At 37.0% G+C, this 288,358-nt stretch overlaps 1 pseudogene; it reads right to left on the bottom strand.

The window, feature by feature from the left end:
* Positions 1-52,425: 52,425 nt before the first annotated feature.
* On the bottom strand, positions 52,426-207,309 carry LOC124235219 (60S ribosomal protein L17-like; annotated as a pseudogene).
* Positions 207,310-288,358: the final 81,049 nt, after the last annotated feature.

Genomic DNA, 288,358 nt, shown 5'->3' with positions numbered 1-288,358 from the left:
CCCGCTCCCGATATAGATATCGTTTCTCCATCTGTGCCCCCAGGTGGCCGCTGCCTGGCTTAGGTTGCCCCCCCCCCCCCCGGGGGCTTACCCGTCATTGGCTAACCGGCCTTCTCACCTCCAGGTCACAGTTTGTTGGCAAGCTTTTTCCAGTGATTATTAACCCTTCCTGTGTCAGGGGTGGCTACAACCTCCAGCTTTGTTCTTTTTTCTCAGGAATCCTTTGGCTATTCGGGGTCTTTTGTTGTCCCCTATAATTTTTAGGATTCTTTGTTATATTTCTGTGAAAACTGTTGTTAGAACTTTGATAGGGATTGCATTGAACCTGTAGATTGCTTTAGGAAGTATGGACATTTTAACCATGCTAATTCTTCCAATACAAGTGCACGGAATATCTTTCCATTTCTTTGTGTCTTCTTTGATTTCTTTCAAGAATGTTTTATAGTTTTCAGTGTACAGATCTTTCACCTTTTTGGTCAAGTTTATTTGTAGGTATTTTATTTTTTTGTTGCAATTGTAAATGGGATTGTATTTTTAATTTCTCTTTCTGCTGCTTCATTGTTAGTGTATGGAAACACAACTAATTTTTGTATGTTGAATTTGTATCCTGCGACTTGACTGTATTCATTTATTATTTCTAAAAGTTTTTTGGTGGATTCTTTAGGGTTTTCTATATATAAAATCATGTCATCTGCAAAGAGTGATGGTTTCACTTCTTCTTTTCCAATATGGATCCCTTTTATTTCTTTTTCTTGCCTGATTGCTCTGGCTAGGACTTCCAATACTACGTTAAATAAGAGTGGTGAAAGTGGGCAAGGAACTTTGTCTGGTTCCTGTTCTTAGAGGGATAGCTTTCAGTTTTTCTCCATTGAGAATGATATTTGCTGTGTTTGTCATATATGACCTTTATTATGTTTAGATATTTTCCTTATCTACCCATTTTATTTAGAATTTTTATCATAAATTGATGCTGTATCTTGTCAAATGCTTTCTCTGCATCTGTTGAGATGATCATGTGATTTTTATTCTTCATTTTGTTAATGTGGTGTATCATGTTGATAGATTTGCAGAAGTTGAACCATCCCTGCATCCCCGGAATGAAACCCACTTGATCATGTTGTACGATCTTTTTAATGTATTATTGTATTTGATTTGCTAGTATTTTGTTAAGGATTTTTGCATTAATGTTCATCAGTGATATTGGCTTGTAATTTTCTTTTTTTGTGTTGTCCTTATCTGGTTTTGGTATCAGGATAATGTTGGCTTTGTAGAATGAGTTAGGAAGCCTCCACTTCTCTTCAATTTTTTGGAACAGTTTGAGAAGGGTAGGTATTAAGTCTTCTTTGAATGTTTTGTAGAATTCACCAGGGAAGCCATCTGGTCCTGGACGTTTATTCTTTGGTAGGTTTTTGATTGCTGTTTCAATCTCCTTACTGGTGATTGGTCTATTCAAATTCTCTACTTCTTCTTGGTCCAGTTTTGGAAGGGTGTATGTTTCTAAGAATTTATCCATTTCCTCTAGATTATCCAATTTGTTGTCGTATAGCTTTTCATAATATTCTCTTATTATCTTTTGTATTTCTGAGATGTCTGTTGTAACTTCTCTTCTTTCATTTCTGATTTTATTTATTTGAGCCTTCTCTCTTTTATTCTTGATGAGTCTAGCTAAGGGTTTGTCAATTTTGTTTATCTTTTCAAAGAACCAGCTCTTGGTCTCATTAATTTTTTCTATTTTGTTTTTTTTAGTCTCTATTTCATTTATTTCTGCTCTGATTTTTATTATTTCCTTCCTTCTGCTGCTTTTGGGCTTTGTTTTTTCTTCTTTTTCCAGTACCTTTAGATGTGCTGTTAGATTGTTTATTTGGGATTTTTCTTCTTTGTTGAGGTAGGCCTGAATTGCTATAAACTTCCCTCTTAGAACTGCTTTTGCTGTATCCCATAGATTTGGGAAGGCTGAAACCTTTTTAAGAAAAGGGTATAACTTCTCCTATGGCATTTCCATGAGTTGATTTAATGACACCAAATCTGTCAGAAACAGTGAAGAAGTTGCATTTGTTTATTGGAGCCACATGGTGCTCAAGAAAAGTCAAAATAGAATGAAATAAACTAAATGCCCAAGGTAGACAAGCACAGCAGTATGCCAACATAGAACAGTCCCTGTGGTGACACGGGAATGCAAGAAAATTAAATGAATTCATGACGGGGTAAAATCTAAAGCAGAGATTCATGTTAGAGTGGCTCTATGGAAAAGAAAAAAAATGAGATTTCCTTTGGTCATAGTCAAAGATGAATCCTCCATAAATTACACATTTTTAAAGTATTCCTTATCTTTCAAAATTTAGCCTCAAGGGGCTGGCCTGGCAGCCCTGTGGTTAAGTTCACATGCTCTGCTTCATCAGCCCAAGTTCATGCGTTTGGATCCCAGGCACAGACCTACACACTGCTCATGCTGTGGTGGTATCCCACATACAAAATAGAGGAAGATTGGCACAGATGTTAGCTCAGCTACTGTCTTGCTCAAGCAAAAAGTGGAAGATTGGAAACAGATGTTAGCTCATGGCCAATCTTCCTTACACACACACACAAAAGTTTAGCCTCAATGTCCATCCTTTTCTGAGTTTTTTCTGACTTACCCAGGTTTGTGTTTGTTTTTATTTCTAGACATACAAAAGTCCAAATTATATTATGATCATGGGTCTCTCCCACCTGATGGTGAAGTGTGGACAGGAACTGGGCCCAAGACTGTGTCATTCTGTTTGTAGCCCCAGAATGGTCTCCCTGGTTCAGAGTAAGTATGTAGGAAATGTGTTTGAATGAAAGCACTAAATGCATTTAAAAAAACACACCTTAAAGCATTTTAGCTGAAGAATTAACAAAGCATCTGTCATCAATAATTTTACTAAATCAACAGATATGCTAAATGACTTGGCTTAAAATAAAAAGATCTGAGAAAGCAACATGGCTTTAATTTCAGTGTGTGTATACACACACACACACACACACATACATTGGTTTTTGGACAAGCTACTTTAGGGAGAATGAAACTGAGCTTTGTATAGTTTTATATTGCCAAACACATAAGTGACTATGTTTGGTGAAATCTTTCATACCACATCAAAATATTTCATGAACCAAATCTGTACTCCATTACAAATTAGATTAAGAGTCTGAGCAGAAACAGAAAATAGCTGCCTTTGTGAATAACAATTGCTTGGAATTCACATTATCTTCCCTTGTGATCCCTACAATGTTTCAGGTGCTATTTGTTTTCTGGGCCTCAGCTGGAGAGTTCTAAGCTTCAGTGCACAGTGGAAGGTGGCCATCTTGCAGGCAGAAAGAGCAAAAAGAAACACAGAGGGTAGCATGCAGCTTCAGCGGCAATATGTGTGAATTGCTGATTGCAATTTCCTTCCTCCCTTTTTCTTCCTTCCCTCCTTCCTTCCTTCCAACACCAATAAGCAAACTCCCATCAACATTCCTGAGTCTTTCAATCACTTGATTTCCACAGTGATGCGTGCCGGGATCCTTTATGGCCAGCTTCACCCTGCTCTGTTATGCCTAAGGAATTACTCAATTCTAAAAAGAATAAAATGATTTAGTGTTAAAAATGTACCTGCCTGTTTCCATTTACTAGATTATAGATTCTTAGAAGGCAAGAGTCCTTCTGGCATGGGGTAGGCACACGGAAAATGCAGCCTGGCTGAACGAATGAGTGAGTGAGCAAGAATGCTGTTTTCTTCCATTAAGTACTATCTTTTGCAAATTCCTTCTGCAAAACAAAATATTCCCCAAAAGGTAAAACTAGCAGTGTTTCCTCAGATATCTTCTGTGGAATGTGGATCTCACTGGATATTAGTATTTAAGTTAAAATAAATTATAAATACTGCAAACAATTTTAAACAAAATCCAAAAATTTTCTTAAACAGAGGACACATCAGAGCACCCAAGATGCTAATACCCTAATCATGGATTTCTAGGATGTCTTGTGGTACACAGTATTTGCAAAATTTATTAGATCAGGGAAACTTGCTTGGTCAAACATTTGACAAGGCACTGTTTTGGGAACTCATTTTGAGAATCTTGCCTTAAATCATTACTGCAACTATAACCCACATTTATTCAGTGTTTGGAATGTGCCAAGCCCTGAGGTAAGTGTTACAGAGATAAATAAAGGAATGCCTGCCCTTGAGGAACACAGGTGCACATAGATAAATTGTGGTGTCAGATTGTAAGTGATTTAATAGAGGCATGAACTCAGTGCCCGGGAACAAATATGCAGAAAGTAGCTGACCCAGGAAGAAGTTAGGACTCATTGTAAAGACAAAGTAAGTTAATTCATTAGCTGCTTTTCTTATAACAAGTGGTATCCAGGCACCATGCAGCACCTGGGATGAAGGAGGGTTTTTCTTAAGAGCAAAGAGTGGAAAAAACAGAGGTGAAACATTTGATTGCTTCTTGCATTTGCATGCTACCATTTCTGCCTTTCATGAGTGTGCTACCACTACTTTCATTTAAAGATGGAGAGTAGCATAATGGACAGGCTCTGGACAGAGAGTCAGGTGACCAAAGGCGGTGCACATTTTGTGTTCTTCCTCTTCCAACATCCGTTGCTACTTCTTCTGATAACGGAGCCTCAATTTTCTTGAAGAGCACCACGCTTCCTTCACAGTCTAGCCATGTGGTTCAAGTGGGATCATGGTACCTTCTACTCAAAGGCTGGGTATGTGACCTAAGCCTGGCTAGTCAACACATTCCATCTTCCTGCATACAGTGAGTGAGTCAGTGCCATGATTCAAGCCAACGAGGCTCAATGTTGGCTCAGATATGGTGAAACCCACATGAAAGGGAAGCTCTCTTTCCACTAGACTTGAGGCTGATGGAATATAAATCTGAAGTTTCCAGGGCAACTCTGTGGCCAGTACCTGCCTGAGAATAAAGCCAACATGGAGGAGAGTGGTGCTGAGAGAGGGAGAGGGAAGGACACCTGTATGCCAAGTCTGGACATCTGGATCCAACCTTATTTGAAACTACTCAGGAGTTTCCCATTTATATGATCAACTACATTTCCTTTCCTTTTAAGCTCATTGACTTGAGTTTTTGCCTTTTGCCACAGGAACAGTTTGCCACATAGAGTTGGGTTAACTATCTGCTAAGTAGCTGTGGGCCTCTTGTCAAGTCCCAGACTCTGAGCAGGTAAAGGCCTTAGCTTCCCCATCTACAATATAAAATGACTGGATTAGATAAGTAGATTTTGTATTTTGGTTTAGAACATACCTCTTTTTTAAAGAGAATATTATATGTTATATCAATGTATAAAACATATAAAGTAAATGCTTTTATTGAATCAAAAGTATAGATTTCCAGAAGCCTGCTCACATGTCAGTAGACAGCAACTTAAAATCACTGGACAGTGTGCCCTCCAAGACCTTTCCTAGTTTTAGTATTCTACGATTCTGAGTCTATGAGGCTTTGTCAATATCCATGTGAATGCTTCAGAATGGAATTCATAAAGCTTGAGGGGATGATTCAGCTAATAGGGGGATGATGAGACAGCCACTAGTATAAGAAAATTCTAGAGCTGGGGAAGTGTTCCCAAGTAAATTCAACTAGTGTACCAGCAGCATCAGAGTATCTATGCACTCTTGGTTGTGGTTAGTAACTGTGTTTCATTTATAAAAGGTATGATTGGCTGAGCAGGGAAATATCTGACATGTCCATTATTTTGTGTGTGGTTGATTGGTTCTACCAAGAGTCCTGATTGAAATGGTCGGGGAGCAGTCCTTTTACCTTGTACGCGAGCAAGACCTTCATTTCTAAAATGGATTAAACCAATATGCTGAGTGATCCATTTATTCTTTTCACATTGCATTTGGATTTCATTACTGGAGAAGTCAAAAGGCCGTTTTCATTTTGGACTCTGGAAAGGTTATTTGTTACTTATGTTTTTATTTCCCAGTTCTTAGTTTTGATGAGGATGAAGAAAAAAGAGAAAGCTGGTAGTTTCTGATTAGTTTCACCATGAATTCATTATTTTCTGGCTATGCCTGCTGGGCTGTAGACTCTAATTGTATCTGTCAACATGGTAAAAAACATTTTGGATTTAGTAAGACCACTGTAGACTGTTTGATATTGCCATTTCAGAAGGAGAAGTTCAAGTCTTTGGAAGCCTTTCTAAGCTTAAGGCATCAGAAGTCTCATGAAGAAGTATTGATACAACATAATAAATAAAACAACTTTTTACTATAAAAAAGTAAAAAAGATTTGGAAAAATTTTCATGACTCATTCTTTTAGTGGATTAACCTTGACCATGATTCTAAAAGATGATAATAATGAAAGTAGTGACAGTTGTAATAATGATCTTAATAACTCAGATGTTTCATCTAGCTAAGGCTATTATATTGACAATCTTGATTTCAAGTAATGGAGTCTGAGTCTATGTTTTATTCCAAGAAAATAAACTAAATTAATCTTCCCGGTACCTGGTAGAAAGACTTTATTTGTTTCAATCTTATTTTATAATGCCATACCTAGTGCCACTGCAGAAAAGTACTTGATAAAAATTTCTGGTTATTAACATTCAGAATCGTTTTTGCTCAAAAAACTTAAAGTACTTAAGAATTCAAAGAACTTTTAGGAGAAAAATGTAAGCAAAGTGGCTCCAGCTGAGTGGAACCGATGGTCTCTAAAAATGCCTTTTAGCAAACAAAAAGCATCGGTGCACTATACCCGTCTTCTCCAAGTTTATTCTTGGAACCAGAAGAATAAAACTACCTGAAAGGAGACAAAGAGTAAGCTTCCTATTTTTCCATACTGTTTTTTTAAACCAAGAATACCAGAAAAAATATGTGAGAACTAATAATCTGCTATTAACGTATCCACTTTCAACTATCTTTTAACCAAGTTGACAAAATGTAGTTATTATTTCAGAAAAGGTACTTCTCTTTCCACCTCTCCCTGTATAAAACCACAAAAGACATGTTTTCTTGCCTTTAAAAGTGACCTTTTTAGGGCTGGCCCAGTGGCATAGTGGTTAAGTTCACATGCTCTGCTTCAGGAGGCCAGGGTTCACGGACCTGGATCCCAGGGCTGGACCTACACACCACCTCATCAAGCCGTGCTGTTGTGGTGTCCCATATACAAAATAGAGGAAGACTGGTATAGGTGTTAGCTCAGAAACAATCTTCCTCAAGCAGAAAGAGGAAGATTGGTAACAGATGTTAGCTCAGGGCCAATCTTCCTCAACAAAAGAAAAAAAAAGGTGACCTTTTATTTTTGCAACTTCCAGTAATACTCTAACTTAATACTTCCAGGAATACTTAAAAGAGGCAAAGGAATTCTCGAATTTCTTTATCTGTGGTAAATGGGTGTTATTTTGCAAGTTTACTATTATAAAACAAAATATCTTTAAATGTTGTGAAGAATACTTTTGTTAGTAGCCAATTTGCTCATAATTGTACCTTTTATACTTTAAGAAATTTATCAATCTATCAAGGGACATTACATCTTGGCCTATCATGATGCTTGTGCTGTTTCTTGAAAACACATAAAAAATACTTCTTTGTCATTGTTTTATGGTGAAATGAAAAACAGATTTATTGGGAAAATATACTTGATATTTTATGAATGATGTATTCCTACAGTCAACAAATAATTAACATGAACATATTAAATACCAGACACTGGTCTAGGCTCTGGGAATAATACAGTGAACTAAACAGACAAATATTCCTGCCCCCAAAAGAACTTACATTCTGGTGGAGGAGACAGTTAATAAGCAAACAAGAAAAACATGCAGAGTGTCAGAGGAAAACAAGGGCTCTGGGGAAGAAAAGCAAGAAAGGGAGTAAAAACTATAAGGACAAGGTTGGGGAGTTGCCATATTAAATGGTGGTCCAGGAAAGCCTCACTGGTGAGCAGAGTCTGGGGAGGGAGGAAAACAATCAGATTTGTGTGATTTTTTTGATTAGTGTCTTATCTCCTCTCCCACACTGAAAGCTCCAAAGGGGCAGGGTTCTATCTGTTTTTATTTACTGCTATTTCAAGGTCAATGGCAATGACTAAAATGTAAGTGCTCAGAAATTTGTGCAATAGACAAATAAACCTTATGTAAGAGAGTCTAGAATACTCAACTGTGAAAAATGGCATTAAGAGGTCTAAACCACAAAGATACACTACAGAAAGAGTTAATGCAATAAGTAAACTGAATAGTTAAGGAATATTACAGTCCAAAGTCATTGCAAGAATCTCCTGCAAATTAAAGGGAAGACAGGGTCCAATATTCAAATATATTGTTTGATATAATAAAAATTGAGATGTTTCCAAAACAAAATTTTAGTGACTGTGTTATATATCGATCACTCAGTGCAATGAGATAGTGTGATATTCCATTAAACCAAGTTCTATGTAATTACAAATGTTTAGGAAGTTATTTAGTGTAAGTTATTTTGTGGATCTCAACAAACTAATTCTAAAGTTTATATGAACAGCCAAAAGACCCAGAATAGGCAACACAAAATTGAAGGAGAAGAGCAAAGTTGGAGGACTGACTCTACCCAACCTCAAGACTTAAAGCCACAATAAGCAAGACAGTGTGCTACTGGTGAATGAATAGACAAATAGAGCAGTGTACCTGAACAGAGAACCCAGAAATAGGCCCGCATCAATATAGTCAACTGATCTTTGACACAGGAACAAAGGCAATACAAAGGAGCAAAGATAGTCTTTTTAACGAATGTTGCTGGAACGACTGGACATTCACATGCAAAAAACATAAACCTAAGCACAGACCTTACACCCTTCACAGACAAAAAACGAGCTTAACAACAATAAAAAAGAAAATGAGCAAAGGTTCTGAATAGATATTGCTTCAAAGAAGATATACAAGTAGCCGATGAACACAGGTAGAAGAAGATATACAAATGGCCAATAAACACATGTAAAGATGCTCAACATCATTAGCTTCAAGTAAATGAAAATGAAAACTACAATGAAACACCACTTCATACCTATGAAGGTGGCTATAATAAAAAAGACATAATAATAAATGTTAGCAAAGATATCAAAAATTGGAACCCTCGTACACTGCTGGTGGGAACGCAAATTGTTGTAGCCTCTTTGGAAAACAGTTTTGCAATTCCTCAAAAGGTTAAACATAGGGTTACCATGTGATCCACAATTGTGCTCCTAGGTACATAGATACCCAAGAGAAATAAAAACGTATGTCTTCACAATAACTTACACGTGAATGTTCATTGCATAAGATAAGACCTTATGCTGTTGAAGAAAAAGTCCTGAAATCAGCCTTGACTGTCCTGGTTATGTGTGTGCTTATCCTTAAACCATGGTGAGGGGAGTGTATTGATTTGTTTGGTCAGGTCTAGGTCCCATGTTACCCCCAGAAATTGGGGTAGTTCTTCAGACAAAAGTAAGAGTATTCTTACCAGAAAAAGGGGAAATCAATGCTGGCTGCAAAATACAATCAGGTATTAAATTAAAATCTGATTGGATCACTGCTGCATTTAATTGTTTTAGATAATTAGTCATTTTTTGAGTCATAGTTTCTCAGATCAGGCTCCCACAGAAAACTGGGGTTCCACAGTACAGGGTAAAGTGAACCATCTGAAGTCTGAAGAGAGCCGTCTGGACTCCCAGCAATGCCGAAGGTGGTGGACGATCTGGGCGGTGTTACCCAGCCTCTACCATAGTGCAATGCTTACATGTACGTATGTGTGTGAGTGTATGGGCCTGGGTCCGTGTCTGTATATGTGTGTGAGTGGAGTCTTTCATGTGAGTGGAGTCTGCTATATTTTCATCAGTTTCCGGTGAAGACCTCAGGCCAGGTGGGATAGAACAAAGAACCAGCAATGGTGATTGGTGCCTGCAGAAAGGCCATTTTCTTTCTTTCCTTCTTTTTATTCTGTTGGGAAGTAGTGAGAATGAGATGAACTAATTACACGTAAAGCCCTTAGAACAGTGCCTACCACATAGTAAGTGCTTAGTAAATATCAATTATGATAATGATGATTATTCCTCTAATACATTTAATTGTTCTTGCTTTTTGTTGTTGTTGTTGTTGAGGAGTATTAGCCCTGAGCTAACATCTATGCCAATCTTCCTCTACTTTATGTGTGGGTTGCTGATTGATGTGTGGCATAGGTCCGTGCCCGTGAACCCGGGCTGCTGAAGCAGAGCATACTGAACGTAACCACTATGCCACGGGGCCAGCCCCTCTTCTTGCATTTTTAAGGGAGTGGCTGCTGAAGTTTTTTATATGAAAATGCCCATTTCCAATGTAGTTCCAGTGCCCTCTAAATGCCTCTGTCTCATTGGTCTCAAACTGGTAGGGAAACTTTCTGAAAGACTACATTGAGAACAATGAAGCAGAAGATAATGAACCCAACAAAGCACGCAAGTGACATATGCTGCCTGCCCAATGTTTCTCCTTAGATGCTTTCTTGTCACTCTCTAGAATTGCCTTTTCTCCGCATTTCTTTCCCTGTGGTTCCCTACAAGCCAGCTCAAATGCCAGCCTATTATAGAGTTAAACTTCTCTCTATTTTTGGCCTCTGTAGTATCTCTAACATGACTAGACTACGGCTCTAACACTTTTGTCATCATTTGTTTATTTTGTGTGTGTTGCTTCATCCACTAGTAGATATGTGTGTATACACATGCACATACACACCTATATAGATACATACATACGTATTCCCAAAATTTCACAATTTCATATATACAATAATATAGTGATCAAGTGGTATATGTTTTTTGAATCCAATGTATGTTCATGGAATGTGAATGAAGTAAACGATAATTAGAAGGATAACAACATATCAATAAAATTATATGAAGCTTTCAAAAATCAAAAATGCTGTCCAAGTTACGTGTTTTCTTGCAGTATCTGTGTCACTGCATTCTTCTGTTCATGAAAATAATCAGGAGTAACTTCAATTATCCAGAAATGGGTCACTTTATTCTGTGTAGATGTATAAAGAATTTTTACAAGAAGGCCTTCTACAGATAGTATATAAGCATGGTCGTTGCTTTCTAGAGTGTCATCATTTTAAAGTGCCCTGGTTGGAGTAGTCATAGAAAATGAAAGTATGTCATAAAAAGGTAGTAAAGCATATGCTATATAGATACATATGATTATATTTAATTGGAATAAATGATGTGGTTGCAAAGATCAGGTTTTAGAAGGTACTCATAACACTCTCTACCAAACACTTCATTTCTCTTTGAAGTTCTCTCGACTCTCTCTATTTCTTTGTATTTCCACTGATGCTGCTGATTCAAATGCTTCCTTTTCCTTTTTACACATTACCACAGCCTTTTCTACCTTGTTATTCCCATTTATGGCTTCTGTGTGCTTCAATTCATCCCTTGTGCTACAGCAAATGACAGTATAAAATAGAAATGAGGTACAGTTATGATGGAGTAACTAGTACTTGCTTATCATTGCAAACAACCTAGAAAATTGGGCAAAATATATGAAAAACTTGTTTGAGGACATTGGACATTAGGCAGCCCAGGACTGCAATCCATGATAGAGGGAACACAAACAAGATGAGCATGGAGAGAGTCCCATCTTACACCTAGAGGTGCTTTCCAGACAATGGTGAAGTGAGGGGAATCAAATGCAAAGCATGAAGCTTTTCGATTCTTGTTGAATTGAAGAGATAAAAGATAAAATTGAGGAGGTTAAGGAAGCTGTAAATTGTAGGGAAGAATAACAGAGAAAAGGAAGCTACAAATAGAAATGTTCCAGAACTCTGCATGGGTTTTTTCTATAGCCTATTACTGTATGTAAAGCTGTATATTCAAAAGCTGAAACTTTACGAAGCTGGGTCAGGAACAACTGTGAAAATAAAAGTAGAAAAATTACCAGAGCCCACACAGGGCTGGGAGATTTTTCAGTTCAAACTAATTAGAGTGGAGAATCATTTTTGAATGTCTGGTGCATTCAATGACCAAATAAGGGCCATACCTAGGTAGTAGGACTAAACTAGAGGGATGACTCCTTTAAAATATCCCAATAAAGGTAAAGAAACAAGACTTTAAAAGGATTAAGCTTACCCTCAAGTAAGTTAACTGCCTACCATAAAGAAGTCATCTAACACTTGTTAGAAGACAACAGAATTCAACACTGAAAATATCCAGCATCCAATTAAAATATTAGACATGAGAAAGAAGAAAATGTGATCCCAAAACAAGAAAAATGAGTCAATAAAAACAGTCCCAGAAAAGACAGAGATATGGGCTGGCCTAGTGGTGTAGTGGTTAATTTTGCACACTCTGCTTCAGTTGCCCGGGGGTTGCCAGCTGGATCCCAGGTGCAGATCTACATGCTGCTTATCAAGCCATGCTGTGGTAGGCATCCCATATACAAAATAGAGGAAGATGGCACAGATGTTAGCTCAGGGCCAATCTTCCTCAGCAAAAAGAGGAAGATTGTCAGCAGATATTAGCTCAGGGCTAATCTTCCCTAAAAAAATGAAAACAAAAACAAATAAACCAAACCCCCCCCCCAAAAATAAAGAGAGAATAGAATTAGCCTATGAAGAATATAAAGGACCTGTTATACATAGCCTAAAAATGCTCAAGGACTTAAAGGAAAACATGAAGATAATGGAAGAGAAATTAAAGAAGTAAAAAGAACCAAATGGAACATCTAGAGATGAAAAACTCATTATCTAAAATGAAAGTTCACATGAACAAATTAAAAGAAATTTAGGCACTGCAAAAGACAAGATCAGGGGCCAGCCTGGTGGTATAGTGATTAAGTTCATGCCTCCACTTCAGCGGCCCTGGATTTACTGGTTTGGATCCCAGGCATGAACCTATGCATCTTTCATCAAGTCATGCTGTGACAGTGTTCCATATACAAAAGAGAGAAAGATTGGCACAGATGTTAGCTTAGCAACAATTTTCCTCAAGCAAAAAGAGGAAGATTGTCAATAGATGTTAGCTCAGGGCCAATCTTCCTCACCAAAAAAATTAAAAAGGACATGTTCTGTGAACTTGAATCTATATAGCAATAAAACAATCCAAACTGAAGCATAACAAGAAAAAAATAGTAGCTGGCCTGGTGGTGTAGTGGTTAAGTTTGTGTGCTCTGCTTCAGTGGCCTAGGGTTTGTGGGTTCAGATCCTGGGCATGGACCTATGTACCACTCATCAAGCCACGCTGTAGCTGTGTCCCACATAGAAAATAGAGGAAGATTGACACAGATGTTAGCTCAGCAACAATCTTCCTCAAGCAAAAAGGGGAAGATTGGCAACAGATGTTACCTCAAGGTCAATCTTCCTCACCAAAAGAAAAGAAAGAAAGAAAAACGAACAGATCCTCAGTGATATGTGGGACAACATTAAGCAATATAACATGTATAAGTGGGGCTACAAAAAATATTTGAAAAAATGATGGAAAATTTCCTAATTTGGTGTAAACAATAAACCACAGATCCAACAAGCTCTATGACCCTAATGTAGTATAAATAAACACAGACACATCATAATTAAAATTGCTAAAAATTAATACCTTTTATTGCCATACAAATGGCTGATTAATTCCATATAAGGAAGAAACAGAAGAATTATTATGAATTTCTCATCAAAGACTGTGCTAACCAGTTAATAATAGAATGGTAAAATGAATGGTAAAATGAAATACCTAGGAACTACATAATTATCCCAAAAGAAATCAAGAAGTGAGAAAATGAGGAAAAAAGAACAATGGGACAAACAAAATAATATCAAGATGGTAGATCTGACCTCAAACATATCAATAATTAATCAAAATATAAATGGTTTAACACTCCAATCAAAAGGCAGAGATAATCAGATTGGATGAAAAAGCAAGACCCAACTATATGCTGTCTGCAAGAAACCTGCTTTAATATGAAGACATATATAGGTAAAATAAGTGGATGGAAATGACATACAATTGGCCCTCTGCCTCTGTGCATTTCTAATCCCCAGATTCAATTAACTGCAGGTTGAAATTTTGGTTGGCTGAATCTGGGGATGTGAAAGCCGTGGATATATAGGGCCAACTGTACTCAATGTCCTACATCGTTTTATGTAAGTGATGAGCATCCTCGGATTTTGGTATTCTCAGGGATTCCTGGAACCAACGCCCACGAATACTGAGGGATGACTGTACTTTGTAAGTACTTCTTAAAAAAAGAACTGCAAAGGCTATATTAATAGCAAATTTCTCTTCTATTTCTATTTGACTGGGAAATTTTATCATGAATCAATGCTATGTTTGGTCAAAGGCTTTTTGTGCACCTAAATATGGCCAATTGATTTTCAACAAAGATGCCAAGGCAATTCAAAAAAAAAAGTTAGAGTGTTCAAAAAATAATGTTAGAACAACTAGATCTTCATATGGAAAAAAATATTTTCCCTTACCTCATACTACATAAAATTAAAAATGAATCATAAATATAACATAAAGTTAAATTTATAATGTGTCTATAAGGAAATAAATTACAAAGTGTCGAAAAGAAAATACTGCAATCCTGGAACAGGCAAAGATGTTTTAGGACAAAATGAATCACAAGCTGTGAAGGAAAAATTTGATAAATTTTACATAATAAAATTAAAAATCCTTTTTGAACGATACTATTAAGAAGACAAAAGGGTCAACAAATTTGACAACCTAGAAGAAATGGATAAATTCCTAGAAACATACAACCTACCAAGACTGAAGCATGAAGAAATAGATAATCCGAACAGACCGATTATTGGTAAGGAGATTGAATCAGTAAACAAAAACCTCCCAACACACGAAAGTCCAAGCATGCCCTGACTATATTTTTTTCAATAGCTATTATTTTTAATGTGATTTGCATACTTTCAATTATTAGTCATACTTTTTACCTTCTACTTTTGTCTAATTTTCTCTTTTCTCACTAAATCTCTTGTTTGACTTCTGTTTACAATGATATTAACTTTTTTAAAGTGTAGAAAATCTGTTCAAATCCTTTGCTCTTTCCCCCATTTCCATTTGTGATGCATATTCTTTATGTGTATTTTCCTTCATCCTTTTAAATTATTGACTGGATGAAGGCAATTTTTTTCTGAATAATTCTATGTGAAAGGGTACAGGTGAGTTCTGTCTAAATATTAGAATCAGGTGTGTGGTGTTGGACACGCTATCACTCAATCTATTAGGACACCTTCTCACTAAGTCTTCCTGGGTGTTAAACTCAGTCTTTGACCTCAGCAGTTCCGTGAGGCTCACAGTGAAGCACTTGAAGTAATCAGCTCTGACTTCAGAGAACCTGAATTGTATTGAGTTCTGAGAATCACACTTGTTCTCCGTTCTCCTCACTTCACTTCTAGCATTCCTCAACAGATGTCTGATGTTTGATGATAAGCCAGAAATATCAGAAAATAATATTTATATATGATTATCATTCACAATTTGAAACGTTGTACGAAAATTGAAAAATACAGTTGAATATTCAAGTGTGTCTGGATATTTCAGAATTTGGAAATATGAGAACAGGTCTCTAGGCACCAGATAAAAAAAGTATTCATCTGGGTATTGTGTCTGCCAGAGTAGGTGGTTCAATATTCTATTTTTCTTAAGGATATATTAAAACTACATCCTTGTAAATATGTTACTTATGTTAAGAACAAAAAGTCAACATCCTTAAATGTTGGCACTTTAGTATTCTTGTAAGTATAGTTGAAGAAAATGTACTTATAGAAATTACTATAAAACGTTAAAAATTATATCTTATTTAGTTTTAATCACTTATACTTTTTTGGGAAGGGTTATTTTCTCTGCATTAAAGTGATAGTCATTCCTCAGAACTGGGACAAGCAGTTCCCATAGGATCTGTTAGATTTGTTCAACTACTAGTTTTTTAAAAACACAGCATCAAGGAATAGATCAAAACAAACTGTAATATTGCGATGGAAACTACTGAGTTTTCTGTTCAATTTGTCTTTCCTGAGTACAGCCCACACTCTGCACAGGTGTAGGCTCCGGGCAGCCGTGTTTCATCTGACTTTAGTTTAGTTATGAAGAATGAAAACCTGATCAAACTTGGTCCAATCAACTGTTCATTCTCAAGATTCTGAAGTCAATTGAATACAGAAGACGTAAAAGCTCAAGCTATTTACGCAGCTATTTACTTTCATCTATAAAGATCTACAGAGAGAACAGAGATGAGAGGTGGAGAGAAAGTATCCCCTGGATTCTTATTGTGTTCCATTTCTTGGTTCTTTTCCTTTCCTATAGCCCAGAGAGAGTCCAGGCTTTGGGTTACTTAGGAGTCCAACGTTTCCTTACAATTGATGATTGCCTTATAATAAATACACCCCTCCACTTTGCTTTCTCATTTTCTTTTTGCCTCCTTCTTCTTTAAACCAGTGGGAGTTCGTTCTGTTATTTCCAACCAGAATCCTAATTAATATAATATCCACACACTTTGAGGAAATATAAAATGAAGTAACTTCTCACTTTTGCTAAGCAAAGGAATACACAGCAATACAATGCATTGTAAAGCAGTTTTGAGATTTGCATTTGAGTGTTTCTCTTGTAAGAGCAGATTTGAGAATAGGAGAGGAGAGGAGAGAAACAGAACCTAATTACTTTTACAAGCACAGATTTGTTCTGCTTATATAAGTCAGGACCAGCCATTTCAATGCATACATGATTAAAATAAGTTCATTATTTGAAGTAATATTGAATCACGTGGCATGAGTCCATTTGCCCATGAGTAGCTTTTGCACTGGATTATAATTCCATATCTACTCCCCAGCACCTGACCCCAAGGGCCAAGGTAACTGAATTCCTTGAAAGACCATGTTTGGGGACTCTCAACTACTTGCTTATGTTGGAGTAAAGGCAAGATGTTTCTGTTTCTGTGGAGGTAAAGGACCATCTAGGTTTTATGCTTTTCCCCATGTCCAGGAATTCAGAAGATTTCTTCAGGGGTATCCTTATACATTGGTAGGAATGTGATATCCTCAGGGGACTTCTCTTAATAATACTCATTTTATGTCAGAGTTGAAGCCCTCTGTTTAAAAATTTCTTCTGAGAGACTGGGCACAAGATTTCTGCAGTTTTCCCTGCATTAAGCCATCATAGTTCTTTGATGAGCCACAGTATTGATCCCATAGTTATCGTCTTTTTAAGTGGCTGGTGAGAATGTCTCCCACGTGCTCTCATTCTTCAGTCTTGTCCATTTCAATGACTTCCTAGAAAGAATTTGCAGTTTTGGGGTGAACTTTTATTACATGCTCCAGTCACTTTCTACTTGTTCATTGTGCATGGAGTAAATAGAGAAATGGTCTCTTGAATTTTATTTACACAAATTTTTGGTGGCATCTCACTAGTCACCAAACAACTCTACTTGGAATACAATCACGACAATAACCAGACTTCCCTTTCAACTTTTCATTACCAATATCAAGCCCATGTATTATGATATTTCCCATCAATTACTCAAAGCTTCATAAATTCCTTTCATTCTGCAGGCCCCTAATCAATAGTCAATTAACTTCACCTACCCTGTAATTTCACATGTTGTTTCCCTTCAATAAACCAGAATGCATGTCTAAATTATATGTGAATTATGTCATTTCAGGTTTATTCTGTTTCCCACCTGAATAGTCTGTCTTGAGATAGTTTTGAACTTTTATCTCTTCCCATTTTTCACAAAATAATTTCCATCTCAAGCTTTCTAGTTAACGTTTTCCCTTCTATGCCTCCTCTATTTCCATTACTTAACTTGCCTCAAGCAATATGGCTGCTGATCTTTTTTTCTCATTTAGCCCATCTTCTCTGTAACAACTCTCAATATTCTACTATTTTGCAGAGAAGCATGTTTATTGCCTATATTAGTTTTGAGTAAGTTCCATATATTTGATAACAGCAACGATAACAACAACAACTAAAACACCTTCCAGTTTTTGGCCACATTAATTTCTCATTGTATCCAGTGGATATTTAATTGGTTAGATATTTATAGAATTGTGTTATTATTTTAATAATGGAATGAGAGACCACCTCATATTCTCAGACTCTAGGGAGACAGAATGCTGCCTGAAACGAGGTTTATTTGCCTTTTTCTTTCTTGCTTGCTTTCTTGCTCGCTTGCTTGCCTTTTCTCTTTCTCTCTCTCTTTCATTCGTTTGTTCTTTCTTTCGTTCTTTCTTCCTCTCTCCCTCTTTCTCTGCCCCCTCGTCTTTCTTTCCTTCTTTCTTTCTTATTGCAGTAACATTTGTTTATAAACATATAAATTTCAGGTGTACAACATTATATTTTGATTTCTGTGTAGACTACATCATACTCACCACCCAAAGACCAATTACAATCCATCGCCATACACATGTCCCCAGTCACCCCTTTCACCCTCCTTCTTCTCCTCTTCCCCTCTGGTAACCACCAATCCAATCTGTGTCTCTGTGTGTCTGTTTGTTGTTGTTTTTGTCTCCTATTTATGAGTGAGATCATACAATATTTGACTTTCTCCCCGTGACTTATTTTGCTTAGCATAATGCCCTCAAGTTACATCCATGTTGTCAGCAATGGCAAGATTTAATACTTTTTTATGACTGAGTAGTATTCCATTGTGTATATAGTGAAAGTGGGTGTCCTTGTCTGTTTCCTGTTCTTAGAAGGATAACTTTCAGTTTTTCTCCATTGGTAATGATATTAGGTGTGCGTTTGCCATATATGGCCTTTATTATGTTGAGGTACTTTCCTTCTCTACCCCTTTTATTCAGAGTTTTTATCATAAATGGATGCTGTATCTTGTCAAGTGCTTTCTCTGCATCTATTGAGATGATCGTATGATTTTTTTGTTTTTTTAAGATTGGCACCTGGGCTAACAACTGTTGCCAATCTTTTTTTTTGTTTTTTCTGCTTTATCTCCCCAACCCCCCCCCCATAGTTGTATATCTTAGTTGCAGGTCCTTCCAGTTGTGGGATGTGGGACACCACCTCAACGTGGCCTGATGAGTGGTGCCATGTCCGTGCCCAGGATCCGAACCCTGGGGCGCCACAGCTGAGCGCGCGAACTTAACCACTCGACCACGGAGCCAGCCCCGATCGTATGATTTTTATTATTCATTTTGTTAATGTGGTGTATCACGTTGATTGATTTGCGGATGTTGAACCACCCCTGCTCCCTGGAATAAATCCCAGTTGGTCATAGTGTATGATCTTTTTAACGTATTGTTGTAATCTGTTTGCTAGTTTTTTGTGGAGGATTTTTGCATCACTGTTCATCAGTTATATTGGCCTGTAATTTTCTTTTTTTGTGTGTTGTCCTCATCTGGTTTTGGTATCAGAGTAATGTTGGCTTCATAGAATGAGTTAGGAAGCTTCCCCTCCTCTTCAATTTTTTTGAAGAGTTTACAAAGGATAGGTATTAAGTCTTCTTTGAATGTTTGGTAGAATTCACCAGGGAACCTGTCTGGTCCTGGACTTTTATTTCTTGGGAGGTTTTTGATTACCATTTCTATGTCCTTACTCATGATTGGTCAATTCAAATTCTCTATTTCTTCTTGATTCATTTTTGGAAAGTTGTATGAATCTAAGAATTTATCCATTTCTTCTTGGTTATCCAATTTGCTGGCATATAGTTTTTCATAGTATTCTCTTTTAATCTTTTGTATTTCTGAGGTGTCTGTTGTAATTTCTCCTCTTTCATTTCTGATATTATTTATTCGAGCCTTCTCCCTTTTTTTTTGGTGAGTTTAGCTAAAAGTTTGTCAATTTTGTTTATCTTTTCAAAGAACCAGCTCTTTGTTTCATTGATTTTTCTTCTTTTTTTTTTTTTTAAGTCTCTATTTCATTTATTTCTGCTCTTATTTTTATTTCCTTCCTTCTACTGATTTGGGGCTTTGTTTTTTCTTCTTTTTCAAGTTCCTTTAGGTGCACTGTTAGATTGTTTATTTGAGATTTTTCTTCTTTGTTGAGGTAAGCCTGTATTGCTATAGACTTCCCTCTTAAAACCCCTTTTGCTATATCCCATAAATTTTGCCATGTCATATTTTCATTTTCACTTGTCTCCAGGTATTTTTTTGATGTCTCCTTCGATTTCTTCATTGACCCAATCATTGTTCAGTAGCATTTTGAGTAATCTTCACAAATTTGTGGCTTTTCCAATTTTCTTCCTGTGGTTAATTTCTAGTTTCATACCATGTGGTCAGTAAAGATGCTTGGTATTATTTCAATCTTCTTAAATTTATTGAGACTTGCTTTGTGGTCTAATATGTCTTCTATCCTGGAGAATGTTCCATGTGTATTTGAAAAAAATGTACATTCCCTGGTTTTTGGATGGAATGTTCTGTACATGTCTACTAAATCCATCTGGTCTAATGTGTCATTTAAGGCCAAAGTTTCCTTATTGATCTTCTGTTTGGATGATCTCTTCATTGGTATAAGTGGGATATTAAGGTCCCCTACTATTATTGTGTTTCTCTCTATTTCTCCCTTTATGTATGTTAATAATTGCTTTATATATTTAGGTGCTCCTATGTTGGGTGCATAGATATTACAAGTGTTATATCTTCTTGTTGGATTGTTCCCTTTATCATTATGTAGTGCCCATCTTTGTCTCTTGTTACAGTTTTTGTTTTAAAGCCTATTTTGTCTGATATAAGCATTGCTACCCCACCTTTCTTTTCATTGCCATTTACATGGAATATAGTTTTCCATCTCTTCACTTTCAGTTTGTGGGTGTCTTTAGATCTGAAGTGTGTCTCTTGTATGCAGCATGTATATGGGTCTTGTTTTTTTATCCAATCAGCCACCCTATGACTTTTGATTGGAGCATTTAGTCCTAACATTGACATTTAAAGTAGCTATTGATAAGAATGTACTTATTTCCATTTTGTTACTTTTCTCCTGGGTGTTTTGGTGGTTCCTCTCTTTTCCTTCCTCTCTTGCTCTCTCCCTAGTGGTTTGAGTGCTTTCTTTAGTATTATGTTTGGGTTCCTTTTTCTTATTTCATTGTTTATTTATTGTAGGTTTCTGTTTTGTGATTACCATGAGGTTAATATATAATAACCTATGTATTTAGCAACCTATATTAAGTTTATGTTCTCTTTAGTTTGACCTCTTGCTAAAAGCTTTACTCTTTTACTCCCCTCCTCCCTCATCTTATGCTTTTGATGTCGTATCTAACCTCTCTTTTGTGCATGTGTATTCATTACCCTCTTGTCATGGAAATAGATAATTTTAAATAATTTTTTCTTTTGATCTTCATATTAACTTCACAGGTGGTTGATCTGATATCTTTACTATATTTTTGCCTTTACTAGTGATTTTATTGCTCTTTTTTTTGGATAATTTTTTTATTCCTATTTGTGGTCTTCTCTTTTCCTCTTAAATAAGTCCCTTTAGCATTTCTTATAAGACTAGTTTCCTGGTGATAAATTCCTTTGGTTTTTGCTTGTCTGGGAAACTCTTTATCTCTCCTTCTATTCTGAATGATAACCTTGCATGGTAGAGTATTCATGGCTGTAGGATTTTTCCTTTCAGCACTTTAAATATATCATGTCACTCCCTTCTAGCCTGCATGGTTTCTGCTGAGAAGTCAGCTGATACGCCTTATGGGATTTCCTTTCTGTATAACTTGTTGCCTTTCTCTTGCAGCTTATAGGATTCTCTCTTTATCTTTAATTCTTGATATTTTAATTATAATGTGTCTTGGTATGGGCCTATTTGGGTTTATCTTGTTTGGTGCTCTCTGTGCTTCTTGTACCTGGATGTCTGTTACCTTCCTTAGGTTAGGAAAGTTTTCACCTATTATTTCTTTAAATAGATGCTTTGCCCCTTTGTCTCTCTCTTCTCCTTCTTGGACACCTATAATACGAATGTTAGTGTGCTTGATGTTGTCCCAGAGGTCCTTTAGACTGTCTTCATTCTTTTTAATTCTGTTTTCCTTTTTCTGTTCAGCTTGGGTGATTTCCTCTAGTCTTTCATCCAGCTTGCTGAACTGTTCTTCTGTGTCATCTACTCTGCTATTGAGTCCTTCTAGTGAATTTTTCATTTCCAGTATTGTATTCTTCATTTCTGATTGGTTCTATTTTATATTTTCCAATTTTTTGTTCAAGTTCTCAATGAGATCATCCATTCTTCTCCCAAGATCAGCGAACATCCTTATGAGTATTAGTTTGTACTCTTTCTTGGGTACATTGTTTATCTCTGTTTCCTTTAGTTGTTTTTCTGAGGTTTTGTCCTCTTCCCTTATTTGGAATGTATTCCTTTGTCTCCTCATTTTGCCTCGTTCTCTGTGCCTATATCTACGTATTAGATAAGTCAGCTGCATCTCCTAATCTTGGAGAGGTGGCCTTATATAAGAGATACTTTATGAGGCCCATCAGTGTGCTCCCTCCTCAGCACCAGTTCCAAACATTCCAGGAGTGTCCCCTGTGTGGGCTATGTGTGTCTTTCTGTTGTAGCAGGGTTTCTCTTACTGAAGGTGCCTGGGGAGGCTAGACTGTTCCCCTGGCTGACTGGTTGTAATGGTCAGCTGTGTGTGGGTGCTATGGTCCCTTCAGTCACTTTATTGAGCTTGAGGAACCCAAGCACAGTTGGATGCAATGTCTAATAGCACATTCCTGTTGCAATTTTTCTGTTAAATGAGTAGGCCCCCAGCATGACTGGTTGCTAGGCTCAGGGGCTTACAAATACTGTAGCCCTCTGGCCTGCAAGGCTATTGTCAACTCTCTCAGGATTTCAGCTGAGTAAGGCTGGCCCCAGGCATAGGAGCACCCAATTTTGTTTCACATTTTGGAAGGTGGGGCTGTTCCCCTATGTGGCTGCTTGAGAAGCACAAGTCTGCTGCAAGTGACACACGTCCTGTCAACATAGTCCTGCCTCATGTGCACACCCCTGACCCACTGAAGCAAACCCAGTCACCCTGCTGCAGAGGCTTCATGCACTCCACCAACACGGTCTTGTCCCTCCTGCACGCCCTGCCCCACAGAGGTGAACACTTTATCCAGCTGCAGAAGTTCCAGCACCCTTCTTATGTGGGCCTACAAGTTACCCAAGGGCTTGCTGTTGGGTGGGGCTAGTCCCTAGGGTGGGCTGCCTGCCCTGGCTTAGCTGGATTAAATCGGTGCTCTAGTGGGTGAGGCAGACCCCTGTGCTAATGGGCCAGGGGAAGAACTCCAATGGAACCTGCAAGAATGTGTCAGCATGCCCGTACTAGGTCACAACAGTGGCTGCTGCCAATGCCTCAGTCCCTGGGAAGGTGGTCGTAGCCTGGGGAGGTCTCACCTCTCACTGAGATGCTCCCAGATCCTATCAACTGAGTCTCTTTTCACCAAAGGACTGTATACTTTTCTTTCTGGTAATTTTAGTTTGCTTTCCAAAACAGGTGAATTTGTGCATGGGCCCTTTAAGAGCAGGCTTTTTTTCCCCTTATGTCTGATAGCTTTTCTGGGGATATTCCTCATTATTGTTAATAGCCAGAAAAGCCAGATAGTATGACACTTGTCTTGATTGTGCTGAATCCAAAAGCTGCTTATTGTGGTACACTCCCCCTCTCAGATCCCTCACTCCTCCAGGGAAGGCTTCATGCCTTAAGATTACTCCTGGCCTGATGTGAAGTGCCATGGCCAGAATTTCTCTCCAGAAAGGAATTTCTCTCTTCCACCTCAGTTAGCACTGTCCCTTGTTGTGGGGGCTCTTTTTTCCAGTTTTCAATTCTCTCCCAGGGGTAATTGTTCCAAGAGTAATTGCAAATTTGTTACGTCAGTGGGAGTAGGTGAGTTCAGAGCCCACCTACAGTGCCATCTTGACACTGGATCCCATTTATTTGTGATTGTGCATATTACAGATGATACTAGTACACATGTAAAGGCTCAATTTATTTTTGTTAAATAAATGCATAAATGAACATATTTTGAAAACCCACTGCCATTAAAATTGAAAATAATTCATTAATTAGTTGCTTAAGGAATATCCCAAACTGGTTTATAAGAGCAACTGACAATTTTGTCATATATCTAGCTCTTGTCAAAATCTGTGTTTTTGGTTTTGAATATTTGGTTTCTTATTCAGACATGTCTGAAATTAACTGAATTTGTTTTTCACTTTTTCATTTTAGTTTTTGGATGAGCTGAACTTGTGATGTTGTAGAAATTCCCTTTGCATACTTTAGTTCTGCTGGACATTGTTATCAGATTGCAGGCCTGCCATATATAAGGTTGGGTAAGTTATGCACTGCATAACCCCCTGGGCAGTGTGTGTCTATAATCTATGTGAGTACCCGCCTTGGAAGTATGCAGTACACAACGAGCATGGCTACAGAGACTTAATCAGTGAGTAATTTTAAGCCATGAAAATTGAGTGCTAATCACTGATATCACCTAAAATGACCACTGAATGTATCAATTTAGTGAAAATCTGTTCAGTTTGGATTTTCCCTTTCCAATTTTAACTAACTTTGCTTCATGCCCATGAGATGAAATGGTTTTGATAGAAACAGACTGACACATAGAAAATGCATGCACCTTGGTTCCCTGAGTAACCAGGCTAAGAATAGTTTTCTTTGCTATTTCCTAGTTTCCTCTAATGAGGGCCAATATAAGGATGCAAATACCAAAATGTAACCTACAAATCCCAAGAAATCATTATTTTATGACACTTTTAGTGTACTTTTGCAGATACTCAGATTAGAAAGCATTTCAGATATTTGCATGAATCTAATAATTTCTGTGGTCTTGTGTGTGTGTGTGTGTATGATTATTTTCACTTATTGGATTTAAAAAAGAGCATATGAAAGACTGATGCATAAGTTTTGGCTGGCTACCAGTGATAAAAAAAAGTTTCCCAAGCTATAGCACTCAAGGTTTTCTAGTTAAAACAAACTTTTAAAATGTATACTACAAATTAATTGTGTCTATAATGCTTGTAATCAAGTATTTGATTATTTATTATTCTTGCTATTCACACTTATTGCAATATTAAATTCTCTCCTTTGAAAGCATTTTGCTCCATGCATTTGCTTACTTAGTAATTAATTTACTTTACAGACAGCTTGAAAAGCACTCCTTGGATATTATTCATTTGATATTATTCAACTTGTTCATTATTTACTAAAGAAAGATTTGGAAGCAAAGTCCAAATGTAGCACATGATAAGTTGTAGAGTGTTCTTCATAAACTTTGGAGCATACATTGTGTTTACTAAAACTTTTATATATGTTACGAGTCTCATTTTAATATTTCTTTTTATACATTGCCAAAAGGACATATATTTGCAAAGTGTGTATCAGCCACAGATATCTGCCAAGGTTTCTATATGCATAGAGAGTGGGAAGAGGCAATTTGTTGCCTAGAAATGCAACTTTCAGGACATTGGCTATTCTCTAGAGTAAGCTAACTTATCACATATATAATACATGTTTACAGCTAGAAACTAAACATTCTCTTTTGATAGGAAAAACATTATGGAAAACCTAAGGCATATTATAATTAGCTACCTACAATGCAAACACCTTTCAGCATGGTAATGGAACTATTTATGTCTGGCTAGAACTAGACACGAAGCAATTTGGCTTTATCTGTGTAAGTGCTTATGACAAGTCCTACTGAACACACTGCTCTCATTTTCACCCCAAGGCTGTTAATGATCACTGCCTTGAGGAGGATTAAAATAACAGGATAGGCAGATTGGGAAAGCCTCATGACGTTCAGCTGTGGGAAGTAAGAACAAAGCATAAATTGTTCCTAAGGCCATTTGTCTTTATCTGCCAGAACTTAAAAGAATTTTGGCAAAGTTCTAATGCTACTCAAGCAAGGTCAAAAAGACTAATAGATGGCATAAAATGTTACAAGTGAAGATTTTGATATCTAAAGGTGATGATGTCTGCCTAGGTCCATATCTCCTAATATTTCCTCCCAAAACAACAGAGAACAAGAATGGAAAAATAAAATTACACAAAACCTTTTGCTCAGCATAACTTAAATACAGAGAATGCCCAAGTTTCAGTATGATTGTAAGTAAAAAAGAAAAGACACAATTGGATAAAGTGGAAAGTATGAACACGGGATTTTATATCCAGTTAAAGTTTCCTACGAGTATCAGTGTTATGGAAAAACAATTTTAACAAGTAAAAACTTAGACAATTTTGCACCCATGAGCTCTTCCTGATGAATCTATTAGATGATGAGATATATCCAGCCAATAAGTGTCTACAAAAACAGCAATAATTCTGTTGGTGAGCATTTTAATATATAAACAAAGATCTAAGACTAAATGAAAAATGGGAATGAAGGTGGAAGATATGTATAAATGTTTTATGTTTTAAAATAGTTATGACAAAAATTAATCATATAGTAGGTCACAAAGAAATTATCCATAAGTTCCATAAGGTAGAAATTTATAAGCACTACTCTTGTATTACAATGTAATAAAATCAGAAATTACTAACAAAAACAAAAACACAAAAAAGCTCTTCTACTTGGAGATTTAAGTTAAGGAATGATTAGTTGAAAGGGAAATACAAGCTGACATTACAGAATTTCTAAAAAAATAATGAAACCACCACATATTGGAGAAATTATTAAAGTGATTTGAGGAAAATACACATCACTAAAGAATTTTTTCTGTAAAAATGAAAGAATGAAAATAAATGAATTAAATATCCAGCCCCAAAATGGAGGAAAGGAATAACAAAGTAAATGAAAAGCACTTAAATATGGTGATGGGTAAAAATTGGACTACTGGGAGTGAGCACAATGAAATGTATTCAGGGACTGATAAATAATAATGTACACCCGAAATTACACAATGCTATAAACTATTATAATCCCAATAAAATTACTTGGGAAAAAAAAACTTATAACCCCTCCCAAAAAAGAAAATATAAAGAAGGAAGCAATAAATATAGAAGCAGAATTTCATGAGGTAGAGAATAGGAAAAAAGTTATAGACCTAATTAATTAATCAAAATTCTCTTTTTTAAATGAGAAAAATATACAAGTTACTAGATAACTTTATCAAGAAAAAGGGAGAATGAAAAAATATAAAAAGAAGACATGTCAAGGGGAAAGTAACCATTGAAATAAAGTAAAAAAAAAAAAATCATGAGGCTTCTTTGCAGACCTCAATGCAAATAAATTTGAAAGCCTAGAACAGATGGATAATTTCCTAGGGAAATGCAGATTACCAAAATAAACCCCACTGAAATGAAAGCCTAAATAATCCAATTTCCAAAGAAAAAGTAGAAATAGTTATTAAGAACCCTCTGCTTCCTCCCCCCGAAAAGCACCAGTTCAGTTAAATTTACGGGAGAATTCTACAAAACCTTCAAAGACACAGTAGACCCAATACCCTATATACTGTTTCAGAGCATGGAAAATTTATTTCCTTTTATGGACAAACATAATATTGATGTTTAAACCTGATGAAAAACGTCCAAAAATAGGCTGATATCAATGATGTATATCAATGTAAAGATATTAAATAACATATAAGAAAATAGAATCCAGAGCCATATTAAAATAACAGTACACCATGGCCAAGTGGTATTTATACTAGATTTATAAAATTGGTTGAATATTAGGGTATCTATTAAAAACATACACCATATTAATACATCTAAGGAAAAACAACACATGAGTATCTTCATAGATGCTTATAAAAAGACTTTTACAAAATTCAAAGTCACTTCCTGCTAAAAAACACCCAAGAAAATAGTGATAGTGAAAATAGCGATTGAGGAACAATTTTTAAAAATTATGTATGTATATAATTTTTAAAGATTTTTGAAGAACATATATACAAAATTATAAATATAAAATTTTGGGGGGCTGGCCTCATGGCCGAGTGGTCAAGTTCACACACTCTGGTTCGGAATCCCAAGGTTTCCCTGGTCCGGATCCTGGGCAGGGACATGTTGAGGTGGTGTCTCACATGCTACAACTAGAAGGACCCACAACTAAAAATATACAACTATGTGCTGGGGGGATTTGGGGAGAAAAAAGCAGAAAAAAAATCTTTTAAAATATGTATCTTTATATGTATATAATATAAACACATATGTACGTATATAAATATACATATATATACACACACACACATCTTTATCATAAAGCCAGTATCTTCCTTAATGAGAAAAATACTAGAGGCATTTTCACAAAGGGCAGGAAAGAACCAAAGATGCCTACTGTATCTACGTTATTCAATATTATACTGCAGCTATCAGCCAATGCAATTATATGAGAGAAATGCTTTGGAGTCATAACTGTGGGTAAAGAAGAAAGAGAAATATCTTCACTTGCACATAATTTGCTGGATTCTTGGAAAACCCTATAGAATCAATGATACAAATAACTTGAACAATAAAATAATTCAGTTAGATGGCAGGATATAAAATTTACACACAGAAATCAGTAACCCCATTTACAATGTGCATCACATTAAAACAAAAAAAGTTTAAAATCCCCCTGAAAGACACAAAAGTAGACTTGAGTAAATGGAATGACATGCACAGTTCTTGGCTAGAACAACTAAGTATTATAAAGATGTCTGTCCTATCAGTTATTTTATAAACAATACATTCCCAATAAAAATACCAAGAAGCTTTTTGATGAAGTTAGACAAACTAATATTAAAGTTCTTATAGAAAAATTAACAAGCAAGAATAGGTAAGAAGATACAGTAAGAGCTGAACTATGAGGGAGTCTGCCCTTAGCAGACGTTAAAGTATAGAATTAAGGCACAAAATTAAATCAAAATGGTGCTGGTGGAGGAAAAGGCAAACAAGCCAGAGAAATAGTATTAAAAGTCTTGAAATAGGCTCCAATGCATATGAAAATGTAGCAAATGATAAATGTGGCATCTCTATTCACCAGGACAATGATGGACTCGTCATTTTTTAAAAATTTTCAAAACTGGCTTTATTCATAACATTATCAAAAAAACTCCCACCCCCTGGAAATGAGCTAAAAAAATGAACAAAATCTGCCTTTCACCTCCCTGTTCTTACTTCCTCCCATTCCCTTCAAATAAAAGGGAAAAAAGAAAAACAAGATAAAACACTGAACAACAAAAAATGCCCTCAAAGCCCCCAAATCTAGGAAGTGCATTTCCCCAGGGGGAAAGGGAATCCACACTGCAGCGGCTGGGGGTAGAACGGAGATCTTCCAGTTACCCTGCAAAGAAAGGCACGGAAAACAGAAAAAGAAACACAAAAGGAAACAGAATAGCTCACCAGGCAATCTGGAGGGGCAGGGAGCCAGAAAAGAGGGGTGGGTGGGTGGTAGAGCTGGCAGGACAGGAGCAGGCAGGAGACGACTGTGAAAATTACGGTAAAGATGGAGGGAGGGTAACAACAGAACAGTTTGGTGTCCTTCCACAGCCCTGGGTTAAAATAATCCCTCCTACACCCCTGTCCACCTACTCTTGAGCAGCCCACAAGAAGGTGAAGTGGGACAGGGAATCAGGGGCAGCAACCCGCCCAGCTGAGATGTGTCGATGGCAATGCCCAGAGTGAATGAGCAGCCCCCTGCCCCACTCCCTTTTTTCCTCCCTCTCTCTCCTCCTAATACACTCTTTTTTTAGAAAACGGAATACTATGACGTCACTCTAACCCAGTCCCGTAAGTACCACCCAGGGGCCTGTTAAAACCGCTGTTGCAGTCTACACAGAAATTAATAAATAATAATCTACACCTGAAATTAGACAATGTTATAAACCATTATGACCTCAATAAAATAATTCGGAAAAAAAGAAACCACTGTAGGACGGAGAGCAGGAACTTTTGTAGTGGGTGGGCCCTGCAAGGTATTGGCTTTTGGGAAACCCCGCTCTGTTGTGCTGATGCCTGGTCTGTTGGTTCTTTTTGGATCACCTTGATTTGTCTTCCTTTAAATAGGGAATCATCTTAGGCCAGGGAAGTCCACACTGATTCTTTGTCTGAGAAATCTGTATATGGCAAACCGTTTGCCACCGAGTACGGTAGCACGTTGACTGAACCACAACCATGAGAGTGTTTCCAGCACTTCTGCTGTTGCACAATAGTCTACATTGCCAGCACAGATGAACGGGCATCAGCCTCTGTCTTCTCAGTGGACAGGATCACTGGGCCAGCATTGCCTGGAGGTGAAATCGTCGTCATCTGCTTCTCTATCTCCTTTGCTACTAGCTCGTTTAGCTTCTCAGCTTCTTCCTCCATCTCCCGGACTCGGGCTTTGATTGCCTCCAGCTCTACATCCTTAACGGCGCTGTCTCCAGGGTTACCCTCCACCAGTCCCAGCTCCACCCTCCCCAAGGCTCCAGGAGGCTCCTGGGCTAGGTTTAGGACCCGGGGGGCAGAGGGTGTGCAGCGACTCCTCTTAGTGCTGGGATTCAGGCTTGGACTCCAGCAGCAGCTCCTCATTGTCCGTTGAATAAATGGTGCTGGGAGAAAGGGTTGCCAGTGGAAGACAATACAGTTGGATCCATCTCTCACACCAAATGGATCAGGGGTGTATTAGAAGAATATATGAGTAAATTTCTTTATAACCTTCATCTAGGGAAACACTTTCTAATTAAGTCTCAAAATCCAGATGCAATAAAAGGGAAGATTTATAAAGTTAACTACAAAAATACAAAACATTTTTATGGCAAAAACGGCATAAAAATGGTCAAAGGAAAACTGACAGATTGGCTGAAAATACATTCAACATAATTAAGAAAAAGGCTAATATCCTTAAATGTAAATAATTCTTTAAATTTGAGGGACAAAAATTCAAAACTCACTGGAAAAATAAGAAAAAGATATTACCAGACATTTTATAAAACATATGTAGATGAAAATGTCCCTTAAACATATGAAAAGTGTTCAAGTGTATTAATTATTAGAGACATTAGATAAACCCTTGTTGGATTGGTGAAAATTAAAAAATGTGATGACATTTTATTGGTGAGGTTGTAGGGAAACATATTCTCATTTATCGCTGAAGAGAATGCAAACTGGTACCACCCTTCTACAGGGCGATTTCCCAATACATAATGCTATAGACTGAAGCACGTGTCTCCCTAAAATCCATATGTTGAAACCTAATCCCCAGTGTGATGGTATTTAAAGGTGGGGCCTTTGGGTGGTGATTAGGTTATGAGAGACTGGAATTGGTACCTTTATAAAAGATACCCCAGAGAGCATCCTTGCCCCTTCTCCACGTAGGGCACAGTGAGAAAATGGTGATCTATGAACCAGGAAGTGGGTCCCCCCAAGACACTGAATTTGCTAGCACCTTGATCTTGGAATTTCCAGCTTCCAGAACTATGAGAAATAAATTTCTGTTTTTATAAGCCACCTGGTCTATGGTATTTTGTTATAGCAGCCCAAAAGGACTAAGACTGAAATTGGGATTGAGAAGTGGGGTGTGGCTGTAACAAACACCTAGTGGCTTTGGAAATGGGTAATAGCGAGACGATAGAAGAGTCTTGAGGTACATGCTAGAAAACACCTACATTGCTGTGAATGGACAATTAAGTGTGATTCTGGTGAAGGCTCAGAAAGAAAAGAGGAGACCTGTAGAGAAAGACTGGATTGCAGAGAAAGCCTCAACATTCTACCTGAACAAAATATTGGTAGAAATAGGGACAGTGAAGGCCATTTTGATGAGGTGTCATATGGTAATGAGGAGCATGTTATTGGAACGGGAGGAAGGGCCATCCTTGTTATAAAGTGGCAAAGAACTTGGCTGAATTGTGTTAATGTCCTGGTGTTTTGTGGAACATAGAACTTGTAAGTGATGGAATTGGATATTTAGCTGAAGAAATTTCTAAGCAAAGTATTGCCTCCTTCAGACTGTTTATAGTAAAATGCAAGAGGAGAGAAATAATTTGAAGACAGAATTGTTAAGCAAAAAGGAAGCAGAACATAAAGATTTGGAAGATTCTTAGCCCACCTATGTTGTAAAAAATGAGAAATCTTGGTCAGGAGAGAGCACTGAGGGTGTGGCCAGGGAGTTTGAACAGACAAAGACACCTAACGAGACAACATATGCACTTAATTTTTGACCCAGGGGTCCTACTTCTAGAAATTTGACCTGAAAGTACATCTCCAACAATATGAAAATAAAAATGCACAAGTTTCTTTATTAGGAATTGATTATAATTGCAAATTGTTGAAGACAATCTAAATATTCATACATGTAAATTGGTTGAATGAACCATGGTGCATTCACACAATGAATTTCTATGCCGCCATAAAAAAGACTGAGAAAGATCTCTGTAAACTGATATGGACTGATTTTCAGGATAGATTGTTAAACGAAACAGAAGAGTGCAAAAGAATATCCATAGGTACTATTTATGTAAAAGAGGAAATATAAGAAAATATACACATACCTGTCAGTTATGCAAAATGAAATACCAAGAGTAACCAGAAACTAATGAGTTACTTACAGAAGTTGGGTGGAAGCTGTGGAGAGAATGGGTGAATGGGGATGAGGCAGAAGAGATGAGGGAGAAGTGATGCTTCTCTGAATTGAATATAACTTTTCTGTTGTTATTGTTCTGATTCTTTGAGCCGTGATGATTCTTCATATATCCCAAAATATAAATAATTAAAATTAACCAGAATTTTAATTTTGGGGGAGACTGAAGATGAAATATGAAGAGCAACAAATTAAATCTAACCTAAGTATTACAAATAAATAGCATAGCCACACTCAAAACTGTGGGAAGAAAATAACTAACCTAAGTTACTTTTTAAAAGAACATCTTGACTGTATACTTTGAGGCTAAAGACAAAAAGAACTGTGCACAAATGTTATACTCTTATACTCACAAAAAGAACTGTGTAGCTGTATATCATAATGTGCGTATATTACACAAATATATATTATGCAAATATTAAACTTGTTTCTCACAGGGCTATGGATATCAATTCTGAAACTACTTTATATGTATATCAGGACTGAGCAAATAGGTACATATGTTATGAATAATTAGAGCTGAATTTCTCACTCAAAGAAAGGACTTATAAATAAGGAAACAGGGAAGGTTAGAATGAACTCCCCTGCTGCCTCTCTCTCTCTGTGTATGTATTATATATACACACATACACAGAGTGAGATATATGTGTATGTATGTATGTGTATACATGTGTACGTGCATGCATAGCTGAATAAATGACTGGTTTCTGTGTGTATAGATATATACATATATTTACATATGCACATATGATGCACATATTTGTGTATATGAGTATATTTATATATGCATATATGTATAGCTGATACATGTAGATCTATCTATCTATCCATCTATTTATCTATCTACCTACCTACATATTCTAGTTCTATCAACTGAGTGGACTGGGAAACAAAGATAATTCAGTACCAATGAAATTGTTAAATCCAAGGCTGAGCTAGTGAAAGTACAAAAATGATCCTGGAATGTTTTGTTGTGCTAGAAAATAATGAAGTGATCAAAAAATGATGGGAGCTTGTTGAAAGGACATAGAAGTCTACACAAAAGGCCTTCCAAAGGCCACATCTGGGATACTTTGAGAAACATAAATAAATATAGTAATATATTATAAACCATAGAATACAATAAATTTCCATGAGTCCATAAGAGTATAAGTAAGTAATTGAATAAATAAATAATGCAGGAGAAAGGACAGATTTTCCTTACAGTAGAGTTCTAATTAGTTAAATGTAGAGGAAACAATGAAAATAGAAAATCACTCTTTGGCAAACACCACAGTAATAATTGTTAGAGGCGAGAATCATAGGTGGATGCTAAAATTAACAGGCAAAATTATAAAGGGAAAAAGAAGATTTGCATGGGCTCAAAGTAACTTCCCCCAATATATTTATTACTTACAACAGGAAAAAAGCATTATCTTTATAGTGGAGAAATCTGGCAGACATTACCTGACTGAAGTAATCAAGTTAACATCATCAATAATAAATCCTGTCTACATCCTGTACCTCTGATGTGATACACTGTGAAGGCACACGGCATCAGTTCTGCAAATAACACTTTTGTGATATTCTCACCAAAAATGAATGTAATAAAAGAAATCACTGAAACTCTAAAACTGAAAGACATTCTACAAAATCACAGTACTCTTCAAAATGTCAAGGACACAAAAGACAAAGAAAGACTGAGGGACTGTACCATATTGGGACTAAGGACACCTGCCATTCTACTGTGCTGTGGGATTCTGGATTAGATTTTGAGCATCACAAGGGCATTATGTCAGTGTTGCAATCCAATGTACACATCAGGATAGATGCGGAGAGGGCTGATGGCCACTCTGACTTTATTATAACCAGCGTTTCAATATATACATAGCTTACATCTGTTAAACATACACAGGTGTTCTGGATGAAGTAATTAGCGAATGCCAAGAATTCTTAGTGATTTCTCAAGGAGCCCTCCCTTGGCCTCTGTTTTGATATTATCATGTTACTGCTGTGCTTGTATATTTTATCTCGGAGCATGCAAGGCCTCCTAGGCAACGGCCCCTCTTGCTCCCAATATCGTGTCTCCATCTGTGCCCCCGGGTGACCGATGCCTGTCTTAGGTTGCCTCCCCCTGGAGGTCTTACCCGTCATTGGCTAACCAGCCTTCTCACCTCTGGGTCACAGTTTGTTGGCAAGCTTTTTCCAGTGATTATTAACCCTTCCTGCATCAAGGGCGGCTACACATTAGTGGGGCAATTGGAAAAATTTGAATTAAGTCTTTAGATTAATTGCTAGTATTGCTTTGATGTCAAATGTCTTGGTTTTAACAATTGTGCAATGGCTAGGTAAAATGTTAACATTAGGGGTAACTGGGTGATAGGTATACTTGACTCTGAAGCATTTGTGTAACTCTAAAATTATTTCAAAATAAGACATTTTCAAAATAAAATATTAGAAACACTCTGAAGAATTTATGGGATCTCTTTTTTTGGCACAGTTTTGTAAATTAATGCACCTTATTTAATCTAACCAGAGAGAATAGCATGACTAGACTGAAGACAACAATTTACTCTCTCAACCATTGTTTAATCCATTATTCTTAATATTACAGGAAGGAACTTTTAAAAAACCCTCAATTCCCTAAGTATAAGAAACAATTAGTTGAGAAAATCTGAAATAACATTATGAAATGAATGAAAAAGAATAATTATGCACTCTCTTCCATATTCAACATGGAGGCAACACATCAGACTGCAGAATTCATTTATGGAAGAGGTATTTACATATCACCCTTAAATTATGTGTAAGGCAATAGCTTCCCATGCTCATGGGAGCTTCTATGACTTGACAGAGACCCTCACACTACTATTTGGGATACAGAGCTACTCACTAGAAATGAGGTAGACAGTTTTCTTACTTGGACCAAGGAGTCACTGAGAACTTCTGATAAGAAAGGGCCTCTAAAGACCCCACAGGGGAAATCACTGAGAGTTAGGGCTAAATGAATAAGTGGTAGGACTAAGAGTAAATGGTAGGACTTATTTTGCATAGTGATGGCTGAGACAAGATCCAGATCTTGTTTTCAGAGCCAACCTGCCTTTGGTAAAAATGCCTGGACATGATATCATGAACTAAAAGAGCTACCACTTCAGAGAACTGGAACATGGCATTAGCAGAAACTGGATTGGCAAAGACATTACATTAGCAGGGAGCATGTGGCCCTCAGACTGTGTAGACTCAATCTTCAGTAGTTTTAGAAGCATCGGTCCTTCCGTCTGGATTAAGGGGACAGTTTGATAACTGGACCAAACTCTTTAAGTCTGAATCATCACCCTAGATTCTTGGCTAATTTAGATAAAGACATCTCAAGAAGGAGATATTGGTATTTCTGCAAATATTGACAGATTTTTATTTGAGCAACTGATAGGAAAAATAAGAGTTGTACCTCTATTGCCAGGCTCAGATCCTGAGGCAAGTCACAGCAGAACCACACAGGTTGAGCTGTACAGTGTATCTAGTGGTAAGAGCAATTCTTTATTCTCTGCGTGAAGCACTTATCCAAGAGTTACTAGGCCAGTATCTCTACACTAGCTCCAGTCCTGAAACTTGATTTTTTCTGTCTTAAGTTTTTGGGCCCATGTGTATCTTTGTCATGCTGATCCATAAAGGAAGTGATTGGTTCCTGGAATCAGTGAAGAAACTGTCAATGAACTTTCTTTAAAGAATTCTTTAAAGTTCAGTATATCTGGCTAAACAGGAGTTTAAGAAATCAATTTCTATCAAGGTTATTAATGTGTCTATTTCTAAATATTCCTTGCACATTCATGCAATGTCAGAACAGTAGAGGACAAATCATGTCTATGCAAACCTGATATTCCCTGCTCCACGTGCTTTTTGAGACTAAGGAGGTATTCTGTGAGAGTGTGAATGTCTTCTGAGTGTTGCCTGCGGAAACCTTAGTGTGTCCTAGAAAGAACACCCTCTTCAAAATCAGAAGGAATCGGATTTAAATCTCATCTTTACTACTTAGTAGCTGTGTGACCTTGGGAAAGTTAATTAGCTTTCCTGAGCATTAGTTTTCAGACCTGTAAAATAAAGATAATTAAATTCTCTTATAGGATTAGTATGGACATTAAACAATGGAATACGTTTGTGGTAGGTAAAATAATTCCTCTCCCAAGATGTGCACGTCCTCATCCCTGGAGCCTGTGAATATGTTAGATTATGTGGCAAAGGGGAATTAAGATTGCAGCTGGAATTAGGATTGCTGATTTGTTAACCTTAAAATAAGGAGATTGTCCTGGTTTACCTGGGTGGGCTCAGTGTAATCACAAGGACCCTTAAATACAGAAGAAACAGGCAGCATGAGAAAGACTTGACAGGCCATTGTTGACTTTGAAGATGGAAGCCAAACAAGGAATGGGGGCAGCCTCTACAATTTGGCAAAGGCAAGGAAGCAGATTCTCCCACAGAACTTCCAGAAGGAATACTGGAATGCCAATGGCTTGATTTTAATGCAGGGAGACCCGTTCTGGACTTCTGACCTCTGGAACTGTAAGATAAAAAATTAGTGGTAATACTGGCCCTGATATCAGTTCCCCTACATTAAACCAAGCATATACGGGGTTAAAACCAAAAGCACTTACCCTGCTTACTCCCTGGCTTCCTGGCTCCAGAATCCACTATCCATCATGAAGACAGAGGCCAAGGACACCCGTCTGCAAATTCCCTTATCATCCTCCTCCCTGTAAGCAGCTTGCCAAAGCCTAATGCAGGCTGTTGGGAAAACTCCAGCCAGCAAGGCCACAGATTCCCTGCCCCACCCCAGTAAAAGCAGACATATTCTTTGCAACCTTTAAAAACCCTTTGCCTCCCATCTTTCGGAGAGACAAGAGGAGACAAATTTGAGGGCTCACTCTCATCCCCCAGCTGACGTCACCCAAAATAAAAACCCTATCCTTGCCATAAGGCTGATGTTCTAGTTTTTATTTGGCCCCTCTTGTCTGGTGGGTAAAGAAACTATATCTGTAGCTGGTGACAGCGGTATTGTAAGCCATCAAAATTGCCTTCTGGTAATTTATTACAGCAGTCATAGGAAACTAACATAATGTGTAAAGAGCCTAGCATAGTGCTTAGTAAATAATTGAAACACAATATATTTTACTTCTACTTCCAACCTCCTTCCCTCTGTTTTTAGGTGATCTTCTACTCCACCTTCCAGTAAAATACTTCTGTTGCAAAATCTGCCCTAAATTAGAATTTAGCCTGGCCACTTGAGTTGGGATTTTGCTCTTTTCATTTGCACAAAGGGAGAGAGACATAAACTCGGCATCATTTGGACCACGAGCCAGCAAACTTTTTCTGTAAAGGGCTAGATAGTATATTTTAGGCCTTGTGGCTCATATGATCTTTGTCTGAACTCCTCAACTCTGCAGGTGTGGCAGGAAAGCAGCCATAAGCAATATGTAAATTAATGAGTGTGCCTGTGTTCCAATAAAACCGTATTTACAAAAACAGGCAGGGAGCTACATTTCATCTGTGGTCTGTAGTTTGCTGACCCATGAGTTACACTGTTTCTCTTCACCTGCACACAAGATTCTTTGAAGGTTAAGGTGTGGAATGGAGGTGAATCAAATTCTCCCATCTCTATAAAATCATTCAGACGACTTTGCTTATTGTATCTAATTTGTCTGTGAGTTGGAGATCATAATGAAACCAATGACTATAATAACAACAGTTATCACGTAATCATTATAATTTATAGGACAATGGAGAATGGCTTCCTTATCTTCTGAAACCCTACCCCGGGCCACAAGGTCATTGGCATTATTTATTTACCTCTTTAGATGCAGACTCTGCTACTTTAAAACGAATCAGCATTTATCCGAAATTTGCTAATTTGAAATCCTAAAGGTGCAATCTTCTGATTTTTAAAAACATCAAAGACTCTCAGTGGCCATCTGAAAGACAGTAAGAAAGACAGAAGATAATTAGAAACTCCTTTACAAGGTCTTAATTTCTCCTCCTTGGATTGAGCATTTTCAGGACTTATGTACTTCTTTGCTTGTTTTCCGTTATCCATTTCCACATGCTGTGTCATTTGCTTTGAAATGTGACGAAGGGATCTGAGCTCAGGATCCTGCTGCAGAGGGAGGCATTATTGATTTCTTGGAGAGTAGCAAGAAGACTTGCAGTGTCGCTGTTAAACTTGGATGACAGATCACAACAGCTTGTGACATCTAATTTACTATAATGAAATCACGGGGTTCTCTGGCTCGCAGGCCTAGAGGGGAGGTGAAAGGTCAAGAAAGTAAAGATACTAAGCAGCCAGGCATGAAGGGCAGTTCATTTGCACAGTCCAGTCTCATTCAGAAAGGGCATTAGCTGAACTTACCTGCTCCAAGTTAACCAGATGGTCTTCTCAGCAAATGGAAAATTATAAATGTCTGATCGTCACTGTGCTGGTTGCAATTTAATTGCTTGATCAGGAAACCTTATTTTTGCTTTCCTTTTGAAGCCCTACAGATTGTTTTAATTTTGCAGCTAAGAATATATTAAACAGAAAATTTCTTTATGCTTGACAATGTTTTAAGCCATCTTTCAAATAGCTGCTAAGTCCCGTCTTTCGGTAATCTTCATTAAGACTTAGAGCACTCTGAAAGGTTTTGAAGTCTATGAAGCCCAGTTCCTTCTTAACTGATATGCTTTCATGACTGTTTGTTTTCATATTGTGTATGACTTTTATGAGGAAGAAACAAAAGGAAAGCAAATAAGCTGATAATGGGATTTTCTTTAGACTCAGTGACTTTCAGGGCTCCTTCCAGCCTCTAGTGCAGTCGCTCCGTACCTAACCTTGTCCACATACTCCCTGAACAGCTATCACCTGTTTCCTGGGATGTATAAAGTGTGGGATAAGTTCTGATAAACAAATAGGAATCTTTCAGTTGATTCCATATTTATATTCCTCTCTGTGAGTAGTTGGTATTCTAATTGAGTTTTTGAGGCAAAAAATGATTGCTGAATCATACAGGACAAGCTGAATAAATTCAGCAGATATTTCATACTAAAGGTTGTTCACAAATGCAAAAAAAAAGAATGGTATTGTCCTTTGGAAGGGTGCTGAAATAGACATTAATATCAACTGCTTTGTATTTTCAGTGCCATTATTTCCTTTTCGTATAATAACTATGACTCATTTAACTCTCTGCTTTTTTTTTTTCCTTTTTGAGGAAGATTAGCCCTGAGCTAACTATTGCCAATCCTCCTCTTTTTGCTGAAGAAGACTGGCCCTGAGCTAACATCCAGGCCCATCCTCCTCTACTTTCTATGTGGGATGCCTGCCACAGCACGGCTTTTGTGAAGTGGTGCCATATCCGTACCCGGGATCCCAACCTGAGAACCCCGGGCCGCTGAGAAGCAGAACATGCGAACTTAACCACTGCACCACGGGGCTGGCCCTAGAGTCAGTTTCTTTATCTTTAAAATGGGGCTAGTAATACAGCAATCATTCCTGAGTGCCCACTTGCCCAGGGAGGGCAGTACTTTTACACATATGGATCCAAGTACTCCTGACACATCTGTGAGCTAGGTATTATCCTCAGTCTGCACATGAGGAAACTGAGGCAGAGACGAGATGACTTTTGCAAACTTTGATGGCTGACAAATGTCACAGTTAGGTCTTAAATCCAGATCTTCTAACTCTGAGCAAACTTTTCTTTGCACGGAGTCTCTGCTGCTTCCCACAGGGTTTGCCCAAGGAGCAAATTAGACTCTGTGAAAGGGAGAGCTCTGTAAACATGAGGCAAGGTTATTAACTAATTATTTTGACAACTACCAATTCTTATGTGGGTACAGTTTTAAAGTCCACATATTGTAATTCACATTATAATCCCAATAAGAGCCTAACATTTCTTTGACCCAAAGTGCCAAGAATTATGGAAAGTGTTTTAATGAATCACCACACTTACTCCCTACAAACCTACAAGGTCGGTATGAATAATCCTTATTTTACATTTGAAGAATCTGAACAGTGCAGCTTTGGATTTCTAAAACCAAGGTACTGTTTTTTAACTTTCCTCCTTTGTAAACTATTAGATTTTCCTGAAAACTGAAAATAAAGCCAGAGTTTTAGGGGCTTCTTAATTGAATTTTTATTTTTTCAAATGTTCCATAATTTTTTACTTTATCATGAGAATGAGATTGAACAGGCAGAAGGAAGAGCTGGTTCCTGCTCTTACTTATCTTGCTAAAGGAAGAGACATTTTACCGTGAGTTGCACCTGTCTAAGCTGCTCATAGGCACTTGGGTAAATTAGAAGACAAGACACACACTTCTTGAGGTGGACAGTTGCTCTGAAGCTGTTCTCTCTTGGGTGTTCTGCCTGAAGATTTTAGCTCAATTTGGAATGGTTATGATGGACTCTCTAAGGATTAGCAGTCCCACTCTTCCAGTCAGCATCTTACATGTAACATTTTTAACCTATGTTTTATTTGCCATTATTTTACTTGGTTCATATATATATGTATGTGTGTGTGTTTTTGTTAAGATATGTGTGATATTTTTTGATAAATATAAATAATTTCCTATTTTGTATGTTTTATGGATAAAAATCTATACTTATGAAATGATGCAGGGTCGGCAAGCTGAGGAGTTGAAAGATTTCTTGGACTCTCAAGGTCTGGCAGTACTGCTCTTTTATTTAGAGAATAGCATGGAATAGCATGGGGACAGGACCCATGGGCAGTGAAGAGCTACTGCCATGGAGACAGGACCCACAGGCAGTAAGAGCTGCTGCCACATGGGTTGAGGGTAGGGCTAAATTTAAGGCATAGGTATGTGAGTTATCTCTTTACAAGACAAAGGAAAGAATATGTAAAAATGTTGTTAAAATGGTATCAGTGCAGGTGGGATCTGGTTATTGGGTGGTTCTATAACTTTAGATAAGAATCAGACTGGATTAAGTAAATGGCTGAAGCCACCACCTTAAATATTATTTTAGCTAAAGACAAAGGAGGATGTTGGAGGTGGAGGATAAGTCAATCATGGGAGATTATCACACAAGGACAGTAAAGAAGATGCAGATTTAAATCCTTGCCTTCTGCATTGATTAAGAGTTTCTAGAGATAAGATCATCCCCCCTTCTTCCTGGTACAGAGAGGGAGACACCTTTACAGATGGAGATTTCCTTTACAATGTAAATGTCTCTTAACAAAGGGTAAGTAAATTCTACCTCTCAGAGCCTCCTTTCTGTCTGCAGTTTTTAAAAGTAACCAGCCTAAAATAAACAATAGTCATCTTATCTCACCCCTGAACTGGAAACAGAGTCATTAAAAAGTGTACTGAGATAAAATAAAAGGGGCACTTTCCATACAGAGGCTTAGAGGGGATAAGTAATTTGCCTAAACATCACAAAAAATAAAGGGTTAGCAAGCTCTCATTTCCCTTTATGGAAAATTTAGTAATTTACATCTATTCTCCACTGAGCACAGATACAACATCTGGAAATACCATGAAAACATCTGCTTAAAGGTATTAAATTGTGAACAACATAGTGAAGAATGATCTGGCCAGGATCTGCAGGTGAGAAAAGCCTGGGCAGGTTAACAGTGCTGTGCCCCAGCTGATGCTCAACAAGCCCAGCAGGAGACTGTAGCTCAGCTTGATATAATTCCAATACCTGAAACTGAGTTAAAGAGATCCCTGCATGATAGTGCCCCCAGGTACCTTGCAGAAGCAAAATTAAATCTTAGTGGAGATATTATCCTGGCCTCATTTGTTTTTGTAGTTTTCCAAAATATTTATAATAAAATTTTCAGAAATCTTTTTTAAAAAATGAGATAAATGAGAACAGTGTGAACAAAAGAAGAGCTGAAAAATGACAATAGAAGGGGTTCTATATATTGGAGTTATCTGATACAAAATATGAAATAACTTCATATTATACTCTAGGAGCTAAGACAGATTGAGAAATTTGGCAAAGAATTTTAAAATATGAAAAAATGCAAACAGAGATTAAAGAATTGAAAAATGTGATAATCCAAATTAAGAATCTACATGGTGAGTTTAAGAGCAGATTTGATACAACTGAAAAGAGAACTAGTGACGTGGAACCTAGATCAGAACAAAATACACAGAATTAAGAACCGAGAGATAAAATGGAGGAAAGATTCAGTCTAAATGTTGTAATCATAAAGGATATACCAAGAAGGGTAACATACATTACTTGGAGTCCCAGAATGAAAAGAAAGATGGAATGGGGCAGAAAATCTATATGAAGAGATAATAACTGAATATTTTGCACAGTTTCAAGAAGTTTTACAAATCATAAGGATGAGGGGGAAAAAAAAGAATTCTGGACCTAATGACATCAAACCTCAGTCAATAAACCTCAGAAAAATAGAGAGAAAATGTTAAAAGCAGCCAAAGAAAAATCAACACATTGGCTTCAAAGGGAGCAACAATTGTACTCTCATCTGAATTGTCCACAGAAACAATGAGAAAAGAAAATTATAGGTTATTTTCACTCATTAGCGTAGATCTAAAAATACTAAATGAATTATGCCCAAGCTAGTGTAAGAATATCTTAAAAGTGTTATATAACACACCTATGTTGGATTTATCCCATGAATGAAAGCTTGTTTAGGATTTGTGAATCAATCATTATAATTCACTTTATTTATAGAGTAAAGTGAAAAAGTAACTTGATTATTTTACTTAGTTGTAGGATGATAAAATTTAAACTATATTTAAGTATATATATAAATGTTTATTTATATATGAAATCTTAGCTATATAGAAAAAGAAGGGAAATTTCTTAATCTCCCCTTCTCTCAAAAAAGGTCTTTAAAAGAAACCTACAGGAAACATCTTACTTATTGGCAAAATGATGAAAGCTTTATTTTTAAGATTTGTGTAAAGTAAAAGATGGCAGATATGACCATTTCTATTTAACATTGGTCTTAAAGACTTAGATAGGATGGTAAACAAGAAATAAGTGATCATTATTCTCAGATAATATATTTTGTACTTAGAAAACTCACAAATCAATTATTTGACTTAATGAGTAGCTTTAGCAAGTTTTCTGGATATAAAGATCAATATGTAAAAAACAAATGTATTTCTATATACCAATAATAATAGCCAGAGAGTGTAATTTAAAAAATATATCACCTATAGTAGTATTAAAAACTATAAAATCCTGAGGAATAAATAACTGTAGCAGGCTCTCATGCAGAAAGTATAAAACATTATTGAGAGGAATTTTTAAAATCCCAAATAGGGGCCGTCCCGGTGGTGCAGCAGTTAAATTTGCACATTCCGCTTCTCAGCGGCCTGGGGTTCACCGGTTTGGATCCTGGGTGTGGACATGGCACTGCTTAGCAAGCCATGCTGTGATAGGTGTCCCACATATAAAGTAGAGGAAGATGGGCATGAATATTAGCTCAGGGCCAGTCTTCCTCAGCAAAAAGAGGAGGATTGGCAGCAGATGTTAGCTCAGGGCTAATCTTCCTCAAAAAAAAAAAATTAGATGGCTTTATATACGATTAATATAGCTAAAATTAAAAGGACTGACATTTGCAAGTGTTGACAAGGATGTAGAGCAACTGGAATTTTATTCCTTGCTGGTTTTGATCTGAGAGCCAAGCTTGTCCAGCAGCAGCAGTGGGACAGGGATGGGGAGCTGGAGAGAAGTCTCTGGAAGCTCTTGCCTCTGTGGGTCGGCTGCCTATCTCTTGGTCAGTGGAGCCCTGCAGTTAAGGAAGGAGAGCAGGGTGTAGTAAAGAGCAGAGAAAGGAAAGCTGGAACCCACCAGGAACACAGATGCAACTACTGATGAAGGCATCGGAGAGTAATTTTGTGCTATTATGCTTTCGCCTCTTCCCTCCTCCCTCAAGTCTTGTGCAAATTCCTCTTTTTGTTAATAACTCAGCACCAGACAGGAAAAGGTTTCTGGAAAACATAGCTCTAGCTTAACAAAATTGACAATATAATTGTTCAACACACTTAACAATAAAAATTTAACTGTGTATAAGCAGACAAAAGGATGAGAGACATTTTCGTAAGTTAAAAACCTAGGCTTTGGGGGCTGGCCCCGTGGCCGAGTGGTTAAGTTCTCACGCTTCGCTGCAGGCGGCCCAGTGTTTCGTTGGTTCGGGTCCTGGGCTGGGACTTGGCACTACTCATTGAACCATGCTGAGGTGGCGTCCCATATGCCACAACTGGAAGGACCCACAACGAAGAATATACAACTATGTACCTGGGGGCTTTGGGGAGAAAAAGGAAAGAAATAAAATCTTTAAAAAAAAAAGACAAAAAAATTCTAGTCTTTGGAATCAAGCAATCCTAGATTTGAATTTTAATATAGTCTTTTACTGTTTGAGTGATCCTGAGCAAGATACTTAAGCCCTCAGGGTCTTGGTATCCTTGCCCATAAAACAAGTATATGATTCATAGATTTGTTTAAGGATTAAGTATAATGCCTATACGTTTCTCAAGACAGCGCCTAGTTCATTGAGAGCTTCAGTAAATGGTTCCCTTTCACAACACCACTACTGATAATTTGTAAAGATACTTGGACATTAGAATCTCCTGAGGAACTTTTAAAATATGCTGACACAGACTCTGCCCAGAGAGATTCTGATTTACTTGGTATATTTCCCTGTCAATAAGCGACCAGTTGAGACAGGATACCCTCTACCTTATAAAATTCCTCAGTCAGACTCTATCATCTTTCTCCAGACCAGCATCCTTTGTTTGCAAGTTTTGTTACTTTTTGTGCATTCTAGACATGTTTCCAGAGGGTCTTCCCTAGCATTCTTTAGATTTACAAGTCACTCTAATGACCTTGAGTGAAAATGTGAGAAATCCTTCAAAGGGACATAGGAAACATTCCCATTTTCATCAACATTATTTTGGGAAGCTGGGACTGCAGAAAGCTGAACTCATTTATTTTCTTTAGATTCCTGCTAGTTATAGCTTCAGTATGTGACCTTCTAATGTCCTTTGTACCAAACTGGGCCATAGGATGAATGAGAGATATTCTTACTGAGCCCTTCACATCACTGACTCCAAAAGGAAGAAATGTCATACCAGCCAGAAATTTAAATGTGAGATATTGTGGTGAATTGATTCCCAGGTATGCTGAATGCGATATGAGTGAAGAGAAGTGAAAATTTTCTCCTTAGAATTCAATGGGAAGGCAGCGACTAATCTTCCAGTTGTAGATGAGTTCCTTTTCATTGACAGGCACTCTTTAATGCTTTAAAAATTTAATACTCTCTGGAGAGGAGTTAAATGAGTTTTTAAGTGCCATTTGTTGTGTGTTCTGGGAAAGTGAAGTGGAAATGGGAACATTAGGGTCATAGTGTGTTGTTATTGAAAATGAATCCCATTTTACCTCTACTTCACAGTATTCATATATTTTTCATAAAATGAGTTCATCCATATTTTAAGATTTAAGATCTACCTTTCCAGTCTGCCCTTCTCTGGTGTGTAGGCTGCTTTCTTCTTTTTCTTTTGCGTGCAGGTTGGCAGTTCAGTTGTTAGAGTTGTATTTTCTAAGTTTGCCTGCTATGCTCAAGCCTATGATGTCTTTGAACTGAGCTAGTGGTATGAGTTGATGAAAATCAGAAAAAAGTGAAGAAAGACACAAGTATTAAAATATTACGTTTGGGGAGAAGTGGTACAGTCAAAACTTTGGAATAAAGCTGAGAAATGAACAATTTTTGGAGGTAGTTTGAATTTTGCTCTGCATTGTGGGAAAAATCAAATTCCTTTATATATTTCTCTAGATTTAGATAAAATAGTTTTGTGTGATTCTTCATCCACAGATAGGGGGTTTGAAATGGCTTTTCCTCCCTTCACCTTATCTTCAAATTTTGGCAATAGGTAATGAATTCAGGATGCATTGATGAGTGTCCGCAGTGTGCCAAGAACTGCCCTAGGCAAAAGAGAAAACGCAAAGCCCACATTCCCCTGGGAATTATCATAAGTTCATCGTACAATTAGGGATGTCCGTTGTTGGCAAAATCTTCATCTATCTCAGGCTCTTTTGAGGCTGCTATCTTTCTTTCAGGCACATGCTTTAACCCCTGAAACTCAAGTGTTGCTCTGAAATGGACTCTGAAATGCTCTCTAACCGTTGTCTGTAGACATAAAAATGGAAATTTTAACAGGTATCAGTTGGCCACAAAAATGGGCACCAGGCACTCTCCCTATTATCTACATGTTTCCTCTTACTTGATCCTGACAATAACGTGAAGAAGTAGAGACTATTATTTCACCCATTTTCTTGTATTGAAGAGAGTTTTAAAGAAGTCAAAGCACTTGTCCAAGGACACTTGGCAAGTAAATGGCCCAGCTGGCAGTCAAATCTAAAACAGTCCAATCAAATATTAAGCCCTTAGCCCCCTACACAAATAAAATAAATATTATTTCTCAGACATGTAAATACTCACATCTTTAAATACTACAATGATGCTATGATTAATTAAATGTCAATTAATTTAAGCAGGCAATGATTTCATAGTAGCTTTACTTTCACTGCATTTTCTCTTGTAACAATATAACTACTCTGATATGTGGGATGGCACTCAAAATTATTTGATATTTAATAATGACCGTTATATTGAAAAAATAAATATATTTTAGGAACTACTGTACTATACTCTAAGCTTCTTGAGAGCAAGGGAAATGATTCTGTTCAACTTTGTATTTCCAGTGCTTAACCCATGTCTGTCATGTAGAAGGAGGGCAATAAATGTTTCATAAGTGTGCATTTGCATAGATAAATGAATCCCATTGCTAATTAAGTAGAATAGTGGTTCAAATATCCAACATCTAACATATATGCAGAAAGTATTGGGGTAAAATGAATAATTGCATAAAAAAGTGTTGGTAAACGAAGGAGAGTGTGGGAAACAAATGTCAGTGCCAAACAAGAAGAACTGGACGTGTTACAAAGGGCAAATGTTTTTTTTGCACATTCTTCCTCTTTCTTTACTTAAAACTGACAACAAGAGAACTTCTCTTGAAAGATTAAAATTATTAAATCCGTCCTTGAAATTTAACTGCTTGCGTCACATCGGTGTGTATTTTGCTTTCCTGCCTCCCATAACCAGATACAGTTATTTAAATTTCATCCATGTAACCCCAAAAAGAAAAAAATACATTCTCTGTTATATCTGGCAAGAGCACATTGAATTTTGGGATCCCAAAAGAATTAATTGTTTTTCTGCTTTGTAATTACGTGGAGAACAGCGAGGAATAATGAATATTTTCAAGATATGGCATTTTTATGTTTCTTTGTTTTTATTTTTCTCTTTATAATTTTTGTATTGATTTTAATTAAACAGTTCTCTGTTTACGAGAGACTAGAGGAAACTTGATATCCTCAAATTAAGGAAAATAAACAAAACAGAGAAAAACATTTAGCAAAATTGGTTCCTTGAATTGTACTTTGCGCGATGATTAGAGGTTTTCTTCTTTCTTAAGACAGATTTGATATAGAAAAAGTGCACCCGGGGAGAGTGCTCTAAGCTTTCACCGCTTTTGTCTGAGGTGAATGGTGTTTCATTAATTTCCTATGAAATCTTCTTATGTGACAGTATAATTATAATATTGTACAACTTAGCTAGATGGCTTTAAATGATCTGCCAGTACAACCCCAGAAATGAAGGGTCATACAGGGTACAAGGAGTCTTCAAGATTCCATTTTGAAAACTAAGTACTCTTGGCAAGGGACAAAATTGCTAATGTGTTTCTACATTTGAGGTGACTTCCATTGTTCATAAGGGACCTTACAGCTCAGTGTGACGTCTCTAGTTCTTTAAAATGCCAATCACTTCAGTTTACACTTCTCTTCGCTTTGGGTAGGAACCTAGGAAAAATGTACTGATCGAGAAGGTAGCACAGATAGCAAAGATGAAATACTCCATGCTTTGGTCTGAGGTGGGAGGAATGTAGTTCTGGATATTAGAAATTCACTCAGAATTGGAGACCCACGGGGGTGTGGTGGGCAAAACCTTTGTCCATTGAAAGCAGCTTTCTTTAGTACGTCACTGAAAGCACGTTGACATTCAGAAGTTTCCGCAAGGAGTTAATTGGCTATTTCAGTGTTAATCATTTGAATTTATCCACATCCATCAATTTCCTGGCAGATTGGACTTCCTGTTGCTTTTAATAGAGGTTATAGGTAAAAGGGAAACATAGCATCAGATGTAATCTCAGCACAGTGAGAAATCAAATTTCTTACTCTCTGGCATGTGCAGGTCTACTCTATAACACAGAGTTCAATTTTCACCCACTTGGCACAAGTAGTTGAGGAAAGGAGGATTCAATCAAGAAAACCCAGGAAGGGAAAACCAGAGCTTGGACTCTGTTATTTCCAGCTTGGTACTATTGTTTTTTCTTCAGGATGCTATAATAACCAGTAAGTTGAATAGGAAAAAAAAAAAAAAGTCAAACTGATTGTATGGCGTTATGGAGAAATATGATTTCTCCATATGTGATGTTTTGCTTTGGTTTTTTACTCAGTTATATTGGGGAAATAGTCACAGGATCCTAATGGTACCTCGTAGTGAAAATAAGTTGGACTAGGAGTTTATCTGCTGTGTGACTGTGAATAATTGCTTTGCAGTCTTTGGACATAAATTTGTTTATTTATAATATGAAGATAGACTATATGGTCCTATGAAATACCTCTGAGTCCTAAAATTTACTGACTCCCAGGTTTACATGTCTACCACTTTGAAATTAGTGTGCTGTACTAGGCTAAGAGAATGGTGAACATATTTCTTCTTGTTCAGTTTATAAATTGTCAGAGTGAAAACTTTCAAAAATGCGGAGTACTTATTGCATGAACTTCCAAAGAAAGTGCAAAATTCACGAGTCTTCAAAAACCTCATGTTTTAATCTTTTGTATTTGGCACATTCAAAATTAAAGAGATTTTTAACCATCACATGCTACTATGAATTAAGGATGCTTAGGAGGAAAAAAAAAATCCCCTAGACAGTTTTTAATTCTTGACTGTGTGACTGTTTTTGAAATGCAATTTAAAAATGTTATTTATGCATTGAACAGCAATCCGGTGTGTTCTGATTCAACCTGGGAGATTATCAATAACAAAATATTAAGTTCTTTCAGAAACAGAGTTTTCATTAAATCCTCTTGGATGGGACATTTTGACATAGACCTTTCAAATGGCAATATATATAGTTTCACACAAAATTCAAGCACAGAAAGCAGGAATATATAATATATATAATAGGAATTTTACGCTCTGCTTTGAATTTTGGGAAAAAAGTAATATGTCTTGTATTTCATTTTTCTAATTCTTCACAAAATAAAGTGACGTTTGAGGAATTATCTGGAGAATTTTGGAAAGTGTAGCTCCTAAACATATGAACGTAGATTTTAGGGAATACAATTGAGTTTTTAAAAAGTGAAGGGGTTTATTTCTATCACTTACTACTCACTGCACTTTAAATACTTTCTGAGGCAAACAATTCAACAAATAGCTAACAAGCAAGATGGCAAGCAAGCAAGAAGTCTAGTCAATGATGAGCAATAAATACTGCCTTCCTCTCTTATTTTTTTTGTCATAAAGAAAAGAATGAATTTTCTATTCAGAAGCACAATAAAAGTGATTGGCTTGTATCTTTACTGCAACATTGTTAGTAACAGAGTAAAAAGCAAACAATCTTCAAGTCTAAGATTAGTGGTGCAGTGAAACAAAATATGGCCTATCCGTTTGAAAGATGATTATTAAAATGTTGATTTTGTACATATAGGTATGTACCTATGCATAAGTACATATATGACACGTAATACTATTGAAAAATACTTAGGATATAAGGTTATTTGAACAGAATTTAATGCAAAATTTAACATAAAGATTGATTTCCCTATATTTTAGAAAGCCACTTGAATATTTAAAGAATAAAATACTTGAAAAATACAGTAAAAACTTCTGACATTATCAAGACAGGTAGATGGTGAGTGTGATGGTTAATTTTATGCATCAACTTGACTAGGTGAATAGATGCCCAGGGAAACATTATTTATGGGTGTGTCGTGAAGGTGTTTCTGGAGGGGATTAACATATAATTTGTAGACTGAGTGAAAAAGATGAGTAGACATCCTCTAATCATTTGAGGGCCTGAATAAAACAAAAAGGTGGAGGAAGGAAGAATTTGCTCTCTTTTGCTTGAGCTGGGCATCCATCTTCTGCTGCCGTCAGACAAACGCTCCTGGTTCTCAGGCCTTTGAACATGGACTGGGACCTACACCGTCAGCTTCCCTGCCTCTCAGGCCTGTGGACTCAGACTGAATTACAAACCCAGCTTTCCTGGTTCTCTAGTTGCAGACCACAGACCGTGGGACTCCTCGGACTCTGGAATCATGTGAGCCAATTCCTACAATACCTATTTGTATGTATGATACCTATAATCTGTAATATATGTCATATATCTATATTTATAATATATAATATATATTTTTCCTATCGATTCTGTTTCTCTGGAGAGCTCTGACTCACAAAGTTAATAGAAAAACTGGTTAAAGCAGGAAATCATAAAAATGGATATATAAAGAGATTAATTTTTTTACATTTAAAATGTGCAAATGTATATCCATTCACTAATCTTTTGATGAGTCAAGGGCTTTCTGTAAGTCTGGGGCTTATCATTAAAGATTCAAATCGTCTTTTTTTTTTTTTTTTTTTTTAAGATTTTAGTTTTCCTTTTTCTCCCCAAAGCCCCCCGGTACCTAGGTGTGTATTTTTAGTTGTGGGTCCTTCTAGTCATGGCATGTGGGACGCTGCCTCAGCATGGCTTGATGAGTGGTGCCATGTCCACACCCAGGATCTGAACTGGCAAAACCCTGGGCTGCAGAAGCAGAGTGTGTGAACTTAACCATTCAGCCACGGGACCAGCTCCTCAAATTGTCTTCTTATAGGCCATGTGTATAAAACACATTACTTATGATTTTCCTTTAAAGTGAAAACTTAAAACACTAGCAAAGAAATTTGACTGCAGATTCTATGTTTTTGTCATGGTTTTTTCCAAATCATTTAAAGACATCTCACCATAGTTAGTTTGACAGCAAATTTTTTAATGCTTTTTATTTATTGAGTCTTATCAAAGGATTCGGCTCAATTTTCATAGAAATAACAACTCCCTTTCATGTCCATATGTTTATAGAATATCGTTACATTATTATTTAATTAAACCACTTTACTTAGTTGATATACATTATTATGCATTACAAACACAATCACAGCCAGTATCATCAGGTTTGGAAGCAACAGAATAATTTTTGTGTCTACCCTAAAATATCTATAACTAAGTAAAATATGCAGTCCATTCATCCAAATTCTACTAACTCTTCTGTTAATGGTCTAAAATTCTGAAAGCCAACAAGTTGTAGGCTGGCTGGACCCCACTGAAAAATCTTTTTTCTTCATTTATGAGTCCAGGGAATTCCATGGCAATAATTGCAACACAGTTTGAATAACTATTTTAGGAAGCAGTAAGCAACAGGGTCAGATTTGACTATGTCAAAGTCAGCACTTCGCAGCCATCAGAAATGGGAAGTACCCTGGGGCCAGCCTGGTGGCGCTGTGGTTAAGTTGTCACGTTCTGCGTCAGTGGCCGGGGTTCGTAGGTTCAGATCCTAGGCGTGGATCTACGCTTTGCTTATCAAGCCATGCTGTGGCAGGCGTCCCACATATAAACTAGAGGAAGATGGGCACAGAAGGCAGAGATTAAAGTGGAGATTATAAGCAGTGTCTCATCTTGAGGATTCTAAAATAGTGGCAAAAAGATTCCAGAGATACTGTCTAACTGCTACTGAGGCCCAAGGGACCAGTGCCCCGCAAGTGGGTCCTTTTGCCTGGAGCCTCCCATACCAATAGAACGAACCTGGGTTCGGAATAGCAGAGCAGAAACGTTATTCATTGATTAATGAATGGACAAGGCAGAACTCGTGCTCTAAAACACCTTCTCCTGAAGGGAAGGTGAGCAGGGTTCTTATGGGATGTGAAGGCGGAGGGGTCTCCAAGTCATCACTCTGGCGGAGGCATTTGGGGCATTCGCAGATCTTCCCTTCTTGCACATGGCACCTTTTACATATGTTTCCTTTTGCACATGGCACCCCATTGCCACCTTGGACCTTTCTGGTTTGGACCAGTTCTGCCGTTTGGCCATCTGGTAATGTTCTGCCTTAGTTCCTATAAGCAAGCACAACTTAAAAACAAGGCATTAGATGTGGAAATCAGTTTTAGGGACTTCTCTGGGTGACATCAGCAATATAAATAACCAGGAGATAGTAATGGTTTCTGTGATATATAGATCCTGTTGCCAAACAGAATCTCAGAATATTTAATGTCTTAATGGCATTCCCTTCACTTTGGAGTCAGGAAATGCTTCTAGCTAAGATCAATTTGGAGAGAAAGATTTTCTCAGAGATTTTATTTGTGAAAAGCTTTTAAAGTCAGTTTCCATTAATTCCATCCTCCAACTCAACTACTGACCAGGCCCACACTCAGGACACAGGGCAGGAGTGGGAAAGGGAGAGATTATTCTCTCTCTAAAAAACAAAACAACAAACACCCCTAAAACATTTTAAAGATAACAGTCACCACAACAGAAAAGCAAACAACAAATAAACCTTCTCTTGGCTTCACATTCTACTCCAGACCTGGCCTCAATTTTTAGCCTCTCTTTACAGCAAAATGCCTAGAAAGAGTTGTCATTACTTGCTATCTCCTATTCCCTTTCTTCTATTGTCTTTTAAATTCATTCTTAACACCCTCTAATAGCTTTCTCATCAATAGTTTGCTCAAACTGCTTCTGTCAATGTCAGTAATGACCGCCACATTGCTAAATTCAATGGGGAATTCACAGTTGACACGGCATTTGACCTATTGGCAGCATTTGATTCAGTTACCATACCGTCTCCTTTGATACACATTGTTTTCACCTGGCGTCTGGAACAACACACTCATAATTTACTTCTGTCTCATAGGCAGCTCTTTCTAAGTCTGCTTTCTTGGTTCCACAATCCCTAAACTCTGGAGTGCCCTAGGGAATAATCCTTGCACCTACAACTTCTCAGATGATCTCATCCATCCTCAAGGTTTTAAGTATCGCCTATATGCTGTTGATGCCTAAATTGGTGTATCTAGACTAGATGTCTCCTATAAAATCCAGACTTTAACTTCCTCTTAAATACCTGGATGTCTAATAGAAAACTCAAAATCAACACGTCCCAAACTGAACTCTTCATCTTCCCTCCAAACTTCTCATCAACCTTCCGTGTTTGAATATATGAATATTATGTTTCTTCATGTTGCTCAAACAAAAAATTTTGGACTTATCATGATTTAGGTATATCCCACATCCTATCTGTTCGTAAATCCTGTCATCTCTGCCTTTAGAATCCGAATGCTTTTCATCACTTCCTCTGCTCACCAACCTGTCTTTTGCCTGGATTTTTGCAAATAATCTCCTGAGTTTCTCTGCTTCTAGCCTGACCTCCTATCGTCTATCTTCACAGAGAAGCTATAGTGATTCTTTTAACAACGTGCAAGACCACGTTACTCCTCTGCTTGAAACCTCTGTTGGGCTTCCCACCTTGTGTAAAATAAAAACCCAAGTTTATAGCAGGCCTTTCAAGATCAGGGCCCTGCTCCCTCTTAGATCTCAGCTTGACCACTAGCTCCAACCACACTACCCTTCTTGCTCTTCTTTGACCTGAGAAAATACATTTGTGCCTTGGTGTTTTAGCATTGGTTGTTCCCTTAGCCTGGAATATTCTTCCTTAATTTTATGCCTATGAATAGCCTTTTTGCTGTTTTCAGGTTTTGCTCAAGTGATACTTCTTCAATTGACTACGCTATTTAAAATAACAATCCCTCCCTCTCCAGCATTATCTACACCCTTCCCTCCTTTATATTCCTCTATAGCATTATTTACCATCTAACATATGAGGGAATTGACTGTAGTGTGTGTTGTTGACGAAAATAATCCATAACCAATCTATAAATGAAAATTTGGGTCAGTTAATTCTGAGCTAAAATGTGAGGACCATGGCCTGGCGCCTTTCTTCCCAGAGGAAGGAAGGGCACCAAAGAAGTGGGGTGTATAGAGTGGTTATATACCCTCAAAGAGGATGTTTCACATAGGATTGAAATGTCCCTTTTACAATAGTTGCAAGACTGCTCTGTTGGCATAGTGGTTGATGGACACAGCAGGTAGGTCTGCTGTTTTGGTGGACACAGCAAGGTGGCAGGTCTGTTGTCCTGAGCTGAGTGGTCACAGGTGAACTGGGTGGTCAAAAGTGAGCGCAGCAATCAGTTCCTAGCCTAGAGAGAGATGCTTATCCCTAAGGAAATGCAAATGTAGGGGAAAGTTGCACCTTTACCTTAAGGGCATTTGTTCTTGCCATAGTAAAGGTTTAAAGCAGATGTGCAATGCATGCTTGGTGGCCACGTCAGGCCCTTTTGGCAAAACAAGTCAGGCTGAATTAAGTTTACACCAAAAGTCTTCCTCATATATTCCACTATATCCTATTGCTTGCCATTTCTATTTGTCAGTGTGTGCGTTTGTAATATAGAAGGACACTCTCCCTTTTGCTACTCAATGGAAGAAGCATAATGCTTTAATTTAAAATGATTGACTGGTTCGGGGATAGAGGAGTGGAAAGGCGCTTTTCCTGAGCAACACTGTAGTCACCCTGCTGAACCTGAACCATCAAAAAAATCGCCATCATTGGAATTTCACTTAGTCGACTTGTGATATACTTGACGAATAGCCATTAGGGTTCAGAAAATGTAGTTCTAGACAGCAATAATTCATGCTGAAATTTTCAAAACAGTTTTAAATAGTTATCTGACCATTTATAATTTTAAAAATAACTTTAAAACCAATAGTCAGTGATACTAATAGTTATCATTATTGAAAACCCTGTATGAGCTGGAGGATTTTTGCGCGTGTTTTTATATAAATATTATCTCGTTTAAACTTCTCACCAGCTCTTCAGTGTAGATGTTATTATCTTGATTTCCAAGGTCAGAGAACTGAGGCTCAGAGGGTTAAGGAACTTGCTCTATGACACTGGGTGAGAGGCAGGCCTGTCTGGCACTGGCCACGTGCTCTTCCTACTCACCGTAGCCTGTCATAGAAAAGAACAATGGGGATCAGTGGATGTGTGGAACACAACAGCCCATGGTTCAAATCGCAAGGTGATTTTCCATGTATTTTGGAAATATACATCTTTCCGTGTGTATTTTTACGGTCTAAAGGATAAAATGTTAACCTCTAGTGAAGGAAAATTAAATAGAACAAAGCAAATACGTAAATGAAAAATAACACACACACATACTTTGCAGGCATGATTTATGAAAAACATGTCTGACCTTCAAGAAATCATGTGCTAATGAACACGTGAGCTAATGAACATGAGTCACATTGTCTTTTTCTCTCAAGTCCTTATTTACATACAGATCTAGTACATTTACAATCTTATGAAATGTTATGTGGATATTTTTACCACCTTGTATTATTTTTAGCTTTACTGTCTATATGATGGGAAAATAAAAGAGGTTTTTTAAATCAAAAATAGGAGTTTTAAAAATTTTATTTCAGGGGGTTGGCCCCATGGCTGAGCAGTTAAGTTCATGCACTCTGCTTTGGCAGCCTAGGGTGCACCAGTTTGAATCCTGGCTATGGACCTACACACTGCTCATCAAGCCATGATGTGGCAGCATCCACATAGAAGAACTAGAATGACTTACAACTAGGATGTACAACTATGTACTGGGGCTTTGGGGAGAAAAAAAAAGAGGAAGATTGGCAACAGATGTTAGCTCAGGGCCAATCTTCCACACCAAAAAAAAGCATACCTTAAAAAAACAAAAAGTGAGAGCCAAGAATAGGTATATGGCATTGTTTCCATTATCACAACACATTTAAAAAAAAATTTATTCCAGCATGAGTGCTTCTCAATGTGTGGTCACTGTTCTTAATACCTATAGGCAAGAATGCATTTCATTGGCTGCTGTGCTGGACATTGAAGATGATCCCAAGGCAAGAGTACGAACTTGGTAGAGCTGCTAGTAATGCAGGAGACAAAAACACATTTCTTCATTTTTTTTAAACTACTGAGTCCAAGAACATAGTTTGGGAAGCCAAATACAATTCCACTGAAGAGTCATATGCAGGAAATGAGAGAGGAAAACAAAGCCCTGAATGAGAAGGATGCTGGTTGCATAAGAGATCTGTGGAATGCAGGATGATTGTAATGGCTATATGACAGTTGCAGCCACTATAAAATGTTACAGTAGAAAATTGTTGTTTAAAAAAATGCAGTGATTCAGTATTGTTGAATACAGGAATTGCCTTTAGTGGAAGGATATTTTGCTGCCTCATCAGACCCTGGAGGAACAGTAGAGGAAGAGAGTAGAAGAGAAGAAAACATGTATGGATGCCATGCCAGAGATGCTAATACAAGAATGCTGAGATGGAGAGAAGAAGCCAGTTTAATTAACCCTAGAAAAGTGCCCTGAATAGACACTTTATATGTATTTGTTCTGTGTATCTTTATGAATATATGGAAAATGTATGATAATAAACTGGATGAAATATGTTTACCTTCCTTAAAGTAGTATAAAGCGACTTACATTTGATTCAACTCAATAAACCCACTGCTGAGGGCATCTATAATGCAGCAATTGGGTTTGGTGGCCAACAATATAGGCAGTGGAATCAGACAGATCTCAGTTCTGCTCTTCAATCTGACATCCACCAGCTGGGTGATCTGGGGGTCATTCTTCATTGCTTGATTTGTCAGTTCCTCAGTCAATAAGCACAAGAAGGTAATTGTGAGGATTAAAACAGAATCTAGATAAAAAGTGCTTAAAGCTTAATACAATGCCTCTCACATAATAGAACTTGAGGAGATTTAGAAATTGTGGTCAATTGTTATATTGTACTGGCTTCCCTTTCACCTCCCTTTTTCCTTTAATTTTTTTCTTTTAAGTTAGAGAGTTTTCTGCTTACAAGTTGTTAGTTGCCTTTATTTTTGGAGTTAGGGACATTAAATCTTTTTGGGAAGAACATAACGAGAGAAATTGGTCATGTCAATGTGTTGTCAGGAAAGGGTGCAACTGGAGATTTCTTTGGCCTAACGGAAGCTGTCTCTCTCCATAACATTTGCAGTGTGGAGGTCTCAGATCGCTGAGGAAGGGGTGATCAAATTGGTAGTAAAACCAGGAAGCCTCCTGGGAAGAAACGGATTAAGACTCTGATCTTTCATTTTTTAAGAAAATCAGCTTCATTGAAGTATCATGTGCACACAATAAAACCCCCAATTTTAACCGTACTTCTCTGACTCTCGTTTTCAATGTTTAAACGCTGAGGTGGCATCTCTGACACACTCGTATGTGCCTGACTGCAGCCATCAAGCAGGAAAAGAGACCACGGGTCCCTGTGAGGAAACTCACCTCGCTGTAAAGAGAGGAGTAAGGATTAGTGTCTTGAAGACAATATCTGGGTCTGAACTGTGTTAGGGGAATAACTCCCTGTGGTCTGGGCAGAGGCTTAGGCTAAGGCTTGAAAATGCAAGTGTTCTGCCTGCTCCTCAGAGACAAATGTGAAAAATATACGAATGCATATGAATTTGAGATTCTTTCAACCAAAAAGATGTCACTGTGCAAAGGCTTCTTTATAGAGATACAAGGGAACAGTGACTGAATTGAACCACAAGAAGAGAGCCTTCCTTTTCTTTCCGTTTCCAGCAATAATAGCAATTGTAATAGAGAATGAAGATTTCAAGATACTGGAAAGCTTTTCAGTCCTTTCTCCATGAAGCATTTGTGTCCATGACTCATCCTTTGCACTGAGTTATCATGCGGGCATATGACCTTGTCTGGGTAAGCAGGGGGAAAACAAGAAAAGAACAAGGAGAATTTTTTGATAGTATATTGTAGGACTATATTTATACTGACTTAAATATTCAGAGACTGATCTTATTTTGAATCCGAAGATGACAAAATGAAATATACAGATCTCTCTATATACCATGCATACTCATATAATCATTACATTATTATTATTACTATTACTATTGTGATCTTTAGGGACAAATCTAGATGTTACTGAGTATGCAAAAAAGAACTAGACTCCCCTAACCACAAGGACTTTATAGTGTATTAAGTGAAATAGACATGTTTACAAACAACTTCTCATCATGTGAGTTGAGGCTACTGAGTTGGGTTGTGGACAATCCATAGTATTGTTACAAGCAGAAATAGTTCAAGAGGCATTCTCAGTGGGCAGTGGCATTAGCATAAGCAGAAAAGGAAGTTCAAAAATCAATTGGGAGAAGAGTGAAGGTCTGGGTGTGTCTGGCGAATGAGCAAATTCATCAGAGGTTAATGCTGGCGAGGGAATTAGTAGCCAGATCTTAGAAGGTGTTGGGAACTTGGGCTTTTACTGTTTGTGATGGTTTGCAAGCTGGAAATGGCATGATCTGAGCCATGCCTTAGGATGGTTATTTTGTCAGTCAATGTGTGAAGGACTGAAAAAAGAACACAGGGGAAAGAATGATTGGCTGGAGTTTATTGGCCTTCTGTCTCTCATTTGCTCAGATCTTGTGTCTCCATAATGCTTTCAAAAACTAGGACTTCAAATGCATCTCTCTGATGTGTGAAAACAGCACTAGGGGCTGGGCTGTTTGTGCCAGTTTTATGGGACCATAATCTGAATGATTTTGTGTAAATGTAAATACATATGAGAGAGGACATTGTAGGGAGTGTGTGGCTTTATGTTTTTCAGACGTTATTTCAAGCTTGTGAATAAGACTGTGAATAATATGGTTTGTAAGTCTCCCAACAGGAAATTGCTATCCAGAAATTAAATGAAAACATAAAAGGATCCTCAGAATCATCCCTCTTGGCAGCATAGATATACAGTATGCCTTGGTTAAATTAAAATATTTAATTTATTTAATACAAAGCCCATTGTAGATGGAGATACAAAAACAGAAGACCTAATAGAAAATTAAAATTCCAAGTCCTGTGCTAAGATCAGATATCTTACTGTTATGGTGTTTCCAGATGAAAATGGAAATTTTATGCTATAATGATAATTTTCTTATTCATTTGCCTAAAAATGTCGGCCATGGATACGGATCACTTTTTTACCCCTTTAGGTTCACAGACCTATTACAAAAGCCCCAAAGAGGTGGATAAAAATAGTTCGTTTCCAATGCAGTTAGATTGGAATCTAGAGCATCTTCTCCTAATTTTTTTATGAGACCTGAGGGGATCTTTTTCTGTACCATCCTCCAATGACAGTAATGACTCAGGGTCTCCAGGCCTATTTTTCAGTCACAACAGCTTATAATGGGGCAGCTAGACAGGGAAGCTACTTATGATGGCTGAAGTCACAGCTACCAATGACATTGAATTTCCCCCAAGGCATAGAACTCAGGTAAAAGCCCCATTCACTGGTCCCTATGCCATGCTATGTGACTGATTGTGTGTGTGGTTGTGTACTGGTAAATCTGCTAAGTACTACAGTCAGGGGCTTAGACATATAAGCTTTATGATGTATGATCTAACATTAGTTAGCTACTACTGAACAACAAATCAGCCCGCCACTTAGAAGCTTAAAATAATAACCATTTATTATTGATGACAAGTCAAACAATCAGCTGAGTGGTTCTGCAGATCTGAGCTGGGCTTGGAAGGGCTCTCATGTGTCTGTGGTCAGCTGTGGGTCTGCCAGGTGGCTTTACCGATCTTGGCTGGACTCTTGCCTATGTATGGGGACTAAGCTGGGACATCTTTGTCAGTTTGGCTCTCCTGCACATGTCTCATCTTCTAAGATGCTAGCTCAAGTATGTTCTAATGGCAAACCCAACGGAGGACAAGAGGGAGTGGAAGTCAACAAAGTCTCTTGAGGTTTTGACTTGGAACAGGCACCCCATCCTTTCTGTTGTTCTATCTGTGACAGCAATTTAAAAAACTAGTCTACATATGAGGAGTGGGAGAATAGACTACTCTTCCTGATGGGAGGAGTTGCAAAATCACATTGCAAAGGTGGTGGATACAAGGCAGGACGGAGAATTGGGGTCACTTCTGCAATTAATCTATTGCAGCTAGTAAAGAAAATTACAAAATCAGAATTAACAATTGTTTATTAAGCATCCACAAATCAAGTATTATTTCAATTTGCTTACTTCCACATTAAATAATAATAAATCTTTCTTCGCATTTGAAAATATCTTATAGGTTATCACAGTGCAAGAATTCCTGAGAATAGATGAGGCTTGTGATTCACAGTGTGGTGAGCATGAGTATACATCCTGTAGACTGTCAACTGCAGAGAGTGTACTGACGAGTGCCCGCAGCTGCTATGCTCTGGAAGACATCCCTGTGTTTGCACTGAAGCTACGTTTCCCATGAACTGCTCCCAACCAATGACTGAGCAAGACAGAGACACTAAAGCAGACCTGTTTCTGGAAGACAAGGGTCTCCTCTGATGGCTAACTTTGTGTTGAGAACTTCCCAATAGCTTTGCCAAAACTTTCTGAGTCTGCACGATAGTGTAGGAGGTTTCCACCCAACTTTCTCTTCCTCCCTCCTTCAGAGTCAGGCTGTAAGTGTCATCTGATGACTCTCCCAGCTTCTCCTGGTGCCCCTCTGCCCAGCCTCCCATTTTCTCTCACATAGGGGTTTTACATAATAAATTCCTTGCACATTTAGTCCTGAGTTGGCATTCACAAGGACCTTTCAGAGAACTTGCTCTAATTCACATAGCAAACCACAAATTAAGAAAATTATAACAAAGTCTTTCGAGTTGTTTTCACAGATCTATAGAGAGAGGTGTAGACATACATGTGTGTGTCTAAAGCTATATATCTATCTCTTGATCTCTTTGTATCTGGGATGGTAGGGTGTGGATAATATCTATATGTTTGATATTTTATTGGGTGTAATCTCCACAAAGAAAGAGTTCTTAGGGCCTATAAGGTCTTAAAGTGATTCTAGTGTGTGTATTGGGAGGAGTGAAGTGAGGTCAACCACTTATTGAGTTCCTGTTGTATTCTTGACTTGCTTCCATATGCAAAATATCCACAAATTGGAGTATGCTTATTTTTCCTGTGATGATTCCATGACTACTTTGGAACAGTTAGTCTCTTCTTTTTCCTGTGATTGGTACACTGTGTGCTTTTGTTACTGTTACTGTCTTTCTGCCGACTATCACTCATGTACTGATGTGACAGCTGTGTAATTCACCAAACTGTTGGCAGCCCTTAACAATCCAATAAAGCAATACTGCCTAATTGGTCCTGCTCATAAAACCCTTAGGGAGACTGCTGGAAAACTGGCTGTGATTGACTGAAATGAGAACAAATGCTCAACCTGTTGAACGGTGTCTCAGGCTATTTGCTATAACATATGTATGTGTCTATATAAATTTGAGTATATGATGTGTATGTATACACAGACACACATTTATATTATATATATATATATATGCCTCTGTTGAATTCTAAATATTTCAGCAACTTTTTGTTAACACAAGGTCCTTTCCTAGAGAACCATGGTCCTCTTTAGACATTACTAATTTCATTGCACAAAGAGAATGAAAGTCCCATCTAGGTAAAGGATGGAAAAAAAGATTCTGAGGCTCCTTCAAACTGGAGTTGTTTTTTCTAACAGTTTTATTGAGATATAATTCACATTCCATACAATTCACCACAATAAAATGTAAAATCCAATGGCTTTTCATATATTCACGGAGTTGTGCAACCATCACAGTAATCAATTTTAGAATATTTTCATCAGCTCAAAGAGAAATCCCACAGGCATTAGCTTTTGCCCTTTGACCCCATCTCCTCATCCCCACAGCCCTAGACAACCGCCAACCTACTATGGATCTGCCTATTCTGGACATGTCATATAAATGGAATCATATGATAATTCTTTCTTCGTGACTAGCTTTTTTCACTTAGCATTATGTTTCTCAGGTTTATCCTGCTGTAGCGTGTATCAGTACTTCATTTCTTTTTATTGCTGAATAATAGTCCATTATGTGGATATACCCATTTTATTTTTCCCTTGCATAGTTGATGGACATTTGGGTTATTTCCGTGTTTTGACTATTATGAATAATGCTGCCCTGAATATTTGGGTATAATTTTTTATTTGACATGTATTTCCATTTTTCTTCGGTATACATGAGGAGTAGAATTACTGAAGCATATGGTAACTCTATGCTTAACCTTTATTCTAGACTGTTTTCTGGTGTGGCTGTACCACTTTGCATTCCCACTATCAGTGTGTGAGGGTTCCATAGTCTCCTTACTAACTTTTTATTACCTGTCTTTTTTTATTCTAGCCTTCCTGGTGGGTGTAAAGTGGTATACTGTGGTTTTGATTTTCATTTCTCTGATGATGTTGAACGTCTTTTCATTGCTTATTAGCTATTTGTATATATCTTTGGAGAAATATTTATTCAGACCCCTTGCCCATTTTTAAACTGGGATACTTGGTTTTTTATTGTTGCATTTTATTTATTTATTTATTTTTATTCATTTTTCTTTTTTTGAGGAAGATTAGCTCTGAGTTAACTACTGCCAATCCTCCTCTTTTTGCTGAGGAAGACTGGCCCTGAGCTAACATCCGTGCCCATCTTCCTCTACTTTATATGTGGGATGCCTGCCACAGCATGGCCTGCCAAGCGGTGCCATGTCTGCACCTGGGATCCGAACCGGCGAACCTTGGGCCTCCGAAAAGCAGAATATGCACACTTAACCACTGCACCACTGGGCTGGCCCCCAATTGTTGAGTTTTAATAGTACTTTTTATATTCTAGATATGAGACTTCTTTCAGGTATATGATTTGTAAATATTTTCTTCCAATCTGTGAGTTCTATTTTCACTTTCTTTTTTTTTTCTTTTTTTTTGAGGAAGATTAGCCCTGAGCTAACTACTGCCAATCCTCTTCTTGCTGCTGAGGAATACTGGCCCTGAACTAACATCCATGCTCATCTTCCCCTACTTTATATGTGGGACGCCTACCACAGCATGGCTTTTGCCAAGCGGTGCCATGTCCACACCTGGCATCCAAACTGGTGAACCCCGGGCCGCTGAGAAGCAGAACGTGCGAACTTAACCGCTGCACCACTGGGCCAGCCCCTATTTTCACTTTCTTGATAGTGTCTTTGAAGCACAAAGGTTTTTATCTTTCAAGAAGTCCAATTTATCTATCTTTTGCTTGTATTTTTGTTGTGAAACCAGAACTTTTTAGAAGACTAACCAGCATGTTTTCTCCACATTGGGAATGGCTAGGTTTTCTCTCACTTAGCAGTGGTTTTATTAGTAGTGGATCCCTGGCACACTGTGTTAAGAAAGATTCTGAAGCTTATTCCACATTTCCTGAGGAATAGAGTAATGTTTGCCAAGGAGACAGGAATTGATAATATGTAACCTTTATTGCATACTGACATGATTGATATTTTGTAAAAATAACTATTATTTTCCTTGACAGCCTAAGAAAAGTTATGATATATAGTTCGAACAGGATTTTGATGAGAAGAAAAGTGAATCAACCTGGGCTTTCTCCCTCTTATTTTCTCTCTTCAGTCCTGCCTCCTGCTTAATATTATTCATTTATTTACTCAACAAATATTTATTAAGAATGTTCTAGACACTTGCAATGTAGTGAACAAGACAGGCATGAGCCTTGCCTACAATGAACCTGCATTCATTGGTGACCTCCACCTCCCTTGCACTTTTGGCCCGCTGCCTTTCCTCATCCTTGACCTCTGGATGCCACATAGCAGTTCTGGCGTGAAGATCTTAAACTGCTCGGTCAGCCCCCATCCTCTGGCCCAGGTGCATTATGCCATATGGCGGAACATACCATTTCTGGCCAGTACCTGACCAAGGCAAGGCAGAAGGTGAATGTGGTGAACAGTAATGCCCTAGGGAGTTGCTCAGAATAAGTGGAGTAGAATTAGAATATTCTAGTTCAAAGAGTTGGTTACCAGAAATGATTTCAACCCAGCATAGGCTCTGGTTTGTGGAACTGATGATAGCACTTCTCAAAGTCAGTCTAAGCTTGAAACAGATTAAGAGGGACTAATTGTGAATACATCTTGAAAGTGTTTTCCAAAGCCCTTTCCAGATTTATGCAATTTAATATCTGATAATTTTTTCAAACTGAAATTTTAAGATGACCAAGTGGACATAAAATCACTTCATGATAAATCTTATTTTTCAAAATCTTTCTTTTCCCAAACTTACAATCAGTAAGTAGTAGTAATTTCAAGAATGAAAATTACTTATTCTTACTACTGGTTAAAACCATTGCTCTAATTGAACACATCCATTTAGACCAGATCCATTTCTAAAAATGTCTGATCTCATAAGACTGAGAATGAGGTATGGTCTCACACGAGAACTCAAATTAAGCAATTTTAGAAATTCCTAACTTAGCCTGAGGCTTGATAATGAATATTACATTTAAACTTTTTTTGTACTTAAAATATTCCAGTCTTTAATTCATGACTCACTAATAAACCATTTCTTTTTAACAATGGATGTTAGCACTATCTATATTTTACTGGATCATCAAACAGAAAATGAAAAATTCACCCAATTACCTGGATATTTTCTCTTTTTTTTTAACAGTCATTTTGATATGATAACACACTCAGATGGTTGACCATGGATTTTTCTACGAATGAGAACATTTCAAGATTGTGATGATACTATGTAGCTCTTATAACTCTATACCCATCACTTTTTTTATTGTTTTTTTTTCTTCCCACTGGAGGTAATAAGATGAAACATAGTTGAACATTTCATTTTAAATTGTGTGGGTAGTCATAAACTAATAGATAGACACATAGACGCTTGATTGCTTCCATTTGTAATTTACACCTTTACCTGCAGGCAGGAAGCCATACTAGAAAATTAGAGAAGGGAAAGAGACGTGTGTTCACCTAGTTTTATCATCAGACTAATAGAGAGCTTTTTCGCCTTGTAATGTACTTTCCAGTATTATATCTTATCCCTCCAGGATTCCATTTGACATATGGAATTGAAAATAAGTCAATAACAAGCTCAGTGCTTGGGAAGATTATTTCTTTTCATTTTTTGCTATTTCATGAACACATTGAGAATATGTTTTTGATCAAGAGGCAGAGTTATATTTCCTATATTTGTATGGGAATCTGAGACTAATAGCCCTTGAATGGCTCAGTCGGCAAATCTATACTCATGCAGCGCTGTGTGAGGCTTCGAAGGAAATGAACTTGCTATATCTTTTTTAAAAAGATGATAAAATGTTACTAGGATTTGCCATCTTGAGTTTGATTTCCCTAGTTACAGTTAAAGGTAAACTTCAGTTTTTATCACAATCATATATTAAAAAAGTGAAATTATTTTCCAACTTCTAATTGACCAAAAAATAATCTTTTTGCTAGTTAGAAAAAAATAGGGAGGGCAATAAGCCTAGGTTTTCAATGTCAAACGAAATTTTCAACTGTTTAACCTCTTGATTCTAGGTAAACTGTAGAAAAAATATTTTCAGCTCATTGCAAAATTTAGATTAATTTAGTTTGGTTCGATTGATTTAGTTTGATATATAAACTCACAATATGATTTTATTTAATGAATGCTACTTGGTATAAAGAAAACAAAGGCTTAAGATTCACACACAGTTTCCCGATCTACCTCCACCATTAATTAGCAAGTCAGGAATTTTCTCTGGGCCTGACTTTGAATCTGTAAATTAAAGGGTGAGAGGTAACGAGGTAATAGGAGGGGCCGGCCGGTGGTGCAGCAGTTAAGTTTGCACGATCTGCTTCAGTGGCCTGCAGTTCCAGTTCTGATCCTGGGTATGGACATGGCACCGCTTGACAAGCCATGCTGTGGCAGGCATCCCACACATAAAGTAGAGGAAGATGGGCACAACTGTTAGCTCAGGGCCAGTCTTCCTCAGCAAAAAGAGGAGGATTGGCAGCAGATGTTAGCTCAGGGATAATCTTCCTCAAAAAAAAAAAAAAGAAAAGAGGTAATAAGAAATGATCTATCAAATCCCTCCAAATGGAAATTTCTGTACTACCTAGAATTTTTCTTCTGAAGTTGCCTTCATCTTATTTTTATCCCATTCTTCTAGCTTTTACTTAAAAATTCAAAATTAGGAGGTTTCTGAGCTATGCTGAGATTGTTTTAAATTTCCATTCTGATGTATTTATTTTTACAGTAAAATTAATATAAAATAAATTTGATCAGATTTATAAATAACTATTATGATTCTAAACTACTTCTACACTCCTTGCCCCTTTGTGTTCCCTGCTCTTAATGCATCGTGGGGGTTCCTCTCTCTGCCAGGGACATCTACCTAGGGGTAAACCTTTTAAATTGACAACCCTGAAGAGAGAACGGAGAGGTGACCAGAGACATTCTGGTGAGTCAATTTTTCTGAATAAAAAGGCATCTATTCATCCTGTGCAGTGAGGCCCCCTGGCTTTTGCAAATCTGGGTTCACAGTCAGTTGTGGCGCCATTCATCCACCGCCTGTCCCCTCCCGCACGCAGCAGTTGGGGCAAGACCACTGAGCAAAGGAGCGTCTTTGGAACTGAAGAGGGAGTCCTGGATTATTTACGAAAATGACATTTTCAGCATCTAAAATGCTGACAGCTGGGTGATTTAGCTCCCTCTCTGGAATCGTTGCCTTTCGTCTCAATGGTGTCTCGTCGCTCTCCCCCAGCTATCTCTCCCTAGCACAGATGGTAGTTCCAAAGATGTGAACGTAAGGAGAGAGCCCTGGTGCTATAAAAATAAGCAAGATGGTTTCCCCTCTGGGTTTTTCTCACCAATGCAGCCATTGCTGCTGTCATGTCCTTTTTAAAAGGATGAAGGATAGTCGCGGGAATAGCGATGATAGAAAAAGTCAATGAATAAATAATATTGTAAATATAAAAGTTTTTCTGTGCCGGAGCTGAAGACTTTTTTCTTACTTTTAAGTGCGAGTGTAACTTTTCGTTTAAGTGATGGCTCTCTTCCTTGATTTGAAGGACACACACTCACACATTACTTAAAAGTCATCTTTAGAACTGAAAGTACCTTATTTTAAAACCTATTGGCACTTTCACTGTTTTTCTCAAAGGAAGTTAATGATGCTCAATACAAGTTGTTTTTTTCCGTTATTTGTTTTTAGCTCTAGTCATCCCCATCATCAGCTGTCAGCTGATCATAGGGAATATGAAGCAGTCCCCAACAGCTCTGTAAAGGGCAAAGATTATTGGTAGATTTTTATATTCCTTCATAAAGATTCTAGGTTTCAAAGGTACTTTCTAGTATACTTTAAAAATGAGGAGGAAAATAAAAAAAACCCACGCAACTATTGAGGGATTGATAGGGGTCAGTTCTGTTTCTGCCTTACATTTATTTCAGAGAGAATGGGGGAAGAATTGGGCAGATTTGGTGTTATCACAACACACAGAGATGGTTCCGGCGGGATAGTTAGGTTCAAAGGATCATTGCCCTGTCGCCTGAACATCAGGGAGAATTTGGCAGGTTGGAGCAGGTCATCCTTTATTGGCCAAAGGGAATTAAATTGACTGATAAGCCTAATCCAGGATTCATCACTAGCAATGATAAACGATTTTATTTTTAAAGTGTCATCACTCAGTTGTTTCCTATTGGAAGAGATGTGGGGTTTTTTTTCCCCTTAAATTGTTGGGAAGTAGCATACATAGCAGAAATAACATTTTTTAGACTAAGATAAGGCCTGTGTTCCAGTAGTGTCTCCGCTTAAAAGCTGTGAAATTTTGGTCATACTATTTTACCTGTCTGTGTCTTATTTTCTTAATCTGTAAAATTAGCATGATAATACTTGGTCCGCTTACTTCACAGAGATGATATATGATAATATATGTAAAATTCCTTTGTGAAATATAGAATTCAATATACATATAAGGTGTTACTAGTGCTGAATGGTTAGAACATCTTTGTATGTCTCCAGGTTGTAATATTTTAAATCCCTCAAAGGACATAAAGCAAGATTGTTTTAATCATAGCATCAATACAATTTATAATGACAATTTTTCCATAATGCTTGTGCTGAGGATTGTACATCAAGCTATTGGTGAGTTTACAGGACCCTGGAGGTTTAGCTTTAGTAAGAGATCATCTGATTCAAGAGTTCTCTGCCTCCCTAGACTTATATTAAATCAGAGGATTGGAAGAAAATCTACTGTTTGATGAAGAGAAACAGAATCTTGCCACCTCTAAAATAATCTCAAGAGTTTGGGAATATTTACCTAGTTCTCTCAGGTCTTTATTTACCTTGTAAGCATGCTGGTAAGGCTAGTAGCAAAATTTTTTATTTTATTTTATTTTTTTATTAATGTTATGATAGGTTACAATCTTGTGAGATTTCAGTTGTACATTTTTGTTAGTCATGTTGTGGGTACACCACTTCCCCCTTTGTGCCCTCCCCCCAACCCCCCTTTTCCCTGGTAACCACCGATCAGATCTCCTTATCAATATACTAACTTCCACCTATGAGTGGAGTCATATAGAGTTCGTCTTTCTCTGACTGGCTTATTTCGCTTAACATAATACCCTCGAGGTCCATCCACGTTGCTGTGAATGGGCCAATTTTGTCTTTTTTTATGGCTGAGTAGTATTCCATTGTGTATACATACCACATCATCTTTATCCAATCATCAGTTTCTGGGCATGTAGGTTGGTTCCACGTCTTGGCTATTGTAAATAATGCTGCGATGAACATAGGGGTGCAATGGACTCTTGAGATTTCTGATTTCAAGTTCTTAGGATAGATACCCAGTAATGGGATGGCTGGGTCATAGGGTATTTCTATTTTTAACTTTTTGAGAATTCTCCATACTGTTTTCCATAGTGGCTGTACCAGTTTGCATTCCCACCAACAGTGTACGAGGGTTCCTTTTTCTCCACAACCTCTCCAACATTTGTCACTCTTGGTTTTGGATGTTTTTGCCAATCTAATGGGTGTAAGGTGATATCTTAGTGTAGTTTTGATTTGCATTTCCCTGATGATTAGCGATGATGAACATCTTTTCATGTGTCTATTGGCCATATTCATATCTTCTTTTGAGAAATGTCTGTTCATGTCCTCTGCCCATTTTTTGATTGGGTTGTTTGTTTTTTTGTTGTTAAGCCATGTGAGTTCTTTGTATATTATGGAGATTAACCCTTTGTCGGATAAGTGGCTTGTAAATATTTTTTCCCAATTAGTGAGCTGGTTTTTTGTTTCAATCCTGTTTTCCCTTGCCTTGAAGAAGCTCTTTAGTCTGATGAAGTCCCATTTGTTTATTCTTTCTATTGTTTCCCTCAACTGGGGTGTTATAGTGTCTGAAAAGATTCTTTTGAAACTGATGTCAAAGAGTGTACTGCCTATATTCTCTTCCAAAAGACTTATTGTCTCAGGCCTAATCTTTAGGTCTTTGATACATTTTGAGTTTATTTTGGTGTGTGGTGAAAAAGACTGGTCAATTTTCAATCTTTTGCATGTGGCTGTCCAGTTTTCCCAGCACCATTTGTTGAAGAGACTTTCTTTTCTCCCTTGTAGGCCCTCTGCTCCTTTGTCGAAGATTAGCTGTCCATAGATGTGTGGTTTTATCTCTGGGCTTTCAATTCTGTTCCATTGATCTGTGGACCTGTTTTTGTACCAGTACCATGCTGTTTTGATCACTGTAGCTTTGTAGTATGTTTTGAAATCGGGGATTGTGATTCCGCCGGCTTTGTTTTTCTTGCTCAGGATTGCTTTAGCAATTCGCGGTCTTTTGTTGCCCCATATGAATTTTAGGATTGTTTGTTCAATATCTGTGAAGAATGTTCTTGGGATTCTGATTGGGATAGCATTGAATCTGTAGATTGCTTTAGGTAGTATGGACATTTTAACTATGTTTATTCTTCCAATCCATGTGCACGGAATGTCTTTCCATCTCTTTATGTCATCGTCAATTTCTTTCAAGAAAGTCTTGTAGTTTTCATTGTATAGATCCTTCACTTCCTTGGTTAAGTTTATCCCAAGGTATTTTATTCTTTTCATTGCGATTGTGAATGGGATTGAGTTCTTGAGTTCTTTTTCTGTTAGTTCATTGTTAGTGTATAGAAATGCTACTGATTTATGTATGTTGATTTTATACCCTGCTACTTTGCTGTAGTTGTTGATTATTTCTAATAGTTTTTCTATGGATTCTTTGGGGTTTTCTATATATAAGATCATGTCGTCTGCAAACAGCGAGAGTTTTACTTCTTCGTTACCTATTTGGATTCCTTTTATTTCTTTTTCCTGCCGAATTGCTCTGGCCAGCACCTCCAGTACTATGTTGAATAGGAGTGGTGAAAGTGGGCACCCTTGTCTTGTTCCTGTCCTCAGAGGGATGGCTTTCAGTTTTTGTCCATTGAATATGATGTTGGCTGTGGGTCTGTCATATATGGCCTTTATTATGTTGAGGTACTTTCCTTCTATACCCATTTTATTGAGGGTTTTTATCATAAATGGGTGTTGGATCTTGTCAAATGCTTTCTCTGCATCTATTGAGATGATCATGTGGTTTTTGTTTTTCATTTTTTTGATGTAGTGTATCACGTTGATTGACTTGCAGATGTTGAACCATCCCTGTGTCCCTGGTATAAATCCCACTTGATCATGGTGTATAATCTTTTTGATGTATTGCTGTATTCAGTTTGCCAAAATTTTGTTGAGGATTTTTGCATCTATGTTCATCAGTGATATCGGCCTGTAGTTCTCCTTCTTTGTGTTGTCCTTGTCAGGTTTGGGATCAGAGTGATGTTGGCTTCATAGAATGTGTTAGGGAGTTCTCCATCTTTCTCAATTTTCTGGAACAGTTTGAGAAGAATAGGTATTAAGTCTTCTTTGAATGTTTGGTAGAATTCTCCAGAGAAGCCGTCTGGTCCTGGACTCTTATTTTTGGGGAGGTTTTTGATTATCGTTTCTATTTCCTTACTTGTGATTGGCCTATTCAGATTCTCCATTTCTTCCTGATTCAGTTTGGGGAGATTGTAGGAGTCTAGGAATTTGTCCATTTCTTCCAGCTTGTTCAATTTGTTGGCATATAGTTTTTCATAGTATTCTCTTATGATCTCTTGTATTTCATTGGTATCTGTTGTTATTTCTCCTCTCTCATTCCTAATTTTATTTATTTGAGACTTCTCTCTCTCTTTTTTTAGTGAGTCTGGCTAAAGGTTTGTCAATTTTGTTAATTCTTTCAAAGAACCAACTCTTTGTTTCATTGATCCTTTTTATTGTGTTTTTTGTTTCAATATCATTTATTTCTGCTCTTATTTTTATTATTTCCCTCCTTCTACTGACTCTGGGCTTTGTTTGTTCTTCTTTTTCTAGTTCTGTTAGGTGTCGTTTGAGGTTGCTTATGTGAGCTTTTTCTTGTTATGTGAGCTTTTTCCTGTATTGTGATGAATTTCCCTCTTAGGACTGCTTTTGCTGCATCCCAAATGATTTGGTATGTCGTGTTCTGATTTTCATTTGTCTCCAGATAATATTTGATTTCTTCTTTAATTTCTTCAATGATCCATTGTTTGTTTAGAAGCGTGTTGTTTAGTCTCCACATTTTTGCACCTTTCTCTGCTTTTTTCTTGTAGTTGATTTCTAGTTTAATAGCATTATGATCAGAAAAGATGCTTGATATTATTTCAACTCTCTTGTATTTATTGATGTTTGCTTTGTTTCCCAAAATATGGTCAATCCTTGAGAATGTTCCATGTGCACTTGAGAAGAATGTGTAAGCTGCTGTTTTTGGATGAAGTGTTCTATATATGTCTATTAAGTCCATCTGGTTTAATTTTTCATTTAATTCTATTATTTCCTTGTTGATTTTCTGTCTGGATGTTCTGCCCATTGGTGTTAATGGTGTGTTGAGGTCCCCTACTATTATTGTATTGTTGTTAATGTCTTCTTTTAGTTCTATTAAGAGTTGCTTTACAAATTTTGGTGCTCCTGTGTTGGGTGCGTATATATTTATAAGTGTTATGTCTTCTTGGTGGAGAGTCCCTTTTATCATTATATACTGTCCTTCTTTGTCTTTCTTTATCTGTTTTGCTTTGAAATCTACCTTGTCTGATATTAGTATAACGACACCTGCTTTCTTTTGTTCATTATTAGCTTGGAGTATTGTTCTCCATCCCTTCACTCTGAGTCTGTGTTTGTCTTTGGGGCTGAGGTGTGTTTCCTGGAGGCAGCATATTATTGGGTCTTGTTCTTTGATCCATCCTGCCACTCTGTGTCTTTTGATTGGGGAGTTCAATCCATTTACATTTAGAGTGATTATTGAGATGTGGGGGCCTACCACTACCATTTTGTGTCTTGTTTTCCGGTTTTCTTCAATTTCCTTTGTTTCTCCTCCCATGGTTTAATCTGTTCTGATGAAGAGCTGCTACTCTCTGTTGTTGTCCTTCTACTTATCTCCTCTGCTCTTGGTTTTGTAGCCACTTTCCTTTTTTGGATTTTTCAGGAATGAGGGTTTTCCTGAGGATTTCCTGAAGAGGAGGTTTTGTGGCAATGAACTCCCTTAATTTTTGTTTATCTGGGAAAGTTTTTATTTCTCCATTGTATTTGAAGGATATTTTCGCTGGGTAGAGAATTCTCGGCTGTAGATTTTTGTTCTTCAGATTTTTGAATATATCATTCCACTCTCTTCTAGCCTGTAAAGTTTCTGCTGAGAAATCTGCTGATAGCCTGATGGGGGTTCCTTTGTAGGTTAGTTTCTTTTGCCTGGCTGTCCTTAGTATTTTCTCCTTGTCGTTGACTTTTGCTAGCCTCACTACTATATGCCGTGGGGTTGGTCTTCTTGCATTGATAAAGTTTGGAGATCTATTGGCTTCTGTCACCTGAAGATCCATCTCTCTCGCCAGATTTGGGAAGTTCTCAGCCATTATTTCTTTGAATAGGCTTTCTGCCCCTTTCTCCTTCTCTTCTCCCTCTGATATACCTATAATCCTTACATTGCATCTCCTAATTGTGTCTGATAATTCTTGGAGAGTTTCTTCCTTTCTTTTTAGTCTTACTTCTCTGTCCTCCTCTGCCTGCAGCAATTTTATATTGCCATCTTCCAAATTGCTAATTCTTTCCTCCATATTATCGGCCCTACTGTTCAGTGCATCTAGATTTTTCTTAATCTCCTCTATTGTGTTCTTCATTTCCAATATTTCTGTTTGGTTCTTCTTTATCATATCAAACTCTTTTGTGACATAGCTCCTGAACTCGTTGAGTTGTCAGTCAGAATTCTCTCTTAACTCATTGAGTATTTTAATGATGGCTGTTTTGAAGTCATCATCATTTAGGTTATATATCTCATTTTCTTTGGGATTGTTTTCTGTGTATTTGTTATTTTCCTTCTGTTCTGGAGATTTAATGTATTTTTTCATATTGCTTGATGTTGTTGATTTGTGCCTCCACATAGAGATAGAGTTTAATTGCTCCTTTCACTTGTTTCTGCTGCTGCAGTGGCAGAGCAGCTGTTTATACTGCACCAACCAGGAACCCTATCCGCAGTTGCTAACTGGGCCTGGGCCCCTCCTCATAGTCACAGTGGTCCTTTGGATTCCCTCCTCTGCTGTGGGGGCCGTCACAGGGGGGCTTCAGGCTGCTGGTGCCTACTGTTGCAGCCCACCTAGACGTGCTCCCTCCTTGGGGTCTGCAACGGTGTTATGGGCTTTTCCAGCGGCCAGGGGTGGGATCACTTATATTTGTCGCTCTGTCACTGTCGGCACACACAAAATCTCACTTGTCCACTATGGGTCGCAGGAGAGCTATTGGCATCTTCTACAGTCTGTGGTTAGTTCACCTAGCTATGCTACTTTTGTCCCAGGGTCTTCCAGCCTGTGGCTGCCGGATGGGTGCTTTCTACTAGTGCTGTGCAGAGGCTTTCCCTGAGGCTGCTGTGAGCCTGTAGGGTTTCCCCCTAGGCTACGGAGCTGGGTCGCTGGAACTCCCACCAGCCCCAGTCCTGTTCCCCAGGAACTCGGGGAGCCCTTTGCCCTGTCTTGGGGGATAGCCGGAGATCCTGATTTCAGTGGTAGGTGGTCAGCTGCTGCCCTGCCTGATATTCTCCTCTCTGGGACCCTCCCAGTATTGTGGATGCTGGGTGTGACCCCTCTGCCAATAGCAGACAGAGAGTTCTGTCTGCTGCCCGGGCAGAACTCTGGAGCTTCCCCTCCAGGCCGCGGAGCCGGCCTCTGGAGCTTCACCCAGCCTCAGTCCTCTCCGAGATCTCCAAGATCTCCAGCAATCCCCAGCCCCACAGGGCGGGCAACAGCAGCCTGGGGTCACCTCGTCCTCTGGGATTCCCTCCGGGACCTCCCGGAGTTGTGAATGTTGCGCGTGACCCCTCCACTAATGGCAGACAGAGATTTCCATCTGCTGCCCGGGCAGAACTCTGGAGCTTCCCCTCTGGGGCGCGGAGCAGGCCTCTGGAGCTCCACCCAGCCCCAGTCCTCTCCAAGATCCCCGGCAATCCCCAGCCCCACGGGGTGGGCAACGGCAGCTGGAGGTCACCTTGCCCTCTGGGATTCTCTCCGGGACCCTCCCGGAGTTGAATGCCGGGCATGGCCCCTCCGCTAATGGCAGACAGAGAGTTTTGTTTGCAGCCTGGGTAGAATTCTGGAGCTTCACCCAGCCCCAGACCTCTCCGAGATCTCCGGCAATCCCTAGCCCCACGGGGCAGGCAATGGCAGCTGGGGGTCGCCCCGCCCTCTGAGGTTCTCTCCGGGACTTTCCCGGAGTTGTGAATGCTAGGTGTGGCCCCTCCACTAATGGCAGACAGAGAGCCCTGTCTGCTGCCCAGGTGGAACTCTGGAGCTTCCCCTCCAGGGCGCAGAGCCGGCCCCTGGAGCTTCATCCAGCCCCTGTCTGCTCTGAGATCTCCAGCAATCCTTAGTCCCACGGGGCGGGCAACGGCAGCTGGAGGTCACCTCGCCCTCTGGGATTCTCTCCGGGACTTTCTCGGAGCCGTGAATGCTGGGCTTGACCCCTCCACTAATGGCAGACAGAGAGTTTTGTCTGCTGCCCAGGCGGAACTCTGGAGCTTCCCCTCCGGGGCGCGGAGTCGACCTCTGGAGCTTCACCCAGCCCCAGTCTGCTCTGAGATCTCCGGCAATCCCTAGCCCCACCGTGCAGGCAGTGGCAGCCAGGGGACCTCCGTACCCTCAGCGACTCTCTCTGGGACCCTCCGGGCACTGCGAACACCAGGCAGGATCTCCCCGCCAATGGCAGGGGGAGACTCTCCCCACGGGCCCAGGTGTGCAACTCCAAAGTTTCCCTCTGCGTTTAGGAGTAATTGCTGGGGGTTTAGGTAGGGCTCTGGTCACCTGTTTCCACCGTCGCTCCTCTGTTGTGTGCTCGCTCCTGCCTTAGATGTGTGTTGATCGTCTGGGGGCGTCCATTGGAAGAAAGCCGCCTGCGGGTACCAGGCTGTTTGGTTGGGGTCGGAGAGTTTTCACCTATTTCCACATCCTCCCGGAGGAAAGTCCATCTGCCTTCCGATGTATAGTCACGTGGGTCTCTCAGACGTCCTGAGATGCTGTCTGGATATCCTTTGTCAAGTGATAAGTGTCCAAACAATTGTAGACTCAAAGGGGGAGAGACAAAGAGGACTACTCATGGCGCCATCTTGGATCCTCCCAGGCAAGTAGCAAAATTTATTAGTATAATATACCAGTTGAAAAAGTATATATGCTTGCAAGAAAGAAAGAAGAATTTTGATATATTTCCTATCACAGTATCTGAGTTAAATTAATTGATATCCAAAGCCCTCTGGGAGGCATTATTGTACTTGGTGATTATATCTTTGAAAGATTCACCACAAATTGTTGAAAGTATGTCTTTACTTGGTATTTAAGACTTCCACACAGTAAGCCCACTCTGAAAGGAAGGGAGGAAGGAAGGAATGAAGGAAGGAAGGAAAGAAACTACTAATTGTTTTTTTGAGGAAAACTGGTCCTGAGCTAACATCTGTACCCATCTTCCTCTGCTTTATACGTGGGATGCCTGCCACAGCGTGGCCTGATGACTAGTGAACCCTGGGCCATGGAAGCAGAGCATGCCAACTTAACCCCAAAACTACTAATTTTTATTGAAAACCTCCTATGTCCCAGGCTTTGCATACGATGACAAATTTAATCCTCTTGATAACTCTGTGAGATAAAGTTTTTATTTTTGAGGAAGATTAGCCCTGAGCCAATTGCTGCCAATCCTCCTCCTTTTGCTGAGGAAGACTGGCCCTGAGCTAACATCCGTGCCCATCTCCCTCTACTTTATATGTGGGATGCCTGCCACAGCATGGCTTGCCAAGCGGTGTCATGTCCGCACCCAGGATCCAAACCAGTGAACCCAGGGCTGCCGAAGTGGAAAGTGCAAACTTAACCACTAGCCACTGGGCCCCAAGATAAAGTTTTTTTTGTTTGCATTTTACAAAAGAGAAAACTGATGCTCAGAAAAATTAAATTGACAGGATCATACGGCTAGTAATGGCAGGGACTGTAATCAAATGAAGGCTTGTTCAAAGCCTCATGCTCTTTCCACATGCTAATGGGATCAATACATATGAAAGGTACCATTTAAAGATTACCTACTCTTACTACCCTGTACATAGTGCTTTCTATGAGTGAGACACTGATTTAAGTGCATTATGCATATTAACTCATCTGATTCTCTCACAATTCTATGTGGTAGAGATTATCACCAATCAAGTTTACAGATGAGGAAACTAAGCAAAGATAGGATGAATAACTTGCACAAGATAACTCAACTAGAAAATATTGGGGCTGGAGTTCAAATCCTGGGAGTCTGGCTCTAGAGCCAATAATCTAGTTCTCATGCTTGTTCCTGTATGTGTATAATTTTTCAATCACCAGAACAACTCTATAAAGTGAGTCCTGTCTCCATTTTACAGGTGGGGAAGCTGGGAGTTCCAGTAGCCTTCAGAGCTGGGATGCAGTCCAATGTTCATTGACTCCTGTATGCACCTTTTAGACTGACTCCACTACACCTTTCAGCCTCCTTGAGTGCGAGGCAGGGAACAGATATCACTTAATCTTTCATCTCTGATTTTTTTTCTAGCTCAATTCCAGAAGGAAAGAAAAATTGGGCTTATTCATTTCTTATGTGTATTAGGGTTTTTACCACACGGCAGAGCATTTGAGACAAATGTAGAGGTAACATCATGCTGGTTATGAACGCAGCATGCAGAGGCAAAGGGAACTGGGCTCTCATCTATTGGTTGGGTAGTCTATCCTTTGACAGTTACTTGAACTTTCTAAGCCTCTGTTTGTTCATTGATAAAATGGGAAATCACACTAATACCTATGTCATGGGGTTATTGATTGAGGTTTAAGTGAGTTGATGCTTATTAAATGTATACTTTCTACAGTACCCATACATTGCAATATGCAACAACTTTTATTAAAAAGTTATAAAAGCTAAAAACTAGTCACATCTTCTCATCACTATGATGACATCAGCTTAACCATTCACTCAAATACTTACTCACTTACTCACTTTTTGAATATTTATTACACATCATTATGTTCCAGGACTTAGTTCTTCGAAGATAAAGAGAATACAGACTCTGAACGTCAGTGATTCCTTATCTTCCAAGTAGAGCATTCCACAAAGCGTGTACTTCAGAACCTTAATTCTTCACAGTGCTCCACAAGAAAAATGTTTCCCAGTTGAGTGAATTTGGGAATGTTCCTGTAGAGTATCTACTTACAGGATCTTCATAGCATGCACTGAATATTAAAGGCTCTCAGAAGACTGGCATTTGAGTGATCTGTTATCTGGTTTAACTCAACATTTCTTCAGCTTAATTATTGAGGTTGTTTTTTCCTGGCATACGAAATAATATCCCATAGAATTAATAGTACAGCAAACAGAATTTGGTAAATATAATTCATTTCCAAGTACTCTTTTCTATTTATTTCTGCTCCTTTCTTAACTTAGACTCTTGAATGATTTCTTCTTCCATTTATTGGGGAGAACAAAATCACCACCTTGTGCTAGTGTAATTGCCAGGTACGTTTGCTAAACAAAAAATGAAACCACTTGTTATTTGGCAGAACAATTGGTTCCTTTGTCCCAATACATGTCTATAAACCTGTAAGTGTATTTTAAAAAGATAAATGATATCACTTTATTCACTAGTAACGTATGAGGAAAGAAAAATGGTGGGCAAAATAAGGACCCCAAAAGCAAAATATTGGAATATCTTTCACGACGTTGGATCTGTACAATCTGTTAAATCTTTTAAATGATGGTTACTAGTATTTACTAGATTACTTGGTTATAAATAAGGAAACTCATCTCTATTTACCTTAAAGAAAATAAGAAATCTATGAGAAGGATACTGAACCTTCACACAAAATTGAAGGAAAAATTAAACAACCAAGGACTCAGAAAGGAAGTCAACAAAGGCAGCCTCTCAGGGATCTTAGTATCAAGAGTTTCCTGATATTCTGTCTTGGTAGTTGTCATTAACAGCATTAATTTCCTGATTTCCACTTTCTGTTTCACTCTGATCTAAACACAATATTCCTTTAAAAGAATCTTACTGGTCAAAGTAGATCAGAAGTCTTCCCTTGGATTGATCAATCAGTTCTATTTGGCAGACAGGGTTTGATATTATAGGCATGGTCATTGGAATTCTGAACTACTATTAAAGTAAATGCACCTTCTCTGGAATGGATCACTAGTAACTATTGATATGGCAAATGCATTTTCCCATTGTCCAACTGTAAAGATAATAAAAAAGTTCATATTTATGTGCTAAGGACAGTAGTACATATTCAGTCTTGTTCTAAGATTGTTAACTTTCTACTTTTGATCATAATGTAGTCCAAAGAGAACTTCATCATTTTGACATTCACAGTACACTTCTTGGGCACTTTATTGATTACTTCATTCTAATTTGACCTCATATACAGGAGGTACTTAAGTCTGATGCCTTAGGAAGATACAAGGAGAGGATAGAAGACAAACCCTGCAAAGATTCACCCTTTCTTCACAAGTTTGAATTCTTCTAGCTTAAATGGCCTATTTCCCAGGGTTAGTGGGATGCTTCTGCTAGATGATAAAATAAGGATGCTATTCAATTTGACACTATGACTACCATCTTGTCTTTTTGATTTTTTGCAACTGACCAGCAGATAAAAAAATAATATTGGTGGGGATAGTTAAATCATTACCAAGAGTTGCTATAGTTTTTGCTCAAAAAACGGAAGTGAGAAGAATATACCTGAAACTTAGAGAATTCATTAGGGTGTCTCTTGGTGTTTCCATGACCATTTTTAAGCATAAATAAGAAGTTGCAGCAACCATGCTCAGAAAGTGTCAATCAAATTGATGAATTGACTCAATAATGAAAATCAGTGTCACCTTTGGTACATGCCACCTGGGACTGCTGAAATGATGTCTGTGGGTGAGGGAAATCTAGATGAGTTGATGAAGGCGGAAGATGATAAATATCAATTTCAGTTTCAAAAGAGTTGTTAATTGTACATTTTTGTATTCAGATTATTTTGTGGATTGTAGCAGGTCACTTGAGATCTCTGTGATGGACTGGATTTGAGCAGATCTGACTGGTACAAGAGGTGAATGTATTAGGTATTTGGTATGTCCTGATCCACATCTTCTCAGTCTACCTTTTTTTTTTTTTTTTAAAGATTTTATTTTTTCCTTTTTCTCCCCAAAGCCCCCCGGTACATAGTTGTGTATTCTTCGATGTGGGTTCTTCTAGTTGTGGCATGTGGGACGCTGCCTCAGCGTGGTCTGATGAGCAGTGCCATGTCCGCGCCCAGGATTCGAACCAACGAAACACTGGGCCGCCTGCAGCAGAGCGCGCGAACTTAACCACTCGGCCACGGGGCCAGCCCCCAGTCTACCTTTTTATTCTCGGCATTACAGTGACTAGCTGCATGAAGATGAAGCCATCAACACCTCACCTCATCTGCACCATGGATCTATAGTTTCTGCCTCAGAACTTGTCTGCTGCTATGCGCAGCTTGTCTGCTAGCATTAGCCCACTCAGCCATTCTAATGCGTGCACATCTGAAATTGCAGGGGATTCAACATCCTTGGAACAACCGTCAATCAGGGAATGAGAATTAGTGGATAAATATTCCTCTCTTTCATGTCAAAGGTGGACCATTCTGAGGCACATTCTACACTCTTCATCAGTGGGACTGAGCCCCAGTTACTCAGTGATAAATAGCTCATTAATAGCTTTCCTTTCTTACCTCTTACACTTTTAGACTTATCTTAGTTTTCTGGAATAACTTTCCAAAATAAACTATATGCATACAAACCTTGGGTTTAGCCTCGGCTTTATGAAGTAGCCTAAGGTTAACACTTATGTTCGTTTGATGTATGATCCATGTGCAAGTGCAATGCAATGAGGAAGTAAATGGAACCATGTTGGCAAAGGTCATCAAGAGGACATGACTGCCAGTTGACTCAAGAGCTAGACCTGGACAATTGGAGGCTCCCCATCCCCTCCTCTATTCTTGGAAAGTACATGCTGCTCACCATTCCCACAGAGGGAGAGCCATTTTCAAGGACACAGCCTTGAGAGAGCACTGTGTTCTTGAGACCATCTTGACGGTGTACATGACTGGTCCAAGTTAAGGCCTCTGTATAAACCTTGAGGATTCTGGCAGACAGATGCAGAGACGTACTCATCTTGCAGTCACTCAAAACAAGCCTTGTAGGTAAGTTCCATTGTTTGTTAAATCTCTTGTTTATGAACCAACAAGCTGGATCAAAATGAAAAAATACATTAAAAAAATGACTTCATAAAAACAATTTCACATGGATTGTATTCCTAAATAAGAGTGGTAAAACAATAACTATTTTAGAAAATAAAATAAAGTAATATCTTTAAGGACTTTGCATAGGTAATTTCTTTAACAGAACACAAAAGCACTTAGCCATAAGGATAAATATTGTTCATGGCACTTGATTTGCATTTAAAGCTTCGGTTTATCCAAAAACAACTAAGAGAATGAAAGATAGCCACCGAGTAGGAGAAGATATTTACAATACATACATCTGACAAGGAACCCATAACCAGACTATGTAACAACTCCTACACACCAATAAGAGAAAGACAACTCTATTTTTTAAATGGGTAAAAGACTTGTATAGGCACTTCATCACCAGATTGGGCTCTGAATTCTTTTAAATTGCAAATATGCTCAAAATAGTTAAGCTTTTATAAATAATTTATTTTTTAGTGTGAATAAATGCAAACAAGTAAAGTCATGCATTGCTTAACAACGGGGATACCTTCTGAGGAATGTGTTGTTAGGCAATTTTGTCGTTGCGCAAACATCATAGAGCGTGCTTACAGAAACCTAGATGGTATAGCCTACTATACACCTAGGCTATATGGTACTGATCTTATGGGACCACCATCACATATGCGGTCTGTCATCGACTGAAATGTCATGTGGTGCATGACTGTATAGAGGGAATTAGGAGAGGATGGTGGGTCTCTTAGGAAATGGGCACATGAGGTCAGTAGAAAAAATACGGAAGATCAAAGAAACATTTTTTTGTGCTTCAGAATTTGTTAATAAATTTTACATACTTTTTAAATAACAGGAAATATTTAATTATGCTTGCTTGAGGTTTGGTTGGAGGTGAACGGATAGAGAAGATTCTTTAATAAAGTATGATTCCCTGGCACATTGCTAGAATCTTTTCAATTTGCTTAGATTACCTAGTCTACTTATTGACTTTATTTCATAATTATTTAATGAGCACTTAATATAACCAAGCACTTTGCTAGGTGCTAGAGATAAAATGGTGAAAATGATACACATGATTTCTGTTCTCATAAAGCCCAAAGATGGGTGAGACAGAGAAATAAACAGACAGTTCCAACGTCATTTGGTAAGTGATGTTATGGGAGAAATGTGGAAGCATCTAGGCCTAACTGGGCCTGTACACTTTTTAGCACCTCTGACATAAATTATTATTGTCTTTTTGTTTTCTGAGTGGTTGTTGTTCCCAAGCCCCCTCAGTTGAGAGACCATCTGGTTTACTTAGCCAGTCTTGAGCCTGGCTCTGATAAAGCCAATCAAGTTAGTACATAAAATTACACTGTAGGAATGTACTTCCAGTGCCTTATGATTTGTCACATTCTGAGCCATCTAGCAGTTCAAGGAGAGAGATTTAGCACATTTCTTTGACGAGAGAGAAGCTGGCAGACTATTTTGTATAAGATGAGAAAGAAGTAGAAAATTGGAAATTATGAAGAAAAAAGGGTCAGAGAAAAGAAAAAACAAATATATTTTTATTGTAAATATATTTTAATATGTACTCAGTGAAGAGTAAAGTGACTATATCCACATAGAAAAGAACTAACCAAGAATATGAATCAACACTCAGACTGAAAAATGGAATAGGTAGGTCAAATGGCATATAATTCATTCAGGTTAAATTCAGGAAAAAAAAAATTTCTGCAGGTGAAACCATTGGATCATAAAGTACTTTTCTCGAGGAAAGCCTGGTCTTGACAAGGCTGTAAAGATTTGAGAGTTTGATGCATTTTAAATAGGTCAAGTCACTAATGATGAATGTTTCTTTTTCCATAAACGAAAAGGAGAAGGAAGGTTCCAGGAGAGAGAGGCAGTGAGGTGTCAATCTCAAGCCCTGTGCTCAGAAAGAAGTAGAGACAAGGGGCTGGCCCCCTGGCCGAGTGGTTAAGTTTGCGCGCTCTGCTGCAGGCAGCCCAGTGTTTCGTCAGTTCGAATCCTGGGTGCGGACATGGCACCGCTCATCGAGCCACACTGAGGTGGCATCCCACATGCCACAACTAGGAGGACCCACAACTAAGAATATACAACTATGTACCGGGGGGCTTTGGGGAGAAAAAGGAAAAAAATAAAATCTTTAAAAAAAAAAAAAGAAAGAAGTAGAGAGGAGACATTCCTGCCTCCCAGCTCTTCTCACCCGCACACATGACCCAAAACCTACAAAAAGACTATCTGTTTGTGACCGTGTCAGGAATGACTGAGTACACTGCCCAACATTCCATGATTAAACTTTTGGTCAGCGGACAGTATGCTGAAGACAAAAATCTTTGGTGCATATGACAAAGACACCTAGGGCAGGAAATGTTGTGGAGTTATGGAGTTTAGTCATGAAGGCTTAAGGAAAAAGACACTTGTCAACATAGTAACTATCTCAAGAAAGATTCTGCTGTGAAAGCAATTGTGCAAACACTGAAGATGTAATTGTCCTTTATTTTATTTTTAAACTATTAGACTTTATTTTTTGGAATCGTTGTAGATTTACAGAAAACTTGGGCAAATAGTAGAGAGTTCCATATACCTCCTCTCCCTACAGTTTTTCTATTGACATATTACATTAGTGTGGTATATGTGTTATATTAGTGAACCAACATTGATGCATAACTATTAACTAAAAAGTCCATAGTTTACATTAAGATTCACTGTTCGTGTTTTACAGTTCTATGAGTTTTGAAAAATCCATGTTACTGTGTATCCACCATTACAGTATTATACAGAATAGTTTCACCACCTTACAAATTCCCTCTGGCTTCACTTATTCATCTCTTCCTCCTCTATCTGCCTCCCCTCCCCTCAACCTCCTAACCCCTGGCGGTCACTGATGTTTTTACTGTCTCCATAGTTTGTCCTATTCTAGAATGTCATATAGTTGAAATTATACTGTATGTAGCCTTTTAAGACTACCTTCTTTCACTTAGCAATATGCATTTAACTTTCTTCCATTTCTTTCTGTGGCTCAATAGCTCATTTCTCTTTATCGCCAAATAATATTCTATTGTATGGATACACTCTGGTGGTTTATCCGTTTACCAATTGAAGGATATTTTGGTTGCTTCTCATTTGAGGCCATTATGAATAAAACTGCTAAAACATTCATATGTAGGTTTTTGTGTGGACATGTTTTTAACTCGATTAGGTACCTCAAGGAGTGCTTGCTAGATTGTATGATGAGTCTATGTTTAGCTTTGTAAGAAATTGCCAAACTGTCTTCCAAAGTTTTATTATTTTTTTTTCCACCAGCTATGAATGAGAGTTCCTGCTTCTCCACATCCTCACCAGTAGCTATTGTCAGGTTTTTTGGATTTTAGCTGTTCTAATAGGTGTGAAGTCATATCTCATTATTGTTCTAGTTTGCAATTCACCAGTGACATATGATGTTGAGCATCTTTTCATACGCTTATTTGCCATTTGTATATTTTCTTTGGTGAAGTGTCTGTTCAGGTCTTTTGCTTACTTTTTAATTGGCTTGTTTATTTTCTTGTTGTTGAGTTGTAGGAGTTGTTTATATGTTTTGAAAATGTCCTTTGTCAGATATGTGCTTTGTAAATATTTCATCACAGCCTTTGCCTTATCTTTCCATTCTCTCAACAGTATCTTTCACATAGCAGAAATTTTAATTCTAATAAAATGCATCTTATTAATATTTTCTTTTAGGAATTACATTTTTATTGCTATGACTAAGTTCTCATTATCAAAGCAAAGGTCATTTAGATTTTTTCCTATGTTATTTTCTAGAAATTTTATAGTTTTGAATCTTACGTTTAAGTCTATGATCCACTGTGAGTTAATCTTTGTGAAATGTGTAAGGTCTCTGTCTAGCTTCATTTTATTTTCTTTGCACGTGAATATCTAATTGTTCCAGCACGATTCGTTGAATAGACTATCCGTTCTCCATTGCTCTACCTTTGTTCCTTTGTTAGAGATCAGTTGACCATATTTGAGAGGGTCTATTTCTGGGTTCTCCATTCTGTTACATTGATCTACTTGTATGTTCTTTCACCAATACCACACTTTGTTGATTACTGTAGCTTTATAGTGGTTCTTGAATTTGGATAGCATCAGTCCTCCGACTTTATTGTTGTTGTTGCTCTTATTCTCCATCTCTTCTGCCTTTTTCTATTTATTTCTCTTCTTTAGGATTGTCTTATATTTTCTGGATCTTTTGCCTTATCATATGAACTTTATGATTGGTTTATTTATATGCAGAAAATAACTTGCTGGGATTTTTATTTGGATTGCCTTGAATCTATAGATCAAGTTGCAAAGAACTGACATCTTAATAATATTGAGTCTTCTATTCATAACCATGGACGAGCTCTCCATGTACTTATATCTTCTTTGATGTTTTCATCAGTTTTATAGTTTTCCATGAGATCCTGTCCATATTTTGGTTTTTACATAAGTATTTCATTTTGTTTGGTTCTAATGTAAATGGTATTGAGCTTTTAATTTCACGTTCCATTTGTAAATTGCTGGTATATAAGAAAGTGATTCAGTTTTGTATATTAATCTTGTGTCCTGCAACAACCTGGCTATAATTGCTTATTAGTTCCAGGAGGCTGTTTAGTTTTCATTCTTTTGGATTTTCTACCTAGACAATTATATCATCTGTGCACAAAAATGACATGATTTTACTTCTTTTTTCTCAATATGTATAACTTTTTTTTTTCTTGTCTTATTCACTAGTGAGGTATTCAGTTTGATGTTGAGTAAGAGTGGTGAGAAGGGCATCCTTGCCTTGTTCCCAATCATAGGGGGAAAGCATCCCATTTCTCACAGTAAGTGTGATGCTAGCTTTATGTCTTTTGTAGATGTTCTTTATCAAGTTGAGGAAGTTCTCCCTCTGTTCTTAGTTTTCTGAGAGGCTTTTTTTAAAAGACATCATGGATGGGTATTCAATTTAGTCAAATGCTTTTTCTCCTTATATTGATGTGATTGTATAATTTTTCTTCTTTAGTCTGTTGATATTATGGATTACACTGAGTTTTGAATGTTGAACCAGCCTTGTCTACCTGAAATATATCCCATATGGTCATGATTTATAATTCCTTTTATACATTGTTGGATTTGATTTGCTAATATTTTGTTGAGGATTTTTTCATCTATGTTCGTGGGAGATATTGGAATGTGGTTTTCCTTTCTTGTAATGTGTTTGTTTGGTTTTGGTATTAAAGTAATTCTGGCCTCATAGGATAACTTAGGCAGTGTTCTCTCTGCTTCTATTTTTCTGGAAGAGGTTGTAGGGAATTGATATAATTTCTTCCTTAAATGTTTACTAGAATCCACTTATGAAATCATCTGGCCCTTATACTTTCCCTTATGGAAAGTTTTGAATCATTGAATCAATTTTTAAAGCATAGGTCTATTAAGATTATCTATTTCTCCTAGTTGTGAGTATTGCTAATCTGTGTCTTTCAAACAATTGGTCCATTTCATCTAAGTTACCAAATTTGCAAGCACAGATTTATTCATTATATTCCCTTATTATCTTTTTTAATGTCCATAGGATTTATAGTGGTGGTCCCTCTTTTGTTTCTGATATTAGTAATTTATGTTTTCCTTTTATTCCTGGATACTATGTCTAGACATTTATCAATTTTATTGATCTTTAAAAAAAAATTGGTTTTTTCATTTCCTCTATTGTTTTTCTGTTTTCAATTTCATTGATTTCTGCTGTAATTTTTATTATTTATTTTCTTTGGCTTTCTTTAGGCTTAAATTGCTTTTCTTACTATAGTTTTCTAAGGTGGAAACTTACTGATTTTAGATCTTTCTTTTTTTCTAATATATGCATTCAGCGCTAAATTTTCCTCTAACTACTGCTTTTACAGCATCACACAGATTTTGATAAATTATATTTTCATTTTAATTTAGTTCAAAATTTTTTTTTAATTTCTCATGTAACATCTCCTTTGATCAGTGTGTTATTTAGAATTGTGTTTTTTAATCTAAAATTATTTGGGGATTTTCTAGATATTTTTATTTATTGATTTCTAATTTAATTCCATTGTGGTCTGAGATCATACTTGTATGGTTTTTACACTTTTAAATTTGCTAAAGTGTATACTTATCAAACTCCTCCAAAAAACTGAAGAGGAGGGAACACTTACAAACTCATTTTATGAGACCAGCATTACCTTGATACCAAAGCCACAGAAGGACACTACATGGAAAAAAAAAAAGGCAAGCCAATATCCCTGATGAACATAGGTGCAAAAATCCTCAACAAAATACTAGCAAACTAAATTTAACAGCACGTTAAAAGGATTATATATCACGATCAATTGGGATTTATCCTTGGGATGCAAGGATGGTTTGATATATGCAAATCTTTATATGTGATACACCACATTAACCAAATGTAGGATAAAACCCATATGCTCATCTCAATAGATGGAGAAACAGCATATGATAAAATTCAACATCCTTTCATAATAAAAACTCTCAGCAAATTAGTATAGAAAGAATGTGCCTTAATATAATAAAGATCATATATGACAAGTCCACAGCTAACGTCATACTCAATGATGAAAAGCTGAAAGCTTTTCCTCTAACATCAGGCTGCCCACTCTTGCCTTTTTATCCAACATAGTACTAGAAGTCCTAGCCAGAGTGATTAGATAATAAAAAGAAATAAAACTCATCCAGATTGGAAAGTAAAATTGTCTCTATTTGCAGATGACATAATCTTACATATAGAAAGTCTAAAAGACTCCACAAAAAAACCTGTTAGAACTAATAAATGAAATTAGTAAAATTGCAGGACATAGCAACAAGGTACAAAAATCAATTGCATTTCTATACACTAACAATGAGCTATCTGAAAAATAAAGAAAACAATCCCATTTACAATACAATTAAAAAGAATAAAATACTTAGAAATAACTTTAACCAAGGAGGTTAAAGATCTGTACACTAGTAACTATAAAACATTGATGAAAGAAATTTAAGAAGATACAAAAAAATAGAAAAGCATCTTATGCTCATGAATTGAAAGAATTAATACTGTTGAAATGTCTATACTACCCAAAACAATCTACAGATTGAGTGTAATCCCTACCTACCAAAATTCTATTGGCATTTTTCACAGGAATAGAGAAACAATTCATATGGAACTACTAAAGACCCCGATAGCCAAAGCAATCCTGAGCAAGAAGAATAAAGCTGGAGGCATCACACTTCTTGATTTCAAGCTATATTACAAAGCTACAGTAATAAAAGCAGTATGATGCTGGCATAAAAACAGACACATAGACCAATGAAATCGAATAGAGAATCTAAGGAAACCTCACATCTACAGTCAATTTATCTTCAGCAAGGGTGCCAAGAATGCACAGTGAAGAAAAAATAGTCTTTTTAATAAATGGTGTTGGAAAAACTGTATTTGTACATGCATAAGAATAAAATTTGGCCCTTACTCACACCATACACAAAAATCAACTCAAAATGGATTAAAGACTTAAACATAAGTCTTGAAACCATAAAACTACAAGAAGAAAATATGGGACAGATTGTTGACATTGGTCTGGGAGATGATCTTTTCAATATGACACCAAAATCACTGGCAACAGAAGCAAAAATAAATGAGTGGGACTACATCAAACTTAAAAGCTTCCTTATAGCAAAGGAAATAATCAGTAAATTGAAAAGACAACCTGCAGAATGGAAGAAAATATTTGCAAACCGTACATCTAATAAATGGTTAATATCCAAAATATATAAGGAACTCATACAACTGAATAGCAAAAAAACAAATAACCCAATTAAAAAATGGGTAAAAAAACCTAAGACATTTTAAAAAAAAGACATAAAAATGGCCAAAAAATATATGAAAAGGTACTCAACATCACTAGTCATCAGGGAAATGCAAATCAAAACCACAGTGAAATATCACCTCACACCTGTTAGGATAGCTATTATAAAGAAGACAACAGATAAGAAGTGTTGGTGAGAATGTGGAGAAAATGGATCCTGGCACACTGTTGGTGGGGAATGTAAATTTGTACAGCCATTATGGGAAGCATTATGAAAATTCCTAAAAAAATTGAAATAGAACTACTATATGATCTGGCAGTCACCCTTCTGGATACATATACAAAGGAAATGAAATCAGTATGTCAAAGAGATGTCTGCACTCCCATGTTCATTGCAGCATTATTCATAATAGCCAAGATATAGAAACAATCTAAGTGTCCATTGACAGATGAATAGATAAGGAAGATGTGATGTATATATACAATGGATATTATTCACCATAAAAAATAAGGAAATCTTAGCATTTGCGGCAACATGAGTAAATCTGGAGGTCCTTATGCTAATTGAAATAAGCCCGATACAGAAACACAAGTACTGCAAGATCTGCCTTATATGTGGAATCTAAAAACGTCAAATTCAACTATGAAAAACTATATGCCAACAAACTGAACAACCTGGAAGAAATGGACAAATTCCTAGACTCCTACAATCTCCCCAAACTGAATCAGGAAGAAATGGAGAATCTGAATAGGCCAATCACAAGTAAGGAAACAGAAACGGTAATCAAAAACCTCCCCAAAAATAAGAGTCCAGGACCAGACGGCTTCTCTGGAGAATTCTACCAAACATTCAAAGAAGACTTAATACCTATTCTCCTCAAACTGTTCCAGAAAATTGAGAAAGATGGAGAACTCCCTAACACATTCTATGAAGCCAACATCACTCTGATCCCCAAACCTGACAAGGACAACACAAAGAAGGAGAACTACAGGCCGATATCACTGATGAACATAGATGCAAAAGTCCTTAACAAAATTTTGGCAAACCGATTACAGCAATACATCAAAAAGATTATACACCATGATCAAGTGGGATTTATACCAGGGACACAGGGATGGTTCAACATCCGCAAGTCAATCAATGTGATACACTACATCAACAAAATGAAAAACAAAAACCACATGATCATCTCAATAGATGCAGAGAAAGCATTCGACAAGATCCAACACCCATTTATGATAAAAACCCTCAGTAAAATGGGTATAGAAGGGAAGTACCTCAACATAATAAAGGCCATATATGATAGACCCACAGCCAACATCATATTCAATGGACAAAAACTGAAAGCCATCCCTCTGAGGACAGGAACAAGACAAGGGTGCCCACTTTCACCACTCCTATTCAACATAGTACTGGAGGTGCTGGCCAGAGCAATTCGGCAGGAAAAAGAAATAAAAGGAATCCAAATAGGTAACGAAGAAGTAAAACTCGCGTTGTTTGCAGACAACATGATCTTATATATAGAAAACCCCAAAGAATCCACAGAAAAACTATTAGAAATAATCAACAACTACAGCGAAGTAGCAGGGTATAAAATTAACGTGCATAAAACAGTAGCATTTCTATACACTAACAATGAACTAACAGAAAAAGAACTCAAGAACTCAATCCCATTCACAATCGCAACGAAAAGAATAAAATACCTTGGGATAAACTTAACCAAGGAAGTGAAGGATCTATACAATGAAAACTACAAGACTTTCTTGAAAGAAATTGACGATGACATAAAGAGATGGAAAGACATTCCATGCACATGGATTGGAAGAATAAACATAGTTAAAATGTCCATACTACCTAAAGCAATTTACAGATTCAATGCTATCCCAATCAGAATCCCAAGAACATTCTTCACAGATATTGAACAAACAATCCCAAAATTCATATGGGGCAACAAAAGACCGCGAATTGCTAAAGCAATCCTGAGCAAGAAAAACAAAGCCGGCGGAATCACAATCCCCGATTTCAAAACATACTACAAAGCTACAGTGATCAAAACAGCATGGTACTGGTACAAAAACAGGTCCACAGATCAATGGAACAGAACTGAAAGCCCAGAGATAAAACCACACATCTATGGACAGCTAATCTTCGACAAAGGAGCAGAGGGCCTACAATGGAGTAAAGAAAGTCTCTTCAACAAATGGTGCTGGGAAAACTGGACAGCCACATGCAAAAGATTGAAAATTGACCATTCTTTTTCACCACACACCAAAATAAACTCAAAATGGATCAAAGACCTAAAGATTAGGCCTGAGACAATAAGTCTTTTGGAAGAGAATATAGGCAGTACACTCTTTGACATCAGTTTCAAAAGAATCTTTTCGGACACTGTAACTCCTCAGTTGAGGGAAACAATAGAAAGAATAAACAAATGGGACTTCATCAGACTAAAGAGCTTCTTCAAGGCAAGGGAAAACAGGATTGAAACAAAAAACCAGCTCACTAATTGGGAAAAAATATTTACAAGCCACTTATCCGACAAAGGGTTAATCTCCATAATATACAAAGAACTCACATGGCTTAACAACAAAAAAACAAACAACCCGATCAAAAAATGGGCAGAGGACATGAAGAGACATTTCTCAAAAGAAGATATGAATATGGCCAATAGACACATGAAAAGATGTTCATCATCGCTAATCATCAGGGAAATGCAAATCAAAACTACACTAAGATATCACCTTACACCCGTTAGATTGGCAAAAACATCCAAAACCAAGAGTGACAAATGTTGGAGAGGTTGTGGAGAAAAAGGAACCCTCGTACACTGTTGGTGGGAATGCAAACTGGTACAGCCACTATGGAAAACAGTATGGAGATTTCTCAAAAAGTTAAAAATAGAAATACCCTATGACCCAGCCATCCCATTACTGGGTATCTATCCTAAGAACCTGAAATCAGAAATCTTAAGAGTCCGTCGCACCCCTATGTTCATCGCAGCATTATTTACAATAGCCAAGACGTGGAACCAACCTACATGCCCAGAAACTGATGATTGGATAAAGAAGATGTGGTATGTATACACAATGGAATACTACTCAGCCATAAAAAAAGACAAAATTGGCCCATTCACAGCAACGTGGATGGACCTCGAGGGTATTATGTTAAGCGAAATAAGCCAGTCAGAGAAAGACGAACTCTATATGACTCCACTCATAGGTGGAAATTAGTATATTGATAAGGAGATCTGATCGGTGGTTACCAGGGAAAAGGGGGGGGTGGGGGGAGGGCACAGAGGGGGAAGTGGTGTACCCACAACATGACTAACAAAAATGTACAACTGAAATCTCACAAGGTTGTAATCTATCATAACATTAATAAAAAGAAAAAAAACCGTCAAATTCATAGGAACAGCAAGTAGAGTGGTAGTTGCCAGAGTTTAGAGGAGGAGGAAATGGAGAGTTGCTGTTCAGTGAGTGTAAAGCTTCGGTTATGCAAGACGATTAAGTTCTAGAGATCTGCCTATAGTTAACAATACTTGAAATTTGCTGAGAGTAGATCTTAAGTATTCTTAGCACAAGAAAACATTCGTTACTACATGAAATGATGAATATGTTAATCAGCTTGATTGTGGCAACCATTTCATAATGTATATGTATATCAAAACATTACGTTGTACAACTTAAATCTATGTAATTTTTACTTGCAAATATACCTCAATAAACCTGAAAAAGATAGGAAAAAAAAATTTGTTAAGGTGTGTTTTATGGCCCAGAATGCGTTTTATCTTGGAGAATATTCCATGTGAGCTTAAGAACAGTAATTGTATTGTTGTTGGAGTGGAGTATCCTATAATATCAGTTGGAACAAGGTTATTAATAGTGTTGTTCAGGTCAACTATATCCGTGTGGATTTTCTCTCTGCTTGATCTATCAGTTACTGAAAGACACATGTCGAAGTCTCTGACTGTAATAGTGGACATGCCTGTTTCTTGCAGTTCTATCAGCTTTTGCCTCATGTATTTTGATGCTCTATTGTTCAGTGCATACATGTCAAGGAATTTTATGTCTTCTTGTAGAATTGACTCTTTTATAAATATGTAATATTCCTCTTTATCCATAATAAATTTCCTTATTCTAAACTCTACTTTTTTTAAGTTTGCTTATTTTTTTTTAATTGAGGTAACAGTGGTTTATAACATTATACAAATTTTGGGTGTACATAGTTATATTGTGATTTCTTTGTAGACTTTATTGTGTTAGACACTCAAAGACTAATTACCATCTGTCACCGTACACATGTGCCCTTTTACCCCTTTTGCCATCCCCCTCCACCTTCCCCTCTTGAGCCACCAATCTAATCTCTATAACTATGTGTTTGTTTGTTGTTGTTGTTGTTGTTGTTTTTATCTTCCACTTATGAGTGAAATCATATGGTATTTGTCTTTCTATCTGACTTATTTCACTTAGCGTAACACACTCAAGTTCCTTCCATGTTGTTGCAAATGGCAAGATTTCGTCATTTTTTATGAGTCAGTAGTATTCTATTGTGTCTATGTATACCGTGTCTTCCAACGTCTGTTTTGTATGAAATTAATATGGCTAATCTAGATTTCTTTTGATTAGAGTTAGCATAGTATATCTGTCTCTCTGCTTTTACTTTTAATCTATCAGAGTCACTATATTTAAAGTGTGTTTCTTGCAGACAGTACATGGTGAGTCTTGTTTTTATTCACTCTGACAGTCTATGCCTTTCAGTTGGTGTATTAGACCATTCACATTAAAGTGATTATTGATATAGGTAGGTCAACGTCTACCATGTTTCTTATTGTTTCCTATTTGTTTTACTTGTTCTTTTTTTCTTTTTTTAAAAAACTTCCCTTCTTTTTCTGCCTTCATTGGTTTTAGTTGAACATTTTATATGAATCAATTTTCCCTCCTCTCTTAGCATATCAATGATACTTCTTTTCTTAATTTTTAAGTATTTGCTTTAGAGGTTGCAGTATAACTGTACATCTAATTTAATTCTACTTTGAAATAACACTATGCCACTTCACAGTTAGGAAGTTTCTAACAATATTCTCAATTCCTCTCTCTTGCTCCTTATGACATTGGTGTCCTTCATTTCACTTATCAGTATGCTATAATCACCAAATGCATTGTTGATATTATCATTATTAGATAAATTAAGAATAAGAAAAATAAAAGATTTTATTTTGCCTTCACTTATTCTTTCTCTGATGCCCTTCCTTTCTTATGTAGATCTAAGTTTCTGATCTATATCATTTTCCTTCTCATTGAAGAACTTCTTTTAACATTTCTTGCAAGGCTGGTCTACTGGTTATAAATTCACTCTATTTTTCGTCTGAGAAAGTCTTTATTTCTCATTCAATTTAATGGAAAATTTTGCTGGATAAACAATTTTATGTTGGTGTTTTTTGTTTTAATATGTATTTCACTCCACTGTCTTCTTGCTTACATGGTTTCTGTTGAGGAGTCCAATGAAATTCTTATCCTTATTCCTCTGTAGGTAAAGTGCTTTCTTCTCTGGCTTCCTTTAAAATTTCCTATTTGACTTTGGGGTTTTTTTGGGTTCTTTTGCTGAAGAAGTTTCACCCTGAGCTAACATCTGTACCAGTATGTGGGTCGCCACCACATCATGGCTGATGAGTGGTGTAGGTCTGAGCCTGGGATCCAAACTCACAAACCCAGGCTGCTGAAGCAGAGCATGCCAATCTTAACCATAGGCCATGGGGCCAGCCTCTGACTGTTTTTTTGCAGTTTGAATATCACATGCCTAGGTGTGGATTGTTTTCAGAATGTATTCTGCTTCATATTCTCTGAGCTTCCTGGATCTGTGGTTTGGTATCTGCCATTAATTTTGTAAAATGCTCAGCCATGTCACTCTAAATGTTTCTCTGCTTCTTTCCTTCTTTTCCTTCTGATATCGCCATTGCACGCATGTTATGCCTTCTGTATTTGTCCCATGGTTCTGGGATTTGTGTTTTGCTCAGAAAAATCTTTTCCTACTTCCATTCTAGTTTGAAAGTTTTTATTGATGTATCTTCAAAGTAACTGATTATTTCCTTGGCTGTGTGCAGTCTATTGATGATTCCATTAAAGGCATTCTTCATTCCTGTTACAGTTTTTGACTTTTAGCATTTCCTTTTGATCCCTTTTTAGAATTTCCATCTCTCTCCTGACATCATTCATCTATTCTTGTATGTTATCTAGTTTTTCAATTAGAACTTTAACAGATTAATTATAGTTATTTTAAATTCCCTTTTTGATAATTCCAAAATCTGTCTCATATCCAATTCTGGTCCTAATGTTTGCTTTGTCTTTTCAGACTATTTTTCTCATTCTTTTTAGAATGCTTTTTAAGTTTTTGTTTGAAAGCCAAACATGATATATTGGGTAATAGGAGCTGAGATAATTAAGCTTCAGTCTGAGATTTTCTGCTAATCCATGCTTTGGACTAAATGTTTGTGTCGCCTCCTCACCAAGTTCATATGTTGAAGTCCTAATCCCCAGTGTGATGATATTTGGAGGTGCAACTTTTGGAAGATAGTGTTTGCTTAGGTGATGAGGGTCAGGCCTTCATCATGGGATTAGCACTCTTTAAAAAGAGGAAGAGACATGAGATATCTCGCTCTCTCCATGTGCATGCACCAAGGAAAGGCCATATGAGGAAATAACAGGAAGATGGTCATCTGCAAACCAGAAAGATGGGCCTCTCCAGACTCTGAATCTGCCAGGACCTTGATCTTGGACTTTCTAGCCTCCAGAACTATGAGACATAAATGTCTGTTGTTTAAACCACTCCATCTGTGGTGTTTTGTTATAGCAGCCCAAACTGACTAAGACGTCTGGCTAAGGGTTGGAATTTGTTTAGTGTTTGTTGTAAATGTAGTTGCCAGAGGCTTCAGTTTTCTCTAATTTTCTTTCTGTTTTTCTTCTGTTATTGTCTCTGGGTTCTCCCAAGAACCTCTTCTTAAGTAAAGTCCATGTCTTCAACTCTTTCAGGGGTAATCCACTGTTATTATCTTGGTGCCCTGTTGATGTGGTGGGGAGGTGTTGGGGAGGAAAAATGTTCCATAATCTTATGATTAAATCTCAACTCTTTTTAGTTGGCCTGAGTACCTGGGCTGTGATATCAGAAGCGCTCCTTAGCCTTCTTTTCTCCCCTGACGTGAGACAGGGATGAGCTTGTAGTTGGTTAATTGCCCCTCCCCCAGTCATATAAGGCTTTGGTAATATAGTTTTCTTTATGAGGCAAATCATTGTTATGGAAAAAGCTCTAGTCCTATTTCAAGATGGTTTCTTTTCCCCTCTCTTTTCCTGAAACAAGAGGAAATTTTTTCTTTAATATTCCCTGTGACAATGTGGTGGGGCTCTTGGAAAAAAAAACGCCATAAAACTATAGGTTCCCCACTAAATCTGGGCCCCCAAGAGATTTTAACTTTCAAATAGGATTCAACAATTCATCAAAAGAGATTTTAACTCTCAAATAGCATTCAAAAATTCATCAAAATTACTTTTTTTTTTTTTGAGGAAGATTAACCCTGAACTAACATCTGTCACCAATCCTCTGTTGTTTTGTTTTTTTTTTTTTGCTGAGGAAGACTGGCCCTGAGCTAGCATCCATGCCTGTCTTCCTCTACATTATATGTGGGACACTTGCCACAGCATGGCTTGACAAGCAGTGCTAGGTCTGCACCCGGGATCTGAACTGGCAAACTCCTGGCTGCTGAGGCAGAACATGCAAACTCAACCACTGTGCCACTGGGCTGGCCCCCAAAATTACTTTTTAAGTGTTCCTACCAGTTCCTTGCACCATCAGCTTGTGCTTCAGTTAAGCTGATTCTCTGTATTCTCCTTTCTCCCCAGCTTTCGTGGTGACTGTTTGCACTGTGACTTCAATTCTCTGATGGATTTAAGAAATGTCATTGAATTTCAGTTTGTTCAACTTTTTCTTTGCTGTGAGGATGGAAGTCATGACTTTCTACAGCTTTTTACAGTGTTGGAGTTGAAACCAGATGTCTGTTCCTCTGCTTTTTATTTGGAAGTTATTCTTTTCCATGGGACCAGGACCTGTACCCCTCTCGATTTCATTAATTTTAATTGTGATAATTTGTAATTATTATTATAAACAAGTGTAAATTTTCTGAGAGTTGTATACTGTTATTGTGTTTCGTAGTATATTATTCTAGCTCTGGATTTAGATGAGAATTGAAACCATGGTGACCTTAGTTACACTATTTACATTACCATACAAATAACATTGTGTGTGTCTCAAACAAAATAAGTGAGTAAATTTCAGAAATGAGTTTTACACAGTAGGCTCTTTTACCTTTAAGAATGTGTCTATAATTTAGATATGTGGAATTTTATATATTTGACAGTGATTTCATGAATTGGTCATTCCTAATTTTGTAAGTACATTAAAGGTTACGTCTTTTGAAAATTCCAAATTCACCATAGCATTTGGTATACTCTGAGAATGTTGTTTTGATAAGTACTATACATGTAAAAATTCTGTAGTGACCAAGCTTACGTAGGACCACAGAAAAAGGAAAGAACGTGTTCCAAAAAACCGTAGGTCTGTAAAATACTAGTCAGTGTTTGCAAAAGTAAGTTTATGGGAAAATAAATTTGAAAAATACTTATTTGATTTATACAGACATGTTTACCACAGAACTTCTTTGAGCCTCATTAAGCACACGTACCCTCTGAATCTCTAAGAAGAAGAATCTTTTTTCAGTGGAATTACTATTAAAGAGTGCTTCAGATAACACAGATGGGCAAATACTGCACCAGATCATTCTTTTCAGATAGAATATGGTAAGATTCATTACTTACTTTTATTTGGCAGAAAGTCTTTCTTCTTAGTCGGTGACTGGATCCCTGCAATGATGAACAGCTACATTGCTATGGCAACATAGGAAACAAGGTTCTTCCAATCAGAGATGCTTCTTTTCATGTAGAAGAACTTGTCACCAGGTTTCTCAAAATAAGTTTTTATGAAGTAGAAAATGTGCTTAGAAAATATATCTGAAAAAAAGTCTTTAATTTTATTAAACAAAAGTATATTAGTTTGAAAACTCTGCCTTGTGGGCAGAATGGATTATTAAAATTGTGCAAGTTATTCATCACCATAATTTTACTTAATAATAAAAGATTTTAGGTATGCTGTTTGCAAATAATTTAGAAAAATTCTTTTGATGGCATTCCTCTGAATTTTCTCTTTAAGTCTGAAATGTCTTTAATGTGTAAAAAAAGGTATTTATATTAACTTCTTAGTAAGAATGTAAGAAGGAAAGTCAGTTGACTGAAATGAGAAATTTCAGTGGCATACAGATATTTAGAGACTCCAAACAACATTAATTAGAAAAGCATAAAGCAGCAAAATACAGAAGTATGATGATAATAAGATAAGAAATTGAGCTAAATGCCAGTGATCTCCTTTCTGAACCAAGAGAAGATACATATGTGTGCACAAACAAGTTGAAAAGTGCTGTTCAAGTTTTCCCCCACTTGTATATTAAGATTATCTTTAGGGGTGGCTTTGCTCATAGACAAGTAGCTGCCTATTCTTTGACTATGCGCCCCTCCCTTCAAAAAAGACCTATCCAATAGAATTGGCTTATTTTGTGTGACATACCAAATATTTCTCATTAATTTAAGAGAGTATCATGTACTTCACCATTACTTCAACAAATATTTATGGTGTAATTTCTCTTTCCAAGACCATAGCCTATGTACAGGAAGAGGGAGGAAATATAGAGATGATCAAAATAGATCAAGGTTTCAAGAAACCTGAAATATAGGAGTAAAAGTTGGAAGAGATAGGTTAAAGATAGGTAAAGAAGGAAACAAAGGTAAGTGAAGCTCTTGGAGCTGAGGGGCTCATGACAGGATAGGATTTACTTTTATAAAGAAGAAAATATGATGAGAATAGCCAGAAATTGTAGCTACTTCTTGAGATGAAGGAGAAGACAACTGATGCTCACATTGGACCATGTCAAATTCCCCTATCAAGTAAGAAGTTTAATAATCAAATAAAAAGAAAGGAAGATGAGATCAATCAAGGTTTTGAAAAAAGTGAGAAATTGTCTAATTTCTTGTGGAGCATGGAATATCTCATAATAAATATACGGACTTGTGAGTGTCGTTAAAGTTATAATGGCAGTTGAATAACATGAATTTGTTATGGAGTGACTTTACTTTCAGTGTTGGATGGAAATTATGTGATGCTTTCTATGGGACTTTCCTTAGGTAGACTATTGTTATGTTTTCTTTCTCTTCTCCAAAGAGAAACAAAAGTCATTCTAACTAATTTAAGGCTCAGCTCCTAAATATATTTTATGCATTTGATAGATGAGAGTTATATTGGTATTAGTCAGTACAACACAGGCAGAAAAATGCTTTGAATTCTAGTATCACTAAACCAAACTTTCTAAGACAGATAATGTAACTGGACCAATAACAATCAGACCATCTCACTTGGCACTGAGTCTTCAAGGCAACTGAGCTAATAAGTATTAATTACCATAGAGCCCATCTTACTTTGATGTTCAACCTGATCCCTCTAGAGATCCACCATAAAAACGTGCCAATTAACCAAAAATGGATCCCATTCTGTTAATATCACATTTCAGCCATGTATACTACAATGCTGAGTGCCTAGTACATCACATCACCTGTGAGAGGGGGTCTTTCTTCTGAAATTCCAAGCAAATTTCCGGAGAGCTATTCTTATTAACTTGACCTAGCTCAAAAGCCTAACTTTGAACCAACCACCCTGGCCTCTGTGATGGTTTGTGCTAATGGCTTGCACTAGGTCATGTGTTCCCCTTTCTAGGCAGACAGTAGACTCATCCTAGGAATCCCACGGATCTAATACTTGGAGTTGATTGGAAAGGAAAAATGTATGTGGGCGAGTCTACTAGGATTGTTATCAGGAAGCTTGAATCTTAAATGCTTTGTTATTAAAGTTTTTTCTTCTGGTATAAGCCTTGCTTTATTAAATACCTCCCCCCTCTTTTTTTAATACCTCTTGTACGGTTTCATAGATAATTAAATATTTGGAGGTTGAACTGTACATTTTGCCAAAGAAATTAGATTTGGCTTCAGACAGGACATTTTATTGGCTGCTTTCTTTCCCCATGGCAGGAGATAAATGAAAGAGGGAGGGGAGACACAGGGAGGCATAGGGGTGGGATAAAATGTTCTCAAAACAAATCCCTGAAAAACAAAGAGAGACTATTTTGTGCTAACACTTATTTAGACTGTGAATTCTACAATTGTGTGTTGATTTTCTTCCAGATGAATTTGGCACAATCAAAGAAAGGTTTTCCAAAATCCTGTCAGCTTAAGTAAAAATATCATTTTTATGTAACAAACATTATTCATCGACCCTATTTAGTGCTTAGTCAAATACTGGTAAGGATTTTATTGAACAAGAGTTATATAAAATTAAAAACATTGGTTAATTTTATTACTTATTTTCAAAACCATGTGACTTGTAAAGCGTAGTTAGCAAATATGTTTATGGGTGTCAAAAAACCATTAAATCATTTGCATGTTGTTTAGGAAGGAATGATTACAGTTTATGTGGAACCGTGGCACCATAAAATTCTGATGTCAACTTTAGAGTTTTCAAATTAGAGAGGAAATATTAGCATATTTATTAAAGATGAGGTAATTAAGCTTAGAAAAATATTTACCTCATGACTTCCCAAACAGAATATAATGAGGCAAAATATCTATAATATGTCGATAATGCTATTTAGTTGCGTTTCCAATAGACTCGCCAACCCAATATGGTGTAATTTGGGGAGTGTTTATCAAGGGGTCTGTGTTTTGGACGTGTTTAGTTCAACAATCCAAGATTTTCATTAAAGGAATTGCTTAGAGAAGGCCAGAAGATAAGACATTCCTTTTCTTTTTCGAATATCTTGTCCAATTTTTTCCTGGTTTTGCTTTTTGGTATTCTGTCAATATCTAGTTGACAGTGAGAAAAGCCAAGTGGTTTTGTTATTTACATTCTAGAACCACAGAATAAATTCTGAGAGTCATGAAAGATTTCTGGCATTGGCAATCCAATTAATTAACAAGCATAAATATTACTTATCTTTTTAAAATTTGGAAGAAATTGACAATTCGAAGATTTTTTTTTCACCTACCACAGACCTAGAGAAGTAAAAAAATCTATCTGAAAGAGTTTATACCAAAATATCAGTAGTGTTATTTCTATCTAGGTGATGAGACTATGGGTAGCTTTGATTTTCTCCTTCACTTTTTCTATATTTTTTTATATATATTTTCTTTCCTACACTGCTCATATGTTCTTTGTATAACAATAAAAGTTAAATAAAAAAATAAAATAAAACTTGGAGGTCTGCTTGCCATAAAAACATAATTCATAGAATTTCTTTAAATGATTTATTTTGTAATTCATGTGAACATTTTTTTCTCTAATTGGGGCAGGGAGAGGACTAGAGAAAAAGATTAATTGGTCTATATGGAGATTCGTTTTAAATGCACTCAAGACTAGCAGGATAGAGACATAACAGGAAAGACAGGAGATAGCCTACTTCCTTTAGCAAAGCTCTTAGCTACTCTAGGCTAGATCTTTCCGATAATGCCAGCATTGGTAAGAGCTAATACATTATCTCTCACCAGCACCAAATTATTCAAGATTGGCCTTTAAAATACTATTGTAAGGAAGCAGACTCGTTAGTTGATGTATGGCCCCAAATGTTCACTACAATGCATCAATAACAAATTTTCTAAACCTATTGAACACAGTGAATTTTACAATTTCATCTCACACAGATATCCAACTTGAGGCTGAGATTTCAGGTTGGATAATCACTGTTCTGTGTGGTTAACAATGGTTATTAACTGAATGCGTCTTTGGAGTTTTACAGTACAACACACAACTGGGAAAGAATCTATTAAATTCTGAATTAAAAACATTCCCGGGGGACGGCCCAGTGGCATAGTAGTTAAGTATGTGCCTTCTGCTTCAGGGGCTAGGGTTGCCCAGTTCTGATCCTGGGTGTGGACCTACACATGACTTATCAAGCCATGCTGTGGCAGGTGTCCCACATATAAAATAGAGGAAGATGGGCACGGATGTTAACTCAGGGCCAATCTTACTCAGCAAAAAAAAGGAGGATTGGTGGCAGATGTCAGCTCAGGGCTAATCTTCCTCAAAACAAACAAACAAACAAACAAAAATTCCCAGGACAGTCTTCACAAGATGACATTAACTAACTGAATTCATCACTCTACAAACATGTAGTTTGGTCCTTCCTTCTAGTGAGTGGCCCCAAATGGGTTGTACTCAGAGTCCAGCTAACATTTAAAACATTGCCAAGACTATGCTAATTGACTATTAGAAACACAACTGTTGGTTGGAGTAGAGGTTAACCAGGTCATAATCAGTGCTTTCCATCCTTGAAGCTACTTTCATTTTCCTACTTTGGACAGAAACATGGATAAAGGAAATATTATTTTTTAAAAATTTGTTGAAAATAATGGAAGGGCACTGATAGTCACCACTGTCAAAATAGCGTTAGTGTGTGAGGAATAAAATGGGGAGTGGTGGAGACTGTGCATGAACCAAGGATAGAATATCCTGTCGATAGGGAGCAGCCAATACTCAATTCCAGTCAATTCTTGCCAAGAAAGGATACAGGCCCAGTATTGCCAGATAATCTAATTTTATAAGAGAAGCTATAAATATGAAATTTTATAAAACCTCTAATTTTTATATCTTAGAAAATTACACTTAAAAAGTTTTTGTTTGTTGGATTGATTTTTGTTTTGTTTTTGTTTTTCTTTGTTGACGTTGTGAGAACCAGAACAGTGAATTCCGAATAAAGAGGAAACATATCTCACCCTTGGGTAACTGCCTTGCAACTTCTAATGCTGTGTGTCTCTATCATCACTAGAATCCGGTCAGCCTGCCCGGGTGCCTTCTTGCATGTGCATGACTAAGACGGGACCCAGTATCTCTGCCATTTTCTCCTCCTATATTTTCATGGAAGACACCCACCACCCTTTCTGATAGACAGTCTTTTTTAGATGCCTTAATATTTTCAAGAGTTATAGTCAAGTCTTTAGAGCTAGGAAGCTATTTTGTTTAAGCTCTGATAGGCTGACTCAAATTCATCCATTCAATGCGTAATTATTTTATAACTTAATTCTTTTTTTAAAGGCATGCAACATAATTTAATATATATGTACATTGTGAAATGATTACCACAATCAAGTTAATTAACACATCCATCACATCACATAATTACTATAATTTAATTCTTAAAAGATAAACTTATTTTTAAGTTTTCAGAGAACACATAACTATTGCTTTTTGTGCTTACTGTAGGCCAGAAACAAGAGACACCAGTGCCAACACTTATTTTTTAGTACAGGTCTCCAGGTTTAACTCCTAGTGGTTGAAGCATCTTACCTCCGTCACTCATGTTTTCTATTTCCAACATTCCTCCTATGATGAGATTGAGGAAATGAATAGATCATTAATTTGGGGTTATCTACTTATTGGGTTCTCTGATGATATAATATTATAGGCCTTTCTATACATACATATATATAAAAGCATTTTTTTAATGACCACATTTTGGTCCTCAAGCAGGACTCCCTGACTGTACATTTCCCACGTGGATGGTCAGTCACTTAAGCTTCTACAAGGAGTGTATTTAATTCAGCTTTGCAATTTGAGAACTTTTCAACTATAAAATCTCCATTTAGCCTATGAATTTCCCTCCATGAAGGTTACTGTGCTGAAGGAATAAGTTTCCTAGTAAAATTAGTCAAGGTTAGAAGAATCTTGTGTTTTTCCTTGGATTTGACAGCTCATCAGCAATTCTACCAGCACCTGCCGGTCACAGCCACAGTTACACCTGTGGCAAAAGCTGCCACGTAACAGCCCAGTTCACAAATGTAAAAGGAAACGGCCAAGGATGGCACCTCTAAAAAGAACCGCAATTTGAAAACAAAGAGAATATTAAGAACAGAGTCATGTTTGTATTCTCTTCAAAAGGGAATCCTTTTGAAGTACTTTACTATTTTAAATGATTAAAGTTTAAATAACAATCAACAAATATATTCTATAGTCTCACATTTAAAATTTGCATAATTTGCTGTTGTATATTCATCTTGTTCTAGGTTGAGGTCCATGAATCATACAAACTTGAGATCAGATTTTCAGAAGCTGCTAATTTGGTAGTTTTTTCCCCCCTGCAAGGGGAAATCAGATCTCTGATTTTTACTGGCAAGATGCCAATATCTGAAATTAAGGTAGTTGGATCAATGATGATTTAGAATTGATTAAACCATTCCTGTGAATTGCTTCTTCTCCTGGAGAGTGTTTACAATTTTCAAGCATGAGCTCTGGTTTACAGTAACCCTATTTCACAGGATGCATTATTTAAAGAAGGGTTATGGGCTATGTGTTTTTTTGGAGTTGGCTTTTAGTTCTGTTCCTACTCCATCTACTCACTTGTATGGCATTTTTGTATTTAGTACTGGTGCTTGACATTCGATAAGGGGTGGGGAGACTGGTCTGAAGTGGTCTCAGTGCTAGATGTAGAAAGACTGCTGAGCATTTCTGTATTATGAAAACCTTGGTTTGCTAGCAGCTGATGTTTTCCCCCCAGGAAGTAACAGTTCCTATCTCTTTGTTCCATTGTGTTTCTTATCTTATTCTGGCAGAAATAAGAGACAAAATTCGTTTGTTTGCTTTTTTTTTTTTTGAGGAATATCTAACATTTGCTACCAATCCTCCTCTTTTTTCTGGGGAAGACTGGCCCCTGAGCTCACATCCGTGCCCATCTTCCTCTACTTTCTACGTGGGACAGAGGAATGTGCGCACTTAGCCGCTGAACCACTGGGCCGGCCCCGAGACAAAATTCTTTTGAATGAACACCCCAGACTGCAAAATTTTCAGTATTTGGAATCCTAGGCTTGCTTTGGAGTCTTAATGGATTCCAAATGGTCAAGCATCAGCAAGGTAGTACTGCGTTTAGAGCAGGCCCTTGTCAGGGATGCATCACAAGAAATGTAGACGTCAGAATGGTATGATAGGCGTGAACGTCTTCCATCATGTTCATTTATTCACGTGTCATTTATTGAACAAAAGCTTTTAACAATCTCTGCTGCTTGACAAAAAGCATGCAGACTCACAAATTTTAAAAAATCTACCTCTACAGAACTAAATTTTAGACCTTTGAAAGAAAGTCGCCTCTACTACACATTTTCTAAATCAGACTCCAAAATAATCAATTGTGACAAGAGGGATTCAAGTTGAAAAATGTTTTACATTTTAAAAATAAATCACTGAGGAAAATTGTAGAAACTACATTTTAGGAAGTCTTTAAATTTAGTTTATATTTTAGCTTTTAAAGATGATCTTACCTCTAGCAATGTGCGACCTTGCAAGTCTTTTGATAAGTTGTAATCTTTTGAAATGTTTTTAATAAAGGTACTCATAAGTCAGTGTCTAGATGAATCATCTGTTTTTTAAATTGTTAGATAATTTTTGTTCCTGCTTTGGTTTCATATATTTTAAAAGGGTATATGTATTTGTTAGGGTATTATTTTTCTGATTCTTAGTTGCTCATTTTCAGAATTTATAGAAATGCCTTTATAATGGGAGGAATGCTAAGATGTTAATGGAAATGTTAATTAACCACAAACAAACAAAGATGATAGTAAATCATAATGTTCTAGTCAACCAACATCTAAAGTCCATTAATTTCCATGAACAGAAATACTTCCAGTATACGGTCAAGGAAAGTTCCAATGTCCTGGAAAATTCAAAGAAGGAGTTAATATTTTGATAATGTGGTTGTCTAGAGCCTTTGGGTGATAAGGTGATAGAGCAATAATTCTATAACATGTGATCAAAGCCAGATTATTTAGTATCTTAGTCTCTAGTTTTATTTTAACTGGTTGTTTCACCATGATACTTCCACTTAATTATATACTGTTGGATTATCATATGTTTCTAGGATGTTGAAAAATATAGGAATATTACCCTAAAAAAAGAACAAAGATTAAACAAACAAACATCTTAATTCAAGTCATTTATTTGAAACAAGCATACAAATCCTTTTTTGCTCATTAGGAAGTCTAATAACTGTCAATTTTCTAGAATTTCATAGCAGGCTGAAAGAAATGTGCTATGAATTATTGTAAAACACATAAAGTTATATTTGTATCATTGGTTTAAATTTCATCTCATGCAGAAATATTATTTAACATATTTTATGATTTGGACTAAGGTCAAAATTAAAACATAATGCTTTTTTTTTTGCCAACTTTGATCCTTTGAATATTTTCACTTACTGAAATTCTTTCCACATCCTGGTGAACTCTCATAAAAATCTTTTCTACCTGTTATCTATCTAGATTTAGAGATAACTTTTGTATTTTAGAGTGTGTTGTTTTCCCTAAAGAAAGTTCCTATCAAATATTTTCCTAGAAAATTGCTTATATGAAACCAAATTTGAGAGACAAAGGTGAAAGGCTGATTTCTAGATGTTTTTATATAAAGATTGAACCAGACTTTAGTTTCTGTGATCTCTCTCTATTTACCCTTGTGTCTCCAGAAGCTAGCACAGCAACTTGTACCAACTCATTAAATATTTATTGAATTAACAAAAGAATAAGATTCTTAACATAATTGTTATGGATTCATTCATTCTTTCAAGGAATAACTTTTGGGCAAGGCTAATGTGCTAGGCATTGTGCTAGATAACAGTGGGCATTATTAAATTCTCTTTGCTGGAAGTTTCATAAGGACTTTCAGATTGGACTTCTAAAAGCCTCCTCAGGCTAGGGAGCCAAGCTGGAATTCGCCATCAGCTTTCACCTGCGGTATCTGTTACTGAGCCGGGTTCATTTTTGCCCACCACCCATAAAGTCAAACACTGAGACAACAAGATTGCAGCAGAGAGAGAGTTTACTCACAAGGCAGCCATGCGAGGAAGCAAGAGCATAAGTCTCAAATTCGCTTCCCCTAAAATACGGACTCAGATATTTATGGGACAGGCGGAAAGGTGGCCTGAAATGTGGAGAGAGGTGATTGGAGGTGAGGAGAGGTGAGGTAATTGATGATCTGTGCAAGCATAGTCAGACTCCATGCCTCTTCATAGGACTCATGTTCACAAAATGGTGGCCGTTAGCATGATCTGAGGGTGTAGCTTTTAGCCTCTTGACATCAAAAGATCACCTATCAGACATCTCCGTGGGCCCAGTAGATGAGTTGTTGGTCCCAACCGGCCTGAAGTGGACAAGGAGTTCTAATTCCTGAAAAACAGCTCACACACCCGTTACCATGGTGACCCAGGCTCCAGGGAGATGTTGTCTGTAGGAGCCTAGTGGGAGTCAGATAGCATATTGCCTAAGCAACACAGTTAACAATGTGTGGAGTAAACAGCTGAAAGCTATAATCAGTAATTGCAAAAAGGAAAAGAAAAATTAGTTCCTAGCTATCTAAGAACTAATCAATGGTTAACTCCCTGCCAGTTTCATATCTATAAATTTGGATAAATTCCTCTCTTTTCAAGGTCCCTCAAATATCATGAGGTTCCTGGGCCTGCCTGAAAGTGACCTTCCTTACTGATCTCTAAGCCTGGAAACTCTGTAAGACAGTTACCTGACGACTTTTCAAAAGAGGGCTTTGTAATCATTGACTCCATAAAGTCAAGCTTAGGTCCTTAAAATTGTCTACTTGTATCAGACTCAACAAGCATCATTCTTAATTATGACATTCTAGGCAAAATCTTGGTTGCATAACCATGGTTTCCAGTATGTGTTGTTAACAAGGAGGAGAAACTCTGAACCTACGCAAATAATGATATTGCCATGAAAATAAGAATACACCTAAGAGATTCTGAATTCTGGAGGCATCAGGCAAGGAGATAAAGACAAATATTTTATTTCTGTTTACAAAACCACAGTGTACCAAATTGTTATGAGTTATAGATATAGATAGATAGAGCTAGAGAAAGAAGATATAGAGACAAGATAATGGAGTTCCTTATATCTAGAAAATAGAATATTAAAACACCAGTAATATTCCAAACAGAAACCACAATCATCTCTCATCAGTTCATTCAATCTTATATAATTAATTCTTGTTCCACTTGATCATGGGTTAACAATCTTATGAAACAATCTGCTTTCCAACTAGAGTTCTGGAAATTGAACTCAGTTCGCTGTTACGGTTGCAAAGTTGTTTAAGCAATGCCATCAGAAGCTTGTGTCCAAGAGTACTTGGCATAGAGAGCCCTTTCCCCTGGGGCTCTGAGACAATCCTTTGTTAAAGTCAAAGCTTTCTGGGCTATAGCTCAATACAAGTGCTTTCAGAGAAGCATCAGAATAAAACAAAAAAGCTATCTGTAGATGACAAAACATTTAAAACAGCTATAGTTAACTTATTAATAGTAATTTTCAGAGGGGAAAGATCTGATGAGAATTCATTACAAAAATAATGCAATTGATGTGGTGGTTTCTGTGGCATGAAAAACAAAATAAATAAACCAAAAAAGTTTTAGACAAAATATCTATAAATATAGTGATTATTTTTGAAGAAGAGTGGATATTACATCTAATTTATAAAAATCAATAACATGACCTTTACAGAGAAAAATTCTTCAGATATAACCTATAAAGATCCTGAGACATAATATACCATGGATACATTAAGCATCTAGTTAGAATGTCCCTAGTATATACAAAAGTCATCAAGTAAAGAGATGGAGTAAATCTGGAGTGGGTCCTGAACATGTGAATATTAATAAAACTCTATAGGTAAGTTATGTGAATCCCCACTTGAAAACCACTAGGCTAGAAGATGCAGAATACAAATTAAAGAGGTAATGTTGCATCAAATTTAACATTTTAAAATATTTGAAATTATGGCCAATAACACTACACTGTTGTTGTCTATCATCAGGCAAAGCAACACCAGGACTCAAACAGAAATGTATTGTTACCACCCAAGGCAGGTTGTCCACCTGCTGCAAGACATGCCAATAGTCTAGAGGCAAGGTGGTAGGAGAGAAAGGGTTTTTTATTACAACTTGCCAGCAAGAGGGAAGATGGCAAACTAATGTCTGAAAAAAACCATCTTACAGAACAGAGACTACAGGCCAATTATATAGGGGCTGGTCTCCAGGTGGAGGCAGCAGCTAGCCTCCAGGTGGGGGCAGACATCTGGTCTTTGTTCCTGATGGTCCTTTCATTTTACTGGATGTGTATCGCAGACTGGAACAACGCTCTATACCTTGATCTTTCAGCTGTCATTGATGATGGCTATCAGCACAGGCTCTCTGCCAGGAGGTCATCACATTCCTAAAGAACTCAAAAGAACAAAGTTATCATCTTATCGCTCTGGGAGGGGCCATTAAATATATAGAGCATGTCTGGGGTAGTTAATTAGAGGTCATTTAAAGTTACAATATGGTTTCTTTTCTACAATATGGCTTCCCTTATATCAACCTTGTGTGGAGCCAGTATCAGTATCATTGATAGCTAGGGCATTGACAAATCTATAGGGACTTTCCACACAGCATCTAACTTCTGAAATATATATAACATTTTACCCATATAAATTTAACCTAAAGAATGCTAAGTATGTCTTCTGATTTGGTAATGCTTCCTATGCAATTCACTAATAGTAATTTATCAAGTTGATCTAATTATCTAGCATCTTTCTTTTTAGAAAGTAAAAGAACAAATCCCTTGGGGTTTTCCAAGGACCCTTTAGGAAATTTCAAAGGCAATTTTAGGTGCAAAAGGTATAATTTAGGATTCAGTTCTGGGGAGGTAGGCAAACACATTTGTTAACAGACCCAAATATACATAGTCTTACATTCATAAGCTTGTATTATACTTAATGTGGACCAATTTTTTATTAAATCAATAATATTAAAGTAATCCATTTGCCAAAGATTTACTTAAATTACATGAGCTTGAATTCTTAAAGTATTTGAATTAGATCACACATATTTTTTAAAGGATATTTACCTTTTTTTAAAGGACAGTACCGGAAGTTCAATTTCCTTAATGTTTGAACATTTTAGGGACATTTAATTTCTATAAACACCTACTTATCTTAAGCCAATCAGAAAAGAGCTGTTTGAATTTAAGAGATTTTCTAATCTAATTTGGTAATTCCATCCAGAGATAGACACTATTCCACACTCACAGACACAAGAACATGTTTACAGACACAAGTAGAGAGTTTATAGCTTTAATTATAAAATTTTAGTCCTGAATCAAGAGTAGATATAGAATTCACTGCCCTGTATCTATTTCCAGTAGGTATGGATTCTAAATTGATTTGAGCTCAAAATATCCAAATAGATAAATGGAAAAGATTAGCAAGCCAGATTCTCTGTTGTCTTTTACCCAGTGAAGACAAGATCTCCATGTATCATTAACTCATTTATAGAGATCATAGATGGTCAGACCATAAAACCAAAAGAAGCCATCACCAGAAATCAGGTCAGTAGTCAAAAGGAATAAAAATCCTTACTATTCTGTAGTGGGACAAGATACTCGAACACAGGAGCAGGAGTGAGACTCACTGTTGGAGCACTGGATCCCAAGCCAGGAATAGATCACATTACCTGGGAATAAATGAGGATGTGAAGTTGAGGTCCAGTCCTATCTGAATCATGGTACCACACCGTCAAAGACAAAATACACTGCACAATGAAGGCGATCATTTTATTCAGGTTACTGCAGTAGTGAGAGCACCCCAGATCTGAAGTTTTGCCTTAGACTATCTGCGAAACTCTAGAAAATAACCCATTTAATTCCCTTTTGCAGCTTCTATGGGCTGTCTACATTCCAGGGCTCATGGCCTTGTTCCTCCGTCTTCAAGCCAGCAACATCAGGCAGTCTTTATCACATTGCTCTCTCTCTAGTTCTCCTTGTCTACTTCTTTCTGTCACATTCAAGAATCTTTGTGATTGTATTGACCTACCCTGATAATCCAGGATAATCACACTATTTTTAAAGCGATCTGATTAGCAACCTTAATTGCATTTGCAACCATAATTCCCCTTTGTAGTAACCTAACATGGTTATGGGTTCTAGGGATTGGATGTGGATATTTTTAGGGGGTCATTATTTTGCCTATTACAGCTGGTTTCAGGGGATAAGCAGTTCTAATGTCAGCCAATCATTCAGAGAAGGGGTTGTTGGAAGATCTGCATATGCCCTTGTCATCAGGTTAACGAAAAAGGGGAAGTGGCTGTATTCTGCCTTGTCACAGGTGAACAAGGCAGCCATCCATAAGTCTTGTAAGTCCCGAGAAAAAGAGGACAGTGAGTTATCTAAGTTGTATGGTGAAGTGAGCTTCTTTGCCTTAAACCATTGCTTGAAACACAAAACAGTGGAGCCTTTTTAAAATTGTGCTGTTTTCTGGGAGCTCAGTGCTCAGATAAAATCCAGTATTGTCACTGTCATAAAATAGAAAAAAGAGTAAAGTGGAAAAAAGAAAAGTGAAGAGATAGAAGCAATACAAATAGAGATGCTGGGGCTAAGGCTTAGATTTCCAGCTCTCCTACTTACAAAAATTGTGCGATCTTGGACGAAGGACTTAAACATTATAAGCCCTAATCTCTTTATCTTTAAAAGGAATATGATACAGTATCTACTTCATAGTGTTGTTGAGAGGATTAATGAGATTATATATGTAAAGTGCTTATTAAAGTGCCAGGAAAATAGTTAAATGCTCAATTAATGTTATCTGTTGATAATTGATTAATGAATCACTCCAATCAGGTAAGAAAAGATATGATATATGTTATGCTGAATGATCTTCTAGTTCTTAATAATTATCACGTTTTCATGAGTCCTGGATATATTGTGGAAAAAATAACTTTTTGCCTTTTCTCTTTCCTTCACTTACAGTAAAGCTTCTCACAATAAAGCTCAATCACTGAGATAAACTCAATTTCTTTTTGATACTTGAAATCTGGAAGATTCTATGTACACATTTGAAACACTAGCCAAATAGCCAAGACTATGCAAGGGATACTGGCAAGGCAGAGAATTAATGATGTCATGTGAGTCATAAGGTGAGGCCTGAATATTCTTGAACTAGATCAACTGAACAGGGGACCTGATACTGAGTTTCCCATAAGAGTCCAATGTGTGAGATTTCAATATCTCCTGCCAAAGAGGGAAGTTGGACTGATAACACATAATTTTTCAAAAAAGTTAAAAACATGACTCTTATGCAAATATACAGTAAACATGTGTCAAAGATTTCACCAACCCATTAATTAATGAAGGAAGCATCAAATTAAACCTGTTGAGAATTTGTCTTACAGAGATTTACATTCTCTGCTAGACAAAATTTATTTGCATTGCTATGAACAGGAATCACTTGCACCGCTGTCAGTTTTCTGTAACTTACCTTCTCTCCGTATAAAGCGGTAAAGTAGCCCAGTCAATAAGAATCTCCTTAAAGAGTCCCAGTGCCTTCGCCCTATAGGATCAGAACCAGAGGGTGTGCTAGACAGTGCTGAATTAGCTCTTTTGCCCATTTCCAAGTCTTAGACAATTTTTCCAACGATTCAGGACACTGAGTCAGAGTTGTGTAATAATATCTGAGGATAGAAGGCAGGCGGAGTCTTGCAAGTGAATTTGAAGAGTTTATAATGAGTGATTCAGAAAGCACTTGAAGAATGGACAGTACTCCAAAGGTGATCCCAAACACGCTTACTTAGAAATTTCAACGGTTTAGATTCTAAAGGGCAGCCAATTACTTTAGCTCATGGCATATCTGAGTTTCAATGTGTGTGTGTATTTAACTTTATTTCTTTGACATGTATTTAAGTATCAAAATGCACTGATTTCATATGTCCTGAAAGATCCTTGGGGCACAAGGTTTTCACCAGGTGACCAAGTCCACATTAGCAACTACTAAAACTGATTTAGTTTCTTTTGTTCTTTCCTATGACATTACCTGTTTAACCAAAATGTTGCCACTGCCTACTTGACTTCAATGTTTCAGACAACTCTACAGGAGAAATCCTAAGACATTTAAAAAGAGCTGGACTGACTGTATTTCACAGAGTTGATATTAGGGAGAAAAACTAGTAAAAGTGGGACCATCCACAACTCTCCCAGATTGAAATGTTTAAACAGATACTTTTGCTTTTAATTTTATAAATTGAAAAACAAATGATAGGTAAATTGAAAACTACTGAGTTTTCTGTGAATATGCAAGCTCATCTAAATGTAAATACAATGAAGCAAGGTTAACTTTCAAAAGTCAGAAAAACTATGTGGTGCTTTGTCTATTTTAAAGGAAGGCAACTTCGGGCCAAGGGACTGCAAAGGAGAGATAAGGAGCTCCATGAAATTCGGAAAGAGACCCTCTCCTGGGTGGAGAGTGGTAAAGTCTATATTTACCATGTGTTCGGGTACACATCATGACATCTATTGTTTCTCTCTTTTTATTTGTTTATTCAGTAATACATTTTAACAGAGAAGCAACAGGGAAAATAACTAATTGGAACATGGAAAATGGAGGAATAGAATGAAGAAAGAAAACAGGCACATTAATCATTGTCAAACCAGCTTACATTTTTTTAAAATTATTGTGCTTTTTTCCAGCTTTATTGAGATATAATTGACATATAACATTGTGTAAGTTTAAGGCGTACAATGTATAGTTTGATACACTTATATGTTACAAAATGACTGCCACAGTAGGGTTAGTTAACACCTCCATCACCTCACATAGTTACCAATTCTTTTTTATGATGAGAACATTTAAGATATACTCTCTTAGCAAGTTTCAAGTGTATAACATGGTGTTGTTAACTATAGCCATCATGAATTAGATCCCCAGAAGGTATTCATCTTCTAACTGGAACTTTGTACCCTTTGACTGACATCTCCCCGTTTCCCTCACCCTCAGTCCCTGGCAACTACCATTCTACTCTGTTTCTACGAATTTGGTTTATTTAGATTCCAAATATAAGTGAAATCATACAATATTTGTCTTTCCCTTATATCACTTAACATAATGCCCTTAAGGTCCACCTTCTGCTCAGATTTGCATCTTCCTCCTTGTATTTTGGTCCTTATTATTTCCCTTGCATTCTCATGAGCTCAATGTTGATTGTATTTTCTGTAGCATTTCTAAATAATCTTTAGTGTGAGAGTTTAAGGATTTTCCACACTGTCAGAAATGGAACTCTCAATGAGTATTCTGATTTCTTCCCGCCTATCAACTTCTCAATTTCGGTTTTCTTTACTGGCTCTGTATCCTCTACCAGATCTTAATGTTAGCCTCCTCTCTCCTTAACCCAGACACATTTTCTTGTTTATCTGATTTGCGGGGTTTAAATATCATCTAGATGTGACTGCTCTCACAGTTATTTCTATTCCTGATCTCTCTTCTCATTCCCAGACACATAGATTAAACAATGTTTTTGACATTTCCATTTGGAGGTCTCAAGGACATCTCTTAACCCCTTAACTTCTCTCTTATTGTTGCTTCTCCAGCATTTCCCATGTCAATAAATAGCATTTCTATCCACCCTGTTCTTTGTGTTGTAAAGCCAGGAGTAGACTGTGACACTTCTCTCTCTTAGCTCCCTCTTCAACTCATCACTGCATCCTATCAGCTCTGCCTTTAAGACAGCTATCTTTGATCTATCCACTTCTTTCTCATCTCCACTGCTATAGTTTGAGACCAATCCACAGTGAGGTACTGGACTACTGAGACAGTCTTCATACAGGTCTCACAGCTTCCACATTTTTTTGTTTAATATTGAAGGTGTATACACTTTGTTATATATATGTTTTGTTTTGAGTAAAGTGTTCACATCCAAATTTTCTTATGTGCAATGATCTAATACATTATTTTCCACATATTACAATTTTGATTACATGTTTAAACAAGGAACTGTTTAATAGAAATGTTTGTCTCTAAATAATAGTTTTAAAATTAAACATGAAATTAATATTTTTATATATAATTGAATTCAAATATTGCATGTATGTGTAGATGTATATACTAGACAATGAAAGTCCTGGGTTATCCCTTTCACCAAAAGACAAGTGCTTCCAACAGACTTAAAAAAAAATGTTTCATACACACACACACACACACACACAAAATTTATAACTTGTGTTTTTCATTCAAAAACATATAGTGGCCTTCTAAATCATGTTTTTAAATTCTACTTTATTTGTCTTTGGCAAATGTGAAGAACAACCATAGGGAGAGTAAATGATGTTTTGTTGGACTGGTTGGGACTGTGCTTTGTTAAGATTGATCTGACAGTGGTTTAAACTGGATTGGGAGGAAGACTGGGCAGAAAACCCTGATGGAACACTACTGCAGGAGGGAGAGCCCGGAAGAGACGGAAGTAGCAGCAGGAACAGCATGAAGCATCTGAGGTGTTTGTTGCAATGATCAGCAACTGTATATGTGAGAGTGAGTAACGAATGATGGTGTGAGAGGGAGAGGGCAAAGGGGATTCTGATGAGGAGATGTTACCACTAACAGAACACGGAAGAGCCTGCAGGAGGAGGAGCAGGTGAGGCTGGAGATGATGCACTGAAAAGACATACTGTGCTCTCCTGGCCTCTTTCCCAATTGAAAAGAGTAACAGTAAGAAGTGAAGTGTATCTTATAATTTGTAGTGCAGTGTTTAAGTGTATGAATCGTATGAAAATGAAGTTTCTTTAATGGACATTAAAGACAGAGGAGTACATAAAAGGCACACCACCTTGCCAACTCAGAATTATGTTAGGCATCCCTTTTGAAATATATTTTATAAGAAATATCAACTTCATTCACTATGTTTCTCAGCATAAATGATCTCTAAAACCCCAATGTGGAAGATCACTTTGGTTAACTTAACCAGTACCATTTAACATGGACTATAGTAATACGAAATCACTTAAAATTACACTTAGGGAAAATAATTTTACTTAAGAGCATATGTGCTGAAAATACTTATTGATACACTTATTTAAGCATACAATACAGTAACTATAATTTGTAATTATATATGGTGTAGATGTGAAGAAGGAAAATATCAAAATTCTTTTTTTCATGAAATCAATTCAGCAATCTTATGAGACAATACTTAGATATACATAAATAGCAGAATATGCGGTTCTATCAAAAAATGCATTTTTTTCTGCTTTTCTATTATTTTGCAAGAAGCAAATTTTCTGCTGTTGTTGAAATGGAATATATGGTGAGTATGTAATTATATTTTAAATAGAAATACATATGCACATATATCATGTAGAAAAATGAAAATATAATTACATCAATTTTGTAATAATGATTTATGCCAGCAATTACTCTGCATGGGAGAGAATGGCACATTGCAATAACACTGATCTTGAGCTCATAAATATTGAGGTGATGCCCTGAGGCTTTATGAACAAAAGAGACATTCACTATTTTATGTATCCTATAATATATAGTTTCAGTCTCCCATTTAGATACTTAAAATGATTACATTATCTCACTCTTTCTACAGTTTACAGGCATACCTAGGAGATATTGCAGGTTTGGCTCCAGACCACTGCAATAAAGCAAATATTGCAATAAAGTAAGCCACGTGAATGTTTTGGCTTCCCAGAACATATAAAAGTTATGTTTACACTATACTGTGGTCTATTAAGGGTGCAATAGCAATATATCTACAAAAAAGCAATGTACATTACCTTAATTTAAAAAACTCTGTTGCTAAAAAATGCTGTTACTTGAACCTTCAGCAAGCTGTAATCTTTTGCTGGTGGAAGGTCCTGCCTCAATGTTGATGGCTGCTGACTGATCAGGGTGGTGGTTGCTGAAGGTTGGGGAGGCTGTGGCAATTTCTTAAAATGAGACGATGAAGTTTGTCTCATCGATTGACTCCTCCATTCACGAACGACTTCTCTGTAGCATGAGATGCTGTTTGATAGCATTTTACCACAGTAGAACTTTCAAAATTGGAGTCAATCCTCTCAAACCCTGACACAGCTTTATGAATTAAGTTTATGTGATCATCTAAATCCCTTGTTGTCATTTCCACAATGTTCACAGCATCTTCACCAGGGATAGATTCCATCTCAAGAAACCACTTTCTTTGTTCATCCATTAGAAACAACTTCTCATCCACTAAAGTTTTATCATGAGATTGCAGCAATTCAGTCACATCTTCAGGCTCCACTTCTAATTCTCTTGCTATATATATCCACCACATCTGCCGTTACTTCATCCACTGAAGTTTTGAACCCCTCAAAGTCATCCGTGAGGATGGGAATCAACTTCTTCCAAACCCCTGTCAATGTTGACATTTTGACCTCTTCCCACAAATGATATCTAGAATGGTGACTCCTTTCCAGAAGGTTTTTAATTTTCTTTGCCCAGATCCATCAGAAGAATCACTATCTATGGCAGCTATAGCCTTACAAAATGTATTTCTTAAGAAATAGGACTTGAAAGTTGAAATTACTCCTTGATCTATAGGCTGCAGAATGGATGTTGTGTTAGCAGCACGAAAACAACATTAATCTCGTTGTACATATCCATCAGAGCTCTTGGGTGACCAGGTGCATTGTCAATGAGCAGCAATATTTTGAAAAGAATTTTTTTTTTCTGAGCAGTAGATCTCAACAGTGGGATGAAAATATTCAGTAAATCATGTTGTCAAACAGATGTGCTGTCATTCAGGCTTTGTTGTTCCATTTATAGAATGTAGGCAGAGCAGATTTAACATAATTCTTAAAGGCCCTAGAATTTTCAGAATGGAGAATGAGCATTGGGTTCAGCTTAAAGTCACCAGATGCATTAGCCTCTAACAAGAGAGTCAGCCTGTCCTTTGAAGCTTTGAAGTCAGGCATTGACTTTTCCTCTTTAGCTGTGAAAGTCCTGGATGGCATCTTCTCCCAACAGAAGAATGGAGACTGTTTCATCTACATTGAAAATCTGTTGTTCACTGTAACCTCTTCATGAATTATCTTAGCTAGATCTTCTGGATAACTCACTGCAGCTTCTACATCAGTGCTTCTGCTTTACTTTGCACTTTTATGTTATGGAGACGGCTTCTTTCCTTAAACCTCATGAACCAACCTCTGCTAGCTTCAAACTTTTCTTCTGCAGCTTCTTCACCTCTCTCAGCCTTCACAGAATTGAAGAGTGTTAGGATCTTACTTTGGATTAGGTTTTGGCTTAATGGAATGTTGCAGCTGGTTTGATCTTCTATCCAGACCACTGAAACTTTCTGCATATCTGCAATAAGGCTGTTTCTCTTTCTTAGCATTTGTGTGCTTACTGGAGAAGCGCTATTAATTTCCTTCAAGAACTTTTCCTTTGCATTCACAACTTGGCTAACTTTTTGGTGTAAGAAGCCTAGCTTTCAGCCTGTCTCAGCTTTTGACATGCCTTCCTCACTGAGCTTAATCATTTCTAGCGTTTGATTTACAGTGAGAAAAATTCAACTCTTCCTTTCACTTGAACACTTAGAGGTCATGGTAGCATTGTTAATTGGTTTAATTTCAATATCATTGTGTCTCGGGGAACAGGGATGCCTGAGAAGAGGGAGAAAGACAGCGGAACAGCTCCTCAGTGGAGCAGTCGGAACACACACAACATTTATTGACTAAATTTGCTGTCTTTTATGGGCACACTTTGTGGCACCCCAAAACAATTACAATAATAACATCAAAGATTACTGATCATGGGTCATCATAACAAATACAACAATAATGAAAAAGATTGACATATCGCGAGAATTACCAAAATGTGACACAGAGACATGAAATGAGCAAATGGTCTTGGAAAAAAATGTGCCAATATACTTGCTGGATGCAGGGTTACCACAAACCTTCAATTTGCAAAAAATGCAATATTTGTTAAGTGCAATAAAATGAGATATGCCTATATATTGTTCTCAATATATCTATTTTATGTACTACATACTTTACATATTCTATAAACTAAATCTGACACAGTAGGTTCTCATTACAAATTAATTTAGGATTGACTCAACCATCTTATTCAACTCACAAAACTGTAGATATTAAGACAATAGAAACTTAAAATGAAAAGAGAGAGGGGCGCTCTGAGCAGACGTTGAACTCACCTCCTCCCACAAACACAACCAGGTTACAACAATTTTAGGAAGAATCACCCTGGATTGAAAACTGAAAACTGGATAAAAAGAATCCCCACAACAAGGGACAGTACTGATGAAAACAGAAGAGGCAGTAACTCCGGCCAGAGAGGAAAAAAGCCACCTTTGGGAGCAGCAGAGCTTCTCAGCTGGCCAGGTGGGGGCCAACCTAAGGTGCGCAGCCCTCCCTGGAGGAGTGAGGTCCGGAGCGGGGGCAATACTGCTATAACCATCCTTCGGACTCAGCCCAACTGAGAGGGGGGTCTTACTGTCTGGCTTTGTTGGCTATTAACTGCAGCGAGGACACCCCAGAAAAGCTATCGACTGAAAGCCGAAAAGATCTGGGTCTTAAAGGGCCCACGCACAAACTCACTCATTGCAGCAACCTAAAATCACCAGAGAGAAGGCTGACTGCCCTTTGGTGAAACAAGACTCACCTGGTGGGCTCTGGGGGCATCTTGGTGAGAGGAGAGTCCTCTCCAGAGACTGAGACATTGGTGGGGGCCGTTGTTCTGAGCTGGTTCAGGCGTGCTGATACGGACGGACACAGGTGGGGGCCATTGAGGTGCATCCCTTGGGCTGTTAGCCCAGGGGTCTGCCACACCCACTAGAGCATAGACTTAATCCAGTCCAGCCAGGGCAGGCAACCCGCCCTAGGGACCGGCCCCACCTAACAGCAAGCCCTCAGGCTACTTTTCAGCCTGCATTGACTGAATGCCTTGATCATCTACAGGCAGGCAAAGGTGTCTGCCTCTGTGGGGCAGGGCTTGTGTGAGGACCGGGTGAACTGTGGGGGGCATTGGGGCAGAGGTGGGGGCCTCTGCAGTGTGGCGGTGGGGTATGCTCCAGGGGGTTGAGAAGTGTGCACAGACCAGGACTGTGCTGACAGTCTATGTGGTCCAGAGTGGGGTGAGGCTTATCAGCGGCAGAAGACTTGTGTTTCACAAGTAGCCATAAAAAGGATCAGCCCCACCTTCCAAAGCCTGAAACAACTGAGTGCCTCCATGTCAAGGGCTAGCCCTACTCAGCTGCCCTCCTAAGAGAACTGACATCAGCCTTGTTGGCCTCAGGCCTATCACAACTGTACGCCCCTGAGCCTAGCAACCAGCTACACTGGGTACCAACCCAATTAAGAGGAGAATTGCAATAAGAGTGTGCTAATAGGCGGGACCAAGATGGCGGAGTGAGTGGTCTTCTTTGTCTCTCCCCTGTCAAATCTACAACTAATTGGACATTCACCAATTAACAAAGGATATCCAGATAGCATCTCAAGATGCCTAAGAGTCTCGTATTACTATACGTAGGAAGGCGGGCGGACTTCCCCCTGGGAGGAGGTGGAAATAGGTGAAAACTCTCCTACCCCTGACCCCCGACCCCCAGACAGCCTACTTCCTGAAGGAGGCTCTCTTCCAGCAGACTCCCCCATAGCATCACCACACACCAAGGGCAGGAGTGTGCACTCACCAGTGGAGTGACGGTGGAAACAGGTGACAACAGTCCTACTCAAGCCCCCCACGATTACACCTAAGCCCAGGGGGAATCCCCAGGGTCCCACACCCACCGGGCAGGGAAGGCCTCTGCTCACCATTAGCAGGGAGGCTCCTCCCAGAATCCAGAACAAAGGGAAGCTCCTGGCTGGCAGATTCCCTGGCACGGCACCAGAGTGCAAGCTGCTGCTGGGCCCACTGTCTGCAGCGCATGGGTCTGTGCAGGGGGCATCCGGACTTCCTGTGAACGTGCTTGGGGACATGGTTGGAGGTCCAGCGCCTGGCTCTGCAGCCCGGGGGGAGGCTCCGGGATCCTGCACCTCCCTGGCAGGGAAAGCCTCTGCTTGCCACTAGCAGGGAGGCCACGCCCAGAATCCAGGGTAAAAGGAAGCTCCCCATGGGCAGATTCCCTGGCATGGCACCAGACCACAAGCTGCTGCTGGGCCCATGGTCTCCAGCGCACAGGTCGGTGCAGGGGGTGCCCCGACTTCCCTTGGACGTGCTTGGGGACTGGGTGGAGCTCCAACACCTGGCTCTGCAGCCAGGGGGTACACTCCAGGGTCCCACACTCCCCAGCAGGGAGGGCCTCTGCTAGCCATTGGCAGGGAGGCCCCGCCCAGCATTCAGAACACCAGGAAGCTGCCTAGAGCAGAATTCCCCACAAGGCAACAGCTTACAAGTCACCGCCAGGCTCACAAACTCTGGCCGTGTCCCAGACGAGGCAAAGGGCTCCCAGAGATCCCGTGAGAGTGGAGTGGGGCAGAGTGGAGCTCTGGTGAAATGGCTACGTAGCCCAGGGGGGATCTCTAGGTTCCTACAGCAGCCTCAACAAAAGCCTCTGCACAGCACTAGTGGAGAGGTCCTGACTGGCAATCGCAAGGCAGGAAGGCCCTGGGGCAAAAGTAGCACAGCTAGGTGAGCTAACGACAGATTGCAGAAGATACCCATAGCTCTGCTGGGACCTATAGTGGACAAGTGTGATCTTGTGGGCTCTGTTAGGGACAAAGTAGCGATTATAGGTGATCCTGCTCCTGGCTGCTGGGAAAGCCCACAACACCGCTGCAGACCACAAGGATGGAGCGCATCTAAGTGGGCTGCAACAGTAGGCATCAGCAACCTGACGCACCCTTGTGATTGCCCCCACAACTGACGAGGGACCCCACAGGACCACTGTGACTACGAGGAGGGGTCCAGGTCCAGTCAGTAACAGCTGACAGGGTTCCAGGTTGGTGCAGTCTAAACAGCTGTCCCCCCACCGACACCAGTCGCAACAAGTGGAAGCAGCGACTAAACGCTATCCCTATGCGGAGGCACAAATCCACACCATCAAGCAGTATGAAAAAATATATTAAATCTCCAGAACAGAAGGAAAATGATAAGCACCCAGAAAACAATCCCAAAGACAATGAAATCTATAACCTAAATGACGATGATTTCAAAACTGCCATTATTAAAAAACTCAATGAGTTAAAATAGAATTCAGATAGACAACTCAATGAGTTCAGGAGCTATGTCACAAAAGAGCTTGACACTATAAAGAAGAACACAATGGAGGAGATTAAGAAAAATCTGGACTCTCTGAATAGTAGGGTCAATAATATGGAGGACAGAATTAGCAATTTGGAGGATAGGAATATAGAAATGCTGCAGACAGAAAAGGAGAGAGAACTAAGACTAAAAAGAAATGAAGAAACTCTCTGAGAATTATCCGACTCAATTAGGAGATGCAACATAAGGATTATAGGTATACCAGAGGGAGAAGAAAAGGAGAAGGGAGCAGAAGGCCTGTTCAAAGAAATAATAGCTGAGAACTTTCTAAACTTGGGAAGAGAGATGGGACTTCATGTGACAGAAGCCAATAGATCTCCAAACTTTATTAATGCAAGAAGACCAACCCCAAGGCATATAGTAGTGAAACTAGCAAAAGTCAATGACAAAGAGAAAATACTAAGGGCAGCCAGGCAGAAGAAAATAACTTACAAAGGAAACCCCATAGGCTATCAGCAGATTTCTCAGGAGAGACCTTACAGGCTAGAAGAGATTGGAATGAAATATTAAAAACTCTGAAGGACAAAAACCTGCAGCCAGGAATACTCTACCCAGCAAAAATATCCTTCAAATACAATGGAGAAAGAAAAACATTCCTAGATAAACAAAAGTTAAGGGAGTTCATTGCCACAAAATGTCCTCTTCAAGAAATGCTCAGGAAGAACCTCATCCCTGAAAAACCAAAAAAAGGAAAGGGGTTACAAAATCCAGAACAAAGGAGATAAGCAGAAGAACAATAACACAAAGTAACAGCTCTCCATCAGGACAAAATGCAAAAGAACCAGAAAACAACTGATAAAATGGCAACAGTAGGCCCCCACGTTTCAATAATCACTCTAAACATGAATGGATTGAACTCTCCAATCAAAAGGCACAGAGTGGCAGGATGGATCAAAGAACAAGATCCAACAATGTGCTGCCTCCAGGAAACACACCTCAGCCCCAAAGACAAACACAGACTCAAAGTGAAGGGATTGAAGACAATACTCCAAGCTAATAATGAACAAAAGAAAGCAGGTGTTGCCATACTTATATCATACAAAGTAGACTTCAAAGTAAAACAGATAAAGAAAGACAAAGAGGGGCAGTATATAATGATAAAAGGGACGCTCCACCAAGATGACATAACACTTATAAATATATACACACCTAACACAGGAGCACCAAAATTTGTAAAGAAACCATTAACAAAACTAAAAGGAGACATCAACAGCAATACAATAATAGGAGGGGACCTCAACACCCCATTAACACCAATGGACAGATCATCCAGACAGAAAATCAACAAGGAAATTATAGAATTAAATGAAAAATTAGATCAGATGGACCTAATAGATGTATATAGGACACTTCATCCAAAAACAGCAGGTTACACATTCTTCTCAAGTGCACATGGAACATTCTCAAGGATAGACCATATCTTGGGAAACAAAGTAAGAATCAATAAGTTCAAGAGGGTTGAAATAATATCAAGCATCTTTTCTGATCATAATGCTATTAAACTAGAAATCAACTACAAGAATAAAGCTGGGAAAGGGCCAAAAATGTGGAGACTAAACAACATGCTACTGAACAAACAATGGATTATTGAAGAAATTAAAGAAGAAATCAAATATTACCTGGAGACAAATGAAAATGAAAACACACCATACCAAATAATTTGGGACGCAACAAAGGCAGTCCTAAGAGGGAAATTCATTGCAATACAGGCTCACCCGAATAAGCAAGAAAAATCATACATAAATAACCTCAAATGACACCTAACAGAATTAGAAAAAGAAGAACAAACAAAGCCCAAAGTCAGTAGAAGGAGGGAAATAATAAAAATTAGAGCAGAAATAAATGATATTGAAACAAAAAAGACAGTAGAAAGGATCAATGAAACAGAGAGTTTGTTCTTCCAAAAAATTAACAAAATTGACAAACCTTTAGCCAGACTCACTAAAAAAAGAGAGAGAGAAGTCTCAAATAAATAAAATTAGAAACGAGACAGGAGAAATCACAACAGATACTGAAGAAATACAAAGGATCATAAGAGAATACTATGAAAAACTATATGTCAACAAATTGAACAACCTAGAAGAAATGGATAAATTCCTAGACTCATACAACCTACCCAAACTGAATCAGGAAGAAATAGAGAATCTGAATAGACCAATCAGAAGTAAAGAAATAGAAATAGTAATCAAAAACCTCCCCAAAAATAAGAGTTCAGGGCCAGACGGCTTCTCTGGAGAATTCTACCAAACATTCAAAGAAGATTTAATACCTATCCTTCTCAAACTATTCCAGAAAATAGAGGAAGATGGAGCACTCCCTAATACATTCTATGAAGCCAACATCACCCTGATCCCCAAACCTGACAAGGACAACACAAAGAATGAAAACTATAGGCCAATATCACAGATGAACATAGATGCAAAAATCCTCAACAAAATTTTGGCAAACCGAATACAGCAATACATCAAAAAGATTATACACCATGATCAAGTGGGATTTATACCAGGGACACAGGGATGGTTCAACATCCACAAGTCAATTAACGTGATTCACTACGTTAACAAAACGAGAAACAAAAACCACATGATCATCTCAATAGATGCAGAAAAAGCACTCGACAAGATCCAACATCCATTTATGATAAAAACCCTCAATAAAATGGGTATAGAAGGAAAGTACCTCAACATAATAAAGTCCATATATGACAAACCCACAGCCAACACCATACTCAATGGACAAAAACTGAAACCCATCCGTCTCAGAACAGGAACAAGACAAGGGTGCCCACTTTCACCACTCTTATTCAACATAGTACTGGAGGTTTTGGCCAGAGCAATTCGGCAGGAAAAAGAAATAAAAGGAATCCAAAGAGGCAATGAAGAAGTAAAACTCTCGCTGTTTGCAGACGACATGATCTTATATATAGAAAACCCCAAAGAATCCATAGAAAAACTATTAGAAACAATCAACAGCTACAGCAAAGTTGCAGGGTATAAAATCAATATACATAAATCAGTAGCATTTCTATATGCTAAGAATGAACTAACAGAAAAAGATCTCAAGAACTCAATCCCATTCAAATTCACGACAAAAAGAGTAAAATACCTTGGGATAAATTTAACCAAGGAAGTCAAAGATCTATACAACGAAAACTACAAGACCTTCTTGAAAGAAATCGACGACGACATAAAGAGATGGAAAGACATTCCATGCACATGGATTGGAAGAATAAACATAGTTAAAATGTCCATACTACCTAAAGCAATCTACAGAGTCAACGCTATCCCAATCAGAATTCCAATGTCATTCTTTACAGAAATTGAACAAAGAATCCTAAAATTCATACGGGGCAACAAAAGACCCTGAATTGCTAAAGCAATCCCGAGAAAGAAGAACAAAGCTGGAAGCATCACAATCCCTGACTTCAAAACATACTACAAAGCTACAGTAATCAAAACAGCATGGTACTGGTACAAAAACAGATGCACAGATCAATGGAACAGAATTGAAAGCCCAGAAATAAAACCACACATGTATGGACAGCTAATCTTTGACAAAGGAGCTGAGGGCATACAATGGAGGAAAGAAAGTCTCTTCAACAAATGGTGCTGGGAAAACTGGACAGCCACATGTAAAAGAATGAAAATCAACCATTCTTTTTCACCATTTACTAAAATAAACTCAAAATGGATCAAAGACCTAAAGATTAGGCCTGAAACAATAAGTCTTCTAGAACAGAATATCGGCAGAACACTCTTTGACATCAGCTTCAAAAGAATCTTTTCGGACACCATAACCCTTCACATGAGGGAAACAACAGAAAGAATAAACAAGTGGGACTTCATCAGACTAAAGAGCTTCTTCAAGGCAAGGGAAAACAGGATTGAAACAAAAAAACAGCCCACTAATTGGGAAAAAATATTCACAAGTTATTTATCTGACAAAGGGTTAATCTAAGAATTCACACAACTCAACAATAAAAAAGCAAAAAACCCAATTACAAAATGGGCGGGGGACATGAACAGACATTTCTCCAAAGAAGATATACAGATGGCCAATAGACACATGAAAAGATGCTCATCATCACTAATCATCAGGGAAATGCAAATCAAAACTACACTAAGATATCATCTTACACCTGTTAGAATGGCAAAAATATCCAAAACCAAGAGTGACAAATGTTGGAGAGGCTGTGGAGAAAAGGGAACCCTTTATACACTGTTGGTGGGAATGCAAACTGGTGCAGCCACTATGGAAAACAGTATGGAGATTCCTCAAAAAGTTAAGAATAGAAATACCTTATGACCCAGCCATCCCACTACTGGGTATCTATCCTAAGAACCTGAAATCAGCAATTCCAAAAGTCCCATGCACCCCTATGTTCATCGCAGCATTATTCACAATAGCCAAGTCATGGAACCAACCTAAGTGCCCAGCAACTGATGATTGGATAAAAAAGATGTGGTATATATATATACAATGGAATACTACTCAGCCATCATAAAAAAGGAGAAAGTTGTCCCATTCACAACAACATGGATAGACTTTGAGGGTGTTATGTTGAGTGAAATAAGCCAGACAGAGAAAGACAAAGTCTGTATGACTCCACTCATAGGTGGTAGTTAACATATGGACAAAGAGAACTGATCGGTGGTTGCCAGGGGTAAGGGGGTGGCGGGAGGGCACTAGGGGTGAAGTGGTGTACCTACAACATGACTAAGAATGATGTACAACTGTAATTTCACAAGGATGTTAACTTTTATAACCTTAATAAAAAAAAGTGAGAGGAGTAAATGTTTCTGGCAAGCAGAAGGGTTTTGAATTTTCCACCTATTCCTTATTCATTGCTAGGCCTTTGGTAGTTATCTGAAAGGCTGAAGAGTTTAAATGCCCAGGATTGTGTGTTTAGACTTTCCTTTAGTTCCTCCAAAATTTTGCACTCAAAAGTTCATTCATAAAATGATTGCTTACAAGATTGGATTCATAAATTCCCTCATATAGTATCTGTGCACAATTTAAGTGATTTTTAAGGGTAGCCTTACCCTGGGTGCTGAGTTTACAGTCCAGCTTCCATGTAAGCTGGATTCCACTGTACTTTGTAAAATCAGTTTGATCACCTTTGTCTCTGAAAGTGAAGATCAAAGGACAGTTCATCTTCACCCACACTCTTTACCCAGTAGGGTCAATTTAAAGAAGAATTTCTCATGGTTCATTCTCAAATGTGTCTCCCTACTGAGAAGGCAGATTCCACTGTCAGTGAGGTGCTTCTTTAGCTCCTGACCTGAGGAAGCGGGATGGAGGCACCTTATTCAATCATCCTGCCCTTTCTTGCTCCTGGGCTTCCCTTGACTTTTTTCCGATATTGACCCAAGTGACATGTCGCCTGAGGCATGAGTGGTAATAGAATATTGCTTCGGGTTGATAATAGTATGCTTTAAAGTTGTAATTAGGTGACTAAATATAAAGTAATGTAAAATAAAGCACTTAAATGTGAAGTTTTGTTCTGTCAATTTTATTCTAAGGATTCCTTCCCTTTCTCTGACCTCAAGTAGGTATAAACTTTACTTGAAAGGAAAACATCTTTGCTTGAATCTGTTGAATTTCTCTAGCTCCCTTCCTGTGCACCCATCTCTTTCTCTCATAGCAGGACTTCTGGGGCAAGTGAAGGTTTCCTGTTCTGTCAAAGCAGAGAGCAGCCCTGCACGAGTTCTAAAGTCAGAGCAATTGGTTCTAAAGTCAGAGCAATTGGTTCAATGCTCAGCGTAGCCGATTGCCTGTGTGAACTTGGGCACCTTCCTTCATCTCTTTCTGCCTCAATACTCTTATCTGCCAAATGGAGACTACAATGGCAAGTACCTCGGGGTATTTTTTTTTAGCAGCTTTATTGAGACATATAATTAACTGCACCTATTTAAAAGTAGGATTTGATCTTTTTTGACATAAGTATACCTGCCTCAAGCTGTCCTTACCTGATTGGGCTCTCTTCCCCACAGGGTTTATGTAATCATATATGTAAAGCACTGAGAAGTCTTACAAAATACTAAAAATGTTAGTTATTGCTGTGTTCATTTTTATTCCTCAGACTTCTAAGGTTTCTCTTCAATTCTCCTGGAATTATTCCCTCAAACGTTAGCAGTGACCACTGTGGGTGCCAAATGCAGTGACATTTCTTTGTTCTTATTCTCCTGGAAACTTCTACTGTATGTGACATGGCTATGAAAAATTCATCATGGAATTGATATTATGAATAACTAAGATTTTATGGAGTAAAGACCACAGCCAGTCACTGTGACTATTGAAAATGACAAAATATTAAGCAGACAAATTCATTAAATACCTAAAAATGTAAGCACCTGTATCGTGCTAGATACTGGGGATAAAAAGACAAGTAGACTTAGTGCCTACCTACCAGGAATTCTGAAAAAACAAACGAGAAAAATACATTAAAGGAAAGAATACAATGTAACAAGAGTGAGAGTAGGTATATATGCAAAATAATGGAGACACTCAAAGAATGAATTTTTTATGCCTTGGAGAATCAGGACTTCTTTACAGAAGAATTGCTATTTAAGCCAATTCATTAAAGATGAGTAAAAGTTCATCAGTTGGATAAGAAAAGCTAGTAAATTCAATTAGTAGGAAAATAATTAGCAAAGATATGAGTGTGCTGGAGTACTGCAGAGAGTTCAGTGTATTTTAAAGGACAGGACATGTGAAGGAAAAGGCTGGATATGAGGTTGGAAAGCTCAGTTGTGGTCAGAGTTTGATGGCCATCTAGGCCATTCAAAGGATTTTGAGTTTCAGTTTGTGAGTAGAAGGATGTTATTGGAGGTGTTGAAGCAGGTGCGTTACATGAGGAGCTTTGTATTTGAAAAATGTGTTACTGATGCCAAGAGGAGGATACACTGGGAGTTGGGGAAAATGGAGTGGAGGCAATGAGACCCATGAGGTCACTTTTTTGTTCATTGTTTAATCTTTTGATGCAACGACATCGACTTAAAGCACAGGCAGCGGGCACACAAGTGGGGCAAAAATATATCAAAGGGAGAGTCAATAAGATTTGAAGAGAGGGTGAAGGATTAAGGTCATGGGAGAAGGTGAAGATGGTTTAAGATTCTCACTTGTGAACTTGAGTTGGTGATGTTATTCACCAAGATATGAAATTCATCACAATATTTAACACATAGAACTAAATACTTAATTTTATCATGAAATATATTCATATTATTCATAACCTATACACTCCACATTTTAAGAAATATTCATAGAGATAAAATTTCATTGTTTGTGTGTGCTGTAAAATTTAAGAACACCACTGAAATGGATTTGCTATGATATAGCCCTCCATATTTTTCATAGTGCAAGCGATTTGAATAAATTGTACCTTGGTAATATCTTCTTGACTTACTTTCAAGATGAGGCATCATTAATACTAAAACACTGTCCTAATGGTTCATACCCTGCTGTCATCTTATTGGCGAGGCACATCTTATAAAAATACTGCAGTGTGCCAACTCCCCCTTAGACTTGCCACGTATTAAATTCAACACAGACCTTCCTTTTGGCTTTCCTGCTTCAATTCTCCGTCACTTTTCTCAAGGCCATGCAACTTGACTCTTGAATTCAGTGATAATAAAATTCACTGATATCTTCGATCTTGATATTGGGGTCAAGTTCCATTAAGAAGAAAGGAAAGGTAGTGTGTGGCCTCAACTTCCCTTTGATGTTGCTGTGCTGACACTATAAGATGCATCTTAACTGATGATAGTAATAACTGAGGAAGTAGCAATGCCAGAGAGTAGATTCTGTCCTGTATTGGAAGGAAACCTGGGTCCTAGTCTTGATTCTGCCACTAGTTGAACATTTGACCTTGAGGAAACCATTTTACTTGCTTGATCCTCAGTCTCATCATGTATAAAAAAAGGTCTCTATTTCTCCAAAGGGCTGGATGGATTTAATTCCTATTAGTTTTGTTTCCAACTACTTTTGGACAACTGGATTTAAAAATTTCCCAGTTAACAGACAATAAGAAATTTAGGTAAGAACTAATAATTTTATACATAAGATGTTTTGAACAAGTTGCTAAAATATACTACTTTTAGAATTTCTGATAAAAGCAAAGCTCTTGCTTGGGAAGAGGAAGATTCATTAGCAGCTCAGACTGCTGCATAAAGGGCAACTAGATGCTAAGCAATAACAGCCATCTCATTTCGATAGTGTCCAATTAGGCAAGAGCTGTAGAGCTCATCTGAGGGTAATTTGAAGCAGATGCCAGCATTAAGACACAGATGTGGGACATTTTTCAATGGCAATGGAACCTGTGTGCTATAGGATAGCTGATGGCTTCATCATCATTTTTCTTTCCATGGGGTTACAATGGTGAAACGCGCTAACATTCAGCTGGTTTTAGACTCTTGGATTACTCCCAGGAGCAGGCTGTCCCCCAGGTAGATATACCTTCAGACTTGAGGGTCATTACATTTTGATTTATTCAATCCTCATGCCCTTTTCACAATCTGATATCTCACATCCCAGATGTGGAAGTCAGAATAAATTTCTGAGCATAACACCCATAATTGCACAGAGCCAGAAACAGATGGACACTTTGATAACCCAGGATTCTTGTCTGGCAGAACAGTGCCCTCTCACTGCTACTGCTGGAAGTTTAAGTGGATAATTTCTGAGCATCACATGTCAATGCATTTTCTTAAAGCTTGGCTTAGTAGATCTAATTCTTCTCTTTTCATAAGTGGTTTGTTTTCTGGTTTTCATTCTACTCAGTTTGAATAGCAGACTTATACGTCACGGTTTCTTCCCTGTGAATAGTACCATTCTCTTTGGGTTCCAAACATCAGAGGTATCTATAAATCTTCCCTACTTTCCTACCTCTCTCTTTCTTTGTACAACCAAACAGAACTTATGAATGCCACCCTGTGCCTAGAAGGGTGCGGGGCTATGAACCAGATAAAGACAGTGAAGTTAGTGTTGGCAGTAGGAAAATAACTGTAAACACGTGTACAGAACCATTGGAAACAATTTCAAAAACAGAACATAATCTATTTAAAGTTTCCTGAGAAGGTTGGGTCCTGATGGGGAGGATTGGAAGAGTTGCCCGGGTGGAGAGAGATTTTTCCAGACTAGGTGGTCAGAGCAAACATGTATAGATACGATTTAACATAATTTGTCAGAAAGTTCTGAATTCAAGGGACAGTAATGGTTAAGGAGCTGAAAGAGATTAGGGTAAAGAGAAAGGAAGAGGCCTCCTCAGTTAACAGAGAACCTTGGAAATCAGGCAGAGGAGCATTAACTTACAGCTTTGTAAGTAGCAGATTGGCATACTGAAAATACAACAGACTGGAGTCAGTCCTGGTGGCCTAGCAGTTAAAGCTCGGTCCACTCCACTTTGGTGGCCTGGGTTCGGTTCCTGGTGCAGAACCACACCACCCATCTGTCAGTAGCCATGCTGTGTCAGAGGCTCACAGTGAAGAACTAGAAGAACTTACAACTAGAATATACAACTATGTACTGGGGTGGGAAAGAAAAAAGAGGAAGATTGGCAACAGATCTTAGCTCAGGGGGAATCTTTCCCAGTAAAAAACAAAAATCAAAAAAAACCACAACAGAGTGGAAGATAGCTATCACAGTCTCGGATTCTGAGAGGCTGGCATACTAATCATGGGTTGTCACTTCATTGCTTTAAGACCTTATTCAACTTCCCTAATGTCTCTATGCCTCAATTTCCTTATCTGTAAAATGGCTACAATGTCAAGTAGCACTGAAATGAATCTGTCATGGGAATTAAGTGTAATAAAGTTTTTAAACTACTTGGCAAGGTCCGGCCCAGAGTAAGCATTCAATATATGTCAGCAACAATTCTTTTTGTGGTTGTCTGGCAGCTAGAGGCTGACTGCCTTGGATTGGGCAGAATGACCTTCTTTCTGAGCCCTTTTAAGGTTTTCCAAATTAAATGGCCTCTGACTCATTTCATGATGTTTATTGCCTTTTCCTTAAATTTTAAGGTGTTCTTTCTCATTGAAAGGGCTCCAATTACAGACTGTAGGATCAAAGTGATTCCTAAAGCTTCTGAAGGTACTTTTTCTCCCTTGTGTGTGTGTGTGTGTCTGGTTGAAATGATCCATTATGTTCATCCTCCTGGGAAGGCAATTGGCTGTTTAGCAACAGCATTACAAAGTGATCTCATATACAAGTTATTATCCACTATAACCAGAATCTTTTTAAAATTACTTACTTCCAAAGGGAGAATGGGTTTCCATTTTATATCTCAGCTGCTGCTGATCTTTCCCAGTGTAAATTATCCTGCAGTATTAACGTTAAATCTCATCTCATTATATCTGCCAATCTCCCGAAGCTTATCATTCAGCAATTCAGTCGTCTCTCCTGTTTACTTTTTTTCTTGTTTAGAATTATCTTCATATTTCCTTAAGGTTGGATTTAAGTTACCTGCTGTTTCACAGGGATGGTTTCCATGAAACCCACTCCTCCACAAATGCTAAGGCTATGCTGCTGACGATTCATAAAACTTTGTTTTAATGGACACAGTTTTTCCTATGCACAGCAGGCTTTCCAAATAAAACTTCTATGTAATTTCTATGTTTCTGAGAACAAAATGTACTCATTCATTCTTTCAATTATTCATCATCTATTCCTTGCTCATTATGAGGCAGGCACTTTGCTAGGCCCTGGAGACTAAGTTTCTCCTCTTAAACTCTAACATTTTAGTGAGAGAGCAAGACCTGTAACAAATATAATGTGGTGTGGTGATTACTACAAGAGAATCATGAAGAATTGCTGTATAAACCCAGAGAGGGCAGAGATTATCTTTTGAGTTTAACTTTGAGTGAGCTTTAAAAAATAAAAGAGAGAGGCCAGCCTGGTGGCGTAGTGGTTGAGTTCACATGTTCTGCTTCCACAGCCTTTGGTTTGTGAGTTCAGGTCCCAGATGTGAACCTACACACCACTCATCAAGCCATGCTGTGGCAGCATCCCGCATACAAAAAAAGCAGAGGAAGATTGGCATAGATGTTATCTCAGGGACAATCTTCCTCAAGCAAAAAAATAAATAAATAAACAAAAAATAAAAGAGAAGAGGAAGACTTATTTTTATAGTCTGTAATGACATATACCTAATATTGCACATTTGCAATATATATGCATTCCTAATACACACAAATACATATTCAAACCAGTATGTTTCAGTTGCTTGCATGCATACACACACACACACACACATTGTAGTTGAGTGAATGTTCTTCTCTTGGTATATCAGGACTTATACACAAGCTTGTTTCAGGATACATAGAAGCTAAATGACAAATTATACTGCCCACAGCACTAGTCTGCATCTAAAACTCACACTCGGTTTTCAGTCATCTTAGTCCTCATTAAAGACTCTCCTTCTTGTGTCCACAATATTACATTTATGTAGACACACTGGGCACAGCCGCTGCTTTCTCATAGTACCTTCCCTTCTTGGCACAAGAGCAGATAGATCTGGAACCTTCATCCTCTGCCCCTTGTCCCTTGGTTTCCTTTTTAGGACCCTCTCCGTGCTTCTCTCTAGCTTTTCTATTTGGACAACCTTCTTATGTCCTCTCATGAAGCAGCCTCTCATGCCTGTGCAGGAAATAGAAACAAATGTTCTCCTTTTGTCCTTTTAACAAGATGCAAAGGACGTTTAATCCCTAATCTGCTTAGGCTCTGTTGGTATCTAAGCTGTCTCTGGTCTTCATTTTAGGCTTAGTTAATAGATCCTAGGGTAATATGTAGTGTACACATACATAGATGTCTCAATTTTGTGGCATTAAATTACTAGTTGAAAAATAAGTTTGCCTTTGCATGACGTTAGCATTTTTTTTAACTGAGACATAGTTGACATATAACATTGTGTAAGTTTAAGGTATACAACGTGTTGGTTTGATACCTTTACATATTGGAATAGGATTACCTCTGTAGTGTTAGCTGACATCTCCATCACATCACACAGTGATCATTTCATTTTGTGGTAAGAATACTTAAGATCTAGTCTCTTAGCAACTTTCAAATCTATAGTACAGTATTGTTGATGAAAATCACAATGCTGTGCATTAGATCTCCAGAACTTATTTACCTTCTAATGTAAGTTTGTTTTAACTGCAAGTTTGTACTCTTTGACCAACGTCTCCCCAATTCCCCCACTCCCCAGACCCTTCAAACCACCATTCTCTTCTCTGCTTGTACGAGTTCAGCTTTTTCAGATTTCACATATAAGTGATATCATGGTGTTTCTCTGTCTGACTTATCTCACCTAGCATAATGCCCTCAAGGTCCATCCATGTTGTCACATATGGTAGCATTTCCTTCTTTCTCATGGCTGAGTAATATTCATTGTATATATATGATTATTATATAACATGAGTATAATATGACTATATAATGTATTCATATTCTATATTGTATGTATATAGTGTATTCATATCTATACATTATACATGTATGAATATGTATATACATATACAGACGAGATATTTTTTATCCATTCATCTATATATGGACACTTAGATTGTTTCCATAGCTTGACTATTGTGAATAATACGGCAATAAACATGGGAATGCAGGCATCTTTTCAATATCCTCTTTGCATTTCCTTTGGTTATATACCCAAAAGTGGGATTGCTAGATCATATGGTAGTTTTATTTTTGATTTTTTAAGGAACCTCTATACTGCTTTTCATAGTGGCGACACCAGTTTACATTCCCAAAAACAGTGTACAAAAGTTCCTTTTTCTCCACATCCTCGCCAACACTTATCTCTTGTCTTCTCAATGACAGCCATTCTTACAGGTGTGAGGTGATACCTCATTGTGGTTTGATTTACATTTCTCTGATTGTTAGTGATGTTGAGCATCTTTTCAGGTACTTATTGGCCATTTGTATGTGTTCTTCGGAAAAATGTCTATTCAGTTCCTCTGCCCATTTTCTAGTCAGTTTGTCTTTTGTCATTAAGTTGTATGAGTTCTTTATATATTTTGGATATTAAACCTTTGTCAGACATAAGGTTTGCCAATATTTTCTCCCATTCTGTAGGTTGCTTTTTCATTTTGTTGACTCTTTCTTTTGCTATACAGAATGTTTTAGTTTGATGTAGTTTCACTTGGTGATTTTTGCTTTTGTTGCTTGTGCTTTTGGAGTCATATCCAAAAAATCATTGCCAAGACCAATGTCAAGGAGCTTTTTCCCTATGTTTTCTTCTATGACTTTTATGGTTCCACATCTTATTTTAAGTCTTTAATCCATTTTGAGTTAATTTTTGTGAATGATGTAAGATAGGGGTCCAATTTAATTTTTCTGCATATAGTTATCCAGTTTCTCAACTCCATTTATTGAAGAAGCTATCCTTTCCGCATTGAACATTCTTGGTTCCCTTGTCAAGTATTAGAATATTTCTAAAAAATAATGTGTATAAGAAAATTTAAGAACTATGAAAGACATTATGGAGATCTGGAGGTGAAGGTGACAAAATTTGTTGATGGATTCAATGGGAAGTTTTGAGGAAAAGAAAGAATCAACAACAGTCCATTGGTTATTGGGCTGCCCACTTGGGTGGTGGGTACTAATCTTAACAGGGGTGGTAAAGATGGAGGGTGGAAAAGGCTTTTAGGTGGAAGAAAATGATGGCATTAAGAGCTCTGTTTCAGATATGCTAAATTGAGGTGCCCAATAGACATTCAAGAAATGATGCCAGATTTCCTTCTCTTTCTCTCTCTCTCACTTATCATTCCTTGACAAATCGAAACATCATCACGATGTGCTTGCAAGAGCATTGGTTTTTTAGGTTAAATCCTGGATATTCTATTCTCCAGTTGTGTGATCCAGAACATTTTAGTTAATCTCTCAGTCTTAATTTCTTTAGATATAACATAGAAATAATAATGCGTTATGTTTGGGTTGTTATGGGCATTAATTGACAATCAGATGAATTAAAGTAGTTGGTATATAGTATATTATAATATTAATGCCCTCCTGGTCGCCATCCTTCCCTCCTTTGTCACTTTGTAGAGAGACAAGTGAAACTTGGGCATAATCTCAGCTATTCTGTAATTTTTTTCCAATGCAAAATAATCGCTTCTTGAAATATTCATTTTAGAAGACGAAAGTACTGGCATTGACACTGTATAGCAGTATATATTGGAGACATTATTTTATAATAAATCTTGTAGTTTCTTCCTGAATAAGCATGGTAACTTAAAGTATTAGGACACACAAGCCCTAAAGAAACAACTTTAACCTGCTGAATGCCTCGACTGAACAAATAATGTATGAAAAAATAAACTAATTTTTGATCCTGAAATAAGCATCTATGTTCAGGAAAGGGATTCTAGAATTATGAATGAATGAATACATATTTCACTGGGTCTTTTATTTAAGGTCTAGTCCATGACTATAAACTAAAGGCATTGTTATTATCTAATACTAGATCACAACTTACTGATAATAATAAGTACCAAAGGGAATAACTAGCAGATGAATGACATAACACATAACAGGCACCCAGGAAATATATTTTTTTAATTTGTGTATTTCACTCAAGCTATCATTTACACAAGATTTATTCTCATGACTTGTTAAACATTTTTATTAATGGTAGTTATTTTCACAGCCTTATGGTTGAAACATAGTTTCTAAGTCATGCCTGGTTTAGTGGGGAAAAAAAAGCAGTGAACTATTCTTATTTAAAACAAAGTATTCTCTAAAGGGATTAGGATTAAATTCTCACCTCTAAGAGCAATATTGGTGTGGGGAGGTGTGGTTAGATGGCTTGAGTACCATCTAACAAGGAGAAAGGAGAGCCAAGGAGCTGTACAAGATGAGGGGCCTTTATAGGCAGAGGGGGAAGGAATAAGGAAAGAGCAGATTACCTCATCTTCCTTTGGAGGATGGGAAGCGTATTACCTCATTGAGGCTGACCAGAAAGTTCCAGACTGATCGGTTAAGACTATGTTCCTGGGGAAAGTTGCAACTGCCATTAGGTTAGGTATTAAGCCTTGGTTTAGTGATGTGGGCTTAGCAAAAGTGACTCCATTTGGGGCCTGTTTACTTCTTTTTAACAAAGGTAACTACATGAAGAAAGTTGTGAAAATGAGAATGTTCAGAGAATATCGAAAAACAATTTGTAGACATGTTTGGGCAACAATTAGATATATGTAAGCTGTTGTAGAAATTATTGCAACCGGGTTGGGTCAGATCCAAGTGAACCGTAAAGGTTAGGTTCAGGCGTTTCGAGCTTGAGGAGGCGCTGCACGTCTGTGCATAGCGCTGAGACGTAGTCAGAGCAGTGCTTCAGGAAAATTCTTCTGCAAGGAGAGTGTGGGAGTGAATTGGAAAGGGAAAATAGTGAGGGGGAAGAGACAAGATAGCAGGTTATTTTAATAGTGAAGTGCAAGATAATGAGGGCTGGAACCTGGCTGATGATTGCAGGAAGGGAAAGGAAAAGAAGTTGGTGAGAGAGGTTTCTAAGCTTTTGCTATAGTGTTCTTTGCTTAATGCAAATTAAATACATTTTGAGGATACTTAGCATGGATATTACCAGCCATTTTCTTTCTGAGTGCCGCTAAGACAAGTAAGTGCGATATAATGACACTGCCAAAATAAAACTGTTTTTCCTTTAATAATGCTGCAGTCTCCTTATACAAAATAAGCCAAAGTAGAGCGACAATTCCTGTAGTTCAGAGTGACCTGCTGAAGATTTTTTTTTCAGCATTTCAAAGGCTGTTTTGATAGTTAGGTTTTTTTTTTTCTTTTAAATTCTCTGTAGTATTGTTTATATATAAATAATAGATCAATTGTTTGCAGCTGATGCTTTGCTGGGTCTGTTTTCCTGTCTAATGACTGCCTGAGGATTTCAGGCATGTGGTGATTTAAACTGTTTATTAAGAGGGTTAACATCACTGAATGTTTTTCTGTTTGTTTTGATAATAACACTTATCAAATGACTGTTTATAGAAACACAATCTTTTTGGAGAAGGAGGGCAGCATGGTATTGCGGGAAGACAACTGGACTCAGAGTCAGGAGCGTCATGTTTAGGCTAAGTCGGGGTGCCCAGTCAGCCTCAGGCAAGGCATGGAACTGCCAGGCCTTCAGTGTCTACACTTCTAAAGCTACTTCTTCTGCTAGTTGAGAAGCACAACTCTTACTATTATTGCTGCAGAACTGCCACAGAACTATCACGACTGGACACCGGCTGCTACTCTTACAATTCGTACTAACTACAGGCCTCTCCCCACCTTTCTTTGGTGGCCAGATACTCTCTTCTGAGGGGCTTTATGGACATTACTTTCAACCTCCATGTCAACCCTGGGAGACAGGCAAAATTATTTCTGTTTAACTGAGGAGGCGACTGACGTGCAGGAGGATTCAATAACTCGCTCAAGAAAAGTGGTGATTTTGGCAGTGAGACCCAGCTCTGCCCACGCTGCCTCTGTAAGGCTGGAAGAGAAGTGGCTGCACCTGATCTGCTGCTGAAGCGCCGAGAGGATTTAAAATCTTCTGTCTTCCAAAGCAGAGGAACAGAAATCCTATTTCCTTTTATATTGCTAGTGGAGAAAAACAGCCTCATCTTCGTCATGGTCTCTGAGCTGCAGCGTTACTAGTTTTTGTACTAAGTCTTTGGAACTTTTTGACCAAATTCTGCACATTTATGTTTCTTACTTCCAGCCACACTTAAGGATGCACTTGAAAATTTGGGCTTTCATAACTACTAGAAAATCACACCAGTGCTGAACTAACCCCTTCCCCTAGTACTGTTTTAATCTAAGTGGTCTCTTAGTTTGTCTGAGTACCAGGCTAGACTGTATTTCCCGAAAGTAGGCATCATATCTGTCTGGATTCCTGCTTTACCTCTTGATAAATATTTGCTTAAAAAGTAACTTAATGAATGACAGAACATAAACGCTGAACAGTTCATTTCATTACAATATTTTGTTAAACCTATGTGATTTTACCATCAAACTGTTTTTCTCCAAACTGGAATTGAAATGTATTAGAATTTGTTATGACTCTTTTATAGAAATGGGCTTAAAATAGTGTTAGGCAAATTTATATTGCACACAATGGACAAGAAAATCTAGTTTCTGATTCTTAAAATTTTAAATACCTAAATACATCTGTAGATGTAGCTGTGGGGACGTTTTTATGGGATAAGGACATTTATGAAGTAAAATTAAACATTCTTTGAAAGAAGCGTTTTTTGTGTATAAGAATAGGTGTAATTTCATAACTTGCGTGACATTTGAATAACTACCTTTGAAAAGTAAAATAAACAACTTTTCAAAGATTAAAAGATTCAAAGGACCAACATTTGAGTGAGAAAAGTGAGACCATCCTCTAAGATCTATTTATTTTCTCTTGTTTCTTACCCTGATTTTCCTGCTCTCTTTTTTTTAAACTTGATTCATTAAAATTAACTCTTTAGTTACAATTCATTGATAATTTATTTTTTTCCAGTTTAGAGTATAATTGAAAGTCATCCTTGGGATAATCCAAGTTACTACTTTAATAAATATATTCTAGAGGCCAACCCAATGGTGTAGTGGTTAGGTTTGCGTGCTCTGCTATGGCAGCCTGGGGTTCACAGGTTCAGATCCTGGGTGTGGACCTAGCACTGTTCATCAAGCCATGCTGTGGCAACATCCCACATAAAATAGAGGAAGACTGGCACGTATGTTAGCTCAGGGCCAGTCTTCCTCACAAACACACACACACACACACATGCAAAATATATCTATATATTCTACACTCAGCGAATCATGAAGCCAGAGTACCAATCATAATTTCTGTGAATTTACAATGACATAAAAAATTGAGGCAATTATTCAGATACTTAGGGCTATAGGAAACCGCAGGCAATTTTGTAGGAATAGTTTAGTTTTTAAAAATCTGTCTTTGCTAGGATTTCACGTAGTTTAATATTTACTCAGGTAATTTCAGGTAAAATAATGCTCTTTCAGATATGGCAGGTAAAATATTTTCTCAATACATGTCTATTCAATAAAGGAGGCATGTGAGTCTGATTTGAGACTTTCAATCTTAAAAGCATCTTCCATTGTCTTAAGGTGCAGCTTCTTTGGCGAAACAAGTCTAAGTAGACTAATTTTTCTTCTGATCCTCGTTTAGCTGAGATCACGGAAGAGATACTGTTCACACAAAGCTGTCCCTGTTCCTCTGTGAAAAGCAGTGAGCGCCCCTCCAGGCAGACAGAAGGTGGCACTGTTCTCCGAGGGGGAAGATTACTGACTTGACTGCTCTGCCCTGCTCATGTCTGCTTTTGTCTGTCTTTTGCCGCATAACGTTAGCTGCCTGCTTTAGCAGCTAGCCTCTTTGACGGCTAGCAACACCTATATGAAAGGTGACTTTTTCCTCACAAAAGCAGGCACACTAGACTCTACTGTGTGTCTCAGGTAGATTCACTGAGGAAACTATAGTATGTTGAGTTAGCCACAGTCATTTGAACTTTTAAAATATTCCTTTTTTCAAGGAGACTAGATTGATTTTCCTGATGTGTACATAAGCACAATCAATCATGCCGTCCTGGCTGGTTGTTCATTTTTGTTCTCTGAACCACCTACCCATCTTTTGCATTTAATTTCAGACAATACAGAATCTAGTAGCTTCTTAGAGGCAGATTGGTTACAAGACCATGCACAGAGACTAGAAGTAACACTTGGAAATCAAATTTGTGAGGATGTCAGAAGAGGAAGGATGTAGGTAGGGTACCATCTCATTATGACTATGTCTCAGTCACGGTGTTAAGTATATTGTATGCATTAGCTTATTTAATTCTCATAGCAATAAGATGACTTATTATTCCTATTTTATAGATGAGACTACTTCAGTTGAAGCTCAGATTCAGAAAAGTTAAATAACTGGAAGTCATATAGCTGAAAAGTGGCAGAGTTGAGATATGAACATATGCCTTTTGACAACAAGGCCTTAGGTAGTAATTATTGAGCTACAGGTTTATTAAGATGATAAAATCGGTATTTTAAAAAGGTGAATGTGCTGATGATATTCAGGATGAATTAAAGGTGGATGACACTTGGCAGTAAGACTAGTGAATTGGTATTTTTGTCATTATGCTTTTGGTCTATGAATCAAATCACTGAACTGTTGATTTGATCTGTGGCTCGGCAATCAGTCAAGAAAAGCAAAAAAGACTTTAGCATTGTTGAATAAGATACGCATATAGCTTCTATGTGTGGATATTCTGCAGTGGGGGTGTGGTCCCTGTGCTAAGTAATCTGGCTCAGATGTCCTGTGTAAAATTGTGGCATGCAGGTCATTTTTATACAAAAATGTGTATGTATACTTAATGATAAAAAGTCAATCATTGTAGCAAAGAATTGGTTACTACTTAACATTATTTAGACAAGTATTCTTTTATACTATAGTCTTTGGTAAATTAAAGTTTATTTGCAATTTACAAGCATATTTGAGTTTCTTGCGTCTTTATTTTTTCCCTCCATTACTTATAATTCGTTGTGCTAATACATTTAATGCCCTAAATATAATAATTAATTTTTTTTTTTTTGTGGTTCTATCCCTGGATTTAGCTTTTAGGGGGAAATCCTGATTCAGTGGAGGCCTGAAGACAAGCAACTTTTTTTAACTCATTTTTCTCCTGAGTATATATATCATGTTCTTGGTTAATGCTGTTAGTTTTGGTAATAGAATTAATTAAAAGCTTGACTGCATATTTTACATATATTTTAATCAAATATGTTAACTACTGTATTGCAAATATGTACTGATGTGAAAAATTAAATTATATTTACAGTTCTCTTGCCTAATGTTTGGTGTATTAACATGCAAAAAAAAAGTAAAAACAAACAGCAGAAAATGAACATCAAAAAATCACTACATAATGCTTATATACAGAGGGCAAGTGGCTGAAGAGAAAACACTGCTTCTTAATTGCACTTCTTTCTCTCTTTTTCTACAGCCAGCTAGTCCTCTCCCTTCCCTGAGACTCCACATAAAGCATTTTTATTAGAGACAGTGATATTCAGTCAACATAATGATGCCATCAGTTTGGCCAAATACCAAAATCAATGCCCTAGCTATTTGTCCAGCATCTGTGCTGCTGAGGGCAGGGCTTTCTCTTGACTCCATAAATTAAAGATCAAGTAGCACACAAGGAAGGCTGGAGAAGCTGATTCCCAGAGAAGCAACGGTAGGTTTTGTTTTTTTCTCCCTCCTGTTGTCGTAGTGAAAGATTTCTGAGGAATCATCACTCATTTCCTTTGTGCCACTAGAGGGTCAAGTCCACTCAGAGCAGTTGCTCCAATGACCAAGTGTGGCCATCTGGTAATAAATAAATGGCCAATCAATTCTGAATAGCTCTTACACTGTCTTGGTATCTTTTAGAGAGGACTATCCAGAGGGTTACTGCTACTTCTTTTTCGTTTTAGCTTCTTCCATGACAATGTACTTAGTGGATGTGATCCATGCTGGACACCACATGAAATCACAATTTTATGAACATTTGTTGATTTCCTGTTTTATGCCAGGAGCTTATTTTGTGTTATTTAATTTAATCTTTGTTGTAACCACAGGTATTAATTTACATATTATTTTTGAATTGATATAATGATATCATGACTCAGAGGGCTAAGACGTTGGCCAAGGTAACCCAGCTAACACATAGAGAAGGGGGAGTCGAACTGAGGTGTTTTTTGGCTCCAAACCTGTGGTTTTCCCATTGTGCAGCAATGTGCCTGATATATTGGTGCTGTCCATTTGTTTTGTGTATTGATACAAATTATGCTTACACTTTTCAGTGCTTAACTAGTGAACAAGGGAACACATATGCTGCATCATGGAGATAATTGCTTGGGTATGATAACCTAATACTTTGTTCCTACAGCTCCAGAGCCACCATGAAGTTGAAGGGCAAATTTACTATTTGGAAAATTGCTAGCCATTCTCCTCCACTTTTTCTTTAGTTTGAAAATCCTGGGAATAAATCCATTAAACTTTGGGTTCCTTGTTGGCAGAAAATGAATTTTATTTATTGTTACCTTCAGAGTCTAGCATAGTGACAGGAATGTTGAAGGAGTTCAATAAATACTTGTAAGTGAATAAATGAATAACTCACAATTATTGGGCCACTTGACTTTAGAATCCCTATGCTGGTTCACTTTGATTGTGAAGACCTGGCCTAATTATTGTGAAGGTGAAGGAGGAGGATGTTCTTCCATTAGGATTACCCTAAACCATGTTTTATCTCATGGACTGACTCAGGTGAAACAGTAGCGGCTTCCTAGAGAGTTGCTTGAGAAGGATTCTGGGTCTACATCATATTTTTAAAGAAAGACTACAGTGATTGATTAGTAAATTCTGCTGCAAGGGAAGCCTGTTAATTGCAGGTATTAATTTATCATCTTAGCTTTATACCTGTGGACAGTATAAAACAATGGATAGGAGTTGGATGTTTAAAAGATTCTGTAGATGCATCTCTGCTAATTTTGCAGCGTATGAATTACTGTTATACATTTTACCATTCTGGACAAGGAAATTAATAATACCAGAAGAACATATTCAGTATCAACATTTCTATCTGGTGGCAAAATAAAGTCCAGAACAGTCTGTTCATTGCCCTGGTTCCTTTTAGTCCTTTAATTATGTTGAATCTGCTTCTAGACCATTTTCAGTCCCTGAGTGATTAGGGCTGTTGAGTAATAATGCATCATTAGTATGCTATGGTTAGCTCACTTCATGGGCTGCTTCAAAGATCCAGGGAAGAGCAGCTCCATAAGCAGTTGGCTTTAATTATTAGAAGGAAAGGTACGCTAGTGCCAAGGTGTTCCTGTTGGCACCAACATTGATTTTTTTACAAAATTATAATTTGCGTCCTTAATTTTGGGTCTTTTATTCAGTTCAACACCTGGCAATGCCCCTGCTATTTACATGTATTCTCTTTGGGCAAATCTTATATTCATTATAGTCCTACATCTGTTTCTCAACCTTCCCTTCTCCCTTGGTGTTTTCCTTCTATTGCACAATAAATCCAGTCCAAGTTCTGTCCATCCTTGGAAACCACCTGCCCTTCAGAAGCCAGATCTCCCCTCTGTGCTACAGTGTAGCAGTGTAAAACATAGCAAAGGAAAATGCTTCTCTCTCTCATTGCTTACAAAATATTGGTGCTGGGGGGGACTGGAATTGGCCACCCCAAGACATGCGTCTTTGGTGTGAGGATTATTTTGGGCTGGATACTTTTAAAAACTATAGACAGGAAAGAAACTCTGAAAAGAGAATTTACTTACCCTTTGTTAAGAGACATTTACATTTGTAAAGGAAATCTCCATCTGTAAATGTGTCTCCCTCTCTGTACCAGGAAGAAGGGGGGATGAGCTTATCTCTAGATACTCTTAATCAATGCAGAAGGCAAGAACTTTAAATCTGCATAATAATCTTACTCTTTTTTACTGTACTTGTCTGGTAACCTCCCATAACTGACTCCCCCCACCCGCAACATCCTGCTTTGTCTTTAGCTGAAGATGATATTTAAGGTGGTGGCTTCAGCCATTTTGGCGAGTTGCTCAGCTTGCCTGAGCCTCCCATGTATACATGTTATAAAGCTTTGTTTAATTTTCTTCTGTTATTCTGTCTCATGTGAATTTAATTCGTTCTCTGGCCGGAAGGACCCAGAGTGGGTAGAGGAAATATCTTCCTCCCCTACAGTACTAACACCATTTGTTCGTATTTTAGTTTCACACTGAACTAAACAACATTTACAGAAGAAAGAAAAATTTCCTCTCATCTGCTGATTTAATGTGAACAAAGAACAAAAAAGAAATGAATTGTGTAAAAGAAATTAAGGAAAAATTGGAATTTCTAAGTCCTGAAACACCCATCAAATTCAAGTAAAACTTGCCTATATTGAATGACTATAGTAACAAAATAAAAACATTAAAATTACCCAACCACAAAAATATTTTCATTAATTACTATCATATGTAATTCCTCCATTCCTATATATTTTTTCAAGCCAGTTTATTATGGCACAGTCTTGACATGTATTTGCAAACATACTCAGGGCAGGAAAACAGAGCTAGAGAAAGCAGGTGAGGGAGGAGGAAGGGAGGAAATTTGCTTTTGCAGCATGCTTTTGCAATGGCTTCATACGTAATTTTCCTAGCAATATCCAAATTTATTGTATAGTGTGATTCTGAGGACAGCTTGTAACATGGAAGAAAGACTTCACTTGTTACTGTCACACTGAGCAGCCAGACATGGCTAAATTACTTGAAGGTAATCTTAACACCTTTTCCTCAAACACTTTAGCCAAGAAAATATTAATCAAAGTACTTAGAAGGAAGGGCACTATATAAATTGAAGATTAAAGAAAAGGAATATTTTCTTTTTAAAATATGGAGGTGTTATTTTGTTCTTTGTGCAAATGTTAATGAGATGTTTTATATTTTATGTGATAAACTCAGCATCTCTTTGTGGTATTTAAAATGACATCTTCATGGAAATTTTAGAAATCTTTAATTATAGGATGCTGAGTTTAGTGCGTGCTATGCCAGTAGAACATTGTTTATTGCAGGCATACAAAACATGTGTCAGCTGAAAGAATTTTCAAACTAGAAAATAAACCTCAACTCTCATCCTGGCAGGTGAGAGAGTTTGTGTTTAGCATTTTCCCCCAATGTTATTTTTAGCCACTTCTAAAAAGTTCAGTACTGGGAGCTGGGCAAGAAGTTAGACGTCCTTTCCTTTTCTAAAAACAAGGTGATTTTAATCAAAGACATATAAAAAGAGTATCCAAAGGAAAAAATGGCAGGAGGAAGGATGTGTGAGGGGGTATGGGAAAGAGGGTGGATTATAGAGGGAGAAAAAAATCTTCAGATACTTCTTTTCCAGAGCATAAACACAGTCTTTCGGTGATTCCACAGGGACACCACTGTGAGAAGAGCCAGGCAGTGGGAGGAGGAAGGGTCCTGTTGATTTAACAAGGCTGCCTCTCAGACTGAGCTGGAGGACTAATTGACCAAGATGCAGCTCATATTTCCACATCCAACATTTTTTAAAGGTCAGTTGGGTACCAGGAGCAAGCGGAGTAGGATGCTGCCTAGTCAGGGGAAAAGAGAAAGTTCTGCATTACTCGGAGAGAATTTAAGAAGAGCTGCTCTTTTTGACACATTCTTTTGTAAGGGAAAGAGGAAGTAGTTTATTGATCATTGACATATAGCTCCAACTCACCAGAGCAGCCTCGTTTTCCAATCCAGGAAATTCTAGCTCTTTTAGTAAGTTCTAGAGCCACCTCCTGTTGATTTCATTATTGCAATACGGATGGGAAACCAATTTCCTAGGTGCTCCCCTCATTCACATGTTATGCATGCCCTTCAGGTTTTGTTGTTGTTGTTGTTAATCCAACAAGTCTTTATTGAGGCTCTGCTATGGTCCGAGTCCACAGTGGTGAACACTCTCCCCTTGCGGAGCTCCTTCAGTATTACTTATTGAAGACAAAATAGTCTTCAATATTATTTTCTGTCTCTGGGATCCTTTTTTATTTCTTTCCTCTGTGCTGCCAGTTCACCCAAGTCAATCATGCTCTTCATAAAACTCTCTTCCTCCTTTTCTTAGCCTTTTGCTGATCACTTTTTTTTTTTTTGAGGAAGATTAGCCCTGAGCTAACATCTGCTGCCAATCCTCCTCTTTTTGCTGAGGAAGACTGGCCCCAAGCTAACATCCGTGACCGTCTTCCTCTACTTTATATGTGGGACGCCTACCACAGCATGGCTTGCCAAGCGGTGCCATGTCCGCACCTGGGATCGGAACCCCGGGCTACCAAAGAGGAATGTGTGAACTTAACCGCTGCACCACCAGGCCTGCCCCTGATCACATGTTTTTTCGCTCTTCTCGTGCTTGTTAGTTTCCTTTAGGGTTTATTTTAATTTACAGCCACTTATCGCTATGTTGGCGTTCCTGGAGATTCCTCAGGTCTGGCTGCATTACTAACTGCATTTCAAGTTCCTGGAGGTTCAGATTCCCTTCTGCAACTCCCACTGCTTATGCCATCAGCTTCTGGTTCAGTGAGCTAACAGAATTGTCTGGTGGACTCCAAGACCAGCAGGGTCTTTACTCCTTCCAGAAAGTTCCGCTACATAAGCTTGATCAGATTTTCCTCCCATCCTCCTCCCAACCCCAGATATTTTAAACTTAAACTTTCTTTATTTTCTGTAACTTAATTCTCTCACTCTCTGCAGCCAACCTCTTCTCCTACTTCATAAACAAATAAAGGCTACAAAAGAAAGGAAAAACTTCTTGTTTTCAACCCCAACTAACTTATCTACATTCTCCCTCTTTTTAAAATCTTCTTTCCTTCAACTTCAGAAGAAGAGATGTCAATTCTCCTATTAAGGACAAAATCTACTGCCTGAAATCTTGGTCTCATCCTGTCTAGCCACCTGGAGGAAATTTTCTCCACCAGTTTTCTCATTGTTTCTCTTCAGCTTCATTACATAATGACTCTTTCCTTTTAGTACAGAAATATCTTTATTTCCCCAGTCTTAAAAAGTAACCAAACCTTATCAATCCTCTATTCTTTGTGGTCTTCTTCTATAAAGATGTCATCTTCTAGAGAGAAACACCTGCTCTTTTCACTTCTCATCTCCTGTCACTCCCATTTTCTTTTGAATCTTGTGTCTGTCTCCACACTCCATGGTCTCCATTGTAAGCTACACAATGGTCTATCTACACACTCCATGGACTGCTGTCACCAAGGTCGGCCTCTAGTTGCTAAATCCATAAAAGACTTTCCATTCTTAGTCTCCCTATAGTAATGAATCTTGTTAACAATTCTTTTCTTGAAGGTACTCTTTTGTTGATCTATTGAAACACCTTGTTTTCTGTTTTTTGCTCCTACCCCTCTGGCCATCTTTTTATTTTTCACCTTATTCTTCTCTGAATGTTCCTCTTCTTTTTTCTATTCCATCTTTGTTGATAATTCTATTTTTGGAACTTTTCCTATGCCATATTCTCTCTTGTAATTTCAAATAACAGCTTTTGCTGCTAATTATGATGTCCAAATCTCCAATATGCTCATTCTCCAAACCCCAGACCCATGCAGTGAATTTCTCCTGTATCACCCTTGCATGTCTCTCAAGCATCTAATGGAGCGTGTCTGAAACAAAATCTAGGGGCTGGCCTGGTTGTTCGCTGGTTCAGATCCCGGGCATGGACCTACGTACTGCTTATCAAGCCATGCTGTGGCAGGTGTTCCACATATAAAATAGAAGAAGATGGGCACAGATGTTAGCTCAGGGCTAACTGTCCTCAAAAAAACAAAACAAACAAAAAACCCCAAATCCATTGTTTCCTCCCACAAAGTTATTTTCCTTTTTTAGTTAGTGACATTATCTATTTGCCCAAGTGTTTGTTGACTTACTCTTTCTTTTACTCCCTACATCTGATTGATCAATAAGGTCTGAAGATTCATCTTCTTAATAGCTCTAGAATTATTTTTTCTTTTCCATCCCTTTGGCATTATTTACTAAGTCCTCTTTATTAGGGATTACCTAATAACTTAAACAGCCTTCTATGTCAGTGGTTCTCAATCTTGGCTGTACACTATAATCATTAATGTAGATTTTATAATCCCTGATGCCCTGACCACACCACAGATCATTAAATTAGGATCTATGAGGATGGAGTTCAGGCATTCCAATGTGCAGAAAAGGTGGAGAGTCGCTCTTCTAAGCAGCACCTCTGCACCAAATGCTGGGCATGTATGACTCAAACGCTAGTGATCTTGTCAGGATGATGTTGTCAGGTTCTGTAAAGAAGACCATGCTGCCCCCTTTCTTAAAACCATTTAATGGCTCCCCAGCAACTTCAGGTAAAAATTAAATTTCTTTGTATACTGTTAGTGCTCTTTATATCTCATTGTCATTTATTAATTTTAAAAGATGTTATTTGTATGCAATAAATAATTCAAAAAGTACAAAAGAATGTACTTAAAAAGCCAAAACAAACACTTTCCTTCTACCAATTTTTCAATCCCCAGATCCTTACCCCACCTCCAGAGGCAACCATTGCTCCCAGTATCCTTCATGGCGTATTCAATATATACATACTTTTCCTTTTTTAAGTGAGATTGCTAGAACCCTCTAACACTGTTTTGCTTCACATTATCTTCACTTAACAATATATCTGGGAAATACATTCATCTCAATATATAGAGAGAGATGGATCATATTTCAAAATACAGTGGTTCCCTTGCATGCATATAAAAGAATTCATTTAGTGCAAACCTGATTCGAGTTGTTTTCAATCTTTTGCTATTACAAACATGGTTGCAATGAACAGCCTTGCATGTCATTTTGTGCGCATGCCAAAAAGATACCTGTGTTTTGCATTTTGATAAGAATTGCCAAACTAACTTCCACTAAGGCTGTGCCTATTTATATTTCTGCCAGCAATACCTGTTCCCCACACCCTCTCCAACAGAGTGTGTTAATCAACTTTTTGATATTTGCCATTGTGTGTTTATCCCAATACCAATGAGAATGAATGTCTTTTGGAGTGTTGAAATGCCACATGCATTTCTTTCTCTGTGAATGGTCTATCCATTATTTCCCCTGAGCTTTTCCCTATTTTACAGTTTCCTCAAATATTACTGAAATTCTAAAAGAGAAGATTGTTAAATTGACCAGTGAGTGTCGGGAAGGGGCGGGAGGGAAAATCAGAATAATATTTACAAAGCTATCAAGGACAGATGGAGAGAAGGTGAAGAAAGGCCTCGCAGGCGACTGATCACAAGTGGCTTTCTTCTGCAAAGAGCCTGGAATGTCTCGGGTGGCAGAGAGAGAAGACACTGAGCACATGCTTTCTTGGTTGAAGAGCGACTTCGACCTGTCAACAGCCACTCTGGAATGAACACCTCGGGGGAGAACACACCATCAATTTTTATCTGAATTCCAAAGAGACCACGGTTATTTTCTCAGCCAGGCTTTCTCCGCCTGACTGTATACTAGCAGAGCCAAACTGAAAATTTTGAATAAGGAGGATTTTAGAAAGGGAGTGCCATGGCTTCCATGTTCCCATCTAAAGTCTAGGCCTGGGGATAATAGTCAAGTCGTTAAATTTACTTTGCTATGACCTTATAATAAAATGTAACTATGTCTGTAGTCCATAGAACTAAAAATATAGTTATAAAAATAATGTACATGGTTTGTAAGAAAAACATTTTTAAAGCTGTCAATAACTTTATATGCTCATAGAGAGAATGATTGCTTAGAGATTTTTTTTCTTCTTTTTTTGAGGACGATTATCCCTGAGCTAACTGCTGCCAATCCTCCTCTTTTTTCTAAGGAATACTGGCCCTGAGCTAACATCCGTGCCCATCTTCCTCTACTTTATATGTGGGATGCTTACCACAGCATGGCGTGCCATGTCCGCACCCGGGATCCGAACCAGCGAACTCTGGGCCACCAAAGCAGAACGTGCGAATTTAACCACTGCGCTGCCGGGGCCAGCCCCTGCTTAAGGATTTTTTAAAAACAAAACTAGACCTAATTAATATTTTATAATTGGGGTGGGGGGAAAAGATCCCCTGTCCGCCCTTCTTGTGTTCTTGCAACTGGACTGAGAACAAAATTGACACAAGACCAGATTAACAGGAGAAAAACCCAGTTTAATACATACATATTGGAGACCATAATGAAAGGATGCTCGGAGAGTGAACAAAACAGTATACATATCTTTTATACAAAGAAACATAAATTTATGAAAATTTGACAGGACAAAGAAACTTAGGTTTGGGATATGTAATTCATGCGGAATGTAAGCAGAGTTTAGGCTCGAGGTAGTGAATTAACAAGGTTTGTTTATTCAGGTTTCTCAGCCTTGAGTTCCCTAGCTCTGGTGATAAGGATGCAAGGAGAGCACCTTTCACAGGGGAGATTTTTTTCCTACTTTCAGGGGAACAGAGACAGGAGGGTAAGAATTCCCTTTTTTCTTCTCAAGTAACTTTAATTCTAAATAATTAATATGCTATTGTGGGATATTTTGGGGTGGCCTGCCCTGGGCCCCAACATTATCAAATTTCAGTTGCCACTGTGTGTGATAATATACCTTTTCTGTGTGCTAAACCTGCATGAGTAAAGTAAGCTCCAAGGATGGATCTCTCAAATTTGATCACAAATCAAATTTTTTGCCAAAGTACTTAAAAATGAGAATTAGAAATCTTAGGAGTTAGGGGGAAGTGGGGACTAAAGTCATATTTGTTGTGTCAGCCATCTCTTCTGAGAGTGAGATTGTGGAGTTATTCACTGAGTTCTTAGTGGAGACTATCATTTTTTTCTCTTTAGGCTTAACTTATTTTGCACTCAGTTTAATACTCTTCCTTAAATAAGCAGTTTACACTTTTCACGGAAAGAAACACAGACCAGTAAGGTCATTGCACTGCTGAAGTGATCAGAAATTTTCTTCATGAAGTTTCAGTCTCCATGTTATATAAGGCATAATAGTTATTTTTTTCCTTCCTAAGCCAATTTTTATTTTTTGGAAGACAAAAAACTGTGTTCACCATTATCTGTTACTTTATTCTTCATCTTCTTCTTAAATATATGACTTTCTTGCTTTAGTTCACAGTTTTCCTCGCCCTTTATATGCTTTGTTCATGTTGCAGGGTCGTAAAATTCACTCATGCTGTACCTCAGATGTGCAGAGAAATTGTAGTTCCCCAGACTCCCATCTGCTGGTTAGAGGGAAATTATATTTTAGTTAAATTTGCTTTAAAATCTGGTGTGAATGAGAAGTGTTAATAGTCTCTAAGGTATTCTAAGAATTAAAAAAACTGCTCAGTCTCCCACATTTCTTCCTCCTTTACAGCTTATTTTACGAGCTGGGTTGGAGATGTGGCTCATGAGACCTCCCGGCAGAGGGGATGTGTCATGGTCGTGAGGCATGCTATGCCTTAGCCCTTCCTATTTCCTGTTAATTTTGTTATCATGGACACACCAAGCCTCACTGGTCGTCACCTGGGGATTCACTGGCACGGCAGACTCCTTTAAGGGTTGTCTCTGACCCCACTTGGCTCTGACTAGGTGATATGTCCTTTTGTCCAAACTTCTGTCTTTTTCAGAACGTTTGGGAACGTCCCTTGATTCTTTCTTTGACCTACACAAATTATCACTGAGATGCCCCTTTTCTAGGTCCACATGGTTGCCTGAGGTCCAGAAGCTCCGTTGCTTTCATTCTGTTTAATGGGCATGGAGATATTTTCCAGGACCGAGAGCTCTCAAGACTGGGGTCCAGCCTTCCTAGATACAAAAATATGCCCATGATTGCACACTCGCAACGCTGCACCAGTGTGCTGCAGAGGAGAAGGTCTGGGTCTCAGGTCTTCACTATTTGCAGAGCGTGTTCCCTCCCTAGTCTTGGGGTAATCTACTTCTCATTAAACAGAATCCAACCTCAAATACACCTCTTCTCTCTGCACTCGTCATCCAGGACATCTGGCAAAATCTTCGTAATGACTTCTACATGCAAACTGCTTCTTTGGCATCTCTATGTCGATTAGGTCTCTTTAAATCTAATTTGGGCGAAATAAAACTCTTCATTAATTCTCCCCCATTCCCAACTTTTTCCTAGATGGCCTGGCTATCGTCCTCACTCGCCTCTCAACACTGAACCCTGAGTTACTGTTGCCAAAATCCAAGAAACTATCTGGATGTTTTTGCCCTCACTCTTCAACACTGGATCATATCCAGCAGATCAGCAAGTATTGTTACCTTTGCCTCTAAAACCTGAACCTAATCTATCCATTTCTCCTGTCTGTTGTCTCGATGACTCTAATCACCTCCTTTTCCCTGAGTGGCCCTCTATACAGTAGCCAGAGTGGCATAAATCAGACCATGTCCCTCCCTTGCTTAAAATCCTTCAGGTCTGTCAGACTTAGGAGAAAATCCTAAATTTATTACACTGGCTTACTGAACCCTCCATGATGTTGCCCTTGCCTCCTTTTGTGTCTTCACCTTAAGTCATTCTACCTTTTGCCCATTATGCTTCAAAGGCACCGAACTTTTTTCTGCTCCTCAAACACAGTAACTCATTCCTGGCCTAAGAGCTTTGCCTGAGGGAGTCCCTCCTCCAGGAAGGCTGTTCCCCCACTGTTTCATGGAGCAGTTGCCTCCATCCTATAATTTAAATACCAGCTTGAATGTTGTCACCTCCTAAAGGCCTTCTCCAATCACCTAAACTAACATAGCCTCATGGTCTTGGCTATGATTTTTTTAAATTTTTATTCTCTGCATAGCATTCAGAATTATTTTGTCTTCTTCTCAGTATTGGTTTGTTTGTCCCTTTTTTCCCTATCTCCATCTATTCTATTCCAGAACCAGCCTTGATTCATAGCAGGCACTCAAAAAATATTCGTGAAAAGAGTAAATTAATGAATAGGTGAATGTGTTCACAAAAGAGGGTTTTATTCAAACATCTCCTGCTTTGGCACCTAAAATGTCCTTGAGGGTAGGGCCTACCTACCTTTTTGGAGGGAAGGGAAGGAAAATATGACATAAATTAATATCTGAATATGTTTATTGCCCACTGTGCAATAATTGTATTTAAGTAAGTGAAGGAGGATGAAATACGTGGCTTTCACATTCTTCAAACCAAGTGGACATAAGTAAATCCTTGAACATCCCTGCTTCTCATTTTCCTCATCTTTAAAACTTAGTAATAAATCTCGCCTCACAGAGGAATTTTGAGAAGCAAACAAAATTATACATGTGAAAGTGCTATATAAAGTTTTTAAAATAAAAGCCAGCCTTTGCAACACATTACATTCATGTCCGTGCAAGAGTGGATCATAATAGAGAAAGGTTATAGATGCAGAAGACTTCTGTTAAAGCATGGTCTCATGTTAGGTTGACGAACCATCAGGGGTCGCCAAGGAATGAGGGGTTTCCTGGGATGTAGGCCCTTCTGTGAGAACAAATAGGGATAATGTGGTCACATTAGCCCCCCTGGGCTTTGCACCAGTAAAACCACTATAAGGATTCATCCTCAATTTCATAGTCCACAAATATGGGTATTAAGGTAAAGTAATGTGAACCCAGAGGGAGCTGAATTATATGTGGAAACGTGAAGAGTCCAGAAACCTTGATAAGTAGAGGAGGATGGCAGAGAGTCACCCATCAAGAATGTATAAGAGAAGATTCAGGTCATGAGGGCATCATAGCTAGCTTTTAAAAGATTTTGCAGTTATGCAAGATGGATGAGTCCTAGACATCTGCTGTGTAACCCAGTGCTAATAGCTGACAATTCAGTATTGTCCACCTCAAAACTTGTTGAGGGGAGATCTCACATTAAGTGTTCTTACTACCGAAAAACAAAAACAAACCCCAAAGGGACACACTAGTGATGACTGTGTGCCAGGTACTCTACTCGGTCATGTGGATACACCAACGAGAGGAATGGAGGCCCTGCCTGACCACTTCTCTTGAATCCGTGCAGTTTCTTCATTCCTATCTCATCTCAGCATAAAGTACAATTCTCTCTAATTTCTCCACCTTCTACTTAGTCTCCCATACTAAAGATTAATAAAATAGGGGGCCTGAACATGAGCTAAATATCTCAGGCCTCTTTGTACCTCACAGCCTCACCTTCACTGTTGCCACACCACCTGCTCATTGCAATCTTTAATCACTCTTTCAGTTCCTAATATGCCACTACCAGTTTCCTTCCTCAGGACCTTTGCATAGGCTGTTTCCTATGCTAAGAATGCTCTCATCTCTGCCTCATCCCTTGCCTACCTACTTACAATTCCACTTAATGTCAACTTAAATGTCACCGTCTGTAGGTAATGGGGAGACACTGGGGGAACCTCTTTATTCTTGTATTATCCTGAATTTCTGTTTTATAGTGCTTATTTTGACTGTAATTTAATAATTATTTATGTAATTATTTAGTTAAAGCCCATAACATGACTCCAAGCATCATAAGAACATCAACTGTGTCTGCCTTTCCTATCTACTGCTGTGTGTTCCCACATTCCTGTCGCCTGGTGTAACTCTTGGCACATATCAGACACTGTAAATATTTGTTACATGAACAAACAAGAGAATGAATAAATGAATTAATGAATGAGAGTCAAAGAATAACTTGTAGGAGATCACATTCCATTAGAGAAATCTTATGTAAAAAATGTAGAGGGGCCAGCCTGGTGGCACAGTGGTTAAATGTGCACGTTCTGCTTCGGTGGCCTGGGGTTTGCCGGTTCGGATCCCGGGTGTGGACATGGCACCGCTTGTCAAGCCTTACTATGGCAGGCGTCCCACGTATAAAGTAGAGGAAGATGGGCATGGATGTTAGCTCAGGGCCAGTCTTCCTCAGCAGAAAGAGGGGGATTAGTAGCAGCTGTTAGCTCAGGGCTAATCTGCCTCAAAAAAAAAAAAAATGTAGAAACATATGTTATATATATGTATATATATATGTATACAATTTTGTTTATTCCTCGCTAAGCCCCAATGAAGCAGATAAGCAGGGATTATCATCTGCATTTGACAGAGGAGGAAACTGAAACTCACAGAGGTCAAAGTAGCGAAACCAGAGTTACATAAAAACAAGAGCAGAGCCTCCGCTAGAACCGAGATGGGATACCAAATCCCACGCATTTTCCTTTGCTCTGTATTGTCCCTTTTTAGGTGAGAGAAAAAGGCAAACAACAAACTAACAAGTGAACAGAGACCCTGGGCGAATCTTTAATTTTGGATCCGCATGAAGCAGTGACTAGGCTATAAGTGTTCTCGCCTCCTACACCAAGTCATCTGAGAGCTGCTCTGCTAGAAATAGTGCCTGATGAGACGCGAGTGATCTGTGTTAGTGGAGAGCTGCGTGAGGGGTCGTGGGCTTGGCTATGAACGAAATCTCAGGATCCCTGAGGCTGGCAGCCGGCCTCACTCTCTACAGTGTGTGCTAACTCAGCACACTGGCCCGTCAGCCAACTCGCTTGCACATCTTTAAAAGAGAAATTATTCCTGTCCAACCACACTCCAGACAGAGAGGAACAAAATCCTCAGAACTGAACCAATGAACCTACATCAGATTTTCACGTTGTCCAGATTTTGATGATCAGTCAGGTTTGGGAATCACTGTCTTCACTCCTTGGATCCTTGCTATCCTGTGACCTAGGTTATGTCCTAAATGAGAAAGAGAAAGTGATCCGTCCAATAACATAACTAGCAAATAGTGCAGCCAGCCCCTAGCCACTGACCCCTTTCATTATGACACATTCTAGTTTTTAAAAGAAACATTGTATCCTGTAGCAAAGGGCCATGAAGACATTTTAATGGGAAGAGCTGGAAAGGGGGTGTTACTTGGCTTAAAATGCTCAGTCAGGGCCTCCACGTGTTAGAAAGTTGGTTTAGGAAACCTCCACAGCAGTGATCCTCAGACTCCAGAGGGGCCAGGACTCAGTTGCCCTGACCCCCGGAAATTCTAATTTCGTGGGGCCTCAGGAATCTGTACCTTTCAAAAGCTCCAGGGGTGACTCTCATGTGCACAGTTAAACTTTGGTGAACATTGCTCAGATTTGCCTTCCAGGCTCAGACACTGATTACTTACCTCTGGAGTGGCGGTTCTCAGCCTTGATTGCACATTATAACCACTTGGGGAATTAAAAAAGTACTGATGTTGAGGCCACATGCTAAGAGATTCTGATTTAATTTGTCTGGGATGAGACCTACTTAAGGGTATTTTGGTAAAGCCTTTTAGGTGATTTAAATGCGAAGCAAGAGCCTTAGAAGATAGATCAATTGTTGGAACCACAGGCATTAGCTTTGCCTCCAGATTAAGGCAGGAAAAAAATGGAAGGAATCCTGATTGCCTTTTTGCTTCCTAGGCATAAACAAAATTATAAGGTATTTTGCAAATATAATATAGCAGTCTGTGGTGACAATATACTAACAGTTGTGTGCTTGAAGATTAGCACATAATCCACTAGTTGAGATACTTTCTTTTAAATTAAGCCTAATTATGCAGACCACTTTCAAGAGATGTGAAGAAGCAAGGCAGTGCATGAGATTACATAACTCAGACTGAAGAAAAGGAAACAATTTCCGAATCAGCCGCAGTGATAGCCGTGTGATTGCTTTCATAAGAGTTATTAATTAGGCTGTTTATATTTTAATTAAAAAAACATAAAGAAGTATAGTTGCGTAACTTCTGGGAGGTAAGGTTATTTTTCATGACTATAAACAATAACAACGGCAATAAAAACCACAAAAGAACTTTAATTTCAGATCACAAGCCATTCTCTCAATTCAATTCTGAATATTCAAACAGACTGCTGAGACTCAATTCTTGTTGCTTATTTAATATTAGTTGCAAAGAAACGCATCTTTCCCAGAGTCATAAATTTCTTCAAAGACAGTAATTCCTTCAAGAATTGGTGCCTTGCACATTTGATGACTAAAATTATAAGCGTTTCTAAATGTCAACTATGGAACAGGAACTATGCAAGATGCAAAGCAGAGTAAGATATGGCCATTATTTTCAACAATTTACAGAAGAATTGGAGCAACACTCTTCACAGATGGAGAAATTCTTAAGAGCAAAGAATTACAGAAATCAAGAGCACTGGAGGTTTTAGTTTGGAGTTATTATTTATTAACCTAATGATCTTGGCCAAGATTTCTTACCAAAATGTAAGGAACGCTGCAATAGTCATCCCTGGCATATATATATGTGTTTGTGTGTGTGTATATATATATATATATATATATAAGTGGAGTGAGATATATATCTGTGTGTGGACACAAACTATAATGTATTCAATCTAAATGTGTTCTGTGAAATTCTAATTGAAGGTCAAAGAGGTTGAGAAAACAATACATACTTTATTCCTATCTTAAAGATTTACAATTTACTTTAGTATATTCAAATACCTGAGAAGTGTGGCAGTCAAAACACTTCTTCTGTAGGACCACAGGGATCATATAAGGACATATAAAAATGTCAACAGAAAACAAGAGAAGGAGAGTCCTGTAGATTAGTTTGATTACAGAGTAAGCTTACAGAGAATGTGTGCCTTGAATTATATTAACTAAGTATTTAATACTAAAATTATTTATTGAGTAGCTACAAATATTTACTGGGTATATACAAGATGAAGGAAGTTATTAGGCATTGTGGGGTTACAGTATTAATTTCAATCAATTTAGGATCTAGAAGGTGAGATAAGACATAACCATAACACAAAGTGGCATTTAAAAAAATTACAATACAGCGTTGGCCTGGTGGCTTATTGGTTAAGTTCATGTGCTCTGCTTCAGTGGCTCAAGGGGTTCGCAGGTTTGGACACCAGGCATGGCCCTAGCACCATTCATCAAGCCATGCTGTGGCAGGATCCCACATAAAATAGAGGAAGATTGGCACAGATGTTAACTCAGCAACAATCTTTCTCAAGCAAAAAGAGGAAGATTTGTAATAGATGTTAACTCAGGGCCAATCTTCCTCACACACACACAAAAATTACAATACAGTGGGAAATAACTTAGTGGAATTTCAGGAGCAAAATTGTGTGTGTAAACAGGAAGTATCTATTAAACCATTAAATTGTCCTGATAATATTTACTTTACATCAAGCTTACTACCTATTTCTTTGAACTAGATTTATTAGTTTATTAAACTATATCTGAGACAATATGTCCTGGTACCTGGCTATACTGCACAAGCATTTCCTATATTTGAAGCACATCATTGTTCTCAGTCAGGTTTCAGAAAGGTCCTAAGAAATATCCATAGGGGATCTAACTCACACATTTCCTATTAGTTATTATTTAGATTATAGAATATTAAACCATGTCATGCTTGCTTCAGCAGCTCATGTACTAGAATATTAAACCACATTTCTATATTTGTTCAGAGAACTCTACTCTCTTCAGATATGAATATCATCTTTAATTAAAGGTATATAAGATAAAAATGTATTATAATATAACCTCTATTATGTGCCTAGAAAATTAGCTTAAAACAACTTCTTTGAAACACGTTTTTTAGAAGTTGAAATAGTCATTTAGGTCTACATCTCACATCGATTCACTCCTGCAACCTCTCTTTATCTATTTTTATCCTCAATATCTAATTTTAGGTCTACTTCACAGTATACAATATAGACAGAAGCACTTGTGAAATTTTTAAACCTGGTACAAATTATCACATCATAACAGCTTATTATACTCTTTTACAGAAAGCTTTTAGTGGGAAAGAGTATATCTCTCATCCTTAACCCAACAAATCTCTTCTCTCACTTTAAAAGTCAAGTACTGAGGATGACAATCTTTACAATCTTGACAATGGTGAATTAGGGGGGAGGGGCACAAACATTCAGTCCATAACAGAAAGCTATTAAGTGAACGAGTGCCAGATCTATGGAGTTAGAACATCGGGGTTCTAATCACAGCTAGTATGTGTGATCCAGAATAACAGTTACACCTGATTAAATTTCTGATCGTCCACCCTCAGTCTCCAAGATATTTTTCCCTTATGCACTGGTCAAAGTGGAAAGTTAAAGAAGGATATAACAATATAATCCTTAAATGTTTAAGTAAAATGGTGACACTAATCTGTTTTCTACATGTTTTTGGTATTACTTTTGCATTATTTTTGATAGGGAAAGAGAAAGCTCCAAGGACTTCCACTTGGATATTTGTATTGCAATATCCTAATAAGGTAATGCTAGCTGCTATAATAGATAAATGCTGAATCTTACCGCTTTACACAGTAAGTATTCATTCTTACTCATGTCACAGTCCAGGGTGGGTGTTAGTCCAACGGCTTCCCCCTAAGAGACCCTAGGACCTGGATTTTTTTCTTTCTTGTGATACCACTCTCCTTTAGACACTCTTTTGATTCATCTGGCATTTGGGGAAAGAAAGAAGAGAATTGTGTCAGCGGTTTTTATGGCTCAGGACTTCAAGCAGAATAGTCATGTGACACACAACGACATTTCAGTCAACGATAGATCACATATACGATGGTGGTCCCATAAGATTAGTACCATATAGCCCTATGTGTGCAGTAGGCTATACCATCTAGGTATGTGTAAGCACATTCTTTGATGTTCACATGATGATGAAATCACCTAAAAATGCATTTCTCAGAACACATCCCTGTCATTAAGAGACAGATGACTGTACTTACATTTTCTTGGCCAGAACTCAGTCACATGGCCAAAATTGCCTGCAAAAGAAATATAGTCCAACCATATACTCAGGAATTAAAGGGAAACTCAAACTAGGCAAGTCACTTAGGAAATATTTGGGGTTCCATTAGGCCTATTAGAGAGGTTAACAAGCCAAATTTCCATTTTTCACCTGGTCGCCGTAAGTTTCAACTGGCATCAGTGTGTTAGCATTGAGCCATATTCAACAACCCGGAAGTATCTAGGTCTGGGTCTTTCCCTTTCCCGAGGGCAAAGGAATCTTGTTAAATAGTTGCATATCCCTTTGGGAATCATAGAGCAAAGATTCAGCATATGCCCACATTTTGAGTATGCCATTGATATTCCAAGATTCTTCTTCAACCTACCTGTCATTCAAGGGGCCCTCAGTCCATTAACTGACTCAGATCGAAGCCTTTGACGAAGGTCTATTGTGGTGGTTCTTGCTGCACAGATTTGGGTGCCTGAGAATTTAACCATCCATTTCAGTCCTAGAGTCCTCAAGGTCAATCCACCACAGCCAAAGATCCCTGGGGTCATATCGTTCCATTTCCCATGCTGGCTCTCCTGCTTATTATAGTAATCATATCCATTTTATCTCTGGCAATTCAGCGCGTCTTCTTGATCTCTGACACTTTTGGATCTTCTCATTCCCAATGAAGTCAGGAAACTATTTCAAGATGAGCATTTCCCTCTAATATTCTTGGCCCACAAAGGGCACCACTTAATGATTTTAAAAGGTACTAGAAGTGGTTTTTGTTGGTGGAGAGTGGGTGACTGGAAGGGTACATGATGGGGATTTCTGCCGTGAGGAATGTTCTGTTTCTTGTCCTGGATGGTGATTATATAAATGTGTTCTGTTTGTATTCTAGTACTTATTGCTTCCACAGATTTCTGCTGCCTTTGATAGCACGCATTGTGAAATCTATTTGGCGTTACAGTAGTCTCTCCTTATCCACAGGGCATACTTCCACGACGTGCAGTGGATGCCTGAAATCATGGATAGTACTGAACCCTGGATATACTATGGTTTTTCCTACACATACATACCTGTGATAGTCTAATTAGGCACTTTAAGAGATTAACAGCAATAACTAATAATAAGTTGGCTCTGAGGCTACCATTAAGTAAAATAAGGGCTACCTTGAACATAAACACTATGATACCTTGACAGTGGATCTGATAACCGAGACTGCTACTAAGTAGCTAACAGGCAGGTAGCATCTAGCGTGTGGATACACTAGGCAAAGCGATGATTCATGTCCCAGGTGGGACAAAGTGGGACCATGCAGGACAGCGTGAGATTCATCACCCTACTCAGAACAGTGCAAAATTTAAAACTTATGAATTGTTTATTTCTGGAATTTTCCATTTAATATTTAATATTTAACTGTGAGTAACTGAAATCGTGGATAAGGGGGGACTACTGTATTTTAGCTGTTCAATGGAGCATATTTTGGTGCAAGGCAACTATAATCACAACCGCCCCCTAAAAATGTGCACTTTGCTCTTGGCTCTGTAGAAAGTGATAACCCAAAATAATTTATCTTTATAGCTGAAAAAAATGCTTTCTCTTACTGAGTAGTAATGCTTTAAATTCATAAGAGGCCTTTTGATGAACTTTCCATTACCCTCATCACTTACCTTGTTGTATTATTTTCTTAATAGAACCATCACTATCTTACAAAATATTTGTTTATTTTTTTCTCTATTTCTTTTGTCTACATTATAAACTTTAGGAAAATAGGCATGTATTTTACTTTGCTTAGTGCTTTATTCCCAACACCTAGTACAGGGCTGTGGTTTATGGTAGGCACTCAATAAATAGTGAATGAATGAAGCAATATTCTTACTTGTTTATGTATTAACTAAAATTTCCTGTTACAAACAGGAAAGAATAACAGTGTGTTTACTAGATTTCTACATTCTAATTTTTGATAAAAGATAATTATATATGCAAGTGTTTTGGCTTTTTAATTAGTCATTACTAGTAAATTAAAGGTTTATGTTTGCTTGAATTTCACATATGCTGCCTTCCCTGGTCTGAGATTTTTTAAATTGCAACACTTAACACTACCTAACATGATCTGTGGCCTAATTGTAAATTATTAGCCAGCATGTTGCCAGAAATGGTGTGATTTGGGGGTCTTGACATGCAGTGCAGTGTAACTTCTCCCTCTTCAGAAAAGCTGTATTATTTTCCTCATGTACTATTCATCTGCCATATATCAAATACTATCTGATGACTGCTTTTGTCTTGTACAGTCAGTTCTAAAATAGTTGTTTTGAAAACACAATTTTATTCCAATGTGATCGATGTCTTAGGAAACAGTTTGAGCATAACACAAATGTTGTGTTTTCTTTTGCATGATTTCTCAGACAAATGTAGAAAACTGCACCAGTTGAATCAAGCTGTGTAGGAATACACAACACACACACACACACACACATCCCTGAACCATCTACCAGCCGCCTCGGTTCACCATGTGTCCGATATGTTGTTACAACTTTCCCCGTGACTGCAGATACCCTTCTGTCCACCATTTCACAATAACTCACAAGCTGCAACCTATTTTATGCCCACGTCTACAAGCAAACATCAGGTCTTTTTCAGACCAAGTGCCATATTTATTGTAGTATTTACGTATTTTTAACTACTTTTTTTTAAAGACTTTTTAAAATTTTTCCTTTTTCTCCCCAAAGGCCCCCAGTACATAGCTGTATATTTTTAGTTGTGGATCCTTCTAGTTGTGGCATGTGGGACGCTGCCTCAGCATGGCCTGATGCGTGGTGCCACGTCCATGCCCAGGATTCGCACCGGTGAAACCCCAGGCCACCAAAGCGGAGCACGTGAACTTAACCCCTTGGGCACGGGGCCGGCCTCTATTTTTAACTGCTTAACAAGTATAAATGGTAATATCATTTCTGTGAGGTTCTGATCTTTTTCTTAATGTGTCGTTGACACTGAGTTTTTGAGTATTGTTCTGTCCCCATTTTCTCCATAAGCCCTATGGGTTTTATTGTGCAGATTTTGCATAGCAGGAGCTTTCTAGGAATGTATGTGTCATATTACAGCACAACTGGCTGTGCTATAATTGCTCTGTCTTCTGTGTTCTCAGAGTTCTCATACATAGCACTGGCTAGGTTCCCCAGAAGCAGACACCGAGATGTGGTTGGGCTGCAACATGTTTTTAGGGTCAACACCTTGGAAAGGAAGGAGGAGGAAGCAAGAATGGCCCAAGGAGGGAGACAACTGTGGTGGAGACTTGACAGAGCTTTAGGAGGGAATTCTGGAAGCGGTATTGCTTGTCCGCGTGTCACTGCTGAACCAAATGTCCAGGTCTTTCCACCCCTGTTTTACTCAGTCATCAGATACAGCTGTGGTCAGAAGGGTGCGGCTCGGGTGAGGCGTCTCTCTGCAGCTGAGGCATTTCCTAAAAACAGCTGACACCTGCGGATTGTCTGCTGACCACCGTCCCTGCAGTTGAGCACTAAGATCTTTCTTGAAGGGGAATATTTCTTGAATACTTCTTTACTTTGAAAAACTTTTAATTTCAAAATAATATTAGACTTCCAAAAGGTTGCAAAAATAGTACAGGCAAGTCCTAGGTACCCTTCACTCACCTTCCCCTGATGTTAATATCTTATATAACTCCAGTACAAAGATCTCAAGCAGGAAATTAACATGGATGCCATACTATTAACTAATATAGAGGCTCTTTCCAATTTTACCCATTGTTCCTCTAATTTCCTTTTTTTTGGACAGACTCCAAATCAGGATCCCACGTTGCATTTACTTATCATGAATCAAAACTTTATTTTTTGCATATTTGTCCATCTGTGTAAAATCCTTAAAGGCAAATAATCCATCCATGTTATCCCAAATACCTCGCAAAGTATTTGGTAATATAGTTAGTAGATTAATAATTGTGCAGTGAATAAGCCCTGCAAGCTTTTCAAGGTCAGATCTTGGTTTAATCCTAATTCCTACTATTATAACCTCAACTGGCATTCAATTTGTTTGTTTAGTAATTTTCTTAGCAATGAATGAAATCGAATTATATAAATTGGATACCTCTCATGGCATAAATGATACAAATCAAGAAGAAAACGAAGCCAGTTCCTTTTTATCGCTTAGAAAAAAAGACGTTACAATTGAAATGGGGAGAAAATATAAATACAAGAGAAGATAAAGCGAGCATCAGGAACACTTTAGGGAGATGGTTTTGAATCTCATATTGAGATGCGTGATTGGCATGAGTCAATAGAGAAAACAAGTAGGCGATTTTTGTAGAGGACGGTGACGTGTAAATCCACGGAGGTATAAGACTGGCACATGCGCAAAAAAGGTGGTAGGACAGAAAGCAGGATATTTCTTTCTCTTGGAATCAACAGGCAGAGAAATTTTTTTTAACTTTTTTTTGAGAAAATTTATTTAAGAGCCTCATCCATTTTCTGAGTACTAAATAAATAGAGCTTTTGAGTGATGAATTTCTCTTCTGACCTTGGGGGGGATTTTGCATGATAGAAGCTTGCTGCTGCTTGCTTGCTTTTACCATTCATTCGTTTGTTTACTCATTCATACTTTGAATGGCTAAGAAGTCCATAATCATATAAACTAATTGCTTACTAGGGTAGAGGGAAGTGGATTTGGAAATAATAATTCAGAGTGAAATGTGGATTTTCTTCATAATCATGCGGCTACTATGGAAAAATATACAAGTAATTTTAAAAATCCACATTCTCAAGCAAAATTTGCATGGTTAATTAGTTTAAGAGAAATGTGTTAATTGCATTCTTCATTTGCTGATTTATAACACTCTTCAGTTTTGGTTTTTAGCATATATTCCTGATGCCAGTCATTTTAGGGGGAGCACAATTGTCAATTACTCCCATTTTTTTTTTACCAAAAGCATAGTAATATTTTTATTTTTGCATTAGAATGCACAATTTCTTATGTGGCTAAGTACATACTTTTCTGGTAAGTCTCAAAATTTGGGGGTTTGTTTCTAAGTGTCTGGAAAGCACTGTTTTTTTTCTAGAGTGTGATGGCTCTAAATGGAGTGAAATTTAACTAAGGTTGGTGTTATCTTGGGTGGAAGGGATTAGCACCCACTGGAGAAAGGAGCTGAATACTCAGTGCAGCTATTTCCTTCTCCCAAGACTTCAGTTCTCCTTCAAATATCAGTTGAAAAGGCAGCCATCAGAGACTAACAGGCGTAACAATCAGTGCTTTTTTTCCCACTTATTTTGACAGACAAAAAGTACAGCTAGTTTTTAACAGTCAGGTAATCTTAGAATTGTTGTTGCATCTAAAATATTAGATCAATATTTCCTCATCTTTTAATAATGAAAACTTTTGGCACTATAAGACCCTTTGAAAAGCATGTCTTTTAAAATGGTAATATTCGTGGAGAGAATGTAGATGCATATGAGGTTGTATTACTGTTGTCATTGCTTGCATTAAAATATTTTCAAATGTGCTTGGTTTGAGAAGAAATGTTCTTAGTTACAAGCATTAAGTTGTGTGACATTTTAACTTTAACCTTCCATATTTGGTCTGCTGACACCTTAAAACATATAAACTCTACTCCTCATTATCTGTTCCAAAACTGGTTCCCCCGCTTTCTACATTCTTTGTTTCTATTAATGGCATTATAATCTGTGCAGATCCTCAGATCAAACCCACAGAGTTGGTTATCTCCATGCTGGGCCACACTAGACAACTTGTATATTGTGCTTGTGTCTAATAAATGATCATTCTGAACTTTAATGCTTTGTTTAAGAGTATATTTCCTGCAGAAGACTGTGTGTCTCTCTTTCTTTTTTTGAGGTAACATTAGTTTATAACATTATATAAGTTTCAGGTGTATAATATTGTAATTCAACATCTGTATACACTACAGCATGCTCAACACCAAAAGTCTGGTTTCTGTCTGTCCCCATACAATTGTGTGCGTCTGTCTCTTGATGCCGGAACTCAAATCATTGTCTGGCACAAAATAGACAATAAATGTCTGAGGAATGAGTGCAGGATTAAATGAGTAAACGATTTCTTTCTGTCTCTCATATGTAATTATCCTCCAAGGTCTATTGATTTTTCCTTTGAAAAACTTCTCTTATTCATCACGACCTCTTCATTCCCAGGCCACAAAGCTAGCTTATGTCTTCATAAGCAATTACTTGGACCTTGCATGAGACTTCTTACCTCATTTTCGTCTCTCTCGCCCATTCCTTCTCTATTCCATCTTTCATACTGCTGTCAAAGCACTCTTGCTAGGAGTTATCTCTGAATTTGTCATTCCTTTGTGCAAATACCTTGCTTGGTCCTGATCTACACAGGACAAGATATATAATGCTTTGCTATCTTTAGCATGTCAAGGTCCTCCGTGATCTGCTCTTAGAAAAGACAGCCTTCTTTTTCACTGTTTGCACTCAGACGCATAATGTTCCACCCAAATCAAAAGTTATTATTAATTTCTTCCTTCCTTACTGTGTTTTGGCTCTTTCGTTTACCTGGATTATCTTCCCAACTTTTATCTCTCCCAGTCACAAGACAGTTTAGCCCAGATTGTGTGTCATTTCTTCTATGATTAAACATTTTTTAAAAATTATCTCAGAGGAAATTAATTTCTCCCTACTCTGTTATCTCCTAGGACCTTGTCCATAATTCTTTTACTTCATTTTGCCTTGTTTTATCTTTATGTGTATGTGGATTGTCTCGCTATTGGGGCATAAGCAATTGCAGGCAGGGACCAGGGCTCACTCCTCTGCAGTTCTCCTGCAGCTCTGAACACGGTTCCTAAGAGAGCAGACACTTGGTGGAGGTTTGCTGTCGGGATCTGAAACATGTACAAGTTTCCCCAATACATTTTCTTAATGTAGTGAACTACACAAAAGTAATATGTGAAATATGGGATATTACTTAAAATATCAAATTTCCAATTATTTCCACTGTACAAGGAATTATAAGTTTGCAAATTAGGTAGAATAAATGAGGAGTTAATAATATGGAACTAGTCAGAAAACAAGATCACTTCATTGGGAGGTGAATTTTGATCCTGCTTTTGAGTAATATATCAAATATAACTTGAAGAGCAGAGACACATGGGAGGAAAAGACGGAGAAATCTGGGTTAAAAAAAAACTCTTACTTTTTAGCCATGTAAGTTTAAGCCACTGAATCTGTCCATTTCCTAATCTGTAAATGGAGATTAAATAGCACTTACCCTACTTACATTACTGGATGTTTTGAGGTTTAAATGAAATAGTGAGTTTGATAGTGTTTTGTAAACTCTAAATTTGAATATAGATGGAAGTTATCATTTTAAAAAATCTTAGTTTCTGTAGGCTATCAGAGAATCAATAAATTAACATTTAAAAATAAGTATGTTTTGGGGCCAGCCCATTGGCATAGTGGTTAAGTTTGCACACTCCACTTCAACGGCCGAGGGTCTCGCTGGTTCAGATCCCTGGCGCAGACCTGGCACCGCTTGTCAAGTCACGCTGTGGAGGTGTCCCATATAAAGTAGAGGAAGACTAGCACAGATGGTAGCTCAGTGGCAGTCTTCCTCAAGCCAAAAAAAAAAAGAGGAAGATTGGCAACAGATTTTAGCTCAGGGCCAGTCTTCCTCAAAAAAACAAAAAACAAAGCATTTTTTTCTTGTAAATAAGAAATACAATATTGTCCTTTCATGTCTCAGTCTTGATTTGACCATGTTCCAAGTCGTTAATATGGGAAGAACTTTCTATTTTTTTGGAGTATAGCAGATAATTGGTATGACTGTGCAGTCCACTTAAGTTTTTGATGTTCATTACTATTCACCTCAGTCATTGCCACACCTCTAGGCTCTGTATCCTAATTCCCCATCAGTCAAGCAGGGGGCCTAGTGACGTGAAGGACTGCCTAGAGAATGAGAATGTTGATAGAGTTGAAATTGATCTGAAAGAGGTTTAACTCCCTCTTATAAGACTACAAAATCCATGAAAAGAAAAAATATACTTTTCCATACCTATTTTTTTCACCATTATTTTTTTCATGCCAGTGCCTGGCATATAGAAATTACTTAAATATTTGTTGCATACATGCATGAGTGAATGAATGCAATAACTGATTATTTGGTAATTGACTTGTATAATAATGTTAAGCTAGAAATGCCAGCATAACTCTCAAACTTAACAGAATGTTTCCAAAATATTTAGGAGATAGGAATCTATCCCATTTTTATAGATAGGCTTGTAGAGCTATGGTATACGGGACAGAAGAGACCTCTCGGAAAATGTCAATGACAAGACTGGGAAGACTGTCTTAACTGAGGTGCAAACAGAGGAGCAGAATTACAGAAAAGCCAAGTGGGTTGGCATTGGCCAGGGCAGAGCTGAGTTTAGAGGCGCGTGTTCACCACGTTTGTGTTCACCAGCGGTGCTACAACGGCTTCTCCCCTGGGCTTGCATCTGAGGGTGCTCATGTGACTAGAGCCTTTAGAACACACCTTTGATCAAACAATGTGTTCAATTCTTTATTATTATCAGATTTTTTTCTATATATTGCCTTCCTTGCTACATCAGGCTCCTCCCAGTTTCCAGCATTTTGTACTAAATTATCATTTGATATGATAAATTTGCTCAGTTGATGAGCCATTTAGAGAACTCTTATTAACCCTTTTCCCTTTAGTGGAAAGATTTCTAATACTTTATTAATCATATGGTATAGCTTTGGGTTGGCATTAAGAATGAGATGGGGGCCAGCCCCGTGGCCCAGTGTTAACCACTCCGCTTCAGCGGCCCAGGATTTCATGGGTTCGCATCCTGGGCGAGGACATGGCACCGCTCATCAGGCCATGTTGAGGCAGCATCCCACATACCACAACTAGAAGGACCCACAACTAAATAAAATATACAACTATATACTGGGGGGATTTGGGGAGAAAAAGCAGAAAAAAAAATATTGGCAACATTGTTAGCTCAGGTGCCAATCTTAGAAACAAAATGGAAGAATGAGATGATTAACACTGGGTTACTTTTCTGGCCGCTTAATATGTACCAGACAATGCTCTAAATATTTTAACATACTATTTTTAATCTTCGTAACTACTCTATGAGTAAGCACTATTACAATTTCAATTTTACAGACAAGGAAACTAAGGCAGAGAGAGGTTAATTGGCTTGCCAAAGTGCTCACAGCTAGAAAATGTTGAAGCCGAGCATTGATCCCAGGTAGCTTTGTTTAGGGCTGATGAGCTTAACCACTGTTACATACATTCATTCATTCAGACATTCAGATAACATACACTGTGTATGTATTTGTTATGACACTTCATGAGATTTTAAAAGAGTATCAATCATGTATTCAAAGCGCTTAAGATAAAGATTATAACTAAATCAACAAAGGAAAGTTTAAGGCAAAAGGGAGAAACTAGAACAGAATGAAAGTGATAAAGTGAAAAGCTTTCTAAAACAAGAAATGTGAGAAACTCCATGAATTTACTCTCAAGCTTGTGTTGAACATTTACCATATTTCAAGCACTGTCCTTGATACTCGGATCGTATTCCTATCAGTGGATGAATTGTGTAAATGTGATTACAAACTAAAATATATTATATTTCATTGAAAAAACATGTTAATCTGCGCGGACAATAGTTCCTACAGCTAAAATTGCTTCCACACCATGCAGTTCCAGTCTGAATATGTGGAACCTCTGTGAGGTGGCCATGGAGTTGTGCCACTGAGAGACCCTTCCAGACAGCCTGCTGTGAGCGGCAGAGTTGCTGAACGATCTTCACTTGCAGCACCTTTGGATCCTCCAGCATTCGTGCGATGGGCATGCTTCCCGTGGGCTGCTCCAAGCCAAGGACTCAGCAGGGTGGCGGCGCTGGAGCCGATCCACTCCCGCCTGATGTGGGGGCGCTTCCAAAGGACAGCCTATGCTTGGCAAGTCCCCTTCAGCTTCGCAGAGACTATCTCAGAACTTCATTGCCTTCTGAAGCTTTCATACCTAATTTTCCCCCTCTCTTTTCACAGGCTTCAGACCTGCATCTTGGTCTAGAGGCTCTCCCTACGTACTTCTGCCCCCTAGCTTATCTCCTTTTCTTTCCTTCCTTCCATCCTTCCTTCCCTTCTTCCTTCCCTTCTTCCTTTCCTTCTTTCTTTCTTCCTTCCTTCCTTTTTTTTCTCCTTCCTTCCTTCCTTCTTTCCTTCTTTTCCTTTCTTCCTTCCTTCCTTCCCTTCTTCCTTTCCTTCTTTCTTTCTTTCCCTTTCTTTCTTTCTTGCTTCCTTCCTTCCCTTCCTTCCTTTCTTCCTTCCTTTCTTTCTTTCCTTCTTTCTTTCTTCATTCATTTATTCAGGCATGTCCCTCAATAAATATCTGAGACTTCTGATCCTGTTGTGGTGTCTATTTCTTAATGGCATTGAGCTGACATACTAGATAAATTCCAAAACGTTCTTGCACCATGAGTTCTAATATATTTTATATATGCTATTTATGTGCCACTAAATTCAACCAGAATTCCAACAAGCGTATTTGAATGTATAAGATTATTAAATAGGCATTCACGGGGACATTACTTCTTTTCACCTTCTCTCTCAAGACAGTGAAATGTATATACAAAGAGGAAATGCCTTTAAACAAGTCTTTTTTACTTCTTCTCGACACCAAGCCTCTACCCAAGGATAAAGTCATCAAAAACGTAAATATTTCAATTAAACTTATAAAAATATGTTTTTTTCAGAGCACAGTATACATTTTGTCTTAATATTAAGCATTAGAGTGACAGAAACTGCACCCTAGAAAATTAGAGAACCACTTAGTCTTCATGATTACAGAGTTCTGTTCTTTCATTATTTCCTTTCAAAAAACCCCATAGTCAACTTCAGTATTTCCTATTTATGTGTCTCACCCACTATCTAATTAACACCTGCTTAAAAGCACACCTGCCGTGCTTTACCATCTCTCTGTGGCTCTTAACCCTCTACTTCACCTGTTTTATTATGGAATCCAAAACACACAACTCTGGCAGCATATAAATGAAAACAACAGTAATAATCACTTTTAAAAATAAATTTTATGTCATTTAATTTTTTTAATAAGCAAGAATTTTCTTTGAGGCAATGCTTAGGGTTCCTCTATGTTTAAAAAGAAGACATAATGACATAACTTGCAACAAACCACATCCTCTTAATTTTCTGCTTTCTTCCACTAACAAATCATAAAATACCTCACCAAGTCCCTCTAGGTATTCTGAATCCTCCTCTCTGGTGGTTTTCTTACAGGATTGCCCTCTCCTGTTACTCTAACCTTTGTAAATCCAGGGGTAAGAAGGTCAGCAGTTGTTGCCTGCTTGTCTGTTTCTCTGGAGAATCTTATGGGATTTTATTGACAAGAAACATTCAGAATGCCAGAGGAAGCTGACAGAGACAAGGAATTCAAACCTGACTGAGTGGAAAGTCTTAATCAGGAAGACTTTATAAGCTCCAAGTTTATATTAACTTCCTATGCCTCCTCACCATTATAACACTGGGGTCACCCACATCTGTAAGAATGTGAGAGACCAAAGAAGGATAATGGAGGAGGTTATTCAAACAAGGACAAAATCACCGATATAAAGTCTGATACTGGTTGATCATCTCATTCTTTTCACCATCCAAATCGGCATTTCACTTCTGCAGATCTCGAGTTATCTAACTTTTATGTACCCGAGGAGCATAAAAACCAAGAGGCAAGAAGGATACATAGAATTATTGACAAAATTATTAAACATTTAGCTAGAATATTGGAAGAACCAAAAACAAGCTAGAGCAAGTGTTGGCATACTATGTCTTATAGGCCAAATCTAGATTGCTGCCTGTTTCTATAAACAAAGTTGCATTGGAACATAGAGACGCTCATTTATTTATTTATATATTACCTATAGCTGCTTTCACACTAATACAGAAGAGTTGAGCATTTGCCATCTGGCCCTCAAAGCCTAAAATATTTACTATCTGACCCTTTGGGGGAAAGTTTGCTGAGCCCTATTCTGAAGAGAGATGTTCAGGAATACAGTCCAATCATGGAAGGAGAAAGTTTTCCTGACTTATGAGCAATCTGAATAATTAATATCATGTCACCATGCAAATGTAAATATCATTCTTGACTATGTCAGAATAACATATGTAGGGTTTGTTTCTTTTAAAAATTGTTTGTGTGGGGCCGGCCCCATGGCCGAGTGGTTAAGTTCGCGTGCACCGCTGTGGCGGCCCAGGGTTTGGCGGGTTCAGATCCTGGGCGAGGATATGGCACCGCTCGTCAGGCCACACTGAGGCAGCATCCCACATGCCACAACTAGTAGGACCTGCAACTAAGATATACAGCTGTGTTCCGGGGGGATTTGGGGAGATAAAGCAGAAAAAAAAATTGTGTAATGTTCATGCAATTCTCATATTCTAGGGTAAAACAATTTCAGTTATCTTCATTGTAAACATAAAACATAGCACATCTCTTTTAGTTGGCAGACTGCACCAAAATCTCCCCATCCCAAGAGGAAAAAATTGTGTGCTAAGACTTCTACGTTATTGAGACTTACTGTTTTATAAACTTGGTGAAGGGAGAGTTGAAATTTCATTCCAAATGTACTATTCACTGATTGTTGTGGCCTTTCCTCACAGTGGCACGAGCAGAGATATCCATACTTCTATTTAAAATGATGGTGTGATAGTGCTTAAAATAATGTGTCTGCTCTGTTAACACAAATGAGAATCTCTATATATCTGATGCTTTACCAGGATTTGCTCTTTTGCTTCAGAATTTTTCCATAAAAGAAAAACAAAAACAAAATCATACACATACCAAAATCCTACTTACCATCCCCCTTATGGCCCCACTCTATATCCTTTAAAGTGGATTTGGGGCCCAGCTGGTGGCATAACGGTTAAGTTCGTGCACTCTCCTTCTGGGGTCTGGGGTTTGCTGGTGTGGATCTCGTGCACAGACCTACGCACAGCTTATAAAGCCATGCTGTGGCAGGAGTCCCACTTACAAAATAGAGGAAGATGGGCACAGATGTTAGCTCAGGGCCAGTCTTCCTCAGCAAACAGAGGAGGATTGGTGGCAGATGTTAGCTCAGGGCTAATCTTCCTCAAAAAAATAAATAAATAAAATAAAGTGGATGTGTATCACTCCCCTGTGTTTGTAATAATCTATTCTATTGTTTTATGTGATTTCAACTTTGCATTAATGAGATCATACTGGGTATTCATGTTTGCAACTGGATTTTGCACTCAACGTTGTTTTTGATATTTACCTTTGTTAATATGCTTAATCTAATTCATTAATTTTAACCTGCATTAAAGTGACCAACATATTTGTGAGAATAGACGTTGTTTTAAGATCTTTAAAAATATTAAATCTTTTATTTTGGGGCCAGCTCCATGGCCGAGTGGTTAAGTTCGCATGCTCCTCTGCGGCGGCCCAGGGTTTGGATCCTGGGCGCTGACATGGCACCGCTCGTCAGGCCAGGTTGAGACAGTGTCCCACATCCCACAACTAGAAGGACATGCAACTAAGATATACAACTGTGTACAGGGGGGGTTTGGGGAGATAAAGCAGGAAAAAAAAAAAAGATTGGCAACAGTTGTTAGCCCAGGTGCCAATCTTTAAAACAAAATAAATAAATAAAAAATAAATCTTTTATTTTGATTAATTTGGTATTGCGAAACTACTACTCCATGATTAAGCCATCTGGTTTATTCATCTTTCTACTGAAGAACAGTCAAGTTGCCCCAATTATTTACTGCTACACACATTAGCACAATGAATATCTTTATACATAACTTACTTGCACACGACTACAAGAGTTTCTCTAAAGTAGGATCACTCACACATAGAGCGTTCTTCAACCATTATGAGATTCTACTGAATTACTCCCCTAAGCTGTTATCTCACCAACACTGTGTAAGACTTCCTTTTCCTACAGTCTTTTTCAAAAATTTGGATTTCCCTCATTACTACCAAAAAATGGTTCTTTTAATTTTGTCCATTTATTTCCTCTCAAGTGAATTGCCTTTTTATAATCTTTTGCTCATTTTTCTGTTGTACTGTCTTTTCCACCTGATGAAAGAAGCTCTTCAAAATTCTGTATACGAATTCATTACAGATATTTATTTATATGGAAATATATGAAAATGGAGATGTTTGACCATTTTAGAACTACATATGCACACCGTACACCTATTGTTCAACCTAAATACTACACATATCTTCTCCCAGCCTATGGATTATTTAGTAACTTTGCATATGAGACAACTATTTCCGAGTGCAGGACAACAGATACTCAAAACCGCATCCTCTGAGTGAAGGGAACTCACGAGGAAGCGCTATACTCATCTCAGTTCCCTGTCCGGGCACAATTTCCTAATTGTGGTGCAGGAAAGAGGTATTCAAATACTGCATTCTGAGCTGAGAAGGCAGACGTAAGCATCTTGACTGCTGAAGCAGCTAAAGTCTGCCATCGCTAGAGAGGAAGCAGCTGAGCAATGGCGATGAAGGGGGAGGGGAGACAGAAATCTGTGTGAAGACTCATCGCAAGCCCTTGCTCAGGGTGGAATTGTGATTTTTCGAGGCAAGACCATATGAAGTTACCGGCTACTCCTGGGTGGAGAGTAGAACAAAATAAATGGAAGTCAATCAATGGTAGCAGACATTTGAGTTCCAGCACAAGCAAAGACAGAAAGCTTTTTGACACCTGAGCATTTAACTGAGACACCAGAAGACCCTGCCTTAAGAAGATGGCTCATGCCCTATCATAAAGCCTGCATTAGAACCTCCCCAAGTCCTAAAGTGCAGCCACAACAAGACATATTGGGTAGTAAGAAATCGGAGTTTGAGCCCCAACACCCTAGAAGAGCTTGGTAAACACCTTGGACTTTCTACAAATCTGCCCTGGCAAAACATAAAACCAATGCTACCCATGTTCAAGGAGATCAGCCACTAATTGCCTAGGGGAAAAAATCAACATTTTGTAGGGAAAGAAAACAGAATGCTGTGTCTGTATAATGTGTCAATGATGATATACAATATATAATAGAAAAAATACTAGATCTCTAAAGAAATAGGAAATTGTGACTGAGAGGCAAGAAAAGAAGTGTGGTAAGTAGAAACAAACCCCAAGATGGTCCAGATATTAGATTTAGCAGACAAACTAAAAAATATATATTATAAATATACGAACGGCTAAAGAAAAATGTGATCTTAATGAGTAACCATATAGAAAACCCTAGCATAGAAATAGAAATTACAAAATACAAGAAAATGGAAATACTGGGTAAGAGTGGTACGACAACTCAAGAGGAAAGTTCACAGTGGGCTTAATAGCAGATTAGATTAAAGTTTTCAGAAAATGGAAAGTCAACTTGATACATCAATGGGAATTATGCAATCAGATAATTAGATTTATATAATGATCTAATCTGATAATCCAATTGGAAAAATGGATAATAAAAAATTGAAGAAAAATAAACAGGCCTTAGTGATCTATAAGCTCTATTTTATCAATAATTACGTTAAATATTTATGGACTAAACATTGCAATTTTAAGGCAGATTGTCAGACAGGATTAAAAGACAAAATACAACTATATGATATCTATTAGAGATGTATTTAGATATAGCACTGATAGTAAAAGGAATAAAAAAGATACACCATGAAAACAAACACTAGCATGAAAAAGGAAACATGGCTATGTTAATATCAGACAAGGTAGGCTTCAAGACAAGGAGTGCTATCAGAGATAAAGAAGGACATTTTACACCCTAAAGAAATAATTCAGCAAAGAGAGCTAATGCTTCTAGATGTAAATGCAACAAATATATAGCTTAATATATATAAAAGAAAAACCGACACGCTCCCCAAAAAGAGAGAAAAACAGACAAAGGTGACCATCATGGTTCATGATTTTAAGACACTCCTTTCAGTATTTGATAAAACAAATAAGCAAAAAATCAGTAAGGATTTGATCAAAGTTATCAGCTAATCTCACTTAATTGGTATTCACAGACCACTACATATAACTACAGAAAATGTATTCTTTTCAAGTGTACACGGAATGTTTATCAAGATAGACTGTATATTGGGCCATAAAATGTCTTAATAAATTTCAAATGATTTAAATATAGAAGAGTAGATTCTCTGACAAGAATGGAATTAAATTACAAATCAAAAACTAGAAAACTTCCCAATATTTGGAAATTATACAACCCATTTCTAATAAAATTCGTGGGGCAAGAAAATTAGAAAGCATTTTCAACTCAATGATCATAAAAACTCAAGTGTTACAATATGCCTTGTATCAGAAGAGTCAATATTGTCATGTACTGGAAGATATATAATGATGTATTGGAAGAGTCAGTATTGTTAGGATGTCCGTCATCTCCAAATTGATCTATAGATTGAATGCAATTCCAATCAAAATCCCAAATAGGTATTTTTATTATTGATATAGAAACTGCCAAGCAGATTGTAAAATTTATTTGGAAAGGCAAATATTCTGGAAGAACTCAATTTTTTTTAAAAGAACAGATTTGGAGGGCTTATACCATCTGACTTTAAGACCTCCTATAGATACACAGCTACATAAATCATGACAATGTGGTACTGGGTCAGAGTAAACATCTGGTCAATGGAACAGAATGGAGAATCCAGATTTTGACCACATAACATTGTCAATTTATTTTTGAAAAATGTGTTAAGGTAATTCAGTAGGGAAAGAGCAGTATTTTCAACAAAAAGTGTTTCAACAACTGGATATAAATATGGAGAAAAATAAACTTCTCTCCCTATCTCATATAGAAATCAATTGAAAAGTAACATGGACCTAAATACGTAAGTTAAAACTAAAATTTGAAACTGCTAAGAAAAAAACATAGATGAAAGTCTTTGTGACCTTGAGTTAAGTAAAGATTCCTCAACAGATCATAAAAAGTAGTAACTAAAAAAGAAAAATTGACAAATTGGATTAAATGAACTGAAAATCTGAACTTTAAGAGGCTCAGGAAAATAAAAGAGCAAAATACAAAATGGGGAAAATATTTTCTAAATACGTATCTGTAAAAGGACTTGTATCCAGAATATGTTAAGCAAACAACCAACCAAATATTTTTTTAACAAATGGGAAAAGACATGAATATTCGCTTCTCAAAAGAGAATACGAATGTGACTAAGAGGCACGTGGAAAGGTGCTCAACATCACTGATCATCAAGGAAATTCACATTATAACCATAATAAGATAATACTTTATACCCACTTAAATTATGAACAAAAAATAAAAATATTGGTAATACCAAATGTGGAAAAGTTGTGATTCAGTCAGAATTTTTATGCATTGTAGGTATGAATATACGATGATACACTCCTTCAGAAAAGTCTTCTAATTTCTCATAAAGTTAAACATACAACTACCTACCCTATGACATATCAAGTCAACTCTTAAGTATTTACACGAGAAACGAATACCTATGTCTTTAAAATGATGTGTGTAAGAGTGATACTATACTTACTTTATTCATTATAGTTCCAAAGTGGAAACAACTTGAATGTTATACACAGGTAAATGCATAGACAAATTGCGTTATATTCACACAATGAAAAAATCAGGTATATACTTGAATTGTACATGGCATGGAGGAAAGACTGCAAGAAGCCTAAGAGAACTTTCCGGGGTGATGGCAATATTCTACATAATGATGTAAATGGTGATTACATAAGTATATATTTATTAAAATTCATTAAACTTAAAATGCAAACCCAAAATGTGTACATTTTATTGTTTATAAATTATACCTCAGTAGGATGATTAAAATAACAACAATACTAAAACTTCTTGTCCTTATAAAGTAGAGAGACAATATTGCGTCTATGAAATAAGAGAGAAGTCCATGTAAAGGAAACAAACATATAAAAATAAAAAGCTTTAAAAATTAGAAAGTTATGCATAACTTCTTGTATGACTGGAGAGAGAGAGAGAGAGTTGTGGGGAGACAAAAATGAATAAAAAGATTGAAAAACAAAATTATGGAATTCCCTCGGTAAGTAGAATAACTGAAAAAAAAAGACCATGGAGAAATGGTAATAAAATTAGAAAATCAACTCAAAATATAAATCAGCCTGTTGGTAATAGTTCTAGAGAAACAATAGAGAAATGAGAGGAAGAAATATTTAAAGAAATAACCCAAAGGACTTGTGTTTTCATCATGACAGACTGGTAACTTATACCAACCCTCCCACTGAGGATAACTATGCAAGTTGGATAAAATTTTTAAAACGAAACAAAATAAGAACATCTGCTTGCACACCTCAGAGAGGTAAGAGGATAGAGAAAATTCTGTCAGAGAAACTATAGGTGGTCTTATATACAGCTCAGTTCATTTTGGTAAAAGTGAAAGGTATTTTACTCAAATTTATACTCAATATTGAGCCACCTGTTTCATGAATAAAATTGTGGTTTGTTATCAAGTCTTTGATTTGAGATGGAAAGTTGTTGAGATGAATTTAGAGACACAATTTCCATGAGTCTTTACCTGGGACTTACCTTGAGAGGGAACAGAATAAATGCTGTATGTGTACATTTAGAAGAAAATTCTTTGATGAGTCTGAAAGTTATTTGGTGATAAATGTGATATAAAATATTTCTGAATACTGCATATGTGTATATGTATTGGTAATAATATTTTTGAGAGTATTGCTACGAAAAAAGTGGTGCTAACTTTGGATTGTGGAAACATCTTCTAAGGTCTCAGAAATGAATTCTGATCAGGATTAAAAAAAACGATATTTCCTTTTAAACTAAATAGCACTTTTACTGAGACCAACTATCTCTGTCTCCAAGCCAAAGCAATCTGAAAGAGTCTGATAAGTGTCTTCAGTGGAGGAACCCAATTTCCTGGTTTATGTTGGCTTTCAATGCATCAAAGAAAGGATGATATATTTCTAAAATAGAATAAAAGTAATAAAAAAAATTTGGATCAATTACTGTAGAGAGTCTTAGCAAATTTTCTGAAGGGAAATTCTTCATAATTAAGTTTTCAACATTGGTGTAATATACATACTTTCCAATTTATCCTCTTCCTTTCAAGAGCATATGTTCTATTCTCAAATCCATTATGAATTTACATAACCAGGATGATCCATTTTATTAATCTGAGGTAAAAGCAGTCACATTTTCAAATTTTTCTCTCAAGATCTCACCTGCCCATACTACTAAATCCTGTCCTTCCCTTTTGTATCTATGTCAATTCAGAAATTCAGAAATGTCCAAGAATTAAGGAACTTTACTCAGTCTATTTGTCTATCTTCTATCTGTCTGTCTATCTACGTATTTACCTAGCTAATGAATTGCTGTTTTGATATGAATGACATGGATAAGTACTATAGGCTTACAAAGAGAGGAGAAGGTGATATTTCCCACAGTGAATATTGGTTGCAATTAGGTCTCTTATTTTGGGAAACACAGTTTAACCAATGTAATTATGAATATACATTTACAATGAACAGAATTTATTTGCTGAATTTACCTTTCTAAAAATTTCCCAGAGCAAAGTGTTTAATTTTATTCATTTGTTTTTCAGACTTTTTTTTCAGTTCATTCACGCAACCGTTTCAAATAGCAGGCGTTAAATGTCTACTATGATTGGGAACTCAGTTTTATTTTATGACACTTAGAAGTTAATGATCCTAAAATGTATTCCTTAAAAATCTATAAGCTTGGTAGAAGTTGGTAAGAATTCTCATTGTTAATATGGGCACTTTCATTGAAATATAGAATTGTCTAGCCTAAGAATGCACTCTCTTTCTTCTTTTTCTTTAGTTATCTATTTCTTTCTTTTTTGTAGGCTTTTTGATCTCTATTTTAATAAAAACGTAACAAAATATATCATCTCATTTATGGCAGATTTTTTTTTTTTAGTTTATAAATTCACTGAGTATATATTCCTAAAAGAAATACTTTCTGGAGTAATCAATGTCCTGAACAGCTAAATGGAAACTCCCTAGTTAATGTAACTGTCAGCTCAGTTGAAATTTGGTAAAACAAAGAAATATTAAGTGTTCTCTTTCATCACTGTCAATAACGTATAGTCGATAAGAATAATATTTAGCTGTAGGGCTTTAGAACTGGTATCATTTCTCTGATAATAGAAATTTGAAAATGCATCAGTTCTGCAAAAGTGAGTTTATTTAGATGAATAATTTTTGCAATTTAGATATTGGTATTTAATGAGGCATAGGTTATAAAATTGAAAACAGTTTAAAGTCTCTACTTAAAGTTCACTCAGCCTGTTGCAAACAGAAGATTCCTACTGAGATAGTTATTAAGCTATTGTATTTCAGCTTCAAACATACCTTTTGTATGCTTTGTGATTCTGGGGCTGGGACTCTGAAAGCTGTATTTTTCCTTTGCCCAAGACTGTTAAATCATGCCATTAGGGTGCACTGGAGAGAAACGAGAGGGCAGGAGAGAGAAAAGAAATTGTTGCTTCCAGTTTGTTTTTTCTTGAGTCATCCCAGTAAAGGTCCTTCCAATGAACAACAGCAATTGGTTTCAATCTTCCTCTTTTCTCCCTGCCAATTCCAGAATCGGCCCATTATATCCTTCAGAGGTACCAGCAGTGGCCTGCCAGTGAGCTCATCAGATGGCTGAGCCCCAGGGCCAGGCACTCATCTCCACACTTCTCAGTGCTGACAACCCAAGACTCTTCTTTCATTCCCCCATCTCTGGATGCTGAGCTGCTTCCTGCAGATCCTATTTATATGTTGCCTCAAGTTTTCCATTTTTGTTTTTTTAGCCTTTTAACATTTTGTTTCAAAATTCTTTATGATCTTTTTTTTACATATTACGTATTATGTATTGCATATTTGCATTATTTTTATAAATATTGTATGATCTGTTTAAATAGTGTAGTTTCTGTTTTCAAGACTGTGCCCTGATGGATATACCTGCCTTCTATACTGAGTGAATGAGTGGACTGTTATAGGCTTTTTTATTATATAAGTATTTTGACTTCAAGTTTATACCTAGGATGTAAAAAGCTGGAAAGATCATCACACCCACTATTGCAAAAATAACAACAGCGAGAGCTCTGGACAGTCTGAAAATTCACAAATTTTTGAACCCATCAGAGAGCTGAAGTCACAGGGCAACCAACTAACTAAAAATCTACGGATAGTTACCTTCAAGGAGAGATGGGCTGAAAGCTCTTGCTTACTTTGGCATATCCACTGAGCAATGGTAAGGACGATTCAGCTAAAATGTTTAACAAATACTGAAGGCCAAGTGTGAAGTAGCAAGATAATATAGAAACTCTCAAGGTCATAGAAACAGGGGGATTCCCTGTTCATGCTCAGGATGTTATCCATGGCTAACACTGGTTGCTCACAGGAAAAGATTGAGGGCAAAGTTAAAACACCTGAGAACATGACTCTCATAGAGCAGGCCTCATGGAAGGGGCAATAGCCATTCTGGGAAAGGTTTAAAACCCCAGCTGGGTCATTCTTTCCTATCTTTCATAGACACAAAAGTCCTAAACAACTGGGGGAAGGGGAATAAACACTGGTACTCTTAGGATATTGGTGCAAACCTTTGCAGCTAGAAAAGGTAAACATAAAAAAGTCTTTTACCTATTGCTGAGGGATCAGGAATGCCTGCTTGGCTCAGATCCATAATTGGTGGTTGGACAGGATTACTGAGAAGGTCCTACCATTGAGACGGGGATATAGTGTCTGTCTAAGACTGAGATTTAATCACGGCAAAAGAGAATGCCCTCTTCAGCCCCTCACCATTGGCTTGACAAACTAACAAGTGTTGAATAAGAACTAACAGTAGCATATTGCTGGGAAAAAGGCGAGAGCATGGAAAACAATTCTCCATAAGGCTAAGAACATAAGGAAGACCTAAAATTGAGGGTGGAGCAGACATTGGGGGAACTCTCTGGCAAATCAACTCCTAACCTAAGCTCAAGAGGACATTAGAGGTATTTGAAGCCTGTGGTGCACTGTGGGTAACCACAGCAACAACAAGTTCCAAATCTGGCTTGACTCCTGGACAGACTGATTGATCCACTAACACTAAAGATTTAGCAGAAGGACAGAAAGATGTGCTCAATTCTTCATCTCAGTTTCCATGATCGCATATAAGATACCTGGCTATCAACAAAAATTACAAAGCATACAAAGAGGCAAGGAAAATAAATTCAAGAGACAAAGCAATCAACAGAACCATTATCAATTATGAAGGAGATGTGAGAAGTATCCAAAAGATAATTTAAAAATAAATATGATGGCTATTTTAAGTGCTTTAGTAGAAAAAACATAGCATGAACAATCAGATCAGATGGGTAATTGAACCAAAGACATAGAAACTATAATAAAGAATTAAATGGAAATGATAAAAATGAAAAACACATTAATAGAGCTGAAGAAAGCCTTCAATGGGCTCATCAATAAACTCAACATAGGAGAGGAAAGAATCAATAAACTTGAAGCTATGTCAAAATAAATTACTCAAACTAAAATGCAAAGTGATAAAATAAAAACAAGAGCAAACCAGAATAGAGTATCCAAGAGCTATGGAACATTATCAAACATATGAGTACTTAGAATCCCTGAAGGAAAACTGAGCAGAAGAAAGATTTGAAGAATTATTGGTGGAGAATTTTCCAAAATTAATGATGATATCACAGATCCAAGAGGCTCAGACAATGCCAAGCAGAATAAATAAAAACAACCACCAAGACAACCGTATCGGCATATCATACTTAAAGTGCTGGAAATCAAAGATAGAAGGAAACTCTTGAAGGCAACTGCAGAAGAAAGGTCACATAAGAGAAACAAACGGAAGGATTATAGCAGGCTATGGGACAATGGAATAATCTCTTTAAAGTACTGAAAGAAAAAAAATTGTCAACCCAGAATTCTATGCTCAGCAAAATATCTTTCAAAACTGAAGAAGAAATAAAGATTTTTCCAGACAAACAAAATGGAGAGAATTCATTGCTGGCAGACCTGCATTACCAAAAATTAAGGGAAGTTTTTCCAGCAGGAGGACTATGATATCAGACAGAAACTTAGTCCTACACAAGGGAATCAAGACTACTGAAAATGGAATAAGTAAATTTAGATACAATATTCATTTTCTTTAGTTTTAATTGCTTTAAAAGATAACTGATTATCTAAAGCAAAAATAGTAGCTATGCATTGTGATTTCACAGAACTCGTAAAAGTAAATTATAGGAGAGCAACAAGGATGAGAGGAAGTGACTGGGATTGGACTGCTAGGAAGTCCTTATACTACACACAATATGTGATAATATCATTTGAAGGAAGACTCTGATAATTAAAGATGTACATTGTAAACCTTAGGCAACCACTAAAATGAAGTAATTCAAGAATGGAGATAAAAGGAAGTCATAAAATAGACTCAATTCTAAAGAAGAAAGGGAGGAAAAAAGAAAGAATATTGGGGTAGTGTATTAGTCAGAGTTCTCCAGAGAAGCAGAACTAATGGTGTATGCGTGTTTGTGTGTGTGTGTGTGTATGGAGAGAGGGAGATTTATTTTAAGGAATGGGCTCGCGTGATTGTGGAGGCTGGCAAGTCCAAAATCTGCAGGGCAGACCAGCAGGCTTGAGAACCAAGGATGAGCTCATGTTACAGTTCAAGTCTGAAGGCCATCTGCTGGCAGAATCCCTTGTTGCTTCAGGGACTTCTGTCTTTTTCTACTCAAGCCTTCAACTGATTGGATGCAGGGCCTACTCACGTTAGAGAGGGCCATCTGCTTACTCACAGTCGACCAATTTAAACGTTAATCTCATCTGAAAACCACCCTCACAGAAACATCCAGAATAATATTTGATCAAATCTGGGCACCATGGCCAAACCAAGTTGACAAATAAAATCAAACATCATAGGTAGGGAAGATTTCTTAGTTATGACATCAAAAGCATGATACACAAAAGTAAAAAAATGATAAATGGACTTCATAAAAATTAAGAACTTGTGCTCTTCAAAATACACTGTCAGGAGAATGAAAAGACAAGCCATAGTCTGAGAAGAAATATTTCAAATTGTATATTTGAAAGAGAAATTATAGCCAGAGCTCTCAAAATTTAATAATGCAAGAACAAATATCCCAATTAAAAAGAAAAGTGGGGTGAGGATATTTAAACAGATACTTCAGCATAGGAGATACATAGATAGTAAATAAGTATATGTGAAAGTTATTTGTTTGGTAAATGCAAATTAAAACCTCAATGATATAACACTACATGGCTGTTAGAATGGCTAACATTACAAAAAAAAATCTTCCTTTACCAAGGGCCAATAAGAATGTGAAACAACTGAAGCTATCATAAATTGCTAGTGAGAATGAAAAACGGGGAAACCACTTTGGAAAACAGTTTGGCAGTTTCCTATAACGTTAAGTATACATAACCCTATGTTGGAGCAAACCCATTCTCGGGTATACACCCTAGTGTAATTAAACTGGTGTCGATACAAAAATATGTAGTTGAATATTTTTGTGACTTTATTCATAAGAGCCGAAGGCTGGAAATCATTCCAGAGTCCCTTAACTATGGAATGTATAAATAAACTGTAATGTATCTATACAATGAAGTACTCAAATGAAAAGGAATGGTTACCAATACAGGAAACCATATGGATGAAACTAAAATGCACTATACTTAGTGAAAGAAGCTTGAATCAAAGGGCTACATAGTGTATGATTCTGTTTATATGACATTCTTTCAAAGACAAAAATATAGGAACAAAACATGGATCACTAGTTGCCAAGTGCTAGGGGTTGGGGATGAGTTGACTACAAAGGGACACATGAAAATTTTGGAGGTAATGAAACTGTTACTTATCTTGATTGTAGTGACGGTTACATGACTGTATATGTCGTAACTGAATTTTACTGTATGTAAATTATATCTTAAAAATGGAAGTAAATACATTTTATTTTTACTATGATAGTGTCATTTTCAACATAGCTTCTTTAGAATGGAGGTTAATTTATATCAAATCAAAATGAAAATTTCATAATTAAAATATATCTCTTTATTAAGATTTTAAAGCTCTAGAGAGATATTTTTAACCAACATCTCCGTACATAACCACACCCCCTGGGGAATCATGATGTTGAAATGTCAAGTATTTCTAAAATTTTGCAAATAGGTTTTAGCGTTTTGATTACATGGAAAAATAAAGATCATATTATGAATTATATTTTATCTAAAGAGTTGTCATTCAAAAGAAATAATCTTAGAACTCCTTTTAGGCCAGGATTTTTACTTTATCATATTACTATTCGTTATAAACTATATAAAAAATAGATAAATGCAGACATTGGAAAAAAATCTATTTTCTAGAGAATATTTCCACTTACTCTGAAATAGCACTTCAGCATCCGTATCTGACAGTCTGCTTATCAGTATACTGTGGCATATAATGAAAATGACCGGGATGCAGAGTACTTTTCTGTCATGAGTGGGAATTGCAATTTATTTGTATGTAAGATTTTTGGTCTTATTACCATGTACTCTTTATGAGAATACAATGAAATGAAAGAATCTGTAATTTTTAAGTGGTGTAGTAAGCCAAAAGATTGCTGGTTTAACAGGAGAGTGTCTTAAAAACCATTTCTCAGAGAGACCTTTGCAGCTACATTGATCACCCTATTAAATCCTTTCCTAGCCTGTTTAATTTCTTTTAGCACAGTATCAAGTATATTATTTATTGCTTCTTCCATCTCACCAGGATATTAGCTTCATTAAGACAGGACTTTGTTTCTTTTCCTTCTTTCTTTCTTTCTTTTTTTTTTTTTTTTAACATTGTGCTGTTTTTTGTTGTTAGTTTTGTTTTGGTAAGGAAGATTGGCCCTGAGCTGGCATCTGTTGCCAGTCTTCCTCTTTTTCTCTCTTTTTCTTTTCTCCCCAAAGCCCCAGGACATGGTTGTGCATCCTAGTTGTAAGTCATTCTAGTTCCTCTATGTGAGATGCCACCACAGCATGGCTTGATGAGCGGTGTGTAGGTCCACACCCAGCATCCAAACCGCTGAATCCCGGGCTGCCAAAGTGGAGCATGTGAACTTAACCACTCGGCCATGGGGACTGCCCCAGGACCTTGTTTCTTTCATCCATCATTGTATGCTGACAAAGTGCCTCACATATTTTAAATACTCAAACAGAATGTGTGTTTCTTTTTTTCCTTATATTAATGGAGAAAAATTGTGATTAAATTTTTATCTCCACAAGGGAATTATTAGTTATACCTTCTTGGGTTCACAGTATCTGTAGGTATACAATGTAACTTATCTCAATAACTTTAAATATTACATAAATTGGCATATAGTATGAGGAACTTCAATGGTATACTTCCATTTCTTTTCTTTTATGCTTCACATTATTGTCACACATTTTAATTTTACATATTAAAAAACTCAATACATTATTATATTTGTTTTAATAGTCAAATATATTTTAAATGATTATAGACAAGAAAAATACAGTTTTTTACTGTCATTTTTTTTTCTTTGAGGAAGATTAGCCCTGGCTAACATCTGCCTCAAATCCTCTTCTTTTTGCTGAGGAAGATTGGCCCTGAGCTAACATCCATGCCCATCTTTCTCTACTTTATGTGTGGGACACCTGCCACAGCACGACTTGATAAGCAGTGCATAGGTCTGCCTGGGATCTGAACTGGTGAATCCCCAGCTGCCAAAGTGGAGCACAAGAGCTTAACTGCTACACCACCAGGCCAGCCCATTTAATATCATTTTTAACATTTCTGTTGCTCTTCATTTCTTCATGTTTGCCCACATTTCCATCTCATATCATATTTTTCCTGTCTGAAAAATTTTCCTTACCATTTATTGGACTTCACATCTGTTAGCAATGAATTTCCTCTGTTTTTGTTGGTCTTTCATTTTTTTCAAAGAAACTTTTGCTAGGTATAGAATTCTGGTTGACATTTTTTTTTCTTTTGTACTTTAAAAACACTGCTACATTGTCTTGTGGCTTGCATATCTTTGGACAAGAAGTCTATTGTAATTTTTCATCTTTCTTTATCTCTCTCTTTGCAGTATATGTATTTTTTTCTACCTGCCTTGAAGCAGACCTCTTCTTGTTTGTTTTTCAGCAATCTGGTTATGATGTGTCTAGGTCTAAATTTTTTTTTCTTTTTATTATTTATTCTGTTCAGAGTCCTTTGAACTTCTTTGATCTGTGGTTTGTTCTTTCATTAATTTTGCTAAATTCTCAGCCATCATCTCTTCAAATACACCTTCATCCCAGTTCTCGCCCATCTCCTCTGGCACACCAATGACACACGTTAGAGTGTTTGATATTGTCCTTCAGCTCTTTAGTGTCGTGCTTTCTTTTTTCCTTTTTTCTATTTGTATTTCAGTTCAGGTAATTTTAATTGATTTATCTTCAAGTTCACTAATTCTTTTCTCAGCTGAGTCTACTCTGCTAATGTGTCCATTCAGGAAATTCTTTACTGCTAATATGAAATATATATATATATATATTTCTACTTCCATTTTTAGCATTATTATTTGAGTCTTTTATTGTTTTTGAGGAAGATTAGCCCTGAGCTAACATCTGTCGCCAATCCTCCTCTTGCTAAGGAAGACTGGCCCTGAGCTAACATCCATGCCCATCTTCCTCTACTTTATACATGGGACACCTGCCACAGCATAGCTTGACAAGCAGTGTGCAGGTCTGCATCCAGGATCTGAACCAGTGAACCTTGAGCCGCCAAAGTGGAACATGCGAACTTAACTGCCATGCCACCCGGCTGGCCCCTATTTGAGTCTTTTCAATAGTTCCATCTTTCTCTTGATATTTCCCATCTATTTATGCATGTTGTCCTCCTTTTCCATAAGATCCATTAGCATATTAATTATAGATATTTTAAAATCCTTTACTGGTAGTTCCAACATCTGGATAATTTCTGAAACAGGTTGTGTCAACTGCATTATCTCTTGAAAAAAAATTTTTGTCTTCTTACACGTGTATCTTTTAATTTATTTTGAATGTCAGATGTCAGATATTTAAGAATAATAAATACTGAGGTAAACCCAGCCTTTATGCCAGGACATGGGTATGCCTCTTCTTAAGGCAGTTAGTCTGGGAAATTGAGTCAATTTACTCAGTAATTGTGCTGAGTTTGGGTTTTGTTCTTGCTAGCATCACAGATGATATGTATAGTCTAAGTTCATAGACTTCAGATTCCTCCAGGGGTGGGATTTTGAGTGTTACATATAGTGTATGGCCTGATATGGTATGTGACTCTCATAATTCTAGCTCAACCCTCAGGTTTTACCATGCATTCTCCAAAGATAGGGTCTCTAATGTATATTTTTGGCCTTTCAAGGTAGCAGTAGATACTGTTGCTTGATACTTTGCACCAGGTTTATGGTCGGGGCAGAGTGAGGGCTGTTGGTTCTCCTGGTGCAGCCGCAGTCTTGGAAAGTCCTGAGTCCCTGGGCCTCATATTTGGATCCTGCTCAAAGTTCTTCCAAATCCTTCCCTTGGTATTTATTACTATTGTTGCTATTTCTATTTTAGAATGGCCGTGGTAAAAAAAAGTGTGGTGAGGTAGGCAGGACATAGGTTGGTGAAGGAAGCAGGGCTTTGTTATTCATGTTAAAAAGGCTTGCTTCATACACAGGGGCATAAGAAAAACAGGAGCCTTTAACAAGATTCAGATCTTTGATGGACTTTCCTGAATTTAAGGGATGCTTAACAATCTCACCTACTTTTGAAGCATTAATATTTCATTGTCTCATAATATATTTTAATAATAGTATCAACAAGACATTTCAGGGAGAGAAGTATTCATTCACTGGCATATAACTTTTTCTGCACTTCTGAAAGCAATAGAATCCCAAGAGAAATCTCTGGCTGGAGAGAATTTTTTAAGATTGTAGATGGTCACAGCCCTCAGAGAGCCATGATTAGGAAATGTTTGTGAGCTACGGCATTAGAGAGAAATATTTGGTAGTTCCTTTGAGGAAGGAGACCTTTTGCATAACTTAAAAGTGTTGAGTAAATCTGCTGGAGCATGGACAGAAAGAAGGAATTAATAAATTAATCCAAATCTCAGAGACAGTCATTGGATTATATTAGAGTGAGAATGGCTGCTTCCTTAACTCAGCCTTCTCATTGTTTGTTGTATCCACATCTGGGCCTTGGCATATGTGTTTATTTTCTCAAAATCCTTGTTCTTAATCATTCCATGAACTAAAAGCATATGTAGCCTGATTCAAGGCATGGAGAGGAAACCTTGGGCTACCTAGGCTTCTCTGCCTTAGGTGTATGTTTCAGTTATTTACGGCCATGTAAAAACACCAAGGCAGAATTTACTGGCTTAAATTCTTTTAATTATTACTTCTCAAGGCTTTTTATTCTGGAATTCAGAGTGGTTCTTCTACCTCATGTAAAGTTGTCTGAAATTACCCAATCCTCTACATTTGCCTTGCGTCTATATCAACAGGTCTAATAAGGTTTTACTGACATGTTTGGCAGCTCGTTTCCTCTCCACTTAGGATCTCTTTTCATCTGTTCTCTTTTCGTTTAGTAGTACAATAGAATTTTCTTTGCAGTGTGGTGATTGAGCTCTCTCTAGAGAGAGAGTAGAAGCTTCCAGACATCTTAAACTTTAGGCCTGGAAGTGGCATTGCAACACTTATACTATGGTCTACTAACAAAGTCAAGTTATAAGGCTAGCCCAGATTCAAAGGGAAGGGGAAGTAGACTCTGCTTTTGATGAGTAGAACAGCATATGTGTCAAGGAGGGAAGGAATTAATAGCAACCATCTTTTAAGACTATGCACTAGAGAGTAAAAGTGCCTTTGACGACAAAAATAAAATTGGTTTACTCCACTGGTAAGAGGGTCCTTAGAAGAACCTCAGTCATTACTCCCCAGTTTGCTTCAAGGAACATGGTAGAGTCATTCTTAATTGAAGAAGTGATGAACAAAGGAATCAATGAGCTTCAACTGTGGCAGAAAACGACACAGTCATATTCTGTTTTGTTTAGAATATACTCATACAGGAGCATTCAGCAGTCTGAGAGTTCTCAGTAATCTATTTATAAGTGATTGACAACCTGATGTGATGGTTAATTTTATGTGTCAACTTGACTGGGCTAAGGGATGGCCAGATAGCTGGTGAAGCATCATTTCTGGATGTGTCTGTGAGGGTCTTTCTGGAAGAGATTAGTATTTGAATTGGTAGACTGAGTAAAGCAGTTTGCCTTTCCCAATGTGGATGGGCATCATTGAATATGTTGAGGACCCGAATAGAACGACAAGGAGGAGAAGAGTGAATTCATTCTCTCAGTTTAAGCTGAAACATCCATCTTCTCCTGCTTCTGGACATCAGCACTCTTGATTCTCAGGCCTTCAGACTCAGATTCAATTACACCATCCACTTTCCTGATTCTCCAGTTTGCAGACAAGAGATTATAGAATTTGTAGGCCTCCGTAATTGCATGAGCTAATTTTTATAATCTCTCTCTCTCTCTGTATATATATATATATATATATATATATATACACTCACACATAAATATGCAGACATATATACAGGTACCCTATTGGTTCTGTTTCTCTGGGGAAACTTGACAAATGCTTCTGCCTACCAACCAACTCTTCTTTTTTTAAGCACTGATTAAAAACCTCTTATAATGTTGTATAGGCTTTTATGTCTACTTAGGACTTTGATTGCAGGTTTAACACAAGTTTGATTATTCTCTTCTTAATTTTTATACATTCTCTGCATATCTTGCCACTCACGACATATTAAGAAGTGTGAAGAGAAACAACACTCAAATGCTGACTTATGCAGTCTGGCTTGGCCTATCTACATATATGTCAGAGTTGATCATAATGTAGATATATCTTGGTGGGGTTTTGTTTGTTTTTCCACTGTGTCCAAGACAGATGCTAACCATTTGCTTTCAGCTGGATATAAACCACTGCAGTAATATCGCTAGGTAGTGTGGCAGATGTTTCAGCAGGAACTCTTGAAACTAGAAATTCACTTAAATTGAAGTGTGTGGCGATGATAGGACATGCAATTTTACATGCAATGAGACTAGAAAATTAAAGTATATGGGGAATTTTAAGTGAAACTTTTGGAATACAAGAAACACTGTAATTTCTCTCATAAGACCATTATTCCCTAAATCTATTTAGTGACTTTTAGTGATTACTCAGCCTGTGACTCAATAAATCTCCATATTATATGGAGAATAATCTAAAAGTTCTTTTATTTCATTTAATTTCATTAGTTTTTTTTAAAGCTTGCATCGTCTAAATTTGATCAAAGTAGTTCAAATCGTACCTTCAATAGAAAAGATAGCTGGGTAAATGGTGTGCTAGCTGACGGGTTTTTACACTTTATAAGGATGTAAAATTGCACCTGTCTGAGAATTGAGTACATGACCTAACAGATATACTCTTTAATTATACATGATTTTTTCCTTTTACTAAGAGCTTGCTTTTATATTTAACAGTTTTGCACATAATACATGCTCATTAAATATGTCTACAGAGTGATTAAGAAGGAGAATGCCAGTTTTTTTGTACAGTGTGTTGTACAAAAAAGTGACATGGTAATACTTCTGAGAGCAGGATTGCATAAATCCATTGGAAAATAACCATCTCATGTGAGGGAAATATTTTAGATTTACTTTTCAAGGCAACCTCACAATCACTGTTAGAAAGAATTCTTGAAAAACATTTTTCACATTTATGTAACCAAAGGTAACCTCTATTGCTGACTGTCTTGCCATTTGACAGAAGTTAGAAAAGTGGAATAGGAGAGAAGTGGTGAAGGAAAGGATATTGGAAATTATTCAGAAATTATCTTAGAGCTTGAAGATTCTACAATTCTAATATATTTAAAACGAAAGAGCTGTTAAGTGGCACCTCAGATGAGTATTATCAGTATCAGCTGTATTTTATTTGTTTGCATTTGAAATGAAATATTTTAAGTTAATGCTCAACTTACGAGTTTATATTTTTAAAGTTACCATACTGTATTAGCTTTTAAAGGTTTGATGTTGGATTTAAATTCAAGAGAAATGTGTATACCACTGTCTAATACTTTTAAAATGGAGGCATAATTGAATTTGACATAGAAAAGAGATGATGATTTCATTTTCTAGCTAAGACCTAATTGATTGCATATAGGCATTTTCCAAAACAGCTTTTTTCCTCCTAAAATTGCAGGAAGTGGGGAAGTAAACTTTGTCATATTTTATCTAAAAATGTTGGAAGAAGAAAATTGGTTGATCTATGAAAAAAAAATGTTTGTCACTAGATTGTCTTATTGAAATGCCATTTCAGAGTTCAGAGTCTTGCTCTTTACTCTTGTCTTTACCCGCATATATATGCAAATGAAAAGAACGTGAAACCATTTCTCTTACTGTTTTCTAACATCTAAACGCAAACTGTTATTTTGAGTCCATCCACATTTCTTTTTCAGCTGCCTTAATCTTTCATGAAATTTAAATGGTAAAGCTTCATCTTGAATAGTATAGTGTGAGTTTGCATTATTCAAAATTAACGTATGTTTCAAAAATTCCTATGCACAAACTGGTGCTTGAATTTTCACAGAAAGTTCGCTTTTAAAAAGTAGAGTGGACTTAATTTAAACCACCGGATATGGCTTGGAAACAAGTTCACATGCAGGAGATATATAGTTAAAAGGACTCTTATTAGTCTATCTCCTTCCTGAAAATAGCAGCTTGCTATATGAGTCAGGTGGCATTGAATTTGTAGACAGCATTGAGGCAGAGGCAGAGGGTAGGCTGGAGCATCGCTGTGGATGTAATCAGGCCACCCTAACCTGGGGGTACAAAGGGTATTCTCACAACAGCCACAAATCAGTACATGCTTATCGTTAAAGACATGCTGATATGGGGGGAAGTTACATCCCTATCTTTAAAGGCATCAGTCTTGTCTTTGGTACATAGTAAATATTTAAAGCAGATGCACAATGCAGGCTCAATAGGCCATGTCAAGCACTTTTGGAAAAACAAGGTCAGGCCGAATTAGTTTTGAACCAAAGGGCTTCTTTGTATACTCCAATATATCCTATTGTCTTTCATTTATTTATCAAACTAAATCATAGTGATTGTTGCACTCAATTGTGAGTGTTCTACATGTCAATGAATTATACTCTTTAAAATGGTTAAAATGGTACGTTTTGTGTATTTTGCCACAATAAGGAAGATAACAAACAAATTTAAAAAAAAATGAAGTAAGAGTCTAGGCTCCTAGGAATGAGTTTAGAATCAATAATATTCATTCCTTTTCATGGGAAATAAGCTGGCGTCTACAATATGGTGGGGAGAAGTTGGAGCTTAGGCAAGAGAAATTAAACAGGTGACTCCCTATGAAGAGATAAGGTAAATAGACTCGATCATAAGTGATCTCAAAGACCATGTCGGCTCTCTAGCAAACTTCTCCAAAACTTAGTAGCTTAAAACTAATGAATTATCATTTCTTGTGATTCTGTAAGTTGGTTGGGTGGTTCTTCTGCTTCAGGAGATGTCCCTGGGATCTCTTGTGTAGCTGCACTAAGCAGGGAGATGTGTGGGGCCAGAAGGTCAGGATGATCTCATTCACACTCTGGAGTCTTGGGGCTGCCTGCTGGCTGAGGCCTCAGCTTTCCTTCGAATAGCCTCTCTTTCCCTATGGTGATTCATCCTCCAGGACCTCTCCAAGTGAGCCCACCTTGCAACAGGATAGTCTGGATTTTTTGACAACATAGTGGCTGAGTTCCAAGAAAACAAACGCTAAAGGTCTCTTAAAGGCTAGACCCAGAGGTGACACCACGTTACTTCCATCCCATTCTACTGGTCAAAGCACATCACATGGTCAGTTCATATTCAAGGGGAGGGGAAATAGACTCCATCTATTCATGGGAGGAACAGAGGGCTCATACAAAGACAGAGTATTTAGTGACCATTTTTGGAGAATATCTACTACAAATATCCTGTTTTATGATTTTTTTAGGGATTCTCAGAAAAACTGAAGGAGAGCACAATAAACGATTTTCCTCAATAATTCAGAATTGAAGCCCATACTAAGTTGGAGATTATTAAATAGGAAGAACAACTCCTTAAGATTGGAGAATGTAGAATTACTTGTTACATGGGGATATCAAACAAACGATCTAAGCCTACTTTAGCTGGAGATCAGAGAAGAGGTAAGCAACTCTCCAAATGACAGAAGTCTGCACTGGAATAATCATGTTATCTCTCATCCCTATTCAGAGGATGCTGTATGTTGAATGACCAGCAATTGTTTCTATGGTTCCATTGAGAAGATACAACTTGGTTTTTACTGTGGATGTTATTATGGTAGTACAGGCAGAGTATCATGAATGGAATGTTTATTCCAGAGAGGCAATATGAATGATCTTAGGGACTGAGAGTTGAGAAGAAAAATGATTTATTTTTGTTTTTTCTTATGGGACACTCATCCTAATTAGGACAAAGGACAAATAGCGTTTATTCCTGAGTTTGACCTTAACTCATATTGATCCATCACATAGACAACATTCTTCTCTTTATTTCAGTTCTCAAAATGCTGGCTTTCCTAAAAAACCCAGTTTAAAATTTTTGTTTTCTAGGAGGTTTCCCTTAAAACACATAATCCTCATACCATCTTCACAAGGAAATTGCCCTTGCAAAACATTGAAAAAAACTTCCAAATATAAAATATCATGATATCTTAAGAGAGAATTATGATTGAGAACAGCTTTTAGGTTAAATATTTGGGTCATAACAGTATTATTGTCTTTCATTCATAGAATGCGGTTAGTGAAAAAAATATTCTTTCAATTACTTCTGATTGCCTGTTTCTAGATCAATTACTTGTAAAAGTATTTTCACATTTGCTTTGGTCTACTTTCACTGCTGTTACTGAAAAGCGGAGTGGCATATTATTGGAGGTAAGATAAATTAATACAATGATATGTTATTTTAGAGATATCTGAACCCAATATTCAAACACAATACTAGATTATGGTAAGTCAATAATTCATGTAGTATAATTTGGCTTTGCATGTAGTCATTTAATTGACACTAATTTCTGGCAAACAGAAAAAGAAACTCACGTCATTTGGTGTTAAAAGTAACAGTGTCTTCATCTAAACATAATAAGCAAAATTGCTATGCTTATTATTAAAAAGGAATAATTATTAAAAGCTAGAAAATGAGGGCCAGCCTCATGTCCAAGTGGCTAAGTTCACGTACTGCACTTTGCTGGCCCAGGGTTTTGCTCGTTTGGATCCTGGGTACGGATATGGCACTGCACATCAGGCCATGCTGAGGCGGCATCCCACATGCCACAACTGGAAGGACCCACAACCAAAATATACAACTATGTACTGGGGGGATTTGGGGAGAAAAAGCAAAAAAAAAAAAAGAAGATTGGCAACAGTTGTTAACTCAGGTGCCAATCTTTAAAAAAAAAGCTAGAAAATGGTATGAGATTTTCATTAGAACCACAAGTTTTTCATATTGGGAAAGAGTTATATAATTGTCTTTTACTTTCAGAATGAAAATTTTGAAATGGCTTTTACAGAAGGGAAAACGATCTCCTGGATTCAAGTTACATAAAATGTTAATCAGCGGTAAAATTCATTCCTATAGGATAAGTACAACCCATCAGAGTAGACAGTGGCCAGGAGGCTGAGGCAGGGAGAGGGCAGCCCCCTTTGTGTCTCATTTTATGCCTGTAACTCATGGGCTGAGAATTTCAAGGTGGTGAGAGAGAACTTGGGGATGGAGGGTGGGGTTGGGAGGTGGGGCTGTGGCTCTTTATCAACTAGAATGGAGATCTTAATATATTTTAATAATCTGTATGCTTATATGATAGAGAAATGTTTGAATTTCAGTTCTGACCTTATTTTTTCTCTTCTATTTAATGAACTCTATTCATTGAGCATCTGGCTTGTAGTTTAATAGCAAAGAGGAATCTAGTTTCTATTCTCTAAAAAGGCTAGTATTTAGCTGGAGGAGAGGAGCTGAAATGCCTAGAGAGACAAATAAATTTTAAATTTAAGTATAAATTGTTTGGAGTAGATTATAAGTGTTATGTAAATAAGAAAATAGAGAGATCTCTATGCCCTGGACTATTTGGAGAATAGGGAAGTTGCTGCGAAGAAGATGAAACTCGAGCTTGAATTTGAAAGGTGGGCAGGGTATAAAATCCTAGGCACAGAAAAGGGTGGAGGTAGACCATTCTTCAGCTAAGGAGAACAAATCAGTAATAGAATAAGGATGCTCGTGCCATCATGAGTACAGGGGCAGTCTATGGAATGATCTATGTAGGGTACTAATGGCTCATGTGTCTGCCGCATTAATTCATTATTTTGATCCCAGGAACATCTTGACAACTCTGGATAGCAAATCAATTCACTTTAAGTTTTATTTATTCTTCATTATAAAGTAATATGTATGACAGTCTTTCTCACTCAAAATCTTAGCCACATTCCTTCCAGATCCCAATCCCAATAGGAAAATGTCTTCTCTGACAAATAGTCTTCTCAAAATGGCCACCAGAGCTCAATTCTGAAAATGTAGACTCTGTAACTGGACTGATATGCTTAAAAGCTTGATATGCTTGAAGGCTGAAGTTAATGATTCAGGTCTTGAGTTAATTTTGAAGTCCATTCCTGGGTCAAGTACCATACCTGTTGAAAAACCACAGCACCAAAAGAAGCTATGTATTTATACTCCTGTTTGTGTTCCTTTAGGGGAAATAGAAATTTATGTGAAGCAAAATCAAGCAACAAAACAGAAGTAAACCGGGCTTAATTTCCCCATCCAAGCATCTAACTTGCAATTACAAACTACTGAGATGTGTTCCTCTGGACAAGCAATGGCTCAACGGGTTAAAATATATTTTTGAGCTAAAAATACACCTAAATATAGGAGATAGATAAAAATAGGTGAAAATATATAGATTTTCCTTCAATATCTAACAACATTGTATCTATGATAAGATTAAAACAGAGGTGGTATCCTCTTAAGAGTTTTCTGTTCATCCTTTCCATGAGTCATGAGTTAATCTCCTGACTCAAGGCTACATACTGAAACTTAGGTATATAATTTTCCAAGTACAGGCAGATCCTATCAGAAATGTTAAAATGTAAACTAAGATATGCTCAGGTTGTTTCTGATTCACAAAAAGGTCTTTACCGTGCTGCTCTTTGCTAGCCATATCTAAGTTTCAAAGATGATGAGCAAAATATTCAACAAATCATGGGTACCTAACCAATCAGAAGAGATCCAGCATAAAAAAGTGTGTGACTATACTGGTGCAAATAGTTAATTATCAGTCCTTCACATTTTGTTTTCCTTTTTTTCTGGATTATTTTATTGAAGTTTATAACATTGTGTAAATTCCATGTGTGCCTCATTACATTTCAACTTCTGCATAGACTTCATTGTGTTCACCACCAAAACTCTAGTTTTCATCCATCAAGGTACATATGTGCCCCTTACCTCTTTTGTCTTCCCCCAACCCTCTTCCCCTCTAGTAGCCACCTATCTTTTCTGTTCTCCTCATCTATGTATTTGTTTATCTTCCACATCTGAGTGAAATCATACAATTTTGTCTTTCTCTGTCTGACTTATTTCACCCAGCATAGTAGCCTCAAGGTCCATCCATGTTGCTGCAAATGCCACAATTTGGGTTTTTTTATGACTGAATGGTATTCCATTGTATACGTATACCACATCTTCTTTATCCATTCATCTGTTGATGAGCACTTGAGTTGTTTCCGAGTCTTGGCTATTTGATTAATGCTACAATGAACATAGGGGTGCATATATATTTTCTCTCTAAACAACATACGTCAAGAATTACACTGAATAAACCATTCACTGGCAACCTTTCCTTATCCAGATTAATGATATCATGTATAATCCTTAAGAAAATAATTACTACCATTGAGGATTAGTTTATAAAATCAAGAACACGAGAGAATTTTCCCCTTTTTCTTCCTTCCTTCTTTCATTCCTTTTACCTTCTTCTTTATTTTTAAAATCACAGATCATCGTTATAATCACTCTGCTGTGGTTTTCACTTTTTTTTTAGCCTCAGAAATTTTGTGTAAGTGAAATCTTTCCCAGAATCCCCAGAAAAGAAAGAAGTCAAGAGTTGTCCTGGTTAAGGAAGGCAAGCCTTGGAGTTCCTGAGACTTCATCCACCATATCTCCCACTCCTCTGTTCTGGGTGGGGAGAGGAGGAGATCCTCGAACTCCTTTGGGATATAGAGCCAACTTATTTTATATATGAGGAAACTGAGGCTCATAGAAATGGAGTGACTTTAAGTATAACATTATATATTACTGTTTTGTGTAATGTATTGAATTGTATTATGGAAAAAAGGGAATTGAATTTATAAATAAATATACGATGGATTTGTTGAGAGACTTGTAGAGATTTTATTAGTTTAATTGTACGGGTATGTATATGTTTGGAAATGTTCCATACATTACAATAGCAAAAATAGAAGCATTGTCAGTATGAGAACAATAATTTTTAAGGTATACAAAGATACAGATGAAATAAGGAGAAGACAGGTACCAAATGTACAGGTTCTGCCAACCACAATAGTGGCATGAGCCACACACTGAGCTGGAGTTTGAGCACGTGTAGCAGAGAGTCCAGCTTTCACAGCCATCATTTAATGGACATCATGGTAATGACACTACTGCAAACCAAACTCAATGCAATAAAATAAAATGTAAATGAAAGAAATACTAATAAGTGAGAAAATAAACATGGTTTTGTGAGATTCAACTTGATCTTGTGACAGTTGGTGTGAAGTTTAGGAACTACTTGAGTGATAGACAAAAGTTAAGACCAGAGAGAATGGCTTTGTAGAGGAAATGAATGAGATGTGTTGAGCTTGTGTGCTTGAAAGGTTCTTGGGCAAGGAGCCAGGCTGCTTTCTCCCTCACTGTTGTGGTCTTGAATACCTACCTACCTACTTTTCCTGGTTACTTACCTAGGAATAAATGAGCATTTGGACCTCTATAATATTTCTCAGAAAATTCCTGAAATAAATGAAGACAAACTTATATCTTCTTCCTGGTAAAATCGTGCCAGGATGGCTAATGCTGAGACTTATTCTAGTAAAACTTTTGGACTTTAAAGGAAATGGAAGAAAAAGTCTCTTGGGCCTACAGCAAAAAAGATCAAGTTGCTTTCAAGGGAGAAAAAAAAATATTACTATCAGGCTTTTTGACAGCAATATTTTATGCTATAAGACAAAGGACTAATATGTGTAGGATACTCAAGGAAAGATAATGTGAGATAAGTATTTTATATTGAGACAAAATAACCTTCAATTTTAAAGACAAAGGCTAACTATCATGAACAAGCAAGAACCCAGGGCATATTATTCTCATGGAATCTACCAATGGACGTTCTTTAGATAACCAAAGTCATTAGAGTCATTGGCATAAGTACGGTGGTGAGCACTGAATATACTTGATTAGAACTGGCACTGACAAGTAAGTATGAGAGACAGTAGAGTATGTGAAGGTTAAATGCTTTGAAGATTAAGTAAAATTGTTAAAGATGAGGTGGGAAAGGGAAAAATCTTCCTAACCACAGACAGATAAACCAAAAATGAGAAAGACAAACTAAAACAGATGATATTGTGAAAAGGTAGAATATAAACTATTTGATATAACTCAGGCCAAACATATCAATCATGCCAAAAACACAAAAGGCTTACTTTATCAAACAAATTGAAGCATTTTCAGATTGGCTAACGAAAACCTAGTAGTGTAACATATAACACACCCACTAAAAACAAAGCAGTTCAGAAAATTTTTAAGAAGTGGACCTGATTATCCTAGACAGAAGCAAGTAGGAAGAAAGGTATGTAATCTAGAGTCTAGATGACTGACAAGGTTTGAGGTAAATAAAAAAGCAGTAAGGAAAACAATGAATAACAATTTACGTTGCTAAAGGCTTAAATTATAATGAAGATATAACATAGAGACAACTTTTATAGAGTAGAAACTATGAGCAGTACAAGGAGAAATGGAAACTGACAGATTGGTTTAAACAAGAAACACACTCTTAGACAATAATTTGAGCGCAAGTAGTTGGGAGATGATCCATTGAGGAGTGAGAAAGTGAGATAGGAAAAGTAAGAAAGCCAATAAAGGGTGCGTGATCAACGATTGTTGCTCTGGGCAACTGGAGGGCATCCCTGCTGGGAACGCTGGAAGGCAGTGTAGAACACAGCTCTGAGTTGTCCACAACAAGGATAGGACGCCTGGGGCACTTTTTCTCCAGCTCACATCTGGCACTGCCCTGAGAGCTACCCTTGCACTATTAAGTCTTGTATAAAGGCTGAAAGCCTTCGGGCAGAAAGTGACAAGAATGCCATTGGTATGTGTTTGGAATAGTGGGTCACGAAGGGACATGGTCAGAACAACCATGTTAATAATAGGACACCTATCTCTGTCCAAGTTATATCAAAAGGATAAAACAGTATGAAGAATATGAGTTAAATATGAATCTTAAATACATACATATATCTGTATATACAGGTGTGTGCGCGTGTGTATAAACTAAATGCAATGCCAAATACAATCTCAACAGAGACTTTTTTAGTCGTTCAAAATCATTTTAAATGACACATGATTATATTAAAAATCTGTTAATAGCAAGAATATATAAAAACTACATCGTTCTTAAAATATGCAAGGAAGTCTTTGCTGTGAAAAAGACTATCCCACTAACTCATATTAGAATATAGACAATATATCAGTGACATAGAATAGAGAGCACAGAAATAGATTCCAGTAAATTTGAGAATTTAGAATTTAATATATTTATACGTGTATACTTGAGAATATATGCATAATGAATTTAAAATTTAGCATATGAGAAAAGTAGCATTTCTATTCATTGGAGGAAATTAGCTCAATAGCTGTCTGGCACAACTCCATCTAAAGTAAAGTACAACTTCAGTCTAACTACATGTATTAGCCTAGCTTCTGGTGGTTTGCTGGCAATCTCTGCTGTTCCTTGACTTGTAGATGCAGCACGTGGATCTCTGTCTTCATGTTCACATGGCGTTCTTACTGTGTGCAAGTCTTTCTCTTCAGATGGCATTCTTTTATAAGGTCATAAATCATTGGATAATGGACCTACTCTACTCTGATATGACTTCATATTAACTAAGTACATCTTCAACAACCTTGTTCCCAGATAGGATCAATCCTGTGGTACTGGGTATTAAGACTTGAATGTATGAATATGGGGGGTGGGAGCATAATTCAACACCAAACACTTCGTATACAAAATAAATTTCAAATGTATTAAATTCAAATAACTCAGTAGGAAATAAGCAAACATTTTGGAAAGAAAACCATTAGAAGAGCAAATCCAAATTTCCAATAAATACATGAAAAAGGCCTATCCTTCCTAGTAATCAAGGAAAGGGGTCATTAAAGTAACTTTTTTGACATTTACATTATGCTTATTTGATTGGTAAAATGAAAAGATATCATTGACTTTGGTAAGGATGTAGGAAAAGGGGTATTCTCAAACATAGATAGGGCAAAATGGATTTTTACAGCATTTAAAAGTCACCTAGTGACTTCCACCATAATTTTAAGTGCACACATTTCTAAAAATGCCCTCCTTGGAAATCTATACCTAGAAATGCAAACATTGAAAACACTAACATTTAGCAACACATGCATCTGGATGTTGATGTCTTTGTACTGTCTGTTGTGGCAAAAAAAAAAAAAGAAGAAGAAAGAAAAGCAACTATTTTGTAATAAGAGTGTGTTTGAATATTTTGTACTTTGTTCATATTGTGGAATACTGAGGTCATTACAATGAGTGATATTGATCAATAATAGCTGGCTTGGATGCAGAATTAAGGGAAGAAAGCAAGATGCAGAGAACTACAGTATAAAATAATTAGACTTCTATGAAACAAATAGAAAATATACAACACTTGTATTTATATGCACACATATATTATACGTAGATATTATATGTTATTCTTAGACCTAAAATTTCTTTATAAGAATACAGAGAAACATATAAACTAAAGCATGACAAGTTGTGGCTATTGTATACCTAAGGTGGATAAAGGATAGATGAGGCAGAGCTAAGGGTGAGAGAGAGCTAAGCGGTAATAGATAAGAAATAAGAGATAAAGATGAAGAGGAAGAGGAAAAAGCAATCATGTTTATTATTATAGATGAAACTTTACACAAGTGCATAACTGAAAAACTATGAATTCAACAATAAAAGCCTTGAAACTAGAAACAGACACCCCAGTAGAATTGGATCTAAAACTGTACAAGACCTTTTCCCTTAGCCACACTCCTTAAGAATTTTTTACCCAATACCGTAGAGAAGAATAAGTGAAAACAGATATGAGGGTAGCTTGTACATAGTTTATTTTAAATGATTGTGCTGGACCTTGCTGTCAGCTCAGCACCACCCCACCACACCGATCTAAGGCTGTGAACTACATTTGCCAGAATCCTTTTTTCCACAAAGGAGTCTGAATTTATCAACAAAAGGAACTTGTATGAGAGTTGAAGCAGAAAGAACTGGAGCCAATTTTCTCAGCAGGTCCTGCGGGTCAGACACAGTGGCTTCAACAGACAGTCATGTGGCCTTCCTCACAGACCACTCTGTCAGTTCTTACTTCATAGTCGTATGCAGCTTTGCAGACTCGCTTCTGAACCTCAGCTCCTCCACTCAAATTCTAGTCTTCTGACTGTGATCTTGACAATTGACTCTGAACCTTTGTGTCAGCTCACCTGACTTTCAGTGGTAACTTCCCTGACTCTGTCAATTCTTCCTCTAGTTGTGTAAGCCCCTAATTCTGTGTTAAACTGTTTACACCTCAAATGCATAAAGTGACTACACTTTTCCTGACAGAACCCTGGATGATAGAGTTACATATGAATAGTATGGTAAAATATGGAGAGTTCTCATAAAGAAAAGAGAGTGAGGGCCAGCCTGGTGGCACAGTGGTTGAGTTTGTGTGCTCTGCTTTGGTGGCTTGGGGTTCACAGGGTCAGATCTTGAGCACGGACCTACACACTGCTCCTCTGTCAAGCCATGCTGTGGTGGCATCCCACATACAAGAAATGAAGGAGGATTGGCACAGATGTTATCTCAGGGTCAATCTTCCTCAACAACAACAAAAAAAGACAGAAAAGAGGGTGAAATTAAAATAGTAATCATAATAGAAGAATCAGGCAGTGGTGTAGTAAGGTCAGAGTGATAGGAGCAGCCATCACAGAGTGAGGCAATAAGAGTGTAGTGTATTGTCTGTAAAGAACTGAAAAACAATTATAAAAACAGCTAAATTTTATTCTACTTTTTATTATTGCCATGAGCCCCACAATTCTAAACTGTGTCAGTGACAAAAAAAAAAAAAACTCCTCCTTATAGAGTGGGCCATTCCCAACCCTCTCCCTTCTAGGGTCATCACTGGAATAAAAACATATTGGGTCAAAGCACATATGTGCAAATTATCCCAAAAGATATAGAAGCTCCTTGACAATTAGAAGTTGACTATAAGTTGTTTAAGTGAATTATGATATCTACATAAAACGCTCATCAATTAGAAGTGGTTATTATGTGATTGTCAGCCAGGGAACTTGGGAAAAGATCAGACATAAACAACATGTATGTTTGTGGGAATCCTAGTTGTTGGTCTGTTATTATTTTGGCAACAAGGTCACACTTAGTGAGGAAGCATATTCATAGGATTTTAGGGAACAAAGTTAAGTGTTTCATCCTGAGTGGCAAGACTATCCAGATTGTGAGAGGAATGATGAAGTTATCTTAATATAATGTCGATATATATTCCATTCATCTTTTTTTTGTGTGTGTGAGGAAGATTGGCCCTGAGCTACCATCTGTTGCCAATCTTTCTCTTTCTCGCTCTCTCTTTTTTTTTTGCTTGAGTAAGACTGTTGCTGAGCTAACATCTATGCCAATCTTCCTCTATTTTATGTTGGATCCTGCCACAATGTGGCTTGATGAGTAGTGCTGGGTCCACACCCAGGATCCAAACCTGTGAACTCTGGGCTGCTGAAGTGGAGCACACAAACTTAACCACTACGCCACCAGGCCAGCCTCCATTCATCTTATTCTCCTTATTTTGAGCTCAGCAAGAAACCTACTGATTCTAACTTATTTACCCAAGATAATTTGCCTTAATGTAGACAACTCACTGATCATGCAGACAGAATATTCTGGACTTGAGCAAGTAATTTCTCATTGTAAATGTAAAAAATTACATTCTTAATTTTATTTTAGTTAGCAATAATAACTCACCTGGGCCTGATTATCCTTGGAAATTTTAAGAGCAAATGTGTGGAAATTCAGCAATATAGCCTTACTGTGAGAAATATTTCTGCTGGTTTTTGCAGAAAATACTATCCAAGCTAGAATCTGGGTTTGCCAACTACTAATTCTGTACACTTTCTGTTACAGTAGGTTGCTATATATTATCCTGACATGTTCTGTGGAAAAAGGGTGATATTGCTAATTTACACCTTAAAATGCAGTTAAGCATTTGCCAAATAGTGTGAAAAATGACCAAGTATGTATTTTGAGGGGAGGAAAAAAACCAGCACTTGATTAAATTCACTCATTATTTTAGATTCTTTTAAATGAAAGGTCATGTCTCATTTATTTAGCAAATTCAGCAGTCTTTAGAGCCAAGCACTGCACTAGTTTCTGGTTCCAATGAAGAAGAGAATATGAGTATAAAGAGGAATAAATTGTTTCTGTATCTTTGGTCACTTATGAATCCTGAAGACTTCTTTCAGGATCTAAATAGAATGGACCCTACTCAGAGAAGGTTTTTCCTCAGGCTTCCTTTGTCTAGACTACTTTACAGTAATGGGATGTCAGAGGGGAGGCCTAGTAGAGAGTCAGGACTGTTACCACCATTTAGTGGCAATAATGCCATCCCCCCATGGAGCCTCCACGAAGACAACTGTAATGAAGCAACCCTCATCTTCCAGGTGGTGTGAATGGAGGCCTAATGGATAGTCTGAATTCCCACCATTGCCCAGTCCTAGAATTCTCTCCCCACCCAAGTGTCAATGAAGGCCAACTGGAGAACCTGGATTTCCATCTCCTCTTGGCAGTAATGACGTGCATCTCTGCTTCTGTGGTCACATTGCCTTCTTCTCTTCCATGGCCAAATGTCCCTCTGTCCTTCTTTCTTAAGCACATATGTAATTGCATTTAGGTCCTACCCAGATAATCTGAGAGAATCTCTCCATCTCAAGATCCTTAAATTAATCACATCTAGAAAGACTTTTTTTTGTCATAGAAAGTAATATTCACAGGTCCTAGGGTTAGGATGTACATATCTTTTGGGGCTATTATTTAGTCTACCACATATACCAACTCAGAGATTACATAGATTTTAGAATTATCTGGCAAAAATTTTAGAGCAGCCGTCATAAAAATGCTTCAATGAACAAATAAGAACACATTTGAAACAAATGAAAATACAGGAAGTCTCAGACAAAGACATAGAAAACTTCAACAGAGAAACAGAAGATGTAAGAACCAAAGAGAGATTTTATATCTGAAAAATACAATAACTGAAATTAAAAAAATACTCAGTGTGTGAGATTAACAGCAAATGAGGAAGACAGAAGAAAGAATAGTGAACTTTAAGATAGAATTATAGAACATCCTGAACATCAGAGAGTTAATGGACTGGAAAAAAAGAGAACAGTCTCAGTAACATGTGAGACTGTAAACAATCTAAAATTCATAATATCAGAGTCCTAGAAGGAGAGGATCAAAAGGATGAGGCTGAAAAATTATACGAAAACTTCCCAAATTTGGCAAAAACCATAAACCCACTGATTTAAGAAGTTGAGCATAACCCAAAAGTATAACCAAAGAAGTCCACATCAAGACACATCATAGTCCATCTTCTGAAAACTACAGAGAAAGAAAAATCTTAAAAGCAGCCAGAGAGAAAGATCACCTTAGCTATAGGAAAAAACTATTCAAGTAGGAGTGGATTGCTCATATGAAGAAATGAAGGCCAGAAGGAAGAAGCACAATGTTTTTTCTGGGTTTTTGTTGTTGTTACTTGTTTTTTGTTTTTGCTTTTACTTTTATTTGCATTTACTTTAGGTTGCATTTGTTCCCAGACTGTAAGTTTTTGTTTCTTCAGTTTCTTCTGGAATATCTTTTTCTTCTGTTTAATCTCTCTTCTGATTTAGGAAAAAATGTTCTTTTTCAGTAAGGATCACCTCAATGTGGCAGGGAGAGTTCAAGCATGGGGCAATCCTACCATGAGTTCTGTAAGTATGGTGGCACATCTTGGAGGCTTTGTTCACTTGAAAGTACTCAATGAACAGAGAATCTACATCTGAACTCTTAAGTGCAGCATTACTTGGTGCATTTTTAAGCACATGCAGCAAAAATTCAGCACTCTTTTTGAGCCACTGACCCTAATCCAGTCCCACTGTTTGGCTTGGGCATACTTGCCAACTCTGCCATTGTAAGGACAGAATGGCACACATTGGTTCTACAAAGTGACATCTTTCAGATACTTGATGGCTTTTCATATATGCATTCCCCTGACGGCCTGGGCAGTTTCACAGGTGTTCTCTAAGTGAACGTGAAGCTTTGATTCTCTTGATTTATATGATTTTGTGGAGTCAGCTAGGTCAAGTGAGTAGCAAATCATTTTCAGGATCACCTCAGGCTGCTTATGGGCAGAGAGTGCAATGTTTTTCAAGTGCTGGGGAAAAAAAAGAATTGTCAACCCAGAATTCAATATCCAGGGAAAGTAACTTTCTTCAGGAAAGGAAGGAGAAATAAAGACGTTCTCAGATGAAGGAAAACTAAGAGAATTTGTCATCAGCAGACTTATCCCAAAAGAACCCAAAGAGAAGTCCTCTAAACAGAAAGGAAATCACAGTAGAAGGAATCGTGGGTTATCAGAAAAGAAGAAAGAACACGGAAGGAGAAAAATATGGTTATCACCATAAAATTTCTTTTCCTCATGAGTTTTCTAAATTATGTGTGATGGTTTAAGCAAAATTATAACACTGTCTAATTTAATTTTAATGTATACAGAAAGGATATTTAGCACACTTTTATTATAAAAAGGTGAGGGGAAAGGGATGTAAATGAACGTAAAGTTTCTATGCTTTACTCAACCTGGTCAAATTAGACAACAGTACACTTTGATAAATTATTATTGTGGTAAGTAGGATAATGGTCTCCAAAGATATTTATGGGTTAATTCCCATAGCCTGCGAATATGTTAGTTTATATGGCAAACAAATAGAGATAGTAAATGGAATTAAGATTGATAATCAACTCACCTTAAAATAGAGGATTATCTTGGATTATTTGAGTGGGCCCTATGTATCACAAAAGCCTTTAGAAGGGGAAGAGCGAGGCAGAGGAACGGTCAGGTTGATGTGCTATGGGAGTTCTACCTGCTGTTACTGGCTTGAAGATGAAGGAATGCAGGTGGGCTTTAGAATCAAGTAACGCAGGTGGGTATTAGAACCTGGAAAAGTCAAGGAAACAGATTCTTCTCTTGTGGCTCCAGAAGACAGCACAGTCCTGCAAACCCCTTAATTTTAGCCCCGTGTGACCCATGTCAGACTTCTTACAAAACAGTGAGATCATATATTTGTGTTGTTTTAAGCCACTAAATTTGTGGTAATTTGTTACTGCCTCAATAGAAGACTAATACACCTGTCAATCTGGATTTCTATATTCAGTAAAAATATATTTCAAAAATAATCAAATATATTATCAAAGACAAATTTAAAAAAAATCAGTAACAATAGAGGACAGAAAACAAAGATGAGACATCTCTTACATAAAGAAAAACAAAATATTATAATTCAGGTTTATATATCCAGTAAAAACATGCCACAAAAGTAAAGGCAAAGCAAACATATTTACAGATAAACAAAAGTTGAGAAAATTTGTGCTCAGAATCTATACTCCAAAAACATGCTAATGGAAGCCTTTTGGGCTGAAAAAAATGCTACATGATCTATAGGAAGGAATGAAGGGTGTGAGAAGTGATACTTACATGGGCAAATATATAAAACCATTTGTTTCTTCTCTTAACTTCTTTAAAAGGCAATTGACTATTTAAATAAAAAATAATGACATTGCATTGTTGAGTTTATTACAAGTGTAGATGTAAAATAGTTTAAAACAACAATACAAGAAAAGGAGAGAAAGGAAATGGAATTTTACTATTGTAAATTTCTTACATTTTATGTAAAGTACTAAAATATTGATTAAGTAGACTGTGGTAAGTTATTTTGGACAGTATTATGGACATTAAACTAGGATATGCCAAGAGATATTATGGACATTAAAATATTATGAACAATTTATGGCAATATATTTGACAACTTATGTGAAATGTAAAAATACTTTAAAAAGCACTATTTAAAACTGTAAAAAGATGAGATAGGAAATCTCAATAATCCAGTACGGAATTAATAATAAAAAATTTTCCCCAGATGGCTAATAAATTCTATTAAACATTTAATGATAAAATAATACCAAAATCATACAATTCTTTCAGAAAACAAAAGAGGGAACATTTCCCAACACATTTTACTAGGCTACCATAACCCTAATACCAAAACCCTGATACCACAACTCTGATATAGAAAGCCTGATGACAAAAAACATTAAAAAAATACAGACATAGGGGCAAAAATCCTCAACAAAAAATTAACAAATTGATCCCAGCAACATATAGAAAGGACAATACATCGTGTTCAGTGGAATCTATGTCAGACATCTAAGGTTAGCTAATCACTAGAAAACATTCAATGCAATTGAACACATTCACAGAATAAAGGGAAAAAAATATTGGGTGTCCCAATAGGGGTAGAAAAAGCAATACGCAACATCAATTCATGATATACATTTCAGCAATATAGGAATAGAAGGGAATTTCCTCAATCTGATAATGGCCATATGTAAAAATCACATCATATTAAGTGGTGAGATATTAAATCCTTTTCCCCCAATATCAAGAACAAGACAAAAATGTTTGTTCTTATCACTTGTATTTGATAATGTTCTGGAGTTCCTAGTAATAAGCCAGAATGACAAGATGGGAAAAAGAAAGGAATGACATAGAGATTTAAAATGTCATTAGTTATAAATGACATGATTTTATATGTAAAAAGTCCTAAAGAATTTATAAAAGGTTCTAAAACTAATAAGATCAAAGAACAAAGTTGGAGGGCATACCATACACTACCTGAATTAAAAATAAAGCTGGAATAACCAAGCCAGCGTGGTTGGTATAAGACAATAGAACCTTGGGACAGGATAGTGTAGAAACAGAGCCTCACATATGCAGTCAATTGATTTTTGACAATGGCTAAATTGAAATTCAATGGAGAAAGAAAATATTTTCAACAAATTGTACTGGATCAATAGGATAAATATACAGGGGATAAAATGAAACTCAAACTCTACCTCACACTACACACAAATTCAATCAAAATGGATCATCATTAATCAGAAAAAATAAATCTGTTTTCTAGAAGAAAATATAAAATAATATGTTTGTTAAATTGAGTAGGCAAAGATTCTTGGCAAAGACAAAAAGCATTAACCATAACAGAAAAGATCAATTACAAATTGGACTTTATAAAAACTAAATACTTCTGCTCACCAAAAGTCAATGTTACCAAAATGAAACAGTAACAGTCTGGGTGAAAATAATCGTCATGCATATACCTGACTCAGGACTCAAATCTGGACTATTTAAAGAATTCCATCCAGTAAAAAGGGACAAAGTCCTTCATCTGTCACCTCACAGAAAAAAAATCATGTATGAATGGGCAAAAGCATCTGAAAGATTGTTCAGTATCTTTAGTCATCAGGGAAATGAACATTATAACTACAGTGCGACATTACTCCATGGTAACGGCTAAAATTCCAGAAGCTTTACAACATCAATTATTGGCAAGGCTAAGAAACAGCTAGAACTCTACTACAAGCTGGTGAGAATTTAAAATTGTACAACCACTTTGGAAAATTATTTGGCAGATTCTCATAGTGTTAAATATGACTCTTCTGTGACTCAGCAATTCTGCACTTAAGTATTTACCCAAGAGCAATGAAAACAGATGTCCACAGATGGACTTATATAAGAAGTTTTTTAGCAGCTTCATTCATCATAGCACCAAACTGGAACCAATCCAAATGTCTATTAATTTGCAAATGGGCTAAAAACAAAACAAAACAAAACTGTGGTATATTTATATAATGGAATACTACACATCAGTTAAAAAAAGAAGAACAAACTACTGATTCATGCAACAACATGCGTTAACTTCAAAAACATTGTGTAATTTACGTGGCAAGAACAAAGACAGAAGCCACAGAATACATGCTGTTTGATTCAGTTTATTTGAAGTTCAGAACAAGGAAAACTGACCTCTCGTGATAAGAATCAGATCAATGCTTCCTATGGGAGTTCTGACTGGAAGGAGCCAGGAGCCTTCTGGGAGGTGGAAATGTGTTAGATCTTGACTGTGATGTTGATTTCACTAGCATCTATCTTTACAATTTAATCAAAGCTCATTGAATGTTACACTTAAAATTTGTGCTTTGCAGCGTATGAAAAATTTACCTTGATAAAAAGATAATGAAAATAGTATTGTATTACATAGCATAACTTCAGGTTTATATATTTTTTAGAAGCTGGAAAAATCGTAGAAATTGTTAATTCTGCTCCTCAATCTCTCAATCAAACATGCTCACGCATATAAACACATACCATACACACACACACACACACACACACACACACATGCATTTTACAGAATCAGACCGGACTCAAAGGGAAATCAAGGGACTTTTTCCCAGCTCATTGAGCTAGTGGTAGAATTCGATGATCCAGGCTGTCTGACTCCTGCCTCTTCTATCGCACCAGGTTTCCTTTCTAGAATACCAAATACAACACACAAAGCATTCTACGTCTTTTTCACATGTTGCAAATTGTAAAATGAAACAAAGCAAATCTATTCATGAATACATATCATCCTGTGTCTTACGTGACTATTTCCGTCTTGATTATGTATTTTTTAAAAAAATCTAAAACAAGAGTTTTTATTCTAGGTTCCATGGGTCTGTAGGTAGTTTATGAATGGACTTTGGGAGGCCTACAAATCTTTTAAAATGGTATGCAAAATTTTGTGTTCACATACCATGTTCATTTTTCTGATAAGTAACTCCCAGAGATTCTCATGGATCCTGTGACCTCCCCCAATCACTCAAAAACCACTAAAAAATGAAGGCTCATTTTCCATTTTAAAAGGAAATATGAATGAAACTTTAGGTAATTATGGAGTGATAATATCACCCAAGCAAGATTCCAAAAGATGAAACTACAAAAGAAAATATTGACATGATTGACTATGTGATGCTTTAAAAAACTGTATATTCAGAAAAATTTGAAGAAAAAAGTAAGACATAAACTAAACGTAGCAATCAATGAGTTGATAATTCTTAGAAAAATTCTTAAACAGTGCCTGTTTCATAGTAAGAACTATATTTACATTACTACATCTATGTAACAAAAATTATGACTTCAAAAATTGTTGATATGGAAAATTATCATATATTATGTTAAAAATAACTCTAGATTAAAAAAAGAAACATTTGAAGGAAATATACCAAAATGCTAATAAATCACTGAGTTGTAAAGTTACTAATTATTTTGTTTCCATTTTTATCTTTTTCTGTATGTGCTCTCTATCATAGAAATAGTCCTATAAATCAGGAAAAGTAAAAAACACCCAAACAGAAAAATAAGCAAAGAATATAAAACTACATTTGAAGAGAAAGAAATACAAATTACAAAACATATGAAAATATCTTCAATCTCTCCAGTAATCAAAAGGATACCAATTTGGGTGCTGGCCCTGTGGCCGAGTGGTTAAGTTCGCGCGCTCCGCTGCATGCAGCCCAGTGTTTTGTTGGTTCGAATCCTGGGCGCGGACATGGCACTGCTCATCAAACCACACTGAGGCAGCATCCCACAGGCCACAACTAGAAGGACCCACAACGAACAATATACAGCTATGTACCGGGGGGCTTTGGGGAGAAAAAGGAAAAAATAAAAAGGATGGCAATTTGAACCATATTGAAATACTGATGTTCAATTCTCAGATATCTACATGGAGTCTGCATATTTTAATTGTACATTAAAAAGAATGTTTTATTACATAATGTTAAAGATACGAAAATTGTTGCCACCTGAAACCATTTTATGTTTAAAGTAATTTAAATGCTTCCTCCCACCTGAATCTCTTTTTTCTGAAGACTATTAATTTTGCGAAATCACATGGTATTGTTTTGCTCTGGTGCTAATTTATTTTAATGAAAATGAACGATAGTGTCTACTCTTCAATCTTATCACATACTATATATTATTTCTTTCTCCTACAGCTGTTTTGAGAAACAAGCATTGAGGCATCGAGGCACAATATTGTCCACAAAATTATAGTAAATGAAAATTCTGTCTGGCATGAACTTCTAGGTGGGTGCTGCTGTTTTTTATAAGCAACGAACCAAGCCAAATGTAAGCCTGAGAGACAAAGTAAAAATAGTAAGGCCTTTCAGAGAGCAGCTGCAGCTGTCGAGAATTATTTTAGGTTCCTTCCCCTGTGCTCTTTTATTGAAGTCTCAAAACATCGATGAATTAAAGAGATTATGTTCTATTTTACAAATAATAGAATTGAACGTTGGAGAAGAAAAATGACTTAGTCAAGGTTGTTTAGTTACTGAGGGGTAGAATCTCAAATCAATTCAGTTCTTAGCATTCTTCTACCAAGAAGTAGGGAATTCTATATCTCCAAAGATATCTAGCAAAGGCTAAATATAAAAATGCAATCACTGGGAATTGCAGCATCTTATAAAAGGGATAACTATATTATACACATGCATAAAATATATATGCCACACTTCCTAAGCCACAGCAGCTGGTGGAAATGTTCAAGAACCAGCCATTAAACTGTACTTAGAATCTCAAGATTTGTTCAACTTTCTGTGAACAATTTTTTCCTATCAATTTGTTTTTTCTTGTTGAGGTTTTTTCCATAAGGGACCTGAAAGCTGATGTTCCCAGAGGGTCCTCTCAGCCTCTAAGAGTAGACTAGAATTACCTGAATTGCGGATGTAGACAGAGTTCAATTTCCCATTCCCAAACCCCAACTGGTTTTTCAGCTGTGGTGTAAGTCAGCTGATTAAATATAAATTTTGGAAAGGTAAGGATCTCTTTCCTCCTTCCAGTTGATTTCTATTGCACGTGCACAATAAGAGGTTACAACATATTGTTACAAATGTAATGATCTTGCGTTCTTGGTTACTAACACTAAAATGGACAAATTTTTGTTTTATTTTGGACATTGTGTTTGTAAATTGATGAACATTGATACTGAGGAAATTGAATAGCTCTAACATTAGTGCATTTAAATTATAGGAGGAGCAAGGATGCAGGTTGGTACACACTTGTCATTATATAACCACAGTTTAATTGGACCATGACTTTTGTGGGGAACACTTGATTATCAGTGTAAGCAGGCAAGGGTCAGCCCTTGAATAGTTTCTCCTCTTTCTAAATATATTTTTGAGTTTTATAATCTGTGGTTGGGACCTATGAAATATAGGAAATAAATAGCTCTTAATGACAAATTAGGAGACCTATGTTATAGTTTGTTCTGTGTCTTGCTAATCTGAATTTAGACAGGTCACTGGATCATTGGCCTACAGTTTTTTCAATTACAAAAGTCTGTATAATCTGGCCATACCTTACCTTTCGAATATGATCTCCAGCCAGTTTCCCGAGCCCTTCAGTCATATAGAAATATTTTCAGCTTTAAGAACATCCCAAAGTTCTTCCTGCCTAAAGCTTTTTTACAACTCGTTTACGTGTATGTTCAAAATGCTTTGCCCTGAGTTCTCTACATGGCTAGTGCCTCCTTTTCACAATTTCTGATTAAATAGGATCTCTTCAAATGGGCCTTGTGATAAACTCATATATGTAGGTCCCTCCCTCCCACCTTGACACTAGACTCCTCTCTCACAAGATCTTGCAAGATATTTCTCTATTTTTTATTATATATTTATTTGTTTATTCCATTATTCACTTTCTCCTCCAACAAAACTAATTTCCGCAAAGACAGGATCTAGGATCTGTCGTGTGTTGACTCACCTACTCTGCTCCATTTAGAATTTCTTTTATGGAGAAATGACTGCAGGCAGGGCCATTAAGGCAATGTGAATGAAGAACTCAAGTCCAACCCTCTTGGGATCACATCTTTGTTTACCATTCAACATTTGTCCTCAGAGTTGGCATCATTTATACTAAAGCTAAACGACTCTGAATACTAATTAATTTATTAGTATATGGTATATTTTTTACTATAATTTATTGTAATTACAGGAGGAAGTCTGAGGTCAGAGCAAACAAGAAAGACACTTGGACATTTGAATTTTAGCTATATTCTCTGCTGCACTTGCTTGAACTTCAAAAGTAATATTTGTTTATTCTATAGCTATGATAACCAGAAGGTAAATGTGCTTTAGTTTCCTTGTAGTTTATTTATTAATTAGTTGTGTACTTGTTTATACCTTTTTAAATTTTGCCTTTCCCACAATCTTTTGCCAACTTACATAGTTTTATCTGAATTCATTGAGTTTACTAGTTTTCCTGCTTTTAGTAAACCCAGCTTCTTTACTGCCTCCAACACAATACTTTGCCCTTATGATTCACGATTTTTAAACTACTGCTCATCACTAGAAAGCATTTGTTGAACAGATAACTAAATGCATGAATGAGGGAATAGAACAAGATTCTTCCTGTCATCCAATTCTAACTTTTAATTCTATTTTTCTTATTTGTTTGCTTGTTCTTTTTGTATTTACCAATAAATAGTTATGAAAGAGGAGAAATGAAACATACTTCTTAATAATCCTTTTGTTTATTACCACACACACCAGGAATACTTGTCTCCTTAATTGCGTGTCTTTTACATCAACGAGACTAGTACACTAATGTACCAGCTTTATTAGTATTCATCAACTCATCTTTTCCCATTTAACTATGGGATATTTACTTTTTCTTCAAGTTTGGAATTATAAGACTTGAATTGACTTGAGATTCTGCCCTTCAGTAACGAAAATACCTTGAGTAAGTCACTCTTTTTCTCAAAACTTCGGTTTCATTATTTATAATATATGATATTAAACTCGTCACTTCATGGCTGTTTGGGGGATTAAATAAAAGAGCACGGGAGAAGGAACCCAACACAGTGCTTAACATGTAGTGTCACAGTCACTGTTTTAGTGTTGTACCTTCTAAGTCTCTTCTCTCATTCAACAAACCTGTTCTAGCACATCAGGCTACCTGCCTCTGACTAGGTTATGTAAAGTCACTTATAAAATATCGATTTAAAACCATTTGCATATTATATTTCTTTTTTCTAGATAACTTCATCATCCTAGCGATACTAAAATGGAAAAGATTGTTTCCTTCTATCTTGTTTGGTGTATGTTATTTTTGTGTATAGATTTGGGGGAAAAACAAGCATGATGGAAATAGACAAACAACAGAACAAGTGCTGGCCACAGAGCTATTTTGAGAATCCTAGCAAATCAAGAAGAATTATGCACTTGAAAATAGAATCTCCGTGTGTTCTCATTCCTCAGTGAACACCTTCTTGACAAGCTAACGCACACTGTGACAGTCTTCATATTAATCTAATTCTACTTCATGCAACACAATTGACTTGCACACACCAGTGAATCATAAATGAAACTTATCCTGTATCAGAACAATTTTGGGCGTTCCTAACATTAACCCAGTTGGTTATAAAATTGATTCTTCTACTACTCATGAACAACACCACTCCTTATTTTCTAATGTGTGAAACAACAATTTTATACTTTTAAACAAAGCATGATTTTGTCCTTCAAATTCGTGAACTGGATCATGGAAGAACTTCTTGGTAACAGCCTGCTGCATTTCTTCACGTTATGTAGGTAGTTATTTTTAGGATTCAGAAAAAGGTGCAAGTTTTAGGATCAGCTGCTCAAGAAGAAACACCTTCTATTGTGTGAAAAGTAAAATCAAATGAGGACTGGAAATCAAAGATTGGTTATGTTTTATTCAGACAAATTCCAGCGTTTTTAAAAATATATAATAATCAGTTGTAGATTCTGTTACAAATCTCTTCCTCTGAAATAGTTTGGAAACAGAAGGTAATTTTCATAGTTACAAGGATGCTCCTTTTTAGCAAAGCCATGCCATTCCTACCAATGGTAATAGAAGTTGTAATTTAGGCGGAACTTCATATTTACATATGATGATAGTTACAAATAGGTTTTTAGGCAATAATTTTAGGGAAAACAGATGGAATTCATTCGTGATCCACAATGTAATCTTTATATAAAATGATTTCTCTGTTTAGATCTTAGATCTGGTCTGATTTCAGACCCTGCTATGCTTGATTTACAAATTAAAACTCTTTCTAAAAATGATTCTGAAGCTATATACAAGAAACAGTAAATCATTTTATTCCCTTCTGGCCACAATTGTTTGAATGTGTTTTTTTAAGAACTATGTTGGCATTTTCGCCATACACACTTGAATAATGTAACTTTGAATTATCTTTCAACAATCATGCATTTCTAAGAAATAAGAAATTATAAAGCTGGCTCAGACAAAAATAGTGTGCATTTGTTATAAATAATGAAAATTTTTATTTTAGATATGTAGGGGAATTATGTTAAATGTATTTTTTTAGCTACTGTTTTAAGTATGTGCAGGTTAACCATATTCCATCAATGGAAATAAAGTCATTTGGTTGCAAATTAATATACTCAGATGAATTGTAGGGTAAGATTCAATTCTATTAATTTTTAAAACGTGTTTGAGGATATGAGTCCGTTAAGCCATTTGCAATTATTTTTAAACAACTGTTTATTATAAATTGGTTGTAATAAAAGAGATTTTCTTAAGACAATTGGAAAGGGGTGAAGGGTACAATTTTAATTAAAGAGTAAGCTTCAGTACTGTAGGCAAAACAATTTTTGGAGTGACACTGAAGCTGAGGATAAATCAGGTGCTCGATGTAAGTCAGTGGTTTGGTTGTCAAGGTAACTTTTCAGATTGGAAACAAATATCCAGGAATGTGATGCATAGAAATACAATGATTGCTCTCGATATCCTGGAAATGAGGTTTAGGGGTCGGAAGCTGAGCTTGCAGGTGGTCAGCTCTTAGTTCTAATAATTAGGATTTGTGACCTGGAGTGAAAAGACATAGGGTTAAGTTTAAGGCATATCTTTACTTTAAAAAAAAAAAAAATCCCTGAGAAGTGTCAGCTTCCATTGTTTAAATCAAGCGCAAAAGAACTTATTTATGTACATAAGGTTTGTTTTTTTGACATCAAAGCATAAATGAAAAGAAAGTTTTCCTTAAGGACAATAATTCCTACAGTCCATCAATCCATTAAGCAGTAAAACACAAATGTTGAAAATTAGCGGGGGGGTGTGTGTGTATACGTGCATACATACATGTATGTATTTATTGATTCATATATATTATATTCTGTATATATAAATTTAACACAGGGCCTTTATTTTTAATGTCAAGTAGTTGATCAAAGGCACACAGAATAATACAATGAACGCTTGAGTTTCCTCATTGTCCTTGAGAAGTAGAACACTGCTAGGGTCATTGAAACCCATTGTGTGACATTCCTTTTTTCTTCATGGAGATCACTAATATTGAAATTTTTCTGTTTTTTTCAATTTCCTTTATTTTCCTTCATATATTTAGTGTACTGTACATAATATGCATATTGAGCTGTATGATTTACTTTTACATTTTTTAACTTTATCTAAATGGCATTGTTATCTGAAAATTACTTTTTTTGCTTAATATTATGTGTCTGAGATACATCCCAGTTGATTTTATAACTGTAAATTCAATGTATCTATTGCTGAATAATAGGAGAGTCTCTACATTTTTAATTTTAAAAATCTAGCAGATACAAAAGAATATATTTTGATTTTATTCTATTATTTTCTGAATTCTGCTCTTTGAATCTCTCTTCGTTTATTGATCTTTTCTCTTTCTTCTTCTATGAAAAAATCTCATCTTATTTTTAACCCATTTATCTAAATAATTTCTTTTCTTTTCCATTTTGATTTCAATAGTTTTTACATATTCTAGATTTCAACCACTATTTGCTTATACTACTTTTTACATGGTGTGTTTACATCTTAGTTTTCAAACGTTAAATCATCCTTACATTGTTGATTTATACCATATTTGGCCTTGATATATTATCCTATTTATATATTATTTGATTTGTTTGCTAAAATTTTGTTGAGAATTTTTGCATCCTGTTTTATGAGAAATGTTATTCTGTGGTTTTATTTTCTTATATCTCTGACCATTTTGAGCATCAGGGTAATCATGCTAATCAAGTAGAATGACTTGGGAAGTATTCCTTTGCTTTTCAATTTTCTGAAAGTGTTTGTATTATTTCTTCCATAACTTTTGGGTAGAATTCCTAACTAAAGCCATCTGAGCTTAGAGATTTCTTTGTGGGAAGGTTTTTAAGCTACAAATACAATTTATTTACTAGCTACTGGGCTTTTCAGGTGATCTTATTATCCTCGAATGAGCTTTCAGTAGTTGGTGGCTTTCAAGGAATTTGTCCATTTCATCTAAGCTGCCAAATGTATTGGCATAAATTTATTTACAGCATTTCCATATTATCCTTTTAATATCTGTATAATCTATAATGACAGCACTACTCTCATCCTTGTATTTATGCTCTGTTCCATCTGAATGAGGGGAAATTATTCCATCAGTATCTCTTAATTTGCAATGCCATCAAAATAAAATTGCATAGTATATATGGCTCAAGATTTTGCTGCCAGAACCATGATTGGGAAGAGTGAAGCCAGAACAAAGAATATTACAGCTTAGAGCAAAGATCCAGTTGGTTTTTTCCCCCAGGAATTTTGTTTACCAGTGAAATGTATTCACAGGCAAATCAGAAAAGCTCATGTAGGAGGGAAAGAAACAAGAAGAGCAATCATCTTACCAATATACTTTCCTTAAAAAAATACACTTTTCTTAAAAAGCTTTAACTGAGACACATTAATGGATTATGATCAGGGGGGTGTGTGTGTGTGTGTTTAACTTTTACTGCATGAAACTATAAAGTCAAACAAAAGAAATTCTTTCCGTTCTAGTATTTGCTATCTTTGCTCATTTGGGAAACAAGTCTGTGACACTATTAGTCTGTCTGCCTACTTTTACATAGGAGTAGGACTAATATGTCTATAGGCAACCAGAATTGCAAATCAACTTGTATCTAAGTTCAGAAGGGAGATGCACACCAGAGTACAGCATAGTTAAATAAATAGCTAGGATTCCCGGGGCCAGAGTTAGTGATCAGCACATAGCCCTCCCCATTTGAATGAGTGATGAGTCATATTGAGTCTCAAGCCTACAACAAACTGCACGTTTTGTCCCCTTGTCATCGGTAGGCAGCTGAAGGACAAAAGAACAAAATGATCATGTGTGCATTGTCTACATGGAGCATAATTATATTATAGACAAGGAATTTAACTAGAATGTTGGCATTGAATAACCTTCTTTTCTCTTTGGCTCCATGTTGTGAGACACTGCTCAGAATTTTATGTTATTGAAGTACTGTTAGAAAAGGTATTTTAAAAACAAAGCCCTTTGGGATTTGCAAAAATGATCAGTGTAGACTTTTATTGAACGCTGCAGCTTGCTGTCTGTAATTAGTTATAATGCTTCTTCTTCTTTCCCAGCAGATTTCTTCTTCACTTTCTTTTCTTTTTTCTTTTTTCTTTTTTAGCAACATTAATAGATAGCGCTGCCTAATACACAGGCAGGAAGGGAGACATAATAAAAAGGGCAGAGGGTTTTAGAACTTATGTCCCATTTGATACATCAATACAATATTAGGGTATATACTTTGATGTAAGTGATACCTGGGCAGTATACCTGTAGTATCTGGCATTGTCATCAATTTCATAGGTAATTTAGACATTTCTACATTCTCTATGTCCATTGCTTCTCAATCACTTCCAATATTTCTTTCATATCTCCCCCTACATTTTCTCCAATGGTTCCATCTCACAGATTTTTTGCAATAATCTCCTTACTGATCTTACACCTTCCAATTTGTCCCTCCTTCTAAAACGTCCCCAATTTATTGACATTTATAGATGTGATCATATCACTCCCCCTCTTCTGTTGTCTTCAACTCTTCCTCTTCCTACAGAACAGATCCCACTTGGCCTTAAGGATTCCCACAATCCAGTACCAGCCTCCCTTTCCAGTTTTACCTACAAACTCTGCTTTCTGTGCCTTTTTTCATGTCATTCCTTTTCTGTCATTTTGTTTTTTTATCTTCTGGAAATCTAGTCATCTTTCAGGACCATATTTACACATTACTTAAGACTTTTAAATTTTATTTATATATTTTATTTTATTTTTGCCATTTCAATTATTTTTAAGTGCACAATTCAGTGACATAAATTACATTTATAGTGTTGTATAACTATCACACCTCATCCAAAACTTTCATAATCCCAAACAGAAACTCTGTCACTATTAAGCAATAATGCCCCATTCATACTTACCCCCAGCTCCTGGCCAGCTCTAATCTATTTTCTGTCTCTATAAATTTGTATATTCTCGATTTTTCATTTAAGTGGCATCATATGATTTTTGTCTGGTCTATTTTACTTAGCATGGTGTTTCCAAACCTCATCCACATTGTGGCAGGTATGAGAACTTCATTGTTTTTTTTTAAGATTGGCACCTGAGCTAACAACAGTTGCCAATCTTTTTATTTTTCTGCTTTTTCTCCCCAAATCCACCCAGTTCATAGTTGCATATTTTAGTTATGAGTCCTTCTAGTTGTGGCATGTGGGACGCTGCCTCAGCATGGCCTAGTGAGTGGTGCCATGTGTGCGCCCAGGATCCAAACCGGCGAAACCCTGGGCCACCGAAGCAGAGCGCGCAAACTTAACCACCTCGCCACGGGGCCGGGCCCAGCACTTCATTCCTTTTTATGGCTTAATGTCATATTTTATTTATCCATTCATCCGTTAATGGACACTTGAGTTGTTTCTACCTTTTGGCTATTGTGAATAATGCTGATGAACGTTAGTGTACAAGTCTCTATTTAGTTCATGCTTTCAATTCTTTTGAGTATGTACCCAGGAGTGGAATTTCTGGTTATAGGGTAATTTTATGTTTAGCTTTCTGAGGAACTGTCAAGCTGCTTTCCACAGCAGTTGCACCAATTTATGCTCTCCCCAGCTTCCGGACTGCTGCCATGCTGGGGGAGGGGTTGAGGAAAGGGTAAGTACAAACCAAAGCTTCCATGTCATTTTCAAGTGGTCTTTTTCTTCATTCAGTATACACTTGGTTACCATAAACCTTTGACTGTTTTACAGCGTTCTGACAAAATTGATTCTAACAGTTTCTGCTTGCTTTTCAATTTTTCTGTGGGGAAGCAAGAGCTTGGAGCTGCCTACTCCACCATTTTGCTGATGTCTTTCTCAACTTCCTTCTTTAACTTCAAACTTTAAGACTCCCCATCTTCATCTAGGATGAATTAATTCCTTTGCTTTTTCTGTTCTCTTGCTATATCTTTTATACATCTACACACTGTGTACTGAGACTTTATCATGTATAGAATTTCCTTATAAGATTGTGAACTCCTTGGGGCCGAGAACTGTATTTTACTCTTCTTCTCTTACACTTATTTGAGTTTAATTGAATTAATTATAATTTTCATTTAATTTCTGAAAAAATGAATTGAAGTAAAATATTTGGGGACTCAAAGGAATCATCTGAGACTTAAACAATTCTTTTTGGCTGGTTTCTAAAATGTAGTCCAAAGGGAAGAAAATTATTTCAAAATAAAGAAGTCATGTTTTGGGTACGGCTTTAGAGCATTAAAAATACTTGCAAAGGAGAAGCAGCTCACTGTGGAAAGGGACTGAGTTTGCTCTTTGGGAACTTGCTTCTGCTTTTATCCTAAGAGTCCGTGACCTCTGTCTTTTGTTTGTTTTTACCTCAACATTAAGAGATTATAGTGATCTTTTGGTTACAAAGCATAAAAAGATATTTGAGAAAAATAACTATTTTAAAAGTTCTGCTGTAAGATGAAAATTTTATCCTTTGTATTTAGTATTTTTTAAAATATGAACAACATATACATCTTACAGAAGACTTTCTAATGATCACAGACAAACTTGGACTCCAGGGGCACCTACATGGCTGTGGCACAGGTACACGGAAATTGTGTGTCCTCAATTATCAAGGATTCTTTCCTTTTTCTAATTTAACAGATTTTATTTTCACTTGCTGCTTATTTCTCAAAAGCTTCCCTTTATCTCAGAAATAGTCAATTATAATTTCTGTCATTTGCTGTGAAATTAGCCTGGAAGTGGGTAGATGTTCCAAGAAATTATAAATCAGAGATGTGATTCTTCTGGGTGGCACAGCTTCCTTACAGCAATGTCAAAGACAGAGCCTTAAAAATTGATCTGACAGAGTGGCTTTGAGACAGTCTCAGTAGAGAATGATGTAAACTGTGGGGAATTAGTGAGTGAGAGTTCCACCAAAAAGCAATTTTTCCCAGCTCCAGCCAATTTTTGCCACAGGAATGTGAGTTCAAAGTTGCCGTTATTTTTATCTAGATATTTATACAAAATCTCCAAATGCTTAAACACTGAAAAGACCAAATAAGACCTGTCTAGTGTCCTGTCCTCTACAGAATTCTAGGCTGGCAATTGTTTTAAAGTCATGAAACTGGGTTCGAGAAACAAAATGAGCAGATTGCAGTAATTTATTCCCTTCACCTGTGTAAGATAGAAAAAATAAAATATTTAAATTTTTTTAAATATTGAAAAACGTGGAAGAAAACATAGTCAGCAAGGTCTTTGACATAGGTCTTGATGATTTTTTGAATTTGACGCCCAAAGCAACAAAAGCAAAAATAAACAAGGGGAACTATATCAAACTAAAAAGCTTCTGTACAACATAGGAAACTGTCAACAAAATGAAAAGGCAACCTACTGAATGGGAGAAAATATTTGCAAATCCTGTATCTGATAAGGGGCTAATATCCAAAATATATAAAGAACTCATACAACTCAATAGCAAAAAAATAAACAATCTGATTAAAAAATAAGCAGAAGATCTGAATAGACATTTTCCCAAAGAAGACATACAGATGGCCAACAGGTACATGAAAAGATGCTCTACATCATTAATAATCAGGGAAATGCAAATTAAAACCACAAGGATATATTACCTCACCTGTTAGAATGGCTACTATCAAAAAGACTGGAAATAACAAGTGCTGGCGGGGATGTGGAAAAAACAAAAACTTTGTGCACTGATGGTGGGAATGTAAATTGGTGCAGCTACTATGGAAGACAGTATGGAAGTTCCCCAAAAATTTAAAAATAGAAATACATATGATCCAACAATTCCACTTCTGGGTATTTATCTGAAGAAAATAAAAACACTAACTTGAAAAGATATATGCAGCCCCATGTTCATTGTAGCATTATTCATAATAGCCAAGATATGGAAACAATGTAAGTGTCCATCGATGAATGAATGAATAAAGATATTGTTGTATATATACACAATGAAATATTATTCAGCCATAAAAAAGAGTGAAATCTTGCCATTTGCCACAATATGGAGGAACTTCAAGGGCATTATGCTAAGTGACATAAGTCAGAGAGAAACAAATACTGTATGATATCTCTTATATGTGGAATTTGAAAAATATATATATGTAGTCACGCACCACATAATGATGTTTCAGTCAACAACAGATCACATACACAGGGATGGTCTCATAAGATCAGTACCATATAGCCTAGGAGTGTATAGGCTATACCATCTAGGTTTATGTAAGTATACTCTATGATGTTCTTAGAACAAGAAAAGTGCCCAACGCTGCATTTCTTAGAAGGTATTCTCATCATTAAGTGTTGCATGATTGTATATAAAAAGATAAATAAATAAGCTCATAGATACAAATTGGTCGTTGTCAGAGGTTGGGGGTGGGGATGGGAGAAATGGGTAAACTGCTTTTTTTTTTTTCAGTTTAAATAAATTGTGTTTATATTTAAAAATTAAAAAGTTTTTTTTAAGTGTTAAAAGTATTTCCAAATTAACCTTTTAAATATTTATATTTGCTGCTCAGAAAAATTGTAGACCTGTGTTACTATTGAGGAATGAAACACTAAACACAGACATATTTTCTATTGCTACCTGTGTATGTCTACGTGTGTGTGGGGGGGTGGATGGTGCATAGTCCTGGTAAAAGATCTAAAGACGAAAAAGAATAATGTCCTACTACGATATGAAGCTATCAGTCCAAATCTCATGATGAACGTTTCAAGGCAGGAATTCAGTATTCGCTCACAAATTCCTGTTACTAACAGATGTACAAAGAACTATATTGCAGAAGATACTCGATTTTTGAAAGATGATGAGTCTTACTGTGAGGCTGAAGTTAATTTCTCTTTGTTTAATTTATCTGCTTAAAGAAGTTATAAAATTGCTTACGGCAATCAAGATCCTGGTGGTTTGCAGCTTCCAATAGATAAGCTGTTTTTGAAATAATTATTTTCTAATAGTGTCATTGAAGTTGAGTACATCTTAGTTCCTCCTACTCTTTTAACTTTCCTTTTAATTAAAGATATGTCTTTTTCCTTTTAAAAATTTATATTGAATAGGCTGTGAATATGAATTGTGAATACTAACTCTTCGATTCTTTTCAAGTATTCCCACGAAAGATCAGAAATATCATGTGAAATTTGTCAAAGTTCTCATTTTGGACAGAATTACTTTAAGTAGGTCCAATTCATGTAATCAGCTATTAAAGAACTTACATTTCATCTAAGGCTCATAATTATATTTCAGAATGACATTGATAACAAGTACAGAATTCACATGTTGGATCATTTCCTATTCTTATGTATTTAAATACATTCTAAATATTAAAGGTTTATTCATAGCTTAAGTACATGTAAGATTATCCTTCCAAGCATAAGTACAAAGCACAAAATATTTTCTAAGAATTATATTTGAACCTATGAATGTCTTTGTTTTCAGGAGGCTCCATGAACACAGGAACTATGTCTCTCTTCTTTGTCATTTCTTCCCCAATGCCTAACACATAGCATTTGCTTAATAAGTATTTTTAAACGCTTATTAATATGAAATCAATCAATATTTAAAAGGATATGCTTCTTTCTTTTTCAGATGTCTTATTTTTATAGAGTTTTTTTAAAGAGCTAATTTAATATATTCCTATTTCAAATAGCAAACTGAGAAAATAAAACCGAATTATGTCAAAGAGTAAATATAATGAATCTATTGAGAGAACGCCTATGAATCAATTAAAGTAAAATAATAGAAATTAATAACAGACATGACAAGACAGCCTGCGAAAGAAGAGACCTAAATATGCCGTGGCTCACCGGGTGACCTAGTTAGTCATGTGTAAAGCTCTCTATCACTTGTAAGACTTTATCAATCCTGCCGTTGGGAACGCAGATTGCTGAAACATAAAAGGCAAAATAAAATACCTGCTCTTCCTGAAATTCTCAGGGAGTGTAACCTCCATTCCTCCGCCAGTTAATATGTATCAAAATCTGATTTGAGAGAGATAATATTTATGGAGGATTTTGTGAATTAGAAGTCCTCTTGTCTATTGATAGTCTCTTTTTCTTTCATTATACAATAAATTCATACCGCTCATTTATTCAACAATATTTATTAAATATTAAACATCTATTAAATGTGTATTAAATACCATATAAGTAAAACAGATTAGTCAAACCTAGGTATTTTGGGGGCACTATAATTAGCAAGTTTAAGTTTTTATGGAAAAATATATGCCCAAGCAAACTAACTAAAATATATGCTCAACTGAAACAAACTGGTGTTTTAGGTAAAGCTTCACCGGAAATGTGTCATCTGAAAGAGTCCATCACCAGGCAAGGTAGGTAAAAGAGCTCTAGAAAAGAGAGTTATCTCCACAAAGGCCTGGAGGTGAACAAGCACATTGCGTGTTTAATAAACTGAAAATGCTTCAATAATGTTTCTTTTTATTTTCTCTATAATTAGAAATCATTTATTACATGAGCATTATATGTTCACAGTTCAAAAATTAGATGATATGTACATACAAAAATTAAATAAGTCATTAATTCAAGTATAAAGGGTGGCTGTTTTGGTGAATAAATATCTGATAGTATGATCATGCATAGGAATCAAGAAATATTTTTTACATTCAGTATATTAATATATTTAAATTAATATTTATCTACACAAACGTGTAACTATTAAGTGCATAAGATTACTGTTATTCCTGTTTTATATATTTAACCAATCCCTTATGGTACAAAGAATACACTATTTAATTTTAAGAAAATATTATTAATTACTGCTTCTGGATATGATGGAATAGCCAATGCCCCTGCTCATAACAACTGGAAAGGGGGTAAAAAATTAACAAGCAGAACTGAAAATACCATTGGTTTGATGGCATCAGAGGACTGCTGAGGCAGCTATGTCTTGAAGATCAAGATCCGAGAGAGAAGGGATGTATGCTGAGATTAGGGTTGTCAGATTTAGCAAATAAAAATAGTGGATGCCCCATTAAATTTCAGTTTCAGGTAAACAATGAACAATTCTTAGGGATAAGTATGTCCCAAATGTAGCATGCATTCTGAGTCTTATCTGGCAGTCCCAAAGGAGATAAAGCTGATGTTCTGAATGTGGGTATTCTCTCAGGACATTTGCCAATTAATGGCAAAAGTCAAAAGGCTGAGAATGTGGACAGAGGCAAGAAGCTGAGGAGAAGAAAACCCCTAAAAACTTTAGATAGTATCATAGATCTAGAGAGTAAAAAATTCATATTTGGGACTGCCAGAAGATCTAAGACTTAAGGGGCCAAGATTTTGGAGAGAAATCAGGTACAAGGAGAACCCAACATTTGGTACTGTTAATTTTCTCTTCTATATATTTGCTGATTTACCAAAGAAGGGCAAGAGACTGTGAAGTCAAACAAAAAAAGAATGAAAAACAGAATACAGTTTTATGCACTCTTGGACAGCTTAGAAAACACTTTGAAGAACAGGAATGCCAAGGTCTCCAAGATGCACTCTGTTGGGAACCTTGGAGAGTTACATACAAGAAGTGCGGTAAATTGGGTTAGACGGAGATTAACACTCCCAGCCCAGCCTCGAATCAGTTCAGTCCCTGGTTGGATTGCAACGATCTGCCACTCTTTTGCTGCTCAGAGGATAAGGTAAAGCTTCTATGGAGAAACACTGCATTGTCCAAAATCTGTACAATCTTTCAAGGAAAATATTTAAAATTTGGTAAAATTTTCCCAGACTTACAAGAAAAGGCATCAGGGAAAATAAGACAGAGGTTAGAAATAGATACACAAAAGGTTTAGATATTGAAGTTTTTGGATACAAATTGTAAAAGAATTGTGATTAATATATATAAGAGAATAGATAACATGATTAATAATTTCATCAGAGAATAAGACTCCACAAATCAAATAAAATTCCAGAGCAGAAAAATACAATACCATAATTGAAATTAAGAATTCAATAGATTAATTTATTAAGCAGGAATATAGGTCAGTAAGATGCATATTGAAAAAGGAGAGAAGGGGATATGCTCAAATAATTAGGAATAAATGTAATAAATAATGTGAAAGACCACTCTACAAAAATAAGAAATATCCTTGACTTAATTTAAAGATAGTCCAAATAAATAGAGATGCATACCACATTTTTGAATTGGGTGACTTGATATTGTAAAGGTGATTCTCTTCAAATTATACTATAAATTCAATGTAATCCTACTTAAAACCCCAGCAATTACCACTGTGTGTTTATGGAAATTGATAGGCCGATTCTAAAATTTATATGGAAATGCAAAAGGCCAAGAAAATTCGAAACGATCCTGAAGAAGAGGAACAAACTTAGAGGATTTACACACTACCACAGATCAAGAATTATAATAAAGCTCAATGATTAAGATAATGTAATATTTGGAGCAATGGAACAGAATAGAGAATTCAGGAACAGTCTGTATCTATCTGTGTATACATGTACACGTATATCTATATCTATACCTACTTCTATTTATCCATCTGTCTGTCTATCCACCATCCATCCATCCATCCATCCATCCTTGATTTTTACCAAGATGTCACAAAAGTGTAGTAGGAAAGGATAGCCTTTTCAGTAAGTGCTTCTAGGTCGATTGGATGTCCATATAGAAAAGTAAATGTGTCTTGACTCATCTCACACCAATTTCAGATAGGTTGAGATCTAAACGTAAAAGGAATTACAAAAATCTTTTAGAAGAATACTTAGGCAAATAATTTCTGTGTAGGCAAAGATTTCTTAAACAAGACGCAAAAAGCAGAACGTTTGCATATAATGATTCAGTAACTGCACTTGTAGGTTTATGTCCAACAGAAATGTATACGTATGTTACCAATTGATATGCATAGTCCATAGCAGCACTGTTCATAACAGCCTGAAACGGGAAACAACACAAATCTTTAGCAACAGTAGAATGAGTATATTTTGTCATATTCACATAACTAAATGCTAAACAGCAGGAAAGTTCATGAAGCAATTCATGAAGCAAGACACAAGAGTACATTTTGTATAATTCCACATGTAAGATTTACAAACAGGCAAAACCAATCAATAGCTCTAGAAGTAATGACAGTGGTTAACGTTTGTGGCGGGAATCGATTAAGAGAGGGCGTGGGAGAGGGGATTTTGGTTACTAGAAATATCCTGTTTTTACCTTTTTTATTGTTAAGTAAACCATACAAATAAAACTATACAAGGCAAATACAGGGCAAGTATTCTTTTTGCAATGGCTACACAGCTTTGGATAATTGAAAGGGCTCACAAGACTCCATAGAGCCTCCTCATGGAAGGCAAAAATATAACGGTAGGAGAAAGGAAGTACCGGCAAATATCAAGGCCCCACGAGACCTCTAGGTGCAGTTTCCAGGGTCATTTCTTAGTTAAGAAGGTGTTTTTGCCTCCAGATCATAAGCCTCTAAGATGTGTGTGAAAAATCCTGGTTGCAGGAATGCTAAGGCCAAGTCAGGCTGTTAAAGCAGTTACACCAGATGTAAGTCATCAATAAACCAGCTGGCCCTGAGTGTACACTTGGGTGTTTAGAGCTTTAAACAGCCGTCGTAAATCATTGGCCCACACATCCTTGGCCAAGAGTCAGGACCACACTTCTAGGTGTCCCCTGAGGTAAGCATAAGGCTATCGATAATTTTGTCTTAAACTTCTTGTAAAACCCAGGTCAAGAAATAGCACTTTTCAAAAAAAGCATGGCAGGTCCTCAGAAAAATTAAACGTTGAATTACCATATGCTCCAGAAATTTGCACTTCTGGGCATGTATCCGAAGGAATTGAAAACAGGGACTTGAACACATACTTGTACACCAATGATCAGAGCAGCACTATTCACAATAGCTAAAAGGTGGAAGCAACCCAAGTGTCCACTGACAGATGAATGGAGAAACAAAATGTAGTATATACGTACAATGGAATAGTCAGTCTTTAAAAGAATGAAATTATGATATATGCTACAACATGGATGAAACTTGAAGACGTTCTGCTTAGTGAAATAAGCCAGACACAAAAAACCAAATATTGTATGATTCCACTTTATGATGTACCCAATACAGTCAAATTCATAGAGACAGAAAGTAGCATGAGGGCTGCCAGCACCTGGGGGAAGGGAGCAGGGGGAGTTTAATGGGTGTGGAGTTTCAGTTTGGAATGATAAGCTCTAGAGATGGACAATAGTGATGGCTTCCCAACAGTGTGATTATCCTTAATGACACTGAACCGTGTGCTTAAAAATGGTTAAAATTATAAATTTTATATTATGTATATTTTACCACAATGCAAACGGAAAGAGTACTTTTACAGCCACCCTAGAAGCCCTTCCGTGTGGTCTGCCCCGAGCGCAAACCCTTCTCCCTCCAAAGTTAAGCACAGTCCTGACATTTATAGTAACCAGTAACACATTTCTTTACAGCTTTGGCAATAAAGTGTGCATTCCCTAGGTTCTACTTCAGTCTTGACCATTTTTTAAAAGTCAATGTCTCTTAATTATTTTTCAATCTATAACTATTTTCCTTATGATATATTTGTTGAAGAACCTAGGGCATTTCACCTACAGAGTTTCCTTCAGTCTGATTTTTTCTGTATGAATAATTATGATTCAATTCACCATGTTTTCCCCCTAGGAATTTGATAAAGATAGAATAACTGTATTATTAGCAACATTATTTATGATCAAAATGACCGCAGATTGGCAAATCCGAGAGAAACTGTTAAGGAGCTATAAATTACTGATAAGGGCATTAGGGCCTTATACTTTTGGGCTTCCCTGAGTGTGGTGGTTGTTGCAACTGGGCGTGTGCTTCCAGGGTCCTGTAAGTTATGCCTGTAGATTCTTACAAGAGGTGTAGTTTCCTGTGAGGCAGGAGGCTTTTAAGCCAGGCTGCCTCTTGCACTTGACCAAGGCGAGTCTTTTCCTCCCACGTCTTACTGTCACTTGGTGGGCTGTGTGGACCGCTGTACGGATTACTGTGAGGACTCTGTCATCAGTGTGGAGTGTTTGACACTGCCCTGCCGACAGCCTGTGTTTCCTGTGCCGTATCATTTTTAGTGAACTGACGCCAAGTGTGGCCTATGTTTGTCTTTGAGTGAAGGGTAAATTGGACCTGAAAAGATTTCCTGGTCTGCATGGCACCCATTTTCCTGTACGGTTTTGAAGTTGATTGAAAATGCTTGTGTATGACCATATAGAGCATTTGAAATTGTACGAATCAGAACCCAAATATCATTATATGTGTTTTAAATTTCTATGCCATATTGATTTTTACTTTTTGTTTTGTTTTCACTACACGTATGATTGCTCTAATCATCCAAATGTGGTATTAATAGAGAATTTTTTAGATTAATATCTCTTTAGATAGTGTTATATTATTCAGAATATAGCGACATATTGAACATGCCCCTATAATATGAGAATAGTTATATGGACAGTATTTATATGGATATAATCATAAGGTGTCCTATTATTTCTAAGGAATAATTTTAGGGAAAAATCTCTCTTATGCTTTGGTATATAGAGTAATGTACTTAAAAATATTTCTTTGAATGCATAGAGTTTATTTTTCTCTCCAAAAAATGAGAAGTTTAGTAAAAAGTAATCACATTGTTTACTAAAGAGAACAAGTATGTGGCTTTTAGAAAGTAAATAAAAAATGCCTTTTATATGTCAATAAACATCTGTGGAATCTTCATCTCCAACGTCTGTTCTGAGGTCCAGCATACATTATAAATGTGAAATGGCTTCCCTCAAAAGTACATTTTTATCTACGATCTAAAATATTAAACATAAAGTATAAGAAGTGGTAGAAGATTATGTACAGTGACTTTATTTCAGACTTATGACAATACAAAACGAGATATTAAACTCAATTAAATATCATAAATAGGGTCCAGCCCCGTGGCCGAATGGTTGGCTTTGCTTGCTCTGCTTTGGCGGCCTGAAGTTCGCTGGTTGGGATCCTGGGCATGGACCTACACACTGCTCATCAAGCCATGCTGTGGTGGCATCCCACACAGAAGAACTAGAATGACTTACAAGTAGGATATACAACTATGTACTGGGGACTTTGGGAGAAGAAAAAAAACAGAGTAAGAGTGGCAACAGATGTTAGCTCAGGGCCAATCTTCTTCACCAAAAAAAAAAAAAAGGAAAAAATCATAAATATTCAGTTTGTTTGCATAATTGATTAAGATAGTAAGATTTTTACTTAACTTCCCCCTTCTGTGTTTTTCTTGACATGAAAAGGTTTGGGTCTTACTATATCTGTAGACAAATATGATCTTCTGGGGCCAACTGGAAATTAAACTTGTTTACTTAGACTAGGAGGATGGGCAGATATAAGGGAAGCTGCAGCAATTTCTGTTGGCTCACCAGTGCTATCCATACATTGTTTTTATCACCTAGACTGGTCTGAGGATAGTGGGGAAAAAGGAACAGTTATAAGAGGTCAGCTAATACAGTAAGTGACAACTGTTATTTTACAAATTGTGCTGTGAAAGTAGTCCAACTGCACTGATTCCAGGTGTAGAAATGGCTCTGTGATAGATCATAAGGAAAAGTGGGGTGTATTAAAGAACTAGGCTTTCCAGTTTGGACAGCACTGGTGTGGGCAGAGCTCTGTTATATACTTGGAAGGAGAGTGTTTTCATCAGAACAGAGTTTGCGTCTTGTGAGGCTTTGAGTTATTCATTCAATGTGATTTTTTTAGCCAATGATACTACATGCAGGATTAGATACTGAGACAATTATAGAGATGAGTTGGGGGACTGCCCCATGGCCTAGTGGTTAGGTATGGCATGTTCTGCTTTGGTGGCCCGGGTTCAGTTCTTGGGCACAGACCTACACCACTCGTCAGTGGCCATGCTGTGGCGGTGACACACATACAAAATAGAGAATGACTGGCACAGATGTTAGTTCAGGGCGAATCTTGCTCAGCAAAAGAAAAAAAAATAGTTGTTTTCCACAACGGCTGAACCAATTTACATTTCCACCAACAGAGTACTGTATTCAATACTGGCAATTTTCTGAGAGTAAATTTCAGGTACTCTCATCTCTCACACACACATGCACGAAAGGTAACTATGTGAGGAGAAGATATGTCAATTAGCTCAACTGTAGTAACCATTTCACCAGCTGTATATATATCAAATCATCTTGTTGTACTCCTTAAATATAGACAATTTTTATTTAAAAAATTAAGTGAAAGATCTCATTAAAACAAGATGAATTGGACATAATACTCACCATTCACCATTGAAGGAGACACAAATGAAAAAGGAGCTTTCAGATCACAGCTGAGGAATTGATTAATTCTGTTTAATAGGAAGTCTTCTGAGAGGAGGTGCCATCTGTGCTCGTTAATGAAGTCTCAGGTAAACAATGGCACACTGATTTTGTGCATTATTTCCAGACATCCTTGGAAAACTCATACAGCTGTTACCAAGAATAACATCTTTTGCAACATCCAAGAGACAGGCAGGTGAGGGTGCGAGGAAGAGAATTCCACACAGTGCAAACCACGCATTGAAGGGTATACTTATATGGCCTTACTTTGTACTTTTGTGCTGATAGTTTTGAACTTTTAACTTTGGAATCAATTAACCTTAAAACTTTAGATACTTCAAAAAAGTTTTCTCCTAAGTCTTCTTTTTTGGACTGGCAGCTCTTCTACAAACAAAGGCAATTCTCTTTTGTACTAATTACTCTCTGTCTCTTAATCACTGACTAATTACCTCTATTTGAAACAGAAGTTTTCAGCGTTCACGTAGAAGTCAGTAGGAGTGCTGTCTGAATTATAGCTGCTGTTTTTTAGTGCATAATGTGCAACAGAAGAATTCAAGAAATGTCTGCCTTTCTTTTGTCCAAGCTCAAGTATTTTGACAATTTTGCATTTCATTATTCATTCTGATTGATCCCATTTTGAACCCACTAGAATAATTACATTAAAATAATTCGCCCTAACTTGAAGCATAGGTTTCTAACATTGTATTTAAAATTAATGGTGACTATTTGTGATTTTCACAAGTTAGAAAACCAGCTTTCTGGGGAATGGGAAATCTGATCTATTGTATAGGAAAATGAAGAAAAATAAATGGGACTCTATGAAGGTATTTTTTTTCTTTTTAGAGGAAGAGATTGGAGGTTAAGTGATATTTTTTAAAAAAAAATTTATTATTTCTATTTAATCATAGTTTTCTCATTTCCAAGGTAAAGATTTGAATGTTCTGAATAAACAGATACCTCTCCTGTAAATAATATGCAATACTTAAATACATAGATATTTAAGGATTGTTGTTCTAATACAATATTGAGACCAAATATAAGCAAAACACATAGCCATAATCATACAATTATGAAATAAGGAAAATCTATGATTGGAAAAATGTGTGGTATCGTATAATAAAAATATGTTTCTAATAATGAGTTTTATCTTCCTTCCCCCAATCTTACCAGTCCCAGAAGACTTTTTGAATTTGCAATTGCATTAGGCCAGATCAAGACTGAAATTCTGATAGGCTATCTGTGGGGTTACTTAAAACTGCCCCTAAATCCTCGTGTTTTCTCTGACACATGCCAACAATGCTACCTTAGAAACTTTGAAAACTGCTTAAATAAGCTAGGCAGTTCAGGAGTCCTTAAAACAGCTACCCTGGTACAGTCGCAGGAATCTCATATGATGTTTCCTAAACGTTGCTGATGGTTGCGATTCACTTATAAAAATCTATTTTTGTGGGAAGCGAGATCCCAGAGAGACCATTTGTTAGAGGGGCAATTGGGATTTAGAGGCAAATTGCCTCAAGTAAGGAAAACAGTACGACAGACTGGGTCAGGCTCAGTATCATGGCCTGGAAGGTTCTCTGGAAACAAACTGGTAAGTTGTGCTTAACTATACCTTGGCCACTCCTGTGACCACATGATTTAATAAGCTCCTGACCAACCTTTGGCTTACTTTCATTTTTGGAGAGCTTTCTGGTATAAGGCAACACATCCTGTCATTAAGGGCTCAGCCTGTTAGAAATGTTCTTGGCAGCAAACAATAGAGAAATGTGACAAACAAGAAAGGGATTATTAGTCCCACACAATGAGTAGTGTAGGGTTATGGAGTCCAAGACTGAAACAGTGGCTCATGGCTGTGTTTAGGGATCCAGGGTTTTTCATCTTTCTGCTCCTCCATCCTAGAGGGAAAACATGCTAGCTTGGGGTTCAGAGGCTTGTGGAGGCTTGGAATGGACATTCTGGGGATTTTTGAGACTGTCAAAGGAAGATAGAAGGAGGAGATTCTGGAAAAACACTTGTCCTCCTGCTAGTTGAGTTCAAGACAGCGCATTGCTTTGATATCTGAGGTATTACTCGAGATGTGGCTGGGGCAGGTGAATCCTGGGGCATTCTATTTCATCTGTGCATTTTCTTTCTTTTTCAAATTAGTAGTTTTTCACTGTTAACAAAGGAAAAAATTAAACAGAGGCTAAGAACCGATTCCAGTAGGATGATTTTAACAGGCAAAATGTCCCTAGTCTTTCTTCTTTGCTTTCTTCCTCCTCACCCTGCCCCCACCACACACACATTTCCAGTAAAACTTGAAAATACTAGGCAAAAACCCTCAACTGTTATAAATAATGGAATTAAAGTTGCCTACTTATAAAGATGAATTTTGGATCACTGTATAGAAGGTTAAAATTGATTTCTTATTACCTATTGTTAAGTAAACTGTGTGAGATGATAAAAAATTATTTTGTTACTTACCCTTTCATCTTTACCACTAATTTTTCCTTCATATAAAAGATGTTGGCATTTTTCATATGTAATAATTACATTCCTAAAGAGGTAAAAACAACTGCTTTAACATCATTTCAAGAGAGGTAAAGATGGGCTGGCCCGGTGGCATAGTGGTTAAGTTAGTGTGCTCCAGTTTGGCAGCCCAGGATTTGCAGGTTTGGATCCAAGGTGCAGACTTGGCACCACTCATCAAGACATGCTGAGGCAGTGTCCCACATATAAAGTAGAGGAAGATTGGCACAGATGTTAGCTCAGGACCAATCTTCCTCAGCAATGAGGGAAGGATTGGCAGCAGATGTTAGCTCAGGGCTAATCTTCCTCCAAAAAAAGAAAAAAGAGGTAAAGAGCCAAGCATGCTGCTGTTACTATTAACTAATGTTTATTGAGCCATTTACTATATTTCACATATCAAGGTAAAGACGTACTTTCGTGTGATCTTTGTAACAACTCTCAGAAGTCCATATTATCACTAACATTTATTTACAGAGGAGAAAAGTTAGGTTTTGAGAGAGAGTGTAATGTGCCTTAATTATGAATCTGCCCAGATGTGGACCTCGATTTGAACCCAAGCATCTGGTCACAGAGCTCTGCCTCCTGAGATGAATAGCGAGTTCTATAATTGCTGGAATGTTTTCCCCCACTGCTGATATCAGTGCCCCTTCACCAGCAGTTTGTAGCACAGACATGTTTCATTCCATCTCTTAGCAATTCTCTAAGACAGAGTAATTATTAGGCCCTCAATTTGCATAGCATTTTATTTTCTCCTCTACTACTTATTATTATTATTCTTTAAAATTTTTATTAACTTGGTTAATACAACATCAAGACATCCCAGTTCTTGTGTTTTATAGCCAGGATGATGGATCACAAGAGCCATGCCTAGATTACAAATATTTTGCTGGTTTTAATGTCAGTGTTTCGTATGTGATAGATACACTGCAACAGTGTCTTTTTTTCTTCTTGCGTGGACTTCCATTGCAATTGAATTCTCAGAGTTTATTTTTTTCTTTTACAAATATAACCAGAACAAAGATAAGGAGGACTTTAAGTACTGCCCCAATGTAACTTTGTTACTGGCATGTTAGTTGTCTTCATCAGTTCCAGCTGCTATAACAAATTATCATAAATTTGGTGGTTTAATCAGCCAGTTTTATTTCTCACAGTTCTGAGGCTGGGAAGTCCAAGATCAAGGCACCATCAGTACAAGAGCCAGGTAACGCTGGTTCGTAGATGGACAGTGTCTTCACAGGCAGAGAGGGGGCCAGAGAGAGCTCTCTGGGAGCTCTTCTCTAAGGGCACTAATCCCATTCATGAGGGCTCCACCCTTAGGATTTAATTATCTCCCAAAGGCCCCACCTCTTTATACTATTACATAAGGGATTAGGAATCCAACATATGATTTTTTTGTGGGGGGGTCACAAATACGCAGTCCATAATATTAGTTTTAAGGTTTCTTTAGAGGAGATGGGCATTTTATTCATAACAATGTTAAACAAAAAAATCAGAGTTTCATTCTTGGGACTGGGTGTGCTTCTTTTGTCTGAATTCCTGTTTTTCCCTTGGCTTGAATTACATACAAAGGCATGGTTTTGTGATAGAAGAATATCATACAAACGATGTATGAGAAGCAGCTAGCGCAGTGGATGAGTGAGCAAGTGCTAGGGAGGAAGCTTGCTTGGTTTGATAACTGTTCCGCTTTTAATGATTGTGTCACCTTGGCAAGTTTTTTACTTGCTTTGTATCTTCAACTGAGTCATTTATAAAATAGACAAAAATGGTAACTACCAGACGGGTTGTTGCAAAAATTAAATTGTTTAATTGATGCAGAACATTTGGAGGAGTATGTGGCACAAAGTAATTGTGCAATAGACTCTCTCTATTATTATATGTAGAAAACCCAATTGTTGGCCTCTTGATAAAGGTTAACCTTCTTGCCCTCTAGCAGCTTCTTGAGGTCATGTCTTAAATTAGGAGGAAATGATAGCCTTCCTGCTGGCCTATGTCTCACCATGCAGCCCTACGTTTTTCTTGTCCATTGGTTTACTTAGCAAGAATAGTACTTATAATCCAGAGTTTTCAAATCTTGTCTAAAATGTTCTTGGACTGCATTCCTGTAAGACTGTAATGTGTTGGATCAAGACGAAAATAGATCTTTCTAAGGCAACTGGGACAAAGAGGGTGCCCGTATTCAAGGCAGTCTCTCTCTCACACTCTCATCCTGTCTTCTCTCTGCACATCTGCATCTGCTTCACTCTTCTTCCTCAGCTGACTGACTTTCTCTGGGTCTGAGGTCCCAGGAAAGAGGGCAGATCGGTACTCATGACACCCAAGTTTACGTGTTATATTGGGACATGTGGTGTAACTGTAATTCTGTCTCTTACTTTAATACCAGATTCTCAGAGGAGGCACTCTGGGTGGCACAGCTTGGTCAGGAGCCCAGTCAACTGAGTCAAGAGATAGTCACATAGCAAAAGAAAAAAGAAGCTGCTTTAAAACCTACCCTTACAGAATTTTGAGGGAGGGTAAAGTGAAGGCAGTTGTTTTGAGCTTAGCAAATAATATAAAGTGCTCTACCGCTATATGCAATAAATTATAAAAAACTTATTACCATGTTCTGATGCAATAGACATTCTCATGATGAAATGGTGAGAAACAGCTTAAAGTAGTTATGAACGTATAATCTATTCTGAGTCAATCTGAGTTTTCTTCTGACATTTTCTAAGTTTGGTTTATCTCCTGTTTGCTTTAAGCTCTTCTTATTTTTCGCTACATCGTTAGAAAAAAATCAGGGCCCCCATGGTAGCATTTACAGGAAATTAATTAATTTATTTGTAAGGAAAATTAGCCCTGAGCTAACATCTTCTGCCAATCTTTCTCTTTTTTGCTGAGGAAGATTGGCCCTGAGCTAACAACCGTGCCCAACTTCTTCTACTTTGTACGTGGGACTCCTGCCACAGCACGGCTTGTCAAGCCATGAGTAGGTCTGTGCCTGGGATCTGAACCGGCAAACTCCAGACCACTGAAGTGGAGTGTGAGAACTTAGCTGCCATACCCCGGGCCAGCCCTGAAATTTATATACATATATATTTTTATTCACGTTATGATAGATTACAACCATGTGAGATTTCAGTTGTACATTATTGTTAGTCATGTTGTGGGTACACCACTTCCCCCTTTGTGCCCTCCCCCCACCCCCCCCTTTTCCCTGGTAACCACCGATCAGATCTCCTTGTCAATATACTAATTTCCACCTATGAGTGGAGTCATATAGAGTTCGTCTTTCTCTGACTGGCTTATTTCGCTTAACATAATACCCTCGAGGTCCATCCACGTTGTTGTGAATGGGCCAATTTTGTCTTTTTTTATGGCTAAGTAGTATTCCATTGTGTATATATACCACATCTTCTTTATCCAATCATCAGTTTCTGGCCATGTAGGTTGGTTCCACGTCTTGGCTATTGTAAATAATGCTGCGATGAACATAGGGGTGCAAGGGACTCTTGGGATTTCTGATTTCAGGTTCTTAGGATAGATACCCAGTCTGAAATTTGTATTTTTTGTATATGTGCTTGTTCAAAGTTTATTTAAATACTATGTCTTTATCAACAGCAATGCTATGGAGGTTTTGCTTCAATACACATGACAAAATGCCCACTGCTAGTTACTTCCATGATGTTTAGCAACTACCTAATCTTGTTACAAACGCATGATTCATTTTTTTTTTTCTATTTGCTTTGCCTTGCTCTTTCTGCCTGTATCTTGACCCCTAATGTTCTTTGGCAGCTATTTCTGGGTTGGGCCTATGCTTGTACTAAAGGAAAAATATTTAAAATTGGTTTTGGTAGAAAGAGCAGCTGCTTGTTTGGTGTCTTTATCTGTTGGGATATAGGCAAGAAGGAGAAGAAACACACTAGGCAATTGAAGACTTTAGTACAGGGATTTTTTACAAAGGTAGAAAACATCAAGAGATAGTGCAGTAAGTACCTGAGAACATGAAAAGTCATTATCACCTCCAGGTGCGAAGTTGCAAGAAGAGGGAAGAGGTAATGGAGCCTGAAGAGAAAACTTTATGAGGAGGACCACCTAACCCCAGTGACCTGGCCGGAATGGAGCCAGGGGAATAAGGCAGAACTCTACTCCTCTCCTGCATTGTGATTTCATGCTAGTGCCACCATCTGAACGGAGCAAAACCCAGAGAGCAGGTGAACCAGTTGATGGAATTCATACAGGTCAGCTTTTTGGATAGAAAATAGAGTGGAGAAGGGTGAAGGGGATCTGGAGGGGCAAATAAAATACGTTCTGCCCAAGGTCTAATCAGAAAACCAATTGCATTCTTCTCTCTTGTGCCCACTTTCCTCACAATATTAAGTTGGCAGAAACGTGAGTTACATTTAACCTACACAGATATTAGCCTCATTTAATAAATTACATAACTATATATGATAATTCTTACCTGATTATGTTAATTTTAGGCATTTGAATCTTCACAAGTGGAATCTACCCAATTCAGATATTTTCTAGATACGTTAGCTGGGATGATCCTTTAACTTCAGAATGTACACAGTTGTTAATGCACCAGGTTCGTTTTTGCCCACTGCCTGGAAAGCCCAACACTGAGATGACGAGACTGCAGTAGAGAGAGGGTTTTAATCACAAGGCAGCCATGTGAGGAAGCCAGAGCATGAGTCTCAAATCTGCTTCCTCAAAAATGGGGACTCTGGGATATTTATGGGGTAGGGGAAAAGGTGGTCTGAAATGTGGAGATAGATGATTGGAAGTGAGGAGAGGTGAGGTAGTTGATGATCTGCACAAGCGTAGTCAGACTCCATGCCTCTTCATAGGATGCATGTTCACAAAATGGCGGGGTTAGCATGATCTGAGGGTGGAGTTTTTAGTCTCTTGACATCAAAAGGCCACTTATTGAACATCTGTATGGGCCCAGTAGATGGGTTGTTGGTCTCAAATGGCCTGAAGTGGACAAGGGGTTCTAAGGATTTTAAAGCTATGTATTTCCCTCTAAGAACTTCTTTTGCTGCATTCCACAAATTTTATGTTGTATTTTATTATTATTCAATTTAAAATATTTTCTAATTTTTTAATGTTTTTCTTTTATCCATGAGTTATTTAGAAGGTTGTGATTTAATTTCCATATATTTAGGAGTGTCTACATATCTTATTGTTATTAATATGTAATTTAATACAATTGTGATCAGAGAATATACATTGTATGATTTCAGTATCTTGATAACTACAGACACATTTTTATGGCTGAATACATAGTTTACCTTGGTGAAAGTTCATGAGCACTTGAAAGAAGCATGCATTGTGCAGTTGGTTGTGTGTAGTGATCTATAAAAGACAATTAGATCTGGTTAATGATAGTGTTGTTCAAATCTTCTTTATTCTTATTATTTTTTTGTATATTTGTTCCATCAATTAATGAAATATATATGCTAAAATATACAACTGTAAATGTGGAACTGTTTACCTCTCTCTTTAATTCTGTCAATTTTTGCTTCGTCTATTTGAAGTTCTGTTAGGAGCATACACATTTAGTCTTATCATGTGATCCCTCTACTATTACAAAATGTGCCTTTCTATGTATGTTTTTATCTTGAAGTCTTTTTGGTATTATATTAATATAACTAAGCCAACTTTCTTCTGCTTAATCTTGGCATTATATATGTTTTTCTGTCTTCATCTTTTCAATCGGTCAATGTCTAAATTCAAAGTATTCTTATTTGAAAACATACTTTCTAATCTAGTCTGATAGTCTTAGACTTTTAATTGAAATGTTTATTCTATTTACATTTCATATAACTGATGTGTTTTGTTCAAGTCTCCCAACTTGGTATTAGTTGTATATCTATCCTACTTGTTCTTTGTTCTTCTATTCCTTTATTCTGCATTTTTCTTGGATAGCTTGAATATTATTAATATATTATTTTGTCTTCTATATTGCCTTTTAACAATACCTCTTTGTGGTTTTTTTTTGAAGTGTTACTTGTATCTTTAAGTTGAAGCAGTCTACCATTAAATAATAATGTACTAATGCATAAAGAGTTCAGATCCTTATAGTAGTATAACTTCATTTACTCTTCTTATTCATTCTTACAGAATTGGGGTTCAATCCAGTATTATTTATTTTCAGACTGAAGGTGTTTTGGGTTTTTTTTTTAGCATTTCTTTAGTAGAGATCTACTGAGCATGAATTCTCTCAGTTTTGTCATTCTGAGATTTTCTTTACTTACTTTTTGAAAGATATTTTCAATGGATATAAAATTTTAAACTGGTATTTTCTGCCTGCTAGCACTTTGAAAATTTATTTCCATTGTCTTATCTTCTTGCCTCCATTATTTTGGATAAATAAGTCATCGTTCATACTATTTTTCCCCCTGTAGATAGTGTGCCATTTTCTTCTGGGTGCTTTTAAGTTCTACATTTTGTGTTTTCATTATGATATGCTTGTCTGTCTTTTTTTTTAATTTTCTCTCATTGGGTCTGCTGAAAATTTTTGGATTTGAGGGTTGATATCATGCATAAATTTTTTAAAGTTGATAGGCTTTATCTCTTCAAATATTTCTTCTGTCACATTCTCTCTTTTCCTTATGGTATTTTAATTAAAAATATGTTGTTAGCATCTTTGATTTTATGCTACATATCTCAGATCTATATTTGATACAACAAAAAGTAAATGACAATAGAGGCTGAAATAAGTTCTGTTTATCTCCACAAAGAAATACACTCCTTCTATAAATCATCTGCCAGACTGAGTGCTAAAAAGATGATTTGTAGTTTAGCAGGTTTTTTGAAGTTTTAGTTTGATTTATTTTAACATTGGCTTCAAATATTTTGAGACTTTCCTATGTACAATCTTTAGGTTCTAGGCACTGCTGAGATTCCAGAGATCTGCTTGTGCTTTACAGAGAAACTGCCAATTTTTGGAACTGCAGAATCTCTCTCCATGTATTACAGCCCAACTGACAGATTTTTCATTTACTGGGACATTCTTTTTGCTCTCTCACTCTGTTCCCTATTTTATGTATCTCAAGGATCTCCTTAGCGCTATTGCCACTCCCTCTACACTGAGCAAGTAGTGGCCCTGTAGTCTGTAACAGCCTCAAATGTCTAACAGGTGTTTTTCTTGGATCACTTGCCTTGACCTCCCTCTTTTATAGTTGAAAGCCTAGATTTTCCCAAGGAGTTTCTCTCATATTTCTCTCATATTTCTCATATTTCTTCTCTCATATTTCTTACTTACTCCCAAAGTCGAATGCCTAGGATGCCTTTAATGGATTTCTTCAACTCTGCTGTCCTGTGTCCTCCTGCTTCTGAGGGACACTTGCACTTGCACCTCAGGGGGAATGTCTCTCAGTTCTTCATCTCCATCCCTACTTTTAAAAACAGCTTTATTAATATTATATTTTTATATATTTATTCTATAATTATTATTTATTTTATTATATTATTAATTATTTTAGTTTATTACATCATATATTTAATAATATAATATATAATTATTATTTAATAATATATATTTATATATTATTTTATATATATATAATATGATATATGTGTATGGGAGTAAAACCATAACCATCACCACAATCAAGATATCCATCACATTGGGGCTGGCCCCGTGGCCGAGTGGTTAAGTTAGCGCGCTCTGCTGCAGGCGGCCCAGTGTTTCGTTAGTTCGAATCCTGGGCGCGGACATGGCACTGCTCATCAGACCACGTTGAGGCAGCGTCCCACATGCCACAACTAGAAGAACCCACAACGAAGAATACACAACTATGTACCGGGGGGCTTTGGGGAGAAAAAGGAAAAGATAAAATCTTTAAAAAAATAAAAAACAAAAAAAAAATAAAAAAAGATATCCATCACATCAAAGATTTCCTTGTACCCTCTGGTTTTTCCCATCTCATGCCCTTCCTTGACCCTCTACTCCTGTGTATAGACAACTACTAATTTACTTCTTATCACTATAGATTAGCTTACATTTTACAGAGATTTATGTACATGGAGTCGTGAAAATGTGCTATTCATTTCCTGGGTCTAGCCTCTTTCACTCAGGAAAATTACTTTAAGAAATATTCATGTTGCTACATGTATAAATAGCTCTTTCTTTTTAACTGTTGATTAGAATTCAGTTGTGTGGAAACACTAAAATTTGTTTGTACATTCATCTGTAGCTGGAAATTTGAGTCGTTTCCAGTTTTTGGCTACCACAGATAAATCTACTCTGAACATTTGTATACATATCTTTCATATCTCTGTATAGACATGCTGTCATTTTTTTTTGATGGACATGTACACACACACATATGTCTGAGTCATATGTGTTTGTTTACCTTTATAAGAAATTGTCAAATTGTTTGCAAAAGATGTTGTACCATTTTCACCCACCATCAGTGTATGAGAGTGACAGTTCCTCCACATCCTCAATAAAAGCTGATGTGATCAGCCTTTTTAATTTTAGCCAGTTTAATAGGTATGTAGTTATATCTCATCATGGTTTTAGTTTGCTTTTCCCTAAAGACTAATGATGTTGAACATCTTTTCATGTTCTTATTTGCTTACCATTTCCTTGGTAAAGTAATTTTTGCTCATTTTATTATTATTCTGTTCATTTTCTTATCATTGGGTTTTAATGATTGTTACATATTCTGGAAAAAAAGTAATTTAGCGGCTATGTGATTTGAAAATATTGTCTTCAAATTTGTGTCATATCTTTTTGTTCTCTTAAGAGTGTGTTTTTTTTTTAAAGATTTTATTTTTCCTTTTTCTCCCCAAAGCCCCCCAGTACATAGTTGTGTATTTTCACTTGTGGGTCCTTCTAGTTGTGGCATGTGGGATGCCCCCTCAGCATGGCCTGACGAGTGGTGCCATGTCCGCACCCAGGATTGGAACTAGTCAAACCCTGGGCCGCTTAAGCGGAGTCAGTGAACTTAACCACTCGGCCATGGGGCCGGCCTCTTAAGAGTGTGGTTTTTAAGAGTGGAAGTTCTTAGCTTTGATGTTCAATTTTTCAACTTTTTCCTTTATGGATTTACTTCTGTTGCTGTATATAGGAAATCTTAGCCTATTGAAAAGTCATAATGATTTTATCCAGTATTTTTTTTTTTAAGAAATCTTATAGTTTTGGGTATTACATTTAAGTCTATGGTTGTTTTTGAATGAACTTTTGTATCTAGTATAAGATATGGATTGAAGATTATATTTTTGCTCATCGATATCCAGTTCTTCCAGTACCATATGTTGAAAAGACAATCCTTTCTCCCCTTAATTACCTTTGTACCTCTATCAAAGATCATTTGACTGTATATGTGTGGGCCTATTTCTGGGCTCCCTGTTCTGTTTCATTTATTTATTTCTCTATCCTTACACCAATATCACACTGGCTTGATTACTGTAGCTTTATAACAAGTCTTGAAACTAAGTAGCTTAAATATTTCAATTTTGTTTTGTCCTTTGTGTTTTTATTTCTGAAGCTATTTTGTCTATTCTGGGTCCTTTGCATTTCTGTGAATTTAAAATCAGCTTCTCAATTTCTAGGGGAAAAAAAAACCCTGCTGGATTTCATTGTATTCATAGATCACTATGTGGAGAACCAGTGTCCAAGAAATCTTGAGTGTTCTGACCCATGAACACATTATAGCACTCTGTTTCTTTATGTTGTCTTCAACTACTCTTAGAAATGTCCTATAATTTTCAATGTCCTGATCCTGCATATTTTATAAGATTTATCTTTATTTATTCAATAACTTTTGATCCTACTGAAATGGTAATGTTTTCCACATTTTGATTTCTAATTGTTCATTGTCAGTGTAGAAATAAAATTGATTTTCATACGTTGATCTGATATCCTCTCACATTGCTAAACTCACTGATGATTTTTCATAGCTTTTTTGTAGATTCTTTAGAGTCTTCTAAACATAATGTTGTATACCAAAACATTTCATTTATACTCCTTCCTTTCAAGCTCAATGACTTTTATTGCATTTTCTTGGTGTATTGCTTTGGTTAGGACCTTCTGTGCCATGCTACATAGAAGTAGTGAGAGTGGACACTTTTGCCTGGTGCCTGACTGTAGGGGGAAGAATTCAGTCATTCACCATTAAGTATGATATTAGCTATAAGGTTTTCATAATTGCTTCGTATCAGGCCAAGGAAGCTCCTTCAACTCAGTTTGCTAACAGATGCTAAAAGTTTTTATCATGAATTGACTTTGAATTTGTCGCAGGGTTTTTATGCACATACTGAGATAATCATATGATTTTTATTCTTTAGTCTATTGATATTATACATTACTACCTTGATTGATTTTCAAATGTTGAACCAACCTTTTATTCTTGGGATAAATCCCGCTTTGTCATTAGGTATTGTATTTTCAGATGCTTTTGGATTCCAGTTGTTATTATTTTGTTGAGAATTTTTCATCTATTCATGGGGTATATGATATGTTATTTTCTTTTCTCTCAATGTCTTTTTCTAGTTTTGATATTAGGTCAATTGTGGCCACATAAAATGAGTAGGGAAGTGTTTCTTTCACTTCAATATTCTGTACTCCATTGTGTAGAATTGGTATTGATCCCTCCTTAGAGAATGTTTGGCAGAATTTGTCAATGAAATTATTTATTCTAAAGTTTTCATAGTTGAAAAGTTTTTACTCACAAATTCTATTTCTTTCCAGTGTATGTAGTACTCTGGATGCTTTTAGGAATTTTCTTCATTTTAAGATTTTTTTTTCACTTGTGAGAAATGCCTTTATGATGTGCCTTGTATGATTTTCTTCAAGTTTCTTATATTTGGAGTTCATCAAATTGCTTGGACATATGGATTTGTTGTTTTCACCAAGTTTGGGAAACTTTAACCTATCTTTACTTCAAAGATTATTTCTCTTTCTTCTCCTTTTTCCTCTCTATTGAAGACTTTAATTGCTCATATATTATGTTGCTTGTGAAAGTTATCCCATGACACACTAGTGAGCTGTTCATTTTTAAAAATCTTTTCTTCATTTTGTTTGTAGACAGTTTATTTTACTATGTCTTATGACACCAAGGAACTTTGATAGATGTATGATTATTATTCACTAAGAAGAAGAATATAAAGAACTTAGTGCATTGGGTTCCCAACTGCTTCAATCTCTTCAAGAATGAATGACTATACATTTACTTTTCTAGGCCCAATGCTATCAGTTCATTTAAATTTAATGCATCAGGAAATAGGTCATCACAGGAAGAGCCTGTTCATTCAACAGTTATTTATTGAATATTTATTGGGTGTGAAGTATTAGGACAGGTGACTTGTGATATACAAAATTGTATAATGCATCATCCTTGCTCTCCAGGAACTTTTATTTAAGAAGGGAAAAATAAATATAGGTCTCAGAGAAATAAATAGCAGGATGCTAAGATGTCCCTTAAGATTTCACAGCCCTTTGGTGTATATACCCTGCATTATCCCTGGAATTGTTAGCTGAATGGATTTTGCTCCTGTGAGTAGACGCTATTATATGGTACAGTTGACCTTAAGATAGGGTGATTTTCCAGGTGGGCTTGACCTAATCACATGAACCCGTTAAAAGCAGGTAGTTTTCTCCAACGGGTAGAAGAAGAAGAATTGAGAGATATGAGAAGAGTGAGATGGATTTGACATGAAGGAGATTCTTTATTGCTGAGATAGAGGAGACTATGGTCCAAAGACCTGAGTGCAGGTGTTAGGATCTGAGGGAGTTCCAGTCTGTCAACCGGCAAGAAAATGGGTACTCTGGAACTAAAAATGCAAGGAACTGAATTCTACCAATAACGTGAATGAACTTGGAAGTGGAGCCGGAGCTCCAGATGACACCTTGATTACAGCCTGAGCAGAGAACTCAGATACATTGTGACAGACATCTGACCTATAGATCTGGCTTATAAGTAGGTAGTGTTTTGGGCTGCTAAGGTTGTGGTCATTTTTTTATGTAGTAATAGACAACTATGCAGGAAACATATAAGGAAAGTTATGTGCAATTAAAACTACAACTGCACACTAGAGAGAGAGATTACTTTTGGCTGGGAATAATCAGGGAAGGCTTTATAGTGTCCATGAAAATGAGTGGCTTTTGAGATTGGCAGGAGATTAGGAAATGTGGAAAATAAAATCTTGGCAAATGGACTAGCATAGTAGCAGAGTCAGAGAAATGAAAATACAGTTTTATTAGCTAGAGCAGATTTTCTACAAAACTTAAAAGTGAGAAGACAGAATTAAGTTTCTCAATGTAGGCTAGGCTTAGCTGTGGTAGAATCACTTAAAATGTTTGCTAAAGTGTAGATTCCCGTGATCCTCACCAGACCAATTAAATGAGAATCTCTGATTTTGGATTTTTTAAGCATCTCTAGGTAATTTTTATGCTTACTAAAATTTGTCTTAGATTAAGAACCTAAAGGCTCAGAACAAGAATTTTGGGAGGATTTGTTTATACTTCTCTGTTCATGATTTGTTTTGCTTTGTTTTGTTTTGTTTTAAATGTAGAGTAGATGTGATCAACGAGTATTGTAAAAATTTATTTGGAAGATGGTATTTTAGACAGCTGGAGGAAGAAGACAGTGAACAGGTGAAAATTATAGTCTTCTGTAACAGTAAAGTTAAACTGTTAGTAGTCTAAACAACACAGTGGCAGTAGGAATGGAAAGAATAGGATGCCTCTCAGCAAAGTTATAAAAGAAATATTAACAGGACTTGATGTTTGCCTACGCGCTGAGAAGAGGAAGTGAAGGAGGGGAAGCAAAATGGCTCAAGGTACCACTTTGGTGCAGTTCAGGTTAGACTGTAGGATGGAGTGGATGAGGATTTGGTGTTTGGCAGACAAGAGTTGTGGCAAGACTGGAATGCAAAGCTATTTTTGTTGTTGTAGAAACAATAAATGAATTTACTGGATTTTATCTTACTTTACTTATTCCTTATTTTGAAGAAGATTGATCTTTGAAATGCTAATTCTGTGTTTCCATTTTGTGTGTGTGTGTTTTTATCACCCTTGCTAAGTATCCAAATTATTAGTCATCCAGTATTTTCTTAGTGTTAACTTTAGAGTTGGAATTCACACTACAAACATTGATGAACTGACAAAAACACTTAATATGACTGGAATTATATATGGCATCAGTGACCATTTTTACACTAAGTTATTTGAAAGAAACATCTCTTAGCTTAAGGTCAATAATTAACCAATATTGTATTGCATTGATGGAGTCCTAATGGTATAGTCTGTCTTTTATTTGCTTTCTTTGGTTAGGTAAGTGAGAGAATAGATGGGAAAATTGTGAGTAAAACTGAAGGCATTTGTCTGACATATTAATGGGTGCTAGTATATGAATTAACCAAAATTTCTGTATAATACATTTCTGCTTTTTAATGTAATTTTCTAAATGTTACCCTTACATCTCTAAGGAGAGAATTCCTCATCTTGCATAACTCCCCTCTGACTAATAGAGAAATACATTTTATAATTCTAGACCTGGCTGGTCAGCCACTACTGTGCTTTGATCTACATTCTGCACCCCAGGAAGCTGATCTAAACAGAGTGTTGCTCTTGCTTCCAAATGAGATGTGTGTCCCAGATGTTTATGCCAGATTTACAGTCTCTATAAGAAGTGAAAAAAAAAAGAGAGAGAGAGAGAGAAACCAAAAGCTTTCACATGGACAGGTTACAAAAGCAAATACTTCCGATCTAGGCAAGAGGTCGTAACAGCCACTAGCCTGGTGCTGGAAATTCATTCTATGTGTTTCTAAGGCTGGGGTTGGTGTCAGTAGCTTAGTGAATGTGGAAAAGCTTGCTACTCTCAAATGCACCTGTAGATTGTTTCAGCGGAAATGTTTGCAGTAACATCAAATTGGTCCCCTAATTAAATTACTGTGTTATTGAAGTCTATATATCTATGTCTTTTTCAATCTGTTTTAACATTAATAGCCTCTAGGAAGAGCTGTGTAGAGATAGAAATTAACAACAGAGTAAACTGATAAATCCTAACATTCACGCACACACACACACCAAATCAGGGTGTATTGTATTTACACTGAGGATATTGTATGAATCAGTATTTTACAAATCTCTAAGATTACTTGGTTATTTTTGTGATAATATATTGTTTACCTTTACTGATCTATGTTGTGTCAGAATCTATCCTCTTTTTTTTAATCCTGTCCTCAGCCCCTTATCAAAACCACCCTCATGTTTTGTCAGTTTTATACGTAAATATTTCTTCCTAGTCTTGACTACCATTATTCTTTTTTTTTTTAATAATGTTTTTTATTTTTTTGTTCTTTTCCCCAAAGCCCCCTGGTACATAGTTGTATATTGTAGTTGTGGGTCCTTCTAGTTGTGGCATGTGGGACGTCACCTCAGCATGGCCAGATGAGTGGTACCATTTCCATGTCCAGGATCCGAACCCGTGAAACCCTGGGCCACTGAAGCAGAGCGCACGAACTTAACCACTCCGCCATGGGGCTGGCCCCAGCTACCATTATGTTTTAACTGGAGTGCTCTAACAACTTCCAACACATCCGCTCTTGACTGCCTTTTACCAGTTCTCCAAACCATAGAGTATTCTCTCTAAGGAAAAATCACCCTTCTGGTTGTGAGCTTTTAATAGATACCCGTTGCTCTTGAGATGAAGAGAAAAAATATTGTATTTTCTTATAAGGGAGTTTGTGAATTTCTTCTGAATGCTGTTGTTACCTGTTACACAACACTCACCCTCCCTGTCTATTATTGGGCCAGGTCAGCATCGCTTGGAGGGAGCCTCATGCTTCCTCCTACCCTGTGGTGTACGTGCATGCCATACGTCCTGGAATCCTGCAGAGCTTTCTTTCTGTCTCCAACTCACCCCATCTCCCAAAGCACACAGATGCACACACACCTAGTTCAACACTATTCATACATGTTTCATATGTCAGGGAGAATGCCCCTATCACAAGTTACCTTTACCAATTCCTTCATACTAGGGCATATCGCTATGTTCTATGTATTTATAGTACCCTGTCTTCTGAGTCTTATCACAGTTTTTAATTATACATTTACTCATCTAATTATTTGATTATGTTTGCTTTTGCATTAGACAGTATATTCCATGAAGATGGAGAGTACGCCTGCTTTTCTCAATATTTATTAGCAGCATGTAACACAGAGTCTGGCATAATTAATTGTTGACAAATTAATGGATGAGTAATTAATTCTGGCAATGGATTACTCTTCAGTGATGGCTTTTCAGTAAGTAAGACTACTTTTCAGTAAATAAGGTTGTCTTAATAAAATAAAATATATACTATTTTAAATCAATGATAAATATGTACCTATAAATAAATATAGATAGTATAATGTCATACATTTTAGTTTTTATTGTGTATTTACCTATCTATGAAATAATTATTTGTGCACTTCATTTCAAAAAGAAATGAAATAGCTACATGTTCTTTTGAAAAGTTTCTTATTTGTATCATGGTCTACCAGATTTATTCAACTTTCTGTAAGAAATGTGAGGGCATGAATTTTTCATTTTTTGATGTAGCCCTAATACACTTGGGAGTAAATGTTCTGCAAAAGGATGAAGAAGAAAACGCAATTATGGAAATAGAAGAAAAAAAGACTCTAGATCAAAATAGTCTTGTTGCATTTCCTAGGAATACAGCTGACAGCAGCATTTAGGGCAGCTCAGTATGAACTAGTCTAGAGCAACCGCTGCATTTTACAAACGAGATTTTGGAGTAGAAATGTTAAGTGACCAGTTTGCAGACTGGACTAGTGCAGAAACTAACTTCCAGTTTAATGCTTTTTCCACCCTACCAATTTAATGACAATTTTTGTTGTTGCTAATAACAACACAAATAACACAGTGAATTCTTGAGGAATTGCAAGCTTCACAACTCATCGTTGGAAAGGCCTTGATTTAGTGGGCTAAGTAACAATATTATTTAATGAAGAGTCCATAATAAATCAAGAAGAGTAATAATAATTTTAAAAGAGTTAATAGCGAAGAGTTAATCATAGTATGTGATTCTTATGTGCTTTCAAATAAGCCATTATATATATTTCTATATATATTTCATCTTTCTTTTCACACATTTGTGGTTAATTAATGTACATAAACTAACATTCTGTTCTTGACTGATCTGATTTTTAAAACCCAAAGCCTTCTCACTGCACTATAGAGGAGGCGAAATGGGGATGGCTGGGTTAGAAGTTAGCAGAACCCTTCATGCTTTGCTTGTAAATGAAGATTAAGGAAGAGAGTGCACACACACATTTTCTCACTGAGACTGTTACAGTTAACACTAGACCCGAAGTTATGTTCACGAGATGTGGGGAGGAAAACCAAGTCACTTCTCAATTAAGTAGGAGCTTTGGTTTCAGCAACTGGATGCATTACTATTCCTAGAAGGATGCTCTTATATGTGATTCAGAGGCATAACTCCAGATGCATGTTAGATATAAAGTATTTCCAGTTGTTCATGTACATTCCTGTTAGAGCAAAGACACAGCCAAACTCAGCCGGCATTCATTAAGGTAAAATGTCCCCTGTAACTAGGAAATATTAACAAGACTTATAAAAACAAAAATTGGTCTATGATAGATTAAGTTTTATGTGTCTTCAGCCATTAACATCTTTAGCTTGTTCCACCAGAAATTGGTACCTAAAGTTATAACTACAATGGCACATAGTTTGTGCCTAAATTATTGCAAACCTATTTTTATGTTTGCAAAAACACTTAATTATCACTAGTTAATATTAGTGAACACTTTCATAGATGAGAAAACAGGTGATGCACTATCACTTTGTAGATAAGGATATCTGCTTAATATAATACTTAAAACACAAATAAGATTACAATAAGAGAAAGCCATTAAAAGGAGCAAAGTAATTGATTACTATAGAAGTCATCTAGGTGTTAGCTGCTCAAGTAAGCTTTAATTGTTTTATTGCTCCAGTCAAAATGTAGGTTTATATAATCTGCTTCATTGAGACAATGTGTTGAACTCTTAATAGTCTATGTAACCATGTACTGAGACAATTATTTCTGAGAATATGACATCTTGAATTGGCATTTTCTTTACCAAGTCTTCATTTGAATTAAATCTGTCTGGAGAAATTGTCTTCCTACGGATTGCTTCTCTAGAAAAATATTTTTTCTATTGTGCTATCTGGACACACTTGTCTTATCTTTAAGTATGATAATGGAATCACGGCTCTTACACCAGGAATTGCCCACACTGCAGGCTTTGTTGAGTGTCCAAAACAATATGGATAAACACAAAGTAGTTTTGACCCTGTGCATGTGTATTTATTGTGGAAAATAATGAGAACCATTAAGAATATCTAATTAAATTTAAGGTGAAGACTCCTTTTGTGCATTTTTAAAATATACTTTAATCATGCTAAGTGACAGCATACTTGTTTGAGTTTGGGAACTCATCTTTTATGTTTTCATTTCAGGAGCTAGTGTTAACAGCATGCACCATCGTCACCCCCTTCTAATTTACAGCCATCTTTGAGTAAAATGGTTGCACTGTGTTGACAGTTATAATTTCCATATCATTTTAGCTGTTGGCATAAAATATATTTACATTGGAGAGATTAGGGTATTAAGTTAGCTGAGATGTAATGAAAAATTTTCTGATACTATGAGCAAACTTCTGTTTTCCGAAGACCTTTTGAAATTCCATCTGGATTGCCTCAGGAGAGAAAGGCTTTTTCCATTCTATCTCACCAATAGATTATGATCTGTCCTAAATGTCTCCTGTTTGGGCAAGTGTGAACCATGCTCTTTGGGGTTTCCAGTTTAAGAAAGAACTCCAGGAAGCAAAGAGACTGAAGCAAATGAAAGCAAATGCGCAACATCTATAAACAAAGCCTTAACTAGGTTAACAAGGCAGAATACAAAACACAATACAGAAAAGCAGCTGAGGAAGCTGTCAACATAGACTTAGCACCTGGTCTCAACTTCTAGTTGCTTGTACTTCACAGAGTAAATAAACCATTCTCTTATATATGGCCTTCTGTGAACTCCTATGCTGGGGACTTCACTGAATTACTTAAAATCGAATCTAAAGTACATACGATAAGCATACAAAGACTTAATTCATGCTTTTTGGGTTAATGATGTTTATATAAAATTGTGTCTTTGAGAAAGTGAGAGAAACTTTCCTAAATATTGCTGAATTAATTTGCCATCCTTGATCTGTTTACAGAAAATAACTTTTATTGACTATTTACTACGAGGCACTACAGAAAACACCCCATTAATCCTTACCGTAAGATTACATAGTAATAAATACTTGTATTTTTCCACTTTATAATGAGGAAATGTGTAAATGGCAGAATTCTCAGGTGGACCCAATCATACCCAATCCACGGTGTAAACACCCAGCATACTGGCTGGGACTATGGATATGATGAATTTCGCTCCTATGATTAGGTGATATTATATGGCACAATTGAATTTAAGAAAGGGAGATTATCAAAGTTCCTTCAGCTATTGCTTTTATGAAAAATTTTCTACTCCCCTTACCATTACTGTGTAGGCACTTAGATTCTTTTCCCTCTACTTATTGAGAAGCTACTATGTGTCAGGCATTGCCAGGTATGTGGCAGGATGAACACAAAGAGCTGCTAAGCACAGAGCTATGGTGTTAGTGCATTGTGACACAATGCAAATAAACGAATGTACTGAGTCTCTCCAGGAAGCCCAAATCATTTTACTCAGCTTTTCCTTTCTGAACTTTGTTGTCCTTACCCTCCTAGAAATTTAGCAATTGTAGTAGAGATATTTTTAATGATTACATCCTCTAATGTGATTGCTGCTTCATACATTTTTGATCAGAGAGAAATGTCTCCCAGGGGGCAACTAGATCAATGGTGTTGACTTGGATTGTTGATGAAATTCCTTGAGAAGAATTGTTGGTGAGTATTGTCACATGAATGTGGGAAATCTAAGGAGGACAAAGTAAGATATCTGTATATCTATCTATGTTCTCTGTCAAAAGATAAGGAGAACAAAATAAAATAACATAGATGAGAATAATAACTTTGAAATTTTCACTCTGCAGAAGGGAGAAATAGCCTGGCTTCTTTCTAAGTGAGGAGATTCATAAACATAATGACAATATTAAAATGAAGAATTCTTAAATTTTTATATCTTCCTTGCACAAGAACATGAAGAAAGGAAATCTGTATAATTAAAATATAATAAAAGCCTTGCTGGCTGTCTATTGTAAGAAATAGGTTAAATAATATTTGGGATATTTAAGCATTTGCAAATTTAAAAAGTAGGCTAATCATAGGAGGAAAACCACAGTACATTGACTTCATCATTTGCAATTGCTTTTGAAAGATTGTGCAGGCCTAAAGAGCTACTACAAACTTGAAATAAAGAGTATGACACTGATCCCCAAAAAGATGCAAGCTAAGCAAAATTATCTTATTTTTCTGCTAGCAAAGTGATAATTAATAAAATTTATGAAAAGTAGTATTTAAAAATATAGTGGAAAACTTTTTGAACATTGAGTAAGACTATTTAGTGTTTATGCATTTTATAAGCTAATCATATCACATTTGATTTTTAACTTTATTTATATTCAATTAGGAGGACATGATTTGACTCATGATGTAGTTGATAAATTAACTGAATCAAATTATAATGGTACTATCATGTCTAGAACTTAATGACTTTTTGAATCACCTCTTTAATTTTCTCATTATTTAAATCGTAGCGAAGTTATTTTAAATATATTAATTTCTTGTGTTTGTTTAATAAATGTTTTCTTCATTAAAAGTTTACTAATGGAAAATATAACAAATATCTTCTTGAAGTTTAGCTATCTGGTACTTAGACCTTAGATGGCGACTCACAGTATATTTGAGTTTGGCTAGTATTTGAGCAGAATGAAATATACTTATTCAAATATTTTAACAAGTTTAACAAGTACTGACCGTGAAAAGCAAGTCTGTTAACGTTTTCAACCCCTGGTTTCCCAGCATCTGGGATCTCCCTTGGGTTTGAGGAGGATGCCTTCAGGAAAAATGTCTGCGTAGATTCCTGGGTACCAGTAACGTCTGAGTTGTTTCCAGTATTTTGTGTTTATGAATAAAGCCAGTATAAATATTTGTGTACAGGTTTGTGTGTGAACAGAAGTTTTCATTTCACTTGAGTAAGTATCCAGGATTGAGACTGTTGAGTCACTGGGTAAGTGTATTCTTAACTTTATGAGGAGATTCAAAACTGTTTTCTAAAGTTGCTGTACTATTTTGTTTTTTCCTACCAACAGTTCATGAAAGTTCCCATTGCTTTGCATCCTTGCCAGCTCTTGGTATTAACAGTTTCTTCTTTTTCTTAATATAAGCCATTCTAATAGATATGTATTGATATCTTATTGTGGTTTTGATTGTGTTTCTTTAATGGCTAATGATATTGATCATGCAATTGAAATTTAAAACCTAAATGAAAATATTTGAACATACCATTGAGTTTCATTTTAAATATTAATTTCTTTCTGCATTTCTCCCTTCCCTTCTCCCCTCTCAAGAAGATGGGTTTTGTCTTTTATTACCTTAAGGGAAGTATTTGATTGGGCTAAAGGCAGAGGGCACGTTGAAAACTTACTGACTTTCTTGTCCCAAACTTAGCCTCTTGAGAAGAATGGGTTTTGAGAAAGAAAAGTGTTTCTTCCACTTTAAAGGATTTCCCCAGGATAGAAAGAAGAGAGTTTTGTGGTATCCTGAACAGTGAGACCTGTACCACTTTCTCAGAAACATACAAAGAAGATGCTTGGCTTGAAAGAGGATTGTTTCTGTGATGTATTTAGCAAGGTGGTTCGAGAAGCAATAGGCTTCTAACTCTTGTAAAAGATCCCACTTTCTCCGGTGTAGCAGAAAGTTTCTGAGCAGCTGGATGTGAAGGCACCAGTGTTAAGTCAGATCTGTATTTCTTAGCTTACCCTGGTGACATGTTTGCATGGATAACTAAGGAAAGAAGAGGCTCCTTCTCAAAGACTAGGTAATCTGTGAGATTATAAAATCTTGGTGAGACCTAGTAGGTAATGGGGGTGGGTGTGCTCCTTGAAAAACTCCAGTTGAATTTTCCACTGACCTAGAGATAAAATATTGTTTATTTGTAGAAAATAAAGAAATACTGTATTTTTTCTCAATTGAGTTTCTGTACTGCAATTTATAAACCCAAAATGTGTCTCAGTAACTAACTTATTCTTACTTTAGCCAATTGTCTCAATTTTTTTCTTCCTTAAAGAGAGATTTTCTCATAAATTATATTTTGTGCATTTTGGTGAAGTGACAAATGCAGTCACAATAGTGTGAGCTAGTCATGCCTGGATTTTTTTTGAAGCTTATACTTAGCATTGGTTTATTTAGCAATGTCTTCAATATATCTTCCTCGTTCTGTGTCAGATTTGAAACTGTCACAAATATTCACAAAAGAAAGTGAGGGCCAAGGGCTTATAGTAGTAATTTCTGGTGCTTGGTATGCATTTTAAAACATTTGTTAATAATTGAAGCATGAATATTTTAGATCATGAAGATAGTCTATTGAAGAATACAGTTGAAAATATTTTAAGAAAACTTTTTGTTTTGACAGTATGTTTATTTCACTCTGATGAAATCAGAAATTATACTTTCTTAAATCAAAAAGATTGTCTAAAATATTCTATTTATGTCAAGCAAATATCTTTAGTTAAGTGTTCAATTTATCTTTAAATAGTAAGATTTTTTATTGAAATTTTCACAGAATTTTGAAGAATACTTTGCATCCTAGCCTTTCCTATTACCTGTTATATAAACTATGATTTTTAAGTGAAGACTTTGATTTTGCCGTGAACCTAAAACTATTCTAAAAAATGACATCTATTTAAAAATAACTTTAATAAAAAATGATGTCTTTGATAAATATAGAAAGTGTTCCCATATATGAATTCGATTTTTTTGAGAACTCATTTTGTCATTTCATGCTAATTGTTACATCAATGCCACCTTTTATGTTATGATGCATATATAACATTTCCACATGTAATATTCTTTTCAAGTGCAATAACACACATGATTAAAGCTTTTATCTTAAGGCAAGGTGAGTGACCAAAGTGGATCTACATTTAACATCAGTATTACTTGGGCACAATAAACAAACACTAAAATGATGGATTCTGTATGAATTTTCATATTTTTCTATTGTAATAGCAACCACTTTATTGAGGTTTTCAATTGCCAGTTCATAAGCAGGTGTCAGACTGTCCCACATAAGAATAATGTATAGAACTTGCTAAAATAAAAGATTTCTGCTTCCTATACCTAGCATTTGTGATTCAGCAGGACTGATGTGAGTTCTATGAATCCCTATTTTAATAACTCTTCAAAATTTTTAAACACTTTAGATGATATTAATAGATTACTTCTGTCTACCTTTTATTCTGTACTTGTAAGGAATGTGATGGGGTTCAGGGCAGGCCTCCCAAAGATGCGCCACTCTGGTATGTGGACTATTTCGAGCTGAATACAATAAAGACTCAGAAGACTCAGGAAGAGCATCCGACCGACCTTCCTGCCCCCAAACTGCCTGAAAGACTTTAACAGAGAAGACCTGTTCCAGGAAGGAGCTCATACCATGTGATAGCTATGGCATGATGTAAAATAGGTGTGATAAAAGGACACCTACAAACCCATTGTTTTGGCCCAGCAAAACCTGTTTAACTAACATTTGCATTCCATCTCTGTGTAAATTGTCTTACTCTACTTTGAAGCCCCAAATCAATATCCCCAGTGTCCTCCTTGTCTGTAGCTAAAGATATTTAAACAGGCAGCCTCGGCCAGATGGTTGAGTTGCTCAGTTTCTCCTGAGTTTCTCCTGTGTATACATGCTGTTAAACTGTTTGATTTTCTCCTGCTAACCTGCCTCTTTAATTATTTGACCAGCCATAAGAACCTTCAGGAAGAGTCGGGGGGTTGGGGGGGGGTGGTGTGGATTCCCCCACCTCCCCAACAACTGTTTTAAGCCAGGTAGGTTCCAAAGTTCTTTGTGATATGATACCCACTTTGGGGGAAAACCTGAACACAATAAACTATACTTTTTGAAATGGAAAATAGGGAGAACTTCTTTCTTTTTAATTTTTACAGAAGACCAAATTCCCATATGTCTATTTGCTAGAAATTAGCTTCCTGAAAAGGTCTTGCAGCTGCTTCTGAGATTTAGGCAGATTTTGTTGCTCATTTGCTGTTGAACAAGTCTCTTAGGGTGTTCTCGTCAGCCTTTTTCCTTTCTGTCCGTGTCACAATCGCTGCCACTTCTGTGCCAGTGACTGACATTGAAGTCTTACTTTGGCCCTATTGAGGGGACTCTGGCTTTATTGTTTTTTTCTTACTGCTTGTTATGCACAGAGCTCTCTGGAAGACCTCACACTGCTGTCCCGGACTCCGAGAGCCCCCGAGCCTCACGACTCTATGCTTAGGGGGCTACCTCTTCGTCGCTGTGACTCGGTGGAAGTTGGGAGCAGTTTGTCTGCTCCTTGCATCTCTTCAGGTGGCCAAGAGGAGAACTCCTACCCCATCAGGACTGCTCCAGGTCTCTACCTGTCTCAGAGATCACTCCGAAGCCTGCGGAGGGCATAAACCCTTCCCAGGAACATTAGGTTTGGGGACATTTGTTCCTTTAGGCAAAGCCCCACTAATTTGACCTTGCGTACTTTGTTCCAAGCTTGAGTCAGTGAGTCATGACTGTGGGCACATTATTCTCCAGTAACCCAGTAATAATGGGAAAAACACACTAAATAATGTAACATAATTTTATTGGAAAAGGTTTTACTACATGAAAATTAATAAAAGACTTTCAAAGAGAGATTTCAGATTTAATGTGTATTAATATATTTCATATCAAATGTATACTAATGTATTAATGTATTTAATATATATTAAGAACCAGGGAGAAATTATTAAAATGGTGTGAATGAATACATTAGCTGAGAAATTCACTCTCGTTGTGGTGATGTTATACTAAACAACAAAGAAAAGTCGCTCTTAAAAATAAAATGAGGAGACAGTGGGTGAAGACTGGTTTGTGATTTGAAGCATATGGATTTCAGAAGACAAGAGGGACTGTCTAGAATACTTCATGAATTTAGTTTACTTTGTGAACTGGTTGGCTCTGCTGGTTGCTTCTACTGGAAAAAGTTGATGTGATAGTTTCTGAAGGTGCAAGATTTCAGCATTTTGCTGCTAGCTCCCTATTTGCATTAGTATCTCCTATTACACGGCACAGGAACAGTTTTGTTTGTAATGTGTAATCCCTACTGTAGGCACAGAGAGCCTGCCTTGAAATTTCAGAAAGTCCTCTAGTCCCCTGTTATCGATTGAATGTTTGTGTCTCTCAAATTCATATGTTGAAGCCTTATCTTCCAATGTGGTAGCATTTGGAGATGGGGCCTCTGGGAGGTAATTTGGGTTAGATGAGTTCATAAGGGTGGGGCCCTCAGGATGGGATAGTTCCTTTGTAAGAGCAGACACTGCAGAGCTTGCTCTCTTTCTCTCTAAGCGCAGGAACTAAGAAAAGGCCATGTGAACACACAGCAAAATGGGGGCCATCTGCAAGACAGAAAGAGAGTTCTCACCAGAAACTAAACTCTACCAGACCTTGATCTTGGACTTTCCAGCCTCCAGAACTGTGATAAAATCAATTTCTTTTGTTTAAGACACCCTGTCTATGGTATTTTGTTATGGCAGCTTGAGCTGACTAATACAACCCCCGTAAGTCAAGTTTTACTCCTTTCATACAATCTTTGTGGATTAGCTCTTAGCAGTAATTTCCTCCAAAGAATACAAGAAAATGGCTCTGGCCAGTCAACGAATAATTATAATTTCAAAGAAGCGTAACATTCATGTTTGGTTGACTCCCTTTGTCTTCATCATTGTGTTTTTCCATTTGACCTTGACTTTATTTTTTTCTTTCATTATGTTAGAAGATCTAAGGGTGAAGAGGCCCCCAGGTGTTGCCCAGTCCGTGCTCTTTAGACAAAGTCCTGCAGAAGGATATTTAGACGTTGGGAAAAAATTTTGTTGAGAATGGAATGGACAGATTCTGAAGATAAATGATAGATGATGCCATCTTCTACCCGAGTAATTCAGTCTTTGAGCCAGAAATCTGATTTGAGAAAATCTGTTGGGAAGATGATAGTGTAAATATGGGATCAAATTCTATTGTGTGAAGAACTGGAAAGAAAATAATAGACAGAGAGTTATTGAAGTTAAATAGAATTAAAATGAATCCAGCATCCTTCCACAAGACTGGAAATAAATCTTCAAAATTCTGCCCTTATTTTTATGTTAGTAAATATTCCCCCATTTACTATTTTAGCATTTTTATATTTTAATAGTACAATAATTGTTCTCCTTAATCATTTAAAACACAATTTAGCAATTACTTAGTTTAGTTCGTACTTGTAAACTTATTTTTAAAAATATAATTGAAAACTGCAAGATGATTAAAGAACTCACAACAATATGCCTCAGGAAAGTTAAAAACATGGTAGGATATCTGATAGGGAAAAATTCAAAGAGAAAAAGTCCTGATGTTTTTATCTTATTTCAGATATGCATATTGTAGGAATCATAAAGATTATTTTAATAATTGTTTTTAGATAATTGATTTGCCTATGGACCTCTTCAATTATTAATTGGCTTTTCCTCAACAGTGCTGCATTGAAAAATGTTTTATTTTTAAAGAAAATTTGAAAGTGTTGACTGACAAAACTAATTATCTGCTTGAGGAGAACCCATGAGACTAAAACAATACCTCTTGATTGATTGTAAAAGAAAAATAAGACAATTGAATATTTTCTCTTTTTTTCTAGATCAAACATCAACACTTTCAAAGGCAAAACATCATTTATTCAAAGAAGATGTTATTTGACAAAATTTTAAAAGGTATCTTTGATGGTGTTTATTTCTTTTAGCTATTTTTCTATGTTTGAACAAATGTATGCTCATGAATCTTAATGTTGCAAATTCATTTCTGTAAGAGAAAGGCTTGTAACTGAAAGATGGCAGCTATCAGAAACATGGGGTTTGGGTTAGAACTGAGATCTAATTTGGTCACACGATTCACCAGCTTAAGCTCAGGTAACTCGTATATTCTTTCCAAGCCTCCTTATCCTTCAACAGCACAGTGTGGTGAGAATTGCAGTGGGTAATGTGTGAAAGCACTTAGCTTCAGATTTTACAAATAGTAAGCATTAGATTAGCTAGCTGTTAGAATCTTCACTATTAGTTATTTTCATTAGATAATTATGTTTCTCATGACAGAAGAAAATTATCTTTCTGGACAAAAAAATATATATATATATGTTAACGGGCAGAGAAGACATTTGAAATAGTGATTTAACAGTTTCCCTCAAAGGAGGTGGAGTTGTATAGAAAGTGGAGGAAGAAATCTGGGGAAGTGGGAGGAACGTCAGCGCAAACCTCTCCTCCTTCTCTGACCTTCCCTACTCATCCTGCCTTCTTTCCTGTGCTGTTACCATTGATGTCTTCTCAAATCAATACATCAAGAGCAGAATATGGTAGTCTGAACAATACTTCGTGTATTTTTATACTTGTCAACTTAACATGGACATGATCACATTCACCCTCTTGTAAAGACAAATTCAAAAACTTGTCCTAAGTTAGTGGCTGTTGAGTTAGCTTTATCTTCCAAGTGCTGTGAGAGATATTTCATTTTAAGAGCTCCACAAAGGAAAGTGAATAAGGAAATATTCATATTTTCATTAGATGTATTCGTAACCTTCTCTTTACCAAAGATAATTGAAACTGTTAAGTATTTGTAGGTCTGATATATTCATTATATTTTAGTCTGCAGGAATTTATTACCATTTTCTCTGGCATTTTTCACCCAAGATTCAATGTTTTTGACTAGTGAGGTTTGACATTTCATGTAGATAGATATAAGTAAAATAACAATTTATTTCCAATATTAATTATACACGTGGTGCATTTTATTGCCCTCATAGACCGTATTTTCTATTACTCTGAGTAAGCATAGCAGTCTTGTCTGTAATTTCTTCCTACAGTAATTGTACGACCCATGCTACAAGCAAGTTGCTTCAATAGGTTGGTGATTCTTTTACTTCAGAAACTTCTTTTCACACAGAGATGAACTTGGTGCCATATTAATGAATTTGCTATTTAGTCATCAACATTTCTAATGATAAATCTCTCAGAGCATCATATGCCTGTTTGAAATTTTTTTTGTCAATTTTACCTCTATATAATTTATATACTTACAAGTTAAGTGCCTATTTTTTTCCATATAAATAGAATTAGGTGATTTGCTTAACTTCTCTAGATTTCAGATTTTCTACTTGTAATAAAGAACAAATAATAGTGCCTATCGTGTAGGGTTTCTACATGGATTCAATGAGATAATGCATAGCATTTCTAGCACTTTGCACAATGCTTGATGTATAGAAAACTCAGTAAGTACACTTGATTTGTTATTACTACCATTATCTTGATGTTGAACACCCACATCTGGATGGAACTGACATAATATTCAAATGGGCTAAATCCTTTGGACCCTTGTCTGTTAATTCCAGCATTTGTATCATCTTAGAATCTATTTCTGTTTCTAGTGCTTTTTCCTTGAACATGAGTCACATTTTCCTATTTCTTTCCATGTCTAGCAATGTTTTATTGTACATTGGACATTGTGTGTCCATTGTAGGGAGTCTGTATTAGGTTACTGTTCTGTAAATAGTATTGTGTTATATTCCGGCAGGTAATTAATTTGTTGACAGATTCTCTTGATCTTGTCCGGCTTAGTTTTAGTTTTTGTTAAAGTAGATCTATTGTGGTCTTGAATTTGGTCTTAGAGTGCATCCCTTACTCTAGTATAACACTTACTCTTAAGACGTGGTCTTTTAGGGGTCTCAACTGAATGCTTATGGTACGTGGTGGGGTCTCTCATTTCTGGCTGTGCTGGAAATCCAGTTATTTCTCAGCAGTGAATTCAGGTATTAGCTCTTAGTCCTGCCACAGGAGATCTCCTCTAAACCTCATGGAGTCTGGCGCTAGGCGTGGGCAATCAGCCTTTGGCTGAGAACTTATTATTGTTAATCCCCATTCAGAAATCTCACCCCCCACAGAAAAGCTTCCACTTCTCAGGTACAACCTCCACTCTCACCCCAAATTGTATTTACTTAAGCAGCTCGGAACTCTGATCTCTGCCACCGCAGCTCAGTGAGACCACTGCTTTACCTGGGCTCCTACTCACTGATCTGTAGAATGAAGTGCTGTTAGGAGAGAAACTGGAGTGATCTTGGGTGATCATGGAGCTCATCTTGTATGTTTTCTTTTTCTCAAGAATCACAGTCCTACACTGCCTGCTTTTTAATATCAAAATAATTGACTCAAATATTTTGTCCAGTTTTCTAGTTGTTTTAGAGGCAGAGAAGAACCAGTGCCAGTCATTGGTCATGGTTAGAAGCAGAAGTCATGTTTATGCATAGCTTTAAATAAATCATCCTATTGAAATTGACATTATGGTTTGTATGAAAATTTATTCCATTTGCAAATATCAATCATCTCTTGAAATGTTTGAGAGTAGCATGTTAAAGCCTCTGTAACCACATTTTAAGATCTTGCTCTTATGCTTTTTCTCTCCTAACTTTCTATTAAGAGATATATATTAGAGTTAGTGAAACTATAAAATTTACCATTCAATCTGGGACTCTTTTGAATGTGAAAGAGTAAAGTATTAAAATTTATGCCAGAGTTACCCAGGGTATGCCAGATGGTCACACCAGTTACCATCCAGTTTTTCAGCTAACCTTCTAACTATATGGTTGAACGCAAAATATGTATCTTCATCTTGAATATCTCTCCAGTACCAGATATATCTATCCCAGAGTTCATAGGAAATTATTCCTAATAGTCTATCAGGCACTTAAAGATTTATATCAAAAGATCTAAACTTTTCATTTACCTCACTCTTACCCCTTGTACTAGAATTCTCTTACTATTTCTTATTCAGTAAATGATCCCACTCTTCATCCAGTCATCAAAATTGACTTTCTGGAAATAATCTTACATTATCTATTCACTTACTCTCATACCTCTACTCAGTATTCACGTTCTGTTAATTCTACACTTTTAAAGATTTGAACTTTCTTTTCCCAAAAATCCTGTTATGACCTTTACATAAAGCCCTTGTAATCTTCTATCTGGATTGTCGATGCACTTTCTTATTTGATATCTCAGTCCCCAGTTTGGAATCTTTTTGTTTATTTTCTATTCTTCTGTTAACGTAGTCTTTCTCAAATATAAATCTGATCACATTAATTCTATGGCATGCCATTATCTACTAAACTCTACTAACTCTAATGGCTTTCCATTATCTACTAAAGGTTGTTCACATTTCTGGCTTGTCAAACATGATTGTTTGACTTGACTTTGCTGTCCTCTTCATCTTTGTTTTCTCCCTGTGACCCCTTGAATCCAACACATCAGCTATAACAACACACTTTTTTTCATCATTTGCTACCTTTTTATAGAATGTCTTATCCTCACCCCCCAAGTTCCCTCCTACCTTCTCGTATTTATAGACCTAGTTCAAACAATATCTTCTCTGTGAAATTTTCCCTGACTAACCCTAAGGCAACCTCCTCTCAAAGTGTGTTGATAGCACTCCTTCCCTTTACAAAACCCCACACTATAGAGACTCCTATCGTATTACCTATATATTATTTTAATATTCTTTTTTTCTCCTGCTAGCCTATAAGACCTGAAAGGATAGGCTCTATATCTTACTCATATTTGTAATGCCCAAAATTATCAATTTTATCTACTATATATTGAATTTAATGTATTTATTGAATGAATTCCTGTGTATGTTTAAAATGCAAAGTAGGTTCTTGGATTTATTTCAAATACTCAATTAAGATTTCTTGGGTTTACAGTTATAATTTAGTAGATACAAGACTATATATTTCATTTCAAGAGTGAACCAGCCATCATTCTGTGCAATCATTTATTTGTTCTTCAAATATTTATTAAGCAATTACTATGTTATTTTGCAGGCACCGCATTATGTTTTAGGGATTTCAATTAACAGTCTTGACTCTTATAAAGTGTCTAATACTGGAGATGAGTAGCTTAATGATTTTATTTTATTTTATGCCATATGTGATATAGCGAAGCATACATCATGTGTTACGAGTATATATGAGTGGAAAATCCAAACCAAACTGGGCTGAATCTTGAATTGAATTTTGAAGGAGTCATATGAAGAAGGGAAGATAACACAAAAATATCTTATGAATGTTTTTGCAGGAAAATATAGTCTATACCTGCTAAGCCTTTGTACCAAGTATACCTATACACCTACATATGTATTAAATGAAAGCAAATAGCACTTTCATAACATTTTTAGCTCATGTCATCTTATGAGAGTTAGTAGAATCCCACATAACCCAATGGTGTGCAAAGTAACATCATTTTAAAAAATACTGCCCAATCCGCTTATAGGAGAATTAGCCAGAAGTAAATCACTTTTCAGTATAGTCAGCCCTGAGTAGTTAGCAGTTGAAAACATGGATTACCCTCAGAATTGATAAATGTTTGCAGAAAGAAGGACCAATAAAAGTAATACATGAAAGCTAAATACGTCTGCCACATAAAACAAAAACAAAAACAAAAAACCACATATCAAGGTATTATCTTTTGGCTTTCCCTAAACAGAAAATGGCAGGAAAAGCAAGGTCTCTCTACCTTTACTGGACATTGCACCATGTTCAGAGTAATCTGAGCTTTTTGGAGTGAAATAGGGTTTTACGTCTGGGATGGGTTACTTCTTATAAAAATTGATTTAAAATCTGGTCTGTATAGTATTAAGAGAATTTTAGAACTGACGAGACCTTAGCAATCATCCAGTGTAGTGTTTCTCAATCGTGCTAATCATAAAAATCACCTGAGTCACTGATTAAAATTATGCCTACGAGGCATCTCCTCTGGAACTTGAGTTGTTGTATTTGGGTTGGTGCCCAGAAATTTGCATTTTAAAACAACCTCGGTCAGTGTTTCCTAAATTTCTGGGGTGATAAAATCATTTGAAATTCACGTTAACCAAGCAAATTTCAGAAAGCCTGAGACTCATTACATCGGAATCTCCAGGGGAAGGCCTGTGAAGCTATATGTGTAACACGCTTCCGGGGTATTTCTTATCATCAGCTAAATTTGGGAAACATTGATATATTTAATTGATTTATGTTATAATCTGAGTAAATTGAGAGGTTTAGGGAAACACAATGAGGAAGTGGAAAAAAATCAGCATTTTTGTGAGGGAGATATTTTGATCCTCATTATTTGTTAAAATTAAGAAAATCAGCCGGAGAGAGTTAGATGGCTTGCCAGAAAAAGAAAAACTAGAAAATAGAGCAAGAATTTGTACCCGGCTTTTCTGATTTTATATTACTTATTCTTTCATAATATATCATCCCATGATAAACTTAGTAGGCATATGTTACACAAATTTTTTTGCTATTAATGCGCTACTGAATTATGATCATTATAATTCTCACTATAAACCAATTACATAGTTCTTGAGTGAGAGAAAAAGAGGAAAACTCAGAGCTAGCAGACTGGAAATTGTGCATAGGAGTACTACTTGTGTGTGTGAAGAGAAGAGGGGAGTATGTCCTCTTATGTTTCTACCTCTTCACATAAGGAAAAGGAAGCTTCTTCCTCTGTTTGCACCGTTCTCCGTTCTTCATTCCACACTTACTAGTTCTTTTTCTAGGTGGAAGATGTGACCAATATAATTGGTCAGAGTCTGAGACATTTTATGAGCCACTTTTTACAACTGAATTGTATTCCTGCAAGGAAAAAGCTGCAGTGTGGGAGCTGGATTTCTGTTCCAGCACTCCTGACCTACTGTCGATTGGTCAAGTAGAATTGATATCCTACCCCGGAGACCCAGCCTTTTTCGTCTAAATGGAAAGAGTAAAATGACCATCTTAGTCCATTCGGGCTGCTCTAACAAAAATACCACGGACTGAGTGACTTAAACAACAATGTATTTCTCATGATTCTGGAGGCTGGGCAGTCTAAGAGCAAGGCACCGGCAGATGTGGTGTCCCACCTACTTCCTGGTTCATAAACGGCTATTTTCTCGCTGGGTCTTCATGTGGTGGAAGGGGCAAGAGAGTTCTCGGGAGTCTCTTTTATAAGAGTGCTAATCCCATTCACAAGGGCTCTACGCTCATGTCCTAAACATCCCGAAACTTCTCACCACCCAATACCGTCACACTGGGGGATTAGGACGACAACGTGTGAATTTTGGGGGCACACGTTCAGCCCGTAACAATGACTCCCTAATCAGTGTTGTCTATACTGGAGCTACTCACCTGGGTTGTATATGTGCTAGGGCATATGTATACATGTCATAGCATGGTACGCAAATAATATAATTTTCCGAATGCATTACAGGAGAAAGTTTGTGTTTGCAAATATCCAATGATAGGAAAGCTGTTGCTTCATGAGGCTGTGATTCATTTTCCAGAGAGCTTTGATTGTTAAAACAGTCTTTCCTTATAATGTACTGAAATCTGTCCTGGCTTCTAACTTGAGTGCCGGTTTTATTCTCTAGAACTTCTGTCAACTATAGTCCTACAGTTATTAAAGTTAACATTATTGAACACATGTCATGTGTCAACATTATGCTAAGGAAATAAATGCTTACATCTCACTTAGTTTTCATAACATCCTTCAATGCATGATTTATTATTATGTTTTTTTCCAGATAAACATACATAAAGAAACTTTCTCATTGTCATTGAGCTATTAAGTGGCAGATTTAATTCTGAAACCCAGGCTAGTCTGAAGTCTACAGTGAAGTTGTGCCCACCAAAATGGCAATTTTGTGTGGTTAAACTTATTTTATGTAAACTTTTCTCTTGGGATTAAAAATGTTAAAATATTAAATATTCTGACTTCAAAAAGAGGAATAGATGATATGTCTGCACACAGAAACTCTGCTCTTTTATAGTCTTAAACCCATTCTTTTTCAGTTGTTGACATCACAAAATTACCTCTTTATACAGTGTGTGCCCCAAAACATAAACTAAAAATTATTTTAAATGCATTGGTCTCCTAAATTATGTAGAAATAAATGTGAAGTTACAAACAAAAGTTACAATAATACTGCCTTAGACTAATTTTTTAGTATATTAATCTCTTAAATCACAGAGAAGATGAAATGTGGAGTTACATTCCATTGTTACAATAATACTAGCTTTCATAATTGCCCACATATTTACCTTTACTGAGATTTTTATTTCTTCATACAGAAGAAATTAGATTACTGTCTGATATCCTTTTGTTTTCTAGTAGTTATTTACTCTTTACCTGTGGAATACCCTAAATTAAAAAAATTTGGGCATAAATTAATATAACATTTGATTGACATCATTATTACTATCTCTAAGTTGGGTAGTAACTCCAAAACTTCATGTGGATTTTCTTTCATAGTACCAAGTTTTGTTAACAAAATTGGGCAAATATACCCCATTGCCACATTGAGTATGGCAATTTTCTTTGGAGCAATGAAAGTATTCTATTGTTAATATTTGGAATCAGCCCCAAAGAATTAATAGGCTCTAATATTCATTTCAGGAAATGTCTCCCAATAACAAAATATCATTATGAAGTGAATTTTTAAAAAACCATTGCTACTCCTTCTGTTGAATTACTACTATTTAGAAAATCAATACTGAGATATGATTTTCTAACATAGCCAAGAATGAGTTTTCTGGCGCTTCAATACAGAGTTATTTCCTACCTGGACTCAGAAAGAAGTCTGAGAAAGAATAGAAAGAAATGCCAGTGGAAGAAATTTATAGCAGAGAAAAAAAATTCAAATATCTAAAAATAATGCAGACAGCACATGTGAGCACATGCACACAATCTGCTACTGGATGTTAGTTGAAGTGTCTTCTGGTTGAATTTTTTTATTCAGGAGTCCTTTAAAGATCATTTTATTGTGTCTATTACTACAAAGTTGTGTGTATGTTACTATTAAAGCATTTGTTAAACAATAAGAAAATTAGATTTAGATATAGATAAAAGTATTAAAGGTATTTTTCCTTTTATAGTCTGCCAATTAGACAAGTTTGTGTAGGACTTAATCTCAAACTTATTCTATTTTCTAGAAAAAGTGCGATACACTTTCACATATTGGGCATGGGTAAGAGAGAGAAATTCATGAGACTTAGGTTGGGGCTTATATAATATAAGCCCATGGAATTTTAGAAGTAAGAGATGTCAAATTCAATCCCTTTATTTTAAAGAAAAAAAATTCTGAGGCTTAGAGAGCTGAAGAGAATTGTTCACTTATATTCAAGGTTAGACAGTTATTAAGGCTTAAGCTAGGTCTCAGAGAAGGATGGAATTTTATGACATTGGGTAAAAAAAGAATATTTCAGAGATATGGAAGTCTGTGAGCAAAGGACACTGAGTATAATGTTTTCAATGGTGCCCATAGGGATACCTATATGTAAAGATTATAGACAGGAAGATATTTGACTATAAGCCTGAGAATTTATTTAATTACAGAACACACAACAAACAGCATAAATTGATGTAGTGTGGATAAATATCATTTGGTTTCGCTTTGCTTCTGAAATCTAGATAAAATTGTCTTCAAACACTTCTTCCCTCCTTTATTGCCATGGGAAGACCACAGTCCACACTGATTTCTGCACATTCCTTGAAGGGTGAATTTCATCTAATTATCCTTGACTCTGGTCATCTGGATCCCCTTTGAATTAATTTGGGTTGTGGGTCGTACTGCCATCTCTGTGACCTGTCTCAGTGTATTGTTTCCTCGATTTCCACAGACCCACAGACACACGTGCACTCATACATGCACCCTGGTAGCTTCAATTCCCTGCACCCTAAGGCTCTTCCCAAAGGAATCCGTTTTGTCGTTTTTCACTATTTCTTCAAGGACAAAAATTTTCACATGGACATCTGTTTAGATAGTATCTTATTTACTGAAAAGAGATCAGGTTTTCTACATAGTTCTGCATCTTGCAATTTTCCCTAAATAACATACAGGACAGTATTTTGTAATCAAGGCCAACAAAAATAATCCATAACAAGTCTATAAATGAAAATTTGAGTGAGTTTATTCTGAGCCAAAATGTGAGCACCACGGCCCAGGGCCTTCCTTCTCAAAGGAAGGAAGGGCACCAAAGAAGTGGGGTGTACAGAGTAGTTATATACCCTCAGATAGGATGTTTTACATATGATTGAAATGTCCCTTTTACAATAGTGATGAGACTGCTCTGTCAGCACAGTGATTGATGGACACAGCAGGTAGGTCTGCTGTCTTGGTGGACACAGCAGGGTGGCAGTTCTGTTGTCTTGAGCTGAGTGGTCATAGGTGAGCACAGCAATCAGTTCCTAGCCTAAGGAAAGATGCTTATCCTTAAGGAAATGCCAATGTGGGGGGAAGTTGCACCTTTATCTTCAGGCCATTTGTTCTTGTCTTTGGGATATAGCAAGTGCTTAAGCAGATATACAATGCATGTTCAACGGCCATGTCAGGCCCTTTTGGAAAAAACAAAGTCAGGCCGAATTAGGTTTACACCAAATGTCTTCCTCATATACTCCAATATATCCTATTGCTTGCCATTTCTATTTGTCATCAGTATACACCAGGCCACCTAGTTTAAAAATATTTTGCTTATTACTTTATCTTACATATATAGCTCAGTTTATTCACTGGGATTACATTACTGGGCAAGAGCTTTCTTGTGTGCTGTATGTATAAATCCAAGTATATTTTGCATTTTTTTTCTTGGCCAATTTTTCTAATTGCATCTTCAGGTTGAATTCCTGGCAGTGTGATGCTTGTTCAAAGGCATTCATATATTTTGACAGACATTGTCACTAATTTTTGACTCCACTAAAAGTATATGAATGCAAGCTTACGTACTTCATTAATGGAAACGAGCATCATTTAATCTCGTAGGTGAAAAACAACATTCAAAATTTTGGCCCTTTGTATTTCTTTTTCCATACGGTAAGCCTTGTTTCTGTCCTTTGCCTGTTTCTTAATTTGGTTATATTTTTCTAATTCACATGTGTAAGCCTTTGGTAAATTAGGGATGTAATCCTATTTCTGCCATATCTTTTAAAAATATTTTCCCAGCCTAGCTCTTACATTTAGATCTTTGATCCTTTTTTTTTTTTTTTAAGATTGGCACTTGAGCTAAGAACTGTTGCCAATCTTTATTTTTCTTTTTCTGCTTTTTCTCCCTAAATCCCCTCAGGACATAGTTGTATATTTTAGTTGTGGGTCCTTCCAGTTGTGGCATGTGGGATGCTGCCTCCACATGGCCTGATGAGCTGTGTCATGTGCATGCCCAGGATCTGAACCAGTGAAACCCTGGGCTGCAGAAGCAGAGTGCCAGAGGGCTGCCCTGCTCTTTGATCCATTATGAGTTAATTTTTGTATGTGGCGTGATCCTTATTTATTTACTTATTTACTTATTTATTTATTCCTGAGGAAGATTCACCCTGAGCTAATATCCACTGGAAATCCTTCTCTTTTTTTTCACTTGAGGAAGATTAGCCCTGAGCAACATCTGTGCCAATCATCCTCTATATTTTCGTACGTGGGACACCTCCACAGTGTGGTGGGTGAGTAGAGTAGGTTTGTGCCCAGGATTTGAACCCACGAACCTGGGCTGCTGAAGTGGAACATGCAGAACTAAACCATTGAGCCACAGGGGTCGGCCCATCCTTATATATTTTTAACATATTGATTTCTCCTGAGTTGACAGTTATAGTGTACATTTTCCTATTATTTGTTTTCTGTTACAATTCAATTATTCTTGCCTTTCTGTGACTTATGCTTTATAGATTTTATTGATTACACATTGTCATGTTTGTGCATTTATGACAGTTATAGACATTTTGGATTGAATCTTTTATTGCTATAAAGTGAACCTTTTTATGTTGTAGAGGAGGAAGACATTTCCTCTAACCACTCTGGATCCTTCTGGCCAGAAAACGAATAAAATTCACATGAGACAGAATAACAGAAGAAAATTAAACAAAGCTTTATAACATGTATACATGGGAGAGACTCAGGCAAACTCAGCTACTTGCCAAAATGGCGGAAGCTCTCACCTTGAACACCACCCTCAGGTAAAGACAAAGGAGGATGTGGGGGATGGGGGGAGTCAATCATGGGCGGTTACCAAAAAAGCACAGTAAACAAGAATAAGGTTATTATGCAGATTTAAGTCTTTGCCCTTCTGCATTGATTAAGAGTTTCTAGAGATAATGTCATACCCCCTTCTTCCTGGTATAGAGTGGGAGACACCTTTACAGATGGAGATTTCCTTTAAAAATGTAAATGTCTCTTATGAACCATCAGTAAATTCTACTTTTCAGAGTTTCTTTTCTGTCTGCAATTTTTAAAAGTAACCAGCCCCAAATAATCCTCATGTCAAAGAGACATATCTTGGGGTGGCCAATTCCAGTCTTCGACAATGTCTTTCAACATTTTATACAAATTAAAGATTGATATTAATATCATAACTCTCTAAAATCTGCTAGTGTTTGTCTGGCAAGTCTCTTTTCCTTGTTTTCTCATTTATTCTTTTCTCAGCTACCTGCTTTATACATATCTTTTATAGCAAATAGACACATTCTTTTCTTCCGTATTTTTTTGTGTGTGTGTGAATATCTGTAACTTTCTTAGGTGACAACGTTTAGTAATTTTTTGTAGTTGCAATAGTAAATCAGTGTTCTCCAGAGAAACAGAACCAATAGGAGATAGATATAGATAGATGTAGATATCATAGACATCGATATCACATATATGCAGCTTTATTATAGGAATTGACTCATGTGATTATGGAGGCCAAGAAGTCCCACAATTTGCTTTCTGCAAACTGGAGAACCAGGAAAGCCTGTAGTATAATTCAGTCCAAGTCTGAAGGCCTGAGAACCAGGGAGCAGATGGTATAAGTTCCAGTCTGAGTACAAAGGCCTGAGAATCAAGAGTGCCACCTTCTCCATTCTTTGCCCACTTCTGCCTTCCTAACAGATTTGTGTTCTGTGCAAATGTATACGCGTGCCCCACACAGCAATATGGCACAGGGGATGCTGTATCTGCACTCAGGTATTGAACCTTCTTAGTCCATATATGCCAATCAGAAAATGCCTTTTTTCTTGATGGCAATTATTAGCTAATAGTAGATGAATTATGTCACCACAATCTCATTGAAAGAAGGGATTAATATTTCATGGTTGTGGGAGAGATTTGCTTTGACTTTTCAACTGTCAAACATCAGGTGGTGGCGGACGGTAGGCACATGACTTGAGCCTCTCTGGGTTACTTATGACTATTAACAGAAGTATACTTAGAATGAAGCCAATGGTGAAGATTATAAAATAGAGAGACAAAAAGATCCTGGGTCCTTGATGACATTATTGAGGTGCTGATTGTACCATGTTTGGTACAAGCTTCGCTAACTCTAGAATTCTAGGCATGGGAGACAATTAATATCCTCATTGTTTAAGCCAATTTAGGTGAAACTTTGGGAAAGTGAATATAAGCATATTAGAATAAAATTATATTCACTCACATTATTCTTCACGTTTATCTCTCAATTTGTGTTACATTTTAATTTTTACATTACTAAGATTTTAAACTCCAAATCTACGATGATATTTCTCCCTTCTCACAGTTGTTTAGCCATAGGTTTTCTCGTGCATGGATCTGATGCTCACTCCCCACCTTCGGCTGAGAGTCTCCTTTTCATTTGGCTGCTGCAATTCCTTCCTTGAGTAGTGTTTTTTGCTTTGTTTTGCTTTTGCTTTTTTTTTTAATAGGAAGAAATGCTCATAGTTGTTATATTCCTAAGAATTTATGCCACTTTTCCATTTAAATAAAATATTTGTTAGAAAATTTCTCTTTTTCCTAGCGCTATATCGTCATTGCTTCATGTCATCTGGAACATTCTTGGGCTTCAAATGGTTTCTCAAACTCTGCAATGCCTCTCAAGGAGACTCCACTTAATTTAAATTCTCAACGTGCTCCAGTGGGAGCTTCTACTTTTCAAAGGAAGAAGGAAATGTGCATGAAAGGCTGTTTCCGCTCCTGTGTTAGGAGCTGACAGGGAAGCGATGCTCATCAGGATCTCTCAGCAGGCCTCTCTGCCTCCTGCTTGCCTCAGTTATCTTCTCATTTGTTTTCTGTATGGCTGTATTTCTATTTAATGTTGGAGATAATAAGCTCTGGGCGTTAATAGTCCTCCTGTTTTTCATCTCTTGCTTTCCTCTAAGCGGGGAATTCCCAAGATGTCAAATACTAGCATTTTATTTTTTTTTACCATGAAGTTTCCTCTTCCATTGAAATTTCAATGTGTTCTTCTAGGACTGCTCTTTGTATGATTCTTCAAGAAAAGAATTACTGGTCAATCTTTTCAAGATTTGTTTATTCTAAGTTTTAGTGTTCTTGTGAAGAACGTATATAGTCCTGTGTGGAGCTGTGTGAAGGTGAGCTTTGCCAAGCCACACAAAATGTCAAAAAACTATTTTATCCATTTACTTATGGCCAATTACCTTTTCCTCTTGATTATTGGCAATTATTTCTTAATCATGTCAGTTATTAGACTTAAAAGAATGTTATTGAGACCTGGCTCTACTCTACCATTTAAAATAACAACATCAGGATTTTGTAAAGAGACCAAACTGCTTTGTTGAAATGACTATTCTAAGCGTGTGGAAAGAGAAAGGTATGCATAATGTGTGCAATCATGCTTGAGGGTGTGCAGTGGATTTTAGTACAGATGTTTTGCTCATTTCTTCTGAGAAATTTGTGAGAACACTCAGCTGAAATGCCTGAGGAAATAGTAGTTATTCTTAGGTTGTCTGGATTTTATTTCTTTTTCTGTTGTTCTAGAAAGGAGAAATCTTAAAAACATCAGATACCCTTTTTTCCATGCTGGCTTTTTAGGATTATCTACTTCCTTCTTCTTATTTTTTATCATTATTGGCACAGTAAATTTGAAATAGAAACAAAATAACCAAGTATATAGATTGTTTAGATAATCACAGCCATAATAACTAAATTTTGAGTGTTTAACATTTGTCAGGTCCTATGTTTAGCGATTCACCTATATGATAACCTTCGTCTTCACAAAACTCTGTAATTTGTAGTTATTGTTTCTATTCCTACCATGCAGACCACGCATTAGTAGGTTGGGATCTTGTCTAAGGTAAGCAAAGATAGTTTAATGGGAGAGTCATTATTTGGCTTTAAAACCATCTGATTGACAGCAAAGAAATAAAAATTAAAAGATCTGGGGAGTGCTATAGGGGAGAGTATGAAAAAATAGTGATTGTCAAAGAATTGAAATTCTTTTTCTCACTAGCATTTCATAAGTCTGAATAGTGCATTTGCCTCAGTTGGAGAGTGGGTTGTGAAATCTGAAAGACCATCTGGGAAACCTGGGATGGCCCATGGGACTTTAGAAAGAGGCATTGCATATGACTGAGTGAGGCTGAAGGGATTTTTCTCTCCATCACCAAAACCAAGTGCAAGTTTTCATCGGGACAGGCCTAGGGGAAGGAAGAACCTTATAACACTAATGAAATTTTGTGTGGGTGTAGAAGCAGATGGAAATCAGCTTGTGCAATGAAGTTCTGAGAAAGCTTGGAGATTGTGTGGAAAAATGAGTGCATCCAAAAGACTAGAAGCACGCTCCCAAAGGAATGCAGCATTTGTGTTTGGGTGATTCTGGTGGGTTATGCAGCTCAGGCTTCTGCCTCACTATGCATTCCATAGCCACAACATTTAATATTTGTGTTAATAATTCTTTTAGGTTCATTAAATTTCTAAATTTAATTTTATGTATTTTTTTCTGTAAATCAGACATTTAAAAGAATGCTAATTTGTAAGTGATGTGGTGGAAATATACCACACATTATAAATCCACAAAACCAATTACCTGGATAAATTCATGTAAATGAATGCATTCAGCCAAGTGTCATGTTACTATTAGTAAAAAGTACTTAATTTTTGCCTCTGCAAATGACCCAGATCCCCACTTGAAATACAGAAACAGCCAGTTCATTTTAAAGGAGTCTGCCTCCTTCTAAAGTTTGGCACATGCTGGTTGTCTGCATTGCTTTTGCTTCCAGGAGAGCTTAGGCTTCTGTACTTAGACCTTGCATTAACCACGTTTCAAGCTTCTGTAAATCTGAGGTTTAACATCTGCCCTACACGTATATGCTGGACACTCTGGACAACCTGCTAATACGACTGAGTCACTTCACCTCAGCCTCCTGCCTCCCTGTTGCCTCCCTGCTCCCTCAGGAGGAATCCTCCTCCTGGAGGTGTGCTTGTCAAATGCAAACCAATCCATCTGGAGGACACATCAACCACAGTTTTTATTGGCTCTCACTGGGACAGTACCCACCTCTCCTAATCACCCGAAGGCCAGGTACCAGACAACTAGGGACAGCCACTATGGCCCAGAGCTGGCTAAAATTGTTCAAGCTAGCTAATCTAAAACCTGCTTAATCTGCCTTGCCCATTCCTTCGGAAGGAGAGTATAGTAAAGGCTCTTGGCCAAGTTCTGCCTTCCATCCCCCTCTCCTCCTGATGGGCCTCTGTGCTTCCTTGAGTATCTCCACTCTTTCCCCCCACCCTGGAGTGGGGTGCTCCCTCTTCTTGGACACCATAAGTACAAACTATTTTTTCAATGGAAGTGTTTCCTGATCTGTGGTTCCTATTATAACCCACATTTTCTGGTAAAGTGCTATATTTTAAAACAGACATATAGCAGCTTTTCCCTCTAGACTCTAGCATGTTTTTTGACTTATTTCTGCATTCTCTGCCTCATTAGCATTTTCTCTGATACACTGAGGTGAAAGGGAGGGGATGTGAACTCCATTTTTGGGGAAAACTCACATTTTTGGTTGAAATTCTCATTAATTGGAGATTACATGAAGTTGTAAAGAATAATATAGGGAGATCCCTGTACCCATTATCCAGTTTTCTTCAATGGTAACATTTTGCAAAACTATAGTACAATATCACAAAAACATTTGACATTAATGCAATCCTCTGATCTTAATTGCATTTTGTAAAAACATACTTTTTGATTGTTGTCCTAGATAAAATAGATATCTCAATGTGGATGACATGCCACTTCCCGCCTGTGAAAGCAGTCACAATTCCCATCTCTCCTCACAACCATTTTTGCAGCATATGAGAAATATTTGTGTTTAACATTTGTATGTTTAATATCTTGACCAAAGTACATTTCTGTATTTATGGCTGACTCATGATTATTACTATAACATCATTGACTATTAGAATTAAATGGTCAATACGTAAATTGAACTACCATGTTGAAAGACTAAAATTTTCAAAACTGTATTCAGACATGGTTTAAATTGTAAATTGACATTGACTGGGGGCCAATTCTAATTTTAGACATTTGTTAACATCATCTCAATTCTCTCTTTTCTTCTTTTGCTGAGGAAGTTGGCCCTGAGCTAACATCTGTTGCCAATCTTCCCTTTGTGTTTTTGCTTGAGGAAGATGCCCTCTGAGCTAAGATCTGTTCCAATCTTCCTCTATTTTGTCTGTAGGTGGCAACCACAGCATGGCCACTGACGAGTCATGTGGGTCTGCTCCTGGGAACCAAACCCAGGCTGCTGAAGTGGAACACAATGAATTCAACCACTAGAAAACAGGGCTGGCCCCAACAAGTTCAGTTCTTGAATCCTTAAGAAAGTGTTTTGAGATCTTGATTGCATGTCCGATTAAATTTAAACTTGTTGCTGCCGTGACACCTTACTATCCCATGTTGCCCGTAATTCCCGGAGGAATAGAAGAATACTATGTAAAAATAGAAGAAAACTCCATTTAGCGTTCTTACTCAAATTGCTCAGACTTCAGTGCTAAAAACAAATTCCTTCTTCCTTAGCGACTTTGTTTTCAGGATTGTACCTTTATGCTCTGCTTCCTCTTGTCCTTTTGGATACATATTCACACTACGGTTGGCATATTTGGTCTTACAGATTTAGGAAAATGGAAATAATCTCCATTTTAAATTGTTCATCCCTTGATGTAAGATGTAATGGTATAAGTAAAAATGAAAATCGAAAAGCTGAAATCTCCTCATGTTATCAGTTTTTGAAGATTATTTATTGAAATGAGTTTTTCGTTGCTTTATATGAAACTAACACAGAAAAATCAACACTAGCAATACTTTACTTCCAAAAGCTGTGATAATTGCCTTTTTTTCTATACTGAATGACAAATGAAAAGCTATATAAATGGGTTTTTTTCCCCTTGTGGATTTCTGAGCATCTGCTTTCAAATGTACTGAAAACATAAATTGAATATATGTGATTTTGGTGTGCTGAAAATAAATGTATGTATTTTGATAGTCTGATGTACTTATAATTCTACTTAAAAGGTAGATCAAAGCTTTTCTTTTTTTAGTACTACCTTTGAACAGAATTGGTTATTAGCATGGTTTGGTGTAAAAGAAACTATATCTTTGGGGGAAACAAGTCAAGACAAGTGGCTTAGATTATTTATTCTTCAAAGTAAATAAGTGTCTTGGGAAATAGTATCTTCCTGGAAAGCTTTAAAATCAGAAGGAGCCAGGTTTTAGGTGGTTACTTCCTCTGAGTCCAATCTAGGTCCCATTGCAGTTCCCTAGTTTTGTTATTTGTGTTTTAGCCTGTTTGGGGGATTGATAGAAACAACATTGGTACAACCTATACATCCAAAGCCACTGCAACTTGTAAGGTGCCTTATGGAAATTACTCCCTACCCAGCAAGACCCCCTACAAACCTGACTAGTGCATGTTTAATTTAGCACCTCATAGCAATTCAACTCAAATGTTTTCTTAGATACATTGTTTGTGCAAAGCTTTTTTTGTTTCTTGGGTTTTTTTTTATTTTTTTGAGGAAGATTAGCCCTGAGCTAACTGCTGCCAATCCTCCTCTTTTTGCTGAGGAAGAGCAGCCTTGAACTAATATTCGTGCCCATCTTCCTCTATTTTATATGTGGGACGCCTGCCACAGCATGGCTTGCCAAGAGGTGCCACGTCCCCACCCGGGATCTGAACCAGTGAACCCTGGGCCACCGAGAAGCAGAACGTGTGAACTTAACTGCTGCCCCACTGGGCCGGCCCCTTTTGTTTGTTTTTATGAGGAAGATTAACCCTGAGCTAACATCTATGCCCATCTTCCTCTACTTTATATGTGGGACACCTGCCACAGCATGGCTGGAGAAGCGGTGTGTAGGTCGGCACCCAGGCTCCGAACCAGTGAACCCTCAGCTGCTGAAGCGGAGTATGTGAACTTAACTGCTACAGCAGCAGACTGGCCCCTGTGCAAAGGTTTTATATCACATCCGTGCTGCAACTCTTTAGAGTTCAGTTCTGATTTGCATATTATCCTTATTCCAGTAAAATTGCTTTTCAATTAGATGTTTAGAGTAACAAATGTATTCTATTAATTTTCATTTAAATTAAAAAAAAATATGAAAGAATATCTACTAACCACTCAGAAATTTCCTAGCTGCTCCACTAGACTTCTATATGCTGGGCATATCTTTTGAAGTTAATGAGCTCCTACATATTAGTAGTTAGCTGAATTTTTTTCATGGTTAGAATATCTTGTGTAGCATTGAAAATGCCATTAAGCCACTTAGTGTTTTAAATGGAGTCATCTTAATGGATGCCTTTCAAAATATTAAAACAATTTCCCTGCTTTTAAAAAAGCCTGGGTGGGGGAGCACAATTGAATTGAGTTGTTCAAGTCATTTTAAAAGTCATCGAACATGGGTCATTTTGGCAGACAGGACAGTTGAAATTGATGCAAAATAAATCCCTGTTACTTGAAGACAAGATGTTTGGTAAGTATGAGAGAAATCCTTTGTCCTAGATAAAAAGAAAGCTATATCCACCATTGAAAGTATGCTCTCTCTCCATTTAGTTCCTTTCAAAAAGGGCTAAATGGATTTAAATAACCCAAAGTATTGAACACTTTCAGAGAAGACTGTGGAGATCATGCTGATCTAATTAGCAAAATTGCATGCTTTGTATATGCCGTTCTCCTTTTTATTAGCCAATTGGAAATAATATATTATCAAAGGGGAACTCACTTTTCTTTTTTATGCAGTCCTCCTGCCCTGTGTTCCCTGCTCTGCTGCCATAGCTCTAGAATAAGCTTTTTGAATATGGACGAGTCCCTTAATTCTTTGCCCCAGTTCCCTTCCCTGGGTAAGGGAGCTAGCACTCCACCCTACCATTGCGTAAATTACTACCCTGAGGAACTGAATGCCACCCTAGGGCATTAAACCTCAAAGACTTGATGCACTTCCATCGTACTCACCTCACCAAGAGTCCTTTGCACACAGGAACCTTCAGGCAAGGCGAAAAAAAGATAACTAACGAAAGTGTTCATTAAGTTCTTGTACTGTAAAGTATCAGGATACTTTTGTGGAACATTGAATGATCCATTCAGAGTGTTTGGGTGAGTTTACTTAAATAGAAAATTTCTGAACAGTTATCTAAAACTGTTTCATTTGGACCCCTTGTTTTGAGACATTGCTCAGCACTATCGATGAGCCATCTGTGTGATGAGCTCTCTAGAGCCACGACAGGCTGTGCTGATCAGACTCAGCTGCTCCCTGGTGCCCAATGGCTTCACTTTTTTGGTCTCCAAACAAGCCCATTTCAAAATTTTCATATTAACTGTACCAAAACTCCTCTGACTCTCTTCCCAAATCACACATACCAGAAAATGAGCTCACTACCTGCACCACGGAGCTTAGAGGCCTTAGTAATTACCTATGTCAAGTATCACCTCCTTTTTTATATAACTTTCTGTAGATCCTCACACATCCTTTCTTACATTCTTCATCTCTTTAAAAACGAGTCCTGCCTTCTTTTGAAGAACAACTCCTTCTCCTCTTGGTCATGTCCTGTCTTGACTTCATAAGGTTCTTATTCCATCCAGTATCCATTTTAAACAAATTTTGACATTCTTTACAATACCTCTCATGAATTTTTCTCTTCTGCATATGATATTCTCACCAAACCATTCCTGAAAAACACTTATTCATTCTGACTATCCTCCTCACTGCGCTGTCAGAATTACTGCCTTTGTTATGTCACCAGTAAACAGACGTAGCCGTAATCAATATGGAAGGTGAGTATCAGCTTTGGGGCTCATGTACAATGTTAAAAGGTTCTTAGCCTGATCCATAAATGCTATTCTGCTCATTTAGATGACATAAAGCTAGGGAAGTTTCCCATTGCTGGATCTTATTAGCCAAATGTTGTTGAAGAGCTAGATAAATAAATGAATGAAACATAAAGAAGACAGGTTCACGAGATTTGGTCTTGTGTCATGACCAAGGGAGAAACTTCTAGCAAATGTTCAAAACCAGAGGAAGTTAGATGCAGAGAGAGTTATTTTTCTTGATTACATTTTGCTATGTAACTTGGTCATAATGATGTAGCAGAGAAATTGGGTGGATTTATTTCTCTATCATTGCAAAAAATATCCGGGTATCACCGTAGAGGTCCCCTAACAGATCTTATCTTGGTACGAAGTGCCACTCACGGAAGTATTTGAGATTTTATATCTATCTAGGAGGCTATATTTCAGCTTTGCCAAAATACTATTGTTTTTTGCCTCAAATGCAAAATCTGCCTCTGAAACTCTAGCCTCTCCTTCTGCGTATTTTGGCCTTGTAGAGCTACAAAGGCAGGAAGCGGAACTTTAAGACTCACTCATTTTGGTAGATTGATTTCAAAAATGTCTTCAAATCTTCACCTCTTCTTCTATTTAGACCCTCTCCAATGTGACTGCAGATACTCCCAACAAAAAGTGGAATCTATTATGCCACCCTGTGAATTGGCCTGATTTGTTGACTTTGACCAATAGAATCTGGTAGAAGTACAGTGTACGAGCTCTGGAATAGCCTCAAGAGTCCTTGCAATTTTTGCTTATTTTCTTAAAACCATGCCACTGTCATGTGAACAATCCCAGTTGGTCAGGGCCATCCTGGACGAGCCTAGAGACTGTGAATGGATGACTTTTCTCTTCAATGAATATTTATGAGGCTCAGTTTTATTATCTCTAAAATTATTGTAATAATAATCTTAAAGGACTTCCCTGATAAAAAAAATTAAAAATCTAAGCACCAGCCAGCTAGTAGGCATTCACAATAATTTGTTATTTTCCATTCCTCTCTGAACATTTTACTCTTTTAGTCCATTATTGAGTTCTGCAAAATGTGTATTGAACATCATTGCCTGGCTCTGGGCTGAGTTCTGAGATTCCAAAGATAAGTAATACCCCAAACTCATGTTCAAGCATCTTACAGCCTTTAATGCAAACCATTAATTAGGTCACTTACTGACTACTTCACCAGGAGTCTTTCAGTTTCCTTTCGTTGCCAACATTCTGGTTTTATTTCCTATATTGTCACAAAACTATTTCACCAAAAGACAAAAGTGACCCAATCACTCCTTTATTTAACAACAATAAAATAACAAAGAAGACAATACCGATCTCTGATTTGTCTAATGATTAGTCTCCAAATTTCTTACAGCCGGCAAGGTCTTTCACAGTCTTTTAAACTATTCTCTATCTTTTCTAAACCTTGGGTTCCTCATCAGTAAAACAGACATAAAATCTACTTCATACATTTGATAATTAAATGTGATAAAGCCTTGAAATCACTTAGAGTGTCTTATGTAAGCATGCATTAAAAAGTGGCTATTTCTATTGTTTCTGTTGTAATATTATTCCATTTGTATTGTTACTTCTCTCACCACCGCTGCTATTCCTACAACTTCAGCTGACTTTATCTCTATATTTGTTGACAAGGTCCTCCTTCTTCTGTTAAAGTGAACTCTCCATCATCTTGACAAATTATGCTCTTTAATTCTATCTGAAAAATTTTCACATACTATTTCCTCCGAAAATGCTTTCTAACCCTCTGTCCACCTTGTGTTTTCTATTCATCTTCAAGAATCAGTTTAAATATTACCTCCCCAGCGAAATATTACTCATTCCTCGAGGCAGAGGTAGATATTCTATTTTTCATGACCCCATAGGTGTTTCACTCATCTCTAAAATGTCACTTACCAGCCTGTACTGCAATTTGTTTATTTTCATATATTGGTTTGTGTATATTGAAAAGACATGTACTTTTTCTCAATAATTTTATTGCCCTAGGGTCTAGGGCATAATATTTGCTCAATAAATATTGTGATAATTAATATGCACACTTGAGGATTATTCTAAAAAAGCACCAGTATTCTTCTACTAGTATTTAAATCTAGGCTTTTCTTTTCTTTTTTTTTCTAATTGTACATGGCATTTTCACATCTCTCTCATTTCTAGGTCTCTTCTATTTTAAGGAGGAACATACTAATAAAATAATTCCAAAATTGTAAAATATTTCTGCTTTCTAATAGTTCAAATAAAAAGCACATTTCACTGAAATAATTCCTATTTATGTTTTAAGAGTTTAAAGTCACATGTTCATTTCTCTAAAATATTTTTTTTCTTGTTAACAGGCAAGTATTCATTTATTACTATGATTTTAAAACTTCCAAATTTTTACGTAATAAATAAACAAATATGATTAATGTATGTGACCAATTCAATGGAGATAAATATTTGATTTGGTTTTGACTGAGTTTTTTAGTGGGCATTGACCAAATGGCCTTAATGTTCCCCTCAGCTTGACTAAACTTTAGACAGTTTTCTTTCTGATTATAGGTCACTGACCTCCTTTTTCTGAGAGCATTCACTTTAGAAAACTTGCAATTATAAATTCTTTCTCTGCACCTTTGTGGTTTAAATCTTCCTTCAGACTCTTGCCAGGATTACAACCCAGGGACGTCTTTCTCCAAGATCTGGGGTCTGTCTTTTTGAAATGTGATCATCAAGAAAAAGCTCCTATCTCCCAGTATCCATGGAGGATAGAAAATTAACTTTGACAAAAGCCACTTAGCACACACAGATGGCCTAATCACATTGACCAACCTCCCCCAGTACTTTTCCACTAGCTCACTCCAGTGATTACAGCTTTCCCAGCTTGATTCAGTGGAGTGGAGTTCCATCTCTTGCCCCTACTGGAATAGTCTTGATTACTATTGCAATAGTCTTCAATGAAGTCGTCTGTACCTGTTTAACTTGTCTGGTGCAATTTTTCTTTGACAGTGTTTTCCATACATTATGAAAAAGGGAAATTTTAGATTTCCGTTTCACAATGTGGATGCATTCATTTCCTGTCGCTGCTGTAGCAAGTGACTACAAACTTCTTAGCTCAAAACAACACAAATTTATTCTCTTGTTCTGGAGGTCGGAAGTCTGAAATCAGTTTCACTGGGCTAGGTGATTGGCAAGGTGTTGGCAAGGATGGCTCCTTCCAGAGGATCTGTGAAGAGAATCCTTTTTGTTCTCTTTTCTAGCTCTTGGAGCTGCTTTCCTTACATTTCTTGGCTTGTGGCCCCTTCTTCCATCTTCAAAGCCAGCAGCATGGCATCTACAAATCTCATTTGTTTCCATCATTATTGCCTCTGTTCTTTGATCTCCTTCCCAGTTCCACCTGGAAAATCCAGCATAATCGCCCTATCTCAAGATTATTAACTCGATCACACCTGTAAAGTACCTTTTCCCGTATAAGTTAATACCACAGGTTCAGAGATTAGCATGTGGATATCCAGGGGGGCCGTTATTTAGTTTAGCATAGTGAGCTAAAAAGTCCTTAAGCCTACAAACCAACTCAAATCTGGGAACTATTTCATGCCTAATTTTACCAAAGGAATAAAATTTTAGTTACGCGTTTTCTGAGAATTTCTGGAAACACTCATTATATAAATGAGAAGACTAATGAGTCATACTAAGAATTCAAACTTTTCTTTGCTCTGTATATTGGTCAAACACTTGCATCTGTATGTAAAAGGCAAATGCATAGATTCAAATCTCATTTGTGTTTCTCAGGATTTTGCAATTTAGAAAATAAGTTTCTATGTTGTTTACCATCTTGGCTTGTAAGGGTTTTAATATAAGATTACATTCTTTTCACATGACATTGTTTGGAAATATTAAGAATGGTAACTGGATTGCAAAATTACAGTAATTTTTTAATTGTTTCCATTTTATACTTGCTGAGTGTATGAATGCTATTATAATGGAGGTTGGACTTGATAGAGCTTAGCCTTGAAATTATAATCAAATTTACAACTTCTTTAATTTTCTATATGCCACAGTAAAAGGAATCTTTCTAAAGGAGAAGGGGCTTTCTAAAGCAGTCTTTTGTACTGTAAGTGCAGTAATGTGAGGCCTCCACTACACACTGCAGGGCCTTGCCATAAAACTCAGAATAAAAGCAAAGTCCTAAAAACAGCCCCCAAGGGCTTATGTGACCTGTGCACTAGCTGCTCCAAGGTCACACCAGTCTCCTTGTTCTTCCTCCCACACGCCAGGCATGTTCCCGCCTTGGGATATTTGTTCTTGCTCTCTCTACCAGAGCACTTTCCCCAGACAGCCTCGTGGCTCACTGACTCTCCCCCTTAAGTCTTCGTCAAAAGTCACTTTCTTAGTGAGATCTTCCCAGAACAGACCACGTTCTTTAAAATTTCACCCCACTCCCATATTATGTATTTATTTATTTACATGTATCTTTATTGGTTTGTTTATTTGAATGAAGTAAAGCTTCGTACTGTAAAATGCACAAATCTTATAAAATTCCCCAGTGAAGATATCGAATATTTCCATCACCGGAAATCCCCTTGTTCCTTGTTCCTCCTACCAACCTCCTCCCTGCCCCCACAGACAGCCACTGTTCTCATTTCAATCACCATAAATTACTTTTCCCTCTTCTCCAGCTTCATGAAATAGGATCTACAGAATGTACTCTTTCGCGTCTGGATTCTTTTATTCAATATAATCTTTTTGAAATTCATCCATGTAGTCTCATATATCTGTAGTTAGTTCCTATTTATTGCAGGGAAGTATTGTATTTGCATAATTATATTACAATTTAATTATCTATCCCCTGTTGATGGAGTTATGGATTGTTTCTAGTTTAATGGAGTTACGGATTGTTTCCAACTCGGGATTCTTTTTAATAAAGTTACTAAAAAGCACTTTGTGTAGTTTGTTTGAGACAGGTTTTTATTTCTCTTGTGTGAGTACGTGTATTACTCACAGTTCTCCAGAGAAACAGAACCAACAAGATATGTATTTTCAATAGTCCCCCCTTATCTGCGGTTTCACTTTCTGTGATTTCAGGGACCCAAAGTCAACCACAGTCTGAAAATATTAAATAGAAAATTCCAGAAATAATTCATAGGTTTTCAATTCGGCTGTTCTGAGTAGCGTAATGAAATCTTGGGTTGTCCTGCTCTGTCCTGCCCAGGACATGAATCATTCTTGTGCGCAGTGTATCCACACTATATATGCTACCTGCTCCTTAGTCACTTAGTAGCCATCTCGTTTATCAGATTGCCTGTCACGGTATCCCAGTGCTTGTGTTGAAGTAACCCTTATTTTACTTAATAATGGCCCCAAAGTACAAGAGTGGTGATGCTGGCAATTCAGATATGCCAAAGAGAAGTGTAAAGCGCTTCCTTTAGGTGAAAATTCTCAACTTAATAAGGAAAGAAAAAAAATCACATGCTGAGGTTGCTAAGGACTGTGGTAACTTTTATTACAGTCTATTGTTATAGTTGTTCTATTTTATTATGTTGTTATTGTTAATCTCTTACTGTGCCTAATTTATACATTAAACTATCATAGGTATGTATATATAGGAAAAAACCATAGTATACCTAGGGTTCAGTACTATCTGTGGTTTCAGGCATCCAGTGGTGGTCTTGGAAAGTATCCCTGTGGATAAGGGTGGTGGGCTACTATATATAGAGAGAGGGAGATTTGTTTTAAGGAATTGGCTCACATGATTATGTAGACACGACAAGTTCAAAATCTGATGAGGTAGGCCAGCAGGCTGGAGACTCGGGGAAGATTTGTAGCTGAAGTCCAAAATCAGTCTGC

Source organism: Equus quagga, chromosome 2, assembly GCF_021613505.1.
Source record: "Equus quagga isolate Etosha38 chromosome 2, UCLA_HA_Equagga_1.0, whole genome shotgun sequence".
NCBI lineage: Eukaryota > Metazoa > Chordata > Mammalia > Perissodactyla > Equidae > Equus > Equus quagga.
This window is presented reverse-complemented; position numbering and strand designations above follow the sequence as displayed.